Consider the following 259,085-nt stretch of genomic DNA (forward strand, 5'->3'; position numbering starts at 1 on the left):
TTATCTTTTTGTGACTGGCTTATTTCACTCAGCACAAGGTCCTTGAGATTCACCTATATTATAGCATGTGACAGGATTTTCTTTTTTTAAGGCTGCATAACATTCTATTATATATATATCACATTATATTTATCCATTCATCTGCTGATAGACATATCTTGATTACTCTGAGTAATGCTGCAATGAACATGGGTGTGCAGATATCTCTGAGATCCTGCTTTGAATTCCTTTGGATATACACCCAGAAGTGGGATTGCTGTATCATATCATCATTCTATTTTTAATTTTTTAGGAACCTCCATACTGTTTTCCATAATGGCTGTGCCATTTTATATTTCCACCAACAGTGTACAAGGGTTCCAATGTCTCTGCATCCTTGTCAACAATTGTTATTTTCTGTTGTTTTGATAGTACCCATCCTAATAGGTGTGCAGTAGTATCTCATTGTGGTTTTGATTTGCATTTCTCTGATGATTAGTGACATTAAGCATCTTTTCATATACTTGTTGGCCATTCATATATACTCCCTGGAGAATTGTCTATTCGAGTCCTTTACCCATTTTTAAATTGGGTTTCTTTGTTGTTGACTTTTAGAAGTTCCATATATAATCTGGATATTGATCACTTATCATGATTTGCAAATATTTTCTCCTATTCCACAGGTGGTCTTTTAACTCTGTTGATTGTGTCCTTTGAAGCAGAGTTTTAAATTCTGATATAGTATAATTTATTTATTTTTGCTTTTGTTGCCTATACTGTTGGTGCCATATCCACGAAATCATTGCCAAATCCAATGTCATGAAGCTTTTCCCCCATGTTTTCTTCTAAGAGTTTTATAATTTTAGCTCTTCTGTTTGGATCTTTGATCCATTTTGGGTTAATTTTGTATATGGTAAAAGGTAATGGTCCAAATTAATTCTTCTGCATGTGGATATCCAGTTTTCCTTTGACAGCTAGGTAGTAATGGCTTGTGTCCTATACACTTTTCTTTTATGTTATTAGAAAAAGGGGGCCATGGGTGAACATAAATAGATTTGATCTTGGGTCTTTTTTATTGTAATTTTTTAAAAGTTTGTATTGAGATTCTTTCTGTCTTTGTCACAGTCATCTGGAATGCCTTAAGCTTTCCCTCCCCTGTTTCAGTGTTGAGACATGGTACTTCACTTCTAATACTATCAGCCTTGGGTATTTAATTGTAATTTTGTTTCTAAATTGCCAGTGTCTTTTCCCAGAAGTAACAATTATCTTACAAATAAATACATACATCCACACAGACAAAGAAGCACTGAAGTGATATGCATAGGAAAGCAAAAAATAAAAAGATGGAACTCTGTTTAAATTGTGAGACTATAGTCTCATCAGAATTAAGTGGAAACACGTAGACACAGGCGTTTGCGTGTGCATGCTCTCTCTCTCTCACACCCCCTACCCCAATCCCCATTACCTGCAATATCTATTTGCAAGGATTTCTTCTCTTCGGGCCAGGCTTCCTTAGGAACTGTCCTCTTACTGTGGATCTCCCCTTTCTGTTTAATGGCTTTAGTGTCTGCTAGACTATCAATCTTCGTGTCTTGTAGTTGAGCTGACTGCTCTGAAGCAGCAGCAGCACTGGAACCTAAGAGAGGGAAATCACGATTCAGACAGGAAGCTGACAAAAATTATTTTAAAATACCTCTCAAGCATCTACTAGTGTGAGAAGAGAGTTACACTGGATAAACAGTGAGATGGATGCAGGACAGGAATAAAGACACAGATGTAGAGAACAGACGTGAGGACACGGGGAGGGGGAAGGGGAAGCTGGGACGAAGTGAGAGAGTGGCATGGACTCATATACTACCAAATGTAAAATAGATAGTGGGAAGCAGCCGCATAGCACAGGGAGATCAGCTCAGTGTGGTGTGACCAGCTAGAGGGGTGGGATCGGGAGGGTGGGAGGGAGACGCAAGAGGGAGGAGATGTGTGGATATATGTATATGTATAGCTGATTTACTTTGTTATAAAGCAGAAACTAACACACCATTGTAAAGCAATTATACTCCAATAAAGATGTTTAAAACAAAAAAAACTGAGATGGAAAGAGAAAAGCATTTTGGGCAAAGGTGACTACATATGAAAAAAATGGAATCAGGAAAGCAACTGAACATCTAAGAAACAGTGCAAGTATATAATTTATTAGATTATAGAATTTGTAAGGAAAAGAGAGAAAAATTAGCATTTGAAAAGTTCTTTGGGAGCCCATTCTACTGTTCTGAAAGACTAGGCTAAAAAAGTTTAGCTTATATACTTTTTAAAAAATAAATTTATTTATTTATTTATTTATTTGGTTGCATTGGGTGCTCATTGCCGCGCGCGGGCTTTCTCTAGTTGCAGCAAGCGGGGCTACTCTTCATCGTGGTGCGCGGGCTTCTGATTGCGGTGGCTTCTCTTGTTGTGGAGCACAGGAGGGCTCGAACCCGAGTCCCCTGCATTGGCAGGAGGATTCTTAACCATTGCACCACCAGCGAAGTCCTAGTTTTTATTTTCAAGGGCAACGAAAACTTTGATGAGGAGATTAACATGATCAAAACTTTTTCTGAAGCATTCGTTTAAAAACAGCAAAAAAGTGGGTAAATTTTCGAATACAATATTGCCCAGAATACAATATAACTTCTGAAAAAGAAGCAATACACAAAAAAAGAGAAGTGGCTAATTATACTCCAAAATATGTTTCTATTTATACTTGTGGCAGACTACCAGCTGTCCTCCGAAATCCATTTTCCTTTTCCTCTAAAATAGAACCTGACTTAGCTGGGCATACCATAATAGAGATTTTATTTCCCAGCCTCCCTGGCAACACAGGTAGGTGTGACCATGTGAATAAGTCTGGCCAATAGGATGGAAGGGGAATGGTACATTTAACTTTTGAGAAGTATTTAAAGGAAGAAATACACTTTTTTCTTTTTCCTTTTTTTCCCTTTCTGCTGGCTGGAATACGTGTCTGATGACTACAGCATGAGAATGGAGGCTAAAATGTTGAAGCAACAGGAGAGAAACAGCTTTGTTCCCTGATACTCTTTTCTGTCTTCTTTAAGCCAATGTCATTTTGTTTTTGTTTTCATCTCTCAGAGCCAAAACTATCCTAAACTAAACACACTTTTACAGGCATTTTTAATCAGCACAGTCCTACCGAAGTAAATTAACTGGGTAGGTAGTTAGGAAGTAAACAAGCTAAATTCCTGAAGAACAAAGGCCTATGTAAAACAATTTTATTAGAGAATTAGCATCTCATGGCAACAAATATTTTTATCAGTAGAGTTTTAAAAAAGGTCCATTATGTGAATTTCTGGCAATGAGATTAATTTGTGTACAATATTCACAAAGTTCTCCAAAAATATCTCAAAGAGCTTTAAAAATGTTAGTTTTACCTGCCAGTGTATACCAAAAGTTGCAGCTAACATCCTATTTCACATATGAAGAAGATGGAGGGTTGAAGAGAGCAAGAATATATAATACTTTTCTATTTATATTCATTTTAGAAGGCCAGAATAGAACAATAGGCAGATAATTCTACAGTTCCACTACCTGTAGTGTCTTTCTGCAAGGATCCTTTTTCTTCAGATCGAGCAGCCTCGGTCACTGCCCTTTTACTGTAGATCTCCTTTTTCTGGTTTTTGTCTGAGAGGTCCTCATCCCCAGTGATGAGTACTTGAACTTGAGCATCTGGAATAATGATGTCATTTGATCCCAGGGAGAAGGAAAAGATAACACAAGCAAGTAATCCACCCACTCCACCCCAAACAAAAACAATCCACCCACTCCACCCCAAACAAAAACAAAAACAAAAACCTCTTTATATATTAGGAAAAAAAGAATCTCTTAGGCTCAACCATGTAAAAGCTGTGACAGTTTTAAGGACTTTATAACATATGACAGTTTTGGGGGGTTTGGAAAGTTTTCCATATTCTTCTGTGTACAATCACTTTAAACAAAATCTGTTCTTTGCTGATTTGATGCAACAGTTAAAAAAAAAAAATCCAGATCAGGTATCTTTCGAAGTAGTAAAGTACATCTGAACAAGCCTATTCAAAATTTTTGTCACTTAGGGGGCAAATTTTGATATTTCGTAGAATCCTAGAAAAGCATCTGTATCATCTAGATTTTATATATTATACTCATATAATTTTTTAAAATCTCCTGAGGTTAAATTTGTCTAATGCTTTCTATTTTCTTTCTGTTTTTCTTGGTCATACTTGCTAGAGATTTATCTACCTTATTGGTCTTTTAAAATCAGCTCTTTTCTTTTTTATTGTATGAGAAAACTCAAGTGCAAAATACTAATGTTGGTAAATAAATTAAAAATCACCAATACAACAACTAGGATACAGTTATCAAGCAGTTAATATGGTTATGTTTTTTACAATGGATTGACAAGAGATTCACTTCCTATCTCCAAGCATGAATATTTTTCAACAGAGCAGTCAGAAAGGCAATAGAGATTACTAAAAACAACATAATGAACACCAATGTGCCTACTATAGAGCTTAAGAAATAAGATAAAACATTACAGATATAATGATAATGATACCCTGTGTAAAGCCTCAATGATACCATTCTCTCTTTTCAGTAGCAACCTTAAGCTCAATTTAGAGTTCGTCAATCTCAAGGATGTTCTTGAACTTTTTACTATACAGTGCTGCATGTATTAGTCAACAAGGTACTGGATTGTTTTGCATGTCTTTAAACTTTATATAAAGGGTATAATACTCTGTGTACCTTTAAGTAACTTGCCTTTTACACTCAGTATTACGATTGGGGGATTTACTCTTAGTGACTCTAATTAACTCATTCTCAGTGTTATGTAGAATTCTATGGAATTAATATATCAATTTTCACCTGTTGATAAACTTTAGGCTATTTCTAATTTTTTAATATTGAAAAGCATTACAATGAACATTACTATAAAATTTCTTGGTAGGTTGTATGAGTTTCAAATATCTTCTCTCAGTCTGTGTCTTGTCTTTGAATTATTTATGATGTCTTTCGGTGCACAAAATTTTTCATTTTAATAATGCCACTTATTTTCTTTTTCCTTCATGGCCTGTGCTCTGTGTGTCTTCTTTAAGAAATCATTATTTCATGGTCAAAGGATAGTCATCTAAATTCTAAAAGCTTAAAGTTTTCCTTTTTACATTTAATATCATTTGGACTACTTTTTTGTTTAGTGTACAGCAGGGATCTATCTGATTTTATTTTTTCTTACATATATAATCAATGGCCCAAACACTATTGAATAGTTCATCCTTTCTCCAGGATTCTTATGTCATCTGTGTCATATATTAGTTTCCACATTCATGGGTGTGTTTCTGGGTCAACATGTTGTTCCACTTTTCTTTGTTTATTCCTTTCCAAGTGAGGTCTTAAATATATATATTTTATATATATATATAAATTATATATAAATTTTATGTATGTATATACATAAACACACACACACACACACACACACACACATATAAGTCTTTTGACGTCCGGTATGGCAAGTTCCCTTACCTTATTCTTTAAATATACTTTTTGATTTTCCAAAAAATTTTGGAATCACCCTGTCAAGTTCCATGAAAAATTCTACTGGAATTTTGAGTAGCGATTCATTGAATTTATTTAAGTCTTCCTTAATATATTTCAATGAAGCTTTATCATTTTCTCTACATTAGTTTTACATGTCCTTTGTTAGATTCATTTCTAAGTACTTATTTTTTGTTGTTTTTCAAAAAAGTATCTTAAAAAAAATCTTTTGCATTATGTATCGGAAGACATGTATCAAAAAATGCACAGAGAACTCAGTGAATTGGTAAAAAGTGAACAGGTACCAGGAAAAAAAAAAAAATCTGCCTAGAACCCTACATGCTCTCCCTTCATTCTTTCAATCTCCCCCAGGCTGAGCATAACACCCCATTTTAAATGCAACAAATTACTTATATTTCTGAACTTTATATAAATGGAATAATATAGCACATAGCCTTTATGTCTTGCTTTCTTCTCTTACATTATATTTGTAAGATTCGTTAAGTGTTAAAAACATATATTTGTCTTTTACTCAGTCTCATTTACTGGTTACTATTCAACAGTGTTAATATGCTACAATTCACTCATACTACTGGAAAAATAATGGCATAATAAATATAAAAATAATGGCATCTGGGTAATTGCCAGTTTGGAGCTATTACGAAAACTGCTGTAAAGAACATTCATGTGGCAGAGGAGACACCACCACCGCAGTTGCCGCCACCTCCGGGATTTCTGGCTCTTTTCTCTTCGCCTTAAATTCGGGTGTCTTTTATGAATAATCAAAAGCAGCAAAAGGCAACGCTATCAGGCCAGGGTTTTAAAACCAGAAAAAGAGATGAAAAAGAGGTTTGACTCTACTCAGTTTCAAGACTGCATTATTCAAGGCTTAACTGAAACTGGTACTGATTTGGAAGCAGTAGCAAAGTTTCTTGATGCTTCTGGAGCAAAACTTGATTACTGCCGATATGCAGAAACACTCTTTGACATTCTGGTGGCCGGTGGAATGCTGGCCCCAGGTGGTACACTGGCAGATGACATGATGCGTACAGATGTCTGTGTGTTCGCAGCACAAGAAGACCTAGAGACGATGTAAGCATTTGCTCAGGTTTTTAACAAGTTAATCAGGTGCTACAAATACCTGGAGAAAGGTTTTGAAGATGAAGTTAAAAAGCTGCTGCTGTTCTTAAAGGGTTTTTCAGAGTCGGAGAGGAACAAGCTGGCTATGTTGACCAGTGTTCTTCTGGCTAATGGAACACTTAATGCATCCATTCTTAATAGCCTTTATAATGAGAATTTGGTTAAAGAAGGGGTTTCAGCAGCTTTTGCTGTAAAGCTCTTTAAATCATGGATAAATGAAAAAGATATCAATGCAGTAGCTCCAAGTCTTCGGAAAGTGAGCATGGATAACAGACTGATGGAACTTTTTCCTGCCAATAAACAAAGCATTGAACACTTCACAAAGTATTTTACTGAGGCAGGCTTGAAAGAGCTTTCAGAGTATGTTTGGAATCAGCAAACCATAGGAGCTCGTAAGGAACTCCAGAAAGAACTTCGAGAACAGATGTCCCGTGGTGATCCATTTAAGGATAAAATTTTGTATGTCAAGGAGGAGATGAAAAAAAACAACATCCCAGAACCAGTTGTCATCGGAATAGTATGGTCCAGTGTAATGAGCACCGTGGAACGGAACAAAATAGAGGAGCTTGCAGCAGAGCAAGCCATCAAGCGCTTGAAGCAATACAGCCCTCTCCGTGCTGCCTTTACGACTCAAGGTCAGTCTGAGCTGACTCCGTCACTGAAGATTCAGGAGTATTGCTATGACGACATTCATTTCATGAAAGCCTTCCAGAAAATAGTGGTGCTTTTGTATAAAGCTGAAGTTCTGAGTGAAGAACCCATTCTGAAGTGGTATAAAGATGCACATGCTGCCAAGGGGAAACGTGTCTTCCTTGAACAAATGAAAAAGTCTGGAGAGTGGCTCAAAAATGCTGAAGAAGAATCTGAGTCTGAAGCTGAAGAGGGTGCCTGAATTTGAAACTACATCCTCAGTAAAGCAAACAGGAGTTGTAGATAAAATGTCATGTCTCATGTGTCCTGGTTCTTACATCTTCCTACCTCCCTATATCAAGCATGATATAAGGGCTTTCATGGCAAAGTTCATTTTAACTGTTTCTATGGTTACTGGAAATGTTGGATTTAGTTTCTAAAACCATGTTTTAGAACTAGTCTATCTGGGAGAATCCTTCTTTGTCTCTTCCAGCTTCTAGTGAACCCTAGTGCTCCCTGGCTTTGGACAGCATAACTCCAATCTCTGCTGTCTTCACATGGCCTCCTCTTCTTTTTTTTTTTTAATTAATTAATTTATTTATTTATTTTTGGCTGTGTTGGGTCTTCATTTCTGTGCGAGGGCTTTCTCTAGTTGCGGTGAGTGGGGGCCACTCTTCATCGCGGTGCGCGGGCCTCTCACTGTCGCGGCCTCTCTTGTTGCGGAGCACAAGCTCCAGACGCGCAGGCTCAGTAGTTGTGGCTCACGGGCCCAGTTGCTCCGCGGCATGTGGGATCTTCCCAGACCAAGACTTGAACCCGTGTCCCCTGCATTGGCAGGCAGATTCTCAACCACCGCGCCAGCAGGGAAGCCCTCCTCTTTTTATAAGTACACTAATCATTGGATTTAAGGCCCACCCTACATCCAGGATGATATAACCTAGAGATCTTTAACTAGTGACATCTGCAAAGACCCTATTTCCAAATAACATCACATTCTGAAGTTTCCTGTGGACATGAATTTTGGGGGGATTACTACTTAACCCATAAAACAGATTTTTGTTTCAGTTTGTTATTCCATGTTTTTATTGTTGAGTTCTAATTTAGCTACACTGTAGTCAAAGAAACTGTTCTGTTTGAACATCAATTCTTCAAAACCAACAGCTTCATCAATTTTTCCAAGTGTTCCGTGTGTTTTTTAAAACATGAGAAGTTCTCTATAGTAAGTCAAATTTTAAATTCCATTTTTAAATCTTGTCTACTTTAATTTTCTTTCCTGGTCTCTCAGTTTCTGATAGATATGTACTGTTGGGTTTACCTATATTTTCCTGTCATTTTTCCTGCATAGAAGTTTGAGTAAAAGAAAATAAAGTCAAAATTTATCTCATTGGTATATTTGAGCCTTTTGTTCTTACGTCGTAAACTCATAATATATGTTAATATTTTTTGGCCTGGAATTTTATTTTGTCAATATTAACATTGCTCATTAGCTTTATTTTAGTTAGTATTTGCCAAATATATCATTTTCCATCTCTTCCATGTTTTCGGAGGGAAGGCAAAATAAACTATAATCTAATCAAAATAACATATACAAATGGTTTTGAAAGTCAAACAGTTCCAGTAAACTTGTAACAGAAATCAACAGTTTTCAAATACCACCAATTTATTTAGCCATTTCTTCTAGTATCACTATCCTTGTTTGCAAATAACATGCTTTACATTGCAGTATCCTTTTTAGTTCCAGAAATTATTTTTTGATTTCCTTCTATGATCAATATGGATTTACCTTTTATAGAACTTTCCTGTCACACCCATATTCCCTCAATCTATCTTCTGAAAAGTTTTAGCCCTATATTAATGTTCATTGTTTATACATTATATAAATAGTAGTCATGATGATTAAATCAATATTCAGTGATTGTGTTATGTTTCTATTATTCACAGTTAAACCAACTAGTATACTGTAATCACATTTATTTTCTTTTACAAAGTTTTGCTTTTACTGAGGAGTTAATAATTGCCTATTTTTGCATGTGCTATGTTTCTATATACCAATCCCTACATCATCCTCATAAATGTAAAGAGAATTGAAAATCTCTTCTAAATACAGTCAACTACATAAGGTATTCTATCAACTTGACCTTTTTCTTGCAGTCCTCAATCTGAACTTGTTCTAGATCTTCTGTACCACCACTGCAATGGCAATTCCTTTCCCCTCTCTCCTACGTTGGCCCCATTTCCTCCATCCCATGTTTTCCTTTAACAAATATTAAATCTACTCCTTCGTTTTATTTAGTGAAATAATTTTCCCTCAGAATTTCAAGGCATTACTCCTTTGGTTTCTAGTTCCATGTATTATTTTTGAAAAGCTTAATGTCAGTCTAATTTGCATTTCTTTATATGGTACCTGTTTTCTTCCTGGAAGCTTTCAGAATCTCTTTCCTTGCCAGTGTTTCAAAATTTCAAGGTCATGTGCCTTTGTGTGGATTTTTACGTACATGACAGTTCCTATTAACATGGAAATTCATATCCTTCAGTTTTGGAATTTATTCCTATATTAGTCCTTTGAGTCCTTCTTTTCTATCTTCTCTATTATCTCTATGGAACACCTGTTTTTTGATGTTGACCCTTTGGGGCCAATCTTGAATTTTTTTTCTTTTCCCTTCTTTTTATGTTCTGTTTCTTAACAGATTTTCTCACTTTTATATTCCAATCCTTCTACTGAGATTGTTACTTCTGATATATTTAATGGGCTCACTTAGCTATTATACAAAAGTCACTATTCAATTTTCCCCAGCAGGTATCTTCCCCCTATTCTTCTTAATCCTTTAAAGTGAGAGGCTCTGAGGCTGGGCTTCTCTGACGGTGAAATAGGAGGACTTTTCCTTAGGATGCAAAGTCTGGAAATAGACCAACAATAATAGTAGCAGTAGACCCCCATAACAAGTGGGAGGTTATAGGGGTCCCTCAGTTAACAAAGCCCAACTTTATTTCACACACATCATCCTTACCAAATGCAAACTAGAGGTGAGTTATATTTGGTAAGTTCATTGTGCAGACTTCTGATGGAGTTCCCTTAGTCTATCACTTTGTTCCCTGTCAATTTTTCCATATCCACCTCCTTCTCAATTGTCTGACAGTGGGATCACAGGGTTATCTATATGTACCAAATTGCCACTAGTATATGAGAGTTTTTATTTATGAACTATACTTTGCAAAAATATTTGCCTTTCTATTTACTTGGCAGCCTCCATGTTAACTGGCAGGTGTGCTTCTTTTATCTTATTTCAAAAGACTTCAAAATGCTTTTCAGTGCAACAAAAAGTTATCTGGAAGAATAAATGTGTGCACTTTAGCAAGCAGCCTTTCATTCGGTTTCCTCATAAAAGCATTAACAACATCACATGAAGTCATTAACACTATGCCAAAACTGGAACATAGAGCCAGCCTATGTTTGAATACTGCCCCGGGATCAGTAGGTCCTATTTGGCTAATAGCTATGCGCAGGAATAAAAAACTGTAAATGCAACAAAGCAACACACGCAAGTATACATGTAGAATTTTCAGTGGCTCCTGGAATTTTCATTTAATAAATACTACTGTGCATCAGTTAAAGAAGCACAATGTCAGGGATGCAAAGGGAAAAACAAATCATGCAGACTCGTAAAGATTAAAAGCTTTTATAAAACAGTGGGGCCTATATCTAGGGGCAAGGATGAAAACTCAAATACCCACAGTCACCAGACTGACAAGGTAGATGTATGAAGTGGATTGAGTCTGAGACTCGTGGGGACTGAAGCAAACAGGAGAATGTATGTCCTCTCTGCAGAGGACAACCATGCCTCAGGGTCAACGATAACTGCCATGGAGGAATACAAGTTGAGTGCAACTACATATTCTGACTTCTCAAGGGAAGCCCAAAATCTTAATTTAAGATGTTGGCAGCAAAAGTTTTAAAAATTTAAAACACCATGTGAGCCATACAGTGTACTGCAGAATCCAACCTATGAGATATTAGTTTGTACCATCTGACAGATAAATTAATGAGGCATTTTAATCCAGATTTTCTATGAATTTTAGTCTTTAAAACATACTTAAATGGATATTATTTCATTTCAAAAGTTGCAATATATTTCCCATAGTGAAAATAAAGTCTACAGTTTTCAAAAATCTAAAGCATTTAAAAAGATTTTATATTTTCCTTCTTGCACATATCCAATAAAACAGCTAGGAGAAAAGTTTGCATTAACAAAGCAGAAAAAAAAGAAAGCCTGGACAATACTCTCATTTAAGATGAACAGGAAAAAAAAAGGCCACAGAATACACAAAGCCAATCCAGTCACCTGCATTATCTTTCTGAAAGGGTTTTTTCCCCATTGACAAGGATGCCTTAGTTACCACCCTCTTACTGTAGATCCCCTCTTTATGTTTAATGTTAACAGTGTCTGCCATGTCCTCATCCCTTGTGCCTAGCACCTGAGCCGGGAAATCTGGAGCAATGGCATCATTGGATCCTACAGAAAAATGGAAAAGTAGTACAGTTAACACAAGTACAGATTGAAGAAAGACAAAAAATTTACCTCTTAAACCACTTCTATAAAAAAGGCACTACCATGGGAGTGTTACAGGGTAATCAGAAGGAGACATGAGTCAAACTGAAGCTGTCAGAAATGTACAATATTGCAACAATATACTGGAGAAGCAAGTGACATAAGAGGAGACATATAAATTAGAAGGGAGACAATTTCCAGCTCAGGAACGTTTTCAGAGGAGGAGAAAATAGTTTGTACCTTGGAAAGTAAGTAGGCTTTTTGAAATATGGAGAGGAAGAAACAAAGGCATTCTATGTAGAGGTTACAGCATTAGCAAAGACCAGGAAGCAGGAAAACAGATTAAGCAAAACAATCAGACACTTCTGTGGTCAGACTGTATTATGTACTACATTAAAGAGAGTGGTAGGAGATATTAAAAAGTAATTGTTTGGGACAAAATTCAGCAGGGCATGGAATCCCAAGCTAAAGGGGTAAAGAGTGTAAATTTTACTGTACATGAAATGCAACATCATTAAGGATTTTTTAATAAAGGGAACTGCAATCAGTTACATTGTAGGAAGCTTAATCTGACAATAATACAAAAGACAAAACATTGTAAGGAAAATTTTATGTCATAAAGTAATACAAGATTTGAAAGTAACTTTATTTTCTGTAAAATATATTTCAATATTCTTAAATCCACTAATATAGGAACTGATAAGAGAAGTTTATCCATGTCACATATAAGAGGCAAAAGAATATCTCTGGACAAACAAAAGTTTATAGTAACTATAGAATTATCTTCTGAAAAGATGCTTTTCTTTCTTAACTGGTACTCCATACTTCATGCATTTTCTAAGCACCTAAAATGTGTATGGCAATAAAAGCTGGGTAAGTATCAGTTCATTTGTACAGTATAAGTATAAATAAGTCATGAGTTCTATTTCAGGACAGATTGCAAGGATCCTATTAAGCCTTCTGGGTCATATGTACACTGAGCTTTTCTTTGCTTCCGTGGCATCACGTTCTTTCATTTGCTCCCTACCTCTCTGGTAGATCCTTAGTGTCCTTTCTTCTACCAAATCTCTCAATGCTGGAGTTCCTCAAGGTTTCAGAACTGGGTTCTCTTCTCTTCCTGGATGAACTCATTGATCATCAATGTATGGAACACTATATGTGGATGACCAACAAATAGATATCTCTAGCTGGAACCTGTTTTCTGAGCTTCAGATTCTAGCATTCAGGACACAGCTAGCCTCTAAAGCATTTGGAGGAAAAATTAGAAAACGATGTCCCTTCCTCATAAAAAAAAAAATTTGTTTTATATATTATGATACAACACAAACAACTATACGTGAGGGTCTCTTCACCACCTCCCTTTATCCTCCAAGAGAGGTGATTATGTCAGGTTCAGAGTTAGGCAAGGAAGAATAATTAAGTTCCTGAGAGCAGTGCATGGATGTACAAGAGAATCAACCTCCTTGGAGCTGAGAGGCAGTTGAAAGAGAGTGTAGCCACACATATGTGTCTATGCCATTGAATGTATGTGTACTTATTTTCCTGCATCTGTGCACAGCTGCAGAACGTGTGCAGATTTACGTTTCGGGCAGGAAGAGAGTTAACGTTATTGCTCCAGAACGCTAACAGGAGATTTGGAATCTTCACACCTGGGTGTTTTCATAAAAAATGGCATATGTTTATGACGTGAACAGAGCCACCTTCTCGATAGTGCCCTTGCATAAAACTTAACTGTAAACTGACTTTGTTTACATTCAACTGCAGCTTTAACATCTCCACATGGATGTGGAACAGAAATCTCATTTTTAACATGTCCAAAGTAGATATTTTGACCATCTTCTCCAAATCTGCTTCTTCCTCAGGTTTCTCCATCTCAGTAAATGGCACCTTTATTTACCCAGTTACTTATTCTAGAAAACTAGAAATTGTTTTTTTTTCACCTCCTTCTCCCTCACTCTCCATATTCTATTACCAAGTCCAGGAAGAACTATTTCCTAAAAATAAGTTGAATGTGTCCACTTCTCTCCATCTCTGTCATCATCACTCTAATCCTAGGTGCTACCATCTCTGACACTAATTACTGCAACAGCCTTCAGCTAACTGGTATCCTCACTTCCACTTCTTGACCCTCCCTTCCTTCACCTGGGCTCCCTGCTTTTCCATCCACAAGCTATTCTCCATATAGCAGCCTGAAAAAAATGTACAAATGTAAATCAAACCACAGCTGCCTACTAGAAGAAAGTTCAAGTGCCTTAATATGGTTTACACAACCCTGGATGATCTTGAGCCTATCTATCTTTAACCGTATCTAGCCACAGCTCTGCTCTACCCACACTGCCTTCTTCTCACTTGGCAAATGCATCCAACTTTCCTGTTTCTGGAGCTCCTCCCATTCTGTTCCCTTCCGCCAGCACACTCTCACTCCCCACTCTCTGCCTGCCTAACTTACCTATATCCTCTAGATCTCAGCTCAGAAGTTTCTTCTTTGGAAAGGCCTTCATGGGCTCCTAAAGCTAAACTGGATTCTTTTACTCTCTTAAAACTCTTCTTTATTTTCCTAACTCGTCATTTGTAATTATGTACTTATTTGTATCTATTTGTTAATATGTGTCTCCCCACTTGAACATGATCATAGGGGGCATGTTTATTTTATTTTGCACAGCCGTATAAATGTAGCACCTAGCATAGTATCTGCCAGAAACACAGTAAGAACTTTAATACTTTTTTGGTTGAAGAAAAAATGAACATAAGCTGAAAGTTTCTGTGACCTTAAAAAAAAAATAACCAGGTCATTGCAGAAAGTTCAGAAAACTAAGCAGAAAACAAACCAAAAAACTCGAGCATACTTTGGTTATAGATCCTTCTAAATGAATATATAGTGGGATCAAAATGTATATAGTTTCAATATCTTTTTTTCCCACCCAAATAGAGATATATTTTGTTTAAATGGAATTTAAAGTCAGCATAAAAAGTGAAAAAACATGCAGGGTCAAAATCATCCTTGAAGGTTGAAATTGATATCCTGCCTGCTCAATAAATCCATCAGAGTCCACTTTTTCCCCCTGGCTTGTAACAGATCACTGTGCCTGCATCTAAGCACCTGATGAAGTACCTGACTTGTGTTTAGAGACCACATTGTACTAAAAACACTTAAACTCTAGAATCATACTCAGGGAAGCAAGTTAAAAGATGCTTAAACTATAAAAGTCAAATGAGGACACTGAACTTCGAGAACTGAGGTTTCCCACCTCTCATTTCAAACTCTCTCATGCTAATATGCTGATAAGAGTGTGGAGGGTACAACACACTTGTACTCTTAAGGTTCATTCTCCTCTTCTCTTTTTGTTAAATACATGTAATTGAACTTGTTTAAATGCATGTATGACACAATGCCAATGTACGCCAAAATTACTTATCATAGTTAAAGACATTTCATCGTAATCTATTCATCTGACTTATTTATGCTATCTTAAAGTTTCTTGTTTCCTGTTTGTTTGGTTTTTTTTTTTTTAATTTTTTTTTTTTTAACTTTGGGTTTATTTATTTATTTATTTTTATGGCTGTGTTGGGTCTTCGTTTCTGTGTGAGGGCTTTCTCCAGTTGTGGCAAGTGGGGGCCACTCTTCATCGCGGTGCGCGGGCCCCTCATTATCGCGGCCTCTCTTGTTGCGGAGCACAGGCTCCAGACGCGCAGGCTCAGTAATTGTGGCTCACGGGCCCAGTTGCTCCGCGGCATGTGGGATCTTCCCAGACCAGGGCTCGAACCCGTATTCTCTGCATTGGCAGGCAGATTCTCAACCACTGCGCCACCAGGGAAGCCCTGTTTGGTTTTTTTTTTTTGGCTGCGTTGGGTCTTCGTTGCTATGTGTGGGCTTTCTCTAGTTGCGGCAAGCCGCAGCTACTCTTCCTTGTGGTGCGCGGGCTTCTCATTGCAGTGGCTTCTCGTTGCGGAGCATGGGCTCTAGGCTCGCGGGCTTCAGTAGTCGTGGCATGCGGGCTCCGTAGTTGTGGTGCATGGACTTAGCTGCTCCACGGCATGTGGGATCTTCCTGGACCAGGGCTTGAACCCATGTCCCCTGCGACGGCAGGCAGATTCTTAACCACTGCGCCACCACGGAAGCCCCTCTTGTTTCCTGTTCTTGTTCTATGTTATTTTGCTTATTTTATATACTCAACAATAATTTGGAAGACAGATATCTAGTTTTAAAATTCTTTTCGAGTTTTATTTTTTGGTAGCTTTTTTCCATTGTGGTAAAATATACATAAAATTTACCATTTCAAACATTTTTAAGTATACAAGTGAAGGCATTAAGTATATTCACATTGTTGGGCAACCATCACACCATCCATCTCCAGAATTAACTCATTTTCCCAAATGGAAACTCTGTACCTATTAAACAATAACTCCCTTTTCCTCCTCCTCCAACCCTTTTGTGACTGGCTTGTATTACTTAGCACAATGCCTTCAAAGTCCATCCACAGTGTAGCATGTGTCAGAAATTCACTCCTTTTTAAGGCTGAATAATATTCTATTGTATGTATGTATCACATTGTATTGATCCATTCATCAGGTGGTAGACATCTGGATTGTTCTCACCCTTTGGCTATTGTTAATAATGCTGCTATGAACCTGGGTGTTCAAAATCTGTTCAAATCCCTGCTTTCGATTCTTTTGGGTATATACTTAGAAGAAGAATTGCTAGATCATATAGTAATTCTATGCTTCATTTTTTGAGGAACCACTACACTGTTTTCCACGGTGGCTATACCATTTTACATTCCCATCAGCAATACACAAGAGTTCCAATTTCACCATATCCCTGCCAACCCTTGCTCTTTTTTATTTCATAAAAGCCATCCTAATGGGTATGAAGTGGTATCTCTTTGTAGTTTTTATTTACATTTCCTTCATGACTAATGATGTAAAACATCTTTTCACGTTCTTTTTGGCCATCTGTATCTTTCCTGGAGAAATGTCTCTTCAGATTCTGTACTCATTTAAAAATTAGATTGCTTTTTGCTGTTGTTGAACTGTAAGAGTTCTTCATATATTATGGATAGTCATCTCTCATCAGATATATGAATTACAAATGTTTTTCCCAATTCTGTGTGCAACCTTTTTACTATGTTGATGGTGTTTTTTTTTTTTTTTGGTGCACACAAGTTTTAAATTTTAATCAAGTCAAATTTATTTTTTATGAAAACTTCTTTAACCTATCTGATCACCAAGTCATGAATAAAATGACAGCTCTTTAGTCAAAAAGACAAAAAATACAATTGTTTTTTCTTTTCATGCCTTTCATTCCAAAATTAACTTTTGGCATTTTTTTTTCCACCTTGTAACGAAATTTGCTATTTAGATGAGTGTTGTGTCAAACTGACTTCAAAGTTCACCACTGATCACTTTCAGCATTGCTTCATTTCTCTGTAATGAATTCTTCATTTTGATTCATCTCTTCAGCTGGGTGAGTCTTCAAGTGAATTTTTCAAGAAGGTACAGAGGTTGAATATACTTTCTAGCTGCTGTGTACTTGTGAAAATGTCTTTTCATTGTCATAGTGCTTAATGAAAATGCACTGGGTCCATAAATCCTTGAATTATATAATTTCCCCAATAAATACAGATTTGGTTCCATTATTTTTACATTTAGTATTTTAAATAAGCCTGATATCAGACTAAATTTTCTTCTCTTACTTTTTTTTAATTGTATATTTATGGGATTTTCTTCTATTTATTTTGACTCAAAAATCTTTTTCTGATATGTGTCTCAGTCTCTGATTTTTCCCTGGATTTTTATGGCAACTTTCAATCTGCATACAGTGTTCCCCTTTTCAGGAGGAGGATGTTTTATTCAATTAAGTGTTTGAATATTACTTTCTTCCTCAGCTACAGATATAATTCTTGGTTTGGGTTACTTAGCTATGTTTCTTATGTCTCTCATCATCTTTCACAGCATTTTCATTTTCTTCTTCTTTTTCCTCTGTAATTTTGCAGACTCTCAGATTTGTCCTCATCACTAATTTAACTTCCTTCATGTTAATTCCACCCTTTCTTGCCTGCAAAATGTATTTTAAATCTGTTACCAAATCTTTACAGTTTTAGGCAGTCTTTTCCTTCATATGTTCATTCCTGCCCACCCCCCCCACACACACTTTTTTTCTAAATTGAGACAAAACATGAAATTCACCATTTAAGGGTTCTGCCGCGGAGACACGTGAAGGTCGGTGAGTTGGTGCGGAGTTTGTCTCGGCACGTGTGGCCGCGCTGGGATGGCGTCCTCCTCGTCTTCCTCTGCAGCGGGTTTGGGCTTGGTCGACCCGCAGCTGCAGCATTTCACGGAGGTAGAGACTCAGAAGCAGCGCTTCCAGCAGCTGGTGCACACCAGATGACGGAACTTTGTTGGGAAATGTGCATGGACAAGCCTGGGCCAAAGTTGGACAGTCGGGCTGAGGCTTGTTTTGTGAACTGCGTTGAGCGCTTCATTGATACAAGCCAATTCATCTAGAATCGACTGGAACAGACCCAGAAATCCAAGCCAGTCTTCTCAGAAAGCCTTTCTGACTGACCTGAGTATTACCTCTCTGGAAAAGGAAGGTAGTTCAAGAAATGAAGAGCAGTTGATGGGATGGTTGAAGAAAAGGCTGTGGGGGGATCGGCTCCCACCTTTGTCACTCTTGGGACATCCTGTCATCTGAGAATGAACAAAGACCAATTTTTGTGTGTGGGGGTGGTTTGAGGGTCAAATGTGTTTGGGGTTGTGTTTTTTAATGCTAATCTTGGGAAAACAATTGACAGATGAATGGAAAACTCTACTAGGTGTATGTTCCTGTATGTGGGATGATGCTTTCCTCATAGTCCCATTAACTGCTTCCTATAATTTTAATAGTGGAACTGCTCTATAATTTGATATGTGGGACCACATAGGTCATAATCTGTTATTTGTGTGGATTCCTTTCAGATTTCTGGAGAGATCGATATACATCTTTGTGTCTCTCAGAAAGGGCAGCAGTGGGGGAAAGAGTAATTTGGTACTTGACTGTGGGCCTCCTTATCTAGTGTTTGATTATCAGTGCTGGAAAAAAAATGTATGGGGTATTCATACAGTACATTTCACCTTTCTAGATTATCTCCCTCCCTTATACTGTGATTCACTTAAATTTCTATATATAAAGTACAGTCTTGAGCTAGTACAGGTAGCCTGAGAGTCTAGAGGACTTTAGTTAAAGGAATCTAGCCAGCGAACATAATTCTCATACTAAACTGCCACAAGGAAGAAGTTAACTTACCCTGTATGTCAGGGTCCAAAAAAATTTAAAGATGTGCCTAAATGAAAAAATAAGTTATAAAGATTTAGGCCAGTCAAAAACTAACAGCAGTTTCAGGTAGAGGTGCATGCCTAACGTAAACCAGCATAGTTTCCATTTACTGCATTCTTTTCATCACTGAAATAAAAGCTTCTACAAGATTCAAAAAAAAAAATTCACCGATTAAAGTAAGTGTACAATTCACTAGTTCTTAGTATTTTCACAACCAATATTGCTATCTAATTCCAGAACATTTTTGTCACGCCCCCACAAAGAAATCTTGTATATGTTAGCTGTTACTCCCTATTTTCCCCTCCCCAACATCCCCTGGCATCCACTAATCTACTTTCTGTCTATATGGATTTGCTCATTCTGGACATTTCATATACATGGAATTATACAATATATGACCGTTTGCTATTGGCTTGAAATATTTCTCCGTTTAATAGTGTCAGTTTTTCGGACTTCCCTGGTGGTACAGTGGTTAAGAATCCGCCTGCCAATGCAGGGGACACGGGCTCGAGCCCTGGTCTGGGAAGATCTCACATGCCGCGGAGCAACTAAGCCCGCACGCCAAAACTACTGAGCCTGCGCTCTAGAGCCCAAGAGCCACAACTACTGAAGCCTGAAGCCCATGCACTTAGAGCCCGTGCTCCTCAACAAGAGAAGCCAGCACAATGAGAAGCCCGCGCACCACAACAAAGAGTAGCCCCTGCTCACCACAGCTAGAGAAAACCCGCGCGCGGCAACGAAGACCCAGCGCAGCCAAAAATAAAAATACAAATAAATAAATTTATTTATTTATTTATTTATTTAAAAAAATAGTGTCAGGTTTTTTCATTTTAATTCTGTTAGTTTTTCTTTATGTATTTGGGACTTGCTTATACTGCATTTGTCTTTTAAGTCATATAGGAGAAAAACTGACTTACAAACAAAAATACATTTATACTGTCTTTTGTATTTACTTATGTAGTTACCTTTAGTACTTTTTTCATGTGGATTTAAGTTACTGTCTGGCGTTCACCATTTCATCTTGAAAAAAATCTCTTTAGCATTTTCTGTGGGTCAGTTTGCTAGCAGTGGAGTCTTTCAACTGTTGTTTATCTGAGAATGTCTTCATCTCTCCTTCATTTCTGAAGGGTAGTTTTGCTAGGTACAGAATACTTGGTAGGCAGGTTCTTTTCCTCAGCTCTTTGCATATGTCATTGCAATGCCTTCTGGCCTCTATGGTTTCTGATGAAAAATCAGCAATTAGTTTTATTGAAGATTCTTTGTACATGATAACTCCGCTCTTGCTGCTTTAACACTGTCTTTGTCATTTGATGGTTTATGATGTATGTAGATGTGGCTCTCTTTGACTGTATCATGCTTGGACTTCCTTGAGCTTTTGGGATGTGCAGATTAACAGCAGTCATCAAATTTGTGAAATTTTAGGCCATTATTTCTCCAAATACTCCTTCAGTCTCTTTTTCTGTCTCTTCATCTGGAACTCCCATTATGTGTATAATAGGATGCTTGAAGGTGTCCCATAGGACTCTGAGATTCTGTTAATTTCTCTTCATTCTTTTTTCTTTCTGTTTCTCACACTGGATAATCTCAATTGGCCTATCTTCAAGTTCACTGACTCACACTTCTGCCTGTTCAAATCTGATACTGAGCTTTCTCCAGTCAATTTTTTATTTTAGTTATTGTACTTTTCAACTACAGATCTTCTATTTGGTTCTTTTTTGTAATTTCTCTTTATTGATATTCTCTATTTGGTAAGACACTGTTCTTATACTTCTTTAGACATGGTTTCATTTAGTTCTTTGAACATATTTTAAATAGCTATTTTAACATCTTCATTTAGTAAGTCCAATGTCTGAGATTCCTCACAGACAGTTTCTAAACTGCTATTTTTCTTTTGTATGGTCCATATATTTTTTTTTACTTTGAATTTCCATATCTTGTAACTTTTTGTTGAAAACTGGACATCTTAAAAAATATAATGTGACAACCCTGGAAATCAGAGTCTACTACCTCCCTAGGGTTTCCTGCTGTTGCTTTACGCTGTTTTTTTTTTAAGTAACTTTTCTGAACAAATTCTATAAAGTCTATTGAAGCTGCCACTCAACTAGCTTAGTGGTCAGCTAACGCCTAGATGGAGATATCCTTAAACATCTAGAAACAATAAATCTCCCAGTCTTTGCCGAGGGACTACGTGCACATAGCCATCAACGCTGAGGGCAGGGAGTTATCAATTCTGCCTTAGCCTTCCCTTTCTTCTTGCCCAGAGCCTCAAGGGCAGCCAAAGGTGAAGGGTAGGCCCCTCTCAGATCTTTCCTGAGCATGCACTCAGGCCTGTGCACACTTGTGGTCTTCTAGAGTCCTAGGAATATATCAATGCTTTTCAAAATATCTATGGACATCTCATCCTCAGTTTTTCCGTTAAAGCTTTTGGTTAGTCTATTGTTTGTCTCAAGTGTTATCCACTGCCTCATGCATTGTGACATTAAAACACTTGCCTGGGGACTTCCCTGGTGGTCTAGGGGGTAAGACTCCGAGCTCCCAATGCAGGGGCCCCGGGATCGATCCCTGGTCAGGGAACTAGGTCCTGCAACTAAGGAGTCCGCATGCCGCAACGAAGATCCTGAGTGGTGCACCTAAGACCCGGCGCAGCCAAAATAAATAAATTAAATAAATAAATATTTAAGAAACTAAAATAAAACACTTACCTGTAAGTGTTTTTTGACAAACACCTCACACATAGACACAGAGGCTCATACGCACTGGATAGCTCTGAGTAAGGTCAAATAAAGATAAGCCTTTTGAGTGGAGTCTTCCAGAGAGCCATCAGACAGGTCAAATACTGACAATTCTTTGGGAATGAAATTGTGAAAGAGGTCCAGCTCTGTTCTGCTCCCTCCAGTCCTGGGAATGCAGGCTGATATTTTTCAAGGTTATCACTGAGCTGAGTGTGGCAATGAGAATAGGGCAAGGTAAAATGCCACAAGCTTACTATTCTTATCAAGGTTCAGCCATTTTTCTTGAATAAATGCTTACTACAAAAGCTACAAGCCTTTGGTTAATTTCGAGTTTTGGAAAAGTTTTCCATAAAGTTTTGCCAAAATTCTGTTGCTTTTATCACAGGGCAAAATGTTGGAGGTCTTTACTCCACCATTTGTTTCTGCTATTAACTCCTCACTTTGTTTTAAAAATCCCAACCAGTTCTCTCCCCATGGCTTTTCGCTCCTATTGACAGTACTAGTACATAAAATATTTAAATGTCTTTAAATGAATATAAAAATAACATCTATATTATATATTGGTATGAGGTATAAAATGGCTTACAAAAAAAAAGACATAGTACCTATCTTCACAGAACTTACTGTCATATATAAATGAAATCCTGTTACTACTTCAGAGTGTTACTTGACCTAATGAGTAAATCTCTAACATCTATCATACCTATCTTCACAGAACTTACTGTCAGATATAAATGAAATCCTGTTACTACTTCAGAGTGTTACTTGACCTAATGAGTAAATCTCTAACATCTATCTCTTTCTTTGCGAGGTTACCTTTGCCTTGTTTTTTTGTTTTTGTTTTGTTTTTAATTTATTTATTTTTATTTTTGCCTGTGTAGGGTCTTCGGTGCTGTGCATGGGCTTTCTCTAGTTGCAGCGAGCGGGGGCTACTCTTCGTTGCAGTGCACGGGCTTCTCATTGCAGTGGCTTCTCTTGTTGCGGAGCACAGGCTCTAGACGTGCGTGCTCCAGTAGTTGTGGCACATGGCTCAGTAGTTGTGGCTCGCGGGCTCTAAAGAGCAGGCTCAGTAGTTGTGACGCACGGGCTTAGTTGCTCTGTGGCATGTGGGATCTTCCCAGACCAGGGCTGGAACCCGTGTCCTCTGCATTCGCTGGCGGATTCTTAATCACTGCACCACCAGGGAAGTCCCTTTGTTTTTGTTTTTAAAAGAATTTTATGAGTTCAATTGTTTACTCATTCTCAACTGAGGAGAAATTATTTGGTCTAAATATCTGCAATGGTCTATGACTTTCCCTTGGCCCCAAACTCTAGTTGGATCTTTCTAATATCTATAGAATCACAACATACTAATAGACAATATCTATCAGAACAATTCCTAGACTTTCATCTAGATCAGCTCTACTGGTCTAAGAAACTATTATTTTCTACTGTCAACTCCCTCACTCTCAGAATAGATGCAGAACATGATAAATGACAACCTCAAGTCTATATAGCTAACAGATCTCTTCTTGTCTAATTGATGCATTCAGTACTTTATTTATACGGACAGTATTTCTCAGTATACAATGTACCATCCCTGAGTCATTTCCTCTTCCCACTACTGTCCAATTTTTCTCAAAGTTAATATCTCCAAAGGGAAGAGTTAGGATGTAAATGAATAGAAGTACACAGGAGGCCTCAAAAAATACTGGAACACCTGATTAGACTTCTATTGGTACATTCTGTCTTCTGAACTAGGGGGCTGAAAGTGAGACTGAGATAAAAGATTTTCCTACCTACAATCAATTAAGTAAGCTTGTTTTATGTCTGGTAGCCATTAAGTGTGTTTTTAAAATCACAGCCATGCGGGTAGTGAAAATTTCTTCCAGTTCCTGGTTATAGGCTTCATAATCAATCCTAACATATGAGCATTTTGTGGTTCTTCTTTTCAGTGACATCACAGTGGGAAATCAGGAGCAATTATACCAGGGGCTTTAACTCAGTTACCATTAGATACTAGTTGGGTCCTCTTAAAATTAACAGAAAATCTGCGTAAGACCAGGGACAACTACTTTCTTTTTAATTTCTACACCTATAAAGATGTCTATTGACAGATCATGAACAATTTATATCTAAACTGAACCAAGTCAACTCCTGTGGACCAATCAATATGTTATCCCAACAATCAAAACCCCACACCATACCAACTCAGTATCCTTATCTTATAATTTTCCACAGAAAATATTTATTCAGTTCCTCCACGGGATGCTATTCATTTTCTAAATCTGCAGTTCTATTGTAGTGATCTCACAGGGGTGCTGTGGGATATTTTAAAATTCTAGGGAAAGAGTGATATGTAATATCTGGTGTACAGGAGAAAAACTAATAGCTAAAGATAGTTTAAAGTTTCAACATTAGATACTGCTACATTCCTTTCAATGCTGCTGTCTGTATCTCTGGAGAGTTGGATTTTTGACAGTTTCTGTACCAAAAGCAATAAATGAGGGTGGTTGTGTCCAATTTCATCTCAAGGTTTGAGAAACTGTGCCCTAATAGCCACACATATCTCATTAGCAAGTAATTATGCATATTTATGAACAAAGTAAAATGTTTTCTTTCAAACACAAAACCAAAAATATTTTTGTTTATTAAGTTGTAAGATCAAAACGGTAAGTATTTTTATACCCTAATAACATAATAGCTTAGTATCTGAAAAAATACTTCATGTATTTATATGCTGCTGATGATTTATATCCCTATGATGATGAGAAAAGAAATCACCCAAACACTAAGGTGACTGTGAACAGAGAAAACCTGGAAACCTTTGTCCTAGATGGAGTCCACTAACCCAAACAAGTAACTGTTCATACAATTTTCTTCAAATATTTATCAAATGTTTGAGTGTACACAATACATCTGACCAAATAACTCACCTATCTGAACCAGAGACTGAGTCATGAAAAGCTCCATGTATCACTTAAAGATTAAATAGCACTGTGCTTTCAAATGTCATCCAGAATTAAACAGCCAATCCACAAATAAAATTTCAAAAAATAAAATTTTGAATAATTTCTGCATAATACCTGAGTGTGAGCTCTCAATGGTGGTGTCTGACTTGGAATCCAGAGATGAAGGAATTTGTCTTAATTGGGGAACATAGTACATCTTCGTACTACCAGAAGGCTTATATGGCAACAGTAAAGGCTGGCCTAAGGAGATAAAGATCAGAATAATTAATAAGAAAACATTGATTAATTAACTGAACAAATATTAAGTACCTTTAATGTGCCAAGCAGTGGTCAAGATTCTTGGAATATATCAGTAAACTAGCATTCTAGAAGAGGGAGATATACAGTAAACAATTAGCATACTAAATAAGTAAATCATCTAGTATTTTTATAAATTATTAGTGACATAAAAAATTAAGAAAATACTGGGACTTCCCTGGTGGTGCAGTGGGTTAAGAATCTGCCTGCCAATGCAGGGGACATGGGTTCGATACCTGGTCTGGGAAGATCTCACATGCTGTGGAGCAACTAAGCCTGTGCGCCACAACTACTGAGCCTGCGTGCCACAACTACCAAGCCCGTGTGCCACAACTACTGAAGCCCGTCCTCCCTAGAGCCCGAGCGTCACAACTACTGAGCCCATGTGCCGCAACTACTGAAGCCCACGGGCTCTAGGGCCCTCGTGCTGCGACTACTGAGCCCTCGTGCTGCAACTACTGAAACCTGCGCACCTAGAGCCCGTGCTCCGCAACAGGAGAAGCCACCACAATAAGAAGCCCATGCACCACAACGAAGAGTAGCCCCCACTCGCCACAGCTAGAGAAAGCCCGCGTGTAGCAACAAAGACCGAAAACAGCCACTCCCCCCCCAAAAAATTAGAAAATGCTGAGGAAGATTAGAAGTATTTGGGAAATTGCAGCAGGATGCAGTTTAAATAGAGTGGTAAGGGTAGGTAGGATTCATTGAGAAGACGACTTCTTAGCAATCTATTCCATATTTAGATGGCTCTAACTAAGAAACACTTTATCTTATATTGAACCCAAACCTGGTCGTTGTTAACCCCTACTACTGATCTTTGGAGGTTCTCCCGCCAGAGTCATAGAAAGTAAATCTAATTCTCTTCTATGTGGCAGATTTTCAAAATAAGTTTTCCATTATAAAAGTATAAATTCTCAATATTAAAAAAATACACAGAAATAAAAAAGACAAAGTCTTACCACTCAAAGATAACTATTATTAATATTTTAATGTATTTCTATAGGTCTTTCCTCTGTATTTCTTATTTGTTTACATAGTGGTGTATAGTATGTGTAATGTGGAATTCAGTTTTTCTATTTTACATTGATAATAAAATATTCATTTTATTTCCTATCTTCACATTTTTTATCATTCTACTACACATTAAGTGTATTTAACCCTTCTCATAATGTTAAAAATTTAGGCTAAATTAAATTTTCAATAATAAAGAATTCTCTAAATAAAGACTTCCTGTTTATAGCATACCCATTATCCTCTGCTGCCCTATCTCACATGAATTTTCTGATTTCAGAGTGAAAAATTGCCATTTATAGTTTCTTTTTTTTAAATACTAACTGCTAAAATTCTTTCTAAAATGTCTGTGACATAGTAGTAATTTGATTATTATAGAAAATGAAATCTTTTTCTTTTCCTTATTTTTTTTTTGCTTCATTGGGTCTTCATTGCTGCATGCGGGCTTTCTCTAGTTGCGGCGAGGGGGGCTACTCTTCATTGTGGTGCGCGAGCTTCTCACTCTTCTCACTGCAGTGGTTTCTCTTGTTGTGGAGCACAGGCCCTAGGCACGCAGGCTTCAGTAGTTGTGGCGCACGGGCTTAGTTGCTCTGCGGCATGTGGGATCTTCCCGGATCAGGGCTCAAACCCGTGTCCCCTGCACTGGCAGGCGGATTCTTAACCACTGTGCCACCAGGGAAGTCCCTGAAAGCTTTTTCTATATACTGTTTTCCTTTCGTGATGTGGTAGAAACTCTCTCTCTGTAACAGCATTTTGATATTTAGCTGCGTACACACTGCTCATCTGTACCCTGTATTTCCCAATCTCCCTTGCAGACATGTATGGACATATGACTAAGTCTGGGCCCAAAGGTCAAGGGTGAGAATAATGTCTGCAACTTCCAGGCATCCCATTAAAACACTCCACTGGTTGCTGCTAAAATTTATCCTCCCCATTACTCTTCTTTTCCATTATTTTCTTTATTATTCTTCCTGAAAAAATTTAAGATCAATTAAATAAGTTCAAAAGAACAATTCCATTAGAATTTTGAGTAGAATTACATTAGAGTTTAAATTCATTTGGGAATAAATGACATCTTTAAATATTCAATTTTCCCATTCAGAAATATCCCATCCCTCCTTTTAGTCTACTGTCCTTTTCTATGCCTACACAAAGGATTAGTAGTGCCATCACATGAGTCCTATAAAATTCTTGTTTAGGTTACTCCTCAGTATTCATGGGGTTGTACTGCTCATTCAAATAGAATTTGGTAGATAGCTACCACTTCTCCTGATTAAACACAACAGCTTCTTCAGTTTATCCTTATGGACCATGGTCTTCTCTTGCATCCTGTAATCACCTCTAGATGGACTCCTAGTTGCCCATGTCTAGTTTATAAAAATCAAAATACTCTAGACAGAGTCTGATAGTCCCAGAGTCGAATGAGATCTCCTTCATTCTGGACGCATTAACAACTTTTATATTACTTAGAATTGTGTTACCATCCTTGACCACTCCATCATTCTGATGATTTGACATGGAATCCATATTACTAGTACCCTGCTTCCAACCAAGGAACTGACTTCATAGTGAAGGAAATGAGACAAAAGGCTGACGCCTAAAGGGAGTCACTGTTCTCCTCACAAGCCTGATCACCCACAGCTATGGTAAACTCAAAAAAAAAAAAAAAAAAGTGAGTGAACAATTTACTGGTAACTGTCATGGCACAAGCTGGGAGGCATCACTTTCTGAGGCTGGAATGCTAGCTTACCGAATACGGCATGTGCTCAGAACCACATGTGGCACTTGCCTATCCCACAGACAGAATGCATGTATTTAGGAACAAAGGCAGAAGCCTTTAAAATCTTTTGCTTTCTATCTCTGTGACTCTGCTTTGTTTGATGGAAGATCTTAGAAATAAGGGAGGGGCACTTCTACCGGGAGACAGGAGCCATCTAGTCATTTTACATTCTTTATGTCACTGAAACAATACAGGGAATAGGATGCCATAGTGTTGACTAAAACTACAATTGACCTTAACTATCAGGGAGAAATAAGGTTACCTTAAAAGAAGAAAGTCAGTAGGAGTATGGCTTACACCTAGGGGACTACTTTACCAAGCCTGGTCATAGAAATTAACAAAAAATGACCTTAAACCTATGCAGGGCTAGCAAAGCCTTAGGCTACTTAGGAATACTTGTACCAACCTATCAGGCCAAACCCCAGCCAATGAGAACCTGGCTGAATTCAAGGAGAATGAAGAAATGTATAGAGGCTGGAAGAATTTAAATAACAGGAAAAATAGGCTGTAGCCTCTACTTCTCTTTGGACGTTGCTGTAGTCATTATTGTTAGAATATTGACTTAGTAGTTTTCTTCCTCCACCAGTGTATATAAAGCTTGGTGGTGATGGTTACATTTACCATTTAGTTCAAAGTTTGCAGAAAATGGACAACAACAATTGGGCAGAATTACAATGGACCCAGAGCAAGAATGGCTACCATGTGGAGATGGAGAATTCAGAGGCAAGATAAGTGGCTTTTTGAAATTCTCAACAACTTTCTGTTTGGATGCAGAAGTCTTAAAGTTACTTTGGACTGCCTATCTCTGGGGGAAGAAGCGACTATTCAGCAAATAATGGTTGTTCCTGGGAGAGAAAGAAAGGACTGCAGAAGGGTAAAGAAGAAAGTCCAACCATAAAATTTATTTCTTCAAAAAACTTGCAAATGGAACTAAATATAAACATATAGCATATTACTCTTTTTTTTTTTTTTTTTTTTTTTTTTTTAAATCTTCTGCGTCTGGGTTTTTTTTTTTTTTTTTCTTTTTATAGCTACTTTTATTTTTATTTATTTATTTATTTTTGGCTGTGCTGGGTCTTCGGTTCGTGCGAGGGCTTTCTCTAGCTGCGGCAAGTGGGGGCCACTCTTCATCGCGGTGCGGGGACCGCTCTTCATCGCGGTGCGCGGGCCTTTCACCATCGCGGCCTCTCTTGTTGCGGGGCACAGGCTCCAGACGCGCAGGCTCAGTAGTTGTGGCTCACGGGCCCAGCCGCTCCGCGGCATGTGGGATCTTCCCAGACCAGGGCCCGAACCCGTGTCCCCTGCATTAGCAGGCAGATTCTCAACCACTGCGCCACCAGGGAAGCCCCCATATTACTCTTAATTTGTTAATTCAGAGCAGTGGACACATAGTCATAAATTCAACATGCTATTCTGTATACTTTTAAAATATTTTTTAAAATTTTACTTCTGAATCCACAGAGTTAAAAATGTTTTATTATTAAACCAAATAATATTTATCTTTTAAAGGAGTCCTTTCTACCAAGTACCTGTATGTAAAGGTAAAACCATGAACTGTGGGCTCTATATAGACTGTTCTACCATTGATGTCAGAAGAGGTATAAAATACACTTTCACAGTTGGATTTCCTCTCCTGTGCTCTGCCACCAACATGAAAACAGCATAGCCCAGAGTAGCCTGGGTTTCAGTACAAGGCATGTGGAACAGACCCAAACCATTTTTGCATCTTGATGCCAAACTCCAACTGACTCATAAGCCCATGAGTGAGGAAAGCAAATGTCTGTTGTTATAAAGCACTGAGATTTTCGAGGTTCTTATACAGTATCACGGTGGCAATACGTAACTGACACATTAAAGGTGTTCTGTGTGATATTGATTAGACTATACATTTGGGGGGCATAATTTTATTTCACAATAAAAATGTATAAGAAATATAACCATCTCGGGCTTCCCTGATAGCGCAGTGGTTAAGAATCCACCTGCCAATGCAGGGGACACGGGTGCCAGCCCTGGTCCGGGAAGATCCTACATGCCACGGAGCAACTAAGCCCATGTGCCACAACTACTGAGCCTGCGCTCTAGAGCTCGCGAGCCACAACTACTGAGCCCATGCGCCACAACTACTGAAGCCCACGCGCCTAGAGCCCGTGCTCCGCCACAAGAGAATCCACTGCAATGAGGAGCCCGTGCACTGCAATGAAGAGTAGCCCCAGCTCGCCGCAACTAGAGAAAGGCTGCGCGCAGCCATGAAGACCCAACACAGCCAAAAATAAAATAAATAAAATTTAACAAAAAAAAGAAAAGAAATATAACCATTTCAACATATAAATGTATTTATTCAAATTAAATTCAGTGCAATTTAAATGTGGAACTAAGCAATTTTCTTTATACATTTAGGCATATTCCATTTATACCTACAGACAGATAAACTTTTTGCACAAGTAGGAAAACTTAAAATATATTTTGAATAGATTTGTACAAACTGTTGAATACTTTAAAATTAGTTATTTAAAGTTCCCACCCTCATTTGGAGGTAGAATGGGAACTTAACTTTCCAGCTACTGGTCTGAAAAAGAAAATAACTTGTTATAATTTTGAATGTTATATAGTATAAGCACAATAAAAATATCACTGTCATGATAGCAGATGAACACTCTAAATGTAGACCTTATGGTAGAGATTGCTAGCTGTTCACCAAAACTCATTTCTTCTTCATCCTGGAAAGCACAGCTAAACTATTCCTAGTCAGTGGAAAGTGATGTGGGCCACACCTAGGCCTAGCCCATAAAAGCCTCCCAACATATGCTCCTCCATGCTTTTCGTCCCTTCCAGTTGACTATGATGATGAATCCAAGGTTCCATGTTTTAAAGAAAGCAGGGTCACAGTCAACCTGGGTCCCTGGTCAACGTTTCTTGAGCAAGAAATAGACTGGTATTGTGTTTGCTATCTGTTCATTGTATCATGCAAAACAATAGTAAAAGTGAACCTCTATAGTTTTCAAGTTTTCATGAACTACTTGCATTCTTATGACAAGTATTATGAGTTGAAAATACATCAACCACAAGTAGCATGAGTTTCACATAGGTTGTTAACTTCACTAGAAATTGAAGTAAAAACATAATAAATTATATTCTTTTCATAGCTATGTAAATAAAAGATGATATAATCATGTACAACCTAATGCTTAAAATTAAAATTAGGTTTTCTAACTAGAAAGACCCAATCAAGAAATTTCTTAATTACACACAAAAGTTGGTAATATGACCTAAAATTCTCTTACCATCTGTGCCATGAGGAACAGTAATCTGTTGGACTGAAGATGGTGAAGCAAACTTGACAGGAACTTTGCCCAACTTCTGTGTACTGAGCTCTGGAATATCATGTCCACGATCTTCAGCATTAACAAAAATCTCAGATGAAAACATGGCTTTTCCTGGACTTTCTGTTGTTATCTGAGTGACTGCATCAGATGGTAATTTTCCAGAGAAGGGAGAAAACGGGGTCTTAATCTCCTTTGGTGATCTGAACAAAAAAGAGAAAGCACACAGCAGGTCATATCCTTGGCTTATCAAATACTGTAATTTCTTTCCAGTGGCTTCAATATTTTTTGGAGATACATCCAACTCAAATGGTTAAGTTATTTCTGCAGTACCCTTTGCTTTTTTACATACTTATTACAGGGTGATCATGCATGAGTTTACTTTTACTTATTTTAAAATCTACTTTTATTTTGGATTTAGAATGCTATTATATAAGGAAAGGGTACTTTTCAGTTGAAGTGGAAAGATATCCATTACAAAATAATTACTGGAAGTCCACTATAAATTAGGGGACTATGCTAAACGCACAGAGTGTACAAAAATAAAAAAGAAACAAAGACTTTCCTCAAAAAGTTTATATGTCAGTGGGGGAACCAGAGGTTTTTAAGGTTGTAATTATGTATATTATGTATATAGATTATAAAGAATCCATATTAAAACATAATGGAGTAAATAAATGAGTGTATAAATAAATAAATAATAGGAGGGAGGGAGAAGACAAATCTTGCCAACAGAAGAATTCCATATGTAGGTAACCTCCCCCCCGGCATCCATCTCCTCCCCAAGGAGGTGGAGGTGAAGCTTAATCTTCTCCTTAAGTCCAGTCCTGGGCTGGTCTTAATGATTGAATTCCAAACAGAGTATAAAATGGGAGAAAAAGTAACTTTACAGTGGAGAAACCTAGCAAACACCATGTTATGCAAGTGATGATGTTTCACATCACCAGTGATGTCACGGAGACACTACATACTCTCTGTTATGATGTGATGAGAAGGTTACTTCGCTTCTGCGGTATTCTTTGCCAAAACCTATAACTCCAGTCGAATCATGAGAAAAACATCAGCCAAATCCAGAATGAGAACAATTCTACAAAATATCAGACAAATATTCCTCAAGACTGTCAAAATCATGAAAAACAAGGAAGGAATGAGGAACTGTCATAGACCAGAGAAGACTAAGGAGACATGACAACTAACTAAGTGGAATGTGATATACTGGATTGGGTCCTAGAACAGAAAAAGGTCATTAACGGGAAAACTGGTGAAATCCAAAAAAAGTCTTAAGTTTAGTTAATAGTAATGTATAAATGTTAGCAATAGGAAAAACTGGGAGAGAGGTAAAGGGAACTGTATTATGTTTGTATCTTTTCTGCAGATTTGAAATTATTTGAAAATAAAAAAGGTCATTTTTAAAAAATGGAGTAATACTGTATTGTATTATATCACAGAAGAAGAAGACCTTTTAAAAGGTCTTTTAAATCTCCACCCTCTATATACTATTCACTAATTAAAAGGACAATTATGAGAAAAGAAAATAGATCCATCTCCCTTATGTATATAGAAGCAAAAATGATAAACAAAATGTTAGACAATCAAATGTAGCGTGTGTGAGTGAGTGAATGTGTGTGTGTGTGTGTGTGTGTGTGTGTGTGTGAATTCCTACCAAGCTGTTTTACTCCAGAAATGCAAGGTGAGTTAACATTCAAATATCAATAAATGTCATGTACCACATCAATAAAATAAAGGAGAAAATGTATATGATCATATCAGTATAGTCAGATAAAGCATTTGATAAAATTCAATAATTATGTATGATTAAAAACTCATAGCAAAGGGAAACTACAAAAAACTTTAGAGCCACCATCCTATTTATAGTGAAATGTGGAGAATGTCCACTCTTAAGATTAGGAACAAAATAAGAATGCCAACTCTTACCTTTTCTATTCAACCTGTTAGTAAAAGTATTAAATGGCATTAGCAATAAGGCAGGAAAAAGAAATCAGAAATATAAGGCTAAGAAAGGAAGAAATAATACTGTCACTTTCCATAGTTGATATAATTAAGGATACAGAAAATCCAAAACCATCTACAGATAACTTATTAGAATATCAGTTAGTTTTTAGAAGAGTTGCCAGATAAGAGACCAAACATTAAAAAATTCCACTAACATTTTTCTGTGTCTGAAAAGTTATAAAATTAAAAACTAAAAAATATGCCATCTACATTATCATCAAAACATCATATACCTAATAATAAGTGTAATAAAAAATGTAAGAACCCTGAACAGAAAACTATTAATATATCATAGAGAGAAAATAGAGAGAAATTAAAGGTGATCTAAATAGGATTTCTACTTTGAGGCAGGATGTATAGGCATACCTCACTTTATTGCACTTCACTTTATTGTACCTTGCAGATAATGCTTTTTTTTTTTTTTTTTTTTTTTTACATATTGAAGGTTTGTGGCAACCCTGTATCAAGCAAGTCTACTGGTGGTGCCATTTTCCAACAGCATTTGCTCATTTCGTGTCTCTATGTCACATTTTGGTAATTCTCACAATATTTCAAACTTTTTCACTATTATACTTGTTACATGATCTGTGATCAGTGATCTTTGATGTTACTATTGCAAAAAGATTACAGCTTGCTGAAGGCTCAGATGATGGGTAGCATTCTTAAACTCTACTTTCAAATTAAGATATGTACTTTTTTTAGACATAATGCTATTGCACACTTAATAGACTACAGTATAGCATAAACATAACTTTTACATGCACTGGGAAACCAAACAACTCGTGTGACTTGCTTTCTTATGATATTCTCCTTATTGTGGTGTCTGGGACCAAAGCCATATCTCCATAATAATATGCCTGCACTAGGTAGGCACAGGCCATCACTCCTGCTGCAACAAGCAAACAAACTTGAATAAAAGATCATCGAGCTAAGGAAGCAATCAAGAAACAATATCAACTAATATGCTACAGAGGGACATTTAGAGATTTGGAGCAGGGGTTTGGTGTAGGGAGACACACTCCACTGGAAAAGAGATATCACCATACCTTTTGATGAACTCATTTGCTGGCATGATGGAGTGAAATCTAGCAGAATGTCAAGCCGATTTCCCCCACAGGACATTTCCTTAGTGTCAGGGTGGTATAGGATGATGGGGGACTGAGCCAAGAAAGCAGAGTGAAATTTCCTGCACAGTCATGGCACTAACAAACCAAATCCCGCTAGATAAAGGGGCCTGTGACAATCATTAGGTCTCCTCTTCAAGACATTTGCCAGTTTTTGAACCTATAGAAAGCAGGAAGCTAAATACCTAATGCCTGAGGGAGAGAACTTTCCAAAGTGAGGAATTAGAGACCTACCAGACTCACAGTAAAAACCCAGAAGTGCCATCCCCAAGAAGGGGGCTGAGTCAGAAAAAGTGAAATCATCTGCAATGTTTCAGTGTTTATGAGACAAATTTTCACTGAGAAAGTGTAACGGCAACAAATACCTAGCTGGTCTCTCCTTACATTTGCCATACTCTGAAGCTGTGAGAACTGAGAGCCTAAAGAGCTGAATTCAAACATCTGAAAGACTGAAGTCAATAACTGACTGTATTTATTGAAGAATCAAAGACCTGTCAGGCTCACAGCAAAAATCCAGGGAGGCCACAAATTAGGAAAAATCATAGGTAGGATGAGACAACTAAAGCTCCAACCCAGTTCTGACCTAGTAAAATTCCTGAAATGACTGAAATCATCAGCCACTCTGATTAACAGAGAAAAGGGTAAATCTTCTCTGGTGCAAAGTAATAGCATCTTCAGTCTCTATGAATTTTTTATTCACCACGTCCAGCACACAATCAAATATTATGAAATTCCTGAAGCAGGAAAAAGTGACTAAAAATTAAGACAGAAAAAAAAAAAACCACAAGAAAAATTGATTTAGAGGGAATTCAGATTCTGGAGTTAGCACAGAACTTTAAAATGACTATATTGAGAGTAAAAGATGGGGATTAATAGATTAAAATATGGAGAATCTCAACAGAAAATTGGAATCAATTTTAAAACATTAAATACAGATAAATGAAAAATAAGAAAACTGATCCCCAGCAGACCTTAGGGAATACTAGAAGAAATTTTTTAGGTTGAAGTAAAATGGCCCAATATAGAACAGAACTGCAGAAAAGAACAAAGAGCACTTAAAGTGTGTGTGCGTGTTTAATATATACATGTACATATACCCAGGTACATACACCTTCATATTTATATGTTGTTTTACAAATAAACGTCAATAATAATGTCTTGTGGGGATGTAGAACAGAAATATACAACAAAAGCACAAACAGCAGAAGGGGGCAAATGGAGTTAAACTGTTGTAAGTTGCTTCATTTTTCATAAAGTGGTAAGAATACTAATTTAAGGTTAATTGTAAAGTCAAGAAGTATAATCTCTAGAATAATCACTAAAAGAATCATAAAGAAAAAGTATAACAAAAAAATCCAGTAAAGGAGATAACATGAAATCAAGATAATTGATTAAAATAATAAAGGACAAGAGTAATAGAAAACAGCAAAATGGCAAAACTTAACGTCAACCACCTCAATGATTACATTAAATATAAATGAACTAAATATCCCTATTAAAAGACAAAGGTTGACAAGATGAATAAGACCCAACTATATGCTATTCACAAGAGACACACTTTAACATAAGGCCATAGGTACACTAAGTTAAAAGAATGGAAAAAGATACCCCAAGCAAACACTAATCAAAAATAAGCTTCCCCTTATCTTTCTCTTCCTCCTGGCTTTTTATTCTCTCCTTTTACCTTTCCCTTCCTGAACAACTGAATCTTAAAACCATTAGGTGGACTTTCGTAGCGGGTGGGGCAACAGTGGCCCAGAGTAAGGTATAAAAGCCTCATCGGGGTGAGGAGGGTGCCCATGTGAAAGAGTAGCTTTAGCATGTAGTATCACAATCCAATCAGGGCAAAGAGAATCTGGGGAGGTGTGGCTTGTTATGCAATATCAGAGGAGGATGAGGAGGGTTTCCATGAAGAAGAAGGTCCAGCTTGGCATGTGAACTTACTGCCCAGCCAGAATGAGGAAGGTGTCTCTACAGTGGAGCAGCCTAACATAAAGTGGCAGAACTAAAACAGAGTAGAGAAAATAATCTTCACAGACAGGCAGCCTGAGCTGGTAAGTCAGATCCCCTGCAGAATGAGAAGGGTGTAATCCAGGGCTTGGGAGTAGCCCGGTTTGGTGAGTCAGAGCTCAAGCAAGGTAAGAGCAATATCTACCATACAGGATAAGGGGAGGTAATCTGACCTGAGATGTCACACACAGCCTGGGTGATGAGGGTGTCCAACAGGGTAGCGAGGCATCTTGAGTCAGATCCTAAACAGGATGAGGGCATCCAAGCAGAGAGGAGGCCCAATGTGAGATATCAAAAGCCTAAGCAGGATGAGGAAGATGCTCCTGTGAGGAAGTAGTCCATCTCGGGGAGTTAGAGTCTAAGTGAGGTGAGGAGGGTGCCCACGTACATGGGGTGAGCATTCTGATGGGAGGAAGTCAAAAACCAAGTTGGGGGATGTTATCTATCTTTAGGGGTAGTCTAGAATGAAGTGTCAAACCCCAGCAGGGTAAGAAGAACATCCACACAAAAAGGTAGTCTGAATGGAGAGTCAGAATCCAAGTAGTGAGTGAGGGCAATCCGAGCTGGGGAGAGGATGGCAGGAATGATGGGAGATTAGTTACACAATGGCAGATTAAGCAAATAAATAAATATATAAAGCACATAAGAAGTGAGGGTTGTCACTACTGGATAAGGGAGTTACAAACACAGAAAGAGAAAAAAAAGTATAATAAAACTGAATTAGAATTGTATACATGGGTGTGAGCTTATGGTTTTTAATATATAGAGACAGATACAGAAATAAATGTAAATGAGTGTGTATGTGTGTGTGTATTTATGTATGTATGTATATACGTATGTACATAAATCCACTAAGAAGGCTGGGGGCTTCCCTGGTGGCGCAGTGGTTGAGAATCTGCCTGCTAATGCAGAGAACACGGGTTCGAGACCTGGTCTGGGAAGATCCCACATGCCGCGGAGCAACTAGCCCGTGAGCCACAACTACTGAGCCTGCGCGTCTGGAGCCTGTGCTCCGCAATGAGAGGCCGCGATAGTGAAAGGCCAGCGCACCGCGATGAAGAGTGGCACCCCGCTTGCCACAACTGGAGAAAGCCCTTGCACAGAAATTAAGACCCAACACAGCCATAAATAAATAAATAAATAAATAAATAAATAAATAAATAAATAAATAAATAAATAAATAAATAAATAAAAAATTAAAAAAAAAAAAGAAGGCTGGGAGCAGCCCGATAGCAATGCTCAAATCTTGGCTTCTAAATATCACTTTCCACTAAAAGAAAGCAGGTTCCTTGGAGAAATGGCCAATTTCAGAGCTGGGGAAGAAAAAGTTATGAGCCTGAAGTATCTTGTTGTGCCAGAAGGCAAAGACATGCGCAAAAGATGACAAGAACATGTAAAAAGGATACAGAAACCAGCTTGAAGGAGCTGCCTCCGGTCAGTGAATCAGTGACATTTTGAGCATGAAAACAAATTACAACAGTAACACTGAATATAAGAAAACATAACTTTGTATAAGATCTCATATCCAACAAAAAACTTTTATACAGAATAGATTAAAACTCTCTAAATTCAACAGTAAAAAAAAAAATGCAGTTAGAAAATAGCAAAACTTAAACACACAATTCATCAAAGATAATATACAGAGGACAAACACATGAAAGAATGTTCATCCTCATTAGTCATTTAGAGAAATGCAGATTAGAACAACAATGAGATATCCCTATATACTTATTAGGATGGCTAAAATAAAAAATACTGACAATAACAAAAGCTGACAAGGATGTGAAGAAACTGGATCTCTCATATATTGCCAGTAGAAATGCAAAATGGTACAACCACCCTGGAAAACAGTTTGGCAGATTCTTAAAAAATAAACATATACTTACTATACAACCCAACAATCACACTCTTCGGCATTTATCCTAGAGCAGTTTCTCAACCTTGGCACTACTAAAATTGAACCAAATAATTCTTTGTTGTGGCGGACTGACTACTCTGTGCATTCCAGGGTATTCAGCAGCATCCCTGACGGCAAGAGCAAAATTCCTTCCTAGTTGTGACAATCAAAAATGACTTCAGATGTTGCTACTGTCTCCGGGGACCAAACTCACCCCTGGTTGAGAATCACTGTCTGAGAGAAACAGAAACTTCATTTGTGTAAAAAAAAAGTATATGAATGTTCACAGCAGCTTTATTAATAAAAGTCAAAAGTTGGAAACAACCCAAATGTCCTTCAACAGGGAAATGGTTAAATAAACTGGTATGTATCCATACAATGGAATGCTACTTAGCAATTAAAAAAAAAAAAACTATTGATATACACAACAACTTGGATGGATCTCCAGGTCATCATGTTAAGTAAAAAGAGCTAATCTCAAAGGTTACATGTTATATGATTCAATTTACAAAACATTCACAAAATGACAAAACCATATAGTAGGAAAACAGATCACTAGTTTCCAGGATTTAAAGAATGCAGAGGGCAGGGGAGAGGAGTGTGACTACAGAGGGGCAGGCATAAGGGAATTTCTTTGTGGTGACAGAATATTTCTGTATCTTGATTATAGTAGTGGTTATGTGAAATCACAATGTGATTAAATTTCACAGAATTACACACACATGCATTCAAAAAAACCTGAGTGCATGCAAAACTTGGTGAAATCTGGTTAAATTCTGTAGTTTAGTTAATTATATTGTGCCCATGTCAATTTCCTAATGTCATTTTGATAATGTACTACAGTTATATAAGACATTACCAATGGGAAAGCTGAGCGATAGATACCTGGGACTCTCTGGACTATTTTTGTAATCTCTTGTTAAGTCTATATATTTTTAAAATAAAGAGTGAAGAAAAGATAGTAACAAATCATAACCCACTGAATGAAAGCATGATTCTGTACAGATATAAATAAACTAAAAGTCTGCTGAGGATTGAGATACTTACATAATTTCCAAGTTCCTCCCCATAAAACACTTAGTTACAAAGTGGAAAACAGTAACTTTCCAGTGGAGGAACCTAGCCCACAACCTTATTAAGTAGTTAAAGTGATCACTGTCAGCAGTGGGACAAATAGAAGTTGTATGACAGCTGCTAAGATGTTATAAGAAGAATTCAATGTCCATTCTGTGATACCCCTACCAAAAATATCTCACCTGAACTTAATCATGAAGAAACATCAGAGAAACCCAAACTGAAAAACACTCTACAAAGTAACTGACCTGTAATCTTCAAAAGTGTCAAGGTAATGAAAGTGAAGGAAAGACTGAAGAACTGTTCCAGATTAAAGGAAATTAAAGAGTCATGACAACTAAAGCAACATGTGATTTTGAATTGCTCCTTTTTGTTATAAAAACATCTTACTGGGACAATTGGAAAAACCGGAATAGTGTCTATAACACACTGATATTAATTTCCTGATTTTCACAGCTTTACTGGTTATGTAGGAGAATGTTTTTTTCATAGGAAACGATGACAGTGATGGGGCAGTAAGTCAATAACTTACTACCACATAGCTAAGAAGAAAAAAGGAAGCATTAACATGCTGTTCTCAAATGCTGATTAAACAAGCAGACAAAAATTCAGTAAAAATGAAGATTTCAACATAACAGCTGACCAAATGGACCAAAGTAACATACACAGAATATCACAAGAAGCAATGGCAGAATATACATTTCTTTCAATTGCACACTGATCAAAATAAAAATATATCATATCATAAAGCAGTTCTAAAAAAATTTAAGTATACTGAAATCATTCAGAATATAATCTCAATGACCAAAAAGAATTAACTAACAATAAAAAATCATTTATATGTTCTTATATAATTGGAAATTAAGAAACACATCTCTACATAGCCATGGATCAAAGAAAAAGTTATGATATGAGAAAATATTTTGTACAAAGATGATGATGAAAAACTACATAAAAATCTGTGTACACTAGAAAAGAAAGCTAAAAATTAATGAATATGTAAAAAAAAGTATCCTCAGAAAGACAGAAAAAGTTAAGCTAAACTCCCAAAAAAAAAAAAGATAAAGCAGCAATTAATGAAACAGAAAAAACACATCAGAGGATCATAAAAACCCAAACTGCTAAAGCCCTAGCAAGAGTGACCACATAAAAAAAGGATAAAACACAAATTACTAATATCAGACATAAGAAAGCTAATATCACTGGAGATTCAGAAATTGAAGGGATATGAGGATATTGTGAAAATAACTCATGCCAACAATTTCTGACAACTTATTTAACTGAAGAATACTTTCCAAACTGACACGAGAAAAAAAAAATCTGCACAGTCAAATATACTAAAGAAATTGAATCTATAATAAAAACTCCAGGCCAAAATGGTGAATTCTACCAAATATCTAAGAAAGAAATAGTACCAATCTTATACAAACTCTTTCAGAGTGTCCCGATATACTTATGAGGTCAGCCCAATGCTCACACCAAACTCAGACAAAGATATTGCAAGAGAAGAAAATTTTAGGTGAATATCCCCCATGAACACAAATGTACAATTCCTAACAAAATATTAATTAGGTAGATTGTATCTGGCAAGAAGGATAATACATAAATTAGGAATACATATGATATTCCTATTCATATGATATCAATACATATGATATCCTATATCCTATTATTCTACAATAACTACTGCAATAGAGTCTGACACAATTTTTGACGTTTGATTACTGACTTCTTTTTAAGCCTCACCTTTTGCTCCACATCTGGAAAGGCTGATAAGAAAGCCTGAGTATGACTGCCTCCTCCTTTGGCACCAGCAGAAAATTTAAACTGCCCATATATAGACTTTTTTCTCAGTTCCACCCTACAAAGCCCTCTCTGCTGTGCCCAAGCCAGCCTGGACCTGCTTGTGCCCACCCAACTCTTCCCAGGGGTCCCCTGTGTGAGTAATAAACTTCCTCTCAAATTCTCTGGGTTTGAGGAGTGTCCTAAGCCTAGGTATCTGAACCAAATTTGGGGTGGGAGTCCATCCCACTTCTGCGGGATGGCCACAACCACTAAAAAATAAACAAAGATGTATATTAAAGCAGCCAATAAGGAGAATAAAATGGAATAATAAAAGATAAATGATTAATACAAAAGAAGGGAAGAAAGAACAAAAACCATATGGTACTAATTGAAAGCAAAATGTAATATGGTAGATTTAAATCAAATAATACCATTCTGACACAAACTCAGAAAATGAGAAAGAGCTTTTTTTCTTAAGAGCCACTGTAACTCTGCTATCAGGACACTCCAAGAAGACTATAGACCAATATTAGCAAGTTGAATTCAGCAATAAATATAAAAAGGGACAATATATCATAATCAAGTGGGATTTATCCCAGTAAGAATAATATTTGAAATCTAATCAATATAATTCACATCAACAGAAAGGAGAAAACAAATATGATCATAATACAGCAGGAAAAAGCATGTGACAAAACTCAACACCCACTCACAGAACTCACAGCAAACTAAGAATATAAGAGGGCATCCTTAATCTCATAAAATGCATCTAATAAAAATCTACAGCTAACATCAAATTTGATGAAACACTAAATCCACTCCCCCACCCGCACAAAGATGGGGAATAAGGTAAGATGACTGCTCTTACTACTTCTGTTTAATATTATACTGAATGTCCTAACCAGTGCATTAGGCAAAAAAATAAAAACATAAAGACATGAAGATTGGAAAGGAAGAAGTAAAACTGCTGTTCATTCCCTGGCAACATGAGTGTCTATGAAGAACAGACATTAAAGTTGAGGATATCACTAAATTTAAACAAAGCACTCCCTAAATCTTAGGGAAGTTACTGGACACAAATTGAGGACAAATAGGTATGCCTCAACTTAACCACCAGAAGTATTACCTTGCCTAAATTCCCTATGGTCACTGCACACAAATTGCCTAAATTATCCTGGAGTAAGCAAGGAAGCTCTGACCCAGTGAGTAAGAAATTAAAATTAAAATTAACTTGTTGGCATTGATAAACTGGTTTGACAACAGCATTTGTATATACAAGCAACAAATAACTAGAAAATACAAAATCTAAAATACCATATACAAAAGTATCATAAAACAAAATAATGAGGAATAAATTTAATGAAAAATGTGCAAGCCTACACACTGAAAATTACAACATCTTACTGAGAGACATCACATAAGTTGGGGGAAAAAACATGTTCATTCATGGGGAGACTCCATATTACTAAGATGTCAATCATTCACAAAATGATCTATAGATTCAATGCAACATTGAACAAAATCTCAGGAGGCTTTTTTGGAGAAACTGAGAAGACTATTCTAAAATTTATACGGAAATGCACAGAACCTAAAATAGAAAAAATATTGTTGAAAATAAAAACAAGGCTGGAGGACATAACCTGATTTCAAGACTTATTATAAAGCTACAGTAATCAAAACATCATGGTATGGGTGTGAAGACAGACAGTTCAAAGGAACAGAGTAGAAACTCTTAAAAATAAACCCACATGTAAAAGGCTGACTGATTTTCGACAAAGGTGCCAACTATGTTCAAAAAGGAACTAATCATTATTTCAAAGACGGTGCTGGAATATCCAGTGAAAGAAAATGATCCTAAACTGTGTAAATTACAGTATATACAGAAATTAATTTGATATAAACCACAGACTTAAAAAATAAAGCTAAAACTGTAATTCAAGATGAAAATATAGGAGAAAATTTTCCTAACTCTGGGTTAGGCAGTATTTTTAGACAAGACACAAAACAGTACTAACCATAAAAAAAAAATTTAGAATGTCCATCAACTGATGGACACACACACACACACACACACACACACACACACACACACACACTATGAAATACTACTCAGCCATAAAAAAGAATGAAATTTTGCCATTTGCAACAAAATGGATGGACTTGGAGAGTGTCATGCTAAGTGAAATTAAGTCAGAGAGAGAAAAACAAATCCTGTATGATATCAATTACACGTGGAATCTAAAAAATACAACAAACTAGTGAATATAACAAAAAAGAAACAGAGTAACAGATATAGAGAACAACCTAGTGGTTACCAGTGGGGAGAGGGAAGGGGGAGGGGCAATATAGGGGTAGGGGATTAAGAGGTACAAACTATTATGCATAAATTAAGCTACATAAGCTGTATATATTGTACAACACAAGGAATATGGCCAATATTTTATAATAACTATAAATGGAGTATAACCTTTAAAAATTGTGAACCACTATATTGTACACTTGTAACCTATACAATATTGCACATCAACTATACTTCCAATAGAAAAATTAACAAACTGGATTTCATAAAAATTAAAACTTTTTCTTCATCAAAAGACACCAGTAAGAAAATGAAAATCAAACCACAGACTGTGAGAAAATATTTGCAATACACAGAGGATCTGTATCTTGAATATATTAAAAATTCTTAAAGTCATGAGACAATCCAATGGAAAAATTAAACAGACACTTCATAAAGACATAAAAATGGCCAAGAAGCACAGAAGCAATGCTCAGCATCATGAGTCATCAGGGAAAAACAAATTAAAACCACAATAACATACCATTTCACATCCACCTTTAGAATGGCTAAAATTAAAAATAACTGGAGGGACTTCCCTGGTGGCGCAGTGGTTAAGAATCTTCCTGCCAATGCAGGGGACACAGGTTTGAGCCCTCTTCTGGGAAGATCCCACATGCTGCGAAGCAACTAAGCCCATGCGCCACAACTACTGAGTCTGTGCTCTATAGCCCGCGAGCCACTACTGAGCCCACGTGCCACAATTACTGAGGCCCGCACACTTAGAGCCCGTGCTCTGCAACTAGGGAAGCCACTGCAATGAGAAGTCCACGCACCACAACGAAGAGTAGCCCCCGCTCGCCACAACTAGAGAAAGCCCACGCACAGCAACAAAGACCCAATGCAGCCAAAAATTAATTAATTAATTAATTAATTTTTTAAAAACCTTGGAAATACCAAGTGTTGCAATGGAACTTGCATATGCTGTTAATGAGAACGAAAAATGGTACATTCAGCTCCAGTTTGGGGTAATCAATCATAACCCATTCTGTCTCTCCACTAAGTGCAGCTATAAAACCTAGACAAACTACATGGAGCAGCTATTAGAAGACTCTTGAAAAATAGGAGCAGGCAAATTGGTGAAGACCAGCAACGTCTGAAGTACCATTAAATTGGTGATGAGTTAGTTTATCATTGTTTCCTTTAGTATCCAATGACCTGAACTCAATAATAGAGTCTGACACTTAGAAGTGGACATTAGCACAGACAGAAAGACCTCCAGAAGAAGCCCTCTATTCAGGCATGAGGTGTGGAAGCAGAAATAGTGTGAAAAATCCCTGTTTTTCTTTTCTCCCTTTCTAGTAATCTCAAGCAATCAAGTAATCTCATGGAGGCAGTGGTACAGCAGTAACAGGGACCAGAAGAAGCTTAAAATTCTGAGGGAGGGAAACCCTCCTCTTTTACCAGAGAAGGTGTGGTCTCAAGAGGGTGAGGTGAACCTGTGTTGATTTTTTTTTTTTCTCTTTACTGAGCCACCTGGCACTGACAGAAGTAGCCACAGGAAGCACATAAAAGAGAGGGGTAAATTAAGCCCTTGCCTTCTGTTCTGAGGACCAAAAAAGGGGAGCTCAAGGGGAAACATATAGAGGAAAGCACCTATTATAATGGTTAAAATATACTGACAATACCACAAATTGGCAAGGATGGAGAGTAACTGAAACACTTGTACATTCCTAGTGGAAATACAAAGATACAGCCACCCTGGAAAAACAGTTTAGCATAGTTTAGTTCTAAACAGTTCTTGTAAAGTTAAACACACACATATACCACATGAAACAGCAGCTCTAACTGTAATCACCCCAAAGTGGAAACAACCCAAATATCCTTCAAAGAGTGAATGTATCAATAAACTGTACTTTTTAAAAATTTTTATTGCTTTATGCTTGTAATAAAGCATTAAAAAGTAAAAAACTGATTCATAAAATGAGATGGATAAATCTTAAATATACTTTGTAAAGTAAAAGAAGCCAAACCGGGCTTCCCTGGTGGCGCAGTGGTTGAGAATCTGCCTGTCAATGCAGGGGACACGGGTTCGAGCCCTGGTCTGGGAAGATTCCACATGCTGCGGAGCAACTGGGCCCGTGAGCCACAATTACTGAGCCTGCGCGTCTGGAGCCTGTGCTCCGCAACAAGAGAGGCCGCGATAGTGAGAGGCCCGAGGCCGCGCACCGTGATGAAGAGTGGCCCCCACTTGCCGCAACTAGAGAAAGCCCTCGCACAGAAACGAAGACCCAACACAGCCATAAATAAATAAATAAATTAATTAATTTTAAAAAAAAGAAGCCAAACCCAAAGGGCTAATATATATTTCATGACTTCATTTACCTGACACTCTGGAAAGGTAAAACTTGGAAGAAAACAGACCAGGAATTACCAGGGGTCAGGGGAGGGACTGTCTATAAAGGGATGGCACGTGAGAATATTTGGACTGACAGAAATGCTTTTTATGGCACTGTGATGTGGATTTATCAAAACTGATAGAACTATACACCACAAAAAGTAAATTTTACAGTATGTAAATTTAAAAAAAATTAACCAAGATATTGGGGCAAAATGGAATATAGGATGTAAGAAATGAATCTAACTGTATTATAAATGAATCACATCCTCATGCTGAAGGATATAAGGAAGAAAAAAGCTAACCCAGGAAACAGCAACAATGTCTGGACTGGATACTATACATAAAACCTGTACTCTAGTTGGAAAATTTGTTTCTCACCTGGGTATGGGATAAGAATTCTGAAACTTTATTTATATACTAGGGTAAATATACTGTAAACAGTGACAGCCATGTTTATCACCATTGGAGAAAGAAGTTATAAATAAAGAAAGGGAAAAGGCTAGAATCAACCCTGTGGTTCTGGACTAGTTGGAGGTATCAACATCGACTTGTGGTTTAAAAAAAAAAACATACACATACATATATACACACATATTATAATAGAGATGGAAATGAATACAGGTGTACATATATGCATGAGTTAACACCTATAATCTTTAGTTTTATTCACTCAGAGGGGCAAGAAGCAGTGTCATCCTAGTAGCAATGAGCAAACCTCATTGGTTTCTAAACACCACTTTCCATTGTTGAAAGTGGGGTACTGAAGTCCTCGACTATTACTGTATTGTTGTTTACTTCTCCCTTTAGATGTTAGTATTTGCTTAATATATTTAAGTGCTTTGATGTTGGGGGTGTTTGTGTGTGTATGTGTACTGTGTGTGTGTGGGGGGGGGGTGTATGATTGCTATATCATCTTGATGAATTGACCCCTTTATTATTATATAATGACCTCCCCTTTGCCTATTGTTACTATTTTGTCTGCTACAAGTATAACCACCCCTGCTCTCTTTTGGTTTCTACTTGTAAGGAGTATCTTTTTTCCTTCACTTTGAGCTCATATGTCCTTAAAGCTAAAGTGAGTCTCCTGTAGGCAGCATATAGTTGGGTCTTGATTTTGTATCCATCAAGTCTTTTGATTGGAGAATTCAATTCATTTACATTTAGAGTAATTATTGATAGGTAAGGTCTTACTTATACCATCTTATTGTTTTCTGGCTGTTCTGTAGTTTTTTTGTTCCTTTCTTCCTCTCTTGCTGCCTTCCTTTGTGAACTGGTGATTTTCCGTAGTAATATTTTCTGATTGCCTTCTCTTTGGTGAATCTACTATACATTTTTGCTTTGTGGTTACCCCAAGGCTCACATAAACATCTTACAGATAACAATATATTTTATAGTATAACAACTTAACTTCAATCACATACAAAATCACTACCCTTTTACGTTTTTAAACACCCCACTTTTCAACAATGGATAGATCACCCAGATAGCAAAATCAACAAGGAAACATTGGACTTGAAGCATACTTTAGACTAAATGGACTTAACAGACACATACAGAACATACAGCAGCTGAATACATTCTTATCAAGCATACACAGAACGTTCTCCAAGTTAGATCACATATAGGCTGCAAAACAAATCTTAGCAAATTTAACAAGATTTAAATCATACCAAGTACCTTTGCTGACCACAATGATATGAAACTAGAAATCAATACTGGGGGGAAGCAGGAAATTCTACAAATATGTGGAAATTAAACAACACAGTATTGAATACAACTATGTCTAAAAAAATCAAAAGGGAAAGCAAAAAATATCTTGAAACAAATGAAAATGTGAACACAACATATCAAAACCTATGAGACAAAAGCAGTTCTAAGAAGGACATTTATAGTGCTAAACGCCTTTATTAAGAAAAAAGAAAGGCCTCAGATAAATAACTTTACATCTCAAGGAATGAGAAAAACAACAGACTAGCCCAAAGTCAGCAGAAGAAAGGAAAATAACAAAGATCAGAGCAGAAATAAATGAAATAGAGACCAGAAAAATAGAAAAGGTCAATAAGATTAAGAACTAGATTTTTGAAGATAAACAAAATTGACAAACCTTTAGCTAGACTAAGAAAAAGAGAGAGGACTCAAATACATAAAATCAGAAATGAAAGAGAAGACAAAGCAACTGATACCACAAAAATATATAGGATCATAAGAGACTATTATGAACAATGATATGTCAACAAATTGGATAACCTGGCAGAGATGGAAAAATTGCCAGAAACATACAACTTACCAAGACTGAATCATGAAGAAAGAGAAAATATAAACAGACCCATGGAGTAAGGAGATAGAATCGGTAATCAAATCTTCTCAACAGAGAAAAGTCCAGGGCCAGATGGTTTAAGTGGTGAATTCTAATAAACATTTCAAGAAGAATTAACACCAATCCTTCTCAAACTTGTCCAAAAATTGAAGAGGGAGGAACATCTGCAAACTCATTTTATGAGGCCATCATATTACCATGATGATCCAAAGCTAGATGAAGACACTACAAGAAAACTGCAGACCAACAGATGATGAATACAGACATAAAATTTCTCAACAAAATATTAGCAAACCGAATTCAACAGCACATAGAAGAATTATACACCATGATCAATTGGGATTTATCCCTAGGATGTAAGGATAGTTCAACATATATGAATCAATAAATAGGATATGCTTCTTTAATAGAATAAAAGATAAAAATCATATGATTATCTCAACAGATACAGAAAAAGCATTTGATAAAATACAACATCCTTCAATGATAAAAACTCTCAACAAATTGAGTATAGAAGAAACATCCCTCAACATAATAAAGGTCATGTATGACAAACCCTCAGCCAACATCACACTCAATGGTGAAAGGTTGAAGATTTCCCTCTAATATCAGGAACAAGATAAGAGTACCCACTGTCACCACTTTTACTCAACATAGGACTGGAAGTCACAAGCAGAGCAATCAGGCAAGAAAAAGAAATAAAAGGCATCCAATCAGAAAGGAAGAAGTAAGTTGTCTTTGTTTGTACATGATATGATCTAACATCTAATAGAAAATCCTATAAAGATTCCACCAAAAACTGTTAGAAATAATCAATGAATTCAGTAAAGTTGCAGGATGCAAAAATCAACATACAAAAATCAGTTGTTTCTATACACTAACAACAAAATATCTGAAAAGAACTAAAGAAAACAATCCCATTCACAACAGCATCAAATCAATAAATACCTAGAAATAAATTTAACCAAGGAGCTAAAACATCTGTTCACTGAAAACTAAAAGACTTTGATGAAGGAAACTGAGGAAGATGCAAACAAATGGAAAGACACATGAAATGTGTTCATGAACCAGAAGAATAAATATTGTTTAAACATCCATACTACTCAAAGCCATTGATAGAGTCAGTGTAATCCCTACCAAAATTCCAATGCCATTTTTCATAAAAAGAGGAAAAACAATTCTAAAATTTATATGGAACCACAAAAGACTCTGAATTGCCAAAGCAATTCTGAGAAAGAACAAAACTGGAGGCATCATACTTCCTGATTTCAAACTACTACAAAGCTATAGTGATCAGAACAGTATGGTGCTGGCACAAAAATAGATACATAGATCAATGGAACAGAACAGAGAACCCATAAATAACCCCCCACATATAGTCAACTAATATTTTACAAGGGAGCCAAGAATACTCAGTAGGGGAAGGATAGTCTCTTCAATAAGAGGTGCTGGGGAAACTAGATAACCACATGCCAAAAAAAGGAAATTGGACTCCTACTTTTACCACTCAAAAATTAATGCGAAATGGGTTAACGACTTAAACGTAAGACCTGAAACCATAAGCTCCTAGGAAAAAACATAGGGAAAAACTCCTTGACATTGGTCTCACCAGTGATTTTTTTTGGATGTGACACCAAAAGCACAAGCTACAAAAGCAAAAATCACTAAGTAGGACTCCATCAAACCCCAAATTCTCTGTACAGCAGAACAGTCAACAAAATGAAAAGGTAACCTACAGAAGAGGAGAAAATATCTGCAAACCATATATCTGATAACTGATTAATATCCAAAATATATAAAGAACTCATAAAACTGAATAACAAAAAAAATCTGATTTAAAAATGGGCAGAGGAACTAGAACTGAATAGACATTTTTCCAAAGAAGATATACAAATGACCAACAGGTAGATGAAAAGGTGCTCAACATCACTATTTATCAGGGAAATGCAAATCAAAACAGCAATGAGATCACCTCACACCTGTCAAAAAGTCTATTATCAAAAAGACAACAAATAACAAGTGTTGATAGGGATGTAGAGAAAACAGAACCCTTATGCACTGTTGATGGGAATATAAATTAGTGCTGTCACAATGGAAAACGGTAGGGAGGTTCTTTAAAAAATTAAAAATAGAACTACCATATAGTCCAGCAATCTCATCTCTGGGTATACATCCAAAGGAAATGGAAACAGGTATCTGCACTCCCATATTTGTTGCAGCATTATTTACAATAGCCATGGTATGGAAACAACCAGATCTTGTGTCCATCAATGGATAAATGGATAAAGAAGACATGGTGTAGGGACTTCCCTGGTGGTGCAGTCATTAAGACTCCACACTCCCAATGCAAGGGGCCCAAGTTCGATCCCTGGTCAGGGAACTAGATCCCACATGCATGACGCAACTAAGAGTTCGCATGCCACAACTAAGGAGCCCGTGAGCTGCAACTAAGACCCGGCACAATAAAATGAAATGAAATGAAATGAAACGAAAGACATGGTGTATATATACACAAAGGGATATTATTCAGCTGTTAGAGAGAAGGAAATCCTGTCATTTACAACAACAACATAGATGGACCTTGAGGGCATCATGCTAAGTGAAATAAACCAGACAGGGAAAGAGATATACTGTATGATACCATTTACATGTGGAACCTAAAAAAGCCAAACTTGTGGAAACAGAGTAGAATGTTGTTTAGCAGGGGCTGGAGGGTGGGGGAAATGGGGAGGTACTGGTCAAAGGGTACAAACTTCCAATTAGAAGATAAATAAGTTCTGGGGATCTATGCACAGCATTGTGATGACAGTTAACAATAATGTATTATATAGTTGAAAGTTGTTGAGAGTAGATATTAAATTTTCTTACCACAAAAACAGTAATGATAATTATGTGACGTGATGGAGGTGTTAGCTAATGCCATGATGGTAATTATTTTGCAATATAAGTGTATCAAATCAAAACACTGTAAACCTTAAACTTAAACAATGTTATGTCAATTTTATCTAATAAAGCTAGGGAAAAAAAATCTTATTCTCAAAAAAAAAAAAAAAAAAAAAAACGAGGGTTCTTTGGGGAAATAGTTGATTTCAGGGCTGTGGCAAGGTACGGGAGCCAACATGAAAGTGTTCTCAATAGCTAAAACTAAGACAATTTGAGTAGTATTGGATTGTAATCCAAAGAATGAAATAATTACCCCTGAGTTCATACTAATGTACATGGAAAACTAAAGGAATAAATAAATGGGGGAGGAACAACAGCTCTTGCTTACAGAAGAATTCCAGTTAATAAATGTAGAAGGAATAAAGGAAATATGAAAACTCCATTAGAATACCAGAGTAATAATTGCTACAAGCAAGATCCACTGAAGGATGCTTAAAATTAGTGGTCAAAGTTTAAGCAGAAACAGGACATTTGCATAGTCTATCAGTATCTCCCTTAAATATTTAGTATCAAAAAAAAATTTAGTATCTACAAAGGAAAAACATTAAGTTTACAGTGGAGAATCTTGGTAGATACTACGTTAGCCAAGTGATCAATGTTAACATCACTAGTCATGCATATCAACTTAATGTGCTCCCTGATGAAATGCACTGAAAGTGTATAACCTCAATCTAATCTTGAGACAACATCAGACAAAGCCAAATGGAAAAGACTTTCTCCAAAATAACTAATTCTCTTCAAAGTGTGAAGGTTATGAAAAACAAGGAAAGTCTGAGAAACTGACACAGACTGGAGATTAAGGACACAACTACATGCAAGGTGAGATTATGGGATGGATCTGAAACAAAAAAGGTTCATTTGCGGAAAAACCAGGTGAAATCCAAACTGGTCTATACATTTAATTATAATTTTATATGAAGGAGAATTTCTTAGTTTTGGTAAATGTTTTATGGTTATGATATTAGGGTAAGATGTTAACATAAGGGGAAGCTTTAGCAAAGGGTATACTGGCAACCTCTAAAATATGCCCCCAATGGGACTTCCCTGGCAGTCCAGTGGTTAAGATTCCACGCTCCCAATGCAGGGGGCAAGGGTTCGATCCCTGTGGGGAACTAAGATCCCATCCCGCATGCCACACGGCGTGGCCAAAAAAAAAAAAAAAAATCCCCCCAATGATCTCTGCCTCCTGGTATTCATGCACTTGTGTAATCCCTAACCCTTGAGGGCTGGCTGGAAATAGTGATTCATTTCTTTCTAGTAGAATGTGGCAGATGTGGTGAGATTCACTTCCAAGGTTAGGTTACAAAGTAAAGGCTGTGGGTTTTGTCTTCAGCACCTTTTCCTGCACTCTCAATTGCTCACTCTGAGAAAAGCTTTGCTGTCATAGCTGCCATATGGAAAGAAGAAACTGATTATTTCTGGCCAATAACTGTGTGAGTGAGTTTGGAAGGACATTCTCTTAGTCAAGCCTTGAGATGGGACCATAGCTGTAGCCAATACCTTGTTTGCAACCTTGTGAGAGACCCTAAGCCAGAAGCACCCAGCTAAGCCATGCCTAGATCTCTGACCCACAGAAACTTTGGGATAATATTTATTGTTTTAAGCTGCTACATTTCAGGGTAATAGGTTACACTGCAATAAATAACACAGGAACTCTACTATTTTTTGCAGCTCCTCTGTAAGTCTAAAATTATCTCAAAATAAAAAAGTTTAATACATATATAAATGTTTTATGCATATATATAGATAGATATAGATATATAGATAAGTGTGTATATGTATATACAGTCTGAATTATTTACGGACTCTGGAGTCAGACAAACCTAGGTTCAAATGCCACCTCCAACACTTAATGGCCATGTGATCTTGGGCAAAACATTTAATTTCTCTAAGTATTAGGTTTTTAAAATCTATAAATTGAGGTAATAATATCTACCTCTGGATGATTATACTAAGTATAAAATGATATACACATTGACTACAATGCCTGGCATTTAGTACATTCTGAACAAACAGTATTATTATTAGTTCATATTTAAAATCATCTATAATTTTCTTCTCATTCAAGGAATTCAGCTCCAATAACTTGGCATTTTATCACTTAGAAGAGTTTAAGTATTGTATGTAAACTTGTCAATCTTTTAATTTCTAAACATTTTTCACACACAGTACTGATCTCTATAACTCTCTACTATTTATAATAGTACTGAAATCAGAGATTGACCTTGTTTTTTCCTGCCCCAATCCAATTCTCAACCACTAATTTTTCAAGCTGTAATGGACCTTTAAGCTTTCCAACCCTTTCCTTCCATCAATCATCTATATATGAGTGCCAAAGATATTAAATGACTTGTCCAAGAGAACAGTTGATAGAATAGTTTAAGTAGGGTTTAGGATTCGGGAGAGATAGTACCACGTGGTGAACAAGCTCTTGCTTAGACTGAACATACTGCATTATTTGAGACAATGAGGTTTGCTGAAAAGGTAGCAATGTCAGTGTCTCAGTTTCCCAGAGGGCAAATAAGGATACCACCACCTACCTCATAGGGTTATCACAAGTATTAAATGAGATAACATATTTAAGTCCCTCACTGCCATGACTACCACATGCGGATGTCGATTAAACATTTTCTCCCTCTTTCTAAGGCCAGTGCTCTCCACTATGAAATACTACCTTCTCAACTGGTGGAAACAAGGTGGAAACATTAAACACAGACGGTAATTCGTTTAGCCATATGGTAAAAGACTCATTAATGTAAAACTGAATCAATGACAGTCTTAAAATCAATCTGAATAGTACAAATCTAATGCATTTATCCCTGAATTGGGTTTCCATTCCTACAATCATGGTGAAGTAATAAGGCATCACATCAGGGACCACATTAGGTTGATGTGCATTACTGGTGATGTTAACCTTGACAACTTGGCTGAAGTGATGTCTGCCAGGAAATTTCACTTTTTTTCATTCTAAGTACTAAATATTTGAGGGGAATCATGAAATGGAAACAAAGAGAGAGGGGGAGAGGGAGCAAAGCCTGGTCTTCAGCATATTTCCAATGTAATAAATAAGGAATTAGTAAATTGTACCACTCAATGATCAAAGATTCTTCTTAGAGTAATTCAGTGTTTTAAAATACTTGATGTCAAGTCGTTTTCTAAAAGCTCTTTGAGAGTATAAATACATTACTCTCAGGTGTTTTCTCTTAGTTAGGTGTTTATTCCTTGAAAGAATTCTAGCTTAGGCAGATACAACCTCCCCTAAGAGAAATCATACTGCCTCTCCCCCAAGAACTTACATTTGCTTAAGTATTTTAAACCCTTTATCATAAATTCCATCAGCTTGCTTGTCATCACAATGAGACTCACCGAACTGCAGATACCGGAGTCCCTTCTGGATTGGAATATCCTTCCAAATCTGAAATGTTCACTTGTGTTTGCCTTGAGGTTACTATCTGGCTATTCTGAAAAGGTATGGTTTTCAAGTCCTGAGAAATAATATTACTATCTGGAAGAGGAGACTGTACGACTTGGAAGTCCAGTGAAGATTTAGGTCCTAGAAAACCTAAAGATTCTTGATCCTGTGCTACAGGTTTACTGGTCAATAATTTGGAGGTTGGTTCCAATGATTCTGAAGATACAGTCTGTAGGCCAGAGTTAAACTCACTATTCATCCTTGTTTTAGAGGCAGGATCCAATGAATGAAATCTTTTATCTAAGGTTCCACTATCCAACTTGGAAGGAGTCTTGGGACAAAGAGTTATACGAACACAAGAAAGTGCTTTTGTATTTGAAGGTGGAGTAGATGCAGATGTTACTACTGTACATTGATTTGGGGCTGATGGGGAGGCCACATCACTGAATTTGGCTTCAACATTTATCATATCATAAATGTGTAATTTAGGCTTATGTTCATTATTCTTTTCTACTATACAATCCTGACCTTGAGGAAGGGGAGAATGGTGTTTTCCCATGTGGTGATCTACATCTGGGGCTTTGCTTTGCTCAAAGAGCTGACGTTGTTCAAGAAAAATGGGAGAAGGAAGGTCTGAAGCTATATAATCCTGACTTTGAGGAAGGGGAGAGTGGTTTTCTCTCAACTGATTATCTTTATGTTGGGTCTTGCTTTGTTTAAAGAGTTCTCGTTTTTCAAGAAAAATACGACAAGGGAGATTTGGAGCTACATAATCCTGATGTTGAGGAGGGGGAGAATTGTGTTTTCTCACACGGTGATCTGCATGTGAGGCTTTGCTTTGTTCAAAGAGCTCTTGTTCAAGAAAAATGTTCGAAGGAAGATCTGGAGTTATAGTTACATTCTTCTCTTTTACTCCTAGTGTGGAACTTGGTCTGCCCATGCTAATGAGAGTATCGTCATCAGAAAAATGAACTTCCTTGAAATTGCTATCATTTGCACTGGTACTGGGCTTAGAATGACTGCCTTTAAAATCTGATCTTTCTAAGGGTTTTTCTTCTTGGTGAGAAGGTTCAACAGATAATTTTTGGCTTTCCCTACTATTTTCTGCTAAAATAGTCACAGCTTTATCTGGTGACTGACTAATGATTTTAAATGATGAAGGGGAAGAGGTTTTCTCTTTTAGATCTCTAGGAGGATTTTGCTCTTCAGTGATATGAGAATTAACTACCCCCACAGATGCTCCAGTACACTGGCTACCTTCAGTAACACCAACCTTAAGAAAAGAGGAATCTGAAAAGCATTTAGAATGTCGGTGAGATGAGAAAGTGATGGAGGTAGTAAACTTTTTCATGGGTTCTGGGGGCAGCATTTGTGATGAAGACTGACAATCCATTTCTTCAGGTGGCATACAAGCAGGTTCTACTAATTCTGACAGCCAAGGGTCCAACTTTTCACGGAATGGCATTCGAAGACCCTTGCTAATTTTCAAGTCATCACCTATAAAGTTTTGAAATGGGGAATGACTTTGTAACTGCAATGAATTCCAAACTTTGAAATGGGAGTTGTTCTGGTCCAGTGACTTGGCAAGGTTGATGTGCCTGGTTGTCCATGATGATGGGCTCCGTTGCCCTCTGATCATTTCTGAGGGTTCAGCAGATCTGAAAACACAAGGGTGGCTGTCCAATTGTGGCCGTTCAGCTGTTAGAGTCCTGAAACATCCTTTTTCATGGCTCTCAATAATAATGTGACTACATACAGCTTCTGGCTTGCATCCTATTCCCTGTGGACTCTGTAAACCCTAGAAGATATAAACAAGTTCTTACTTGACGTAGTCCAAATAGTTATATAAAAATTAGATTCCTATCTAGGCTAAGATCTGACCATGAAGGTAATGTTGATCTTTTATAATGAAACAGGTAAGAACACAACAAGAAAAAGACAGCTAACTATAGAATAAAATGGCTCATGATAAGTAAGACCACACAGTTAATTTCTTCTAAAAATTTTCACTGAAGCAACAAAAGCAAAGACTACTACTCACCTTTTTTGTTCTAGTAACAGAGGTCCCTTACCCCAACTTCTGCTGGTCACATGACTATCAGCAGAGGCATTTCCAGTTTCTTCTGCAGCCAGATGTGACCATGTGACTAGGTGTAGGCCAATGGGATGTGAGCAAAAGCAGTAAGTACAACTTCTGGTTCCTGTCCTTAAAAAAATCAAGTTCCTGACCTCTATGTTTCCTTACCACAACCATCATTACCATCACCATTACCTTTGCCAACTGAAAATGGTGATGTCTAGAACAACCTTGGGAAGCCAAACGTAAGGATGGCTCAGCTGCCCACCCAGTTTGGTTCCTCAGAAGACCTCAAGAAGCAGAGCTTTCTTTCCTACCCTGGATATGAGAGAAAAATACAGTTCTACCTTATTTGAGCCATTGTATTTGAGTCTCTTTGTTACAGAAGCTTGGCCTACAACCTAATATTTACCATTAACAATAGGAAAAAGAACTAGTACCTCTTTCTGGGGTATAGGATCAGTGCCTAACGATAAATATAACATTTCTTTGAGATTTCTGTGTTTTACCTATAAAGTTATAACCTGGCATTCTATTTAATTTTAGTGCCACATTTGATTTCATATAAAAATATTTTAAATTATGGTGCCATTTCTCACATAATGGAGGAGATGTACTTTTCCCTATTCCTCCTGCTAAGCACAACTAAAAATCCTGGATATTATATATACAACAAACTTAAAAAGAATCTGAAAGGTGTAGAGAAAAAGGCAGACTGGCTAGGGACCTTGGAACCTGAGGAGTAACAAGGTAGTGAGATCCCTGGGTTTTCTTTTTACTTCAAATATCCCAGACTTGGAGGTGAAGACAGCAACCCATGAACAAAGAGCACAGAAGAGCACAAAGAGCACAAAAGCTCTAACAAAAACCTGCTCTCATGAGCTATAAAGCAAGCAAAGGTAAAGTTTAGCAAGACACAAAACTTTTAGACAATAACCACTCTCTTCCAGCCAAACATCACAGAAAAACACTGTGGCCTCACCCACACTCACACCAGCAAAAGGCAAGTGAGGAGCTTGAGATCTATCCTTTCAAAACTCTAATAAGGAACCCCAACATCCAGGCCAATGTGGAATTAGAGATGGTCAAGCAAGATCCCAGAAATATTTTCACCCCTGATGGCTAGTAATGAGCTACCCCTCCCTGTGATGTCAGTAGAGACGACATGGGGAGACAGCTTTCATTCCCACTTAGCAGTAATGAGGTGCCTCTCTCTCTCCCAGCTGCAAACTGGAAGAAAAGATTTGCAAATCTCATATCCAATAAAAAACTTACAAAGAACTCTCAAAATTGAGGAGTAAAAAAAAAAAAAATTTTAAACAATCCAGTCCCCCAAAAGGGGCAAAAACATATACATTTCACTGAACAGGACAGAGATGGGAAATAAGGGCATGCAAAGATGTTCAACACCATTAATCATTAAGGAAATGGAAATTAAAACCACAATGAAATATCACAACACACCTATCAGAGAATGGCTAAAATAAAAAATAATGACAGGACTTCCCTGGTGGCGCAGTGATTAAGAATCCGCCTGCCAATGCAGGGGACACAGGTTCCAGCCCTGGTCTGGGAAGATCCCACATGCCGTGGAGCAACTAAGCCCGTGCACCACAGCTACTGAGCCTGTGCTCCAGAGCCCATGAGCCTAGAGCCCACGCTCTGCAACGAGAAGCCACCACAATGAGAAGCCCACGCACCACAACGAAGAGTAGCCCCTGCTTGCTGCAACTAGAGAAAGCCCGTGCAGCAATGAAGACCCAACGCAGCCAAAACATAAATAATAAAAATAGAATAAATTAAAAAAAAATAATGACAACATCAAATGCTGGTGTGGCTGTGGAGTAATGAGATCACTCACACATCACCGGTGGGAACGTAAAATGGTACAAACGTCAAATGGTACAAATGGTGTGGAAGTTTCTCAAAAATTTAAAACATACAATTACCATATGACCCAGCAATAGTAATAAAGATCTATGTTCATCAAAAACCTGCAGAGGAATGTTTATAGCAGCTTTATTTGTAATAGCGAACAACTAGAAAACTACCAAGTTGTCATTCAACAGGTACATATTTAAACAAATTGTAGTACATCCATACCATGGAATACTACACATCAGTAAAAATGAACATACTGTTGATATTGAATATTCTGCAGAGAATTATGCTGAGTGAAAAAAAAGCCAATACTAAATGACTGCACACTGTATGATTTCACTTATACGAGTCTTAAAATGACAAAATTATAGAAATAGAAACTAGATTAATGGTTGCCAGGGGTTAAAAAAGGAATGGGAATAAGAGAGAAGTGGATGTAGCTATTACAAGGCAACATAAGGGACCCTTGCAATGGTGTAAACATTAAGTAGCCTGACCGTATCAATGTCATTATCCTGGTGTGATATATTGTTACAGATTTGCAAGATGTCATCATTGTTGGAAACTAGGTAAAGGGGAAAAGCAATCTTTCTATATTATTTCTTACTACTTTATGAGAATCTACAATTACTTCAAAGTAAAATGTTTAAATTTTTAAAAAGCCAACAAACTAATTAAACACCACTGAACAAAAAACACTTTAAAAATGTGATATTTATTCCATGGCTTCTTATTACCCTGACACTGCCTGACATATCACTGGGAAATAAATATTCCAATTAGAAATAAATACTCCAATGACTAAGAATCATAAACTTAGTCCAGCCTCTTAAAACAGGGCATGATTAGATTTATATTCACCCCAAAAGATGTTTCTTCCTCCTTTCCAATAATCCGTATCTTACAATTTTTTGGAACACTCCAAACCCTACAGCCTTCCATCACCTCTTTCAAGCTTTATAATAATTATAAACAGCTTTCAAATAACTTTTCCATTTAAAAAATTCTTATAGCTTTGGTATTTGGCAAATAAATTTTAGTATTTTCATATAACCTTTTCCAGATAAGCCGTAAAAACTTATGTTATATCCCAACAATGTATCACATGTTAAAAGCTACCATTTAGCTCAACAAAATCCAACACTCTTTAATGATAAACTCACTCAGTAAACTATAAATGAAAGGGACTTCCTCAAACAGATGAATGGCATTTACAAAAGATGCACAGCTAACATTATACTAAATAGTGAAAGATCAGATGCTTTTTCCTTAGGATAAGACCAACACAAGTATGTCCATACTTCCTCTTATCATCTGGAGGTTCTAGCCAGGGCAATCTAGAAAGCAATTTAAAGAAATCCAGAAAGGACAGAAAGAAGTATCTCTATTTGCAGATGACATGATCTTCTACACAGAAAATAGCAAGGAAATCATACAAGAACCAACTAGGACTAATAACCAAGTTCATTAAAGTTTAGGATGTGAGCTCAACAGACAAAAATCAACTGCATTTCCATACACAGTGAACAATCCAAAAATGAAATAGAACAATTCCATTCACAATAGCATAAAAGAGAATAAAATACTTAAGAATATATTAATCTAAATAAATAAATAAAACTAGTACACCACAAAACATTATTGAAAGAAATTATAGAAGATCAGAATAAATGGAAAACTGGCCCAATGGATTGGAAGACTTAATATTGTTAAGACGGCAATATTCCCGTATTGATCTACAGATTCAAGGCAATTCCTAACAAAATGCCAGCTGGCTTTTTTTCTTTGCAAAAATTGACAAGCAGATCCCAAAGTTCATACAGAAATTCAAGGGACCCACTGTAGCCAAACCCATCTGGAAAATGATGAACAAAGCTGGAGGATTCAAGTTCTGATTTCAAAACTTATCACACAGCTACAGTAATCAAAACAGGGTGGTACTGGCACAGGAACAGATATATAGATCAAGAGAATAGAACTGACAGTCCAGAAATAAACACTAACATTTATGATGAATTGACAAAAAGGCCAAGAAAATTCATAGGGAAAGAATAGTCTTTTCAGCAAACATTGCTGGGACAACTAAACAACCATGTGTAAAAGAATGAATTTGCACTCCATACATTAATAAATGCCTCTAAGGGGACAGGCAACAAAAATAAAAATATATACATGTAGTTGTCCAGTTTTCCCAGCACGACTTATTGAAGAGACTGCCTTTTCTCCATTGTATATGTTTGCCTCCTTTGTCATAGATTAGGTGGCCATAGCTGCATGGGTTTATTTCTGGACTTTCTAGAAAATCAATAATTCCACTGACCTATATTTCTGTTTTTGTGCCAGTACCATACTGTTTTGATTACTGTAGCGCTGTTGTATAGTCTGAAGTCAGGGAGCCTAATTCCTCTAGCTCTGTTCTTCTTTCTCAGGATTGCTTCCGCTATTTGGGGTCTTTTGTGTTTCCATAAAAAGTGTAAAATTTTTTGTTCTAATTCTGTGAAAAATGTCCCTGGTAATTTGATAGGGATTGCATTGAATCAGAACACTCCCTAACACCATACACAAAAATAACTCAAAATACTTATTTGCAAAGCAGAAATAGAGTCACAGATGTAGACAACAAACGTATGGCTACCAAGGAGGGAAGGGGGAGGTGGGATGAACTGGGAGATTGGGACTGACATAAAAACACTACTATGTATAAAACTGATAACTAATGAGAACCTACTGTATAGCACAGGGAACTCTACTCTATGCTCTGTGGTCACCTAAATGGGACAGAAATCTAAAAATGAGTGGATATATGTATACGTATAGCTGATTCACTTTGCTGTACAACAAGAAACTAACACAACATTGTAAAGCAGCTATACTCCAATAAAAATTAATTAAAAAAAACATACAGGTCCATATAATCAGTGAAAGACGCTTCTCCTCAAAGAAAACTAATGTTAATACTTCATTGTTTTTGGTTTTTTTTAAATTTTATTTATTTATTTATTTATGGCTGTGTTGGGTCTTCGTTTCTGTGCGAGGGCTTTCTCTAGTTGCGGCAAGTGGGGGCCACTCTTCATCGCGGTGCGCGGGCCTCTCACTATCGCGGCCTCTCTTGTTGCGGAGCACAGGCTCCAGATGCGCAGGCTCAGCAATTGTGGCTCACGGGCCTAGCCGCTCTGCGGCATGTGGGATCTTCCCAGACCAGGGCTCGAAACCGTGTCCACTGCATTGGCAGGCAGATTCTCAACCACTGTGCCACCAGGGAAGCCCACTTTTGTTGTTTTTTTAAAGAGAGAAATCCTAATTACATAAGCACTGGTTTGGTTATTTTTCAGTAAATTTGAAATATTGAAGATCTCTAGATTGAAATAAAGAGAGGTAAAATTTGAATCTTTCATATATAATTATTTTAGTTTTAACAAGGAAATTTACAAATTTGAGCTTAAATTGATCACAGCATTCAATGGTAAAGGGTTTCACAGGAACTCAGATTAACTCTTTTGATTCACTTCAGTAGGAAAAATAAAAACTGGAAAATAAAAAAATAAATTAAAAAAAGTAAAAATATATAAATTAGACATCAAAACTTAAAACTCTGTATCAAAATACACAACCAAGAGAGCTAAAAGGCAACCTACAGAATGGGGGAAGTATGTGCAAATCATATATCTGATAAAGGGTTAATATCTAGAATATGTAAAGAATTCTTACAACTCAAACAAAAAAACAACCCAATTCAAAAATGGGTAGAGGTCTTGAATAGACATTTCTCCAAAGAAGATATACACCTGGTCAACAAGTCCATGAAGAGATGTTCAAATCAATAATCATCAGCAAAATGCAAATCAAAAGCACAATAAGTTGTCACTTCATACCTGGCATAGCCATTATAAAAAAAAAACACACACAGAGAAAATATTAAGTGTTGGTGAGAATGTGAAAAAATTTAAATCCTTATGCACTATTTATTGATGGTAATGTAAAATGGTATGGCTGCTATCAAAAACTGTATGGCAGTTCCACAAAAACATAAAAATAGAATGACCACATGATCTAGCAATTCTACTTCTGGGTCTATACCAAAAGAATTTAAAAGCAGGGTCTCAAGGAGATATATTTATATGCTCATGTTCACAGCAGCACTATTCACAATAGCCAAAAGGTGGAAGCAACTCAAGTGGCACTGATGGATGAACGGATAAACAAATGTGGTACATACATATGATGGAATATTATTCAGCCTTAAAAAGGAAACTCTAAAACATGCTACAACATGGATGAACTTTGAGGACACAATTTAAGCAAAATAAGTCGGTCACAAAAAGAAAAATACTGTATGATCCCACTTTTATGGAGCTACCTAAAGGAGTCAAATTCAGAGACAAATTACAATGGTGGTTGCTAGGGGTTGGAGAAGACGGGGGGAAAGGAGATTGTGGTTTAATGGATATAGAGTTTCAGTTTTATAAGAAAAAGAGTCCTGAAGATTGGATGACAACAATGTTAACACAGTTAACACCATTCAACTGCAGAGCTAAAAATGGTTAAGATGATAAATTTTGTTATGTATTATTTTAGCACAATTTTTAAAAACAAAAATAAAAATAATTTAAAATTGCCTCAAAGGGGATCACAGACCTAGATATAAGAACTAAAACTAAATCTCTTTGAAGATAATGATAAATTTTTGTGACTCTGGGTTATGCCATGATTTCTTAATATGACACCAAAAGCACAAGCAATAAAAGAGAAGTATAATTTGGACTTTGTCAAAATAAAAAACTTGTGGGACTTCCCTGGTGGCGCAGTGGTTAAGAATCCGCCTGCCAATGTAGGGGACACAGGTTCGAGCCCTGGTCCTGGAAGATTCCACATGCCGTGGAGCAACTAAGCTCATGCGCCACAACTACTGAGCCTGAGCTCTAAAGCCCGTGAGCCACAACTACTGAGCCTGCGTACCACAACTACTGAAGTCTGCGCACCTAGAGACTGTGCTCCACAACAAGAGAAGCCATCGCAATGAGAAGCCCGCACCCTGCAAAGAAGAGTAGCCCCCGTTTGCCGCAACTAGAGAAAGCCCGCGTGCAGCAATGAAGACCCAACACAGCCAAAGATAAATAAATTTATAAAAAAATTAAAAACTTGTGCTTCAAAGGTCACCATCAAGAAAGTGAAATGACAGTATAAAGAATCAGAGAAAATACGTACAGGTAATATATCTGATAAGAATCTAATATTCAGAATATACAAAGAAGTCTTACAATTCAACAGTAAAAAGACAATTAAATTTTAAAATGGGCAAAAGCTCTGAATAGAGGTGTTTCTGCAAAGAAGATAAATGACAAATAACCACATGAAAGGACATTCAGTATCATTAATCATTAGGAAAATAAATTAAAAACAAGATGAGACACTACTTCAAACCCATCAGAATAACTATAATCAAAAAGGTAGAAAATAGTGACATTGAAAAGGTTTTCTAGTATGAGAAACTAGAACCCTCATAACTGTTGGTGGGAATGTAAAATGGTACAGTTACTTTTGAAAAACAGTTTGGCAGTTTCTTAGGATGTTAAACACAGAGTTATCGTATGTCCTAGCAATTCCACTTCTAGGTATATATAGCCAAGAGATAGGAAAACATGTCCATTCAAAAACTTGTACACTTATGTTTATAGCAGCACTATTCACAATGGCCAAAAAGTGGAACAACATGTCTATCAACTGGTGAATGGATAAATAAAATACAATATATCTATACAATGGTATATTATTTGGCAATCAAAAGTGCTGAAGTACTGATTCATGCTACTATGCAACATGGATGAATCTTGAAAATATTATGCTAAGTAACAAAGAAGGCAGTCACAAAAGATCACATATTAAATGATTCCATTTACATGAAACGTCCAGAATAGGCAAATCCATAAGGAGAGAAAGTAGATTATTGGTTGTCTAGGGCTAAGGGAATGGAGGTGGAGGGGTAGAATGGTAAAAATGTTCTAAAATTTAGTTATTGGCCAATTCTGTAAATAAAGTAAAAATGATTGAATTATATATTTTAAATGGGTGAATGTTACTGTATATAAATTGTAGTGAGATAAAGCTGTTACAAAAGTACTTTTAGCTGATATGTCCTTTATGAATTTCCAGACTATTTCTTAATTAAAATTTTCACCTAACAGAGCTACTTGAGTTTTGTCAGATTATTCACTCATTGCTCAGCTTAATATCACAAGTCACAGACCTCATGTAACAAACCAGAAAGGAAATAATAGTTCCTCCTTGTCACATAAAACAAACAAAACTAAACACACACATGCACATGTGCACGCACACACACAGCCACACATACACAGTCATCTAGCACTAAAAGTAAAAATCTACTCTCTACAAAGAAATGAAACATGGATTACTATTTCATGCAAAACTCCCTTGAGGTAATACCCTCGCAGTCCAGTGGTTAGGACTCCGTGCTCTCACTGCCGAGGGCCCTGGTTCAATCACTGCTCGGGGAGCTGAGACCCCACAAGCCACACGGTGCAGCCAAATTAATTAATTAATTAATTAATTAATAAGGAAGTAAGTAAAGCTTTTAAAAAAATTAAAATTATTTTAAAAACTCCCTTGAAAATCAATAAATTTATGGAGGGCTTCCCTGGTGGCGCAGTGGTTGAGAATCCGCCTGCCAATGCAGGGGACACGGGTTCGAGCCCTGGTCCGGGAAGATCCCACATGCCGCGGAGCAACTAAGCCCATGCGCCACAGCTACTGAGCCTGTGCTCTAGAGCCCGCAAGCCACAACTACTGAGCCTGCGAGCCACAACTACTGAAGCCCGCGTGCCTAGAGCCCGTGCTCTGCAACAAGAGAGGCCACCGCCATGAGAAGCCCGCGCACCACAACGAAGAGTAGCCCCCACTCGCCGCAACAAGAGAAAGCCCACGCGCAGCAGCGAAGACCCAGCAACAAAGACCCAACGCAGCCAAAAATAAAATACTAAATAAAATAAATAAATTTATAAAAAAAATAAAAAAATAAATAAATAAATAAATAAATAAATTTATGGAAACAAATGTTTTAAAAATAAATAAGGGTTATTATAAGCTTGAGTGTAAAATTTTAGAAAAATCTATAAACTACCACGTAATTACTTGACAGGATTAATTTTCTAGATTGTTCATAATTTTATATTTTAGGACCTCAAAGTCAAAACTTAAAAAAAAAACAAAAACTACAACAGTTAAAGCAATTTCTACTTGCATTAGAACCAATGAGTATGCTAAGTCTTCTTTTAAAATGTTTTCTGGAAAAACTTGAAAATCTTGCTATACATTTAAAATCAACCCTAAACCTACTGGGATGAGAACTTCATTATTTATATTCAAAACAACAGTAAGTCTAAGCAACAATACTTTGTATGCGTGTGGATATTTTACAGCTCTGTAAAATACATTCTTCCGGAAGAATGTTTAATGTAAAAACAAGCACAACATACACAAAAGATCAGAGACAATATAAAAATATATTAGTCAACTTATATGCAAATGTTTTATAGAGGTAAAACTCACATAACATGAAGCTAACCATTTTAATGCGCATAACTTGTTAGCATTTAGACCACCTCTATCCAGTACATAACCATCACCTCTATCTAGTTCCAAAAGTTTTATCAACCCAAAATGAAACCCATATCCATTATGCAGCTACCCCTTCTCCCCTCTCTGCTCAACATTTGCCAACTATTAATAAGCTTTCTGTTTCTGTTAATTTAACTATTCTGGATATTTCATATAAATGGAATAATATGTGACCTTTCATATCTGGATTCTTTCACTCAGCATAATGCTTTCAAGGTTCACCTATACTATAGCATGTATCAGAAATTCATTGCTATTTATGGCTGAATAATATTCCATTGTATTGGATATACCACACATTCTTTATCTATTCATTAATTGATGGACATTTAGCTATTTCCAACTTTTGGCTTTTATGAACAGTGCTATTATGAAAACTTATGTACAATTTTTTGTTTGAACACCTGTTTTCAAATCTTTTGGGTATACACCTAGTAGTGGAATTGCTGGGTCATTATTATTATTATTCCACACTATTATTATTTGTTACTCTATGTTTAACTATTTGAGGAGCCGCAAAACACAGTGACTGCACTATTTTACACCCCCACCAGCAATGTACAAGGGTTCCAATTTCTCCATATCCTTGCCAAGACTTTTTATTTTCCATTTTTAAAATGGAAACAGGTGGAGAGATATACCATGTTCTTGGATTGGAAGAATCAATATTGTGAAAATGACTATACTACCCAAAGCAATCTACAGATTCAATGCAATCCCTATCAAATTACCAATGGTATTTTTTACGCAACTAGAACAAATCATCTTAAAATTTGTATGGAGACACAAAAGACCCCGAATAGCCAAAGCAGTCTTGGGGGAAAAAAACGGAGCTGGAGGAATCAGACGCCCTGACTTCAGACTATACTACAAAGCTACAGTAATCAAGACAATATGGTACTGGCACAAAAACAGAAACATAGATCAATGGAACAAGATAGAAAGCCCAGAGATAAACCCATGCACATATGGTCAACTAATCTATGACAAAGGAGGCAAAGATATACAATGGAGAAAAGACAGTCTCTTCAATAAGTGGTGCTGGGAAAACTGGACAGCTACATGTAAAAGAATGAAATCAGAACACTCCCTAACACCATACACAAAAATAAACTCAAAATGGATGGGCAGAAGACCTAAATAGACATTTCTCCAAAGAAGACATACAGATGGCCAAGAAGCACATGAAAAGATGCTCAACATCACTAATTATCAGAGAATGCAAGTCAAAACTACAATGAGGTATCACCTCACTCCTGTTAGAATGGGCATCATCAGAAAATCTACAAACAACAAATGCTGGAGAGGGTGTGGAGAAAAGGGAACCCTCTTGCACTGTTGGTGGGAATGTAAATTGATACAGCCACTATGGAGAACAGTATGGAGGTTCCTTAAAAAACTAAAAATTGATTTACCATATGATCCAGCAATCCCACTACTGGGCATATACCCAGAGAAAACCATAATTCAAAAAGATACATGCACCCCAATGTTCATTGCAGCACTATTTACAATAGCCAGGTCATGGAAGCAACCTAAATGCCCATCGACAGACGAATGGTTAAAGAAGCTGTGGTACATATATACAATGGAATATTACTCAGCCATAAAAAGGAACGAAATTGAGTCATTTGCTGAGACGTGGATGGATCTAGAGACTGTCATACAGAGTGAAGTAAGTCAGAAAGAGAAAAACAAATATCGTATATTAACGCATGTATGTGGAACCTAGAAAAATGGTACAGATGAGCTGGTTTGCAGGGCAGAAGTTGAGACACAGATGTAGAGAACAGACATATGGACACCAAGGGGGGAAAACTGCGGTGAGGTGGGGATGGTGGTGTGCTGAATTGGGCGATTGGGATTGACATGTATACACTGATGTGTATAAAATTGATGACTAATAAGAACCTGCAGTATAGAACAAACAAACAAACAAACAAAACAACTAATACAAAAAAAAAAATACAGTTATCCTAGTAGGTTTGAAGTGGTACCACTGTTCTTTATTTCTTCACATGGCTTTGAGTTGCTGTCTAGTGTCCTTTCATTTCACCTGGATGACTGACTTCCTGTAGCATTTTTTGCATGCCAAACTTCCTAAGTTAACATTTCTCTGGTCTTAAATTCTCATATATATATATATTTTTTAATTGGAAATACATTTTTTAATTAATTTATTTTTGGCTGCGTTGGGTCTTCGTTGCTGTGCGTGGCCTTTCTTTTTAGTTGCAGTGAGCAAGGGCTACTCTTCATTGCCATGTGCGGGCCTCTCATTGTGGTGGCCTCCCTCGTCTTGGAGCACCGGCTCTAGGTGCGCGGGCTCTAGAGCGCAGGCTCAGTAGTTGTGGCGCATGGGCCTAGCTGCTCTGCAGCATGTGGGATCTTCCTGAACCAGGGCTCGAACCCACGTCCCCTGCATTAGCAGGCGGATTCCTAACCACTGTGCCACCAGGGAAGCCCCTCTCATATATTTTTAAAGATAGTTTTGCCAGATGTAGAATTCTTGGTTGGCAATTTTTCCTTCAGCACTTTAAATATATCATCCCACTTCCTTTAGTTCTCTTAGGTTTCTTAAGAGAAGTTGACTGCTAATCTTATTGAAGATCCCTTGTAAGTGATGAGTTGCTTCTCTATTGTTTCTTTCAAGATTTCCTGTCTTTGGTTTTCAACAATTTGACTATTCACTTGACCCCTGAACAACACGAGTCTTGAACTATGCAGGTCCACTCATACATGGATTTTTTTTCAATAAATATGTACTACAGCACTAAACGATCTGCAGTTGGTTAAATCAGAGGATACAGAACCATGGATACGGAGGGATGACTGTAAAGTTATATGTGAATTTTCAGCTGCACTGGCGGGGGTTGGGGGAGGGGGGGTCGGAGTCCCTAACCTCCGCATTGTTCAAGGACCAACTGTGATGTGTCTCAGTGTGGAACTCTTTCAGTTTTTCCTGCCTGAAGTTCATTAAGCTTCTTGGATGTATATATGCATGTTTTCCATCAAATTTGGAAAGTTTTCAACAATTACTTCATCAAGTATTATTTCTGTCCATTTCTCTTTTCTCTCACCCTAGGACTTCCATTATACACATGTTGGTATGCCGGTGGTACCTCATGGCTCTGTTAATTTTTCTTCATTCTTTTCTCCTTCTGGGCTTTCAAACTTGACAATCTCAACTGACCTATTTTCAAGTTCACTGATTCTTTGTTTGACCTGCTCAAATGTGTCCTTCTAGTTGGACTTTTCATTTCAGTTATTGTACTTTCAGCTCCAGAATTTGAATTTGGATCTTTTTTCTAATTGCTATCCCTTTTTTGACATCTCTATTTGGTGAGACATCCTTTTCTTGGTTTTCTTTAGATTGTTGACCATGGCTTTCTTTAGCTCTTTGAGAACATTTAAGACAGCTGATCTAAAATCTTTTTCTTATTATTCCTGGGCTTCCTCACAGACAGTTTATTAATTACAGTTGACCTTTGAACAACTTGGATTTGAACTCTGAGGGTCCACTTGTATGTGGATATTTTGCAATAGTAAATACTACAGTACATCGTGGTTTGTGGTTGGTTGAATCCACATAACGGGGAAAAAATATCACAGAAATGGAGAACCGAATATGTTATATGTGACTTAATCCCTGTGTAGTGTTACTGTAAACTGTATTTCTCCTCCTGACAAGAGCCATATCTTGTTTCTTTAAGTGTTTCATAATTTGTTGAAAATTGGACATATCAAATATAGTCTGGCAACTCTGGATACCAGATTCTGCCCCCTACCTGGAGTTTGGTGTTGCTGCTTGTTGTGGGTTATTGTTTGGCTCTTTGATACTTTTCTAAACTACTTTTGTAAAAAGTTTGTATTCTTTGTTGTGCGTGGCACTGAAGTCTGTGTTCTCTTAGCTTAACTGTCAGCTCTTATTTTGACAGTTTCCTTAAACACCTGCAGCCAAAAAAGAAAAAGAAAACAGAAAACAACCTCTCCCAATCTGTTCTGATTTTCTCTATGTTGAAGCATTCCAACACTTAGTTTAGCCAGGTCCTTCAACCTTCACTTACAGCTTGTGCAATGCAAAGCCTGAAAGGTCGGCCAGAGGTGAAAGCTTAAGGTCTTCTTAGGCCTTTGCTGAGAATAAGTCGAGCTCTGGGCATGCACATGGCCTCCTCAATTCCCCAGTATAAGCAGGACCTTTAAAAAGTCCTATTTCCCATGTATCTCCTTTCTCAGCTGCTTCCTTCCCAAGCTTTTCAGTGTGCCTATTGTTTATCTTGACTGTTATCCCTAGACCCAGGCTGCTGCAGCCAATGCTTTGGCCATTAAATGCTTTTGTCAAACACTGGCAGGGAAGCTGCCTCAGCCTTGGGAAAGCTTTTAGTTGAGTAAAGCAAAGGGAAGTTCCTGCACGAGTCCTTCAGGGAGCTGTCAGACAGGTTGAAACACTCAATAACAATTTTTTAAGAATAAGGTTTGTATTGTGCCCTCTCTAACTATTAACCTGCGTTAGGAGTGTGGTCTGTCATCATTGAAGCTACGGTTTAAGATACCTCAGCCAATGCTCTCCTACTATAGTACAACAGCTCTTTACTTTAGTAATCATTCCCTATTTTTTTTTTTTAAGTTCTGACCAGATTCCAGAGATCTACAAAAGTTGGTTCTGACAGATTTTGCCAGCTTATTAGTTCTTTTTGTGCAGAAATGGAGCCCTGGAGTTCCCTACTTGACCATTTATGGTAACATCACTCACAAATGTTTTATATGTATAAAAAAAGTATATGGCTTTTGACTATGCTGATTGCTAATTTCAACACATATTCTTTATTATACTGAGGCATTATTGCTCTACTCTAATTTAGAGAAGTATTTTTAATTGGGAACAGATTTTTACTTTTTATTTTTATTCCCAAATACCTTTTTGGAACCTACTGAAATAACTACAGTTTTCCTGCTAATGTAACATGTATGTTTATAAATTACCTAAGACTGAACTATCTGCTTTGCTGGCTTATGCTCTACCTGTTCATGATACATTATTTTAAAAAATATGATACTGAATACCAAATACTAATATTTATTTAAACATTTTTCATCTATTTGACACATTACATTCTTTTTTTAATATGTATATTGTGTTAAGAACACTTAATATGAGATCTGTCCTGTTGACAAAGGGTCTATTTTTTTAAGTGCATCACGGTGGGGAATAGGTCTCTCTCTAGGATTTATTTATCTTACATAACTGAAACTGTACACTAATTTCCTACTTCCTACTCATCACAGCCCTGGCAATCACCATTCTACTCTGTTTTTATGAATTTGGCTATTTTAGAAACCCCATATAAGTAGAATCATGCAGTTGTCCTTCTGTAACTGGCTTACTTCACTTAGCATAACATCCTCCATATTAATCCATGTTGTTGCATATGGCAGGATTTTCTTCTTTTTAAAGGCTGACTAATATTCCATTATACATATTTACCACATTTTCTTCATCTATGCATCCATCAATAAACATATAGGTTATTTCCATATCTTGACTATTGCGAAATCTTGACTACTGTGAATAATGTTGCAAAGAACAAGGGAGTGCAGATATCTCTTCAAGATCCTGATTTCAATTCTTTTAGATATCTACCCAGAAGTAGGATTATTATATGATATCGTAATTCTATTTGTAACTTTTTGAAAAACCTCCATACTGTTTTCTATAGTGGCTGCACAATTTTACATTTCTTTCAACAATGTACAAGGGTTTCAACTTCTCCACATCCTCTCCAACCCTTGTTATCTTTTGGTTTTTTTTTTTTTTTAAATAAATTTATTTTATTTATTTATTTTTGTCTGTGCTGAGTCTTGGTTGCTGTGCACGGGCTTTCTCTAGTTGTGGTGAGGGGGGGTACTCTTCATTGCGATGCACGGGCTTCTCATTGCGGTGGCTTCTCTTGTTGCGGAGCATGGGCTCTAGGCACGCGGGCTTCAGTAGTTGTGGAACGTGGGCTCAGTAGTTGTGGCTCACAGGCTCTAGAGTGCAGGCTCAGTAGTTGTGGCACATGGGCTTAGTTGCTCCACGGCATGTGGGATCTTCCCGGACCAGGGCTCGAACCCATGTTCCCTGCATTGGCAGGCAGATTCTTAACCACTGTGCCTCCAGGGAAGCCCTCTTTTGGCTTTTTGATAGTAGCCATCTTGATGCATCTGAGGTGATATCTCCTTGTGGTTTTCATTTGCATTTCCCTTTTGATTAGCGATGTTGAGCATACTTTCATGTACTTGCTGGAGAGCTGGATATCTTTGGAGAAATGTCCATTCAAGTCCTTTGCCCATTTTTTAATCAGGTTGGGTTTTTTTTTTTTGGCTATTGTGGTATAGGAGTTCCCTGTGTATTTTGGGTATTAACCTCTTTATCAGATACATGGTTTGCAAATATTTTCTCCCATTTCATAGTTTGCCTATTCAGTCTATTGATTGTTTCTTTGCTGTGCAAAAGCTTTTCAATTTGATATAGTCCCAGCTGTCCATTATTGCTTTTGTTGTCTATGCTATACCCATAACATGTTTTATGTAGTCTCATGATAGCCACAAAGAAAATACCACAAAAGATAAGAAGAGAAACAAAGAAAACAGTCTAAGCATATCCCTACAAAAAAATTTTACAAATCACAAAGGAAGACAGATTGTTATCATGGGGAAATCTGATGCTTTCATCTCACAGGACAATATAATTTACATTTTCCCCAACATTTTTGAGTCCCCTTACAGATTTTAAAATGTCAATCATCTTGCCTTCCAATACTCACCTGCAACCTGATTGGGGATGGGTGGTTAGCTATGACCCACCCTGATCAGAGATAGTCCTGGCCCATTAGAGGAACACAGACCCACTAGATTACTGCTGGACCACACTTATACACTTGATATGCAAATTCTGCTGAAATTCCAATGTACAGTGAGTGCCTTTAGTGGATGGCTCCTTTCTCCTAACTATACCTCCCCACAGGAAGTAGAAATAATTAACCTTGGACCCAGTGAAAGAATGGTGTGGATGGAACTTCAAAAGGGGGGAAAAGGCACTCAGGTTGACACCAGCAACATTAGAAGATGACATCATAGTGATACAATCACAGCACCTGGCCCTACCTCACTGTGGAGGAGGCTGCCAATGAGATATTGACCTACGAGAGCCCAATAACAAATCATCACATGGGGCACACAGCAGGCAGGCACAAAACTGTAAAATGTAGATGCCTGCTACTGTTGTCCCTACTCTGTGCCATCTGGGTCATGGGGCTTTCTCCATGACCCCAAAGAGGCAACACCAGAAAGTTACTGGAAGACCACAGCACTCACCCACAACTGAACCCCAGGATGGGGGGATGGTGTATGTTGGAAGTCAGCCCTAGAGGGGCTGGGCCCAAAATGTCACCAGGTATAGATATTAGCTGGACAATTCAAGCCCTCTATCTTAAATGGGACCAAGGGCACAAATGCTTAATTGCCACCAGCCATTACACTGCCCTAATTTCAACCCTAATTGGCTGATAAGATTATGCAGTTCAGACCCATCTCTGGTAATACAAGACCAAACATTAAATTGTCATGAACATATAACTAAATATTCTTGGGCCTCTAATCTTTACTATTTATGATGGAGATTTCCTATGCCTATGAGAACGGCACTGCTTAATCACTTGCGAGGGGCACACCCAAAGACCCTTAAAGTTTACTGAGAATTTGAGATACCAACAGACACTCCCAATGGTGCAAGCAAACCTTAATCAGAGCATCCCAAATCCATGCAACGCTATTAGACCCCTTGGCCCCTCAGTTCCCCTCCTGGGTGGCTGGAGAGCCACCCACTCTAGAATGGCTCCCTTCACCTGCAACAACACTGCTGATGACAATGCCCCAGCCCATGACAGCACGGGACACAACTTCATCACGAATGCCACCTCCGCAACCTTCCACTATAGAAGAGGTGACACCCAGGAAGACATGGCAGCTGATGATGGCAAGCATTCCCCAGGACTTGGTTGCTGAATGGAATGCTTATCTAAATTCCCTGCTGATGACCTACTTCAGTGGCATTTTGTAGAGTTAAATATTATTTACCCCAAGGTCCCCTTGCTTTTTATTATTATGCTTGCTGCTCAAGTGTCCGGTGGCACTATGACTGCCAGGCTGCTCTCCACTGCACCTTTAAATTTTGGTAGGCCAAGGTATGTGTTGAGTCTCATAACCTTACAGAGGTCTGATTAAATGCTTCATTTAATTGCCTGCCCTCACTACACACACTAGATTGTTCCACATTATGTGACCTACTGAGGGTTAGTGAATTTAAATTCTGTTGGGAGGACCCCTCCCTGGCTACAGATGCTACAACCACCAGAGGACCTCCCCAACCCCCCCCACACATACACCCTCCACAACTGCAGCCAGAGTCATCTCCCTACACCACCCCGAGGGGGTCCCTTCCCACTGTCAGCACTCAGGGCTCCACAATCTTCTCATTCAAACCCTCCCACAGTCTTAATATTTTTATGCAATGGGCAGAAACCAGTGCTCATTTTTTGGGCTGCTGTAATTGCTGAACATATTATCAAACTCAACAAAGGCTTCTTCCTGAGTTAGTGGCCTACCTGGCTAATTTCTTGACTCTGCCCCCATTTGCCCAACAGAGGCATCCCATGCATCCCTGTGGCTTACCCAGCTACTCTCTACGGTGCTCAACAGCTCCCATGCAACACTTTGCAATACTGTATGTAGCATCTGGCAGGAGCCCCCACATGCCCATGTGCCCTTTATAATCTCCCATATCTGTCCAGGCACTAACACACTCCACCTGTGACACCACATGGATGAATACGACCTATACCTCTCATCCCAAGAAGCACAATCCCCATGGTCTTAGACATCCCCAATCCAACAAGTCAGTGTCCGCTGTGGGTCCAGTACCCAAGAGCCAGCATATATACATGATTCCCCATATATGCACTTCTCCTTTCCTCAGCCTCCAATGCATTTGCCTCCTCCTGTCTGTTCATACCAAGGTACTTTAGTCTCGCTGGGACTACCCTTACAAATCACTGAATAGGATCCCCAAACTGTATCTCTTTATGCCACCTCATGTAAAAAATGTGCAGTACTCATCCCCAATATGTTGGGAGTAGGGCTGCGACGATCCTGCATGGGACTGGGTTAGGCACCACCACAATAGGCAGGCAACAACAAATTATTAAGGCAAACATAAAACTGTCAGCTACCCTGGCTAAACACACTGGGCTGTTACATGAAAGCCCAGCCTTAATGCAACAACAACATGATTCTTTAGTGCAGATGGTTCTGGATAACCATTTAGGTTACTAATGGCCAAGGAAGGGGGAACTGTAAAGGGTACCTCTTGCTGCATGTATATTAATAATTCTGGACAAATTCTGGTAATTTACAAAAGATGGCCCAACAGGTACAAGTATTCCATAATCTCACCCAAGTTTCAAATCAAATACCTACCTTAATCTTATCCATGGGCTTTCATTTATTTTCTTGTCTGGACCCCCAAAAATTAGAGGAGATGGTTACAGACAGGATTTCAAACTACCATTTGCCTATTGATATTGCTGAGTGGCATTTTTGCTTTGTTCAGATGTTTCATGTGCTGGGTGACCAAAATCCCGCCAGTGGCTTTTAAAATCTCCACCATCTAAACAGTGCCCATGACTTTCCCTAAAGACTAATGCCTAGGCATCACAGAGTCAATTGTGATGAGAAAACAGCTACTCTTGAGTTGTTACCTAAGCATTTTACAGTATGACAACCCTGCTCACACCCAGAGTCTAGATAGTTAGATAAGGACCTGAGCTTAGGATTCCTGCCACAAGCTCCTGCTTGCTTTTTCTCAGGGAACCTTTTAAAATAACCACTTAGAGTTGAATTTCGAAAAAGGTAGCAAAATCTGCCCCAAACACTTTACAAGTAATAGGTGCTTGCTACTCTGCTCTCTATCTCCTGTTCACTTGTGACCTGGGACGGAGGACTGCCCTTCCCAGGCTCTTGCACACCCCACCCCCACTTCTGGGATCGTAAGTAATAAATCTTGTGACTTTCCTTCCTTGTCTGAGTGTACTGACATTGTGCCTTCAATCAAAATGACCCAGTGTTTGCACTTCCCCAAAGTGAAAGCTCAGATGCTAAGAGAACAGTATGCCAACCCCATGTGGATGGCTTGTGCCTACTCATTCAGCAAGTCATAATGTTCTTAATATTAAGAATATTCTTAATTTAATATACAAGCTACAAGCCCCACAACACAACATACTTACAAAGCAAAAAAACTACCTGAAGGGAAAAGCAAGCACCGAAACCAGATATGGCAAAGATGCTGGAATTATAAAATAGGAATATAAAACAACTATGATTAATGTGCTAAGGGCTCTAATGGATAAAGTGGAAAGCATGCAAGAACAAAGGGACAACGTAAGCAAAGAGATGAAAACCCTAAAAAACAACAAAAAACAGATGGTAGAGATCAAAAACACTGTAACAGAAATGAAGAATGCCTTTGATGGGCTTATTAGTAGACTGGACATGGTCAAGACAAGAAACTTTAAGCTAAAGATATCTCAATAGAAACCTCTGAAACTGAAAAGCAAAAAGAACAAGGACTGGAGGAAAAAAAAAAAGCAGAACAGAACATCAAACAACTCTGGGAAAGCTCCAAAAGGTGTAATATATGAGAATGAAAATACCAGAGAAAGAAAAGGACAGAAGAAATATCTGAAGCAACAATGACTAAGAATTTTCCCGAAATTAATGTCAGACAACAAACTGCAGATTCAGGAAGTTCAGAGAACATCAAAGCAGAATAAATGTCAAGGAAAAAACACTGCCTAAGTATAACATTTTCAAAGTACAAAAAATCAAAGATTAAGAAGAGATCCTGAAAAAAGCCAGAGGGAAAAAAAAATCTAAAGAGAAACAGACAATTGCTTCCAACTTCTCCACAGAAACCATACAAGCAAGAAGAAATAGAGTGAAATACTTAAAGTGTTGAGAGAAGAATCCCTCCAACTTAGAATTCTATACCCTACCTATGAAATTATCTTTTAAACTGATAAAGAAACACATTCTCAGACAAACAAAAATTGAGGGAATTTGTTACCAGTAGGTCTACCATGCAAAATGTTAACAGAAGCACTCTAGAGGAGAAAATATAGTTCAGAAACTCAGATCTACATAATGATAGGGAGAGCATCAAAGAAGAAACAAGTGAAGGTTAAAAAACAAACAACACTTTTTTACCCTTATCTCTAATTGGTCTTAATAGTTTTTTCAACAAATTTCTCACGCATCTTTTCTGACCACAATGGCATGAAACCAGAAATCAACCACAGAAAAAAAAACAAGAAAAAAACAATTACATGGAGACTAAAAAATATGCTGCTAAAAAAACAATGGGTCAACAATGAAATCAAAGAGGAAATCAAAAATACCTCAAGACAAATGACTATGAAAACACAACTATACAAAATCTATGGTATGCAGCAAAAGTAGTCCGAAGAGGGAAGTTCACAGCGATACAGGCCTTACTCAAAAAACAAGAAAAATCTCAAATAAAAAACCTAAAAATTAGAAAAAGAAAAACATGGACTTCCCTGGTGGTCCAGTGGGTAAGACTCATTGCTCCCAACACAGGGGGCCCGGGTTCGATACTTGCTTGGGGAACTAGATCCTGCATTCATGCCACAACTAAGAGTTTGCATGCTGCAGCTAAGAAGTCCGCATGCTGCAGCTAAGAAGTCTGCATGCCGCAACTAAGAGTCTGCATGCCGAAACGAAGATCCCGCAAGCCGCAAATAAGACCTGGTGCAGCCAAAATAAATTAATTAATTAATAAATATTAACAAAAAAGAAAAGAAAATCATCATTTTTAAAAAAAAAGAACAAACAAAACCTAAAGTCAGCAGAAGGAAGCAAATGATAAAGATCAGAAGGCAATAAATAAAATAAAGATTTTAAAATATATTAAAGAATCAATAAAAGCAACAGCTGGGTTTTTGAAAGGATAAACAAAATCAACAAACCTCTAGCCAGGCTCACCAAGAAGAAAAGAGGACCCAAATAAACAAAATAAGAAATGAAAGAGAAGAAAAAAACAACCAACATCACAGAAATACAAAATATCATAAGAAAATACCATGAACAGTTATATGACAAGATGGACAACCTAGAAGAAGTGGAAAAGTTTCTAGAAACATACAGACTGCCAAAACTGAATCAAGAAGAAACAGATAATTTGAACAGAACAATCACTAAAAGTGAAATACAATCTGTAATTTAAAAAAAAATCCCTACAAACAAAAGTTAAGGACCAAATGCCTTCCGTGGGGAATTCTACCAAACATACAAAGAAGAACTTACACCTATACTTCTCAAACTCTTCCAAAAGATCGAAGAGGAGGGAATACTCCCAAAGTCATTCTGTGAAGCCATCATCACCCTGACAACCAAAACCAGACAAAGACACTACCAAAAAAGAAAACTACAGGCCAATATCTTTGATAAATATAGATGCGAAAATCCTCAACAAAATATTAGCAAACCAAATTCAACAACACATAAAAAGAATCATACACCATGATCAAGTCGGATTCATCCCAGGGTCACAAGGATGGTTCAACATACACAAATCAATCAATGTGATACACCATATCAACAAAAGAAAAGACAAAAACCACATGATCATCTAAACAGATGCAGAAATAGCATTTGATAAAATTCAACATCCATTCATGATAAAAAACTCTCACCAAAGTCGGTATAAAGGGAACAAATCTCAACATAATAAAAGCCATTTATGACAAACCCACAGCCAATATAATACTCAACGGTGAAAACCTGAAAGCCTTCCTGCTAAATTCTGGAACAAAACAAAGATGCCTACTCTCACCACTTCTATTCAACTTAATATTGGAAGCCCTAACTCCAGCAATCAGACAAGAAAAAGAAATTAAAAGTTTCCAAATTGAAAGGGAAGAGGTAAAATTGTCATTGAATGCAGATGAAATGATAGTCTATACAGAAAACCCTAACGATTCCACATGAAAACTATTAACTATTAGAACTAATAAAGGAATTCAGCAAGGCAGCAGGATACAAGATTAATATATAGAAATCTGTTGCATTTCTTTAGCTAAGAAATAACAAAAAGAGAAAGTTAAAAAAGCAATCACATTTAAAACTGTATCAAACAAAGAAACAAAAAAACCTAGTAATAAAATGTAACCAAGGAGATGACAGACCTATATGTTGAGAACTATAAAACACTGATAAAGATAATAGAAGACGATTCAAAGAAATGAAATATCTCATAGTCTTTAATTGGAAGAATTAATACTGTTAAAATGGCCATATAACCCAAAGAAATCTATAGATTTAATGTGATCCCTATCAAATTACCTGACATTTTTCACAGAACTAGGACAAATTATCCTAAGATTTATATGGAATCACAAAAGATCTAGAATTGCCAAAGTAATGCTGAGGAAAAAGAACAAAGTTGGAGGCATAATCCTCCCAACTTCAGACAAAACTACAAAGCTACAGTAATCAAAACATATATATCAACAGAACAGAACAGAGAGCCCAGAAATAAGCCCAGGAACCTACAGTCAATTAATCTTCGACAATGGAGGCAAGAATATACAAAGGAAAAGACAGTCTCTTCAGCAAGTGGTGCGGGGGAAAGCTGGATAGCCTCATATTAGTCAATAAAGTTAGAACACTCCCTCACACCATATACAAAAATAAACTCAAAATGACTTAAAGACTTAAATATAACACATGACACCATTAAACTAGAAGAGAACATAGTCAAAACATTCCCTGACATAAATCACAGAAATATTTTCTTAGATCAGGCTCCCAAGGCAAAAGAAATAAAAGCAAATGCAAACAAATGGGACCTAATGAAACTTACAAGCTTTCGCACAGCAAAGGAAACCATAACAAAACAAAGACAACCTATGGACTGGGAGAAAATATTTGTAAATGATGAGACCAACAAGGGATTAATTTCCAAAACATACAAACAACCAATAAAACTCAAAATCAAACAAACAGACAACCCAATCAAAAACTGTGTAGAAGACCTAAATAGACATTTCTACAGAGAAGACATATAGATAGCCAACAGGCACATGAAAAGATACTCAACATCACTAATCATTAGAGAAATGCAAATTAAAACTACAATGAGGGCTTCCCTGGTGGCGCAGTGGTCAAGAATCTGCCTTGCCAATGCAGGGGACATGGGTTCGAGCCCTGGTCCGGGAAGATTCCCACATGCTGCAGGTTCGAGCCATGGTCCAGGAAGATTCCCACATGCCGCAGAGCAACTAAGCCTGTGCACCACAACTACTGAGCCTGTGCTCTAGAGCCCGCGAGCCACAATTACTGAGCCCATGCACCACAAATACTGAAGCCCGTGCACCTAGAGCCCGTGGTCTGCAACAAGAGAAGCCACTCCAATGAGAAGCCCGTGCGCTGCAACGAAGAGTAGCCCCCACTCGCCGCAACTACAGAAAGCCCACATGCAGCAACAAAGACCCAATGTAGCCAAAAATAAATTTAAAAAAATAAAGATTCTCTACCATTAAAAAAAACAAAGAAACAAAAAACTACAATGACCTCACACCAGTCAGAATGGCCATCATCAAAAAATCTACAAATAATAAATGCTGGAGAGGGTGTAGAGAAAAGGAAACCCTCCTACACTGCTGGTGGGAATTTAAATTGGTGCAGCCACTATGGAAAACAGTATGGACATTACTTTAAAAATAGAGTTACCGGGGCTTCCCTGGTGGCGCAGTGGTTAGGAATCCACCTGCCAAGGCAGGGGACATGGCTTCAAGCCCTGATCTGGGAAGATCCCACATGCTGAGGAGCAACTAAGCCCGTGCACCACAACCACTGAGCCTGTGCTATACAGCCTGCAAGCCACAACTACTGAGCTTGCGCGCCACAACTACTGAAGCCCATGTGCCTAGAGCTTGTGCTCTGCACGCAACAAGAGAAGCCACTGCAATGAGAAGCCCACGCACCGCAATGAAGAGTAGCCCCCGCTCGCCGCAGCTGGAGAGAGCCCGTGTGCAGCAACGAAGACCCAATGCAGCCAAAAATAAATAAATTAAATAAATTAATTAAAAAATAAATAAGTAAATAAAAAATAAATTTAAAAAATAAAACAGAGTTACCATATGATCCAAAAATCCCACTCCTGGGCATATATCTAGGAAAGACAAAAATTCTAATTCAAAAAGATACATGCACCCCAACGTTCATAGCAGCACTATTTACAATAGCCAAGACATGGAAGCAACCTAAATGTCCATCAACAGATGAAAGGATACAGAAGATGTGGCATATATATACAATGGAACACTACTCAGCTACAAAAAGAAAAATGAAATAATGCCATTTGCAGCAACATGGATGGACCTAGAGATTATCATATACTAAGTGAAATCAGACACAGAAAGACAAATATTATGACATCACTTACATGTGGAATCTAAACAATAATACACATGAACTTATTTACAAAACAAAAACAGACTCACAAACGTAGAAAACAAACTTATGGTTTCCAAAGGGGAAAGGAAGGGAGGAGGGATAAATTAGGAGAATAGGATTAACAGATACACACCACTTAAACTGATACAGCCACTATGGAGAACAGTGTGGAGGTTCCTTAAAAAACTAAAAACAGAACTACCATACGACCCAGCAATCCCACTACTGGGCATATACCCTGAGAAAACCATAATTCAAAAAGAGTCATGTACCACAATGTTCATTGCAGCTCTACTTACAATAGCCAGGACATGGAAGCAACCTAAGTGTCCATCAACAGATGATGGATAAAGAAGATGTGGCACATATATACAATGGAATATTACTCAGCCATAAAAAGGAACGAAACTGAGTTATTTGTAGTGAGGTGGATGGACCTAGAGACTGTCATACAGAGTGAAGTAAGTCAGAAAGAGAAAAACAAATACCGCATGCTAACACATATATATGGAATCTAAAAAAAAAGAAAAAAAAAAGATCAGAAGAACCTAGGGGCAAGACGGGAATAAAGATGCAGACCTACTAGAGAATGGACTTGAGGATATGGGGAGGGGGAAGGGTAAGCTGGGACAAAGTAAGACAGTGGCATGGACATACATACACTACCAAATGTAAAATAGATAGCTAGTGGGAAGCAGACGCATAGCACAGGGAGATCAGCTTGGTGCTTTGTGACCATCTAGAGGGGTGGGATAGGGAGGGTGGGAGGGAGGAAGATGCAAGAGGGAAGAGATATGGGAACATATGTATATGTATAACTCATTCACTTTGTTATAAAGCAGAAACTAACACACCATTGTAAAGCAATTATACTCCAATAAAGAGGTTAAAAAAATTTTTCAAAAAATAATAATAATAAAAAGATACACACCACTATATATAAAATAGATAAACAACAAGGGTTTACTGTATATAGCACAGGGAATTATGTTCAATATCTTATAATAACCCATAATGAGAAAGATTCTGAAAAATAATCTATAATGGGAAAGAATTATGAATATGTATGAATTACTTTGCTGTATACCTAAAACTAACACAATATTGTAAATCAACGATAGTTCCAAAAAAATTTTTTTTATAAATTATAAAATAAATGCCCAGTGATAAAAAAAATAGTTGAGTAAATTAAGGTATATTGATGAGACATTATACTGTATTACACTATAGCTCAAACTATGGCCTGTGGGCTGAGTCCAGTCTACTGCCTGTTTATTTTTTCCTGCTTTTGTCAATAAAGTTTTATAACAAAACAGCCACATTAAAAAATAAATAAATTTACGTCTTCATTATATACTATTCAAAAATGATTAAGTGATCTTTAAAATTATTTGTAGCTGGGAGGAAAAAAAGATATATATATACAGGTTGTGCATGTGTATGTGTATGTATGAAATGAATGGCAGCAATGATATAAGAAATAGGAGGGAAGAATTGGGATTATTTTGGTATTAGAAGGTGCTCAATACTATCTGTGAAGTGGTGTAGTGTTATTTGAAAGTAGACCTAGATTGGGTGCAAATGTATTTTACAAATTCTAGAGATTGGTTCAAGATGGTGGAGTAGAAGGACGTGCACTCACCTCCTCTTTCGAGAGCACAGAAATCACAACTAGCTGCTGAACGGCCATTGACAGGAAGACGCTGGAACCCACCAAGGAGGATACCCCATATCCAAAGACAAAGGAAACGCCGCAATGAGACGGTAGGAGTGGCGCAATCACAATAAAATCAAATCCCATACCCACAGGGTGGTCAACCCACAAACTGGAGAACCATTATACCACAGAAGTCCGCCCACTGGAGTGAAGGTTCTGAGCCCCATGTCCAGATTCCCAGCCTGGGGGTCCGGCAACAGGACTGGGAATCCCCAGGGAATATGGCTTTGAAGGCCAGCGAGATTTGACTGCAGGACTTCCACAGGACTGGGGGAAACAGAGACTCCACTCCTAGAGGGCACACACAGAGTCCTGTGCACACCAGGACCCAGGGGAAAGGAGCAGGGGGCAGCTGTGGCTCACCATGGGGACAGGAGCATTGGCAGCAGTGGTTCTGGGAAGCGCCCATTGGCATGAGCCCTCCTGGAGGCTGCCATTGGTCCCACCATACAGCCTGTAGGCTCCAGTGCTGGGTCACCTCAGCCAACAACTAAGAGTAAGGGAACACAGCCCCACCCATCAGCAGACGACCAGGTTAAAGTTTTACTGAGAATGGCTCTCCCCACCAAAGCAAGACCCAGTTCTATCACCAGTCCCTCCCAACAGGAAGCTTGCACAAGCCTCTTAGATAGCCTCATCCACCAGAGGGCACACAGCAGAAGCAAGAAGAGCTACAATCCTGCAGCCTGCAGAATGAAAACCGCAATCACAGAAAGTTAGACGAAATGAAAATGCAGAGGATTATGCTGCAGATGAAGGAACAAGATAAAACCCCAGAAATATAACTAAATGAACTGGAGATAGGCAACCTTCCAGAAAAAAGAATTCAGAATAATGATAGTGAAGATGATCCAGGATCTCGGAAAACAAATTCTAGGACAAATACTAAAAAAAAATTTAAAAAGAGAATAAACTATAACATATATGCTAAGAAATGAGAGAAAATGTAATCACATAAATACTCAACTAAAACCATAAAAGGCATCCACCAGAGGGCAGATAGCAGAAGCAAGAACTACAATCCTGCAGCCTGTGGAATGGAAACAACAACCACAGAAAGTTAGTCAAAATGAGACGGCAGAGGAATTTGTGAAAGGACAAGATGAAACCCCAGAAGAACAACTAAGTGAAGTGGAGATAGCCAACCTACCAGAAAAAGAATTTAGAATAATGATAGTGAAGATGATCCAAGATATGGGAAAAAGAATGGAGGCAAGGATAGAGAAGATGCAAGAAATGTTTAACAGAAACCTAGAAAAACTAAAGAACAAACAGAGATTAATAATACGAGAACTGAAATGAAAAATACAGAAGGATTCAATAGCAGAATTAAGTGAGGAGAAGAACGGATAAGTGACCTAGAAGATAGAATGGTGGAAATCACTGCCACGGAAAAGAATAAAGAAAAAAGAATGAAAAGAAACGAAGACAGTCTAAGAGACCTCTGGGACCAACATTAAACACACCAACATTCGCATTATAGGGGTCCCAGAAGGAGAAGAAAGAGAGAAGGGCCCTGAGAAAACACTTGAAGAGATAACAGCTGAAAACTTCCCTAACATGGGAAAGGAAACAGTCACCCAAGTTCAGGAAGTGCAGAGAGTCCCAGGTAGGATAAACCCAAGGAGGAATACACCGAGACACACAGTAATCAAATAGACAAAAATTAAAGACAAAGTATTAAAAGCAACAAGAGAAAACTGACAAATAACATACAAGGGAACTCCCAAAAGGTTATCAGCTGATTTCTCAGCTGAAACTCTGCTGGCCAGAAGGGAGTAGCATGATATATTTAAAGTGATGAAAAGGAAGAACCTACAACCAAGAATACTCTACCCAGTGAGGCTCTCATTGGGATTTCATGGAGACATCAAAAGCTTTACAGACAAGCAAAAGCTAAGAGAATTCAGCACCACCAGACCAGCTTCGCAACAAATGCTAAAGGAACTTCTGTAGGTGAGAAAGAGAGCAGCAACTTAAAACAATCTTGTACATATACAGACGGCTATATCAAAACCCCATGGGAACAGCAAACCCAAAAACTACAATAGATACACACAATAAAGAAAAAACAACTCAAACACAACACTAAAGATGGTCATCAAACAAGAGGAGAAGGGAAGAAAAAAGACCTCCAGAAACAAGCCCAAAACAATTAACAAAATGGCAATAGGAACATGCATATTCATAATTACCTTACATGTAAATGGATTAAATCCTCCAACCAAAAGACACAGACCTGCTGAATGGATACAAAAACAAGACCCATATATTTGCTGTCTACAAGAGACCAACTTCAGACCTAGGGACACATACACATTGAAAGTGAGGGGATGGAAAAAGGTATTCCACGCAAATGGAAATCAAAAGAAAGCTGGAATGGCAATACTCATATCAGACAAAATAGACTTGAAAACAAAGACTGTTATAAGAGACAAAGAAGGACACTACATAATGATCAAGGGATCAACCCAAAAAGAAGAAGATATAACAACTGTAAATATATATGCACCCAACATAGGAGCCCCTCAATATATTGAATATAAGGCAAATACTAACAGCCATAAAGGGAGACATCGACAGTAACACAATAACAGTGTGGGACTTTAACACCCCACTTTCATCAATGGACAGATCATCCAGACAGAAAATCAATAAGGAAACACAGGCCTTAAATGACACATTAGATCAGATGGACTTAATTGATATTTATAGAGCATTCCATCCCAAACCAGCAGAATAAACATTCTTCTCATGTGCACACAGAACATACTCCAGGATTGACCACATGCTGGGCCACAAAGCAAGCCTCGGTAAATGTAAGAAAACTGAAATCATATCAAGCATCTTTTCTGACCACAACACTATAAGATTAGAAATAAACCACAAGAAAAAAAAGCTGTAAAAAACACAAACACATGGAGGCTGAACAATATGCTATACTAAACAACCAATGGATCACTGAAGAAATCTAAGAGGAAATCAAAAAATACCTGGAGAAAAATGAAAACAAAAGCACAATGATCCAAAATCTATGGAATGTAGCAAAAGCAGTTCTAAGAGAAAAGTTTATAGCAAAACAATCTTACCTCAGGAAACAAGAAAAATGTAAAATAAACGACCTAACCTTACACCTAAAGCAACTAGAGAAAGAAGAACAAACAAAACCTAAGTCAGTAGAAGGATATCATAAAGATCAGAGCAGAAATAAATGAAATAGAGATGAAGAAAACAATAGCAAAGATCAATGAAACTAAAAGCTGGCTCTTTGAAAAGATAAACAAAATTGATAAACCTATAGCCAGACTCATTAAGAAAAAAAGGGAGAGGACACAAATCAATACAATTAGAAATGAAAAAGGAGAAGTTACAACTGACACCACAGAAATACAAAGGATCATAAGAGATTATTACAAGCAACTGTATGCCAATAAAATGCACAACCTGGAAGAAATGGACAAATTCTTAGAAAGGTACAATCTCCCAAGACTGAACCAGGAAGAAATAGAAAATATGAACAGACCAATCACAAGTACTGAAATTGAAACTGTGATTTAAAAACTCCCAAAAAAACAAAAGTCCAAGACCAAATGGCTTCAAAAGCGAATTCTATCAAACATTTAGAGAAGAGCTAACACCTATCCTTCTGAAACTGTTCCAAAAATTTGCAGAGGAAGGAAAACTCCCAAACTCATTCTATGAGGCCACCATCACCATGATACCAAAACCAAAGATACCACAAAAAAAGAAAATTACAGGCCAATATCACGGGTGAACACCAGAGGCAAAACTCCTCAACAAAATACTAGCAATCCAAATCCAGTAATACATTAAAAGGATCATACATCATGATCAAGTGGGATTTATCCCAGAGATGCAAGGATTTTTCAATATCACAAATTAATCAGTATGACACACCACATCAACAAATTGAAGAATAAAAGCCATATGATCATCTCAATAGATGCAGAAAAAGCTTTTGACAAAATTCAACACCGATTTATGATAAAAGCTCTCCTGAAAGTGAGCATAGAGGGAATGTACCTCAACATAATAAAGGCTATATACGACAAATCTACAGCTAACATCATACTCAATGGTGTAAAGCTGAGAGCATTTCCTCTAAGATCAGGAAAAAGACAAGGATGTCCACTCTTGCCACTTTTATTCAACATCGTTTTGGAAGTCCTAGTTACAGCAATCAGAGAAAACAAAGAAATAAAAGGAATCCAATTGGAAAAGAAGTTGTTAAACCATCACTGTTTGCAGATGACATGATACTATACATAGAAAATCCTAAAGACGCTACCAGAAAACTACCAGAGCTCATCAATGAATTTGGTAAAGCTGCAGGTCACAAAATTAATGCACAGAAATCTGTTGCATTTCTATACACTAATAATGAAAGATCAGAAAGAGAAATTAAAGAAACAATCCCATTTACCATCGCATCAAAAAGAATGAAATACCTAGGAATAAACCTACCTAGGGAGACAAAAGACCTGTACTCCAAAAACTATAAGACACTGATGAAAGAAATCAAAGACAACACAAACAGGTTGAAAGATACACCATGTTCTTGGATTGGAAGAATCAATATTGTCAAAATGACTATACTACCCAAGGTGGTCTACAGATTCAATGCAACCCCTATCAAATTACCAATGGTCATTTTCACAGAACTAGAACAAAAAATCTTAAAATTTGTATGGAGACACAAAAGACCCCAAATAGCCAAATCAATCTTGTGAAAGAAAAATGGAGCTAGAGGAATCAGGCTCCCTGACTTCAGACTACACTACAAAGCTATAGTCACCAAAACAGTATGGGACTGTCACAAAAATAGGAATATAGATCAATGAAACAGTATAGAAAGCCCAGAAATAAACCGACGCACCTATGGTCAATTAATCTATGACAACGGAGGCAAGACTATAAAATGGAGGAAAGACAGTCTCTTCAATAAATGGTGCTGGGAAAACTGGACAGCTGCATGTAAAAAAAAATGAAATTAGAAAATTCTTTAACACCATACACAACTCTTAGAGGAAAACATAGGCAGAACACTCTCTGACATAAATCACAGCTATATCTTTTTCAATAAATCACAGCAATATCTTTTTCAATAAATCACAGCAATATCTTTTTCAATCTGTCTCCCAGAGAAATGGAAATAAAAACAAAAATAAACAAATGAGACCTAATTAAACTCAAAAGCTTTTGCACAGCAAAGGAAACCATAAACAAAACGAAAACACAACCCACAGAATGGGAGAAAGTACTTCCAAAAGATGCAACCAACAAGGGATTAGTCTCCAAAATTTACAAACAGCTCATGCAGCTTAATAACATAAAAACAAACAACCCAATCAAAAAATCGGCAGAAGACCTAATAGACATTTCTCCAAAGAATACATACAGATGACCAAGAGGCACATGAAAATTGGTCAACATCGGTAATTATTAGAGAAATGCAAATCAAAACCATTGATGCAATGAGATATCACCTCATACCAGTCAGAGTGGCTATCATCAAAAAATCCACAAACAATAAATGCTGGAGAGGGTGTGGAGAGAAGGGAACCCTCCTACACTGTTGGTGGAAATGTAAATTGGTACAGCTACTGTGGAGAACAGTATGGAGGTTCCTTTAAAAGCTAAAAGTAGAGCTATCGTATGATCCTGCAATCCCACTCCTGGGCATATATTCAGAGAAAAGCATGATCCGAAAGGATACATGCATCCCAATGTTCACTGCAGCACCGTTCACAATAGCCAAGACATGGAAGTAACCTAAATGTCCATCGACAAATGAATGGATAAAGAAGATGTGGTACACATATACAATGGAATATTACTCAGCCATAAAAAGAATGAAATAATGCCATTTGCAGCAACATGGATGGACCTAGAGATTGTCATACTGAGTGAAATCACACTGAAATCACACAGAGAAAGACAAATATCGTATGATCTCACTTATATGCGGAATGTAAAAACAAATACACACACACACACAAACACACACACACAAATGAACTAATTTACAAAACAGAAAGAGACTCACAGACTTAGAGTACAAACTTATGGTTACCAGAGGGGAAGGGCGGGGGGGAGGGATAGTTAGGCAGTTTGGGATTGACAGGTACACACTGCTATATTTAAAATAGATAACAAGGGCCTACTATATAACACAGGGAACTCTGCTCAATATTATGTAACAACCTAAATGGTGAAAGAATTTGAAAAACAGATACATGTATATGTATAACTGAATCACTTTGCTGTACACCTGAAACTAACACAACATTGTTAATCAACTATACTCCAGTATAAAACAAAAAGTTAATAAATAAATACATACATACAAAATCATAAAAGGAAGTATTACTGAATCACTTTGCTGTACAGCGGAAATTAACACAACATTGTAAATCAACTATACTTCAATAAAATAAATTTTAAATAAATAAATCCTCCATTTTATATATACACACAAAATAAAACACAAACAGCAGAAAAGAGTGGAAGACAAAAATATGAACAAAGAACAAGGGCAATGATAGAAAATAGTAATAAATATGATAGATATCAATCCAACTATATTAATAATCACTTTGAAAGCCAATGGTCTAAGTATAATAATTAAAAGACAGAGATTGCCAGAGTGGATCAAAAAACAAGACCCAACTATATGTTATCTACAAGAAAGCCACTTTAAATATAAAAACACATGTAGATGAAAAGTAAATGAATGGAGAAAAATATACCATGCTAATACTAATCAAAAGAAAGTAGAAGTGCTATATTAATTTCAGACAGAACAGACTTCAAAGGAAAGAAAGTTATCAAGGATAAAGAAGGGCATAACATAATGATAAAGGGGTCAATTCTCCAAGAAGATGAAACAATGTATACGCAGCTAACAAGACTGTCTAACTACATGAGACAAAAAATGATACAACTGCAAAGAGAAATAGATGAATTCACTATAATAGTTGGAGACTTTAACACCCCTCCATCAGAAATGAACAAATCCCTCAGGCAGCAAATCAGTAAGAACATATTTGACCTCAAAAACATCAATAAACTGGATAGAAATGCACATCTATAAATTACTTCAGTCAAAAAGAGCAGACTACACATCCTTCTCAAGCTCACATGGAACATTAACCACAATACGCCATGTTCTGGGCCATAAAACTCACCTTAACAAATTTTTAAAAATAGTAACCATACAATGTCTGCTCTTAGACCAAAATAAAGTTAAACTAGAAATGACACAAAAACAGTTGGAAAACCCCCAAATATGTGGAGATTAAACAACATACTTCTAAAAATATATAAATCAAGGAAGAAATATATTAACCTAAATGAAAATGAAAAGACAACTTGTGAAAATTTGTGGAATGCAGTGAGAGCAGTGCATAGAAAATTTACAGCACTGAATGCATATATTAGAAAAGAAAGATCTAAAATCCATAGTCTAAATTTCTACCTTAGGAAACTACAAAAAGAAGAGCAAATTAAGTCCAAAGTAAGCAAAACAAATAAATAAATAAATAAATATCAATAAGCCAAGCAAACTAAGAAAAAGAAAGAGCAGGCACAAATTACTAATATCTAAAATGCAAGCGGGACATCAGTACAGATCCTATGAACATTAAAAGGAAAACAAAGGAATATTAGGAACAAACCATATGCCCACAAATTCGACAACCTAGATGGAATGGACCAATTCCTTAAAAGATACAATGTGCCAAAACTCACATAAGAAGAAAAAGACATGCTGAATAGGCACCAATTTATTTAAGAAATTGAATCAGTAACTTAATAACCTTTTAAAAAAGGAAAGCACTAGGCCCAAGTGGCTTCACTGGTGAATTCTACCAGACATTTAAGGAAGAAATTATACCAATTCCCTCCAATCTCTTTCAGAGATAGAAGCAGAAGAAATACTTCTTCCTAGTTCATTCTATGAAGCCAGCATTACCCTAATAAAACAACCAGACAAGGACACTTCAAGGGGAAAAAAACCAAAAAACCAAAAAAACACTACAGACCAATATCTCTTCTCAGGAATATAGTTGCAAAAATCCTCAATAAAGTGTTAACAAATCAAATCCAACAAAGTATAATTATATGCAGTGACCAAGTGGGATTTATCCCAGGTATGCAAGACTGGTTCATCATTCAAAAATCAATTAATGTAATCCATCACATCAAAAGCCTAAAAAAGAAAAATCACACAATTATATCAATAGATGCAAAAAGCGTATTTGAAAAAATCCAACACCCATTCATGAGAAAACTATCAGTAAACCAGGAATAGAGGAAAACTTCCTCACCATATTTCATGGTGAGAAACTAGCTTTCCCACAAGGATCAGAAACTCATTAAGGATGCCCATCTCACCCCTCTTTTTCAACATCACACTGGAATTCCTAGCTAATGCTTTAGGACAAGAAAAGGAAATAAAAAGTATACAGCTGGAGAAGGAAGAAATAAAACTGTGTTTGCAGATGACATCGTGATCTGTAGAAAATCTGAAAGACTCAACAAAAAAACTCTTGGAACTAATAAGCAATTACACTAAGTTGCCAAATACAAGGTTAATATACAAGTCAACTGCTTGCCTATGTATCATTTATGAACAAATGAAATTTGAAATTAAAACAATACCATTTATATTAGCATCCTACAAAAATGAAATGTTTACATATAAATCTAACAAAATATACACAAGATCTATATGATGAAAATTATAAATTCTTGATGAAAGAAATTAAAGAAGAATTAAATAAATGGAGACAAGAGTCCATGTTTATCGACAGGAAGACTCAATATTTTCAGGATCCTCAGTTCCTCCTATACTGATGTATAGATTCAGTGCAAGTCCAATCATAATGCCAGTAAGTGATTTTGTGGATACTGAAAGACTGATTCCAAAGTTTATATGGAGAGGCAAAAGACCCAGAAGCGCCAACACAATAATGAAGGAGAAGAACCAAGTAGGAAAACTGACACTTTCTGAATTCAAGACTTACTATAAAGCTACAGTAATCAACACAGTGTCGTACTGGTGAAACAGACAAATAGATCACCGTAACAGAACAGAGCCCAGAAATAGACCCATGTAAATATAGTCAACTGATCTCTGACAAGGCACAAAGGCAATATAACAGAGTAAAAGTAGCATTTTCAACAAATGGTGCTTGAATAACTGGACATCCATGTAGAAAAAAATTAATCTAGACACAGACTTTAAACCCTTCACAGAAATTAAATCAAAATGGATCGTAGACCTAAATGTAAAATGCAAAACTCCGAGAAAAAAACATAGGAAAAAACCTATATGACCTCGGATATGGTGATGAATTTCAAGATACAACATCAGAGATACAATCCTTGAAAGAAATAACTGATAAGCTGGACACACTAAAATTTAAAATTTCTGTTCTGTGAAAAACAATGTCAAGAGAATGAGACTGGGAGAAAGACATTTGCAAAAGACACATCTGATAAAAAACTATTACCCAAAATATACAAAGAACTCTTAAAAGTCAACAATAACAAAATAACCCAATATAAAAATGGGCCAAAGACATTAACAGATACCTCAGCAAAAAAGATATACAACTGGAAAATAAGTATATGAAAAGATGCCCCACATCACGTCACCAGGGAAGTGAAAACTAAAACAACAATAAGACACTACTTACACACCTATTAGAATAGCCAAAATTGAGAAAACTGAAAATAACAAATGCTGGCGAGCATGTGGAGCCACAGAAACTCTCATTCATTGTTGGTAGGAATGTGAACTGAAACAGTCACTTTATAAGATGGTTTGGCAGTTTCTTATGAAACTAAGCATACTCTTACCATACGATCTAGCATTTGTGCTCCTTAATATTTACCCAACAGAGCTGAAAACTTATGTCCACAAAGAAACCTGCATCTGATGTTTATAGCAGATTTATTAATAATTGTCAAAACCTAGAAGGAACCAAGATGTCCTTCAGATGTAGGGATAAATTCTATTAAGTAGATGAATGGATAAACTGTGGTACATCCAGACAATGGAATATTATTCATTGCTAAAAAGAAATGAGCTATCAAGCCATAACAAAACATGGAAGAACCTTAATTCATATTACTAATCGAGAGAGCCAATCTGAACAGGCTACAAAATGTATGATTCCAACTATAAGACAATGTGGAAAATGGTAAAGTATGGAGACAGTAAAAAGATCAGCGGTTGCAGTGTGGGTGGTAGACTTGAATAGATGGAGTACAGAGGAATTTTAGGGTGGTGACAGTACTCTGTATATAATAATGATGGATACATGTCATTATATACACTATCCAAACATACAGAATGTACAACACCAGGAGTGAACCCTAATGTAAACTGTGGACTCAGGGTGCTTAAGACATGTCAATGTAGGTTCATCCATTGTAAAAAATGTACCACTCTGGTGGGGGATGTTGATAATGGCAGAGGAAATGCATGTGATGGGGGCAGGGGGTATATGGGAAATCTCTGTATCTTCCTCGCAATTTTGCTACGAACCTAAAACAGCTCTAAAAGATATAATCTTTTAAACAAAAGTTGATAGACTGTTAAAAAAAATAAACACTTGAATTTGAACACAAAATCCAAAGATATACCTTGCTCATGGACTGGAAGATTAATATTGTTAAAGTGACCATACTCCCCTAGGCAATCTACAAATTCAGTGCAATCCCTACCAAAATACCAGTGGCATTTTTCACAAAACAAGAAAACATAAATCTAAAATGTGTATGGAAACACAAAAGACCCCAAATGACTTAAACAGTCTTGAGAAAGAAGAACAAAGCTGGAGGTATTACTATCCTTGATTTCAAACTATACCATAAAGCTACAGATGTCAAAACAGTATGGTACTGGCACAAAAACAGACATATAGAACAATGGAACAGAATAAAGACCCCAGAAACTTACATGGTCAACTAATCTATGATCAAAGGGGCAAAAATAAACAATAGGGAAAAGATATCCTCTTCAATAAATGGTATTGGGGAATCTGGACAGCTACATGCAAAAGAAGCAACCTGGACTACCTTCTCACACCATATGCAAAAATAAACTCAAAATGAATTAAAGACTTAAATGGAAGACCTGAAACCATAAAACTCCTAAAAGAAAATATTGGCAGTACACTCTGAGATCAGTCTTAGCAATATTTTTTTGAATATATCTCCTTAGGCAAGGGAAACAAAAGCAAAAATAAACAAACAGACTACATCAAACTAAACAGCTACTGTACAGCAAAGGGAACTATCAACGAAACGAAATGGCAGCCTACTGAATGGAAGAAGATATTTGCAAATGATATATCTGACAAGGGATTAATATCCAAAATATACAAAAAATTCATACAACTTAAATCAAAAAAAAACAAGCAACCCAATTAAAAAATGGTCAGAGGATCTGAATAGACATTTTTGTAAAAAAGACATACAGATGGCTAACAGATACACAAAAAGATGCTCAACATGACTATCATCAGGGAAATGCAAATAAAAACCTCAATGAGATATCACCTCACACTTGTTAGAATGGTTATTATCAAAAAGACAGCAAGTGTTCATAAGGATGTGAAGAAAAGGGAACACTTGTGCACTGTTGGTGGGAATGTAAATTGGTGCAACCACTATAGAAAACAATATGGAGGTTCCTCACAAAATTAAAAATAGGACTACCACATGATCTATCAATTAACTTATGGGTATTTTTCCAAAGAAAACAAAAACACTAATTCAAAAAGATACATGCACCCCTATATCGAGTGCATCATTACTTACAATAGTCAAGATACGGAAGTAACCTAAGTGTCTACCAACAGATGAGTGGATAAAGATATATATATATATATATAGACACACACACACACATATATACACACACACCCCATATGGTTAATAGACCATGATATATATATATCATGGTCTATTAACCATAAAAAAGAATGAAATCTTGCCATTTGCAACAACATGGATGGACCTAGAGGGTATTATGGTAAATGAAATATATCAGACAAAGAGAGACAAATACTGTATGATTTCACTTACACGTGGAGTCTAAAAACAAAACAAATGGATAAACATAACAAAACAGAAGTATTCTCATAGATACAGAGAACAAACAGGTGATTGCCAGAGGGGAGAGGGATGGGAGGGAAGAGTAAAATAGGTGAGGAAGACTAAGATAAACAAAAAAAATGAGTCATGGGGATGAAATGTACAACATGGGGGAATACAGTCAATACTAGTGTAAAAACTTTGTATCGTGACAGATGGTAACTAGACTTATCTTGGTGATCATTTTGTAACGTTAGAAATATCAAACCACTAAGCTGTGAAGCTGAAACTAACACAGTCAATTACACTTGTACTTCAACTTTTAAAAAGGTAATTTAATATATCCACTTGTACATTTCATTCTGAGGAAAATCAATAGCAAATAGCTTAATAGTCAGAAAAAACAACTTGACTTTTGTTATGTGTTCACGGAAGAACATTTAGAAAAATTACCAGCAGAGTCAAAAAATCTGCTATACAACATTAACTATAAAACCTATAGTTAATGCTGTATTCTGCATTTAAGAGTTTGTTAAGAGTGTAGATCCCATGTTATCTTACCATAATAAAAAACTCCGGAAGGAAGGAAGGAAGGAAGGAAGGAAGGAAGGAAGGAAGGAAGGAAGGAAGGAAGGAAGGCAGGCAGGCAGGCAGGCAAATCACTAGGGAAAACATGTGCTTTTAAAAAAAGGGTGCTAGAACAACTACTTATCCATTTTATTATCTGTTAATTTTGTTTTTCACAAGCATATACATAAAACTAAAATCCAATCTAATTTATACTTTCAAAAAACTTTTCCAAAATTGATAAGTCAAATAAGTATGTTATATCACTGACAATTTTCTAAGAAACTGTATGAATTAGGCCATTAAGTGTACATACCTGATAGCTATATCAATTTTTATGGAATTAATAATAACAGCTGCCAATTTATTGAGCAATATCACACACCCTAATAAGCATTTTATAGGCATTATCTCATGTAAGCCATAGCAAAATCCTGTAAGATAGGTATCATTATACCCCATTATTATTCATAATAGCAGACCAAATGCCCCATGACAAGAGAATGGATAAACAATGATATATTCATACACTGGAATACTTACAGCAATAAAAAGGAATAAATTAAAACTATGTATATCTATCTAAAAGAACCTCAGAAGCCAAAGACTGTGTGAAAATTGCAATTCTCAGAAGAATATATAACATCTTAATATATAACATCTTTATTCCATCTGTTATATAGTTCAAAACCATACTGAGCAGCAAGAAAACCAATACATGTCAGAATAGGAAGTAAGAGTGATATAACTGGGGAAGAGAACACAGTCATTCAGTGATATTTGGTAACATTCTACTTCTCAAGCTGGATGGCCAATAAACAGGAATTATTTCTACTTTTTCTTTATACACGCTTCATATATATTCTTTTCTATGCATGAAATAGTTCACTATAGATGGAAAATGAGTACTATCAAAAAGAAAGTCATTTATACATAAGCTATTATAGCTGTGTGTTCTTAAGCAGAGAATATACAACTGAAAATAGCTGGACTGCATCTGCATCTCAAGATACCACCCTCAAGAGAAAATAAAAGTGATAAGAATACATTGATAAAATAAGCAAATCCATTCTTATTTTTCTAAGACAAAAATTTTTAACAGATTAATTTAGAATTAATCAAAACCTATAGAACCTAATCCTTAAATCTTAACTTTTGAAGACTTAAGACTCCTAACACTTTAGCCAAAGACTATCAGTGACTCAGCCGGAGTCATCAATGCCCAGGTAAGAGATCCAAATTCCACACCCTTTCTGTCACATTTTCTCTCTTAATTTCTAGATTTCTTTTATACCTTGGGCAAGTCAGTTGTTCTCCCATGACCAAACAACTTTGCTTTGATCTCTTCTACTTTTCTCCTGTCATCTTCGTTTAATTCTGAAATGGAGTAGCCACACTCATGAGCCATATTAAACTTCAGATTCCAGGCTAGAGAGAAAAGCATAAAAACATTCAAGATCATACAATGCAAAAGTATCAGTGATTATAAGAGCACAGAAGATCATCAATATATGCAATTTAATGCCCTACCACAGTGCTTAGTAAACAGTGTGTACTCTCAATTTTATGACAAACTATCAGAAGTTCTTGAGAGACATAATTTCACTGAAAAGTCAGATTTTTTAAAAAAACATTCTACAGACATTTCTCCAAAGAGACCACTTTAAATATGGTATTCAGCCATTTTATCTTTATCTTCCTTCCAATCAAAAGAGTCCCTATGTCTCCCCAATTAGTTCCTGCTACAGTCACTGCCACTTCCAAGATAGTTAATATTTTAAAATAATAAATAAAACTTGAAGTTTTTGGAGAATCAAAATATGCATAAGTGATAGAAGGAATGGTGTAGGAAGTTAATCTCAAGAGAAGATTTCCAAGTAGGCCTGAACTGCTTGTAAGTTGCCTTCCAAAACATATTTATTCGCCATGTTGTCTTAAAGACTTTTTTTCTTTTTTTTTAATGGAATTCTACAATTAGAGATTAATGGAATTTAACTCTAACCCAAGTTTTAGTGTGAAATACCTTGATTTGGTTTTTTCTGACGTCTATCTAAGATCTGCTTTAAGAATTTTATTAGAAAAGTGGATAGAAAGTATATGCAGTTTGATGATACAGAGTGACTTAGAGAAGCACAAATTGAAGTTTTTTACTGCCTCCAAAATAAGGACAGTGCAATGAAAAGATCAGGAAAACATCCAAGCTTTAGGAGTTTGGAAACCCAAGTTTTATCTCCCCTTTTCTTCAGACATCAGAACTTACTTTTCCTTAAGACCTTAAACTAGCACTATTAATACTGTGACTTCATTATTGGTTAAATGACTTTATTCTGGGTTGCCGGTAGAAAATGTAATCATCTAACAGTTCTACAAGAAAATTAATTTAGAGCTCCAAACACTTAACTTTAAGCAAATTATTAAACTATAATGTTTATGAGTTTAACCTGCCTTTATAACAAATTATCTTCTCCTACCTCGTGCCCGTACCCGAGATTCCTCCTCCTCTGCATTTCTGAGTATTTGTTTAGCACGGTTCAATGAGGATTCACATTTCAGAAGGTTTTTCACATGTGCAGCCAGTGAATCTACACTGCTACCACCACCATCGTCACTCTCTAACACACCCTCTTCCTCTCTGCTATCTGTCATGCTTGTCTTGGGTGAAGAATTTGGAAAGAAGTTTAGAAGCACATCAGAAACTGACTCCAAGGAATTACTGTCCCATGAGCAGGAACTTGCATCACTACTTGAATCACTTTTAATGACAGTCATCATAGGAATAACAATCTTATTCTCAATGGTTCTACTATACCCTTCAGGGTCAGATCTCATGACAGATCTGGCTGCTTTACATTGCCTAAGGGTTTCGTCTAATGCCACTCTGGCTTTGCTTTCTGCTTCCTGTAAAGGACTTCTAACTGTAGTTGAACTAATAAACTCCCAATTTTCAGTGCCTCTCTGGCATTTCAGATTCGTCTGTGTGCTAATATCCTTCTGTATGCACTTGTTGCTTAGGCTTTCTTCTGTGAATGGCTGTCTCTGAGACAAATCACCATTAGATGCATCAGCTGTGGGGGGTTCTTTGAAGCAAACCACCTTCTTAGATTGTATAAATGAGATATCACTAACATCTCTGAAAGGGACAAGGGGAACAGGAAAATTGCATCGTCTCAGTGCTATATTTTCTGCTTCCATTAAAAGTGTCTGAACCTCTTTAAGAGTTTTGGAACTGTTTTCCATATCCTGGATTTCCTTAGAGCCAACATCTTCAAAACCTGAAGATTCTGGCTTATTTATTACAACTGTACCATCAGCCTGAGAATTCAAAGGCATATTGTTTGAGATAACACTGGCGTTAGAAGAATCCAAATTATCTATCAGCCTTTGGACATGGTCTGAAACAAGTCTGTGCTTCTCACTATGTGAATAAGTACTAGGGGGAACTGTTGATAACCCAGTAATCTGACCAGCTTGCCCAAGACTACTTGAGAACTTCAGGTTATTTTCAGTTAGATGTCTTTCTGGCAAATCCTGTTGGTAGAAAAGAATTGGTTTCTCTCTAAGTGAAAAGGAACTAGGAGGAACTGCTGGTAACACAGTTTTTTGGTCAGCTGGTCCAGGAACTGTTGAAACCTTCAGTGAATCTTCAGTGAGATGTTTGTCTGGCAATTCCTCTGGGCAGAAAATATTAGATTTCTCTCTCTGTGAAAAGGAACTAGAAAGAGGTATTTGTATCCAAGAATTCACATCAGTTGGTTCAGGAACAGATGAAATCTTAAGAATATCTCCACTTTGATGTCCATCTGGCAACTGCTGTTTAAAGAAAATACTGGGCTTTACTCTCTGAGAATAAGAATTAGGAAAACCTGTCAGTAATGGAGTCTTCTGGTCGTCTGGTCCAATCACAGTTGAAGTCTTAGGCTTTTCTCTACGTGAGCAGGAACTAAGGGGAGCTGATAGTAACTCAGCCTTCTGGTCATCTGGTAAAATCTTGAGTTTCTCTTTATGTGAGTAAGAACTAGAAGGCCCTGTTGGTATCTCAGCGTTCTGGTCAGCTGGTCCAGGAAGAGCAAAAACTTTTAAAGTTTCTTCAGTAAGATCTGGCAACTCCTGCTGGTAAAAAACATCGGCCTTCTCTCTATATGAGTAGGAACTAGAGGGGACTGTTTGTATCCCAATCTTCTGGTCAGCTGGTCCAGGAACAGCTGAAACTTTCAAAGTTTCTTCAGTAATATCTGGCAACTCCTTCTGGTAAGAAAAGATGGGGCTCTCTCTATGTGAATAGGAAGTAGGGGGCACAGTTCGCATACCAGTGGTCTGGTCTGCTTGTCCCGGAAGCTCTAAACGTTTTAAAGCATCTTCATTAGGATCTGGCAACTCTTGCTGGTAAGAAATGATGGGCTTCTCTCCATATGAGGAAGAAGTAGAGATTATTGATGGTATCCCAATCTTCTGGTCAGCTGGTCCAGGAACCTCTAAAACTTTTAAAGCCACTTGAGTAAGATCTGGCAACTCTTGCTGGTAAGAAATGATGGGCTTCTCTCTATATGAATAGGAACTAGATGGTACTGCAGGTATCCCAGCCTTCTGGTCAGCTGGTCTGGGAGCAGCTGAAACATTCAGAGCTTCTTCAGTAAGATATCTATCTGGTAAGGCCTGCTGGTAGAAAATAATGGGCTTCTCTTTATGTAAGTAAGAATTAGAGGTTAATATAGGTATCCCAGTCTTCTGGTCACCTGTTCCAGTAACACCTGAAACTTTCTGAGCCTCTCCAGTTAGATGACTATCTGGCAACTCCTGTTGGTAGAAAACACTGGATTTCTCTCTATGTGAGTAAGAACCAGAAGATTCGGATGTCCCAGTCTTCTGATCAGCTAGTCCAGAAATAGCTGAATCTTTCAGAGCCTCTTCAGATAGATGACTGCCGGGCAAGGTTTGTGGGTAGAAAATACTGTGCTTCTCTCTATGTGAGTAGGAACTAGCAGGTACTGAGAGTATACCAGTCTTCTGGTCACTTGGTCTAGACGCAGGTGAAACTTTCAGAGCCTCTTCACTTAGATTACTATCTGGTAACACCTGCTGGTAGAAAAAACCACCTGGCTTCTCTCCAAATGAGTAGGACCTAGACGACCCTGTTGGTATCCCAGTGTTCTGGTCAGCTGTTCTAGGAAAAGCTGAAACTTTTACAGCCTCTTCAGTTAGAAGACTGTCTGGCAACTCCTGCCTGTAAAAAATAATGGGCTTCTCCCTCTGTGAGTAGGAACCAGAGGGTACTGTCTGTATCCCAGTGTTCTGGTCAACTGGCCCAGGAATAGCTGAAATTTTCTGAGTCTGATCACTTAGATGACTGTCTGGCAACTCCTGCTGATAGATAACACTGGTCTTCCCTCTATGTGAGTAGAAAGCAGGGGGTGCTATTGGTGTCCCACTCTTCTGGTGAGCTAGTCCTGGAAGAGCTGGAACCTTCTGAGCCTTTTTAGTTAGATGACTATCTGGCAAATTCTGTTGGTAGAAAATACTGGGCTTCTCTCTATGTGAGTAAGAAGTAGAAGTTACTATAGGAATCCCAGTTTTCTGCTCAGGGGGTCCAGGAGCAGGTGAAACTTTCTGAGCCTGTTCAGTTAGATGACTGTCTGGCAACTCTTGCTGGTACAAAATACTGGGCTTCTCTCTATGTGAGTAAGAAGTAGAAGTTACTATAGGAATCCCAGTCTTCTGCTCAGCCAATCCAGGAGCAGCTGAAACTTGTTGAACCTCTTGAATTACATGACTGTCTGGCAACTCTTGCTGGTACAGAATAGTGGGCTTCTCTTTATGTGAATAGGAAGTAGAGGGTACTGTCAATATCCCAGTCTTCTGCTCAGCCAATCCAGGAGCAGCTGAAACTTGCTGAACCTGCTGAATTAGATGATTGTCTGGTAACTCTTGCTGGTACACAATACTGGGCTTCTCTCTATGTAAATAGGAAGTAGAGTGTACGGTAGGAATCCCAGTCTTCTGCTCAGCCAATCCAGGAGCAGCTGAAACTTTCTGAGCCTGTTCAGTTATATGACTGTCTGGCAACTCTTGCTGACACAAAATACTGAGCTTCTCTCTTTGTGAGTAAGAAGTAGAAGTTACTATAGGAATCCCAGTCTTCTGTTCAGGGGGTCCAGAAGCAGCTGAAACTTTCAGAGCCTGTTCAGTTAGATGACTTTCTGGCAATGTCTGTTGATAGAAAATACGAGGCTTCTCTCCATGTGAGTAAGAGGTAGAGGATGCAGTAGGCAACCCAGTCTTTTCATCAACTGGTCTAGGAGAAGGTGAAACTTTCAGAGCCTCTTCTGGTAGATGACTGCCTGGCAAGGCCTGTTGGTAGAAAATACCAGGTTCCTCTCCAACTGAGTAGGAACTAGCCGGTACTGTTGGTTTTCCAGTCTTTAGATCAGCTAGTCCAAGAAGAACTGAAACATTCAGACCCTCTTCAGTTTGATGACCATCTGGCAATGCCTGTGGGTAGAAAATACTGTGCTTCTCTCCAAGTGAGTAGGAACTTGGAGGGACTGTAAATATACTTGTCTTCTGGTCACCAAGTCCAGGAACAGCTGCAACTTTTAGAGCCTCTTCAGTTAGATGACCATCTGGCAAGCCCTGTGGGTAGAAAATATTTGGCTTCCCTCTTTGTGAGTAGGAACTAGAGGGCACTGTTGCTATCCCAGTCTTCTGGTCAGCTAGCCCAGGAACAGCTGAAACTTTTAGAGCCTCTTCAGTTAGACGACTGTCTGCTAATGTCTGTTGGTTGGGAGTATCAGTATGTTGACCAATATTCTTCACTTGAGGAGACCTTCCAGCCAACTGAGGAAAGTCCTCAGGGGACAAGGATAAATGAGATACAGTGTCTGAATCTTCAGGAGTGGTAGTGATGCCTGGTTTCAAGGTGGGTTGAGGAATTTCAGCTATGTCTCCTTTGGACGTATCCCCTAAAGAAAAAGAGATTTGTTAATACTGTTGATATTATATATATATATATTGAATTAAAAAGATTCCTTTTATGCACTAAAAGAAATAAAGCAAGCTTTCCTTCCTTTGGCCTTTATGCTTCCAGAAAGGATTCCTAAAGAAATACTCATCAGAAGAAATAAAGATTTATATATAAAGATATTAATTACAAAGTGATTTATAAGAGCAGACTAATGTGGAAATCATTAAATATTCAACGAGAGTAATTTTTTTAAATAGTAGTATATATATTTTATGGAATATTATGTGGATCTTAAAATTTAGATTTTAAAGAATTTTCAATGTGATGGAAAAATCCTATCTACTATGGGATTTGATTTCCCCCTAAGCTAATAAGTTAGCCTGTTATTGTGTTATGTATGTTGTCAGAAGACGTAAGACTCCTCAATCAGAGACAAAATACTTTACTCCAAGGCATAGCAAAGGATCATCAGCTTATTTTCATGAAATCCCCTTTCCCCTAAGTCATATGAGGGCAAAGCAATATAGCCCAGATGGATGCTATGCATGCAGTGGATTTAACTGACTCTCCTAATAAACACACCCTGAATAAAATATGTATTTTTAATTAAATGAAACTGTAAAGACTCTAAAGGTTACACTACGGAGTTTGAAATTAATTCTACATGGCATGGGGAGTTGTTGACAGATTTGATCAGAACTGTACTGCAGAAATACAGATTCTCTTGAATCTGGGTGGAAGGGAATGCAAAAGCGTGGTAAGCAGTACTATCTAAAAGAACTTTCTGCAACAATGGAAACGTTCTATATTTGTACTATCTAATACTAAATGAAAGTAGCTCTAAATAGCAGTGAAAAGTAAATGACTGCAATCAAAATTACAAGATTTGACATTCATTTGCTGATTCAAAAAAATGAATGTCTACTATGTGCTAGTCACTGTTCTAGATATAGAAAATAGAGCAATAAACAAACAGACAAAACTTACATTCTAATTCTCCCTCACAGAGCTTACATTCTAATAGGACGAAGCAGACAATAAACAAATTACTAAAACATACACTATGTCAGACAGTGATAAGATGATTATATATACAGCAAGTATTATCTCTACATTACATTAAGTTTCAAAGATGATGATATAACAGTGCTTCTCTTTGTGGAGATCTTGTTAACTTGCAGATTCTGAGTGAGTAAGTAGGTCTGGGGTGGGATCTGAAATTCTGCATTTCTAACAAGCTCCCTGATAATGCCCAATACTACTGATCCTCAGACTACATTTTGAGTAGTAAAAATATATAATTTTTCTAGAGTTGTATGTTGAGTAAGTGACAAAAACAGGCACTTTATTAACCTTTTAATCCTAACTCCAAATTTTGAACTCTTTTCACTACAACTAACTGCCGTTCTAAATCCACTAATGAGCTTCAAAAAAGTAGCTGAAGGTATGATGAAACAGCTTGAATAATGATTGTAAAGTAAAGAAGTAAAGTACCAAGTACTAACTCTTCAAAAAAACTAAACGACAAGGAACAATGTAACCTGCATAGTAACTTGAGAAGGAAAATGGGATATAGAAATTTTTGTGAGAAAAAAACAGCTCAGAAAATTAATAAATCAACAAAGACTGACAAACTGAACAACCAACAGGTCAAAGAAGAAATCAAAAAGGAAATAAAAAATACCTGGAGACAAATGAAAATGGAAATACAACATACTAAAACTTACGGGATACAGCAAAAAGTTCAAAGAGGGAAGTTTATAGTGATAAATGCCCACATCAAGAAACAACAAAAATGTAAAATAAACAACCTAACTTTACACCTCAAAGAACTAGAAAGAGAAGAACAAAGCCCCAAGTTAGTAAGGAAGGAAATAACAAAGATTGGACTTGAAATAAATGAAATAGAGACTAAACAGACAATGTAAAAGATCAATGAAACTAAGAGCTGGTTCTTTAAAAAAGATAAACTAACACTCCTTTAGCTAGACAGAGGAAGAAAAAGGACTCAAATAAATAAACTGAGAAATGAAAAAGGAGACTTCCAAATAATAGCACAGAAATAACAAGGGTAAGAGACTGCTATGAACAATTTTAGGCCAACAAATTTGACAACCTAGAAGAAATGGATAAATTCCTAGAAAAGTACAATCTACCAAGTCTCAATCATGAAGAAATAGGAAATCTGAACAGCCTAGTAAGGAGATTGAATCAGCACTCAAAGTGTCCCAAAAGGGACTTCTCTGGTGGCACAGTGGTTAAGAATCCACCTGGCAATGCAGGGCACACAGGTTCAAGCCCTGGTCCAGGAGGATCCCACATGCCAGAGAGCAACTAAGCCCATGCGACACAACTACTGAGCCTGCAAGCCACAAACTACAGAGCCCAGGTGCCACAACTACTGAAGCCTGCATGCCTAGAGCCCGTGCTCCACAACAAGAGAAGCCACCACATTGAGAAGCCCACACACCACAACGAAGAGTAGCCCCCACTTGCCACAACTAGAGAAAGCCTGTGTGCAGCAACAAAGACCCAATACAGCCAAAAATAAATAAACAAATAAATAAATAAATAAAACGAAGCAATGAGATATTAAAAAAAAAAAAGTGTCGCAACAAACAAAAGTCCAAGACCAGATAATTTCACTGTTTTATTCTATGAAACATTCAGAGAATTAAGACCAATCCTTATCAAACTTTTCTAAAAAATACAAGAGGAGAGAACACTTCCAAACTCATTTTACGAAGCCAGCATTACCCTGATACCAAAACCAGACAAGGACATTACACGAAAAGGAAATTACAGGCCAGTATACCTGATGAATTTAGATGTAAAAATCCTCAACAAAATATTAGCAAACCAAATTCAACAATACATGAAAGGGGTGATATGCCATGATTAAGTGGGAATTACTCTAGGGATGCAAGGATGGTTCAACACCCACAAGTCAATCAATGACATACACTTTGTTAACAAAATGAAGAATAAAAATTATGATCATCTCAATATATGCAATATATTGGGATTGATATATATACACTGATATGTATAAAATGGATAACTAATAAGAACCTGCTGTATAAAAAAGTAAATTCAAAAAAAAAAAAAAGCTTCCTATGAAGGGTAATAGGTCAGGAAGCAGAACTTGTTTCTATCTCTACATCAGTCCTTATCTTCCTGAGTGACTATGTCTGAATTACTTCTATAGCCTTCAGTTTCCTCATTTACCTTACATAGACTTGGAATTTATAACCTCATAACACTGTATAAATCTCTCAAATTTGAGTGGCTCCCTTGGCCTAACAACTGATTCATTTTTGCCCCATTAAACAAACCAGTGTTTTGGAAAAAAATGACCAAATGCATCCAAGGCCATGCTGGGTAAGTAACTGACCTGGACTCAGAAACCTCGGTTTTTGGTAATCATTCTGTAATCAACTTCCTTTATGGCCTTAGGAATTTTGCTTGGTCTCTGTGAACTTAGATTTTCTCATCTGTAATAGGGAAGTATATGAAAACCAAGACCCCTATCCACTACTCTTATTTTTTTCCTACAACAAACTATATCATTTTATAATGTAGAATTTCCTCAGCTTAAAGTACATTATTTCTAGTGTAAAAAAATAAATGATTTTCCTTAAAAAAAAAAAGGCATTTGACAAGATTCACTACCCCTTTATGATAAAAACTATCAACAAAAGGGATACAGAAGGAATGTACCTCAACATAATAAAGGCCATATACAACCAGCCCACAGCCAACATCATACTCAGTGACTCAATGGTGAAAAGCTAAAAGCTTTCCCTCTTAAGATCAGGAGCAAGACAAGGATGCCCACTCTCATCACTTTTACTCAACATAGTACTGGAAGTCCTAGTTGGAGCAATTAGGCAAGAAACAGAAATAAAAGGTATCCAAGTCAGAAAGGAAGAAGTAAAACTGTCTCTATTTGCAGATAACATGATGCTATATATAGAAAATCCTAAAGACTCCAACAAAAAACGATTTCAGTAAAGTTGCAGAATACAAAATTGCTATACAAAAAACAGCTGCATTTCTATGCACTAATAATGAATGATCAGAAAAAGAAATTAAGGAAACAATCCCATTTACAACTGCATCAAAAAGAATAAAATACCTAGGAATAAATTTAACCAAGGAGGTGAAAGAGCTATACACTGAAAATTATAAGACTGGAAGAATTAACATTGTTAAAATGTCCGTATTACCTAAAGTAATCTATAGATTCAATGGAATCTCTATAAAAATACTAATTGCATTTTTCACTGAAATAGAAGAAGCAATGCTAAAACTTATATGAAAGCACAAAAGACCCAAATGCTCAAAGCAATCTTCAGAAAAAGGAACAAAGCTGGAGGTATCACACTCCCTAATTTCAAATTTTACTACAAGTCTATAGTAATCAAAACAGCATGGTATTGGCAGAAAAAGACATAAAGATCAATGCAACAAAATTGAGAGCCGAGAAATAAACCCACACAAATATGAACAATTAATTTATGACAATGGAGCAAAAAACATACCATGGAGAAAAAACAATCTCCTCCATAAATGGTGTTGGAAAACCACCACCGCACGGGAAAAGCACCTGCAAAGGAATGAAACTAGACCACCATCTTACACCATACACAAAAAGTAACTCAACATGGACTAAAGACTTGAACGTAAGACCTGAAACTATAAAACTCCTCGAGAAAACATATGCAGTACACTCTTTGACATTGGTCTTAGCAGTATCTTTCCTGATATGTCTCCTCAGGCAATGGAAACAAAAGCAACTACATCAAACTAAAGCTTCTGCACAGCAAAGGAAACCATCAACAAAATGAAAAGATCACCTACCAAATAGGAGAAGCTACTTGCAAATCATATATCCAATACGGGGTTAATATCCAAAATACGTAAAGAACCTATACAACTCAACAACAACAACAACAACAAAACAACCTGATTAAAAATGGGCAAAGAACCTGAATAGACGTTTCTCCAAAGAAGACATATAGACAGCCAACAGACACAGGAAAAGATGTTAAACATCACTAGTCATTAGGGAAATACAAATCAAAATCATATGAAACTATCACCTTACATCTGTTAAAATGGCTATTAATAAAAAGACAAGAAATAAAAAGTATTGGCGAGGATGTGGAAAAAAAGGGACTCCTGTGCACAGTTGGTGGGAATGTAAATTGGCGTAGCCACTACGGAAAACAGTATGCAGGTTCTTCAAAAAATTAAGAATAGGGACTTCCCTGGTGGTCCAGTGGTTAAAAAATCTGCCTTCCAATGCAGGAGACGTGGGTTCGATCCCTGGGCAGGGAACTAAGATGCCACATGCCTCAGGGCAACTAAGCCCGTGTGCTGCAACTACTGAGCCCACATGTCACAACTAGAGAGTCCACGTGCTGCAACCACAGAGCCCACACGCCACAACCAGAGAGAAGCCCATGCGCTGCAATGAAGAGCCTGCATGCCACAATGAAAGATCCCGTGTGCCACAACTAAGACCCGACACAGCCATAAATAAATAGATTGATAGATAGATAAATAAATAAATAAATAATAAAAGAAAGAATCAAGGAGAAATACATAAAGAGACCCCTTCAAGGGTATGGACTAATGAATACTAAAAAATAGGATGGAACTACCATATGATCTGGTTATTCCACTTCTGTGTATTTATCTGAAGAATATGAAAACACTAATTATAACACCCATAATTGCAGCATTATTTACAATAGACAAGGTATGGAAACAACCTAAGTGCCCATCGACGGATGAATGGATAAATAAGATGTGGTACATACAGTTGACGCTTGAACACTGTGGGTTTGAACTTTGCAGATCCACTTACAAGTGGATATTTTTCTACAGTAAACACTAGAGTATGACACAGTCTGTGGTTGATTGAATCCGCAGTTATATGTAGACTACCCCCGCGCTGTACAAGGGGTCAACTGTACATACAATGAAATACTACTCAGCCATTAAAAAAAGATGAAATCTTGCCACTTGCAACAACACAGATAGACCCTGAGGGTATTATGCTAAGTGAAATAAGTCATAAAGAGAAGACAACACTGCATGATTTCACTCATATAAATAAATAAATAAATAATGAATACCCAAACAAACAAACCAAACTAAAAAAAACACACAGATACAGAGACTAGAGTAGTGGTTACCAGAGGGAAAGGAGGGTGGGAGGTGGCTGAAATGGGTAAAGGGGGTCAACTGTATGGTGACAGAGGGAAACTACACTTTTGGTGATCAACATGCTGTAGTGCATACAGATGTCGAAACATAATGTTGTACATGTGAAACATATTTAAAAATGAAAAGTAAACAGATTAAAGAACAAACACTTGTTCCAAATTATTTTCTGATTTTTCAAAGTTTTTACATGTATTGATCATTACAAATTAATAGTGACATCTAGTACCTAGAAGGGAACAAATGAGATAACAACCAAGGAGTTAAGATATAGAGCCCAGATCCTTGAAAGATGTGTTACACAAAATAATGAGTCCTTACTTAAGAAGACCTCAGCAGGAAGGAAAAGATAAGTAAAGGAAACTAAAAGAACTACTGCAAGTTAAGCTGCAAAAAGTGTAGGAGGAGACTTGTGGTGTTCCCGAAGAAATTTCTGAGAGTTCCATATAAGCTTAAGGACATACACTTCAAACTGTCAGAAGCAATGTTGATCATAAACCCACTATCATTTTTGAAATATGTTTGCATACATAAGGAATACATGATGATGCATGGCATAGTTGTAGAGTACTACTCTCTCAGCCCTTGAAACAGGAATAAATACGCTGACTGTGAACGTTACAATATTACTATATATCTATTGAATTCTTCAAAGTCCATTTTTAGGGGTAGAGTTGAAGAGAAAAGTCTGGACATGACGAAAAAGAGAACTGCCCAGAAAAAGACTATAATATTCCAAAAGTTTATACTGATGCCTTTTAAAGACAGACTAACAACCTGGTTAGGATTTGCTGAAGAACTCTTTACCCACTGGAGCCAAATGCTTATTAACATAGAGGGTTTCTTTGGGAGACAAAGAGAGCATAGTTTTATTTCTCAAAGTATAATCTGAAATCCTCTATGACCTCATTTAATAAGAACAACAAGCAAGTACTTTATTTCTCACAGACAAAATGAGATGCAATTCCAGTTTCATTTTACATACAACTAAGGGCTTCTTATTAGTAATCATTCCAAGTGAATTATTATGGATTATTAATATTAGTACACAAAAAATTAAATTAGCATATTTCTGGATTTCAAGACTTCCAATTCAGTCACCACTAACAGGTCTGGCTGTCCTGAAAAGAATCTATTTTGTCTGCACAGCAAGTACACTGAAATTCCTGCAGTTTTAAAAAGGATACTATTTTAAGGTAATATTTTAAGTTGGTCTTTGTTTTCATTGCTGTTATTCTTGCTCTCTAATTATGAACTACTGTAACTTTACTGTTTTTACAATTTCCTAATTAGTAATTACTGATAACTAGATAATTTTTTGTGCGTTATTTGGTTAATCCTTGAGTAAATTGATAGATGTTTGCATCAACATTAACCTAAGTCTTCTCAAAACTAGACTATAATACATGTATATATTATAGTTCAAATAGAAATTCTTGATACCATTATTGACAAAGCAGATGTAAATATAACCCTTCCAAAGTGCCTATAGGGACTTCCCTGGTGGTCCAATGGTTGAGAATCCACCTTCCAATGCAGGGGACGTGGGTTCAATCCCTGGTCGGGGAACTAAGATCCCATATGCCGTGGGGCAACTAAGCCCACAAACCACAACTACAGAGCCCGTGCGTCTCAATGAACAGCCTGCATGCCACAGCGAAAGATCCTGTGTGCTGCAACAAAAGATCCTGCGTGCCGCAGCTAAGACTTGACACAGACATACATACATACATATATAAATAAATAAATATTTTTTAAGAAAACAAAGTGCCTATATAGTGTGATACTTTATGGATGTTGTCTTGTTGACAAATGTATGTCATCTGAATAACTTGCAACACAATATCAAGTTAAATGTAAGAAAACTGCTGCGTTTATAGGGCACTGTTTTGTAACATGAAAATCACATATACAAGCTCATTAGATAACCTCACTTTTTTGTTGCGATCACTAAGTTCTTTTTCTATGTGAAAGTGGTATTTGCTAAGGTAACTGGGCTATAGACTCCTCTGCACTCCTAAAAGGGCAGCAGTTCCTAAAAGCTAAAGAACTACTGGTCTTGTGTAAAGTTCATGAACCCTGCACTCAGACACAGGTTCAAATCCAAAGTTTACTATTTCCTAATAGAATAACCAGAAAGTCAGTTCCCTCATCATACCACCCTCATAGGGTTGTGAAGGTTAAACGAGATAAGTATGTAATATACCTGGCAAACAGTAAGTGCACCCTTACAGAAGGGAAAGCAGGCAGAAGATGGTATTTTGGGTCTTGCTTCCAGGCCCTTCATCTTTCAGAGAATGCTCCCAACGTCCTGCCCCAAACCAAAGTCACATCTCCGAGAGAGACACCAAACAAATAATGTGAAGTAGGCTAAACCAAAGACGTGACTTTAATTGTAAATTACGGCAAGAAAACTAATGGATAATTAAACCAATTAAGTTTGTAGTCAGGGATCACAAACCCCAATAACAACCAAACAACATAAAAAGAGGCATATATGCATACAAGTCATAGAGATGGCCCCATATTAATGAGATCAATAAAAGCTTTTAATACAAGAAACAAATCCACAAGCCTTCATAATAACAACTGAAATAAAGTTGTTTATATGATTTTTATTTTCATTTGACCCACTTTCTTGAGAACTGATCTCCCCAAAAAGGACAAAGCCTACCTCCTTATTTCACCCATCTCTTACTGAAGTCTACCCAGACATCTAATTCATTTAATATTCAATAATTCACTAAGTCCTTCAATATGTACTATTTACTAAGCACCTCTCATGGCCAGAAGTAAATAAAATATTAACAAAGCCCCAGCGCTACCCTCAAAGAGTTTAAAGTCTAGTGGGAAACAGAAATAAGTAAACAAGCAATTACTATACTATGTGTTCAGAGCAGTGATGAATGTGAGTGTTTATAGAATACCATGAGAACACATATACAAGGAGTACTGACTCTTTCTCAAGGACGCATGGTGAATGGTGGAAACCAGGAAATATTTCCTAGAAGACATCTAAGCTGAGAATGAAACGATGAAGAGTTGGGCAAAGATGGGGCACAAGGAGTAGAGGAAGAAAGTCATCCAAGCAGAGAAAACAGCATCTGTAAGATCAAGGAGACTGGGCTTCCCTGGTGGCGCAGTGGTTGAGAATCTGCCTGCCAATGCAGGGGACACGGGTTCGAGCCCTGGTCTGGGAAGATCCCACATGCCGCGGAGCAACAGGGCCCGTGAGCCACAACTACTGAGCCTGCGCGTCTGGAGCCTGTGCTCCGCAGCAAGAGAGGCCACGATGGTGAGAGGCCCGCGCACCGCGATGAAGAGTGGCCCCTGCTTGCCGCAACTAGAGGAAGCCCTCGCACAGAAACAAAGACCCAACGTAGCAATCAATCAATCAATCAATCAATAAATCTTTAAAAAAAAAAAAAAAAAAGATCAAGGAGACTAGAGGACCTAGCATAATGAATGAATAGCAGTAGTTCAATATGATCAAAGAGGCAAGTGTGAGGCTAAAGAGGTGAGCAGGGACCTCCTATGACATACTAAGGAGTTTGGAATTTATCCTGAAGGTAACAATGGAAAGCAGGGGTTTCAAACTAGAAGTGATATTATCAAGTATGTCATGAAAAAAGACTATTCTGGCTTAATACAAAGAATGGATAGGAAGGCAGAAAAGATGACGAGTTTCCTATTACTAATGCAATAATCCAAAAAGTCGAAAATAGTAGTTTGAGAATCATAATCAAAAGGACTGTGTAAATGGACAGGGGTGAGAGCAAAAGAAGAGAGAGAAGTTTCTAGCTTGGCAACTAAGTAGATGCCCATTCACTAAGAAGAAAGAGTACGTTTGAAAAGATGATGATCAGTTCCTTGGAGTTCTGGGGCTACAGTGCCATGGGATATACAAATGAAGATTTTCTATAGGTAGTTAGCCACAAACATCTAGAGTATGAGACACATCTGGATAGAGTGCTACATTTGGAAGTCATCAGCCACAGAAAGTAAATGAAGCACTGGGAGCAGATATCATCTCAGAAGAACTTAAGATCGTTTATTGCGCAAAGCATTGTTTCCTACCATGTTTCTGCCTGCTGCTGTAAACAAGCTGAGGACAGCCAGTACTGTTCCACTGACTGATACTCTTAAGTTAGGAAACAACCATCAAGATTTTTCCATGCCTTTATTATGTGCCAATATTTGTGTTAGGCATTGGACAGAAATAAAATGTGGTGCCCTTTATACATGAGAATTCTAATAAACTGTAGGTGTGCTATTATGGTGAGGTTACATAGGCATTTAACATTCAAAAAAAAAAAAAAGGAAGAACAGTATGGAATGAAGTAATCAAAAATCCTCTTAGAAAAAGTGGGGCTTGAGCTAGGCCTTAAATTATAAGTAGAATGTAGAGATATAAAGAAAGGAACTGGGATTCCAGGGAAGGGAAAATGTATAAGTAAAATACCAGGGTAAGGAATGAACATGACTTTAGAGGTAGAAAAGTAAACAAAAGTAACAACAATAAAATAGTTTGCCTGGAAGGACTAAAATGTACAAACTTAAAGCTGGACAAATACAATTTAGAAGGTCTTAATCAGCCAGAAGAGTTTAGATTTGACAGAGAAGAAAAATACATTATTACCAATGTTTAAGAAGAATAAAAGAGTTGGGTTTACGGAAGATAAAAGGTGGAATAATGTAGTGATTAAGAATGCAGGCTCTGGAGGATATTACCTGGGTTCACAACTGGCACTCCACCAATTTACCAGCTATGGGGCAAGTAATTTAACCTCTCTAAGCTTCATTTTGCTCAGTTATCAAATAGGATAATAGTAGTACCTAACATCATAAGTTAGGTATAGATATAAAATAATATGATCTATGGAAATGCTTAACAAACTAAGCAAGGAATGAATGTTAGCTATTATTTTTAGTCCATGATGGGGCATATTTTAGAAAACCTAGGGAAAGTTCATGGCATAGGTGTCCCTACCTTCTGTGACTAGAGATCCCTGAACTTATTCAATATTGCCTGAGAAAGATCTTTACTTACCACCGTGACTCCCTCATTTGATGATTTCTACCAACAGCCCAAAAACAATAATGCCTCCAAAGTTTTCACATATTCAAAATTCCAGTTGTCTTCTAGTCCCCAGACAAAAATAGTATAAACTCACCTTTCTCTGCTCCTCCCTGTAAACAATTCAACAGAAAATCATAAAAAGACTCTGCAAGGTTGGAAAGTGGAAGGCCAAATGGCTGGAGACCACACTTGAGGAACTTGAGGAACAGCACAACACTGAGTTCCCTGGATTTTCTTTTTAATTCTCATATATCCTGAATGGACCCAGGAGAGGCTAGTATCCTGGAACCTGCACCAAGATGGGGAAGGAGGAAGAGAAGGCCTGGATGGAATCTCCTAACCCTCTGGCCAGCAACTGATTCCAAATCTCCTGATTTCCAACCCAGTGACAGAAGGCAACCCAGGTAGGTGCTTTCCTCCCCAACAGTACTGGCAGAAACTTAGAGAGAAGCCCACCAGCATTAAGAGGCCCAGAGAGCTGGCCCAGGAAAAGTCTGTATCCTAGAAGCCCAGAATTCCTACATCCCCCACCTAAATGCACCAGGAGGCCTAGAAAAGCACTTTTTTCCCCCACTGATGGCAGGAGCAAGAATCAAGTGGGAGATCCACTGGCATCAGGTGCCCAGGGAGCAGGCCCAGGAAAGCACCCTCCACCCTATGGGCCAATATCTCCCACTTTCCACTCAACAGCAGTAGGCCTAAGGAAGAGCATTCCACCCGCATGAGCAGCACCAGCAGAGATCAAGCATGAGCCTCAGCAGCACCACTGAGCAAAGTAGACTATAATGCAAGTCTACTTTGTTCAGTGAAAACTGAAAACTAAACAGTCTCTGAAACCACAGCCCATACAAGTAGGCCAGGACCTATATGTTACATATAAATAGGACAACTGAATGCTAAAACAGAGATTAAATAGGATCCAGTCTCTTACTGTAACATTCAAAATGTACAAAACACAATTAAAAATCATTCACAATATCAAAAACCAGGAACATCACAGCTTGAATGAGAAAGATAATCAGATGATTCCAACATCAAGGTGAAACAGATGATGGAATTATCTGACAAGGATTTAAAAGCAACCATCTTGGGCTTCCCTGGTGGCGCAGTGGTTGAGAATCTGCCTGCCAAGGCAGGGGATACAGGTTCGAGCCCTGGTCTGGGAAGATCCCACATGCTGTGGAGCAACTGGGCCTGTGGGCCACAATTACTGAGCCTGCGCGTCTGGAGCCTGTGCTCCGCAACAAGAGAGGCTGCGATAGTGAGAAGCCCGCGCACCGCGATGAAGAGTGGCCCCCACTTGCCGCAACTAGAGAAAGCCCTCGCACAGAAACGAAGACCCAACACAACCAAAAATAAATAAATAAATTTTAAAAATTAAAAAAAAAAGCAACTATCTTCTATGCTTGAGCAAGCAATTAAGAATCTCTTGAAGAAAATGAAATAAGATAAAATCTCAGCAAAGAAACGTAAGTTATAAAAAAGAACAAATGGAAATTGAAAAAAACACAGTAACAAATAAAAACCTCATTTGAGAGGCTCAGTGACAGAATGGAAATGACAGAAGATAGAATAAGTGAACTTGAGGACGTATCAATACAATTAATAAGTCTGAAAAACAGAAAGAAAATCAATTTTTTTTTTTTGAAAATCAATTTTTAAAAGATAGGGGCTCTTGGGCTATAACAAAAGCTCTAACGTTCATATCAACAGAATGCCATAAGCAGAGGAGAAGGGGGGTGGGGGTGTGGAGGGATGCGCTAAAAAAAAATTATTCACAGAAATAATGGGAAACTTCCCAAATTTGGTGAGACATATATCTACAGGTTCAAGAAGCTAAGTGAATCCCAAATACGAAACTCAAAGATATCCACACCAAGACACAACACAATTAAAGTTCATAAAATATAGGAGAACACCAATTTGAATGATAGTAGATTTCACATTTGAAAACATGGAAGCCAGTAGGAAGTGTTATGCCATTTTGCAAGTGCTGAAAGAAAAAAACCATAAACCATTAATTCTATGTCTGGCTCAATTATCCTTCAAGAATGAATGAGGAATAAAGACATTTTCAGGTAAAGAAAACAAATCTGTCACTAATAGACTCACCCACATAGAGGGGCTGAGAAATTCTCCAACCGAAAGAAAAAAGCAGGAAGAAACCTGAAAGTTCATAAAGACAAAAAAAAAACAAAAACCACAATAGAATGGATAAAAATAGAGGAAATATAACAGACTTTCAGTCTCTTTATGAGTTTCTTAAATCGTATTTGATGACTGAAGCAAACAGTCTAACACTATTTGCTGTGGTACTCAATATATGTAAAGGAAATATTAAAACAATTATTATTTTTAAAGTGGGAAGGGTAAAGGGAACTAATTCTACTTCACTCTCAGAGGTGAAAGGTGATACCAGTAAACAGTTATAAATTATGTATGTATATTGTAACACCTAAAGCAACCTCTAAAGAAACAATACAGTGCAATATACTCAAAATACTATAGACAGGGCTTCCCTGGTGGCGCAGTGGTTGAGAGTCTGCCTGCCAATGCAGGGGACACGGGTTCGAGCCCTGGTCTGGGAAGATCCCACATGCCGCAGAGCAACTGGGCCCGTGAGCCACAACTACTGAGCCTGCGCGTCTGGAGCCTGTGCTCCACAACAAGAGAGGCCGTGACGGTGAGAGGCCCGCGCACCGCGATGAAGAGTGGCACCCGCTTGCCGCAACTGGAGAAGGCCCTCGCACAGAAACGAAGATCCAGCACAGCCGTAAATAAATTAATTAATTAATTTAAAAAAAAATACTATAGATAGATCAAAATGTTCCTGTAACCCACAGTAAGTCGAGAAAAGAGAAACAGAGGAACAAAGAGAAAACAAATACAATGGCGGACTTTAAGCCCAGTATATCAATACTGGTTTTAATGCAAATAGTCTAGAACACCAACTAAAATACAGATGTTAACACAGTGTTTAAAAAAACACAACTATACGCCCATTGTGTTTGAAGAAAATCCCTTCAAACACAATGACATAAGAAGGTTGAAGTAAAAAGACAGAAAAAGAAATACCGTACAATTTTTTAAAAGCAGTAATGGCTATAATAGCAGATAAAGTAATCTCCAGAATAAAAATAATTACTCAAAACAAAGAGCATTACCACATAATGATAAAAGGATAAATCCACCAAGAAGACATAGCAATCTTACACGTGTATGCAACCAAATCCAGTGTGATGTGACAAAGGCAGTAAGAAATGGGAATGAAAACTGAAAGAGTAAAAACTAAATCTGATGAATAAATTAAACAAAATATCTGTTCCTTTTCTGTATTCTCTATTGGCTCCCCTTTCTCCTACTATATTCTATAAAGTTTTATCCTTGGAATTTTGCTGTTCTCTATACTCAGGCTCCCCCAGAGAGCTTAACTATTCTTACAGCATAATTTAATCATGGGTTGTTGAAGTCTTTCAAATTTATCTTTCTCATTTCCCATTTTTTCAACTGTTTCAGATGTCAAGGCAGCCGAATCTAATTTCAGGCTTTTCACCAAACTACTATCACTCAGGAGCTCAGGGTCTTACTGGGAGGAATGAGACACAACCAAATGGTACAATTGGGTGCATCAATAGAAATAATGCATAAGGTAAAGAGGCTGAACAGAGAAGATGTCTTGGAAGAGAGGCTGCAAAAGAAGAGCACAAAGAGTGCTCTACCTCTACCTAGTTCCCCACTTTTAGAGATTTACCCCTGACATGGCAGGCTGAGAATACTGGGCTGCGGCCCCACCCGACCTTACTCGTAGGGCGGAGGTTCCACTCCAGAAGAGGCAATCCAAGAAGACCAGAGAATGCCATCCACACCCAACACCATTCTTATAAAGAAGGGACGTGTTACTCCAATATAAGTGGGTCACTGTTCCAACTCCCAGAGCAATGTCACAAAGCTTTTTCCCAGGAGAGGCAAGCCATAAGAACAGAGAGCTCCACACATCTCCACAAGCAGACTGACTTCATTTGGAATAGAACATGGAGAAGTTCAAGCCTAAGAACGCCAGCAAAACCAATGCTGATCACAGTGGTAAGCAATTAAGAGGAAGCTGCTAGCTACATGATACGAAAAAGGCATACAGTAGACAAGCTAGAAGTTTAAAAGAAAGCCTCAAAGACTGACCTAAAAGACTACCTCTAAGAAAGGGCGTTACAGTAACTGAATCAGACCACGGAGCAATTTATGCCTCAAGGCATTGCTGAAAACAATACAGCAATCAGCTTAGCTGAGGCTAACAGCTGATGCCAATATTGCAAGACAAACAAGAAGATTAACAAGGAGATGAAAGAGACATTAAAGAGAACTGAGTTAAAGCCATAGTCATAGGAGGAGGGAATGGATGGAGACCACAGTCAGGGAGATTGTACATATACCAAAGACTCTGCTTTTGGGACTTCCCTGGTGGCACAGTGGTTAAGACTCCATGCTCCCAATGCAGGGGGCCTGGGTTCAATCCCTGGTCAGGGAGCTAGATCCCACATGCATGCCACAACTAAGGAGCCTGTCTGCTGCAACTGACAGGGCGCAACCAAATAAATAAATAAATAAATAAAGTATTTTTTTAATTAAATGTTAATCCAATTAAAAAAAAAAAAAAGACTCTGCTTTCCACTGAGGAAATTCAGAAGGTGCATACTGCAGGGGAAACAGACTTCACTTCCAAAGTAGTCACTAAATAACCAGACAAGCAAAACAATAACAAATATTCTCAGCCCAGAGAGGGAAACAGTATCCAGAGCTGCAACAATATATTATCTAAAATGTGCAGTTTATAACAAAAAGTTGTGACACACACAAAGAAAAAGAAAAGTGACCCATTCACAGGAAAAAAACAAGCAAGCAATAGAAACTGCCTTTAAGGAGACCCACATTTTGGATTTAGCCAGCAAAGACTTCAAAGCAGTCATTATGAATATGTTCAAAGAAGAAAAGGAAATCATGCTTTAAAAATTAAAAGAAGCTTCAATGAAATCCTAATCAAACTACCAATGGCAGTTTTCACAGAACTAGAACGAAAAATTGCACAATTTGTATGGAAACACAAAAGACCCTGAAGAGCCAAAGCAATCTTGAGAAAGAAAAACAGAGCTGGAGGAATCAGGCTCCCAGACTTCAGACTATACTACAAAGCTACAGTAATCAAGACATTATGGTACTGGCACAAAAACAGAAATAAAAATCAATGGAACAGGATAGAAAGCCCAGAGATAAACCCACGCACCTATGGTCACCTTATCTTTGATAAAGGAGGCAAGAATATACAATGGAGAAAAGACAGTCTTTTCAATAAGTGGTGCTGGGAAAACTGGACAGCTACATGGAAAAGAATGAAATTAGAACACTCCCTAACACCATACACAAAAATAAACTCAAAATGGATTCGAGACCTAAATGTAAGACCGGACACTATAAAACTCTTAGAGGAAAACATAGGAAGAACACTCTTTGACATAAATCACAGCAAGATCTTTTTTGATCCACCTCCTAGAGTAACAGAAATAAAAACAAAAATAAACAAATGGGACCTAATGAAACTTCAAAGCTTTTGCACAGCAAAGGAAACCATAAACAAGACGAAAAGACAACACTCAGAATGGGAGAAAATATTTGCAAACGAATCAACGGACAAAGGATTAATCTCCAAAATATATAAACAGCTCATTCAGCTCAATATTAAAGAAACAAACAACCCAATTCAAAAATGGGCAGAAGACCTAAATAGACATTTCTCCAAAGAAGACATACAGATGGCCAAGAAGCACATGAAAAGATGCTCAACATCACTAATTATTAGAGAAATGCAAATCAAAACTACAATGAGGTATCACCTCACACCAGTTAGAATGGGCATCATCAGAAAATCTACAAAACAAATGCTGGAGAGGGTGTGGAGAAAAGGGAACCCTCTTGCACTGTTGGTGGGAATGTAAATTGATACAGCCACTATGGAGAACAGTATGGAGGTTCCTTAAAAAACTAAAAATAGATTTACCATATGATCCAGCAATCCCACTACTGGGCGTATACCCAGAGAAAACCATAATTCAAAAAGACACATGCATCCCAATGTTCATTGCAGCACTATTTACAATACCCAGGACATGGAAGCAACCTAAATGCCCATCGACAGACGAATGGATAAAGAAGTTGTGGTACATATATACAATGGAATATTACTCAGCCATAAAAAGGAACGAAATTGAGTCATTTGTTGAGACGTGGATGGATCTAGAGACTGTCATACAGAGTGAAGTAAGTCAGAAAGAGAAAAATATCGTATGTTAACGCATGTATGTGGAAACTAGAAAAATGGTACAGATGAGCCAGTTTGCAGGGCAGAAGTTGAGACACAGATGTAGAGAACAGATATATGGACACCAAGGGGGGAAAACTGCGGTGGAGTGGGGATGGTGGTGTGCTGAATTGGGCGATTGGGATTGACATGTATACACTGATGTGTATAAAATTGATGACTAATAAGAACCTGCAGTATAAAAAAACAAACAAACAAAACAACTAATACTAAACTTTCATTGGCTTATTTGTATGGAAATATGTTAATATAAATGTTTCAGACATTACATGAAATTTCTAAAAATCTTATATGTTCTGGTATAATGTTATAAGTCATAATTCTAGTTATTACTTTAAAATGTATATCTCAGAAATAACTAAATTTCCTTGTCAATTGCACTATTATGAACTTTCATCAAATCTTTAACTGTGGTCATTTTTAAGTCTTTTGTCAGTTACAGACAGTTCTGGGTGTACTCTGATGCTTTTGCAAATATGTTCCTATAAAAGGGGTTCATCTTCAAGGAATGCATAGAAAAGACTCTGACAAGTACAGGTTTCTGGTAACTGTACTGCTGAACTGAATGAATAAGCATTTTCAGAACTCTAATGAAAAACTGATGAGCTCATAAAAGTGCTAACAAAAGATCAAGATAAAAAAAAATTAATTACATGGGACTGAGTGAACTGATGAGAATGATTATAATTTTTGTGACTTTCTGTTTGAATTAAAAAAAAAAAATCCCACAAGGACTCAGAGGCAAAGAATATACAAATCAGTTTTCACTGCAAAGTAAAGGAGCTGTTACAGTGGAGGATTACTGGACTGAATGTCAATATTATGACATAGTATGAGTGTGTTTCGTGTTTGGTAACTGTAATCATTGTTGCTTTTGTTGTGGTCATCCATTTACAATGCTTGGTGTCAGTCTTTATCTCTTGTAAAAATAAAACACAGTGTGTGTGTGTGAAAAAACAAAAACAAACAAACAAACAAAAAACTACAATGAGGTATCACCTCACACCAGTCAGGATGGCCATCATCAAAAAATCTACAAACAATAAATGCTGGAGAGGGTGTGGAGAAAAGGGAACCCTGTTGCACTGTTGGTGGGAATGTAAATTGATACAGCCACTATGGAGAACAGTATGGAGGTTCCTTAAAAAACTAAAAATAGAACTACCATACGACCCAGCAATCCCACTACTGGGCATATACCCTGAGAAAGCCATAATTCAAAAAGTCATGTACCACAATGTTCATTGCAGCACTATTTACAATAGCCAGGACATGGAAGCAACCTAAGTGTCCATCGACAGATGAATGGATAAAGAAGATGTGGCACATATATACAATGGAATACTACTGAGCCACAAAAAGAAATGAAACTGAGTTATTTATTTATAGTGAGGTAGATGGACCTAGAGACTGTTCATACAGAGTGAAGTAAGTCAGAAAGAGAAAAACAAATACTGTATGCTAACAAATATATATGGAATCTTAAAAAGAAAAAAAACCAAATTGGTTCTGAAGAACCGTGGGGCAGGACAGGAAGATGCAGACATAGAGAATGGACTTGAGGACATGGGGACAGGGAAGGGTAAGCTGGGACGAAGTGAGAGAGTGGCATGGACATATATACACTGCCAAATGTAAAACAGATAGCTAGTGGGAAGCAGTCACATAGCACAGGGAGATCAGCTCAGTGCTTTGTGTCCACCTAGAGGGGTGGGATAGGGAGGGTGGGAGGGAGAGGCAAGAGGGAGATATGGGGATATATGTACACATATAGCTGATTCACTTTGTTATACAGCAGAAACTAACACAGCATTGTAAAGCAATTATACTCCAATAAAGATGTTAAGGAAACATTAAAACATAAAATTAAAAGAAGGTAATGGCAATGTCTCATCAAATAGAAAATAAGCTAATAGAACTTACAAAAGAAGCAAATGGAAGTTCTGGGGTTGGAAAGTACAACTAAAATGAAAAATTTCCTAGAGGCTCAACAGTAAATAGGGACAGACAGAAGAATCAGTGAATTTGATGATAACAGAGACTATGCAAGCTGAAGGACAGCAAAAAAAAAGAATAAATAAAAATGAACAAAGGCTCAGAGAGCTATTCGACAAGATTAAGTGCACTAACATATATATAATGGGGGATATCTGAAACAGAAAAGAGCAGAAAAAAATAATGGCCAAAAACTTCCCAAATTTGATGAAAAACATTATCCTACACATCTGAGAATCCCAATGAACTCAATGATAAACAGAGAGATCCATACCAACACATCATAATCAAAATCAAAATGCTGAAAGACGAAGAGAATATCCTGAAAGCAGCAAGAAAGAAACAAATCACATACAATGGAACACTAATAAGAATAGCTGATTTCTCATCAGAAACAATAAAGGCAGAATACAGTGGAAAGACATATTCAAAGTGCTGGGAAAAAAAACTGTCAACCAAGAATTCAAAACCCAGCAAAACTACCTTTCGAAAAGATAAAATAAAAACATTCCCAGATATACAAAAACTGAGAGAATTTGTTGGTGGCCGGCCCATCTTACAAAAAATACTAAAGGAAGTTCTTCAGGCTGAAAGCAAGTGACACCAAACAGTAATTCGAATTTACAGAACAAAACAAATAGTGCTAGTAAAGATAATTATGTTAGGTAATTACAAAAAGACAGGACACTTGCATATTTTCCTTTCTTCTAACAGATTTTAAAAGCAAGCTTACATAAAACAACACATATATAATTGTATTATTGGGGCTATAACATATAGAAATGTAACATATTCAACAATAACATCAAAAGGAGGTACATGGGAGCAAAGTTAGAGTACAGCAAGGAAATGACACTGGGTGGTAATAAATCCACAGGAACAAATAAAGAGAATAAGAAAGAGAATAAGAAATAAGAATAAATTCAAATAATAATGTAACAAGCTCTATAAATATAAATATTTGCTCTCTCTACTTCTCTGAGCTTCTTTAAAATACATAAAATTATATAAATAATTATGACAATGTAACAATCTACTCTTGGGTTTGTAACATATAGGTGTATTATGTATTATAATAAGAGCAAATACAAAGAAGAGGGAATAGATCTATATAGGAGAAACATCTCTGTATCACACTAGAATTTAGTTAGTATAAACTGGGAGTATATTCTGGTAAGTTAAGATAAATTTTATAAGCCCTAGAGCAACCACTAATAATATAACTTTAAAAATTAGCTAGGACTTCCCTGGTGGCGCAGTGCTTAAGAATCCGCCTGCCAATGCAGGGAACATGAGTTCGAGCCCTGGTCCAGAAAGATACCACATGCCGCAGAGAAACTAAGTCCGTGTGCCACAACTAATGAGCCTGTGAGCCACAACTACTGAAGCCCACATGCCACAACTACTGAAGCCCACATGCCACAACTACTGAAGCCCGCACACCTAGAGCCGTGCTCCGCAACAAGAGAAGCCATCGCAATGAGAAGCCCACACCACAACAAAGAGTAGCCCCCGCTCGCTGCAGCTAGGTAAAGCCTGCATGCAGCAACGAAGACCCAATGCAGCCAAAAATAAAATAAATAAAAATAAATTAATTAATTAATTTAAAAAAAAATAAAAATTAGCTACAAAATTATTTTTTTTTAATTTAATTAATTAATTTATTTATTCTTGGCTGCGCTGGATCTTCGTTGCTGCGGGCAGGCTTTTGCAAGCGGGGGCTACTCTTCGTTGCGGTGCGCGGGCCTCTCACTGCAGTGGCCTCTCCTGTTGCGGAGCATGGGCCCCAGGCGTGTTGGCTTCTGTAGTAGTGGCGCACGGGCTTAGCTGCTCCGCAGCATGTGGGATCTTCCCAGACCAGGGCTCGAACCCGTGTCCCCTGCATTGGCAGGCGGACTCCTAACCACTGCGCCACCAGGGAAGCCCGCTACAAAATTATTAAAGAAATTAAAATACTGGAAAATATTCACTTAATGCAATAAAAAGCAGTAAAGGAAGAACAGAACAAAAGAGTCATGAGGCATATGGAAAAGAAAAAGTAAACCAGCAAGTGTAAATCCAATGTTATCAATAATTACATTAAATGTGAATGGATTAAACAATCACATCAAAGGCAAAGACTGTCAGTCTGGAATTAAGAAATAAAAAAGATACAACTATAAGCTATTTACAAGAGATACACTTCAGCTTCAAAAACATAAATAGGTTGAAAGTAAAGGGATGAAAAAAGATACGACATTCAAGCAGCAACCATAAGAACTAGAAAGTCCACACAGACATAATACAAAATAGACTTTAAAACAAAAAAATATGTTGCTAGAATTAAAGAGGGACAACAGCAAAAAGGTCAATTCATCAGGAATATATAACAATTATAAACATAAATGCACTTAATATCAAAGTCTCAAAATATATGAAACAATTCTGACAGAAAAGGGGAAAACAGACAAACAATAATAATTGGAGACTTCAATACCCTACTTTCAAAAATGGAGAAAACTAGCAGAAGATCAACAAGGATCAGAAGACTTGAATGCTATAAACCCACTAGAACTAAGAGACATGTATAGAACACACCACCTAACAACAGCAGAATGCACATTCTTCTCAAGCGCGAACCATACATTCTACAGGATAAACATTATGGTAGGACATAAAACATCTCTCAGTAAAATTTAAAAGCACAAAAATCCTATAAAGTATATTAGGAAATAGCTTAGATGAATTAAAACAAAAACACAACAAACGAAAACTTAAGGCACACAGCTAAAGTAGTGTTTAGAAATCTATCAATGTAAATACCTACATTAAAAAGAAACATCTCAAATCAATAATGTAACATTTAGGGAAACGTAAACCAAAACCACAAGATACCACTTCACAGCCACCAGAATGGCTATAATCAAAAAGACAGAAAATCAAGTGTTGTTGAGGGTGTGGAGAAACTGGAAACCTCATAATGCTGGTGGGAATGTAATATGGTGCATATTCTTTGGAAAACAGTTTAGCAGTTATTCAAAATGTTAAACACTGTTACCATGAACGAGAAATTCCCACTCCTAGATATATACCAAAGAGAAATAAAAATAACAAATACACAAACCTGTACGTCAATGTTCATAACAGCATTATTCATGAAAAAGTGGAAAACAACCCAAGTGTCCATCAACTGATGAACAGGTAAACAATATGTGACATATCCATACTATGGACTATTATTTGGCAATAAAAAGGAATGAGTACCGATATACACTATAACATGGATAAATCTTGAAAACGTACTCAGTAAAAGAAGCCAGCCACAAAAGATCTCATATTGTATGATTTCACTTACATGAAAATGTCCAGGATAGGCATCTCCAACCTCAGCTGACTTCTCAGAACTACCTGCCAATCCATCTGCTTATCCTTGGTCAGCTCCATCCCCTATTCACTTCAACATAAATTCTAAGCCTTCATCAAGCCACTCTCCTCAAATCCCTTAACCCACCTCCACAACTCTCAACCTCCCTCAGCAGACAATCTTGCTTTCTACCTCAAAACTAATCTCTCAGTTTCCTCTCTGTAAACTTGTATCTGTTCTTATGCTCATTTAATTCCCTTTTCCCTTCAAGTCACAGAAAGGAATATAGAAACAAACTGACTCTAATATCAGACTCCTCCATGTAATTCAGTTCTAAACACTGTCATGAAGAATGCAATGAAAATCAAATGCTTCATCTAATAAAAGATCTGAGGATTTATAAATACACCTAATCCAAAGTTAACATTATTGCAGGAGTTCAAAAGTAAAAAATTAGGCACAGCAAGATATTTTTAACAAGCTAGTCATAGGACACTTAATATCTCCTTCTCGGGCTTCCCTGGTGGTGCAGTGGTTGAGAATCCGCCTGCTAATGCAGGGGACTCGGGTTCGAGCCCTGGTCTGGGAAGATCCCACATGCCACGGAGCAACTGGGCCCGTGAGCCACAACTACTGAGCCTGCGCGTCTGGAGCCTGTGCTCCGCAACAAGAGAGGCCGCAATAGTGAGAGTCCCGCGCACCGCGATGAAGAGTGGCCCCCACTTGCCACAACTAGAGAAAGCCCTCGCACAGAAACGAAGACCCAACACAGCCATAAATAAATAAATTAATTAAAAAAAAAAAATCTCCTTCTCTACGTACCTGTTGAATGTTTGAGAGTCCCTGGCACAGTGTCAGGAGATACCCTCAACATTCTGAGATCTGAAGAGTGATACTCCAACTCTCTAGTTGGCTCATGAGGAACAAATGGAGGCAATACAGATGAAAAACACTGATTAATGTCCATATTAGAAGGATATACCTATGAAAAGAGATAAAAAATGAAGAAAATAAGATTAATTTTAGACTTCATCTACTAAAAAATAACCTCATTTTTATGAAAATGAATGCTAAGCAGCTATACCAGTTCCTCAAGATCATATTCTCAACCCTCCTGAATTCATATATAGGTCATATCTTGTTTGGTTAATTCCAGGAAGGCTCTACAAATTATTTGAGGGTTTGGAAGTCTACCTGTATAGAATATTACAGATAGGAGACCTAGAAGTGCTCTATAACTCAGAAGTTTGCTACTTAACAATAGTATGATCTGAACTATGGTAATATTCTTGACAAGCTCAAGGACATTTTTTTTTTTAAGAAGGAGAGGTATGTTAGGGAAAGGAAAGAGGAAAGGAGGGAAGAGAGAACAGAAATATTTTCAAGAAATCCACAAATGTTTAGAAGAAAAATAAACGCATCAAAGAACTGCATCTGTGATCAGTTACCAAAAAACATAAGTTCTCAAATTTTTTGAAACAAAAGTAGTGGGAAATATAAACTGATGAAGTAAAGGTTAAATGCTGAAAAAGAAGTTCCTGAAGTTTCATGACATTCCAGCAAGTCCTTGTTAAAAAGGAAATCAGGGCTTCCCTGGTGGCGCAGTGGTTGAGAGTCTGCCTGCCGGTGCAGGGGACACGGGTTCGGGCCCTGGTCTGGGAAGGTCCCACATGCCGCGGAGCAACTGGGCCCGTGAGCCACAATTACTGAGCCTGCGCGTCTGGAGCCTGTGCTCCGCGGCGGGAGAGGCCGCGATGGTGAGAGGCCCGCGCATCGCGATGAAGAGTGGCCCCCGCTTGCCGCAACTGGAGAAAGCCCTCGCATAGAAACGAAGACCCAACACAGCCATAAATAAATAAATAAATAAATTTAAAATAAATGTGATTTGAATAAAATATAAAATCTGGTTTAAAAAAAAAAAAGGATTCCTTCTTACTAATAGTCTACACAATTCAAAAATAATTGGATCTTCATACAAACCATGGCTTCTGTGAAAAAAAAAAAAAAAGGAAATCAGAGGGGACTTCCCGGGCAGTCCAGTGGTTAAGACTTTGCCTTCCAATGCAGGGGATGTGGGTTCGATCCCTGGTTGGGGAGCTAAGATCCCACATGCCTCATAGCCAAAAAAACACAAAACATAAAACAGAAGCAATATTGTAACAAATTCAACAGACTTTAAAAATGGTCCATATCAAAAAAAAATCTTTAAAAAAAAAAAGAAAAAAGAAATTAGAAACTATTAGTACTGATGTTGGTACATAAACATTACACAACTTTTCACCAAATTCACAGTATACTCTCATATAAAAACAACATACCACTTTTATTTTCCTAAAAAGTTATTCCAGTGCTGCCCTCTCAGGAGGGAGTCTAAAAATGTACATAAGCATGAATTTTTCTATCCTCTTTTATGAAGGGTTTTTCAGTGTGTAGTAACAAACATTCTTAAGAAGCTGGCAGAATGTGGAAATAAATAATTCTACTTCTTCTGCCCATATAGTTTCTCTAGACCCATGGTTCTCAAATGGGGAAGATTTTGCACTCCCCCACCTCCCCCCACCAAGGAACATGTGGCAATACCTGGAGACATTTTTCGCTGTCATAACTTTAGTGGGGGTAATGTTACTGACATCTAGTAAGTAGAGGCCAGGGATGTTGATAAACATCCTAAAATACACAGAACAGCCCCCCACAACAAAGAATTATCCAATCCCAAAGCAATAACGCAGAGGAACCTTGCTCTAAACATAGCATGAAGTTCTTAGTTTTCAATTATCCTACTGCCGAACGAGACAAGCAGCTTATTAATAGCATGGGTTTGAACTGCACTGGTTCACTTATACATGGATTTCTTTTTTTCAATAGTAAATACTACAGTACTACACATGATCCAAGATTGGTTGAATGTGTGGATGTGGAAGAACCATGAATATGGTGGAACTGGGGATACAGGGGGCCAACTGTGGATTTTCAACTTCGCAGAGGGTCAGTGCCCCTAAATCCCACATTGTTCCCAGTCAACTGTATATATCACATATATGATAGATAAGTACTTGTGTGTGCTCATGCATGCACTGTGTTTAATAGAAGTTTTCCCCTAAAGCTTCCAAACGTAGGGAAAAAATTTTCTATTCCAATCTTGACTTCGATAACATTTCAAAGCTTCGAAATATATAGATTATTAGAGCAGTTAATAAAAAAGAAAATGCAGAATGAAAAAGATGAGACGTATTTGTTTAAGAGATCAACAGATGTTTATCACTAAAAATTAAAGGAGTCAGGAGGGAAAACAAAATCAAGATTGGTTTATCTCCTAGTTTTTATCAATAATGAAGACAGAATCAAAGACAATGAAGAAACCAAGAAATGCTAACACCTCTATAAGAACTGAGAAAATCTGTAAGTCACTCTGATTTTAGGAAAAAAATGAGTCATTCTGATCTAAGCAAGGTGAATGAGATGTTGGGACGATTCACAGGAAAATTTCATGCAAGATAGAATATGGGTCTACCTAGGAGAAATAATACTAGGGTCTTAAAATAGAGATGATAACCATCCACACAGAGAAAAGCATTTAAACCTTGAGAGGAAACAAATTCTTTGGGATGGAGGGGGGACCAACAAAAACACGAAAGAAATCTAAGGAGTCAACCTTAAATAATATTTAAGAGTTACGTGGCCAAAATAAGGGATACTAAAACAGTATTTTATTATAGAGGCTAAAAGAATGTAATATGCTGCTGCCAGAAACAAGGAGAGAGAAGGAACAGAATAACGAATTAGAGTAGGAAAGCCCTGGTAAGAGTCTAATGGTCTAGTTTCAGTAAAGGGAACTAACAGCCAGGCACTAACCATGTAAGTGCTACATACCTTACACCCCATTTAACATAACATTTGAGGTTGATTATTATTGTTCCTATTCTTTATGTAGACAAGGAAGGAGAGTGATCCTCGAAACTCATTTGCCCAAGGCACAAGGCTAACAAAGTAACTGAACAGGGTTTTGACTCCAATTCTCCACAGTCTCTTCATAGCCCCAACCTACATCATACATAAGTGGATCCTCAAATAATCATTTAGAGAATGACGGATACGTATCAAAGTGAGGCAAACAAGTATGAATGCCCCTTTTGAGACACAGATGAGAATAAGGAAGAAACCAAAGAGTAGGCAAACCCCCTGAGAGCAAGCTGGGCCATGCAGGAAAATTATCACCATGTCTGGCTCATTGTTTCCCTCATGTTAGCATTACGTAACTCCCAGACCACAGAAGAGAGCTAAGAGTGAAAGACAATATAGAGAACAGCATCCTCCCTGGACTAAAAACCTACAGTTAAGGGCAAATAAAATTTGAAATTGGGGCTTCCCTGGTGGCACAGTGGTTGAGAATCTGCCTGCCAATGCAGGGGACACGGGTTCAAGCCCTGGTCTGGGAAGATCCCACATGCCGCAGAGCAACTAGGCCCGTGAGCCACAATTACTGAGCCTGCGCGTCTGGAGCCTGTGCTCCGCAACATGAGAGGCCGCGATAATGAGAGGCCCGCGCACCACGATGAAGAGTGGCCCCCACTTGCCGCAACTAGAGAAAGCCCTCGCACAGAAACGAAGACCCAACACAGCCATAAGTAAATAAATAAATAAATAACCCCCCCCCAAAAAAAAATTGAAATTGTGTAAGAGTTAATCTCAGCACATCACTGTTAACTGAAAATACATCTTCATGTCTTTAAATATATTTTATCTACATGAAAAGTTGACATAAATTACAAAAGTAGCACTATCAAAAAAATCAGAAACTCTCAGTTTAAATATAATTAACACTGCTGTATGTTATATATGAAAGTTGTTAAAAGTAAATCCTAAGAGTTTTCATCATCAGGAAAAAAATTTTTTTCTATTTCTGTAATTTTGTATCCATATGAGACGATGGATGTTCACTAACTTTATTGTGGTCATCATTTCATGATGGATGTGAGTCAAGTCATTACGCTGTATCCCTTAAACTTATACTGTGTTGTATGTCAATTATATCTCAATAAAACTGGAAGAAAAAGGAAAAAAGAAACTAAGTTTAAAATTGATATTTTGTTTCTCATTCTTATTAAAACTAACTTTGACCTTCACTCTTGCCAAAATGATGCAAAATCTTGGCTTTGGTTTCACTGAAGAACAGTTTATGGTATAGTGGTTAAGTATATTGACAAGGTTAGTTTCAAATACTAGTTCCCCTACTTGCAAGTTCCTTAACCCTCTAAATATCAATTGTAAAATGGGGATGATAATAATCCCCAACAATCCTCCCTGATAGGATTGACCAAAGGCCTAAGTGAATTGAGGCATGTAAGTAAATCTCTTAGCATATTATTTGAGCACAGCGTGTAAGCTATCATTTTCATCCCCATCGTTATTAAATTGAAAATTAGAATTAAACAATGTCTAGAATGTTGAAGAAAATAAAACTAACCTAACAGTTCTCTATATTAAAATTTTTAAATAAATTCAATAAATTGTAAATAAAAGGAAAAGTTCATCACAAAATCTTTGTTCAGTTTCTCTTTTCAACTACCTGAACCTAAAGGTCAAAATATAATTGCAGGGACTTCCCTGGTGGTCCAGTGGTTGAAACTCTGCGCTCTCAACACAGGGGGCCAGGGTTCGATCCCTGGTCAGGGAATTAGATACCGCATGCCGCAACTAAGACCCAGTGTAGCGAAATAAATAAATAAATAAATAAATATTTTAAAATATAATTGCAACTCAAACTAGCAGCTTTCCAATGACATACTAATCTTATACATGGGAAAATAGGAAAAGGAAGGTAACATTACGTATACCACATATATGACCTAACTGTCTTTAATGACTAACAGAATGTAAGAATATATTATCAGGAAGTGGGACCCAGATTGGAGCTGACAGTATCAGACAAAACCAGATGGGCAATGGGACCAGAGAAACATTAAAGCCAAAAGATCCAAGGATCCAGGTAAATGAAGCCTTGTATGTAAAAGAAAATTTTGACTTCAAGATACCTCTGAAGTTAAAATCTTTCAGGGGTTTCTAAACAAATACTTGAATATGTCAGGGCCTATATACCAAGGCCCGTACATTGAAGGCCAGAGGGGGAAAAAAGCACAACTGAATATCTCCATGAATGAGTCTAATCTTAACACCATCCCAAAGGTTCTTGCTGGCACAATTTGGAAGAGTTAAGATGCCTCAAGATGAAAGGCCTGCAAGCTCCAAAGGATGGCCTTTTCCAAAACACCACAGAAGTCACTAAGTCTCATGGTCTACGAAGCACAAATATTTCTTTTATGCCAACCTCTAACAAATTAATGCAGCATATTCCTGGATATCAGATGAAAACCAGATTAGACATCACAATTTGGTATTAGAGGATATAAACGGCCCTTTACTTTCATCCTCATTTTTCAAATAAAATATTTCTTTCCCTACCGCATAAGAAATGTCAAACAGAAAAACTTACAGGCTCTTCAAAACTGCTCTCTTCCTTAGATGGCAGCTGTACAGTAGATTGCCAGTGCAGGGAGCTGTCACAAATCTCTAGATCATCAAGCAAATTTTCTAAACCTGCTAGCTTAATGCACTCACCAGTCAAGTCACCTTGGTCACGTATCTGGGAAACAGTAAAGAGTAAAAGTAAAAACAAATAACAATACCATTTCCTGAAACAATACTGGAAAAGACCATGCCTCTCCCCAACAATCATTTTATTGTCTCACCTCTCTTTGTAGTTCAACAACTCTTTTCCTGCATACAACAGCATTTTCATCTAGGCTACAGCATTCAGTATCATCATCCAGAGTATAGATGTCAGATTCAGCCTTCCCCTGCAGGCCCTCTACAAAATAGGAGTCATTTTGCATAATTGTATAGACAGTAAAACTGGACTTGGCTCCCACAGGCCGAGGAATTTCACCTTGGTCTGTATCAGCTTTCAGCAATGTCTCTTGGCCAACTGCAATTAATGATGCATCACTGATCACTGGCAAAGCACCTTGTGACTGCATCACATGCCACCAAGTTTGCTGAAAAGCTGCTTCCTACAGCTGCAGATGGACCTTCAATGACGTTACTAGAGTTTCCATTCTTACCCAAAATACAGTTTGAGGAATCTGCAACTTCTTCAAAGGTGTGCTGCTTTAAATCTTGTAAAACCAAAGAATCTGAAGTCCATATTTTCATTGGATAAATAATGTTTGAAGATCCTAACTTCTCTGCAAGGTCAAGAGCAGAAACAGACTTTATCTTCCCAATGGGAAGAAACGGTTCATTGTCTGTATCATACTGAAATAAAGCCGACTGTGTTTTGCCAAGACCAACAGCCTGTCTGAGAGATTTTTCACTTAAAGAAGATGACGACTTAAGCTCTGGACTAAGAGAAAGTGGCTTAATGAATATTTCCTGAGGAGCACTGGGGAGTGATTTTAAATTAGGATGCCAGTACAGGGAGCTATCACCATCATCTTTTTTATACAACAATGGTTTTGAAGCTGCTGATTCAAACACCCCAGGAGTAGATTGATAGGGTGGATGATTAAGTTTATCAAAGAAAAAGTTTTCATAATAATTTAATAAGGAAAGATCTGGATTTTTTGGTTCACTTTCTTGGCTGTCATTTGTTAAAGATTTATTGATGTCAGTTTGGATTTCATTTACTGTACTCTCTTTCTCAGAAGGTTCAATAGAGGCAATAACTGCCTGAAAGGCTACATTTTCAGTAGCATCAACATTTTTCCCACCAAAAGCAGAAGGTGGCTTTTGGTTTCTTTCTTCTTGAAAACACAGCTGTTCTGATGTCTCATCTGAGTTGGATTTAATAGTGTGACGAGGACCACCAGAAACCTCCATCTTAGAGGTATCATGCCCCCTGGAGAGTATATGTGCTTCTGGCACTTCTACAGAATTATCAGTAACTACAACATTCTCAATATATTGTATTTCTGACGATCTGGGATGCACCTCTGAAAATCCTAAAGTATTTCTATTCTCCTTTAGTTCAAAACATTGAGATAATTCTTTCCCCAGATCTTCTTCATTTCTTTTATAACCCTCCAAAGAATCCATCTTTTGTTTCATCTCATTCTCAGCAGGAGCCCTTAAATAAACACTCTCAAAATAATGACTATCAGCTGTCAAGGGAACCTCTCTTCCTCCTCTTTCCAACAAACAATGCAAAAAACAATGTGGCATTTTACTATAAAAACGAGGAGCAACTTCACGTGGAAAAGAAACACAGTCCTTACTGATTAGACATATTTCTGGATGGTGTGAAGCTCCCTGTTTGCTCCATGGCATATCTGAAAAAGGGGCACTAAAATGGTCACTTTCCTTAGGAATTTTATTTTTATCAATTGTGTCAGATGAATCTGAATAAGAATCACGGTCCCTACTGGTTAAATATTTTTCTAACTGTTGTAAAGCTTCCTGTTTCCCATATTGCACATATGAACAAGAAGCATCAAAACTGTCACTTCCTTTAGGAGTTACGTATTCATCACTTGTATCAGATGCAGTTGAAAAAGAAACTTGATCTTTATCAGCTAAATTGGTTTCTGGCTCCTGTATAACTTCTTGTGTCTTCCATGACATATATGAATAAAGAGCATCATAACTATCAGAGTCTTTGGGGGTTTTCAGATCCTCAAATGTGTCAGGTGAAACAGTCTCTTCTTCAGTCCCTTGTTCAAGAGTTTATAAAGAGCGCTGAGACTCAATAGCTGTACTACCTATAAGTGGGTGCTGAGATACACTAAAGCAACTGTTAACTAAGTTTGAAGCTACCTCTGAGGCTGCCTGGAATAAAGCTTCACTAACTTCCGACGGTCGAGAAAACCATTCAGTGTCTTCAGACTTACCAGGAATTCCCCTGAAAATATACAGTTAAAAATAAATAAATAACACATTAAAAACATTTATTTTTTAAAATACTAACATGAAAAAATACAAAACTGATATGTCACTGAAATCGAGGTTATTTGAAAGTATACTGAAAAACAAAGTCCTAATTTCAAATTCCTTTAGGGTGGCTAATGACTGAACAAAGCAAATTTTTTTAAAACAGAAGGTAAACTACCATCCTATGACCCTGATATTTTCTCAGGCTTCCCTCAAAACAATATTGCCCCAAAAAGTGATTCTTTAAATGAAAATTTCAAACTTTACTATTTAAAATCTGTAATTTATCACCTACCATAATTTAATATTCATTTAACCTGCATTAATTCTTCTACTACTCATTTATTATGCTCTTGAAAACCAATTAAGTGAGCTACTCCCCAAACAAAAGAGTAACCTAATCATTGGTTGACTATTGCATATAGAACACTTTTCATAAAAGTAATTTTAAAGTAATACATAGCACAGGGCAGAGGTTTTTACTCTGTTAACATTTATACTTTTAATTTAAGGCGTCTTTTTTGTTTCTAAAAGAAGAAAACATATTCTTGGATAATTCCAAATATGCTTTGGAGAATTCAACTTGTCTCTCATTATGACTAAAGGGCATTAATTTGGAGTAACTGTTAATTTAGATGTGTCTATTAGAAAAATCGTGTTAGCTCATATTCGCACCTCCTACGAAGGAGAGATAGCTAGGTTCATTCAATATTGGCTGACAAAAATGACAGTGCCAAACAAGCTAGTGACCATGAAATGAATGCTTTTTACAGAATGGGTGTGGGCTGATGGGCAGCAAAAGGGGAGATTTATAAGGAAGAAAATTAGTGTGCCTTCTAAATTAAAATATGCCTAATATACTAGAATACATTAGAAATTATTTTTAAAGAAACTGAAGTCCCCTGGCTCATTTTTACACATATTACTATGCCAAATTAACATGTATCATGCCTTAATTTAGGGCCTTGTTATCTTCAGTGTGTACTGAGAATATCTAGCTCCCAACCCAAAGTCTCACCTGAAGTCATTAATATTAGTAACAACTTAGAAGAAAAGAAAGAGTAGAAAGGTTACATGCAAACAGAAAAATAAATCATCCTACCTCAGAGGTGCAAAATCTAGTTCACTTTGGTGAAACAAGGAATCAGGCCCAAACTCTTGATCTTTTGTCAAACATGTCAGCAAAGGCAAATCAGGAGAAGCGAAATTGTCTTGTATGACTGCAAAGTTTCAAATATAAAGATGTTGGGAATGCTGAAAATTAATTGTTTAGCTTATATAATATTTTAAAGAACCTAAATATGCTGCCATCTGGAAGTTTCTACAAGCATTAGTATGATAATATAACAGCAGCAGCAGCAAATACCATTTATTAATAGCCTGACAAGATCCAGGCACTTAACATACACTATTTTATTTAATCCTCATAACAACCTTGAAGTATAGGTATTTTTATATCCATCTTATAGATGAGGAAACATGATCATAAATCTTAAAGAATACTAAGTAATTTGTCCACATTCAAATAGCTTAAGTGCCAGAGTGCAATCTGAACCTAAACACTCTACTTTTTAGCAAGTGCTCCTAACCATTATGAGGGTTTCTTCCTATCTTACATCAAAGTGTGGTCCACAGGCTCCCAGGCATCCCTAAGACACTCTCAGAAGATGCCTGGGGTCAAAATTATATTCAAAGTAATATTAACATATCATTTGCCTTATTCACTCTCATTCCCTCATAAGGATACACTGGAATTTTCCAGAAGCTACATTACCTATGATAAAGCAACATCCTGAATGCAGAAGCAGATTATCAGAACCCACCTGTCTTCTATTAAGTCAGACATTACAGTTTTTTCTTTTTTAAGTAAAACAACGCTAGTCTTCTAAATATTTTTGGTTTGGAAAATAGTTATTTTTCTAAAAAACTAGATAATTTATGTTAACATGCAATGGAGTTGTTACTTTTTTTTTTTTTAATTTTTATTTATTTATTTATTTTTGGTTGTGTTGGGTCTTCATTTCTGTGCGAGGGCTTTCTCTAGTTGCGGCAAGTGGGGGCCACTCTTCATCGCGGTGCGCGGGCCTCTCACTATCGCGGCCCCTCCCGTCGCGGAGCACAGGCTCCAGACGCGCAGGCTCAGCAATTGTGGCTCACGGGCCCAGTCGCTCCGCGGCACGTGGGATCCTCCCAGACCAGGGCTCGAACCCGTATCCCCTGCATTGGCAGGCAGACTCTCAACCACTGCGCCACCAGGGAAGCCCCCAGTTGTTACTTTTTAATGAGTTGATAAATATTTTTTAGATTTCTCAGTTTTAATAATTTCTAATATGGGAAAATATCAATAATCCACATCAACAAAAGCTCTCAGTAATTTTAAAGTGTGTCAAGGAAATCCTGTGAACAAAAAGTTTGAGAACTGCTAATTTAAAGGAAAAAAAATTCTTCTGAATTCCTGAATGCCACCTTAAGTAAGGTTTATTATAATGTCCTTAAATATGTACAACTAGGTATAAACTCCTTATTCCTTATAGTATTTCTACAACTATAAAACAAAAAATTAAATTTTAATAGAAACAAAACTATAAAACCAACAGCATTCTATTTCATATTAATTTAACTAGATTGGTGATGTTTTGCTAAAACTGAATTGTTCTTTCAATATGAAGGTAATACTGTTGCTACAGTATACTTTCTTGATTTCAAGAAATCTATAATCTATAATAAATAATAATAAATATATATATATAATAAAATATATATATATATATAATAAATAAATCTATAATAAATACTGCATACCTTCCCTATCATAACTGTCACACTCTTGTTTTAATCTTTGGTCTGTCTGCTTCCCACCTAGATTATCAACTCCGTGTCTGCATTATTCACAGCTGTACCCTCAATGCCTAGCAAAGTACCAGCTACACTTAGTAGGCACTCAAAATACAATTATTTATTTACTGAATGGATTAATTAAAAATGAGAAACTGAAAGATAACGATAACCTTTACCACCAAGGACTAATCGGTATGGTTCCTCTTTGGCTACAGACTCAGTCTTAAACCTTCATAACAGAAATCTTTACCCCTCTAAGAATCATGAAGATTTTTTAACAAAGACCCCACATTTCCTCACATTTGGGCAACTGCTGATGGCCTGGATCACTCTTTTCTGAGATACCTAACTGTTCTGGCACCAGTCATCATCATGACATTTGCCATTGGTGAGATACACACTACAATGACTGGATTCAAGCATAACAAAAAAGCAATGATGAAATTTCCTCTGGCCATCAGATTCTGGGATCTGATCTAATGATTAAAATGTTCTACTTTATCTATGGTAAATGAGAAGCTGGAGTTATAAAACTTTACGTTAGAAAATACTTTAGAAGCCATGTAGCACGATGATTCTCCAACCCAATGCTGAAACTATTCTATTAGAGAACTTTGCTTGACATTTTGCTATGACATAATGCTCACTTTTTTTTTGTTATATAGCCTTTCCATTATTAAATGGCTCTATTAGAAAGTTCTTTCTTGTATCAAGTTGAAAACAGCCTCCCTATAAGCTACGTAGTCTCATTTTAACCTCTACACTAGGAATTAGCAAACATTTTCTATAAAAGGTCAGCTAGTAAATATTTTAGGCTTTGTTGATCACACATGGTATCTCTATCCCATATACTTCTTTTGTTTTTACAATCCTTTAAAAATGCTAAAACCTTTTCTAGCTCACAAAATCAGGCCTTAGCCTATGGCTAGTAGTTTGCAGACTCCTGCTCTAGACCACTATCCAACTCATCCCATGTTACTATTATTTTCCTTTTACTGTATTGTCTTCCCAAAAGAGGAAGTAGCTTTCATCTATATATCCCTAGCATCCAACACACAATAGGCACTTAGATATTTGTTAAGTAAATGAATAAATGAAAAATACGTTGCTTCCTCTTTAGCATGACAGCCCTTCAAATACCTGATCATAGCAAAGTCTTCCCTTTCATCTACTATCATAGTAATCTCCTCCCACAAGGGAACTCTAATGTTAACATCTTTCTTAAAATATAAAACTAAAATTGACTTTGATGATCTACATCACTGAATATATTGGCCCTAGTATTTTTACTTGGATAGTATTTGCTTGTATTTGAAAGGAACTTGTTGAATTAACTCCTAATTCTTGCTCCTCTACAAAACTCTGATAAGACAGCTCCATGGTTGAATCCCACTCCCTTGACAAAAGTTAATTGTAAAATATGTGGTTGTTGCATTTTCTTCAATTTTTGAAAATAAAAATCTGAAGAAAATGGAAGGAAAAACCAAAGAATATTTGTCTGAATTATGATTTAGGCATGAAAAAACTGAAATTACCATATTGGCTAAGCATTCTTATATATGTGCAACAATCCAAAGTAGTGATAATACAATTCTACCTCCTACCTTGATGATTTGAAAAGTACTTAAAGTTCATCTTTTGTAAAGAGCTAATAAATCAGTTCCATATTAAACAGAGGAAAGCAGGAAGCTCTACCTCAGACAAGTCATTTAACCTCTTTATCTCAATGTTTGGGTCTGAAAACTTAGGATAATAATATATGTCTTAACTAATTTTAAGAATCTAATGAGCTTAAGCATGAACATTTGTTTTTTGTTTTTTATACATCATGGAGCCTCCACTGCTGAGAGAAGTAGTCAAAGGATAATATATGGTTTACCCCAAGAAAAACTCCACAAATTCAGGACTAAGGAGGCATACCCACTAGAGGAAGTTACCACCTTTTTGCCTTCTGAGAGCAACAGAGGGAGATAAAATGAGGAGCAACTGCACATTTAAATATAACTAGACCAGCTGGCCAGTGTGGAAAACCAGAAATAAGCTAATACCTTTGAGTACAGTTCTACAGAGCTCCTCAACTCAAGAAAGGATTTAGATGCAAGATTTGCAGTCTCCCATAAGTATTTTACAAATGTGAGGTATTACTACGAGTTAAAAATAAAGAGGCATTACCTAGCAATGGAGAACATAAAAGATCTCTGTTCGACTCCTTTACTTGATTTTCTGATTGGATCAATATACCTTCCTCCAGAGAGGGGAAGTCTGTCACTTCAGTCCCTTTCTCTCTCACATTAAACCTGGTCTGGGTTGTATCCAAGGTGTGGGAAGAGTCCATTTCTTGAGGAAGATAATGCCAAGATTCTGTTCTCTAAAACAATAATTTTGAAGGAAAATATGCTAAATCATTAACTGAGTTACCATACATATTAACATTTAGATTAAAACGTCCATTCACGTAGCATACAGCTTCTTATTTCACAACATTCCCATCAAAATTTGTAAAAAGTAAAGCTGTTCTTTCTGTGTTTTTCACAATATTAATAACATTTTTATCTTTTCCCATTATTACCCATCTTTTAACGTGTTGAATCACTGGCATTTCTGCTATTCTTTAATAGTTACTTCGCATCATTAAAACAATAAATTTGGTTCTTCATGATGAAATCTTACAATTTGATAATAATAAAACTGAAAAAAAACTTCCAAACCTAAAACTACGATATTCTCTACATGTGACCACTTTACTGAATTCTTACTTGCTATACTAGTTTCTAGCGGACTTCTCGGTGCAAAACATCATATGGTTCATGCGTAGTGAGTGGTTCATTTGTCTCTTTCAAATATTTACTCTTATATTAGTGGCATGATTCAGAAAAATGTTTCTCAAAGTATCTATAGGAAGGATCAGTTTTTCCTACTTCCAATTCATTACAGACTGACATTTTATTAAAATACTAATAAAAATTAACAGGTAACAAGTAAAGAAAAATAATAAACTAATTTTAAAAACTAGTAAAAATAACTAGGAAAATGAAATTGAAAAGATATATAAGCCCAAAATACAAAACACAAGTCTAAGTATCTGATTTCTAGTTCTAAAGAACATCAAATTGCTATAAAAGTTTCTAAACACTTCTTCTTAATTCTTGTACTTATCTCTTGACAGTAACAAGCAATTCATGTCCTGGCACCAATCCACAGACCACACTAGGTAGCAATGTTGAAATAAAGTTGAATTAAATACTAATGGTAAGCAGTTTTTAAACACATTTTCTTTTTAAATTTGGTATTACTTAATAGTTAAGAATATTCATCCTATCATGCTATTAAAGTATTCTTTTATTTTCATTTTAAATTAATTTGATTAGGAATGAGTACTAAATTTGATCAAACTACATTATAGCATCTTTTTTTCCCCAATTACATCTGATAAAATACAGCAATAAATTTCTTCATATTGCAACAACTTCACATTTCTTACTTGGTAGTGGTAGATTAGACCTTAATCATATTTGCTAGCACAGTCTTTAACATTTTCACTCATAAGATTAATCAGTATTGTAGAATGCTTCTTTTGTTTTCTAACCTTGTTCTATATTTTTTTAATACAAGGAAATTTGATTTTCCTTAAAAATATAAAAGATTTCACCAGTGACTCCATTAGATCCAGAAACCTTTTTGATAGCTGGTACTATTATAACATTCTTGATTTCTTCCTAGTTCTAATCCAACTCTATAAGCTTTGATAGGTTTGTATTAAGTCTATTTCATTAAGGTTTTTTTTTTTCTTGACTGGATCTACTAGGAATGTACATATTTTGCCTTGAATTTAACAATTCTATTTTCTAACTTAATTATTTCTGTTTTTCTCTTTGCCATGTTTCCTCTACTTGCAGTTTTTCATTATTTATATAAAATTTTTTGTTAAATAATGAATTCATTTGATTTACATTTATTTGTTTAAATAAAAAGATGAGACATTATATTGATGGCAATCAACATGCTTAGATATATAATGTACTGATTTGCATTATTTTGTAGTCTATTACTCTTCTTCCTTAACCAAATTTTTTTAGGAGAATATATTTTTTTTCATTACCAAATGACCCACCCATAAAAATATGTTGTACTACAATTTAGAAAGATTTCACAATTTCAACAAGACTTTTTTCTTTAAAGGATTATTTCCAGTATTTAAATTCACCAACCAAATGCTCTTACAGTAAGTTAAAAAAAAAAAGATACACAACTATCCACTACCTAATATCAGTTATATAAATAGATACAGAGAAAAATATTGGAGTGAATATTCTAAAATATTAACACTACTCATCTATGGCTTATGGGATTATAGACCTTTGACATTCCAAAGTATATCAATCCCATCTATGTCAGATAAATTAGTCAAATCCTTAACATCGAACATTGCTACTGGAAACATGCTTTTTACATTTTTAATACTTGAAAATAAAAGGAATACGAGAATGATTATTTTAATTTTTTTCTTTTGAGAGCACTCTATTCAATAGGGGATAGTGGGTCAAATGAATGGGTTTTAAAGCAAGGGAATTCCAGTCATCTTGTGACTCTCACTACAGCAAAATCTCGGGTCCCCAACTCATCTCTTAGCCCCTTTGACCAGGGTTTGAGCCTCATTCCATAGTTTATTCCTCACTACTGATGAGAGACGTATCCATGTGTTCTCCTGCCCATCCTTTGACCTCCACAGATCACTTACTTAACTCTAGCTCTTCAACGGCAATAATTTTGTAACCTTATGAAGATAACTATCCTGTCACATTTACACTTTTCATAATTCCTTTCTTACCTGTATTTCCCTCTTTACCACTCTGAGAGTTCATAATCATCCTTATAATCACTACCTTGCAAACATCTCTTCTTTCTTACCCTTTTCCCCCACTATCCTATTTGCCTGGCAAAAGCTCAGTTCTGGTTGAACCTTCTGCTTGTCTTAATCCAAGCAGCAGCACACTGCTGAAGAAAGCACACACCTGCACTAGTTTTCCTTTAGACTGATGACATTAAACCTCAAGGGCACTCAGCCCTGCCTGGAAATTCTACTCTATTTTCCGGGTAACTTGATTGGCTAAAATGATTACTTCATACTTTCTCTCCTCAGAACTACTGAACCCTCCTTCCTCATTTTTCAACTGATGACCTCATTTCCTACTTTAGTAAGCGAAGAACAGGAGATGGACCTTCCTTATCTTCCTAGCACAAGATCTACAACCCCATTACCTAACCCAGATTTTCATCTTGTGATTTAAAAAAAGTCTTACTACCTATCAAAGACCTTCCCATCTCATTCCATTTATTTTCAATGATTTCTTTCCTATATGTGATTCTCCCATTTTCCTTCATGCATTTTCCCTGTCTACTGAATCATTCCTCTCTCCATGTAAACATGCTCTTATAATTTCCCCTCATAAAATAAAATTTTAAAAAATCTGTTGACCATTCTTTTCTTTCTGCTTATTTTGTTGCTATGATTCTGAGTGTTATACTTTTTCAACCAATATAAAAAGGGCCTCAAATCTCTAAATATTTTTTGACAGATGTGAAGAGGGATGACAAATAAACAACAGAATAAATACAAACAAATTTTGAGGGAGAAGTAAAGGTTGGAGATACAAACTTGGGATTTTTAAGTACACAGGCATATTTAAAGCCCTAGATCGAGATGAGAACCAAAACATTCCAACATTTCAAGCAGAAGTTAAAAACTCAAATGTGTATAGGTACAGGGAGGTGAAAGAAATGAGTAAACCTGCCTGATATTAGAGAGTAATGGGACCTGTGGCCAACTATGCACTGCATGCACACTTTAAAGTATTCTGTTTAAAAATTTTTAAAACACTGTGCCCCCCATTTTTTTTTTCCTGCAAACCACATTTGAGCCATATGCAGGTCCACAGCTTGCAACCTCTGATTTTAAGGTTTAACAGGGGACGATAAAGCAGCAAAGGAAACTGAGAAAGAATAGCCAGAGGAGTAGAAAGAAAACCAGGAGAAGCCGAGAAAGGAAATAATTTTAAGAAGTTAAGCACTGGTTAAGAATATGAAATGCTATTTATTGCATCTAAGATGAGGACAGAAAAGTGCTTACTGTATTCAGCTACACAAATTTGTTCGTGACACTTGCTTTCACAGAAGTGAGGTCAGAACGCAAGAAGATCAAATAGAAGAATAATAAGTAGATCCTAGCCAGTAGATAAGGCATATATATCAAAAAGGAAAAAGGAAAAAAAAATACAATGGATATGATTGTCTATACATTAAAAAGTCCTAAAGAATCTACAAAAGAACTATACTAGAACTAGTAAATAAGATTAGCAAGGTCATAGGATACAAGGTCAATATAGAAAGTCAATTATATTCCTATATAATTGTGATGAACAGTAGGAATTGAAATTTTTTTAACATTTCAGTAAGTCTAATACAAACATGTATTAAGTTTGGTACACTGAAGGCAACAAAACACTGATGAAGAAATTAGCGATCTAAATAAAACTGTAAGAACTGTTGTGTCTATGGATTAGAAAACTCAATATTGTTAAGATGTCAATTCTCTTCAAATTCATTTATAGACTCAAGGCAATATGAATCAAAATTCCAGCAGACTTTTTAAATAGAAATTGACAAACTGATTCTAAAATTTACATGGAAATTCAAAGAATCTAGCATAAACAAAACCATTTTTAAAAAGAAAAACAAAGTGGGAGAACTCACACTATCTGATTTCAAGACAGTACAGTAATTAAAAGCACAGTATTAGCATGATGATAGAGATATAAATCAATGGAATAGAGAGTCCAGAAATAGACCCACACAAAGATGCCAAGGGAAAAGGGAGTATTTTCAGCAAATGGTGTTGGAATAACAATTAGATATTCATATGTAAGAAAAAGAAGCTGGACCCCTACTTCACACCATAATCAAAAACCAACTCAAAACAGATTTAGATATGTGAAACTTAAAACTATAAAACTTCAAAAACTCGTTCTCAACTGGGCAAGATTTTGACACCCTCCTCTCCCCTCAACCATGATACATTTGGCAATGTTTGGAGACATTTTTGACGCTTACCAACATGGGGCAGTATTATTGATATCTAGTGGGAAGAGGCCAAGGATGCTGCTAAACATCTTACAATACACAGGACAGTCCTGTAAAATAAAGAATTATCTAGCCCGAATATCAAAAGCACCAAGGCTGAGAAACCCTGTTCTGGAAAAAAATATAGGAGAAAATCTTTGTGATCTAGGATTAGGTCAAAATTTACCAGGTTAGACATAAGAAGTAAAAACCATAAAAAAAAAAAAAATCAATAAACCAACTTCAACTTCATCAAAATTAAAACTTCTACTCTTCAAAAAACAAATAGGACAATTCAAAGAAAAACCATAGACTGGGAGAAAATATTTGCAAAACACATAAAGGACTTACATCTAGAATATATAAAGAACTCTCAAAACTCAACAAATGGAACAAATCACCCATAAAAAATGGGGAAGAGATTTAAACCAACCCCTTCACTAAAGAAGAAACATGGATGGCAAATAAGTACACAAAAAGATGCACATTATCATTAGGAAAATGCATATTAAAACCACAATGAGACACCACAACATACCTAGAATGGCTAAAAATTTTAAAACAAAAACAAAAAAAACCTGACAATACCAAGAGCTGACAAGGATGCAAAGCAACTAGAACTCCTATACATTGTGGGGAATGCAAAATGGTACAGGCACTTCAGAAAACAGTTTGGCACTTTCTTATAATGTTAAACGTACAGTTACCGTATCAGCCAGCAATCCCATTCCTAGGTATTTACCCAAGAGAAGTGAAACCAGCTGTCTACCTAAAAACCTGTACATAAGTGGACTACTACTCAGAAATAAATTTTAAAGAGCTACTGATTTATGCAACAACATGGATGAACCTCAAAAGCATGTGCCAAGTGAAAGAAGCCAGATTCAAAAATCTACACATGGGACTTCCCTGGTGGCACAGTGGTTAAGAACCCGCCTGCCACTGCAGTGGGCGCGGGTTTGAGCCCTGGTCCGGGAAGATCCCACATGTCACAGAGCAACAAAGCCCATGCGCCACAACTACCAAGCCTGCGCTCTAGAGCCCGCGTGCCACAACTACTGAAGCCCGCACGCCTAGAGCCCGTGCTCCACAACAAGAGAAGCCACCACAAGGAGAAGCCCACGCACCGCACAGAAGAGTAGCCCCCACTTGCCGCAACTAGAGAAAGCCCGCGTGCAGCAACAAAGACCCAATGCAGCCAAAAATAAATTAATTAATTAATTTTTTAAAAATCTACACACAATTCTGAAAGGCAAAACTATAGAGACAGAAATGAGATTAGCGGTTGCCAGGGACTAAGCAGGGGGTTCAGTCATCTCACTGACTGCAAAGGGGCACAAGGAAACTTTTTGGGGGTGATGGCAATCAAATGTGTAGTAGTTATATAACTGTATATATTTGTCAAAGCTCATCAAACTGTACACCTAAAAGAGTTAATTTTGCTGTATTTAAATTATACCTCAATAAACCTGACTTTTTAAAAAATGAGGATAAGATATCAGAAAATAGAGACCAAAAACTCTTGAAAATTTCACTTAACAGGGAGCAGAAATATTAAATGGGGCAGTAGCTGGAGGGAAGAAAGGATGAGACATTTGTACTTAAGTTGCTGGAGCTGATAAGGTCTAGACTGTGACCACGGGGTAAGCAGGGATAGGAGAAGGTTGGGAGGAGTGGAGGAAAAAAATCTCTGCACATTAGATCAAAGATCCAAGAGTTTCAGACACTGGATGGGTAATGTAAGCTGAAGTGAAAGAAACTAAAAGAAGACAGTGTAGCAAGAGCTATAGTTTTCAATGAATAAAAAAAGTTAACTTGGATGACAGCAACAAGGATGAATGAGCAGAATAACCAGAAGGAGAAAAGAGGGGAGAGAATTAGGAAGTGGTATAATCCTCCAGTTCTTCTGAGGAACCCAGGAACCCAGGCATAAAGGCAGAAATGAAGAGCTACAGGATCTATCCATGGTTTATATTTTATAAAACAAGGACCAAAAAAAGGGAAGATATCCATTTTTGGACTGTGCTCTACCATAAACATGCCCTCAGAGAATATTAAACTATCTAGGAATATACCTCTGTATTCGTTTCCTAAAGCTGCCATAATGAACTTACACAAAGTGGAGGGCTTAAAACAACAGTAATGTATTCTCTCACAGTTCTGGAGGCTAGAAGTCTGAAATCAAGGTGTTGACAGGGCCATGCTCCATCCAAAGCCTCTAGGGGAGGATCCTTCTTACCTCTTCCTCCTTCTTGCAGCCCCAGGCATTTCTTGGCTTATGGCAGCATAACTCCATCTCTGCCTCTGTCTTCACATGGCAGACCTCTTCCTGTGTGTCTCTCTCTTACAAGGACACCAGTCATATTGGATTAAGGGCCCACCCTAAATCCAGTATGATCTCTTCTTAACTTAAATAGTTCTATCTGCCATCACTATATTTCCAAATAAGGTCACATTCTGAGGTACTGCAGATTGGGACTTCAACACATCATTTTGGGGGACACAATTCAACCCATAACAATCCCCCTTCCATTTAATGATCACAGAGTACCGTGCTTTTTCTGGTCAGGGTTTCTCTTAACCCTTTTCACTTGGTGACAGTAAATCTCCTTCCTCCATACCTTGCATTTAATGGATAATAAATGCAATTTAGGGGAAATTGAAGGTACTAGAAGAAATCTGATACCCAAGTTATTAGATAATCAACCTTAAATATTTAATCATTATGAGTAAGGACACATTTTTTTCTCCAACAAACATATATGAGGCTTTTTCCTATCTGCTCACAATTTTTTCCATTTCTAAGTTTATTACTATGTTCTAGATCAGTGGTTCCCAAAGTGTGGTCCAAAGATCCCTGGGGGTCACTGACACCCTTTCAGGGAACTTAAGTGGGCCTCCCTTTTCTAACTACATATCTATGTAAGGTCAGATTTTCTTCACATCATTCAACCAAAACAATATATCCCAATGGACTAAATGCAGAAGCAAATCTGAGAATTCAGTTATGATGGTTAACTTTATGTGTCAACTTGGCTGTGTCACAGGGTGCCCAGATATTTGGTTAAACATCTGGGTGTCTCTGTGAGGGTGTGTCTGGATGAGATTAACATCTGATCCACAGACTTAGTGAAGGAGACTGCCCTCCTTAAGGTGGGCAGGCCTCATCCAACCCACTGAAGGCCTGAATAGAACAAAAGGCTGAGCAAAAGATAATTCGCCCTCTCTGCCTGATGGTCTTCAAGCTGGGACATCAGTCTTCTGCTTCGGACTTGGACCTGGAGTGGAACTTACACCATCAGCTCCCCTGGTCCTCGGACCTCTAGGCTTGGGCTAGAACACACACCATCAGTCAGCTCCTGGTTCTCGGGCCTTCAGGTTCAGACTGGAACTATACTATCAGCTCTCCTGGATCCCCAGGTTACAGATCTTGGGAATTCTCAGCCTCCATAATCACATGAACCAATTCCTTATTTTACATACATATATATATTTGTATATACCTATTTATGTACGTATATGTTTCCTATTTCTGGAGAACCCTGCCTAATACACCAACTGTCTTCTAGTAAGCCTGACATTAAAGAGATATGCAAAACTGTAAAACAATGCCACCCTTTCAACTAATTTTTTTGTTGTTTTGGAAAATAGCCATTTTTCATTTTAAAATATATTTGTATGTTAATATGTAATGGGTTTGTTATTTTTTTTAATTTATTTATTTATTTATTTATTTATTTTTGGCTGTGCTGGGTCTTCGTTTCTGTGCGAGGGCTTTCTCCAGTTGCGGCGAGCGGGGGCCACTCTTCATCGCGGTGCGCGGGCCTCTCACTGTCGCGGCCTCTCCCGTTGCGGAGCACAGGCTCCAGATGCGCAGGCTCAGTAGTTGTGGCTCACGGGCCTAGCCGCTCCGCGGCATGTGGGATCTTCCCGGACCGGGGCACGAACCCGTGTCCCCTGCATTGGTAGGCAGATTCTTAACCACTGCGCCACCAGGGGAGCCCGGTTTGTTATTTTTAAATAAATATTTTTTAAACGTTTTAATTTTTTTGTAACCTAAATACTGATACAGATAACCCTTATAAACAAAAGCTCTTTAAAATACTTCTGAAGAATGTGAAGGAGTCCTGAGACCAAAAAAAAAAGTAAACTGCTGTTCTACATAATTAAGGCTGCCAAAGATCTATCAGAAAAATGGAATATTAAAGTAATTCACCTCTTTCCATTCTTCATAGCTAAATCAGAATTTCTCATGCTGCTTACCAAAAGATAGTTTGCCAGTTACACAAGACATACCTGATCATCCCCAGAACCCCACTGAGCTGTTTTTTCCAAAGAGACCACATTAGTATCAGGAATCTGTATTCCACTATTGTTTTGATATAATGGCTGTTGCCATACATGACAGGTCAATGGAACAACCTGAAAATCAAAAGATTTAAATAGAATAATAACACAATCCTTATGACTAAACAATAATAAAGTCTAACATTTAGATTATGCTTCTCCGTTTATAAAGCAGTTTCACAAATATAGTAACATTTGGGCTTCACAACCACTGTCCAAATTATCTTCACTTAAAAATAAGGAAACAGGGATTTAAGGTTACCCAGTAAGGACTCAACATATTCCAACAAACCACAGCAGTTCTTTAACCTCCTATATTTGTAGCAGTAAAAGAAGCAAGCAGAAACAAGCCAGTTATCTATTTTACAATCTTACTATTTGAGACACCTAAGAAATTAACTCTAATAATAGGAACTAAAATCATCTTATAGCGTGGAAAGTGGGGACAAAGTTAGGCTCATTTTGTGAAATCAGGAGTTGAAGCAGGGCTCTCCCATCTGTGAAAGAAGGCAATAAAAGTTGTGACTACTGCCCAAGGCTGAAGCAATGCACATGGAAAAGATCAGAGGTAATCAAACAAAAGTGATCTCAGTCAAGTCACCTGCTGGTTCAGGGACTGGTTATTGAGATTTTTCCCCTATATTCCTGGAGAGTAAGAACCCAAAGCTTCCAATACAAACTTTCCTTATAAAGAAGGAGCCACAAGGGGCAAGGCATAGACAACCAAAAAAACACCAGGTAGAGAAGGATGCACCAAAAGACAAAACAAAATAACACTCCTGCTAAAAATGAGATTACAAACTATACTTTCAAAAGACTTTAAAATGAGAATATCTCAGACCCTTAAAGAGACTTTTTAAAAAGACACAATGTCCATAAAAAAAGAAGAGGTTATTAAAAGTAAAACAGGCAGTTATGAGTCAAGAAAAGATGACTGCTAACACAACCACAAATGTGAAAGAGCCTCTGAAGGAAACCCAAGGTCATAAGATTTTTTTCCCCCAGAATTAAAAGTTACTACACTAACAAAACATTTTTACAGAGCGCTTACAACAATGTGCTTTTGATCATAGAAAAGTAAGCTTAACTTAAAATCTATTCAATTACTACAGAGATTTCTATGGTAACAACTCTTCCAAGAGGTTTTTCTCAAAAGGTAGAACACCATGGGGCACACCCACCTTGCTTCCATGGCATTTTTTAAGGGATAAAGAATAAAAAGCAAAGAAAGGCATTTTGCAAATTCATTTTGGCAATTTGAAATCCCTAAATAAATAACAATACAGCCAATGTTTTGGCACAGTTAGTCTTCTTTGAGCCCTCGAGGAAAGAATGCCAAAATGAATGTTCAAAATGGCTATTCACTGCAACTAAATAATGCTGGGTGTAGAGCACAGGGTGTTGCCTTTGAAAATAGCTGATTCACATTAGCTTACAAAAAGAGAGCTTGATTCATTAGGATATTTATAGAACACTAATGATACAATATTAAGAAACCAGCACTTTGACAACTAACCCAACGTGTGAGAAAAAAGAACTCTCTCTCACTTTTATCAGCTAAAAAAAAAAACCTCAAAAGTTAAAATTAAATATTAAAAGTTCTTATTAAAAAATACATTTCCCAGAACTGACTTTTATTACCTACTTGATGGTTTATAGACTTCATTAAGGAAATTAATTTCTAATAATTTCCATATGTTTGATCAGTTTTCCCACACTTGCCTTTGGATGGTGGTATAACCCAAATACTTGAAAGAGAATTCTTAAGATGAATGCTTCAAAACTAAGCAGGTGTCATCAGCAACTCTCTGATCTGAGATTAAATGTCTTTTGGTATAAATAAACAGTTTCAGAGTCTTTCCCTGAGTCATTTTTTAATATTAAAAGTTAGCAGTCTGGGTCTTCCCTGGTGGCCCAGTGGCTAAGACTCTGCACTCCCAATGCAGGGGGCCCAGGTTCCATCCCTGGTTGGGGATATAGATCCCGCATGCATGCCACAACTAAAGATCCCACGTGCCACAACGAAAATCCTGTGTGACACAACTAAGACCCAGTGCAGCCAAAATAAATAAATAAATATTTTTTTAAAAATTAGTGGTCTTTAGTGGTCTTCCAACTACATGTTGTCTATCAAAGAAACATTTTAGATGTAAGGATACATATCAATTCCAAGTAAAAGGATGAAAAAAGAGATTTCATGCAAATAGTAACCAAAAGAGCACAGGAGTGGCTATATTAATTTCAGACAAAATAGACTTTAAGTCAAAAACCGTTACAAGAGACAAAGAAGTACATCATATAATGATAAAAGGGTCAATTCAGGGCTTCCCTGGTGGCACAGTGGTTAAGAATCCACCTGCCAATGCAGGGGACACAGGTTCGAGCCCTGGTCCGGGAAGATCCCACATGCCGCGGAGCAACTAAGCCCATGAGCCACAACTACTGAGCCTGCGCTCTAGAGCCTACGAGCCACAACTACTGAAGGCCGCATACCACAACTACTGAAGCCCATGCACCTAGAGCCCGTGCTCTGCAACAACAGAAGCAACTGCAATGAGAAGCCCGCAACTAGAGAAAACCCACATAAAGCAACGAAGACCCAATGCAGCCATAAATAAATAAATAAATAAATTTTATTTTTAAAAAAAGGGGTCAAGGGCTTCCCTGGTGGTGCAGTGGTTGAGAATCTGCCTGCCAATGCAGGGGACACAGGTTCGAGCCCTGGTCTTGGAAGATCCCACATGCTGCGGAGCAACTAGGCCCGTGAGCCACAATTACTGAGCCTGCGCGTCTGGAGACTGTGCTCCGCAACAAGAGAGGCCACGATAGTGAGAGGCCCGCACACCGCGATGAAGAGTGGCCCCCACCTGCCGCAACTAGAGAAAGCCCTCGCACAGAAATGAAGACCCAACACAGCCATAAAATAAAAATAAATAAATAAGTAAATAAAAAATTTAAAAAAACAAAACAGTAAAGGTTCCTATGAGAGCCTGGGATGTTTAAAAAAACAAAAAAAAGGGGTCAATTCACCAAGAAGATTTATAAGTATTTATGCACCAAACCTCAGAGCTCCTAAATTAATGAGGCAGATGCTGAAAGAATTGAAGGGAGAAATACACAGCAACATAATAACATTAAGAGGCTTCAACATCCACTTTCAATAATGAACAGAACAACCATACAGAAAAATAAGGAAATACAGAAATTGAACAACACTATAGACCAATCAGACGTAACAGATATATATACAGAACACTCCACCCAACAACAGCAGAACACATTTTCTCAAGTACACATGCAACATTCTTCAGGATAGAACACATGTCTAGCCACAAAGCAAGTCTTAATAAATTCAAGAAGACTGAAATCATAATACACGGTATCTTTTCCAATCACAATGGAATGAAACTAGAAACAAATAGCACAAGAAAAACTGGAAATTTTACAATATGTGGAAATTAAACACTACACTCTTACAAAACCAATGGGTCAAACAAGAAGTCACAAAGGAAATTAGAAAATACCTGGACACAAATGAAAACACAAAATGCCAAAAAACTTATGGACGCAGCAAAAGAAGTACTAAGAAGGAAGTTTATAGCCGTAAGTGCATATATTTAAAAAAGGCAAGACCTCAAGTAAACAATCTAACTTGTACCTCAAGGAACTAAAAGCAGAACTAAACCTAAAGCAGGCAGAAGGAAGGAAATAATAAAGATTAGAGCACAGATAAATGAAATAGTCAACAGGAAAAAAAAAATCATGAAACTAAAAGTGTTTTTTTCAGAAGATCAACAAAATTGATAACCTCTTAGCCAGACTGACTAAGGAAAAAAAGAAGACTCAAATAATAAAATCAGAAATGAAAGAGGGAATATTACAAGAAATGCCACAGAAATAAGGATTATAAGAGAATAAATACTATGAACAACTGTATACCAACAAATTGGATAGCCAAGAAGACAAACATAAATCCCTAGAAAGACACAACCTACCAAGACTGAATCATGAAAAAATAGAAAATCTGAACAAACATATAACTAGCAAGAAGATTCAATCAGTAATCAAAAACCTGCCAACACAGAAAAGCCAAGGACCAGATGGCTTCGATCATCCCCAACAAAATACTAGCGCACAGAATTCACAACACATTAAAAGAAGTATGTATACACCATGATCAAGTGGGAATTAACCATGGAATGTAAGGATGATTCAACACATAAAAATCAACCAATATAATACTTCACATTAACAGAATGAAGGACAAAACCACACGATTATCTTGACTGCTACAGAAAAAGCAGCTGACAATACTCAACACCCTTTCATGAAAAAGCACTCAACAAATCAGGAATGGAAGGAAACTAATCAATATAATAAAGGCCATTTATGAGGGCCCACAACTAACTCACACCACACTCAACAGTGTAAAACTGAAAGCTTTTCCTCTAAGACCAGGAACAAGGCAAGAATGCCCACTCTTGCCACTTCTATTCAACACATTATTGGAAGTCCCAGCTAGATCAAAGAGACCCCAGGAATAAACTCTCACATACATGGTCAAATGATTTTCAGCAAAGGTATCAAGACCATTCAATGGGAAAAGGATAGTCTTTCCAACAAATGTTGCTCGAAAAACTGGATATCCACATGCAAAAGAAGGAAGTTACACTCTCACCTAGCAACATATACAAAACTCAGCTCTAAATGGACCAAAGACTTAAATGTTAAGACCTAAAACTATAAAACTCTTAGAAGAAAACTCAAAGCAAAAGTTGCACAACAGTAGATTTGGCAATGATTTCCTGGATATGATACCAAAGGCACAAGCAACAAAAGAAACAACAGACAAACTGGACTTCATGAAAATTTTAAAATTCTGTATATCAGAAGACACCATCAACAGAGTAAAAAGGAAACCTGCTGTATAGCACAGGGAACTCTACTCAATGCTCTGTGGTGACCTAACTGGGAAGGAAATCCAAAAAAGAGGGGATATATGTATACATATAGCTGATTCACTTCACTGTACAGCAGAAACTAACACAACATTGTAAAGCAACTACACCCCAATTTAAAAAAAAAAGAGTAAAGAGGCAACCCACAGAATGGGGGAAAATATTTGCAAATCACATATCTGATATGGGATTAATATCCGTAATATATAAAGAACTCAAACTCAAAAACAAAAACAAAACACCCAATTAACCAATTATCAAATGGGCAAAAAACTTGCAGAGCCATTTCTCCAAACATATACGAATGGCCAATAAGCACATGAAAAGATGCTCAACATCACTAATCATTAGAAAAATGCAAATCAGAACTACAACGAGGGACTTCCCTGGTGGTCCAGTGGTTAAAACTCTGTGCTCCCAATGCAGGGGGCCCAGGTTCGATCCCTGGTCAGGGAACTAGATCCCACGTGCCACAACTAAGAGTTTGCAAGCCACAACTAAAAGATCCCACATGCCGCAACTAAGACCCAGTGCAGCCAAATAAATAAATAAATATTTTAAAAATAAATTAATAAAAGAAAATAGATAACCAACAAGGACCTACTGTAAAAACAATTAAAAAAAAAAACTACAATGAGACATCACCTCACAGTCATCAGGATGGCTGCTATCAAAAACAAAAAAAAAAAGAGAGAAAATAACAAATGTTGGTGAAGATGTGGAGAAACTGGGACCCTTGTGTCGTGTTGGGAGGAATATAAAATGGTGCAACCACTGTGGAAAACAGGAGGGAGGTTCCTCAGAAAACTAAACAGAACTACCACATGATCTGGCAATCCCACTTCTGAGTATATATCCAAAAGAACTGAAGGCACTGTCTCAAAGAGATATTTACAAACCCATGTTCACAGCAGCACTCCTCACAATAGCCAATAGGCAGAAACAATCCAAGTGTCTTATTAACTGACAAAGGGATAAACAAAATGTGATACATAAGTACAAGAGAATATTATTCAGCCTTAAAAGGAAGTTAATCTGGTCACATGCTACAACATGCATGAACCTTGAGGACATTAAGCTAAGTGAAATAAGCCAGTCACAAAAGACAAATACTGTATGATTCCTCTTAAATGAGGTATCCAAAGTAATCAAATTCACAGAAACACAAAGTAGAATGGTTGTTACTAGGGGCTGGGGTGAGAGGGAAAGCGGAGCTGGTTGTTTACAGGTGCAGAGTTTCAGTTTAAGAGTTCAGGACATTGGTTGCACAACAATGTTAACATATTTAACATTACTGAACTGTACACTTTAAAATGGTTAACATGGTTAAGATGTTATGTGTATTTTACCACATAAAATTTAAAAAGAAATTTTCAATCCGCAGATAAACCAAAACAGAAAATTTCTTTATTTCTTTTACAAGAAATACTAAGGGAAGTGCCTAAGGGACATTTCAGAAATGATAAAAGGGTCAATCCACCAAGAATACCTAATAATTAAAAATATATATGCACCTAGCATCAGAGCTCCAAAACACCTTAAGTAAAAACTAACAGAACTGGGAACTGCCCTGGTGGTGCAGTGGTTAAGAATCCACCTGCCAATTCAGGGGACACGGGTTCGAGCCCTGCTCCAGGAAGATCCCACATGCCACGGAGCAGCTAAGCCCACGTGCCACAACTACTGAGCCTGCGTTCTTGAGCCCACAAGCCACAGCTACTAAGCCCATGTACCGCAACTGCTGAAGCCAGCATGCCCAGAGCCCATGTTCCACAACAGGAGAGGCCACCACAATGAGAAGCCCGGGCACCGCAGTGAAGAGTAGCCCCTGCTTGCACAACTAGGGAAAAAGCAAGCACGCAGCAACGAAGACCCAACGCAGCCAAAAATAAAAAAATAAATAAGGTTATTTAAAAAAAAAAAAAAACTAACAGAACTGAAGGAAATAAGAGACAATCCAACAATAATTAGACCTCAATACTCCAGTTCCCAAAAGCAGTGGATGGATAGAGATTCTGTACATGATTCTTGAACATTAAAAAAAAAAAAAAAAACCAGAGCAAATGTCAATGGCTTTCCTATATACCAGCAATGAACAATTGGAATTTGAAATTAAAAACACAATACCATTGGGGTTTCCCCGGCGGTCCAGGGGTTAAGACTCCACACTTCTACCGCAGGGGGTGCGGGTTTCATCCCTGGTCAGGAAACTAAGATCCCACATGCCATATGGCATGGCCAAAAAAAACACCACAATACCATTTACATTAGCACCCCAAAAATTAAATACTTAGGTATAAATCTAACCAAATATATACAAGATCTATATGAGGGAAACTATAAAACTCTGGCAAAAGAAATCAAAAAGGAACTAATTAAATGGATAGATAGTCCATGTTCATGGTTAGAAAGACTCAATACTGTCAACGTCAGTTCCTCCCAACCTGGTGTATAGATTCAATACAATTCCAATCAAAATCCAAGCAAATTATTTTGTGGATACTGACAAACTGGTTCTAAAGTTTATATGAAGAGTCAAAGTACCCAGCATAGCCAGCACAAAATTGAAGAAGCCAAGGTGGGAGGACTGATACTACTTGACTTAAAGACTTACTATAAAGCTACAGCAATCAAGAGTGTGGTATTGGTGAAAGACTAGACAAACAGATCACTGTAACACAACAGAGTCCAGAAATAGACCCACATAAAGACAACTGATAATTGACAAAGGAACAAAGGCAACGTAATGGAGCAAAGACAGTCTTTTCAACAAATTATGCTGGAATAACTGGACATCCACGTGCAAAAAGTGAATCTAGACACAGATCTTACCCCTTTCACAAAACTTAACTCAAAATGGATCATAGATGTAAATGTAGAATGCAAAACTATAAAAACTATAAACACCTAGAAGATAATATAGGAGAAAACTTAGATCACCTTGGCTAGTGTGATCACTTTTTAGGTACAACACGAAAGGCAAAATCCCTGAAATAACTGATAAGCTGCACTCATCAAAATTAAAAACCTTTGTTCTGTGAAAGACAATGTCAAGAGAATGAGAAAACAAGCCACAGACTGGGAGAAGATATTTCTAATAGACATACCTGATAAGGACTGTTAACCAAAACATACAAAGAACTCTTAAAACTCAACAATATGAAAACAAACAACTTGGTTAGAAAATGGGCAACAGACCACCAAAGAAGATATACAACTGGAATAAGCATATGAAAAGATGCTGAGTATCATTTATCATTAGGGAACTGTAAAGTAAAACAATGAGACACTACTACCTACCTACTAGAATAGCCAAAATCCAAAACACTGACAACAAATGCTGCCGAGGATATGGAACAACAGGAACTCTCATTCACTGATGAATGATGGTGGGAAAGCAAAATGGTACAGTCACTTTGTAAGACAATTTGGCAGTTTCTTATAAAACTAAACATATTATTAGCATACAATCTAGTAATCAAACTCCTTGGTACTGGCCCAAATGGATTGAAAAGATATGTCTACACAAAAATCTGCACATGGATGTTTAGAGCACCTTTACTCATAACTGCCAAAACTTGAAAGCAACTAAAATATCCTTTAGTAGGTGAATGGATAAGATAAACTGTGGTACATCTAGACAACGTAGTATTATTCAGCACTAAAAAGAAATGAGCTACCAAGTCATGAAAAGACACAGAGAAACTATATTGTATTATAATGGTGGATACATGCCATTATACGTTTGTCAAAAACCATAGAATGTACAATACCAAAAGTGAGCCCTAATGTAAACTCTGGCTTTGGATGTCAATGTAGATTCATTGTAACAAACATACTACACCCTGATGTGGGATACTGACAGTGGAGAAGGCTGTGCATGTGTGGGGGCAGGAGGTGGATGGGAAATCTCTGTACTATCTGATCAATTTTTCTTTGAACCTAAAACTGCTCTAAAAAATGGTCTGTTGAGGGAATTCCCCAGGGTGGTCCAGTGGTTAGGATTCCGTGCTTTCACTGCCAAAGGCACGGGTTCGATCCCTGGTTGGGGAACTAAGATCGCACAAGCTGCGGGGTGCAGCAAAAGAAAAAACAAACAAACAAACAACAACAACATAGTCTATTGAAAAACAACCAAAATAAAAAAAGCTCTGGTCCAGCATGCAAGGAGTTAGGAAGTCATCACTCCCATCCCCACAAAAAGAAAAAAAGCTGAACAAATTGAAAATCAACAACTCTTCTTACATCCGCCAGAAAACTGAAATGAAGGGCAAACTACACAGTCCCCCAAATTAGAAAGACAAACAGATACAGAAAATCACAACTTAATGGAACAGAATCCCAGAGCAGACACCACCATGGGGACCTGTACTAGGGTAGGAAAGCCTTAAATTGTAATTGACAAATTGCTAGAGGCTCAGGGTAGACAACCCTGAGATTTAAAAATTCCTGGGAAACAATCTTAGAGGGGCTCCCACACTTTATGAGTTTTACCTCCAGGAACTGTATCAGGTTCCACAGTTAAGATCAGAGAAAAATCTCCTCTTGCTCTGGCAGGGGGAGGGCAAAAGTAGCCATTCTGAAATAAGCCTAGAGCATTCTGTTTTTAACAAGACCTGCCCTCAAAAGAAACTATTTTACCAGAGCCCAGGGTTTTACCAGAGACTAAGTGATGTAGGGGAAGGGAAATACCCAACTCCAGCCCCCTTCTAGCTTTCCTGTCTCACCTAAGGGGAAAACAATGAGAAACCCTAGTGAAGATCACAGCCCAGGGAAAGTCCTAATAATAGGACTATAGAACACTTACCCTCCACCCACACCTTACCACTACATCAACAGGGCTCCTGATAATGATGGTATATGAATGAAAGAACAGCACAACTCATACCTTACTTAAGAAGTCCTTAGAGGGACTTCCCTGGTGGCACAGTGGTTAAGAATCCGCCTGCCAACACAGAGGACACGGGTTCAAGCCCTGATCCAGGAAGATTCCACATGCCACGGAGCAACAAAACCCATGCACCACAACTACTGAGCCTGCGCTCTGGAGTCTGCAAGCCGCAACTGCTGAGTCCATGTGCCACAACTAATGAAGCCCGCGTGCCTGGAGCCACCCCAACAAGAAGCCTGCACACCACAACAAAGAGCAGCCCCCACTTGCCGCAACTAGAGAAAGCCCGTGCACAGCAACAAAGACCCAACACAGCCAAAAATAAATAAATAAAAATAAATAAATTTATTTTTAAATTCCATACTAAAAAAAAAAAAAGAAGTCCTTAGAGAAATCCAAAGACAACAGGGGGAACAAAAACAAGGTCACCAGAGGAAATTTTAGCCTTTGACACCTACAGCTACAGCAAACAATAAACACAAAACCACCTCTAACCAGATAAACTTAAAAAACTTCACATTAAAGGTCTATTTACTTCAGTTCCTTTCATATCATATTCATTCAGTACATGCCTGGCTTTCAACAAAAAAAACTACGACATACAAGACAAAAACAAAACTAGTTTGAAGACACAGAGCAAGCATCAGAACCAGAATCAGATAAGGCAGACATATTCGAGTTTCAGTTTGTAAAGATGAAGACGTTCTGGAGATGGATGGTAGCGAAGATTACAAAACAGTGTGAATGTACTTAATGCCACATAAAAATGGTTAAAATGGAGAAATTCCCTGGTGGTCCAGTGGTTAGGACTCAGTGCTTTCACTGCTGGGGCCATGGCTTCAATCCCTGGTCGAGGAACTGAGATCCTGCAAGCCACGCAGCATGGCCAAAATAAATAATTTTTTAAAAAGGTTAAAATGTTAAATTTTATGTTATGTATATTTTACCACAATTTTTAAAAAAAGAAAAAGAAATCAAGTTGGAAAAAAAGAAATGAGCTACCAAACCATGAAAACACATGGAGGAACCTTAAATGCATACTGCTAAGTGAAAGAAGCCATTCTAAAAAGGCTACATAGGGACTTTCCTGGTGGCACAGTGGTTAAGAATCCGCCTGCCAATGCAGGGGACACAGGTTCAAGCCCTGGTCTGGGAAGATCCCATATGCCGCAGAGCAACTAAGCCTGTGCGCCACAACTACTGAGCCTGGGCTCTACAGCCCGCAAGCTACAACTACTGAGCCTGTGTGCTGCAATTACTGAAGCCCACGCACCTAGAGCCCATGCTCCGCAATAAGAGAAGCCACCGCAATGAGAAGCTCGCACACCAAAACGAAGAGTAGCCCCGGCTCACCGCAAGCAGAGAAAAAGCCCACGCGCAGCAACAAAGACACAACACAGTCAAAAATAAATAAATGTATTTTAAAAATAAATAAATAATAAAAAAATTAAAAGGCTACATACTGTATGATTCAAACTATATGACTTTCTGGAAAAGGCAAAACTATGGAGACAGTAAAAATATCAGCAGCTGCCAGGGTTTCAGAGGAAGAAAGGGAGGGATAAACAGGTAGAGCACAGGGATTTTTTTAGGCAGTGAAACTGTTCTGTGTGATACTGTAATAGTGGATATATGTCATTATACATTTGTCAAAACCCACAGAATGTACGAAAAGTGGACTCTGATAAAAACATGCACTTTAATTAATAATGTATCAATATCGGCTTACCGATTGTAACAAATGTGCCGCCCTAATACAAGATGCTAATAATAGAGAAAACAGGGGAGGAAAAAGAGGTACATGAGAATTCTGTACTTTCTGCTAAACATAAATCTGCTCCCAAAAAAGTCTATTAATTAAAATGAAAAAAAAAAAGGATAGCTACCTGTGACAAGACCAACAAGGAAATATAAGATGTGAATACTCTGTAAACAAACTACATCTATGGATATTATAGAACACTCCATCTTAGAGTAGCAGAATACACCTTCTCAGCATACATGGAACAACTCCAGGACAGACCACATGTTAGGCCACAAAACAAGCCTCAAATTTTTTTTTAATTTTATTTTATTGAAGTATAGGTGATTTACAATGTTGTGTTAATTTCTGCTGTACAGCACAGTGACTCAGTTATAAACATAAGCCTCAAATTTTTTAAATAATTGAAATCATGGAAAGTATATTCTCCAACCAAAATGGAATGAAATTAGAAATCAATAACAGAAGGAAATTGAGGAAATTCACAAATACGTGGAAATCAAGCAACAGACTCCTAAATAACCAACGGGTCAAAAAAGAAATCACAAAGAGAATTTTCAAACATTTTGAGATAGCCAACAGGCAGAAAACAACCCAAATGTCCATCAATTGATGAATGGATAAAAAAATGTAGTATATCCATACAATGGACTATTATTAAGTCATAGAAAGGAATGAAAAATTGATGTTATATACATGGATGTTTCCTAAAAACATTATGCTAAGTGAGAGTCCAGTCATAAGACCACATATTGGAATTCACTGGTGGTCCAGTGGTTAGGACTCGGTGCTCTCATTGCCAGGGCCCTGGGTTCGATCACTGCTGGGGGAACTAAGATCCTGAAAGCTGTACGGCATGCACCACATATTATATGATTCCATTTATATTAAAGGCCCAGAATAGGCAAATCTAAAGAGAGAGAAAGTAGATTAATGGTTGCTTAGCAGAATGGAAGCTAGAGGGGTGACAGCTAAAGTATACAGGGTTTCTTTTTGAGGTAATGAAAAAATTGTTCTAAAATTGTGGTGATGGCTGCACATATCCATTAATTTACTGAAACTACTGAATTGTGCATTAAAATTCAGGGTAAATTGTATGGTATTTGAATTATATCTCAACAAAACTGTTAAAAATGTTTTTAAATAAGCCAGGTAAGCATTCAGCACATTAAGTAAAATTAAATAAAATAAATCTAGGGAAATAGTAAAAGATGAGAACTGAAATTAATGAATTAAATGATGAAAAGCAATAGAATTAAACTTAGATTTAAGAGCTGTTTCCTTGGATGAAAACAATTAACAAAACAAATCCATAGCTAGTCGGATCAAGAGAAGAATAAAACATAATTATATAAAATCAGGAATGAGAAATGGAAATAACCACAGATGCAATAGAAAAAAATAAAGAATACTATGTAACACTCCATTATAATTAACTAGAAACCCTTGCTGAAATGATTTTCTAGAAAAATCATAAATTACAAAATTAACCCAAGAAAAGTGAGAGAGTATATACAGATTATAACCCTGAAAGGAATCCAGAGGCACAGTAGTTTCACAAGTGATTATTTTTCAAACATGCAAGAAAATCTTACATTATTTAAACTGTTCCAAGACACAGAAAAATAAAAATCTTCCCAGTACCTTGCAGAAAAACGGCATAATTCTGATTCCAAACTTGACAAAGAAAGGTCAAGAAAACACTTTTTAAAAAACTTAAACCATTATCATTTATCAAATATCTCCAAATAAAATCCAGCACTTCCTTAAGAGAAAAACACACAATAACTGATAGTTTTTATCCTAGGAGCACAAGAAAGGATTAATACTAAGAATAAAATCTGTAATAACAGGTCAAAAAAGATTAAGAATTGTACAGTGTAGATAAATTTGGAGATAGGGAGCAGGAAGGTGTAGGGGTTCAGGCCTGTGTTCTCTCCTTCTATGAAATGGTAACCTGTTGATAGGAGAATGCTGAACATTGGGTGAAATCTAGAGGATAAGAGTGAAAAAGCCAAAGCAGCTGAAGGAGGAAACATAAAAAGATTTCCAAGCACTGTTGATGACCCATTTAAAAGTTGGAGACCAGACTTCCCTGGTGGTGCAGTGGTTAAGAATCTGCCTGCCAATGCAGGGGACGCAGGTTCGATCCCTGGTCCAGGAAGATCCCACATGCCATGGAGCAACTAACCTCATGCACCACAACTACTGAGCCTACATGCTGCAACTACTGAAGCCCATGCACTCTAGGGCCTGCGTGCCACAACCACTGAGCCCGCGTGCTGCAACTACTGAAGCACGTGCGCCTAGAGCCCAGTGCTCCACAACGAGAAGCCACCGCAATGAGAAGCCCTCTCACTGCAATGAAGAGTAGCCCCCACTCGCCGCAACTAGAGAAAGCCCGCACACAGCAATGAAGACTCAATGCAGCCAAAAAAAAAAAAAAGTTGGAGTCCAAGTGGTTAAAAGGTACAAACTTCCAGTTATAAGATAAGTAAGTACTAGGGATGCAATGCACAACATGATAAATATAATTAACACTGCTGTATGTTATATACGAAAATTGTTAAGAGTAAATCCTAAGAGTTCTCAACACCAGAAAAAAATATTTTTTCTATTTCTTTAATTTTCTAGCTATATGAGATGACATTGTGATAACCGTTTCATGATGTATATAAGTCAAATCATTATGCTGTATACCTTAAACTTATACAGTGCTTTATGTCAATTATACTCAATAAAACTGGAAGAAAAGAAAATAAACAATAAAACTAAAAACTAAAAAAAAAAAAAAAGTTCAAGACCAAGAATTTCTATGATACCAATCCACAGAATTGAATTATTTTCCCTAGCACAGTTCAGAAATTGAGGTTTAGGAATTACAAGTAGAGGTGTTTGAAATGGTCCATGTTGAATGGTCTGCAGAACCAGCATAAGACCAATAAAGCAAAGGCTCACTTCCCTGAACTCAAAAATACTTGGTTGTAAGGCTGGTCATATTTTGCATTGAACTTAGAACAGTTCCACGCCTTAGCTCAGCTTCATTAATAGGACTTGCAAACTTAATCAACACCTTACAGATCCCCACTAGAACATCCTAATTGCCTACTAAGAGAGATACATGAGAGTGAATCAAATATTACAATTTTGCCATTTAACTTGAGACTAGACTGAATGAAATTAATGTTTCCTATCATTTGGTGTCTTCCTTTGAATACACTGAATTAAATACTACACAACAAACTCATCTTCAAAAATTTTATAGTTCAGGGCTTCCCTGGTGGCACAGTGGTTAAGAATCTGCCTGCCAACACAAGGGACACGGGTTCGAGCCCTGGCCCGGGAAGATCCCACATGCCGCGGAGCAACTAAGCCCGTGCACCACAACGACTGAGCCTGAACTCTAGAGCCCGCAAGCCACAACAACTGAGCCCATGTGCCACAACTACTGAAGCCTGTGCGCCTACAGCCCGTGCTTCGCAACAAGAGAAGCCACCGCAAAGAGAAGCCGGCGCACCGCAACGAAGAGTAGCCCCCGCTCACCGCAACTAGAGAAAGCCCACGTACAGCAACGAAGACCCAACACAGCCAAAAATAAATTAATTACTTAATTAAAAAAAAATTTTATAGTTCATCAATTTCTAGCAAGAAACATATTAAAGTTTCTCCTTTAAACATTTTCCAACTTACACCAGTAAATCTTAATATGTTAGTGAACAAAAAATTATCTTAATACTCTTTATATCATCTTAAAACTGCCTTTAATACAGCACATCACCCACACCTTCATATACCCTCCAAGGTAAATAGGACAATATCTGATTTCTCTCAAAAACAGAAACAAAACACCTCTACGGAAAAAACACTCTGGGCTCTAAGAAGCGATATCTTCTATTACACATAGATAGATCACTGTTAGACAGGATAATAATTTTTTCACACTGGCTGTAATAAGAGGTAAAGTGGTTTAATTAAAATCTTCTAGGAATATTAAATTTATATATTAATAGTTATTCAAACAAGAAGTCATGGAACAAAATTAAAGTTAGGAGACCTCATCCACAAGTGTGGCTTTAATTATGGTCCATATGTAGATAACTTACAACTTGAAATGTCCAGCCCAGACCCCTCCTCTGATCTCTAAAACCAAACCCATAATCTTAACACCCATCCCAACCATCCCATCACCCCACCCCATGGCCACCAACCCTACCATAAACCTGGCCATATTTCAACCATTTATCCAATAACCTGACACCTTCTTGCCCTTGTGTTCCACATCTAATCCATTATTAGTGTAATAATAATGTAAAATTAGTGTATCAGTGTGATTACTTTACCTCTTAAATCTCTCTCGAATCAGTCTACGTTTTTCTATATCCACCAACACTTCCCTATTCCAAAATATCATCATCATCATTTGCCTGACAATACTGCAATGACCTCCTAATTAGCATCCCTGACTTATTATTGCAGCTCCCCACCCCAACCTGCTGTCAAAGCTGTTCTCGGGGCTTCCCTGGTGGCGCAGTGGTTGAGAATCTGCCTGCCAATGCAGGGGACACGGGTTCGAGCCCTGGTCTGGGAAGATCCCACATGCCGTGGAGCAGCTAGGCCCGTGAGCCACAATTACTGAGCCTGCGCGTCTGGAGCCTGTGCTCCGCAACAAGAGAGGCCGCGACAGTGAGAGGCCCGCGCACCGCGATGAAGAGTGGTCCCCACTTGCCACAACTAGAGAAAGCCCTCGCACAGAAACGAAGACCCAACACAGCCATAAATAAATAAATAAAATTAAAAAAAAAAAAGTATGTGTCACATTAAAAAAAAAAAATTTAAAAAAAAAAAAAAAAAAAGCTGTTCTCTACTGTGCTACAAAGTGATCTTTCTGAAACACAAATCTTATCCTATACCCCTTTGTTTAAAACATTTTCAATGACTTCCCGGGATAAAGCTTCCAAATTCCTTGCATAGCACACAAAGCCTTGAAGTGTCTGCTCAACCCATATTGCCTTTTGGTTCCTTGAAAATGCCACGCTCTCTCTTACCGACAGTACCTTTCCATGTGCCTTTCCCTCAGCTGCAAAGCTCCTTCCTTTTCCCTTCACCTAGTTAACTGTAACCTGTCTTCAGATCTCAGCTTGTCATAACTTCCTCAGGGAAGCTTTCCCCAGCTTCGCTGACAAGATCAGATTCCCTTACTGAATGTTTTCAAAGCATGTTAGCACATATCAATTTTACTTTTATTTTTGTGACCCAACTGAATTTTGTCTGCCTCCCTCTCTAGACTGCGTACACTAGAAAAGCAGAGACAACAAATGTTTGGGTTCACCAAGGTTCCATAGCATCCAGCACAATGTGTGGCCCATGAAGAATGCTCAATAATACATGTTCAATGAATTCAGCACCGATTGGAATATTTACCAGGCAAAACAACAACTACTACTCTTTAACGATCAACAGTCTACAGCATCAATGTCCAGGAGAACTTTCTGTAGTGATGAAATTATTCTATATCTGCACTGTCCAATTACATAGCCACTAGTCAAGTGTGACTACTGAGCACTGTTCGTACAACAGAGGCACTGAATTTTTAATTTTATTTAACTTTAACAAATTAAGATGTAAGGAGCCACACGCTGCTATGACTACTGTATTGACGGCACAGGTCTATATAGTCTTTCCTCTGTCTTTTCAATTGTTGTACCTTGTTTTACTCTGCACAGTTGACATCTTGTCTAAGGAGCAGTCCTAGACAATAAACCTTAGGTTTCTTTTTGTCCCCACAATGTACCTTTCACAGAATAAAAATTTAATAAATGTCTGATGACTAGATACCCGAATTGTATAGCAAACCTTTCCTTTGCCCCTGAAAAGGAATCAACTAAATGCAGTTATTTTCAAAATGATCTTCAGGAGCCAACCATAAAATCAGCTCTTTCTAGTTTTCCAGACTGTTGGGAGCTGCAGCATAAGCCTCCTGCGTTTCTAAGCCCCTCCTACCGGCTGGGGACCCCTTTATTGCTACAAACGAGAGGTCAGAGAAGCACAATTGGCAAGAAGCCTCTAGAGACTAACTACTCAAAGGGTGCACAGAATCCACTCTGCTCCCTCAAGGGGAGTCCCGCCCTTTAGGCAAACTAATCTCCTAATTGTCTCCCCCACAAGATAGTCCCTGGGCAACCACTGTCTCCACTCCTACAACGCCCTTTTCCCCTCCCTCAGGGTATAAGGCCCACCTCCTCCCAAAAGCGTTTCTAAACCACAATATTGGCTCCTCTGAACATCTGGAGTAATTTAAAAAGCCCAGGGGAGAGAGGGAGGGTGGGGAGGAAACAAGAGAGATCTTTGCCTGAAAGAACAGGAGACTTGGAGTAGTCGGCCGGAAGCCTGGGCAAGAGTCGGAGCCTAGGAGACGAAATGGCCCTACAAGCCTTTAAAAGCACGCGTACTATTTGTCAGGCACCGTGACAGGCAGAGAGCAAGAGGCAGCCCGCAAGGGAGAGGAGGCAAAGCGCTCAGGGACCACCCGTCACCCTGCCCGACGACGGCCCATACCCCTCCCCGACCCGGCTCACCTTCCCCGGGCTGGTCAGCTCGCCCACCGAGTAGCGGTGCCTCGGGAGCGACGGCTGAGGCAAAGTCCCGGCGGGGTGCGCCTGCAGCCAGGCCTTGGCCTCCTCATCCTCCTCGTCGTCCGTACTCTCCCGACGCTGGCTCTCGTAGTTAAAATCCGCGTCCGGCTCCCGCCCCTCCTCTTCCTCCATTTCCTCCACCATCACCACCTCGTACTCGTCCAAGTTCTCCGCCTCCTCCTCCTCCTCCTCCTCCACCTCCTCCTCGAGCTCTCCTGGCCAAGGCATGTCCTCTGGCTCCATATTGGCTTCTAGTTCTAGGAGGCTGAAGAGGAGGAAAGGGGAGGGGGGAGGGAAGGGAGGGGAAGAGAGCCTACTGGCGGTTGTGGCCGCGCGCAGGCGCGGAGACCGCCGACGCCTCGCGCCGGCGTCGCGCGGACTGCTCGGGGCGGGGAGTATGCGCGCGTGTTGCTCAGGGTGCCCGGCGGCGGCAGCGGGAAGGCCAGAGGGGCGGAGCTGCTGACAGGCGACGCCGAGGCCTCGCCCCTGTCACGAGATGGGATCTTGCTCACAGTACTGTAAGCTCACAATAAACCCGGACTGGGCCCCTGTCGGAAGCGGGGAGAATTTATAGTCCTCGGCTGGGCCGGGCCAAAATTGAATTTTGTCCCTGCACAGAGGGACGATCAGACCCTCGGACAAACCCAAAATAATCAAACCTGCAAATTATAAATTTTTAAACGTTGAGTGCCTAATGTATGACAGGCTGTATCATGGGCACTTGAACCTAACAGTGGAAAAGTGTCAGAGGCAGTAGAGGGTTAATTAAGAACTGGGCTCTGGTATCAGAAAGATGGGACTTTGAATCCAAACATGGCCACTTAACAGCAGTGAGACTAAGCCTCTATGAAATGCGGTAATAGGCCCTCGCATAGGATGGTTGTGATAATTAAGGGAGATAACCAATATGAAGAACTCAGTGGTAGGTATTATTTGTTGATTATTGTACAGTAACATTAAATGCTTACAGTTCTGTGAGACAAGTATTATTACCATTTTGTATTTGAAGAATCTAAGGCTCAGAAAAATAACTTGCCCAATGTCTCTTACCTTGTAAGGGGCTGGCAATGCCATCCCAGGCCTTCTGTAAGTCCAGTAGTTGCCCTCGCCCAGACCTATCAGCTAATAAAGGATAAAAGAGCAAATATTTATACTGATAGTACCTACATTTGGGGGTTAGTCAATGATTTCAAAATGCTTTAAAAACAAAGATTTCCCTATCACCTAAGAACCCCTATGAAATGAATGGCAAATTAAAGAACCTTGAGATCCTTTGCTATTATCTAAGGAGATAGCCACAATTAAAGTGGAGTCCAGCAAAAAATTCTTCACGGTATTACCCACAAAAGCAGAGATAAATTGGCAACCAACATTGGTGGCATAAATTAGGGGTATTGCCAAGGATGTAGGTCCTATCTGCCAATGACTCAATCCTGGCAAAACTATAAAGATAGAATATGGACTGGAGCCCAAAGCCTCAGTGCTCCTTTGAACACCTCGAAATGAACTATGAGTACATACAAATACAATTCTTTTTTATGGTAGATTGAAGATTTTCCCTGCTGGAGAGCTATGGCTGTAATGGTGGGAAAAAAATTGCTTGATTTTATATTTCTGACTTGAGAAATTCCAATGTACCTCTCCAGTAACAGGGTCACACATTTCACTAACACTATCATTAAGTAATTCTGTAAAGCTTTACCATTTACTTAGAAACCCCACTGTCCTTATCATCCACAAATGTCAGGAAAAATAAAGGGAACTAATGGAATTATAAAACTAATTATCAAAGCTCTCAGAAACCCTCAAACTTCCAAGGCCCAAAGAACTTCTATTTACCTTGATAGCAATAACATGAACCATTCTAGGATATACATATCTCCTTCTGAGTTAATAATAGGCTGCCTCATGTATTTGGGAATTACTTCCAATACTAGATTCTACCTTGATGCAAGCTAATATGACTAATTACTGCAGGGGGCCCACACAATAACTACTGCTTTATGAACAATAGGTAGGGGCTGCATTTCCAAAGCACCCACCTAAGCAACCTTTGCATGACCTCAAAGCTGGAGATTTGATCTTTCTGAAAAAACATCAGAAGAAAACTTCCCATGAACCTCAATGGAAAAGACCTTATTAGGCACTGCTAACAACTGACTCAGCAGTAAAATTCCAAGGCATTGATCTTGGGTTCACGTTTCCCAGCCAAAAATACATGCATCATTTTTGCCTGACTACTGGACGTCCATTCCTTTGGAAGACTGAAGATCCTTGGGAATTCTCCAGAAGCTGCTGATTATAGAAATGGACAGCTTGTGCCCATGACAACAGAAAAAGATTAATTTTCTGATTCTTCAGCATCCTTTACCCTACCACTAATCTTGCCTATTATTGTACTTTAACAACTAACAAAATGATTTCTCAGTATGATCTCCCTTATCTTCATCCTGTTACGTTTGACTCCCTGTGTTCTTCTGCTGCTTAAGAAAAAGAAGCCTCGTGGTGTATTTTTCTCAAACCATAGCTACTGCTCTTAATTAAACTATTGACAAAATTCAGTAGCTGCACTTTTAAACACTTCATAATGTAGATTTTCATCTATAGGTCCCTTCTGGTTCTTAAGCTTTTCTCACGTGATTAATCCCAAACTTCAATCTTATAGAAATTGGACCTTGATCCACACCTCAACAAAATGTTTCTCTGAGGGTATCACAACCTTATCAGAAAAACCTAGCCCTTCAGGAATAGCAACTAATATTGGGGCTATCCTTGCTCCAATAGTCAGTTTGTTCTCTTCAGAAACACTGCAGCCCACTTTGCAGAAGCCTATTTTACTTAAACAAGAAATCTGCCCATCTTGAGGACAAAATACTGGCTTGCTCCTGATATACTTAATAATACTTATACTCCCAGTATAGTCTGTACCCCACTAGAGTACTACTTCTTACATAAACATCAGGCTTACACCCTCCTACTAACTTACCCTGTATATTGAATCTAATTGTTAGAGGTTTTCAGGAGCTTAAAATTACCACTCCTCCAGTGGCTCATATTTCTCTGAGAACAATACCCACAAACCAAAGAAAATGAGGCAAGCACAGACTCACAGACTACTTGGGAGAACTCCCAGGAGGGTAACTGACTTTCTCTGCATATGTACTCTGAATGAAATTCAGTCCCACAACAAAAGTAACACAACTGAAAAAGACGCTCCAAACTCTTTTCTCTGACTTTAGCAAACATTATAAATATCACAACTGGGCTTCCCTGGTGGCGCAGTGGTTGAGAATCTGCCTGCCAATGCAGGGGACATGGGTTCGAGCCCTGGTCTGGGAAGATCCCACATGCCGCGGAGCAACTGGGCCCGTGAGCCACAACTACTGAGCCTGCACTACTGGAGCCTGTGCTCCGCAACAAGAGGGGCCACGATAGTGAGAGGCCTGCGCACCGCGATGAAGAGGGGCCCCCACCTGCCGCAACTGGAGAAAGCCCTCGCGCAGAAATGAAGACCCAACACAGCCATAAATAAATAATTAAAAAAAAAAAAAGGTCCTGTTCCTAAATTTTAAAAAATAAAAAAAAATAAATATCACAACTTCTGCTTTAGAAGTTCAGCCAATTAAATTTGAGTTCATTAGCCAGAGTTTTCATGAACAATCACATAGGCCTTGATTTCTGTTTAGCTAGCCACAGGGGAGTTTGTGTTTAGCAATACTTATTGCTGCATCTGTATCCTTCAGGGTAGTAGAACATGAGTAGGCTAAAAGATGATAAAACCACCTAGCTTTCTAAAACAGACCCAGCTGGATTATTCTGGGGTATTTTTTCATTGCAGGGTTTTATAATCTGGGCCCCTGGCTTCCAGACGTACTGCAAAGGTGAATAATCATTTTGTTTCTGGTAATTGTTTTTTTGGCAGTTGGTCACTGTACCCTGTCCAGAGTACTAAATGTTACTACACAGTCATTGTCATGGCGTATGATTCAACAACTTATCCTACAGCTGGAGGACAAGGAAAGATTAACCCTAGTCCAACTACAGTCCATTCTCTGAGTCAGCAGGAACCCAGCAATAGTAAAAAAAAAAAAAAAAAATCTGAATATCACGGATTAACATTCCATGGCCTAACTTTGCCTTTGACCAAAAGTGTTGGGGTTGGGGGACTAAGAAAATAAACCTCTGGCATCTGGAAACTGGCCTGACACTAAGAACTAAGCCTCAGTGTTGCTAGGAGCTGGCCTGGCAGTCGGAGCTATGCCATGATATTTTCCTATCGAGCATAAGCAATCTCATAGAACACCAGCATCACACAAGGTCACTCTGTGACTGTGATGAATGGAGACAAAAAACAAGACCGCTTCATAGTCTTGTCTAAGCACAGACAGAAACAGTGTTACTGTGCAAACCATAAGCATACTAAACATCTCCCTCTTCCAACTAATTTGAGCGACTGCTGCCGCTTTATCAGTTATAGCTCTAGCATCGCTCCGTTCTTCCCTTCTTCTAGATAAGATTCATTAAGGTACTCAATCATAGAATTATCCCCCTTGATATCATCCAACTCAGTAAAGCCCTGCTTCTCTGAACCTTCCTCAAAATCACTTAACACAAGCCCAAATTCTGTAAGTCCTAACAACATCCTCTTACTGAGATACTCCACAATTTCCCATTATGTGTGCTCTCCCTTGTTGCAACAAATAATAAATCCAACTTTGCTTAACTATAGGAATGTTCCCAGTGATCACTGGCTGGAGAGCATTGACATATTAAACTAAAGGAACTATGTAAGTTCTATGCTAGTTTTAAATTTACTGTGAGTGGAGTGCATTCTCAGTTACTAGAATTCTGGTTTCTGCTCTGAAGCACAATACCTCCTGATCAAAGATTGATTGCTTTGTACATTCAAGGCACTGTGCTAGGAAGTAGGAATGCCATCTCCTGGCACCAATCTTTCTATGGCTAAGCAAGCGCCCCTGTTGATATTTCTTTCTAGCAGTAGTAGTAGCTGGTGTTAAAGACGGCGCTGCCACAAGAGGACAGGACAGGAGCTGAGGATCCTTTTTCCCTGAGAGCACGGAGAAACCTGGCCACCCACTATAGTAAGATTAAACCCAGGCCTCATCATTCAGACTCTTCCTATTCCCTGGGTTCTCCATACTATTTCCCTGCTGTTATCTCTTTGGGGAGTTCAGCTTTTGCCCAAATCAGGATTCAGGCCTTCCTGTTTCTCTAGGAAGGAAGAAACTGGGCAAGGATGCACTCAATGCAGGAACAGAGAGCTTTAGTCACCAAAAGAGAGTGGTGATTCTGAGTACACTGCGCTTGGAGACATCAAAAACCACACACACATACACTTTTACCACCCATAATACATTGTAGTGGCTCCAGCTCTGGCAAAGAGTGCTGTGCAAATGTTGTTTACAGATTTATTTATTTATTTACTTATTTATTTATTGGCTGTGTTGGGTCTTCGTTGCTGTGCACGGGCTTTCTCTAGTTGTGGCGAGCGGCAGCTACTCTTTGTTGTGGCACGCGGGCTTCTCATTGCAGTGGCTTCTTTTGTTGCGGAGCATGGGCTCTAGGCATGCGGGCTCGGTCGTTGTGGCTCGTGGGCTCTAGAGCATAGGCTTCAGTACTTGTGGCGCACGGGTTTAGTCGCTCCACGGTATGTGGGATCTTCCCAGACCAGGGCTCGACCCCGTGTCCCCTGCATTGGCAGGCGGATTCTTAACCACTTAACCCTGTTTATAGATTAAGTACATAGATACATCAATGAATAATAGGTTTACCTTGCATACTGCCTGAGATTATGGCAAAGGGTCCTAGCTAAAAACGTTAAGCATAAATTAGGTACTGATACTGCACTCAGAAGAAAAAATTACTGTTATCTGTGATAGCCATCTATTGAGGCAGGGGCCCAAAGGATGGGAAAAGACAGGTGGAGAACGATGGGGAGGGTGAGACCTACCCATACACCTTGAACAGAGGGTCTGACGACTGAGACTTACAGTGAAGTTTCCTGGCTATCCCTTCCTATAGCAGGACTACACCTAAATGAGTGCATAAAAAGTTGAAGTTTGCCAATTCAAAATGGTATAGATTCCCATACCACATATCTAATGTGCCCACAGAACTGAGAGGCTGCTCAGACTAGACCTGCCCACTCATGGGGCATGCCCACTCCTTCATCTAGGAGCCAGGAGGCAGTGAAACAGGAGTAAGAGCTTCACGCCCTCCGTTCCCCCTCCCACATCCATTGTCGTTGCCTCACCCTCCTCCACCTCCTTTCTTCTTCCCCTCTTCTTTTCTGGATAAACAGAGATGAGGAAAGCAAAAAGCTGTCTATTAGGAAGGAAAGAAATCTTAATTGGGTTTTTGAAGTTCAAATGTAGAGCAAAAGGCAGATTTCAGTAAAAAGTGAGGGATCTGATCCACTAAAACCATAAAACACTAGATCACGTGCAAACTACTACAAGGTGTTTGCACTTGCTGTCCCCCCAGATAACCCCTGTTGCTCACTCTTTTACTTTATTAAGGTTTCTGATCAAACGTCAGAGGTCTTCTCTGATCACCTGGTCTAAGACGGCATCCCTATCCCCCTCCTCCTCCTTCATTCTCTAACCCATCACTCTGCTTTATTTTTCTTCATACATTTATCATTAGCTGACATTGTATATGTTTGTTTATTTTCTATTTCTACCCACTAGAATATAAACTTCATGAAAGCAGAGACCCTATCTTTTTCACAACTTTAACACCTGGAATTATGCCTGCTATATAGTTGCCTTCAATATTTGTCCAGTGAATGAATAAATGAATGCTATTTTGGTAATCCTCTCACAAAAGGAATTTAAAAGGAGCAAGAGGCATTCTCACCCATTCTACCATAGATGTCTGGAAAATCAGATGTGAGGGCTTCCAGACTTTGGTGGTGAGGCCCAGAGATGCCCAAGGCAGCTTTGATGCCCACTGAAGACCACAGGGCCTATCAGGCAATAGCAGAAGCAATTATAGAGTCTAGTGGAGGAACTAGTGCTCCAGAGATGAACAACCTAGGAGAAACTACAGCCGTTTCCAGATGAGGCCAGTGTGACCATGGGAGAAGCTGTCCACTGCTGGAGTGGCAACAGTGCCACCCATCACATGACAGCTAGCTGGGCTTCTTGGGAAAGTCATGAATGACAGACTGACAACTTCCAGAAAAATCTGGAGGCAGGGCCGATATTCATCTGATGTGCACAGGTACAGCCATATTGGCTGTTAAAATATTGAGATATTTCCATATTCATTGGTAATTAGCCAATGCCTCAAGCACCCTTCCCGTCTCCACTCCCATTACTTTCTGGTACCCCAGACCTACCTCCCTAGGATAGAAAAACTAAAGGGTTAATGCCTGTTACAGCTTGAGCCTCTGGTTTGATTGGCCTATGCCCTTGCCATTCCAGTTGTTAAATATTTTAATATCACCACTACCTGGAGGCAAGGGGGAGATGAGGCACTATTGGAAGAAAGAACAGAACCAATGAATTAGGAGATTACTATTAACTTGGGACTTATCTGAAGCCAGAGGCTGGTGAAGTTTTAGTTTGGAAAAACATTATGAATCTCCAGCTTGCCAGAGCTGTGCTAAGGGAAATCCATGGAAAAAGTCTCCGACGACCTTTGAGCCAGAACATGTGAAGCATGTGGGCCCTGTATGGCAGTGACAGGAGTCATTAAACTGAGCCTACTGCCTGTGAAAGATGAAACTCAGGGGGCTACTTCAAATTGCAGGGTCAGCTGCCTTTCTCCCATCAAAAGATTCACTTTTCAAACTGAAGCCTTTAAAGGTTCAGGCTTTTGTTTTTAAATGGGAAAAGAGTGTACATAGGCAGATTACCCCAGATAGTCAGGCTACAACCAGCTAATCAAGTTACATCCCTCTTTATCTACCTGTCAGGCCTGAGGCTGTGCCTTGTCACCTTGGCATCTCTGGGTCAGCCCCAAGTCTCCAATGGCATTTACTCAACAAATATTTATTGACCAACTACTAAATGCCAGTCACTTTGCCAGATACTAGAGCAACAGAGATTGAATGACACTTTCTCTGCCTTCAGAAGAGTTACAATCTATGGGGCGACGTAGCCAGGCTTGACCCTTAGAAATCAATGTCCAGTCTTGCTTGTTTCTCATTTCCGAAGCATCACTGGACTCCACCATGGTGATATTTTTCATGAAGCCAGTAATAAAATTATGAATTGAGGAACTTCAGTAATCCTTGTAATAGAGTTAACCATAATATACTGTATACTTGAAAATTTGAGAGGGTAGATTTTATGTTATGTGGTTCTTACCACAATTTTTTTTTAAAGTCATTTTAATTGCTGTTGCTCTCAATAGTGTATGAACCAAGGCTGGGACTGGTCAATATGGCAGAGCTCTCATTGAGTCCTTCTGCTGTGATTGCATACTGTGACTTTCTCCAAAGATGACTCTTCAAGAATGTATAAAGTTAGGTATAAGTGAGGAAGTAATTAGATCTATCAGCTGGTGGCAAGCTATCCCAATGTCTACATCTGAAACGTTTAAGCCTGTCCAGCAGCTTTCACATTCCAAGCAGACAGTCTGAAAGACAAACTGATGTCACCTGAGTCTGAGCTTTTTAGAGAACAAACTGGAATCATCCTTCAACTACAGCACCCTTTAAACAAATGGTTGCATCCTTGAGTTATACAAATATGTCCCTATATCTTTTCACCCATTGTCCTTAGAAATAAAAACATATGATGTTGTGGAGGAGAGCCCTGGTAGAAAAAAGGAGATCCCCTAAGGAAGTTACAACAGTACTTCAGATGATGACTGAAAGAACGGAGGAGAGGAGAGAACAGATGCAAAAGCTATGTAGGGAGCGACATCAGTAGTACCTGGTGACTGGATGTGGGGAAGAGAGGTGGAAAGGAAAGAGTAAAGCTAAATCCCAGGTTTTGGTTTGGGCAACTGAGTTGATGATAGAAATATAGAAGTAGGAAGATGCAGGTCTGAAGGGAAAAGTCATGTGTTTAATTATGAGCACATTGAGTTTTAGTTGCCTGAGAGATACCCAGGAAGGATGTTCAGTTAGCAGCTGTATATACAGATCTAGGACTCAGGAAAGAGGGAGGTGTGGGTTGCTGACAAAGAGCATATATGTGTTAGAGGAAGTCATAACTCAGTACATGTGCCAAGGATGGAAACCTGAATAATACACACATCCCAGAAGAGGAAGAGGTGAACACAGACTAAGAAAGAACTACCAGAGAGATAGGAAGAAAACACAAAAAGAGTGGTATCATAGAATACGGGAAATCAAAGAGTTTCAAGGTGGGAGAAGCCAACAGGATCAAATGCTGCAGAAAGACAAAATAAGACTGAAAAGTGTCTATTGAATTTGGCATTAAGAAATTTATTGGTAACTTGCATAAGAAATTATTTTGATGGGATAGTGAGTGGAAACTTGTCCAGCAGTTGAGAAATGACTGGGGGTGAGGAAGGTGAGACATTGAGTATAGAAAGGAGGAAGTTGGCCATGAAAAGAAAGGAAATTGATTAGGTAGTAGCTAGGGCAGGAAAGGAACTATTGGAGTTTGGGTTTTTTTAATATTGGTATGCTGAGATGACTGACCCAAAGGAAAGAAAGACATTGAAGCTAGAACACAGAAAGGAAATTGATAAAAACAGAGAGAATTTTGGGTGATTCAGGTGGAGGAATTACCCTCAGACAAGAGAAGTATGTGGCTTTCTCATAAAGCAGAAGAAAGATAGGTGCCAATAAATATCATTTACTCAGGAGAGCGGGGCAAGAAGTTTATTGAATTCATGTTTCCTGGTTTTTATTCATGTTAACCAAAGTGTGATCCACAGGCTACCTTCATCAGAATTACCTGAGGTATATATTTTATGAAGAATCCCAGCTCCCATCATGCAGAGAATAAGATTCAGGGAGTCTGGATTGGTGTTCAGGATCTGATCTTTAAACTATCACACATACCACCCCCAGGTAATGCTGATGCACGGTCATGGTAGAGAATCACTCCTTTCTTTTCTCAAGGACAATATTCCCCACCCACTATAGAAAGCCATCCCTCTCCCTGCTACCCAGCAGCCAGGGAATGGACATGTGACCTAGATTCACACATTTGGTTGCTCTCATCTGTGACTTTGACTCTTAAGGGGGTAAGGCAGAAACAGTTCAGAACTTTACTACTCGAAGTATAGTCTGGGGACCAGTAGCATCACCCAGAGCTTGTTAGAAATGCAGAATCTCAGACCCCATCCAGACCTACTGAATCTGCATTTTAACAAGAGACCCAAGTGATTCGTAGGCACATTAAAGTTTGAAGAGCACTGGCTTAGAAGTAGTAGTAGTGAAGTCGAGAGTTCAGCAGTAGCAACAACCAATGGAACAAGCAGAGATATCCTCACCAACTTGTTCTTCTGGCATGACCTTAGTCATGGGTTCTACTCCCCCGCCTTCCTTGGTTCATGCCTTTCTTGGTCAGCTATTCACACAATGCTGTGTAACAAACAAACACAAGATCTTAGTGACCTATAATAAAAAGCACTGTTTCTTGCTTGTGTACCAAATGGTTGCCTGGGGATATCTGTGTCTTCAGTGAATGACTTGGCTGAGGTGACTTTTCTCCACAAGTTTTTCGTTATTCTGGGACTATCAGGTTACCCAATGCATGCTCCTTCCATGACGGAGGAAGGAAGCTCTCAGAGGTAAGTGGAAACACGAATCCTTTTTAAGGCCGCAGGCATTCCTCCCACACTTCATTGGCTAAAGCAAATCACATGGGCCCATCCAACTTCATGCTTCTCCCATGGAGGCTGATGGAGGAGAAGTAATAAATATTTACTGAATGATAAACCTAACATATGATACCACCCCTTTTCTAAGCCTGGCTTCCAGCTTTCCCACTGGTTCTAGGACCCCTGCAAAATCCCTCCAGGAGGTTCCTTTTCTGCTGCAGCTAGCCAGAGCCAGCTTCTGTTGCCTGAAACCAAAAACCCTCACTGACTGATCCACAGGAGGAAGTCTAAGCCAAATGGGGGAGAAGGTGGAGACCCAGGATGCAGCTGTCAGACTTGGAGAAGAAGCACTTGGAGACTAAGTGCACACGATGGTGAGATGGCATGAAGGGGTGAGTGGAGAAATAGGAGGTTTTGACTGGAGACCAAGTTATTGGTGTTTAGAAGGTCCAGGGTGTGGCTACAGGAGTTTAAAAGGCCTCAGGTGTGGCTACAGGAATGAGTTCCTAAAACAGGTCTCCTTATGCGCTTACTAAAAACCCCTAGGATGGAGACAAAAGCTGAATTAGAGAGAAGGTGGGCCAGATGCCACATTCTCCCTGCACACTAACCAGATGAATGACAAGGAGGGCAATATGGACATCAAAGGGACGGGGGAAGGGAAGTCAATGGTTTTCTGAGTGCCAAGCACTGTGATGGGTATTTTACAATCACTGCCTCCTCTAATCTTCACAACAATTTGACAAAGCATTTTACAGATGAGGAATCCAAGGTCAATAAGTTAAATAATTTGCCCAAAATAACCCAGTCAGTAAGAGTGGGTGATGTATGGCTCCAAGCCCAGTCTGACTACACAGTCTATGCCTCTTCCTGTTTAACCATGTGGTGTAGAAGCTTCCAGTGGGGCAGTAGGAGCAAGCACAGCCCAACTCCTAGTCCAGTTGCAAGTGGAACATGGGAAACTGTCAACCTTCCCTGCAGAGGCTACAAGGACAGCCATGTCCTCAGGAGCAAACTGGGTATCAGTTAAGGGCGGAATGAGGTGAGTGGCTGTGGGGACGAGGGAAGGCTTTCAACAGTTGTGGGATAGGTTTTGGAGAAGGAGGTCAGCAGGAAGAAGAGCTAAAGAAGACTTGCAGAAATATGCAGAGGAAAGCCCTGCAGCAACAGGAAATGGGAGGAGCTTACCTGTGTGGATGTGGCTGAAATGAAGAAACTTAGAGGTATGGAACTAGTTTCCATCAAAGAAAATTTTCTATAGGGGAACAAGAGGGATCTAGTTAAATCTTTAATCTGAGCGTTTCATGCCTCTATTCAAAACCTCACAAGGGCTTTCAACATCACTCAGAATAAAATCCAAAGTCCTAACCAGGGCCTACAAGAGCCTACATGATCTGGCTCCTACCCGGATACCTCCACATCTAAACTTCTGCCCATCCTTCTTGCTTACCCCACTCCAGCCACGCTGGCCTCCTCACTGTTCCACAATATGCAAAGCCCACTCCCACTTCAGGGCCCTTGCACCTGCTGTTCCCACTGCTGGAACACACTACCACAGAGTCTCTGCTCATTGTATCAGACAGGCCTTCTCTAGTAACCCAATACACCCACACCCTTACCTATGCTTTATTTTTCTTCTTAGCACTTATCACTACCCAAAATTTGTTTGTTATTGTCTTGTTTATTCCCCACCCCACCCCCCCATTAGGATGCAAGCTCCATGAGAGAAGGAATTTTTTTGTCTGTTTTGCATGCCACTGTATGCCTAGTGCCTAAAACAGTCTGGCACAAAAAATGTGCTTGGTAAACATTGTTGAATGAAATGAATGGAGATTGAATTGAATTAGCCAGTCAAAAGTTTCTGAATAGAACCTCAGAATAAGTTTGGTTTCACTGAAGCTGATAAAGATGTCTGCCTACTAGGGAACCTTTAATTTCCTCTCCCACCTGGCTCCTGGGGGTATTAGGTGAGCAGAAAGTGAGGTGCATCTCAGGTGCTTGAGTGGGTGGAGGGGAAGCTGATTACAACCTGCAGTTGACTCCTGGTGGCAAACTCTCCCTTAGGAGGAGTCATTTCCACTGATGACTAAGTTAATCCATTAATAGCTTCATTTTTATAATGCTTTTATAATCAAAAAATGAAATTATAAAAGTTAATATATGGCATATGTAGAGAGAAGTTTTGTTTTATACATGTATACGTGTGTCTGTGTGTATATATATATAATAATTTTAGTAGATGATAGATCAGTGAGGACAACATAGACTATGCAAAAAGTTTCTATTCCTGTAAGTGCAAAATTACTGTCTCAACTCACTGATCCCCTTGAGGGTTGCTACCACATTACCGGATCACAACTGGTTGCTACTATCAGCATTTGGGTAGGTAACAGTGGTGGTAGGCAGATCAAATTTAGTGAAGAGAAGTAGATATTGTTGAGTTCATACATAGTATCCATCCCCACCACTAGGACCACTTTGTTCAGGTGTCCATATGAGCACGCTCTGGACTGCATTCTAGGCACCTGCTACCCATAGAAATTTTCTGTTTCTCCACTGAGTTCCATGAGCTACTACTTTCCTCTCCCCCAATATTAACTGAAATCTTACTGCCTTTTGCCTTATCTTGGTCTGATGATCAATTCCAAATGCCCCATATTTCTTCAAGGGCCTTTCGCTTGGGACACACTCTCAGGTAACAATTTCTGTTCCAATTGGTGTTCTTTGATTATAAGCAATAGAAATGACTCTGGTCAACTTAATTAAAAGAGAAATTTATTGAAAAGATATAGTCTAGCTCACATACTACGTGAATCAGAACTACCCAGTCAACTCACAGAATAGTGAAAGGTAATAAATCGTTGTTTTAAGCCATTAAATTTTGAGGTGGTTTGTTACCCAACATCAGATAACAAAGCATCCACCTTATATAAAATAGTAGAAGAAAGATACAGGGAAAATTAAGATGTATAGTTCTAAATAGATATTTATTCACATATATAATTACATATGTATATGCATAATGTGAGGAAAATAAGATGACTCCTAGTGTCCTCATTTCTGTAGCTGGGCACAAGCTACACAGCACTACTATGATTCTATAATGTCTATTTCATGTTCCCTTTCAGCAGACATCTCAACCAGCTGGGCTTTTTTACTCTTGGGGTGACCCAAACCACAATTTCTGAGGGGTCCTTCCCATATAGGGTTGCTGTAGTCTTTCACTGACTTTTATTACAGCATATGTCATTGTTAGGAAGTGTTCCAGAGGATCACTTGTGTTCCAGACATATTCTTCTCTCACTCAATGTTGTGGCAGTGTTCCTATTTCTCTTTGATAAAAGTATTTCCCTTTGGAAATCCCCAGCCAAACAGTTACCTCCTTTTTGTCCTGTTAATCCAGGTGCATAAGGAGCACAAAATGGTCAGGTGACAGTTTCGACTTTCGGTTCGGTGGAACCCTTGTTTTGTCCAGTGGTGGAAACACTAATTCCTTGGGTACTAAGACCTCTAAACCAACAGGGCCAAAAATTGAAGGAACAAGAAGCAAACATTTAGATTTAATATTGAAAAGTAACACTACCACTTTCACCCCTTTGGCTCTCAGATCCATGTATTCTGAGTGTATGGGAAAGAGCACTGTATATTAGTTATTAGTTCAGAGCATGTATAGCACCCACCCCTTTCCCCTGACTGCCCCAGTTTTTTGCCTGCTGGTTCAATAACTGAGTCTTAATTGGCCAGTTAACCATTCTATAAGCTCAGCTGTTTCTGGTGGTGAGGTACATAAGACCACGAATTTCTGTCTGTACTAGCCCATTGCCTTCTCTGCTAGCTAGAAACAATGTTGTGCAGAATACCATGACCAGGAATAAGGCATCCAGTAATTTCAAGGATGGTGTTTGTAGCCGAAGCATGAGGCTAGAGGTGTGGGTTGAGCGATAGTTGGGTGTAAAATGCAAGTAGAGATCTAGATGAACTACTTTGAAACACATCAAAAAAAATTGGTGGATACATAGAGGAATGGACAGATAATGTGAAATAAAGCAAATATAGCAAATGTTAATTGTAGGATCTAGGTGGTGTGTATATGCATGCTCGCTGTACAAATCTTTCAATTTTTCTATATGTTTGAAAATTTTTATAAAATGTTGAAAAACAATAGTTTTGCCTGGAATACTGGCCCCGATTTATTTAACTGAATTCTGCCTCCCAGAGCTGTTAGAGCCCAATTTTGTACATATTACTTCTGCTTGATGATGAAGTACTGTTAGGCATACCCTACTTCAGGGCATGATATAACCAAATAACACTCGGTTCATGATGATAATTCAGCTTCCATGGTCATTTGGTGTACTATAGTCAATTTAATCTCTATCACCCTCTAGCAACCTACAGTCTCAAAAAGAAAATAGTGATTTTCCCAGTAGGATTTTGTTTTGCTCCAAAATCTTAAGGGGCTACACTGTGATTCTTAATCTAGACTTTCACAAGTTTTACACAGTGTCTCAATCTGCCACAAATACTTCAAGCACCTTTAGATATTTTGGGTCAAAACAGCTGGATGCCAGAGTAGCTTAGACAAGCTGAAGTTTTCTCTTACTCTGGATTTGATCCAAATCAAGTAACCCTTCCAAGTTATTTAGTCAGTGGGTTGGAGTATGGATTACTCAGTAAATGTGGTATATGTTGCCTCAAAAACCCAGAATGATGCTATATATTGAATCTTAAAGGTAGGGATGCAAGGTGTTTTTTTATTTTGCAATTTATTTTTTAATTTGAAGATGACCTCTCAACATTCCCTGGGCCACTGGAGTCCCAGACTCCTTGAGTCTTTCCTTGAGGTGACACCTTGGAATTTTCTGTAGGATTTCCCAGCCACTCCCTAGTATGCATATATCTTATCAGGGAATTGAGGATACCTGCTTACTGCTCTGTAGTCTTATCAGAATGAATGTCATCAATGTATTGAATCAATGCAATATCCAATAGGATGGTGAGATAATCATGTCCATATAGTCCAAATTATGACCCAATGCTGAACCGAAGTAGCTCTGAACCAAGTGAAGAGAGGTATACAACTGACCTTCCAGGTGAAAGCAATTGCTTCTCCTGTTCTCTGCTCTTCTGGAGATAGAAAAAAGGCAATTTCAAGATCAATAGCAGCCTACCAGATATCAGGGGCTGTACTGATTTTTCTCTGATAAAGAGATCACATTTGAATCAGCAGTACAATCAAATTTATCATCTGATTAAGCTTATGGTAATCCAATAAAAATATCAAACACATCAAACAGGTGAGTGAAATGGAGATGTGATAAGAATCACCAATTATAAGTATTCCAAGTCTTTGATGGTGCCTAGTCACCTAAATTCCCCCAAGGGACTTGATATTGTCTTTAGTTTTTAATTTTGGTAGGGAAGTAACTCTTAAGAACTTCCATTTGGGACTCCCCTGGTGGCGCAGTGGTTAAGAATCCGCCTGCCAATGCAGGGGACACGGGTTTGATCCCTGGTCCGAAAAGATCCCACATGCCGCGGAACAACTAAGCCCGTGTGCCACAACTACTGAGCCTGTGCTCTAGAGCCCACAAGCCACAACTACTGAGCCCACATGCCACAACTACTGAAGCCCATGTGCCTAGAGCCTGTGCTCCACAACAAGAGAAGCCACCACAATGAGAAGTCCGCGACTGCAACTAATAGTAGCCCCCACTCGCCGCAACTAGAGAAAGCCTGCATGCAGCAACAAAGACCCAACCCAGGCAAAAATAATAAATTTTAAAAAAATTGTTTTTAAGGGACATTCCATTTGGTTCTTTCTACCATAATAGACGTTATTTCATGGGTCAGAGAGCAAAGTATATTTTTTTATCTGGAGCTAAATATCTCTACTCCAACTATAAACTCAAGAACTAGGAAAATAAACACAGATGGATTTAAAGACCCATTGGGCCCTTGTGAGAAGAATGATAACCAAACTCCATCACATAGCTCTCATAAGCCCCACACTGACTGGCAGACCACAGCGGAACTCAAGTTCCTTAAGGGATTAACTCTGGCTCTGAGCTAGTAACTAATAATTCCTGAGAGGTCTGGGTGTTTCTCTTTCCCTAGCTTCAGTTGCCACAGTAAGTAGGCATGAGTCCCTTTGGGAAAGACTAAGAAAAAGAGTTTTGTAGGTATCTAAGTTATCACATGGTACTTCCACAAGGGTTCCTGATCTCTCCTTCATTCAAGGGGTCCTGGGACATTGAAATGATTCAGAAACGGAAAGGAGGTAAGAGGCCATGACTCTTCACTGCGATGGCTTATGTCAGGACTCTTTTCATACACCTAAAGTGTTTTTCCTGTTATTGCAATTTTAGTAGAACCTCAGTGGGCTCTTTGTTTTGGCCCTAAATACCCCATGTTAGGCATTATCAAAGTTTTCTGTGGGTCAAATTATCCTGATTACCACTCTAGCCTTGCTGCCTATTGTGGTAGCCATGCTCACCTTTTTCCGTTGGTTAAGTGCCAGGCTATAGCCTCTGCCATTCTGAGATATGATTATCTCCACTGAAATCAAGGAATGCATTTCAATAGCAGAATATCTCACCTCATCCACAGCTTACAGAGGACAGCTACTATGGTTCCTTTTAGAGATATGGGGCTCTCCACAACAGTGTATTTTTCTATGCCATAATGAAGGGGATGTTCTCTGAGACTTCTTAAGTGATTTAATTAGGAGAGGGGTGAGTGAATGATAAACCCACATTTAATAAATCCACTCCAGAATACCAAAATACCAAAGTCTTCGGATTTCTCTATGTCATACTGAAGAGCTTCTGGTATCTAAACAACTTCATGTAGCATAAGCCACACCAGGTTTCAATCAACCAACTAAGCCGTTAGAGCCTCTAAAATTAATTTAGACCAACAGAATCATGTCCCTAATCTCTTGAACTCCATGTTCACATATATTATACATTTTGTGTTGAAATAAATTAGCAAAATTTTGCAATTCTCTTGCTAAGTGATTTTTGACTTTGTAATTGGTCCCCTGGGACGTGGGACAATATGACATATGTCTGAATGTAATGAGAGGGGATAGGAGGGGTGTGAAGAGAATGGGCATTCACTTGCAAGGAAACTATCTCAGGTAAAGTCATAAGAAAGGCTTTTCAACCAGGGCAGGAAGAGGCACATCAGACAAAGGCAGGGAAGGGGGGCTTCTTCTGCTATGAAGAGAAGCTCAGTGGGGTTTAAGGTACTTGGTATCAGCCAGATCCTCCAGCTTTCCCATTCCAATCTCATAGTACCACCCTTTTGCAACTGATGCCCTAACTTTTGCCTAAAAGATTAGATAAGACTAAGGGTTCAGTTTATGTTAATCCAGAAACCCACTCAGCCATGTGGGACTACAGTGAAGAGATTCTTTTAGAGCAGTCAGTAAGAACTCTTTGATTCTCTAACTATGCCTCGAGGCAAGAATTTAACACCCATAGGCTTTCATTTTCTTTCTTTAAGCAGAGTTAGAAATAGCCAGTCCAAGCCACAACCTTTATATTTCTCTGCTCTTCACATGGTCTATCACAGCAACCACTTTGATCATTAAGGTATTGTCTTTTTTTTTTTTAATATTTATTTATTTATTTAGGCTGCACCAGGTCTTAGTTGTGGCACACGGGATCCTTTAGTTATGGCATGCAGCCTTCTTAGTTGCAGCATGCATGTGGGATCTAGTTCCCCTACCAGGGATCAAACCTGGGCCCCCTGCATTGGGAGCACAGAGCCTTACCCACTGGACCACCAGGGAAGTCCCACAGTATTGTCTTCAATATGTACTTTTCACTCCAGACAACCACAGATGATAGTTGAAGTAATTGTTCACCACTGTGTATGATGCAACATTCTAGCAACCCATTCTCTGATGTGAAACACCCAGGTCAAATGACCAATCCCACTTTCCCATTTCACGGAGGTAGTATTGTCTGCAGTCACAGCTGCTATTGGTCAGGATTATTTGCTTTAGCCAGCAGAATCTACTCTAGCATGTTTTAATAAAGAGAGATTTGCTATATAATATTGTCTTAAGAATTTCCAGGAAATTGGGGGTGATAACGCAGCCAGGAGAAACACCCAACCTCACCGTGGAAGGTCCCAGTGGACATTCTACTGCTACCACTACCTTTTATAGACATGTATGAGGCTGGAGAAAGACAGTAGAAAGGAACTCCAACACAGCTTCCCCCAAAAGAATCAAATGCTTCCACCACATGATATGCATAACCACTTTCACATAGCTCACTTCTAGCAACTAATCCTGCACAGGTGTATTAACTTGGATGAACTAATTGGAGTCTAGGATTTTGTTTTAGTTTTCCATCCCTGCTTCTATGGGAAAGCATGCTAGAAGAGGGATGCAACGGATATTGAATGACCCAATCTTCATTCCTGCAGCAATGAGAAACACCTTCTGCCCAGTAAATATACTCCTGATAGTCTACCTCATGGAAACAAAAGAACTCACATGTAAGGATTTATGGAAGGGTGTCTATTACAGATGCTTTTGTAGCAGCAAAAATCCATAAACAAAGTGAAGGCCCAACACTAAGAACATGGCTGAATTATTTACAGTCCATGCACATCTCTGAATGCTATAATTAAAAGGAAGGAAATAGAGTTCTATAAGGTGACTTGGAGCAATTTCCTTAGGATGTTGACAAAAAAGCAAGATTAAAAAAAAAAGTACATATGATCTTGTTTCTGTCAAAAAAAATTAAAAGGAAACCATATATAATGCTTAATGTACATGATTATATGAATATAATAAAAACTGTAGAAAAACAGGCAGTGAGTTTAGAACATGGGTTATCAGAGGAGATATGGGGTGATATATGTGTGAGGGAAGGGAAGACTATACCAAGGAAGAAAGAAGAAAGGAAAGGAGACTTTTGAAAATTACATGATGGATTCCTGGAAGGTGGCAGTAGTAGCATCAGCATAGTTTTTCAACCTCTACAAATCTCCACATAACAACAGCAGAACAACTAGATAGCAAAACCAACATACATGAAAAATACTTACAACTAGGATTGCCAGATTTAACAAATAAAAATACAGGCTGCCCAGTTAAATTCAAATTTCGGTAAACAATAAATAATTTTTTAGTATAAGTATGTCCCAAATATTGCATGGAAATAGAAACTCTAGATCTAAATGGGGGAGGGGAACAGAACCAGAAAACCCCAGAAAGCAAACCACTGTATTTCTGAACACTACACAGAAACAACAGAAGAGGGAGCTCTATGAAATTAGAAAAACTTTCCTGAACTCCATCTTATTTCTTTATAAGTTCAGGAAAACTAATTTCACACAAAAATAAGAAACAGAATACGTAGTTTCAAAGTCAAATCTCACGCAAAATTATTATAAGAAAAAAGGGAATAAGAAGCATAAAACATCCCAAAGACAACAAAAGCATGCCAAAAAGACATGCCCACAAAAGTTGTAACATACTATTTGAAAATAAATATTAAGAAAATTATAGAAAACACAGAAAACTACATAAATCAGAAAAACTCAGAAATGAGGTGACCAAACTCAAGGAAGAATAAGAATCAAAAGGAAAAAAATCATTTCATAAATGAAAACTAAACAAGAAAGAACACAAGAGCAAGTAAATACAAGATAATATCTGAAGAGAAATAGAAAGTGAAAAAGAGGAAAAATTTTTTTAAATAAAAAAGAAATGAAGAGAGAGAAAGGTAAAGGAGATCAAACACACAGGGAATAGGAATTCCTAAAGGAGAAAACCAAAGCAAGGACATAGAACAAGTGCTACAACTTATAAATTAAAAAATAAAACAAATAACAACAACAACAACTCTTTCCTGAATATAGAAAAGATTTGAAACTGCACATGCAAAAGAGCATACCACGCAGTTGAGGTTATTGACCCAGAGGAAACAGTACCACACATTATTTAAATTATTGGACTTTAAAGAAAAAGAGAAAGTCTCAATGTCTAGAAAAAAGAGCATGTGATTTTTAAGGAAAAGGAAATTAGATTATCATCAGAATTTTTTTAGAAATACAATTTTTTTAAAATTAATTAATTAATTAATTTATGGCTGTGTTGGGTCTTCGTTTCTGTGTGAGGGCTTTCTCTAGTTGTGGCAAGCGGGGGCCACTCCTCATTGCGGTGTGCGGGCCTCTCACTATCGCAGCCTCTCTTGTTGCGGAGCACAGGCTCCAGACGCGCAGGCTCAGTAGTTGTGGCTCACGGGCCCAGTTGCTCCGCGGCATGTGGGATCTTCCCAGACCAGGGCTCGAACCCGTGTCCCCTGCATTGGCAGGCACATTCTCAACCACTGCGCCACCAGGGAAGCCCCAGAATTTTTTAACAATGCTTTACACCAGGAAAAAAAAAGAGAGAGAGAGAAAAGGAGTAACATAAGCTACTCAAGGAAAGAAAATGTGAAACAAGGGTTTTATATCCCCCCCAAATTACTTTCAGATATAAAGGACATAGAGAAACTATTATTAACATGTGAAGACCAGGGAATATTATTCTTATGAGCCCTTCCTGGAAAAATCTATCAGAGAAAGAGCTTCAGACCACCAAAATAACTAGAGAGTCACTGATATAAGGGCAGATGTTAGGCACTCAATATATAATTACCTGTAGAACTATGAATAAATGAGAGTTAAAAGATAGAGTATCATATATAATGAATATGTACTCTGACAATGTAAATATGTCAGTGTCTTCTTTATTTTTAATTTTTAAAAATAGCTTTATTGAGTTATAATTCATATGCTCTACACTTCATCCATTTAAAGTATACAATTTAATGGCTTTTAACATATTTACAGAGTTGTGCAACCATCACCACAATCAAATTTAGAACATTTTCATTATCCCCAAAAGAAATCCCATACCTCTTGACTGTTATTTCCTAAACCTCCCAGCCAAACCCCCTAGCCCCAGGTAACTACTAATGTGCTTTCTGACTCTGTAGGTTTGTCTACTCTGGACATTTCATATAAATGGAATCATACATCATGTGATCCTTTGTGACTGACTACTTTGTAGTCAGATTGTACAGTTCACTCTTGAACAACACAGGTTTGAACTCTTTGAACTGTCCTCGGGTCCGCTTATATGTGGATTTTTTTTCAATAAATACTACATAGTATTACTTGATCTGCAGTTGGTTGAATCCCCAGATGGTTGAATCCTCTGGAGCCGCAGGTCCGGAGGGCAGATTATGAAGTTATATATGGATTTTCTGCTGCTGGGGGTTCGGCACCCCAACCCCAGCAGTTGTTCAAGGGTCAACTATACAAGTTTTTGTGTGCACACTTTTTTGTGTGTTCTCATTTCTCTTAGGTAGATTCCTAGGAATGGAATTGCTGGGTCATATGGCAACTCTATGTTTAACTTTTTGAGGAACTGCCAGACTATTTTTCAAAGCAGTTTACACCATTTTATATTTCCATCAGCAATGTATAAGGATGCTGACTTCTCATCTTTTCGGATAATAGCCATCCCAGTAGGTGTGTAGTGATGTCTCGTTGTGGTTCTCATTTACATTTCTCCAATGGTTAATGATGCTGAACATTTATTCATGTTCTTATTGTCCATTTGTACATCTTCCTTGGAGAAATGTCTATTCATATCCAATGCTTATTTTTAAATTGGATTATTTGTCCTTTTCATTATTGGATTGTAATAGTTCTTTATAAATTCTAACTACAAGTCCCTTATCAGATACATGATTTGCAAATATTTTCTCCCATTCTGTAGGTTGTCTTTTCACTTTCTTGATGGCATCCTTTGAAGTACAAAAGTTTTTAGTTTTTTTTAATATAAATGTATTTATTTACTTAATTTTGGCTGCGTTGCGTATTCATTGCTGCACGTGGGCTTTCTCTAGTTGTGGTAAGCGGGGGCTACTCTTCGTTGTGGTGCGCAGGCTTCTCATTGAGGTGGCTTCTCTTGTTGCAGAGCATGGGCTCTAGGTGTGCGGGCTTCAGTAGTTGTGGTGCAAGGGCTCAGTAGTTGTGGCTCACAGGCTCTAGAGTGCAGGCTCAGTAGTTGTGGCTCACGGGCTTAGTTGCTCCGCGGCATGTGGAATATTCCCAGACCAGGGCTTGAACCTGTGACCCCTGCACTGGCAGGCAGATTCTTAACCACTGTGCCATCAGGGAAGTTCCCAAAAGTTTTTAGTTTTAATGATGTCAGTTTACCTATTTTTTCTTGCTTGTTCTCTTGATGTCATATCTAAGAAACTGTTGACTAATCCAAGGTCATAAAGATTTGCACCTATGTTATCTTTTGAGTTTGTTTTACCATTTTAGCTCTTACATTTTTATCTTTGATCCATGTTAATTTTTTTCTATGGCATAAAGAGGTTCAATTTCATTCTTTTGAATGTGGGATCCAGTTGTCCTGGTAGAACAACTCTTTTTTTTAATGGTGAGAGAGAACAGAGAAGGATTATGCAAATTTTAAGTGTTTTCAGCAATTATATTGGTGGTAGTAGTAGAATTGTTATTCTGACAGTCATATGTGTAATATGGGATAAAAATAATGAGTAATTTGTCATCCCCTATATCCTTGAGAACCAGGATTCTCAGCATAAAAGAAAGAAGGCTATCATAATAGAGAAGAGGTTAAACAAGTTCTATAGTCTTTCATTGGAATTATAAATATTAATATGAATTCATGAATTATTTAGCTCTGTCTGCTGAAAAAGCCTAAAGATAATAAGCAACTATGTAACAAGGAGCATCCCTTAGTATCTAGACTCTAGTCTTGAAATACCATTTCTCACTAAAAAAAATAAGGACTTCTGGGGAGTTCCCTGACGGTCCAGTAGTTAAGACGCGGTGCTTTCACTGCTGTGGCCTGGGTTCAATCCCTGGTTGGGGAAGTAAGATCCCAGAAGCCGTGAGGTGGGGGGAAAAAAAAAACAAATCAGGACTTCCGAAGAAATATCTCATCTCAAGTCTGGGGCAAGTAAATGTATAAGATGAACCTAGAGCATCTTGTAATGCCAGATTGCAAGGAAGCTACTGAAGACTATTAGGATTATGTCAAAAGGACTCAAGAGCCAATTTGAGGAGGTTCTCACTGGCCATAAGACTATTTGAGCTTCAATAATGATAATAATTGCAATGGATTGAAATTCATCAAATATGTCTAAATCTACAAGTTCATAATGATACTTTTAAAAACAAGAATTGGTCACCTTCAGAGAATAATAGGGAACCGATTTATTATCTTGAAACTGGTAAATAAAAGGAATAGGGCTTCCCTGGTGGCGCAGTGGTTGAGAGTCTGCGTGCCAGTGCAGGGGACGCGGGTTCGAGCCCTGGTCTGGGAGGATCCCACATGCCACAGAGCAACTGGGCCCGTGAGCCACAATTACTGAGCCTGCGCGTCTGGAGTCTGTGCTCGGCAACGAGAGGCCGCGATAGTGGGAGGCCCGCGCACCGCGATGAAGAGTGGCCCCCGCTTGCCACAACTAGAGAAAGCCCTTGAACAGAAATGAAGACCCAACACAGCCATACATACATACATAAAAAGAATGTAAGCAGACAAGAATATCATTAAAAAATAAATTAAAAATAAAAAAATAAAAGGAATAAATATAACAATTATCCTACCTTTTCTATATGAATTTTACTACTGTATAACAAAAGAGTGGATGAGGGAAAGTGTGTTTTTATAGGAGTATTCCAATAAAAAATGAAACGACATTATAGCATCAGAATATCAACATTTGGCAAGCCTCCCCCAGTGAATAATAGATATAGGCATTATGCATCTGCTAAAAATCACAGAAAATGCCAACCAGACACCATGTGCCTCCTATAGTATTGCCATATAATACTTATAGTTTTGTCAAAGATATCAAACCTGTATCTCTGCATCCTCTCGACCAGCTGTCTATCTGTAGGAAATTCAGAGGACAGAGGAACACACTGAACTGCACCAAGAGTATTCAAGTAACAAACTCCAGACCCGGGGAGACTCTACAGATCAAAAGGCCTGAAAGCAAAAGAAAAGATCAAAGAGGAACCTACAGATTAAAAGATACTTAACATTATATAAAATTTTTTTTTCTTTTTTTTGGCCACGCCACGTGGCTTGCAGGATCTTAGTTTTCCAACCAGGGATTGAACCCGGGCCCTGGGCAGTGAAAGTAACAAGTCCTAACCCTGGACCACCAGGGAATTCCTTTTTTCTTTTTCTTTTTTTGAATATGTTTTTTTAAATGGGCAAGAGTAAACTGTGGTATCTAGGAATGCACATTTGGGTGATAAAATTATAAAAAAGGAAAACTCAGTGAACTGATACTATAAAAGTCAGGATAGTGGTTACTTATGGGAGGAAGGAATGTGTGATTGGGATGGGGTACATGGAAGGAGCTTCTGGAATGCCTGGCAAAGTTCTACTTTTTTTTGTCTGGATAGTGTTCACCTTAAAATAATTCATTAAGCCACACGTTTTATTTGTGTGGTGTTCTGTAATGGTGTTTTATTTTATAACAAAAAATATATATATTTAAACTTCCTATACCCCAGTCACACCCCAGCCAATTATATTAAGTTCTCTGGAGGCGAGACCCAGGCATGAATATTCTTTAAAGCTCCCAGGTGATCCAAAGTGCAGCCAAGTTTAAGAACCATTGTGTAAGAGGAATGGTATTTCACTGGCTCAGTATCAGGGGCCTGGGTTCAAGTCTTCACATAGCCACCAATACAGCTGTGTGACCTGAAGTAAGGGTTTTAACCTCTCTGGGTCACAGTGACACATATGTTACATGGTGAAAACAGTTTATCTGCCCAAAGTTGGGATTGGCTAGGTTGAGTTTTTAAGTCTCTCTTAGTTCTAGAATCTGATAATCTAAAAAAAAAAAAAAAAAAAAAAGAAATAAAATAGAGATTGTATTAGAACAGTTTAATTGTATAAAACTTTTAACAGTTGCATACATGATATGATCACATTTATGCATCCATATGAAAAGTTTGTGTGTGTATGTAGTTGTCCAGTGTCCTGGCAAGAAAAATAATTCATCATATATGATTTAATAAAAAGATGTAATGAAGGAGCTAGATACAGACATGTGGGCAGGATTACTGTACTTACAGACTCACAACAGTGAGAAGCTGTTACGCCTCCAAAGCCTGAAGACAAGAGGAGATGTCTTACAGGAGCCCTGAAGACAAGAGGAGATGTCTTACAGGAGCCCTGAAGACAAGAGGAGATGTCTTACAGGAGCCCTGAAGACAAGAGGAGATGTCTTACAGGAGCCCATCATGAGCTGGGGGATGGAGGAGCCACCTGACAGGAGCTATAGTTGTAGAAGGACACAGTCACACCCTGGATCCATTCATTTGTATGGCTATGTAGATGACTATACCACAATGCATTCATCCATTCAACTGTTGATGGACATTTGGGTTATTTGCAGATTTTTGTTCTCCTAAATAATATTTCTAAGAATATTCTTGTACATACTTTCTTAGTGAACTTCTGCATACATTTCTGTTGGGTATATACATAGGAATGGAATTGCAAGGTCATAACATATATGAATCTTCAGCATGTATTGCCAAACTGTTTTTCAAAGTGCATGTACCAGTTTACATTCTCAAACAGTATAGAAGACTTCCTCTTGCTCCATTGTCTCATCTACAGTTGCTGAAGGAGACAAAGTGAGAGGACCTACACAAACAGATATGAACACGTACTATAAAACTAAGTAATTAAGACTGTGTGGTCTGGGTAAAAAGATGGATAAATGGAGAAGACTAGAGTCCAGGAACAGTTCTACACATACATGGACACTGAATTAATGACAAAGGTAGCACTGTAGAGCAGAAAAAAAAAGAAAAAGATAGTCCTTTCAGTAGATGGTATTGAGTCGATGGAATATACCTACCTAAAAAATCAGACTTGACCACACCTCACACCATACCCAAGAAATCATTCCCAGGTGGATTGCAGATCTAAATGCAAAAGGTGAAACAATAAAGATTTAGAAGAAAACATGGGAGAATATCTTCATGACCTTGGGGTAGGGCAAAAATTTCTTAAACAAGACACAAAGTGCTTAGCTAAGAAGGAAACGATTAATAAATTTGATTCCATTAAGATCAGGTACTGTTGCTCACCAAAGGACATCATAAAGAGTACAGAGTAGAGGGCGGAGTCAAAATGGCGTACTAGGAGGATACTGAATTTGCATCTCCTCACATCTAGGGCACCTACCAGGCACCGGTGGGGGACCACAGACACCTAAGGGGACAGGAGGAAACCCCAGTGACTGGGTAGGACGTGGGGCTTGAGGGGAGTGAAGGGGGAGGAGATGTGTAGGCGGGACGGGATTGGCACCCCTGAGGGGAGGCTGGGGGAGGGGAAGGGATCCCACGCCCGAAGGGGGAAATTGGGGAACCACTGGGAGGGCAGAGGATCAAAAGGGAGCGTGGCCACATTTCCCTTGCTCACTTGGGTCCCCCAGGAACCTGCTGAGATCCTGGGCCTGATCCTCTGCCCACTGAGGGCCCCTCCAGCAGCGTGGGTCCTGAGGGAGTGGGAGGGAGGGAAGGGTGAGCAAAAGTAAAGGCTGGACATCTGGGCCGGCACCTCTGAGGGGTGGCTGAGGGAGGGAAGGAGTTCCTACACCCAGTGGGACCCATCCACAGTTAGGGGTCCAGCGGAAATGGCGGGGGAGACCCTGGGGGAGATGGCGGTTTAGGGGCACAAAGGAACAGAAGGGAATGGGGCCAGTGCTTTCCCTGTCCACTTAGGCACTGATAAGCCTTTTCGGCTCTGCCCTCAGAACCTCCCTCCTGCAGCACAGAGCCCAAGCCCTGCGCCTACATGCCCACCCAGGGTTCTACCTCTACACTCAGGCACCCCCTCCAACGAACTGGGCCTAAACCCCACCCACACACCCTCACTCAGGGCCCTACCGACAGGCTCCGGAATCCCACACTCCAGAGGCCCTCCTTTCCACTTGCTGCCTCTCCCCTTCTGCGCAGGTCCTAAGCAGAGGCCCTGCCCCATGTTTGAAAGTTGCCCCGCATAGGCCCCACCCCACGCTCAAACGTCACCCCCGCACCCGCCTAGGTCCTGCCCCACCCTAAACCCTGCCCCTGCCTAAGTTCCACCTCACCTAAACTCTGCCCGCATAGCCAAAGCTATTTGTTTTTTTCCTTTTCTTTTTTCCTCTCTTAGATTGGGGTTCCTTGTTGATTCATTGTTGTTGATTCTTTTATATTTTTATTTTTCCTAATAAATCTTTTATTTTTCTAATTTTATTTTATTCTTTATACTTTGTTAGTGATCTCTCCTTTCGGCTTGTTGCCAACCCCCCTCCCCCCACCTTTTTTTTTTCTTTTTTCTGCTGTGGTTTTATTTTACCTTGTTGCAGTTGTTTCAATTATAGCTTTATTTTTCCTAATCTATTTTTTATCTTTCTAATTTTATTTGTTTTTTATTCTTTGATATTGTACTGCTCCTTTTTTCTTTCTTTCTACCTTTTTTTTTTTTAACTGCACCACGAAGCTTACGGGATATTGGTTCCCAGGCCAGAGGTCGGGCCTGAGCTCCTGTGGTGGGAGTTCCAAGTCCAAACTGCTGGACTAACAGAGAACCTCAGACCCCAGGGAATATCAATCGGAGTGAGGCCTCCCAGAGGTCCTCATCTCAGCACCAAGACCCAGCTCTATCTAAATTCTTGCAAACTCCAGTGCTGGATGTCTCAGGCCAAACATCAGTAAGACAGGAATACAGCACCACCCATCAAAAAAAAAAAAAAAAGAAATGACAAAAAAATACGTTACAGACAAAGGAGCAAGGTAAAAACCTACAAGACCAAATAAATGAAGATGAAATAGGCAACCTACCTCAAAAAGAATTCACAATACTTATAGTAAAGATGATCCAAAATCTCGGAAACAGAATGGAGAAAATACAAGAAACATTTAACAAGGATCTAGAAGAACTAAACAGCAAACAAACAGTGATGAACAGCACAATCACTGAAAGTAAAAATACTCTAGAAGGAATCAATAACAGAATAACTGAGGCAGAAGAATGGATAAGTGAGCTGGAAGATAAAATGGTGGAAATAACTGCCAGGGAGCAGAATAAAGAAAAAAGAATGAAAAGAATTGAGGACAGTTTCAGAGACCTCTGGGACAACATTAAATGCACCAACATTCGAATTATAGGGGTCCCAGAAGAAGAAGAGAAAAAGAAAGGGTCTGAGAAAATATTTGAAGAGATTATAGTTGAAAACTTCCCTAACATGGGAAAGGAAACAGTCAATCAAGTCCAGGAAGCACAGAGAGTACCATACAGGATAAACCCAAAGAGAAACAAGCTGAGACACATATTAATCAAACTATCAAAAATTAAATACAAAGAAAAAATACTAAAAGCAGCAAGGGAAAAGCAACAAGTAACATACAAGGGAATCTCCATAAGGTTAACAGCTGATTTTTCAGCAGAAACTCTGCAAGCCAGAAGGGAGTGGCAGGACATATTTAAAGTAATGAAAGGGAAAAAGCTACAACAAAGATTACTCTACCCGGCAAGGATCTCATTCAGATTCTATGGAGAAATTAAAACCTTTACAGATAAGGAAAACTTAAGAGAATTCAGCACCACCAAACCAGCTTGACAACAAACGCTAAAGGAACTTCTCTAGGCAGGAAACACAAGAGAAGGAAAAGACCTACAAAAAACAAACTCAAAACAATTTTAAAAATGGTAATAGGAGCATACATATCGATAATTACCTTAAATGTAAATGGATTAAATGCTCCAACCAAAAGACATGGCTGAATGGATATAAAAACAAGACCCATATATATGCTGTCTACAAGAGACCCACTTCAGACCCAGGGACACATACAGACTGAAAGTGAGGAGATGGAAAACCATATTCCATGCAAATGGAAATCAAAAGAAAGCTGAAGTAGCAATTCTCATATCAGACAAAATAGACTTTAAAATAAAGACTATTACAAGAGACAAAGAAGGACACTATATAATGATCAAGGGATCAATCCAAGAAGAAGATATAACAGTTGTAAATATTTATGCACCCAACATAGGAGCACCTCAATACATAAGGCAAATGTCAACATCCATGAAAGGGGAAATTGACAGTAACACAATAATAGTAGGGGACTTTAACACCCCACTTTCACCAATGGACAAATCATCCAAAATGAAAATAAATAAAGAAACACAAGCTTTAAATGACACATTAAACAAGATGGACTTAATTGATATTTATAGGGCATTCCATCCAAAAACAACAGAATACACATTCTTCGCAAGTGCTCATAGAACATTCTCCAGGATAGGTCATATCTTGGGTCACGAATCAAGCCTTGGTAAATTTAAGAAAATTGAAATCGTATCAAGTATCTTTTCTGATGACAATGCTATGAGACTAGATATCAGTTACAGGAAAAAAATCTGTAAAAAATACAAACATATGGAGGCTAAACAATACACTGCTAAATAACCAAGAGATCACTGAAGAAATCAAAGAGGAAATCAAAAAATACCTAGAAACAAATGACAATGAAAACACGATGACCCAAAACCTATGGGATGCAGCAAAAGCAGTTGTAAGAGGGAAGTTTATAGCAATACAATCCTACCTCAAGAAACAAGAAACATCTCAAATAAACAACCTAAGCTTACACTTAAAGCAATTAGAGAAAGAAGAACAAAAAAAAACCAAAATTAGCAGAAGGAAAGAAATCATAAAGATCAGATCAGAAATAAATGGGACAAAAATGAAGGAAACAATAGCAAAGATCAATAAAACTAAAAGCTTGTTCTTTGAGAAGATAAACAAAATTGATAAACCATTAGCCAGACTCATCAAGAAAAAAAGGGAGAAGACACAAATCAATAGAATTAGAAATGAAAAAGGAGAAGTAGCCACTGACACTGCATACAAAGGATCGTGAGAGATTACTACAAGCAACTATATGCCAATAAAATGGACAACCTGGGAGAAATGGACCAATTCTTAGGAAAGCACAACCTTCCGAGACTGAACCAGGATGAAATAGAAAATATAAACAGACGAATCACAAGCACTGAAATTGAAACTGTAATTAAAAATCTTCCAACAAACAAAAGCCCAGGACCAGATGGCTTCACAGGCGAATTGTATCAAACATTTAGAGAAGAGCTAACACCTATCCTTCTCAAACTCTTCCAAAATATAGCAGAGGAAGGAACACTCCCAAACTCATTCTACGAGGCCACAATCACCCTGATACCAAAACCAGACAAAGATGCCACAAAAAAAGAAAACTACAGGCCAATATCTCTGATGAACATAGATGCAAAAATCCTCAACAAAACACTAGCAAACAGAATCCAACAGCACATTAAAAGGATCATACACCATGATCAAGTGGGGTTTATCCCAGGAATGCAGGGATTCTTCAATATATGCAAATCAATCAATGTGATACACCATATTAACAAACTGAAGGATAAAAACCATATGATCATCTCAATAGATGCAGAAAAAACTTTCGACAGAATTCAACACCAATTTATGAGAAAAACTCTCCAGAAAGCAGGCATAGAGGGAACCTACCTCAACATAATAAAGGCCATATATGACAAACCCACAGCCAACATCGTTCTCAATGGTGAAAAACCTGAAACCATTTCCTCTAAGATCAGGAAAAAGACAAGGTTGCCCACTCTCACCACCATTATTCAACTTTTGGAAGTTTTAGCCATGGCAATCAGAGAAGAAAAAGAAATAAAAGGAATCCAAATCAGAAAAGAAGAAGTAAAACTGTCACTGTTTGCAGAGGACATGATACTATACATAGAGAATCCTTAAGATGCTACCAGAAAACTACTAGAGTTAATCAATGAATTTGGTAGAGTAGCAGGATACAAAATTAATGCACAGAAATCTCTTGCATTCCTATACACTAATGATGAAAAATCTGAAAGAGAAATTAAGGAAACACTCCCATTTACCATTGCAACAAAAGGTATAAAATACCTAGGAATAAACCTACCTAAGGAGACAAAAGACCTGTATGCAGAAAACTATAAGACACTGAAGAAAGAAATTAAAGATGATACAAACAGATGGAGAGATATACTATGTTCTTGGATTGGAAGAATCAACATTGTGAAAATGATTATACTACCCAAAGCAATCTTCAGATTCAATGCAATCCCTATCAAACTACCACTGGCATTTTTCACAGAACTAGAACAAAAAATTTCACAATTCGTATGGAAACACATAAGACCCCGAATAGCCAAAGCAATCTTGAGAAAGAAAAATGGAGCTGCAGGAATCAGTCTCCTGGACTTCAGACTATACTACAAAGCTACAGTAATCAAGACAGTATGGTACTGGCACAAAAACAGAAATATAGATCAATGGAACAGGATAGAAAGCCCAGAGATAAACCCACACACATATGGTCACCTTATCTTTGATAAAGGAGGCAAGAATATACAATGGAGAAAAGACAGTCTCTTCAATAAGTGGTGCTGGGAAAACTGGACAGCTACATGTAAAAGAATGATATTAGAACACTCCCTAACACCATACACAAAAATAAACTCAAAATGGATTAAAGACCTAAATGTAAGGCTAGACACTATCAAACTCTTAGAGGAAAACATGGGCAGAACACTCTATGACATAAATCACAGCAAGATCCTTTTTGACCCACCTCCTAGAGAAATGGAAATAAAAACAAAAATAAACAAGTGGGACCTAATGAAACTAAAAAGCTTTTGCACAGCAAAGGAAACCATAAATGAGACAAAAAGACAACCCTCAGAATGGGAGAAAATATTTGCAAATGAAACAACTGACAAAGGGTTAATCTCCAAAATTTACAAGCAGCTCATGCAGCTCAATATCAAAAAACAAACAACCCAATCCAAAAATGGGCAGAAGACCTAAATAGACATTTCTCCAAAGAAGACATACAGATGGCCAGGAAGCACATGAAAGAATGCTCAACATCATTAATCATTAGAGAAATGCAAATCAAAACTACAATGATGTATCACCTCACACCAGTCAGAATGGCCATCATCAAAAAATCTACAAACAATAAATGCTGGAGAGGGTGTGGAGAAAAGGGAACACTCTTGCACTGTTGGTGGGAATGTAAATTGATACTGCCACTATGGAGAACAGTATGGAGGTTCCTTAAAAAACTAAAAATAGAACTACCATACGACCCAGCAATCCCACTACTGGGCATATATCCTGAGAAAACCATAACTCAAAAAGAGTCATGTACCAAAATGTTCATAGCAGCTCTATTTACAATAGCCAGGACATGAAGCAACCTAAGTGTCCATCATCGGATGAATGAATAAAGAAGATGTGGCACATATATACAATGGAATATTACTCAGCCATAAAAAGAAACGAAATGGAGGTATTTGTAGTGAGGTGGATGGAGGTAGAGTCTGTCATACAGAGTGAAGTAAGTCAGAAAGAGAAAAACAAATACAGTATGCTAACACATATATATGGAATCTAAGGAAAAAAAAAAAGATCATGAAGAACCTAGTGGCAAGACAGGAATAAAGACACAGACCTACTAGAGAATGGACTTGAGGATATGGGGAGGGGGAGGGGTAAGATGTGACAGGGTGAGAGAGTGGCATGGACATATATACACTACCAAACGTAAAATAGATAGCTAGCAGGTAGCAGCCGCATAGCACAGGGAGATCAGCTCGGTGCTTTGTGACCACCTAGAGGGGTGGGATAGGGAGGGTGGGAGGGAGGGAGATGCAAGAGGGAAGAGATATGGGAACATATGTATATGTATAACTGATTCACCTTGTTATAAAGCAGAAACTAACACACCATTGTAAAGCAATTATACTCCAATAAAGATGTTAAAAAAAAAAAAAGAGTTAAGCAAGACTCATGTTTTAGCAAAAAAAAAAAAAATCTACAAACAATAAATGCTGGAGAGGGTGTGGAGAAAAGGGAACTCTCTTGCACTGTTGGTGGGAATGTAAATTGATACAGCCACTATGGAGAACAGTATGGAGCTTCCTTAGAAAACTAAAAATAGAACTACCCTACAACCCAGCAATCCCACTACTGGACATATACCCTGAGAAAACCATAATTCAAAAAGAGTCATGTACCAAAATGTTCATTGCAGCTCTATTTACAATAGCCAGGACATGGAAGCAACCTAAGTGTCCATCGACAGATGAATGGATAAAGAAGATGTGGCACATATATACAATGGAATATTACTCAGCCACAGAAAGAAACAAAATTGAGTTATTTGTAGTGAGGTGGATGGACCTAGAGTCTGTCATACAGAGTGAAGTAAGTCAGAAAGAGAAAAACAAATACCATATGCTAACACACATATATATGGAATCTAAAAAAAAAGAAATGGTTCTGATGAACCTAGGGGCAGGACAGCAATAAAGACACAGACATAGAGAATGGACTTGAGGACATGGGGTGGGGGAAGGATAAGCTGGGACGAAGTGAGAGAGTAGCACTGACATATATACACTACCAAATGTAAAACAGACAGCTAGTGGGAAGCAGCTGCATGGCATAGCGAGATCAGCTCGGTGCTTTGTGACCACCTAGAGGGGTGGGATAAGGAGTGTGGGAGGGAAATGCAAGAGGGAGGGGATATGGGGATATACGTATGCATATAGCTGATTCACTTTGTTATACAGCAGAAACTAACACAACACTGTAAAACAATTATACTCCAATAAAGATGTTTAAAAAAAAAAAGAGTATAAGCCACATACTAACAAAGATATTTGTAACACATTGTCTTAGTTCAAGCTGCTATAACAAAAATACCACAGACTGGTGACAAACAATAAACATTTATTTCTCAGTCTGGAGAGTGGGAAGTCTAAGATCAAGGCACCTGCAGATTCATTGTCTGGTGATGGTCTGCTGTATGGTTCATGTAGAGTGATCTCCTTTCTGTGTCCTCACATGGAAGAAGGGTGAGAGATCTCTCTGGGGTCTCTTTTATAGGGTACTAATCCCACTCATGACAGCTCTACCCTCATGACCTAATCACATCCCAGATGCCCTCCCTCATAATACCATCACATTGTGGGCTAGGACTTTAACACGTGGATTTGGGGGGGACAAAAACATTCAGGCCATAGCACACATATAACTGACAAATGGCTCTTTTCCAGACTGCAGAAAGAACTCTTAGAATGAAAAAGTTAACAACCAAATGGAAAAATCATCAAAAGACTTGAATGGACATTTCACAAAAGAGAATATCCAAATAGTCAATAAACATATTAAAAAGGGCACAACCTCATGCAAAATATTACAACAATGAGATATTACCTACCAGCATGGTTAAAATTAAAATAACTGACAATATAGTGTTGGAGAGAATATGGAGCAATGAGCTCTCTCACACATATAAATTGATACAATCCCTTTGGAAGTGAAAATAAATTGAAGTTGAAAATATACTATGATTCAGCAATTCTACTCCTACTCCTATACTCCAGAAATATATACATTTGTGTTCCAAAAGACATGTAGAAGAACACTTATGAACAATATTTTTCTTAATAGACAAGAATGGAAACAACCCAAGTGTCAATTAACAATAATATCAATCAATAAATTATGATAAGGAATTCCCTGGCGGTCCAGTGGTTAGAACTCTGTGCTTTCACTGCTGAGGGCCCGGGTTCGATCCCTGGTCAGGGAATGAAGATCCCACAAGCCACAGGGAGGGGCCAAAAACAAACATACAAACAAATAAATACATAAATAAAGGTATACTCATGCAATGGAATAGTATAGAGCAATGAATATGAACAAACCAATGCTAAATCAATCTCATAACATCGAGTGAAAGAAGCCATACACAAAATAATATATATTGTAGGATTCCATGTATATAAAATGCAAAAGCAGGCAATAATAATCTATGGTACTTGAAATCAAAATAATGGTTAAGATTGAGGAATGGGAACAGGGTAGTGATTAGGAGGGACACAATGGGGGACTTCTGGGATGCTGGTATATTTCTATTTCTTGAGCTGGGAGGAGTTTCCTGGGTATATTTATTTTCCGATGGTTTATCAAGCTATGCACATATAATTCCTGCATTTTTGTATGTATGTTATACCTCAATTATCATTTTATTAATGAAAAATACATATATACAACAATGTTCCTCATTGCATTATCTATAATGTCTTTGGATTCATCAGTTATGGTATTAGTTAAATAAATTGAGGTACATCCACGTAATTAAATACTTCGTTGTCATTTAAAATAACGCCTATGGAAAACTTTCATAACATTTTACTAAGTGGAAAAAGCAGATTACAAAATAGTATATCCAGTGCAAGTCCATTTGTTTTTTAAAAATATATGTGGTGGGAATTCCCTGGTGGTGCAGTGGTTAAGACTCTGCACTCCCAATGCAGGGGGCCCAGGTTCGATCCCTGGCCAGGGAACTAGATCCCACATGCATGCTGCTACTAAGAGTTCGCATGCCACAACTAAGAAGCCTGCCTCCTGCAACTAAGATCCAGTGCAACCAAATAAATAAATAAATATTTTTAAAAAATATATATATGTGGCATGTGTTTCTGGTTTGTGTGTGTGTGTGTGTGTGTGTGTGTGTTCATAAATTAAGTGGAAGGATTCACTCCAAAACATTAACTGGTGATTACAGGTTTCTTTCTTTTTTTGCCTTTCTGAATTATTTGATTTTTCTATCATAAACATGTTCTACTTATATTTTGTTAAATGTTGAAAAAAAAGGAGAGGGAAAATCTATTCAGAACTTTGTTGGCAATCCACTAAATACTCTTTTATATATCCCCTGATTCTATCAAAGTAGTCTTTTATTCTCCCCATGGTATCTGAATCAGGCAGAAAGCAAAATTAACCCACTATACAAATCATTAAACTAAAAATCTGAAATGGCTTCAGTTAGAGCTTTCCTGTTGTGTGATCTTGTTTCTCTCATTTGATCTCTTTGAACCTAATATTCTGTTCCCAGTGTCCTGCTGGAACTTGGATTTAAAGTCATTCTGTTTCTCTGTATATTTTCTCAGTGTTTGGATTTTTTTCTGTCTACAAGAGACACAGCCACAAAATCTCCAGACATAAACCATGGTAGGTGGCTTATTAAAAAAAAAAGTAATAATACTCATACTAAACCCCATATATGAAATGCCTATTATTGTCAGACACAGTGCTAAAAGCTTAACATTAATTAATCCTCACAACTCTAAAAGGTAGTATCTTTATATCTATCTTACAGATGAAGAAACTAAAGCTCAAACAGGTTAAACAACTTGGCCAAGGTCACCTGGTTAGTAACGGGCAAAGCCAGGATTCAAAAGCAGGGAAGAGCCATGGAGGAGGACAGACCCATAAAAGTGTCCAGGAGAAAGACTTGTGTAATAAGCACCTTGGCTGTACAAATCTTCATCACCCAAGCGTTCCTTCCTATGGAAGTCTGATATTGGAACAATTCAGAATTATCAGGAGAATCTGGCAATCTCACGAGACTCTGGTTGTCTGACAGCAGAGGCCCCACTCCACATCAAAGGCCTCTTTTTGGTAAGTGTGCCCACCTCTTGGCTGGATAGAACAAGACCCTGGAAACTCTACCTTGAACTACCAGGCCCCCACTTCCCCAGATTTTTCCAGGGGAAGCACCTAGCAGACAGCGAGGACTGCGTAGACTACATGACTACTGAGATGTCAGTTTTGGGAATGCATCAGGGTATTATCCAGAGTTCTGTGGACATTCAAACTGAGAGTCATACAAGTTCAAACACATTCTAAAAGATCTATATTTTTATATCCCCCTCCCCCACATTTTGTGATTTTGAGGTCCTATTTTACATCTTCATGCTTATCCTTTTGCTGTTAATTGTAGTTACAATCACTTTTACAAAAAATTTTAATTGTTTTTTAATCTATGTACTGCCTTATTTAAGTGATCGTCAATCCCTTTATATATTTGCCTTTCCTACTGTGATTTTCCCTTCCCTATAAATTCTTGCTCCTTTTCACTATGGACACTCAAGATGCTGACTATTAAGTGCCAAAAAATTTTCAAAGTTCTGCCCAAACATACAGGCATCATGGCAAAGCCAAAATGGCTAAGGTCATCTTCCAATCGTTGCTTTCCCAGCTATTAGTTGGAAGTACCCCCAGAGATGTAACCACATAAATGAAGACATTTTAATTGGGGTGGAAAGCTGGGAGTCAGAGGCCTAAGGTAGTGATTCTCAAACTTGAGCTTGTTTCAGAAGCACCTGGAGGGCTTGTTAAAACACAGTTTGCTGGAATCCATCTGCACAGTTTCTGATTCAGTAAATCTGGGGCAGGGCCCAATAATTTACATTTTTAACAAGTTCCCAGGTGATGCTGAGGCAGCTGGTCTAGGACCACACTTTGAGAACCACTGGCCTAAGGATTGGTACAATAGATCATAGCTGTATAGATTTTTAGATTGTAATGGCAGCCCTTTCCTTCATGGCCAGAGTGAGGAGGGAGATTTTAGGGGTGCTAAGTTGGTTCAGACAGGGTAGAGGAAAACCAAGACAGTGTGGTATCACAGAAACCAAGTAACAAGAGAATTTCAAAGAGGAATAAAGTGAGAAGTTACATAAGATAAGGAAAGGCAAGGGTCTGTTGGGTTTGGCATTCAGGAAGTCATCAGTGACCTCAGGGAACAGAGTTTCACTGGAGTGGTGGGGACAGAAGCATGGCTGCGGTGGTTTTGAGTGAAATAATTAACAACAGTACTTGTAGATGACTCTTTCAAATATCCTGGCTGTGAAATGATGAAGAGTTATAGGATAGTAAGATAGGGAGGATTTGACTTGAGCAAGTGCTTAAGGAAAAGCACCGTGAGTGAAGAAGAGGTTGAAGATACAGGGGAGAGAGTTGTAGGTCAGTGAACAAATTTCTGAGAAGTGAGAGAGATTCCAAGCCTGGTGGAGGGAGAAACCACTTTCCCTGAGGCAAGAGGGAAGGAGACAGGGACAGGTCAAGAGAGGCTTTAATTTGTAGGTGATTGGGAAAGAAGTTGAGAGAGTTCTTGCCTAATGGCCTCAATTTTCCCAATGGAATAGGCAAGTCCTTAGCTGAGAAGAAGATAATGGGGAAAGAGATTTGAGGAAAGAGCAAAGAGGTTGAATTAAGTGCTGGAGAGATGAAAAGGGGCATAACTTCTAATACAGAGAGGGATTGATGAGCAGGTATAAAGACCCAGATGAAATTGGAGACTTTGATTGGAAAGCACTCTTGTGTAAATTTCTTCAGCAGCAATATACTGAGCAATTGAATGCTTGGATTAACTGAGGTTTGGGGTTCTGTAGGTCAAGTACACTGGCGTGTCAAAGGTCAAAAAGATCTAGGGAAATAGAAAGGATAAAAGGTTATAGATTCAATAGGAAACAAGTGATGGCATGAGGATGCTGATTTCACTGGGAAAAAATGGAGTGGACAAGGGACCTACTGTCAGATTGTGGCCAAAATGGGAATATAGGGAGTCGCATCACAGAAGGGACCAGATTCTAAAGGCAGCACTTGGGGCATAAATTTCATGAGGTCAAACTTCCCCTTGGAAATTCCTTAAATTAGCCTTAAAGTATAGTTTGCACTGACAACCTGACGTACTGTTTTTCAGTAAGTCAGCACTGGCCTAGAACTCTGTCTTTGGTTGAGCAGCATGTGAGTAGTTGGCATGTGTTCAGAGGCCATACTGACAAAAATAAGGAGTGTTTCTTTAACCCCTAGAATCACAGTGAGGGCAACGAGATGCTCCCACAATAAGAGGTACAAGGGAACTGAGGTTAACCTACAAAACAACAGTCATGGCTCTCACCTCATCCTCACTCTTCAACACACACTCATTGAAAGAAAAGGCCATGAAACAACTATGCTACTTATTTATTTATTTTTAAAAATTATTTATTTTGGCTGCACCAGTCTTAATTGTGGCACGTGGGATCTTCGTCGCGGCATGTTTTAGTTGCAGCATGCATGCGAGATCTAGTTCCCCGACCAGGAATCGAACCCCGGCCCCCTGCATTGGGAGCTCAGAGTCTTACCCACTGGACCACCAGTGAAGTCCCACAACTGTGCTATTTAAATTGTTCTTTCTTTCTTTTTCTCATTTTTTTCCCAGGCTGTAGAACCAAATTTAAATTAGTTTAAAACATGAATGATGTGATTTCACTATTTTAGGAATAAGAGAAAGAGTGAGGTTAAATAATTAGAGACTGTGGTCTGTGTGAATCATGAAAGTAGGATTTCAAGGGTTCAGATGGTTGATAAAAAGCAAAGGACAAGTATCCAAATAGCTATCATTATCAATCAATATGCTGCCTCCAAAAATTTCAGTTTCAAGCATCTCTCTGACCACCACCCAAACTTCCAGTCTGCTAATTCTAGTACCCCACGCTAGGCAATTCTCCATTCCAGTGACTCTGCCTTTTCTCATTCTCCCTTCCCCTCTCTTAGTATCCTCTGTACCCAGACCCTTCCTAATGGTCTTTCACTACACACACTTATTTGCAAACAATCTTAATTCCTTGACCCTCTCTTCTTCCAACGCACTTGGCTGGTCAAGCTCAACAATCTGCCTATTTACGTACCTGAGGAGTTGAACAATACTGTTTCTCCCCAGTATTTCCTGTATTACTATCTGGACTGGTTTCACTTTATTTTTTTTTTATTATTTTTAATTGAGGTACAGTTGATGTACAATATTATATGTTTCAAGTGTACAACAAAGTAACAATTATTAAAGGTTATGTTACATTTATAGTTATAAAATATTGGCCATATTCCTTGTGTTGTACTATATATCCTTGTAGCTTATTTATTTTATACATAGTAGTTTGTACCTCTTAAGCCCTTACCCCATCTTGCCCCTCCCCACTCCTTTCTCCCCACCAGTAACCACTAGTTTGTTCTCTATATCTGAGAATCTGTTTCTTTTTTTGTTGTTGCTATATTCTCTACTTTGTTTTATTTTTTAGATTCCACATATGTGATATCATACAGTATTTGTCTTTCTCTGTCTGACTTATTTCTCTTGGCATAATATCCTCCAATTTAAAGTGGTTTCACTCTAAAGTCACGATTGAAAATTTAAAGTGGGATCGCAAATCCATACTGCTTGGCAGTCCTACATTTCTCTACTGAGATGAATGTGCAAGAGAAGTCTGTTTTAAAGCTTCTCCTATCTCTCCTCAAACCTCCAACACCCTTTCCACCCCCTTTCTCAGCTGAAGCCCTCATGTCAAATGTCACTAATCACAGTGACAGCCAGATAGGAACAGTCTCACCTTTCCGCCACCGGATCCGCTGCCTCTATCTATATCCATGCACTGTCTTTCTTCCTCTCACAGCGGATGGATTCCCAACCCTATCTAAGTTCAGTCCTTCCATTAATGCTTTGAATCCCATTGCCTTTTGCCTTAAGATCTTGTACCTGCAACCATTCCCTTGTTCTCATCCATCATTAATTTCTCCCTCTCTATTGTATTATTCCCAGTGATTATAAGCATGTCTTAGGATCACCCATCATTGGAAAACCCACCTTTATCCATACATCTTCCTCCAAATATTGTCCCATATCTCTGTCTCTCTTTACAACAAAACTTAGCAATTTGCCTATGCTCACACTTCCTGGCCCTTCACCTTCTATTCCCTCCTCATCCCTCTTATTTCATTCCCACATTCCACTAAAACTGATTTTATCAAGGTCACCAGTGACCTCCATGCAGCCAAATGCAATGGCCACTTCTCTATTCTCTTCTTATTCAACCTCTTAGCAACACTCAATACGTATAATCATTCCTTCCTTCTTGGTATCAGGATTCCACACTCTCCTAGTTTCTCTTTAACTTCTCTACTTTTTCTCTCTCCCTTGATTTCTCCTCATCCTCCTCTGTCCAACAGCTAAATGTTGGTATATTTTAGTGATCAATCTGGACCCTCTTCTCGTTTTTCTCTTCACTTTCTCTGTAGAGAGCTCACCCAGTTTCATGACTTTAATGTCATCTTCTGATGACTCCCCAAATTATATTATGATTCTGGCTCTTCTTTAAGTTCCAGGCTTATATGTCTAATTGCCTGCTTAACATTTCACTCTGATATCTAATAGGAAACTTAAATTTAACATGGCTGAAACATAACTTTTAAGACATGACTATGTCTCCAATCTCTTTCTCCCCAGTGCTTTCAGTTTCCAAAAATGCACCACCATCCCCAGTGTATTAGTTTTCTATTGCTACGTAACATATTACCACAAACGTACTGGCTTAAAGCAATACACATTTATGATAAAAACTCTCCAGAAAACAGGCACAGAGGGAACATAGCTCACCATAATAAAGGTCATATATGACAAACTCACAGCTAACATCATACTCAACAGTGAAAGGCTGAAAGCATTTCATCTAAGATCAGGAACAAGACAAGGATGCCCAGTCTTGCACTTTTATTTAATACAGTTTTGGAAGTCCCAGTCACAGCAACCAGAGAAGAAAAAGAAATAAAAAGAATCTAAATTGAAAAGGAAGAAGTAAAACTGTCACTGCTTACAGATGACATGATACTATACATAGAAAATCCTAAAGACACTACCAGAAAACTATTAGAGCTTATCAATGAATTTGGTAAATTTGCAGGATACAAAATTAATATATAGAAATCTGTTGCATTTCTATACACTAACAACGAAATATCAAAAGGAGAAGTTAAGAGAACAATCCCATTAATCATCACATCAAAAAGAATAAAATACCTAGGAATAAACCTACATAAGGAGGCAAAAGACCTATACTCTGAAAACTATAAGACACTGATGAAAGAAACTGATGACAATACAAACAGATGGAAAGATATACCATGTTCTTGGGTGGAAAAATCAATATTGTTCAAATGACCATACTACCCAAGACAATCTACAGATTCAGTGCAATCCCTATCAAAATACGAATGACATTTTTCACAGAACAAGAACAAATAATTTTAAAATTTGTATGGAAACACAAAAGACCCCAAATAGCCAAAATAATCTTGAGAAAGAACAGAGCTGGAGGAATCATGTTCCCCAACTTCAGACTATACTACAAAGCTACAGTAATCAAAACGGTATGGTACTGGCACAAAAACAGACACATAGATCAATGGAAGAGGATAGAAAGCCCAGAAATAAGCCCACACACTTATGGTCAATTAATCTATGACAAAGGAGGCAAGAATATAAAATGGAGGAAAGACAGTCTCTCAATAAGTGCTGGAAAACTGGACAACTACATGTAAAAGAATGAAATTAGAACATTCTCTAACACCATATACAAAAATAAATTCTACATGGATTAAAGATCTAAATGTAAGACTGGATACTATAAAACTCCTAGAGGAAAACACAGGCAGAACACTCTCTGACATAAATCACAGTAATATTTTTTGGATCTGTCTCCTAAAGCAAAGGAAACAAAAGCAAAAATAAACAAATGGGACCTAATTAAACTTAAAAGCTTTTGCACAGCAAAGGAAATCATCAACAAACTAAAAGACAATATACTGAGAAAATATTTGCAAATGATTGGATCAATAAGAGATTAATATCCAACATATGTAAACAGCTCATACAACTCAACATCCAAAAAACAAACAACCCAATTAAAAAATGTGCTGAAGAACTAAATAGGTACTTTTCCAAAGAGGAAATGCAGATGTCCAACAGGCACATGAAAAGATGCTTGACATCGCTAATCATCAGGGAAATGCAAATCAGAACCACAATGAGATATCACCTCACACCTGTCTGAATGGCTATCCTCAAAAAGAACACAAATAACCAATATTGGTGAGGATGTGGAGCAAAGGGAATCCTTGTACACTATTGGTGGGAATGTAAATTGATGCAGACACTCTGGAAAACAATATGGATGTTTCTCAAAAAAGTAAAAATAGAACTACCATATGACCCAGCAATTCCCCTCCTGGGTATATATCCGAAAAAAGCAAAAACACTAATTTGAATCCCAATGTTCATAGCAGCATTATTTACAATTGCCAAGACATGTAGACAACCTAAGTGTCCATCAACAGATGAATCAATGAAGAAGATGTGGCATATATATACAATGGAACACTATTCAGCCATAAAAAAATAATGAAAATTTGTCATTTGCAGCAACATGGATGGGCTTGGAGGGCATTCTACTAAGTGAAATAAGTCAGACAGAGAAAGACAAATAGTGTATGATATCATTTATATGTGGAATCTTAAAAATACCAAAAAAAAAAAAAAAAACTACTGAATATAACAAAAAAGAAGCAGGCTCACAGACGTAGAGAACAAACTAGTGATTACGAGTGGGGAGACAGAGGTAGGAAACATAGAGAGGTGGTGGAGTGGGAGATACAAACTATTGGTGTAAGATAGGCTCAAGAATGTATTGTAGGGACTTCCCTGGTGGCGCAGTGATTAAGAATCCGCCTGAGTGCAGGGGACATGGGTTCGAGCCCTGGTCCGGGAAGATCCCACATGCCGCAGAGCAACTAAGCCCATGTGCCACAACTATTTGAGCCTGGGCTCTAGCTCCCGTGAGCCACAACTACTGAAGCCCATGCACCTAGAGCCCATGCTCTGCCACAAGAGAAGCCATTGCAATGAGAAGTCCATGCACTGCAATGAAGAGTACCCCCCGCTTGCCACAACTAGAGAAAGCCTGTGCACAGCAACGAAGACCCAATGCAGCCAAAAAATAAATAAACAAATGAATAAAAATTTTTAAAAAAGAATGTATTGTACATCATGGGGAATATAGCCAATATTTTGTAATATATGTAGATGGAAACTAACCTTTAAAAATTGTATAAATTTTTTCTTTAATTTTTAAAAAACACATTTATTACCACACATTTTCTGTAGCTCAGAAGTCTGGGCACACTTAGCTGGGTTCTCTGCCTCAAGGCCTCATCAGGCTACAATCCATGAGTCAGTTGAGGCTGTGGTCTCATTAGAGGTTTGACTGGGAAGGGATCCACTGCCAAGCTCCCTTAGATTGTTGGAAGAATTCATTTCCTTGCAGTTCCAAGAGGCCACCCACCGTCCCTTGCTATGTGGGCTTCTCCAGCACAGCCACTTATTCCATGGCAGCTGGCTTCTTCAAAGCCAGTGTGTGTGTGTGTGTGTGTGTGAGTCAGCTAGCAAAATGGAACTTCACACTATATTATATATTATATTATGCTATATTATGTAATTGCAAGTGTGATATTCCCATCATCTTTACCACATTATATTGGTTAGAAATAAGTCACAGGTCCTACCTGCACTGAAGGGAGGGGATTACCAAAATTGTGGACACCAGGAGGCAGAAATTATGGGAGCCACCTTAGAGTCTGTTCACCACATGGAGTGGGCTGTATCTATTCCTTTTTGTCTTCCTGATATCCAACAGGTAACTACTGATCAAATACACACACACACTCACACACACACACAATCACACTTACTTCCCAAGAGCAAATACTGATTTCTTGGAGATAGCACAGTCTAAATTTATATTGCAGAAGAAAAAATTTTTCCTTAGTGTCACATAAATTTAAGACAGCCCCTACCTGAGAGTACCTGAAATTATACAAAATTGTGGGTTCCTCTTATTCATCTTACTCCTTCAACCTTTCTTCACTCCCTTCAAACCACTAGTGTTCTGGACTCATTATTAAACTACAGACCTTTTAATAACTATTGGTTAGCTACACAAAGAACTGTCTTTGGAATTGCCCTTTCTCTTAACCATCAGCCAAATTAAATTACTAGCCAAGGCCTATCTTCCCTCTACTCTCTGACAGTGAGAGAGAATGGGTGTTTCCTCTTCTAATTATGTAACCAATTCTCTCTTGATTGACATTTTAAATAATTTTGTTTCCCTTTCTTAATCTGTACTCTGTTCTGCCATAAGTGTTTTTCCTATTTCAATCTATCTCAAACTGTTCTGGGAAGTAGGTAAGTTGTAAGGAATCAACTAAAAGTAAATAAACATATAGATTCACAACTTCCCTGAGTCTTAGATGCCCAGGCTGGATAAGAACTGAATGAGGTTGTGAAGGGGTTGATGGATAGTGAAAATCATTGAATTACAATCTCACTGTGGTTAAGAATTGCTGGAATGGGTTACTAGAGCAAGTACACTGGAAGGATAAGAGGTAATTCAAAGAAAGGGATGCTTGAAATCAAGATATTGGAGATGTGCAGAAGCCAATGGTGACAGATGTTTGTTTGTTTGTTTGTTTTTGGCTGCATTGGGTCTTCGTAGCTGCGTGCAGGCTTTCTCTAGTTGCATCCAGCGGGGGCTACTCTTCGTTGTGGTGTGTAGGCTTCTCATTGTGGTGGCTTCTTTTGTTGCGTAGCACGGGCTCTAGGCATGCAGGCTTCAGTAGTTGTGGTTTGCGAGCTCTAGAGCACAGGCTCAGTAGTTGTGGCACATGGGCTTAGTTGCTTCGCAGAATGTAGGATCTTCCTGGACCAGGTCTCGAACCCCTGTCCCCTGCATTGGCAGGGGGATTGCTAACAACTGTGCCACCAAGGAAGTCCTGTGACAGATGTTTAGATACTTGTCCTTTGACCTGTCATTGATTACTTTTATTGTACTTGCAGCAAAGGAAGTTTCCCAAACTTTTGTTTTGTTTTGTTTTTTAATTAATTAATTATTTATTTATTTATGGCTGTGTTGGGTCTTCGTTTCTGTGCGAGGGCTTTCTCCAGTTGTGGCAAGCGGAGGTCACTCCTCATCGTGGTGCACGGGCCTCTCACTATCGCGGCCCCTCCTGTTGCAGAGCACAGGCTCCAGACGCGCAGGCTCAGTAATTGTGGCTCACGGGCCCAGCTGCTCCGCGGCATGTGGGATCTTCCCAGACCAGGGCTCGAACCCGTGTCCCCTGCATTGGCAGGCAGATTCTCAACCACTGCGCCACCAGGGAAGTCCCTCCCAAACTTTTGTCTTACGGATTATCTTCATCATGTTCTGGATTCTCTGGTGACCAAGGCAAACTTTACCTGGGATGGGTGCTCCTAAGGAAAGCATCTTCAGAGAAAGTGTTTATGGGAGATCAGCAAACCTGACAGAGAGGGAGGAATTTGGATGCAAGCCTTATGGTCATGTAGTTGCTTTTCTCCCATAGCACCATGAAACTTTCCACTTCCCGCACATCAGCTCTGTAGTAGTGCTGGCACTGAAAATATTTAGAACCATTATCATGGTTTTATAGATACCCTTCATTGGATCCCTTGGACAATTGAGAAGAAAGCCAGGAGGAAAATTAGAGCTCTAATTACGGATTCACCTGCTGAGATAATGTTTGCCAGCACACTTTTCATGATTAAATCAGTGGCACACCATGGAAAGGAGATATTTCTGTTCTTGCTCTTTGAAAATTGCTTTTCTGTCAGCAAATTATCTGTCCCAACAGATCCTCTTTGAGTTTGGTAAAACTGCATCATGAGGAGTTTTTTATTTGAAAATTACTCAGCTTAAGAGAACATAAAAATAAACTTATGTTACTAATTGTAATCATGCTAATGAAGTTTGCATTTCTTCAGCAGGCATAGGCACAGCAGGTAACAACCACTGGAACAAAAGATTTTTCTCTCCAAAATCTACCCCTCTTACCACGGAACAATCATTCCCCTTCCTTTAGTTCTGAGACCTCTATAGTCTGGATTGACTTGCCCCATTACTTCTTTGAAAGCAATGACTTATTATTATTTTTGGGGGGTGGGGGGCTATGCAGCATGCAGAATCTTAGTTCCCTGACCAGGGCTTGAACCTGAACCCCCTGCAGTGGAAGAGTGGAGTCTTAACCACTGGACCACCAGGGAAGTCCCGATTTATTTTTATAAAAATGTAATGATGTTCCTCATTTTAAAATATAAGTAATATATAAAAACAATAAATCACCTAAAATTGCACACATTTGGTGAATATCATTCTAGATACATTTCAGTGAATGTGAGCAGGTTTTAAATAAGTTTTATGGAGATATAATTCACAGGCCATAATATTCATTTTTTCAAAGTGCACAAATCCAGTCAATATTAGTATTTTCACAGAATTTTGCAATCATCACCACTATCTAATTTTAGAGCATTTTTATCACCCCAAAACCCAATACTCATTAGCAGTTACTTCCCATTTTCCCCTGTCCCTAGCCTCTGACAAACATTAATCTACTTTCTGTCTCTATGGATTTGCCTATTGTTGATGAAAATTCAATTAACTACCAAGTTAAGAAGAAAAAAGGGAATTTTATTCAAGCCAAACGGAGGATTATAACCTGGGAAGCAGATTCTCAGAAAGCTCTGAGAACTGTTCCACCTGTTAGAAGTCAAACGCATAGTCATATACATTTTTGAGGCAGGATCATACATCAAAATGAGATACTGATACTTTACGTAAAGTTCACCAAGGATACATGGTCCAGGTAAGCACATACAAAGTAAGCAGCAAGTCACATGACCCCCTACAGAGCTGGGAAAGAACACTATTCTTTTAAGAAGTTACATTGCTAGTGTCAGAAGAAAGAAAAAATTGATCTTTATAGTTAAGCATGCACTTCCATCTTTGAGGAGCTCTGGTTAATGTGTAATGCAGATGTACCCTGCACATTTGGGAAGGAGGAGACCCAAACAAATACACGGAGAGAATTTTATGGTTTTTTTTTCTTGTTCCTGCCTTAAAATATAAATTTTATTTCGTCATTTCCCCCCTTTTGATCAATTAATTTTTCAATAGAAAGCAAATCAAATATTTCATCCCCCTGATGCCAGGGTGGTTGCTTACCTGCCCTGGATCCATCATGTCCCTCGATGCCGGGTCTTAACAGCCTGGTTCTTTCTTTCCTTTTAGGGGGTTAGTCTAGTAGAATACTTGGCAAGGAAGGATAGTAATTCTAGGTTGTCAAATAGGACTTATGCCAATTTTATCCTATATGTGCTTTGCACATGTTCATTATTTTATATAGAACTATAGATATGATCAATAGTTTCAGGTCATTTAGACATCATTATTTTAGTTGAATATACATCGAGGCACAATAGATTATTATTCTATAAATGATATAGAACACAATCAAAATAGCCCACAACAATAACAAAGTCAGAAGTCATGAATCCCCAGAACTGAACCACTCACCCAAGATGTCATTTAAACTAGAAAGGGGATCCTTCAATACAGAAATTTGGTTTTATATGTGAGTCATTAGATGGTTATATTAGAGGACTAATCTGATATAAAAGGACAACATTGTCTGGATTATAGCATACGTTTCCCCCTGCAAAGCAGTTTTAAAAATCAAGAACCATTTGGTTTTGCAACATCACTTTCTCATCATAGAAACTTCAGAACTGAATAGACCAATTGAATGTAGTAAATGAACATGGAGGTATATGCTGATGGGGAAACATTTTATAGATTATAGGAACATTTGAAAAGTCGGTGACAAGAATTATGAGGGGCTTATAGTGGCCTTGTATTGACCAAGGAATTTGATGACAAATCCAACAATCAGTTAAATTGCCTCCAGTAGCTACAATTTGTGATAGTGTTACTAAACAATTTTCTTTCCATCCTAAACATTGGGACAAAAACATAGCTAAAAATAAAACAATAACTTTTTTTTTTTGAGATGCGTTTTAAATTTATTTATTTATTTTTGGCTGTGTTGGGTCTTCGTTTCTGTACGAGGGCTTTCTGTAGTTGCGGCGAGCGGGGGCCACTCTTCATCATGGTGCGCGGGCCTCTCATTGTCACGGCCTCTCTTGTTGCGGAGCACAGGCTCCAGACACGCAGGCTCAGTAGTTGTGACTCACGGGCCCAGTTGCTCCAAGGCATGTGGGATCTTCCCAGACCAGGGCTCGAACCCATGTCCCCTGCATTGGCAGGCAGATTCTCAACCACTGCACCACCAGGGAAGCCCAACAATAACCTTTAATTTTGATAGAGAGACAGACATTTGGTAAACAGTACTATTGAACTGGTAAGATGGGTCTTACGAGCCTGTTCTGGACTCTTGGGTCAGCTGTCTGCTACTGTTGTCATCTTCTTGTCTTAGCTTGGTGATGCTTGGCTTAGGTGAAGCCAGGTGCTAGAAACAGGGGTCAAAGTGCATTCAGGGAGGGGTCTTTTTTAAATGAGAGATGTGGGACTTCCCTGGTGGTCCAGTGGTTAAGAATCCACCTTCTAATGCAGGGGACGCGGGTTCAATCACTGGTCAGGGAACTAAGATCCCACATGCTGCAGGGCAACTAAGCCTGCGTGCCGCAACTACTGAGCCCAAGCGCCACAACTAGAGAGAAACCCATGTGCTGCAATGAAGAGGCCACACTCTGGAACTAAGACCTGATGCAGCCAAATAAATAAATAAATATTTTTTAAAAAGAAAGAAAGAAAGAAACACCCTTGCTAAGTGCTAATGGAATGAAAGGCATAACCGGGGTGAGTACTGTTCGGTTTTTAAAAAATAAAATAAAATAAAATGAGGTATGTGAACCCATGAATTAATGTCTTTCAGTTGGGCTGTGCATGGATTAGCTAATACTATTGTGGACATATCATATAAATGGAATCATACAATATGTGATATTTTGTGACTGGCTTCCTTTCACTTAGCATAATGTTTTCAAAGTTCACCCCTGTTATAGAAATACTTCATTCCTTTTTGTTGCCAAACAATAATTCCAATGTATAATATACCGCATTTTGTTTACCCATTTGTCAGTTGATGGACATTTGGGCTGTTTCCACTTTTTAGCTATCATGCATAGTGCTGCTATAAATATTCATTTATAGGTTTTATGTGGAAACATGTTTTCATTTTTCTCGGGTAGAAGCTACAAGTGGAATTGCTGGGTCATATGATAACTCTATGTTTAATTTTTTTAATTGTGGTAAATATACATAAAATGTACCATTTTAATCATTTTAAGGGTACAGTTCAGAGTTAACCTTGTACCACTTCATATAAAATATAGAAAACTTGCAGCTATATAGGTCCACTTAGAACCCCCTCACCACTGATCTATATGATATAGTTATCATATGTATAACATCTACATCCATTGAAAACTCCACCATAGAGGAAAAAGGGTAGTTGTTTATTTTTACATACCTATTTATCATTTATGTGGTTCTTCATTTCTGAAGATCCAAATTTCCCTCTGGTAACATTCCTTTCAACCTGAAGAATTTCTTTAGCATTTCTTGTAGATCAGGCAATGAATTATCTTAGTTTCCCTTTGCCTGAAAATGCCTTTATTTCACCTTCATTCCTATAGAACATTTTTGCTGGCTCTATAATTCTGGGTTAGTGACTTCATTGTGTTCTTGCCTCTGTAATTTCTGATGAAAAACCTGTAAACATATCATTGTTCCCTGTGTGTAATGTTTTGTTTTCTTTAGCTAGTTTCAAAGATTTTCCTTAATTTTTGGTTCTAAGCACTTTGATTATGAAGATTCTAAGTTTGGTTTTCTTTAAGTCTATCCTGCTTAGGGTTTGCTAAGCTTCTTGAATTTGTAAATTTACGCCTGTCACCAAATTTAGGACATTTGGAATCATTATTTCTTCAAATATTCTCTACTGTACCAACCTTTTTTTCTTCTCCTTTTAGAACTGCAATCACACATGTATTAGATCTTTTGATACTTTTTCACAGATTCCCTGAAGTTCTATTCATTTTTTTTCAACCTATGTTCCAAGAACAATCTCTGCTCTTCTGATTGGATAATTTCTGTTGATCTATCTTTAATTTCACTTATTCTTTCCTCTGTCATCTCTATTCTGATACTGAGCACTTCCAGGGAGTTTCTCATTCAGAGATTGTATTTTTCAGCTGTGCACTTTTCATTTGGTTCGTTTTTATAGTTTCTATTTCTGTGCTGAGAATAACTCTCTTTTCTTTCACATAAGCATATTTTTCTTTACCTCATTGTTATAATAGTTATATAATATAATTGTTTTTATATATGCATGTATACAGATTATTATAATCTTATTTTATATACTTATATATTTGTTATAATAGCTTCTTTTGAATTTCTGTCTGATAATTCTACCATCTGGGTTATCTTGGGTTTGGCAACTGTATTTTCCCTCAAGAATTATTTACATTTCCTGGCTCTTTTTTTTTTTTTTAAATTTTATTTATTTATTTATTTTTGGCTGTGTTGGTGGGTTTTTTGTTGTTGTTGTTGCTGTGCACGGGTTTTCTCTAGTTGCAGCGAGTGGGGGCTACTCTTTGTTGCGGTGCACGGGCTTCTCATTGCAGTGGCTTTTCTTGTTGCAGAGCATGGGCTCTAGGCATGCGGGCTTCAGTAGTTGTGGCTTGCGAGCTCTAGAGAGCAGGCTCAGTAGTTGTGGCACACAGGCTTAGTTGCTCCACAACATGTGGGATCTTCCCAGACCAGGGCTCGAACCTGTGTCCCTTGCATTGGCAGGTGGATTCCCAGCCACTGTGCCACCAGGGAAGTCCCCCTGGTTCTTTATTATCTTGAGGAATTTTGTATTGTATCTTGAAGTTGTGAATGTCATGTTGGATAGACTCTGGATTCTATTAAAGTCCTCTGGAGAATGTTTATGTTTTTGTTTTAGCAATCAACCTTTTTGCCTCACCTTCTCTGGTAGTTCAAATCACAGTTCAGTTCTCTAAGCCTCTGCAATGTTGCTTTGGCTCTGACCTGTTCAGGTGCAAAACAGAGATTATTCTGAAAGTTGTTCGGGTGGTTCAAATTCTGCTTTAGTTCTCCAAGCCTTCGCCACCTTTGTTTGCATCTGTCCTGCATATGTGCTCTTCAGTGGTTAGACACAAATATTTGATCATGTGGTTCAAACCTTGGCATCTGTCCGTGCATTCATAGCTCAGGGCTTGTGCTAAGACTTATGTGGGTTCATATATAGAATTAATGGATTTCCTTCTTTGGGTCTCTCCATACAGGATTCTACTCCATAGTATCGGGCATGCAGGGACTCTTTTCCTGGTTTCTTTGGCCCTAAACACTGGGTTTCTGATCACATTTTAGCTGTAGGTGCCTCTATACTTCTCCACAACCAGGACTCAGCCACAGAGCAAGATCAAAAGGGAAAAGAGGGGAAACAAAGGGCAGCTCACCCCATGGTGGTTGCCTCTCCAATTTTTTACTTTCCTCCACAATCTGCTTGCATTTTTAATTAAAAATTTTTTTTTCAATTTTCAGAGTCCCCAGGTAGTGGTTTTTTGTGTTTTGTCTAGTGATCTTAGTCGCAATCAGCAGGAGAGATGGGCTGTGCATACCACCATGATAGAATTCAAACCTTGTCATCATGTTTTAAACTTTGAATATTGATATAAAACTTGTGTTTTTTCAGTCTAGATTCTAACATCACTGCTTACCGGCTACGAGACCTTGGGAAAATTACTTGATTTATATGAACCTGAGTTTCTCCATCTATAAAATGGGATTATACTGCCTACTTTAGAGACTTGTTGTGAGTATTATTTGAAATAACATATGTATAGTGCTTGGCTTATGGTAGCTGCTCTATAAATGTGAGATCCTTTCCCCTAGACTGGGATAGTAAATAAGTTCAACCCTCAAGCCAAATCTGTTTTTGAAAGAATTCTCAGGAACAATTTCATTTGCTATGGATAGTAATATCTATTTCAAAGTCTTTAATAGTAGCTTGTATGTTTTAGTCATTGAGTACAACAAAGACAAATATGTACAATAAATTTTAAAATTAAGTACATTTTGATTGATAAGATTTTTTTAAATTAATTAATTAATTTATTTTTGGCTGTGTTAGGTCTTCATTGCTGCGCTCGGGCTTTCTCTAGTTGTGGCGAGCGGGGGCTACTCTTCGTTGCGATGTGTGGGCTTCTCATTGCTGTGGCTTCTCTTGTTGTGGAGCACGGGCTCTAGGCACGTGGGCTTCAGTAGTTGTGGCACGCAGGCTCAGTAGTTGTGGCTCGTGGGCTCTAGAGCGCAGGCTCAGTAGTTGTGGCGCACGGGCTTAGTTGCTCCGCATCATGTGGGATCTTCCCAGACCAGGGATCGAACCCGTGTCTCCTGCATTGGCAGGCGGATTCTTAACCACTGCGTCACCAGGGAAGTCCTAATTGATGATAAGATTTTAATCAAGCTTTTTTCAGCTTTATTGAGGTATAATTGACAAATAAAAAGTGTAAGATACTTAAAGTGTACATCCAAGTTTTAAAATTTGAACATTTTTGTTTCATACTGTTCATGGGGCTATGCATACTTGGGCAATATTTTGTTGATTGCAGTGTAACATTAGGAGCCAAATCAATTAGAGCAATTGATTATGTGGTTCTAACTAGATGCAAGTCATAAACAAGTAATGCTTTTGCAAAACTAGCTATACCGAAACATTATCAAAAGATAAATTACAACATTATAACACTGTTTAAACTGTAATTATCAAACTATAATTGCTAAATGGGAAGACAGTGAAACAACAATGCACTCAAAGAGAAATGAGTATAAGTAGTTGAAAACACTCTACAACTGATCTGTAACATCTTGGACCTCAGATGCGGAGATAATCTATGGCCATTATCATGCTTGTTCTGGGCAAAGCACTTTCTAGTTTGTTCTCTTTTTATGCTCATTCCCCAAAATCTATCTACCCCCATACACACACAGGCAAGTATTTAAATGAATTTATAATGTATCCTTTATGCATAGGGAGAGATATATAAACATACATTATACATAACATACATGTATAATGTGTGTATAACACATTCAAATGTGTTTAACATATACACATGTATAACATACATTTTGCATACATGTCTCGCAAAACATGTATTTATGTTTTGTGTATTTTTTTATTGAAGAATAGTTGATTTACAATATTGTGTTAGTTTCAGGTTTTGGCAGTGATTCAGTTATATATATTTTTTCAGATTGTTTTTCATTATAGATTATTATAAGCTATTGATAGTTCCCTGAGTTATACAGAAAATATAGTTCCCTGTGCTATACAGAAATCTTTGTTTCTTATCTACTTTATGTAGAGTAGTCTGTATCTGTTAATCCCATATTCCTAATTTATTAAGAGTTTTTTAAATTATTATTTTGTTTTAGACCTCATTCTGTTTCTCATGTTTTTGACCCAGCACTCTGTTATTAATATTATATTCGTGTTGCTTGGGCACATCCAGTCTCTTGCTTCTACACGCTACACTGGATGGGTATGTCCAGTGCATTTTACTTATCCAGCTCCCCAGAAATCAACATTAGATTGCCTCCAAATCCCTGCAAAGAGCATTGAAATCTCCAGATCTGCCCCCCCACCTTATGAGTTTGTGTGAGAATTCTTTTGTGGTATATATGCAGAGTAGGATTACTAAGCCACAGATTATATTATTACCCTCTAGAATGTCCTTATTAGCCTACACCAGGGGTCAGCAAACTAAAGTCCATGCTTCATATTTGTCCAGCACCATTTTTTTAATTTTTAAAATTTTTTCCCAACACCATTTTTTTTGTAAAAAAAAAAAAGTTACTGGAACACACCGACTCACTTATCTATGGCTATTTTTGTGCTACAACTGCAGAGTTGAGTAGTTAAGACCGATACCGTCTGGCCTGCAAAGACAAAAATATTTAGTACTATCTGGTCCTTTACAGAAAATAGTCTGTGTGATATTGATTCTATGGAATTTTTAAAGATTTACTTTGTTGTCTAGTATATGGTAAATTTTTATAAATATTACACATATACTAAAAAAGAATACATTCTCTGTTTAGTGTAGAGTTTGACATAAATTTATCAGCTAGATATTAATGATATTCAGATTTTCCATATCTCTAATTTTTTGCTTGCTGGTCTATCAACTTGTAGTTAAAATCTCTGATGATAATTGGTAATCTATTTCTCTCAGTGTTCTGTCAGTTGTTATTTTATATATTTTGAGGCTATGCTGCTGCATACATGTTCATGATGGCTATATGTCCTTGTCCTGTGGTTCCTTTTCCCAGCATACGATGATAATCTTTGTCTGTTATTATTATATTTGTCTAGGAATCCACTGATGTTTCATGAGACACAAAGATTGCTACCCAACTTTCTTTTTGTTTATTCCTTTTAATGACGTCTATTTCTTTATTGATATTATTAAATAACCTCTTTTGGGGGCTTCCCTGGTGGCACAGTGGTTAAGAATCCGCCTGCCAATGCAGGGGACACGGGTTCGATCCGTGCTCCGGGAAGTTTCCACATGCCGTGGAGCAACTAAGCCTGTGCACCACAACTACTGAGCCTGCACTCTAGAGCCCACGAGCCACAACTACTGAAGCCCACACGCCTAGAGTCTGTGCTCCGCAGCAAGAGAAGCCACTGCAGTGAGAAGCCCGCGCACCTCAAAGAAGAGTAGCCCTCGCTCACCGCAACTAGAGAAAGCCCGCGGGCAGCAACGAAGACCCAATGCAGTCAAAAAGAAAATAAATACAAATTTTAAAACAACCTCTTTTATTTTTCAGTCCTCTTTCCTCATTTCTTCTCTCTCTCTCCTCAAGAATAATAACTTGATTTTCATGTGACTTCACCACAACTTTTTAAATGCTGTAAGACAGTGAAGAATCAGGAAAACCTCAAGGAACATAAACATGACATTTTACTCCAAGCCGAACTGTCATTCAAGTACATAGGTAACAGATAAACAGCTTCGAACATAAAAGAATTCTGAGAATTCCTATGAGTTCAAATGGAGGATTCTATTGGAGTATAAACTTGGGCCTACCAAGGGATGATGGAAAAGCTGCAACAAAAGAACTGGCAGAGAGCATTGGATGTATATTGCCATAGACCAAGACAAAACACATGCAGTGAATATGGCTGAAGAGCAGATGATCTAACTGACAAAAGTTCAGATGAAAAGGGGACACAAAGGTAGGATAAAGTATAAATACATTGCAGCATAAATGTGTTTCTTCATCTTTAATAGCTTGGGCTACAGAGCTGCCAAGTCAAGTGAGAGAATTATATTTAACAATACAAAATTTAACTCTATGAAAATAAAACTATCAATTAAAATTAGGAGGGGGGAGGAGAGTAGAGGAAATGGGAAGGAAGTAGAAATATACTAATTTCACCATTGCTCATAGTGAGGAATTAATAGACTATTTAGAAAAATAGAAAATTAAGATAGTAATATAAATACAAAAAACACAAGAAATAAATGTTGGCAAGAATGTGCAGTAAACGGAATCCTTGGGCACCGTTGATGGGAATGTAAACTGGTGCAGCCACTATGGAAAACTGTATGGAGCTGGAGGTTCCTCAAAAAATTAAAAATAGAACTGCTGTATGATCCAGCAACTGCACTTCTGGGTATATATCTGAAGGAAATGAAATCACTATCTTGAAGAGTTATCTGCACCCCCATGTTCTACTGCAGCATTATTCACAATAGCCAAGACATGGAAACAACCTAAGTGTCATTGATGAATGAATGGATAAAGAAATGTTATATACATGTATACAAAAAATGATAATTATGTGAGGTGGTAAATATGTTAAATAACTTTATTGTGGTAATCATTTTTGCAGTATATACGTATATCAAATCATCATGTCGTACACCTTAAACTTACACAGTGTTATATGTCAGTCATATTTCAATAAAGCTGGGGGGAAAAAAGAACCAAACCAACCAACAAAACCAACCAATGGTGAGCACCTAATATGGTAATATAACCTGATCAGACCAGCCAGCCATGTGGTGGCAGATTGATTTTATTGGATCTCTGCCAGGGTATTTATACTACAATAGTCATTTATTCTAAACATGGATTTGCCTTTCTTACTTATCATGCTTCTGCTACAAACACCATCCTTGAAATTACTGGATGCCTTATTCCTGGTCATGGTATTCTGCACAACATTGTTTCTAGCTAGCAGAGAAGGCAATGGGCTAATACATACAGAAATTGGTGGTCTTGTCATGTGCCTCATCATCCAGAAATAACTGAACGTATAGAATGGTTAACTGTCCAATTAAAACTCAGTTAGTGAACTGGCTGGCAAAAAACTGGGGCAGTCAGGGGAAAGGGGTGGGTGCAATACATGCTCTGAACTAATAACTAATATACAGTGCTCTTTCCCATACAGTCAGAATACATGGATCTGAGAGCCAAAGGGATGAAAGTGGCAGTGTTACTTTTCAATATTAAATCTAAATGTTTGCTTCTTGTTCCTTCAATTTTTGGTCCTATTCGTTAAGAGGTCTTTGTACCCAAGGAATTAGTGTTTCCACCATTGGACAAAACAAGGGTTCCACCGAACTGAAAGTTGAAACTGTCACCTGACCATTTTGTGCTCCTTATGCACCTGGATTAACAGGACAAAAAGGAGGTTACTGTTTGGCTGGGGATTACCAAAGGGAAATAGTATTATCAGAGAGAAATAGGAACACTGCCACAACACTGAGTGAGAGAAGAATATGTCTGGAACACAAGTGATCCTCTGGAACACTTCCTAACAATGACATATGCTGTAATAAAAGTCAATGGAAGATTACAGCAACCCTATATGGGAACCCCTCATATAGAGTCCCTATATGAGGTCACCCTCATATAGGGTGATCCTATATGGGGTGACCCAAAAGGCAGTGAGATTTCAATTAATATTGGGGGAAAGGAAAGTAGTAGCTCATGGAACTCAGTGGAGAAACAGAAAATTTCTATGGGTAGTAGGTGCCTAGAATGCAGTCCAGAGCATGGGCACCTGAACAAAGTAGTCCTAGTGGCCGGGATGGATACTATGTATGAACTCAACAATATGGACTTCTCTTCACTAGATTTGATCTGATTTGAAGGAAATGAGATCACTATCGAAAAGATGTCTGCATCTCCATGTTCATTGCAGCATTATTTACAATAGCCAAGACATGCAAACAACCTAAGTGTCCATCAACAGATGAATGGATAAAGATACACACAATGGAAAGAAGAAATCCTGCCACTTGCTGCAACATGAATGGACCTTGAGGTCTTTATGTGAAATGAAATCAGACAGAGAGAAGGACAAATACTGTATGATCTCACTTATATGTGGAATCTAAAAAAACTGAATTTGGTAGTTCCCTGGTGGCCTAGTGGTTAGGATTCCAGGCTTTCACTGCTGTGGCCCAGGTTCAATCCCTGGTCAGAGAAATGAGATCCTGAAAGCTGTGCGGTGCAGCCAAAAAAATAAATTAATTGGGACTTCCCTGGTGGCGCAGTGGTTGGGAGTCCGCCTGCCAATGCGGGTTTGAGCTCTGGTCAGGGAAGATCCCACATGCCACAGAGCTACTGGGCCATGTGCCACAACTACTGAGCCTGCGCTCTAGAGCCTGCAAGCCACAACTACTGAGCCCGCAAGCCACAACTACTGAGGCCTCTGCGCCTAGAGCCCGTGTTCCGTAACAAGAGAAGCCACCGCAATGAGAGACCTGTGCACTGCAACGAGGAATGACCGCAGCTGGGGGAAGCCCTTGCACAGCGACGAAGACTCAAGGCAGCCAAAAATAAATAAATAAATTTATATTTTAAAAAAAGAGCCCTTTAAAAATAAAATAATTAATTTTAAAAAATAAAAATAAAGCAAATTTTTAAAAACTGAATTCATATTTACAGAGAAAAAATTGATGGTTGCCAGAGGCAGGTGTAGGGCTGTGGGATGGGTGAAGGTGGTCAAAAGGTATAAACTTCCAGTTACAAGTCATGGGGATGTAATGTAGAGCATGGTGACCACAGTTAACAACACTGTATTGTATGTATATTTGAAAGTTGCTAAGAGAATAGGTCTTAAAAGTTCTCATCTCAAGAAAAAAGTTTTGGACTTCCCTGGTGGCACAGTGGTTAAGAATCCGCCTGCCAATGCAGGGTACACGGGTTCGAGCCCTGGTCTGGGAAGATCCCACATGCCGCGGAGCAACTAAGCCCGTGCGCCACAGCTACTGAGCCTGCGCTCTAGAGCCTGCAAGCCACAACTACTGAGCCCACGTGCCACAACTACTGAAGCCTGTGCGCCTAGAGCCCATGCTCCGCAACAAAAGAAGCCACCACAATGAGAAGCCCGCGCACCGCAATGAAGAGTAGCCCCCGCTCACTGCAACTAGAGGAAGCCTGCGCGCAGCAACGAAGACCCAACGCAGCCAAAAATAAATAAGTAAATAAATTAATTAATTTAAAAAAAAACACAAAAAAAGTTTTGTAACTGTGTGGGGTGATGGATGTTAACTAAATTTATTCTAATAATCATTTTGCAATATATACATATATCAAACCATTATGTTGTACACCTAAAACTCAGACAACATTACATGTCAATTAATATCAATTTTTAAAAGATAGTTACTTAAAATTACAAAGCTAAAAACTAGAATAAAAATGTTTAGTTTCCAAATTATTAGAAGGAACACACACTCAAACAACTGAGGAAAGCTGAATAAGATTGGTGGTTGTATCAGTGACAATATCCTGGTTGTGATATTGTACTAGAGTTTGGAGAACATTACCATTGAGGGAAACTGGATAAGGGGTACATGAGATTTCTCTGTATTATTTCAAGTGCATGTGAATCTACAATTATCTCAGTTAAAATTGCAATGAAAAAGAAAACAAAGCAAACAGAGCAAAATATTTTTAAAGCTAAAAAGCACTGAAGACTAAAATATTACAGAAACAAAGCAAAACACAACATATTAATTAACGTAAATGAGCAAAATTTAGGTATTAAGACAAAAAGACTTTCAGGTTGGCTTACCAAGCAAAAGCCAACTGTATGCTATATTCTAGAGACACACCTAAAACAAATTAGTATTTTTATACTTCTTCCCATTCCCTGACTTTTAGTACATGTTATTTTATTTTCCATTGTCAAGGTTTATAACGTATACATTTCATTTGGTAACCTTAGTTTTTGTGTTTATTTCTATCTCTATGTTTAAATTAGTACTGCAAATAACACTTCCAAACATTTCTCTAGTTCTTATTTTGATTCTCTTCTTGATTCTATTTCTATCATTAGCATATTTTTTCAACAGCAGTATATAATAGCAACAACAACAACAACAATAGCAGTGCAAAACATTTTAATATTGGTTCAGCCCTCGCTTTGTGCTGAGAACTGTACCCAGACACTTTCTTTTTTAATTGGAGTATAGTTGCTTTACAATGCTGTGTTAGTTTCTTGCTGTACAGCAAAGTAAATCAGTCATACATACACATATATTCACTCTTTTTATTATTTATTAATTTTTAATATTTATTTATTTATTTGGCTGCATCGGGTCTTAGTTGAGGCAAGTGGGATCTTCGTTGTGGCATGCAGGCTCTTCCTTGTGGTGCGTGGGCTTCTCTAGTTGCAGTGCGTGGGCTTCTCTCTAGTTGTGGTGCGTGGGCCCTAGAGTGCGTGGGCTTAGTTGCCCCGCTGCATGTGGGATGTTATTTCCCCAACTAGGGATCAAACCTGCATCCCCTGCATTGGAGGCGGATTCTTAACAACTGGACCACCAGGGAAGTCCCTATCCACTCTTTTTTAGATTTCCTTCCCATTTAGGTCACCACAGAGCATTGATTAGAGTTCCCTGTGCTATACAGTAGGTTTTCTTAGTTATCTATTTTATACATAGTAGTGTATATATGTCAGTCCCAATCTCCCAATTCATCCCCCCACCCTTGGTAACCATGTTTGTTCTCTACATCTGTGACTCTATTTCTGCTTTGCAAATAAGTTCATCTCTACCATTTTTCTAGATTCCACATATAAGCGATATTATTACCCAAACACTTTATATTATCTCATTTAGCCCTCAAAACAATCCTATGTCTTGAAATTATTATTTCTATTTTATAGTTCCTTATTCTGTAAACACAGTAATTTTTTTCTCTTCTAGCCTCTGTATCTAAAACTGCATATCTAGGACTTCCCTGTTGGTCCAGTGGTTAAGACTCCATGCTTCCAATGCAGGGGACACCGGTTCAATTCCTGGTCGGGGAAGTTCTGCATGCCACGTGGTGTGGCCAAAAAAAAAAAAACAGAAAAAAAATAAAATTGCATACCTATACCCCTCCCAGCATTTACATTCTATCCTCAAGAATGTAGAAGTATATATGTATATTCTTATTATACTAAGGATGATGACTTCATTTGAACCTAGCAAACAAAAGACCCCATCATCTTTAGAGGGCAGTGGGGGATTAAAAAATAATAGGAAAATTTTGTTCTACCACATTTGAGAGTTCTACAAAATAAGCCTTGAAAATTTGACTTTGGGGACCCTCCATTTACTGAGGAGTGAAAGAAGAAGTTGAGGAGGTAGCTCAGGGCTGGGAGCAAAGTATGTTCTCACATGGGTAGAATGTTAAGTGCAGCCAAAGGAAGAATCACACCAGAGCTTTAAAGTACTCAAGGCTGTGTGAGACATGGACAAGAAGCACTGCTTTATCTGACGTTAGAATTCTGAAGGAAAATGCTGAAAAAATATTGTTTTAGAAGTTATAGGCTTTTGGATTCATCCTTAAATCCTGGAGGCTATATACTTCCCCAATTGTGGTAGTGAAGAAAAAGGGACAAATATGTGTAGATACCATATTCTTAATTAATTGCATACTTATGTACTACTTCTTGAGTATTTGAAGATTGAATAATTACTTTCTCCTTTTCCTTTCCTTTAAAATATTATTTATGGCAAATTTCTTCCTCTTACTCATTCCTACCTCTCACTATTCTAAGTGGGTGCGTAGGCAGTAGTTAAATTTATCATTCATTTCATAGGTCAGAGAATCCTGGAATTATGATAGACTAGATGAGGAATGGGCATCACCTGGAAATTGCAATCTCCAAGATTAACTAGCAGCTCTGAAAATGAAAACAGTAGAACATGGTAGTTAAGAACAATGGACTTGGGAGCCACATGCTTGGGTTCAAATACTCGCTCTGCCATACGACATGTGTGCCCTGTGAGGACTACATGAATAAAATACTTAGAAAAATGCCTGACACACAATATGTGTTCGGGAAAAGAATTTAATAGTCCCATGCTTTCATCTCAAGGTGTTGAATGTGATTTTGTATTGGTTCCTGGGGTGTATTTTCTGTTATCCAATTAGTAGTGTGGAGCAGAGAGTTAAAATATTATTATGCTGCCTCCAAAATTCAAGGCTGTCTTTGAAACATTGGTCTTCTTCTCAGTGATGAGGCACAAGGTGAAGCAACTTGTCTTTCATTTTGGACGGAATATCCCAAAATAACCCAGATTTCTGCACATTCCATCCAACCAAGAATTTCTCTAAAGTAAAAGACTTCTGTATTTTCACAGGATTTATCCCTTTGCTTTGCTCTCTTCACACAAATCTTACCAAAATACCCAGTGTACTTGTGGCTTCTAGTTCTCCAGAGCCTTTAGTATGACACCATCATTCTTGCAAAGCAGCATGCTGTCCTTTGGGATGGAGATGGAGTCAGGGACACTGCAGTGTTCCAGAGTCCCACTTGGTTGTGGGTTCTCCCAGACTCTGTTCCTGACTCATCAGCCACCTAACTCATCAGCCTCTGGTTTAATTTTTCTGTTCGTAAGATTGAGCAAAATTGGTATGGAGAAGGGGGACAAGAAAATGGATAGGGAAAGACCTGGAATGAGTGGAGAATCATACCATCTAGGATATCCAGTGGTGGCAAAGAATGACAAAAGTCTTGGATGACAGCTGCAGCACAAACAGAGTCCATCCTGTACTTAAAAACCGGTGTTCCCACCAGAATGAATCTGTTTTCATTCCATTTTAAAGAGTGGCAGTGGGGGTGGGGGTGGTAAGGAACAACCAGGCTAAAAAAGAAACCATCTTATTCCTTTTTTTATGCAGCTTCTGGAAGCCACTCAAGTGGTAAGACATCCTATTCCAAGGAAGAGAAATGCTTTTCATTACTTGGCAATAAGCTGGATTGGCAATTTATTAGCATCTATTTCAACATCCGAGGCATCTCATGTATTGACAGGAGAGGCTGATCAACATTTAGGGGAAACATTTAAGAACTTACATAAATTTATGTTTCCTGTACAGAGCACTGACAATCCGGAGATGCAATGATGATTTTGAAATCTGGGTTTAGGAATTCCTTTGAAATTGGTCCAGGCTTGTCAGTGCCTTTGAAAAGCATATGGCTAAAGGCAGCAATGATAATAAAAACCCAAGGAGGCACAACTCAATCACTCAGTTGCTTTTTTCCCCCTTGCTGCCTTTGCTATCCATCCATTATATGCTCTCTGGGTCATTGGCAGGAAATCTGTAAATGTCAATGTGAGGAGTTTCCACTGCATTATTATAGCAGGCAACATTATTTTTTTTTTCTCCTTTCAAAAATATTTTGGCAAGATACCTGAGACTCTGGAATGGGCCGCCAAATCTCAGTAGGATTCCAGATGGTTGAGATTCCGGCTCCTGATGCCCTGATGTCTCCCCCTCCCTTCTCTCTTAGATATTTTCATTTGTGTTCTCCTCAAAGATAAATATTTTTATATCAACCAGCCTCAATAGTGGTCATTATTGAACATTTCTGGATTAACTTTGAGGTGAATGAGCTTAATGATATATACTTGTGAAGTTCAGCCTTCATATCACCCCTTTCCACTCCTCTTGCCCCTTTCAGCATCCTCCTCCCCTCCCTCTCCCACTGAGATATCCTGTGCACACCTGACCTACTAATGCTCCCTCTTTCTGCAATTTAACTGGCTGGTCCCTAATAGGTGCTCAAGCATTCACAGAGTAATGTGTGAGCTTCTCTGTGATCCTCTCCTGACCCCAGCAATCAGGGTGACTGCCTTTTCCTGGGCTCTTGTAGCACCCGTGTTGTCCTCTATTGTAGGAACATCATGTAGTGATTGCACACAGAGACTTTAATCAGAACTCGGTGTGACTCCAGGCTCTGCCTCATGCTATTTGTGTGGACTTGGGCAAGCTCTTAACCTCTTTAAGCCTCAGCTCCCTCATCTGAAAACTGGGAATACTAAAATTACCTTAGTGTGATTGTTGTGAAGACTAAACAAGATAAAACATGTAATGTGGTCAGCATAATACCTATACAGAGTAATTGTTCCATGGACATTTAGCTATTGTCATTGTTATTATTATAGAACTTTATTTCATTTAGGTGGGTGTCTGTCTCCCATTCTGGATTGTAAGCTCCTTGAGAGCAGGGACTACATCTTTGTCATCTGATTCCCAATCCCTAACACAGTAGGTGTTAATATATTCTGCTCAAAGGGTAATTTGTACATTTAAATGGGGCTGTTGTAAGGATTGTGCCCTAAATGAAGTGTCACCTTTGTTTCCCAAAAGGGGAAACTTCAGTTATATGTAAAACAAGGATATTTCTACTATTTTACTCCTATGTCCATTTTTGCCCTTAAGGGAGGGAATACCACATTATTAGTCATTTCTGAGGGAGGAGGAGTTGCCCAAAGCCCAGGGCATTCCTGAGCCATGTTTTACCGGTGGGCAGAGTGACTGCATTTTGTAACAGGTGCGAGTTTGGGCTCTACTCTTTCTTCCACTCCCTGCCTTCATGCAGTGAGAGAGCAGGTTTGGCTGTCCTTCTGGTCAACCATCCTGTTCTGTCTTGTCTGCCTGGATCTGTGGGAGGGAGGGGAGTGTGTAGGCTCTGCAGGCTCAATTTTTCTCAGTTTAGAAGAGAGGGCATAAGAAGCCCCTCCTAGGTTTTCAGAACTAAGCCCTGTTTCTTACAGGTGACATCTACTTGTGCACTATTACTCATGTGATTCTGTGTTTCCCACTTCCACGTGTAGCTGAGGGAATCCCAGGATGGATAAGGGACATGTGCTATGATCCGGACTCTAAAATCCCACCCCAAATTGAAGTAGGGAACATGTGGGATGAACCTCAATATTTTCACAAACATTTCAAGAGTCCATGACCCATGCCAGGGACCATGGAAAGGTGGCAACACTAATCCAGACACTCTTGAGACATTCTGAGAGGACTCTTGAGATGGATGAGAGCAGAAGAGTTTGACATATTACTTTCTATCCTTCTGTTCTAATGGAATCACTTATGATGAGCCCATATGGCTTCTATAGTAATAAAGAGGTGATTGAAAGAAAACAGAGGCATTAACCTGGCTCGGCAGCAGGGAAGAGGAGCCAGGCAGGGAAACCCCTCCTCTTTTCTTCTCCTTTGAGCCATACTTCAACTCCTTCCTACTACATTTTGCTTCCCCTCATTGAGCCACTCTATTTCTCCCCAGAACCCTCTACATTTGTGAGTAAACAGCCTGTGGCTGGAAGTCAGGTGACCTGGATTCTCACCCAGTTCTGCCCCTAACTCACCAGCCTTGGGACTTTGAGTCCTTAACTCTTCCAAGAGTCAATTTCTCATCTGGAAAGTAGATATAAATACGTAGTTCTTAGCAGACTGTCAGGTCCTGGCCAGATAATATATTTAAAAGCTCTTTCCAAAGTACACAGTGCTAGGGACTTCCCTGGTCCTCCAGTGGTTAAGACTTTGCCTTCCAATGCTGGGGGCGCAGATTCGATTCCTGGTCAGAGAGCTAAGATCCCACATGCCTTGTGGACAAAAAACCAAAACATAAAACAGAAGCAATATTGTAACAAATCCAATAAAGACTGTAGAAATGGTCCACATCAAAAACAAAACAAAACACAAAGTATACAGTGTTATAAACAATGTCCCCACAGGTTTGGGAAGGTCTTGAAACACTTAGTCCAACCTCAAATCCCACATAGTCCCAAACCTACATAGCCCAACCCCAAAGAGTCAAGAGGAGAGCAGAGCTAAAGAGTCAAAGACAGTGAGCACATTCAAGTCTCAAGCAATAAAACTGGAATCCCAGATTGGGGGCAGGGAAAGGCAGGTTTAGTTCCCGATTTCTTCATGCTATGACCCCAAGTAAGTCTCAAAATCTTTAATTTCACAATTTAGAGTGAGAAGTCTTGAAGTTTATTTATTCCTGCCACCTCATTTTTGTTTTTGTTTTTATTTTATGTGCAGGTTAATATTTTATTTCTTCCTCTGGTTGCTGGTTACATTGTTGTACCACCTTGCTTTATAGAGGTAGAAATTAAGGCTCAGAAAGTCTAGCAACCTCTCCTGGTTCTCAGTCCAGTGCTCTTCACACTACACACACCTTTTTGTAAAATGAGCCTTCAATTCTCAGCACCTGTGATTTGATAAAATTGTGACTCAAAGAAACTACGTGAATTTCCCAGGGTTACATAACTTGGTAGCTGTAGACCAGAAGGAGTCTGATCTCTTGCTCTTGGTTCCCACTGGGACACAAATGGGAAATCCAAACTCTAGTCCCCACATCCTCAGCTGAGCCCAGGCTTACAGGGTGTTCAGACTTGATAGGGGCTGTTTTGCTAAAAGCTATGACTTTTGTGTTAAGTCATTTCTGTGGGGAGAATCCACCTACATATAATCCCTTAATTTCCATTTCCCTTTCAGCCCTTTCTTAGCCCCAGTTGCCTAGAAAACAACCCAGAGGCAAAGCTTATGTGCTAGTGTTTTACTGAGAGAGACAAGCCCAGGGCACCAAGAGTGAGGGAAAATGGGAAGCAAGGCAGGTAAGGAGGGGAGCAAACCCAAGCTGCTGCACTAGCAAGCTGGCCACAGCTTCACAGGAAACATGGCTGGTTGCTCAGCCATACAGGATATCTTCCAGGTAGGCCATGTGGAAAAATCCTGCCTCAGAGTATTCCTTTGTGGGAAAGAGAACAATGAAGTGTGTTTTAACAAGCCCTTTGGGCGATTCTATCCACATTCAAGGTTGAGAACCACTGCTCCATTGAAACAGTCACTCAGCTACAGACAAAACCTCCATCAGTTACAGTCACTTTAAGAACTAAATACCATATAGGCAGCTAAAAGCCTGTCACCTGGGTCATAAAATTAAAAAACGAGCTGCAGAAAAAGTCCTTCCTCCTTTAACAAACCTCCATAACTAGAGTACAAGAAAAACCACACATCTTGGCCCACCCAAACCTTTTCCATATGAATATTTTGTTCCTCCACATCCACTCTTAGGTTGTTTCTAAATGTTTCTGGCCAATGTATCAGATGCCCAAGTTTCTGAGATTGCACATTCCAAAACTGAAGGCTCATCCAGGGGCAAGGCCCATTCCCATATAACTTTTGTCATGAGAAATAGCATTGAAGAACACATGACGTTTCTGCTGGCAGCTGACTGCCATGAGGGGAAAAAGCTGGAGCAAAACAGGTACTCAGATTATTCTACCCAGCTTTATTGATCAGAGAAGTCATTTCATTTTCCTTGGTCAAAGGTTAGGAATTACACTAATGAATCCACACAAGTCCTGAGATCTGCCTCCAGACTTCTTGATATGTAAACGTTTGTTTGGGTTAAATTTTATATTCCAGAAAAAGATATGTTGGAGTCCTAACTCCCAATACCTCAGATTGTGACCTTCTTTGGGTCTTTACAGAGGTAATCAAGTTAAAATGAGGTCATCTGGGTGAGCCCTAATCCAATATGACAATTGTCCTTATAAAAAGGGAAAATTTGAACACAAAGACAGACACGCACAGAGGGAATACAATGTGAAGAGACACAAGGAGAAAACAGCCAACTACAAGCCAAGGGATGCCTGAGGCTATCAGAAGCCGGGAGAAAACCTGATCAAATCCTTACTTAGCTCCTTCAGAGGGAGGATAGCCCCACTGACACTTTGATTTTAGACTTCTGGCCTCCAGACTGGTGAGACAACAACTTTATGTTGTTCTGAGCCACCCGGGTTGTGGGACATTATTAAGGCAGCTCTAGGAAACTCATACCTCTAAATGTCCTCAAGATTTACTGTGGTCAGGCATTCTGTTAATTGCTGCCAAAAACGTTCCTAGTTGATACATCTTAAATGTATATACATATGTACTTAGGTGTATAACAAATCACCCCAAAACTTAGCAGCTGGAAACAACAAAAAACATTATCTCACACAGTTTCTATGGCTCAGGAATTCAGGGGTAGCTTAAGTAGGTGGTTCTGGCTCTGGTGAAAGTCTCGGGCGGTTAAAGTCAAGATGTTGGCCTGGGGACTTCCCTGGTGGTCCAGTGGCTAAAAGACTCTGCGCTCCCAATGCAGGGGGCCCGGGTTCGATCCCTGGTCAGGGAAGTGGATCCCACATGCTGCAACTAAGAGTTCACATGCCGCAACTAAAAAGGACCCCGCACACTGCAAGTAAAAAAGATCCCACATGCCGCAATGAAGAACGTGCATGGGGCAACAAAGATCCCGCATGCGGCAACTAAGACCTGGCGCAGCTAAATAAATAAATAAAAAGATGTTGGCCTGAAAGCCTGACTGAGGCTGAAGGATCCATTTCCTTCTAGAACATCACCACTGATGTGACTTGGCTCTAGGGACTCCCATTCCATGTGTCTCTCTGTTTCACATTACAGATTCTATCAGAAGATAAGATACAATTGGCCCAACCTGGACCTGTTCTCCTCTGGGCCAATCACCTACGTCGGGGAAGATTTAAAGAACACAGATCTGGTTGCTGGGACATGCTGCTATGATTTGGGGGCAGCTCTCAGACAAGGAGCAATTGTGGGCTGGGTACCACCTACAGAGCTCCCTACCACAGGGCCCATCGTAAGCCATATGCACTAGCACAACATCTTAGAAGAGCTCTGGCTTGCAGGAACCAAACCAAACCTTTGCCCATGCTTATGATCTTCCTTATGTCACCCTGTTCTTATGTCCTTCAATGTCTTGACCAGAAAGAAACAATCTTTCTTGTGGCCAGCCATGATGACACAAAGAACCCAGAGAATGATAAACATGTCCTTACTTTTTCCTTAATACAGCCCTTCAGTGCAGACTGAATCAGCCTTAGGTGGGAAGTCCCAAGGCCCTTCTTTCCCTGGCTCCCTACCTCTTCTCTTTCTGCTCCTCTGTTCCCACCTATCCCACCCCACCCCCACCCTCACCCTACCCACAGGCTTCAGGCTCCAGTTCCACTCTGACAGAGACCCTTGTGGTCAATGTCTTAGAGACTGCATTCTCTTGGTGGCAGATGGAGCCTCCTTATAGCACTTCAAGTCTAGATAACTTTAGGTCTTGCAGATTCTTCAGAGTAAAACATCTATAAGACAAACAGGGCTTTATCCTGCTAATTCAAATCATCTCCCAGAATTCATTTTTTTAATTGAGGTATAGTTGATTGACAATATTATATTAGTTTCAGGTGTACAACATAGTGATTCACAATTTTTAAATGTTATACTCCATTTACAGTTATTATAAAATATTGACTATATTCCCTGTGCTGTACAATATATCCTTGTAGCTTATTTATTTTACACATAGTAGTTTGTACCTCTTAATCCCCTGCTCCCATCTTGTCCCTCCCCCATTACCTCTCCCTACTGGTAACCATTAGTTTGTTTTCTATACCCCAGAATTCATTTTTCTTCTAAGAGACCCTCTCCCCAAGAAGGGTTCCACAACATGTATCATTCTTTTTATCCCCTCTTCAAGTCTGGGTGTGCGTCTTATGACTCCTACTTGGTGTCTGTACCTGTGAAACATGATACTAACTCAGTGCTGGGAGGAGTGACTAATGGCAGTATGTGTCACTCCATGCAGCAGCCTCTAAATTCTCTAAATTATGAGCCTAGATGGAGACTGTCACTCAGGAGCCATTATGCCCCATGGCAGAGGCTGAGGGAAAAACACTAATCGGTATTGGAGAGGAGGTCGGCAGGGAGTGTGGGGTGGGGATCTCTTAGTCAGCGGCCCTGGTCCTATCCTAGAGAGAAGAATTTCTGGAATATGACAAAAGAAGTTATATCCAAATTAGTGGGTGATGGCTTCAAGATGAATAATATCTCAGCTATATTTGAGCTCCTGTTAAACATAGAAAATTATCCTACAAGAAGTAGCATTTAATCTGAGCTTTATTCTCTGCCAAGTGAGGCCATTTAAGGATATTTTAAAATGTTAAGCCTGCTAAAGTAGATTTGCCCTATTGGTGGCAATGGGAACAGATGAGAAAGTAATATGGCAAGGCAGGTCCCTGACTCCAAACCTGATCTGGGTGTAGCATGGAAAGTCACCTTGGGTGAGGGGAGGTGAAGGCATGGGATGGGGGACTGCACAGTCAGATGTGGAGTACTGCCAAGGGCCAGGTTTTGTTTTGAGTAGTGAGTTTATGGGTGCTTATTACATTATTAAAATTAACTAAATTAACTAAATATAAAGGAGGATGAGGGGTAGGGTGGAAGAGTCAGCCTTTAGCAACTCCATGTTCCTATCTTTTAAATGGGATTTTTTTTAACGTTTAGAAAATACTAGATTGATAAAAGAGTAAACATCTCTATAATCCTATTTTGTGTTGGATGTGAAAATTATAAACATTTCTCCCACCACCCCTCCAAATCCTGAAGGGGACCACAGTGGGGTTGGGGTGGACATTTCCTAACTTAGAAAATGGCAATATAGTAGGCAGATCTTCTGCTTCATCAGCTCCCTCAATCCATTTGGTTAAAATATCCCTTTAAATATCTTCAAAAGTGTTTCCACACAAATTGTTGCCATGATGTGAGTCTCAGTAATGAGCAAAGTGAGGTGAATGGACCCAGATTCTAGAACTCTCATGAGCTTGCTATTTAGGAATGATTAGGAAAGACTGGAACACCAGTTATTAAATGACTACATGAATGTAAAGAAGGGTGCTTTCACTCCATTCAAGCAAGAAAAAAGTAAAGGGCATTTGATGAGTGACAAGTAAACTGTGGGGCCAAGAATAACCTGCACCCCTCTGGCAAGTCACCTGGACAAACGTGCATTGCGTCTAAGGTGTGCCAGGCCCAGGCTGGGTGCTGAAAACGTTGCAAACATGAATAAGGAGCGGTGCCTGCCCTCAAGGAGTTTGGAGTCTCACTGGGGAGGCAGGTGTCTACACAGATAGCTGTTTTATACAAAAACACAGGAATTAAAAACCGGGGGGTGGGGGGGGTGGGGAGAGGGGGGAGGACAATGAATGCACAGTGAGAAGGGGAAGGACTAGTTTGGAAATTTGAGTCACTTTATGCTGGGGCCCGGAGGAAAAGCCAGGGAGAGCCTCATTGGAGAAGTCCATGAGTGAGGGGCTTGGAGAAGAGAGACAGGGATACCATATGCTCGAAGGCTTAGAAAGGGTGGATGAGAAGCAACGAAAACAAGGGGCATGAGGAAGGGCAGCCTCTAAATCTGAATCACACTCTGGGCTTTCCAGAAGGCCCAAGGGTCCCTAAGAATGAAGCTAACATGGCCAAAATGATAGGAGGGTTGGGCATAGATGCTGAGAAAGACGAAAGGCTGCATCTGTCCTGGGACCCACCACCTGGGAGGCTGTCTGTGAAGGGGCAGCTCTGGTGCAGGGTAGGAGGCTCCCTGGTTGGAGAGGCAAATCGGGGTCTGGGTCAAGATACTGGTAGGAAGGTGCTGCTTGGGATGTGAGAAGTATAGTCATCAGACTGTAGTGGCCAGGGACAGGGTCTGGAATCCAACTTCTGCATTTGTGTCTCATATCTTCCACTTCCTAGCTCCTTAATCTTGGGTTAAAATTTAAACTCTGTTCCTCAGATTTCTTTTCTGTAAAATGTGGACAATAATATCACCTACCTCTTAGAGCTGAGATGAGCCGGAAATGAGTTGACAAATACTAGCATACAGTTAGCCCTCATCAGTGTTAGCTAGGATTAGCCTCTAGGCATTCAGCCTCAGTGCCCCACACCTGCCCGTCATCTCTCTATCCCCACATTCCATTTAATCCAGGGACAATTCATTCAGTTGGTCAAAACGTGTACTACTGATGCAGTGGGTTGGGGCTCTGTCTCTCTATGGGTCCACTAACACTTCTTGGTTCTACATCAGAGATGAAGCACACCTCCAGCACAGACCCCACCCTGGTGGGGAGCAGATAGCCACTGGAAAACAGGTTCCCTTCGTCTTGGGGGGGGCCCTATAGGAAAGCAGCGGTGGGCAGGGGTCTCATCCCCCATTGAACCCCACCACCACACCCACCATTCTTTAATTTTCTAAAAGAAGGAGACAGTCTAAATATTTCCAATCACATTTTCAATATTTTCTTCTTCCCAATCAAGTAATTGATTTTTTATGGTCTCTGTGCAGTCAAACCTCTCTGCTAATGATAATCTGTATTTGCAGCCGCTCCCCATGCTAGCATCACTGCCTCAGCTCCACCTCAGATTATCAGGCATTAGATTCTCATAAGGAGTGCGCAACCTAGATCCCTCTCATGCGCAGTTCACAGTAGGGTTGGTGCTCCTATGAGAATCTAATGCCGTTGCTGATCTGACAGGAGGCGGCGCTCAGGCAGTAATGCGAGAAATGGGGAGCAGCTGTAAATATAGACGAAGCTTCACTCGCTTGCCCACTGCTCACCTCCTTCTGTGCGGCCTGGTTCCTAACAGGCCACGGACCAGTACCGGTCCATGGCCTGGGGGTTGGGGACTCCTGTTCTAATTCTACCTTCTCTTTGTTATTTTCCTTTACCTTCACATCCTATGCATTAAACTTTATTCTTTAGAAAACTATTTGCTTCTATATTTTAGGCTTTCTATTTAAAAAAATTAATCTTGTACAAATCTACCCTTTCTTTTCTTTTCTTGTATATTCCTTTAAAATGTTACTTGTTTAGATATTTTCAGACTTAATACTTTCTGTTGAATTTAATTTTAGCTTAACCTTTTATTCTTAAGGATTAATAAGAAAAGCAACTTTGTTATTAACTGTATCAGTTATGTTTCAGAGCAGGAATGTGGCAGATTGTACTTCCTAAAAATGGCCACAATACTTCCATCCCACATGCTCTTCTAGAACTTTGCCACTCTTCCATCAAGAGGTTGTATCTAAGTCTCCTCCCCTTGAACCTGAGAGGGTTGAACCCGGGTGGATCTTTGTGACTGTCTTGACTACTACAGTATGGCAGGAGTGATACTACAGACTTCTGAAGGTAAGTAATAAAGATGATCTCACACACACACACACTCATCCTTGGAACCCAACCACTGTGCTGTGAGGAGAGGCCCACGGGTATAGGAAGAGGCAACTCAGCTGACAGCCAGCACCAATTTGCCCTCTATATGAGTGAGCCCTCTTGAAAGTGCATAGTTAGCCTTCAGTAGAGCCCCTCCAATGAGCTTTCCTTGCCAAGCCCTGCCCAAATCACAGATTTGTGAGCAAAATAAATGATTGTTGCTGCTTTAACAATTTTTTAAAATATATTTATTTATTTATTTGGCTGTGTCGGGTCTTAGTTGCAGCATGCAGGATCTTCGTTGTGGCACACAGGATCTTTCACTGTGGTGAGCAGGATCTCTAGTTGTGGTGCATGGAGATGTAGAAGTGTAGCTGTTGAATCAAAGGAAATTCTTACTGTTTTTCTTGATTTTTAAAGCCATTTTTAATGTTTAAAAATTCAAACAAGGAGTTATATAAAGTAAAATGTAGAAATCCCTCCACAACACTTCCCCAGAGTTAAATACTCTTAACAGTTTGATGTGTGTCCTTCAAGGCCTTCCTGTACGAATATGCAAACACACACAGCAGAAACACATACACATAAATTGTTTTTCAAAAATGGGATCATTTTATGTATATATTGTTCTGTGTTGCTTTTAAACTTAACAATATTTTAAAAACTTAAATGTATAATAATAAGCATTATCACAAATAACTCTCTCTGTTTAGATACACTTCATTCTTTTTTAATGCCAATGTGAATATTATTAACCTCTTAAGCTTTTGCTTGTCTGAAGGGTAAAAATCTTCATCTCTTACATCTCTGTTTGATTTTCATTTATCTTATTAACAATGAGGTTGAACATCTTTTATCTCTTTATCATTTGTATTGTTCCTTCTTTAAGTTGCCTGTCATATCCTCTGGCTATCTTTCTACTGGGTTGTCTTTTTAAATTTATTTGTAGGTATTAAGCCATGTCTATTAAATATATAGAGAGATTTTTTTTCTCCAAGACTGTCCTTTGTTTTAAATTTTATGAAGGCTTTTGTCAAACATTTAAAATTTTCACATAGACAAACTTGCCAATTTTTTTCTTCCAAGTTTTATTTCATGCTTGCAAAGACCTTCCTCATGCCAAGATTATAAAAATATTCTCCCATACAATTTTCTTTTGCCATTTTATAGTTTTAGGTTTCTTATATTTTTTAATACGTCTGTAATTTACTTTGAATATCTTATAAAATATGTATTCTACTTTTTCCTCTACAGGTCTACCCTGTTCTCTCAATGCCATTTAGTCAATAATCAAATTTCTGTCATTACTGTGACAATTTGTCTTTTATCATATTCTAAATTCCATATATATGTGGGTTGGTTTCTTAACTATTCCACTGATTTATTTGGGTATCCCTTGTTCAAACACTACATTATTTTAATAGGTTTTGATATTTAATAGAGCATTAGTCATAATTTTTAAAATTCTCTTGATTATTCTCTCATATTCTTCCAAACATACTTCAGAATTAATTTGTTAAATTGCACCCCAATTCCTAAAAAACCCCACACCTTATTGGCATTTTTTGTGTGTGTGTGTATTCATGGATACATTCTCCTACTACTTATGACAATACTACACCATTTACTCTAGATTTATAATATGTTCTGATATTAAGCAGCATGACCCACCCATCCTTATTCTTTTCAAAAAGCATCTTAACTGCTCTTGGTTCTTTGCATTTTCATAAATACCTCATGATCAACTTATCAAGAACTCAAAAAAACATTATTTTGTTTGTTTTCACTATCAATGAATTTGGGGAAGTCTGTTATCTTAAAATTTCTTAATTTTCAATACATGAAAATGATAGATTGCCCCGCTTAATTTAAGCTTTGTATAATGTCTCTCAATAAAATGTTAACAATTTCTTTATATTTTACTTTTTTGTTATATTTATACTTCAGTACTTCATATTTTTGTTTTTGGAAAATGATTCAATTTTTAAAATTCTGCTTTGTTTTCTTATCCTGTTACATTTCATTTTCTAACTCATTCTTGCTGATATATAGAAAAATAGATATTTATATGTTGACTTTGTAACAAGAAACTTTTATAAAGTCTCATAATTTCTCATAATTCATCTGTTTATTCCTTTGGATTTTTTCCTGTACATAATCATGTCATCTTTGCATTTTTTATTGGAACTGCATTAAATTTACAGATTAATTTGGGGAGAACTAACTGTGGCAGCTATGGAGGTGTGCCCCTTAAATTTTGCTTCAGGAAAGAATGTGCTGTACAGCTGCATGGAGTGCAGATATAGCTGAGCCTCCAGCCGTTAGCACCTTTAAGGTTCACATCAGCTTTCAAGCCAAGGCCATGCCTTTTCCAGGAAGGCTCCCACCAGTGACTGAGTACAGAGGGGGTATCATGGAACTGGCCACGTCTTCCCAGGGCAAGACTCTTGTAATAAGCATTTTTTCGCTCTGGAACTCATCACTGGGTTGACTGAAATCCTGTCAGATATGCATTGCAGGCTGAGGCTCTCCTGCCTCTCTTTTATCTGTCACATATGTTACTCCCAAATAAACCCTGTGTACTCCTAACTCCATCTCAATGTCTGCTTCACAGAGAACCCACTGACACTGACACATTGACATATTTATAATATTGAGTCTTTCCATCCAAAAAAACATATCTCCCCACTTATTCTATTTTTTAATGTCCTTTAGGAAATTTTTATAGTTTTCTTCATATTCATCTTACACATTCTTGAGTTTATTACTAAATTTTTACAAAATTTATTTTTTTTTTTTGCTGAAGTAAATGAGATCTTTTATTCATAGTTTTATTTATATATTTTGATGCTATATAGTAGGGCATAAGAGTTTATAACTGTTATATATATATATTTTTTTAATTTATTTTTGACTGCACTGGGTCTTTGTTGCTGTGCTCGGGCTTTCTCCAGTTGCAGCGAGCGGGGGCTACTCTTCATTGTGGTGCACGGGCTTCTCATTGCGGTGGCTTCCCTTGTTGCAAATCATGGCCTCTAGGTGTGCGGGCTTCAGTAGTTGTGGCACATGGGCTCAGTAGTTGTGGCGCATGGCTTAGTTGCTCCAAGGCATGTGGGATCTTCCTGGATCAGGGCTTGAACCCGTGTCCCCTGTGTTGGTAGGCGGATTCTTAACCACTGTGTCACCAGGGAAGCCCCTGTTACATCTTTTCATTGTCATTCATTTCTAAATCATTTTCTTTTTGGATTCCTCAAAACAAACAAACATAAAAGCAAACAATAACAACAACAAAAACCTACTTCCATCAGTAGGAGAATGGATAAACAAACTGTGGTATGTTCAAACAATGGCATATTAGTCAGTGATTACCAAAAAAATGAATAAACTATTGATACATGCAAAACATGGAGTGGATAACTCTAACAGACATTGTGTTGAGAAAAAGAAGTCAGACACAAAACAGTATTTACTGAATTATTCCATGTATACGAAGTTCAAAAGCAGGCAAAACTAATCTATTGGGATAGAATTGAGAAAAGTGGTTACCCTGATTGGAAAGGGGCACAAGGGAACTTTCTGGGGGATATAAATGTTCTATATCTTGATGTGGGTATAGAGTCATTAAACTGTACACTTAAGAGTTGTTCCTTTTACTGAATGTGAATTATAGCTCCATAAATAAAACACTTCTGTTTGGTTGGAGGACTCTGTTTTTCTTGCTGATTTTCCACCTAAATAAATGACTACCTCATTGTCAAACCCAGAACCCAAGAGTCAACCCTGATTCCTTCCTCTCCCTTCTGCCCCATGTGTAGCTAAGCACCCACATATGTCCATTATAGACTAGCTCCTAAATGGCTGTTGATTCTGAAAGCTTCTCCTTTCCTGTTGCTACCAGGGTTCAGGCCTCATGCACTTCTCTCACCTGAATTACTACAGCAGCCTCCTTCCTAACTGACCTCCCCTCCAGGTCACCTTCCATACAGGAGGCAGATTGATTTTTCTAAAATAAAACCTGCATCTCCTACACAGCTTAAACCTCTTCAAAGGCATCTTATGGCCCTAGGGATAGAGTCCAGATGCTAAACATGCTTTAAAAGGTCCTCTAGAGAGAGATTGGTTCAAGATGGCGGAGTAGAAGGACGTGCTCTCACTCCCTCTTGCGAGAGCACTGGAGTCACAACTAAATGCTGAACAATCATTGACAGGAAGACACTGGAACTCACCAAAAAAGATACCCCACATCCAAAGACAAAGGAGAAGCCACAATGAGATGGTAGGAGGCGTGCAGTCACAATAAACTCAAATCCCGTAACAGCTGGGTGGGTGACTCACAAACTGGAGAACGCTTATACCACAGAAGTCCACCCACTGGAGTGAAGGTTCTGAGCCCCACATCAGGCTTCCCAACCTGGGGGTCCGGCAACAGGAGGAGGAATTCCTAGAGAATCAGACTTTGAAGGCTAGCGGGATTTGATTGCAGGACTTTGACAGGACTGGAGGAAACACAGACTCCACCCTTGGAGGGCACACACAAAGTAGTGTGCACACTGGGACCCAGGGGAAGGAGCAGTGAAACCATAGGAGACTGAACCAGACCTACCTGCTAGTGTTGGAGGGTCTCCTGCAGAGGTGGGGGGTGGCTGTGTCTCACCGTGAGGACAAGGACACTGGCAGCAGAAGTTATGGGAAATACTCCTTGGTGTGAGCCCTCCCAGAGTCCGCCATTAGCCCCACCAAAGAGCCCACGTAGGCTCCAGTGTTGGGTTGCCTCAGGCCAAACAACCAACAGGGAGGGAACCCAGCCCCACCCATCAGCAGACAAGCAGATTAAAGTTTTACTGAGCTCTGCCCACCAGAGCAACAGCCAGCTATACCCACCACCAGTCCCTTCCATCAGGAAACTTGCACAAGCCTCTTAGAACTACAATCCTGCAGCCTGTGGAAAAAAAAAACCATGTTCACAGAAAGATAGACAAGATGAAAAGGCAGAGGGCTATGTACCAGATGAAGGAACAAGATAAAACAACTAAATGAAGTGGAGATAGGCAACCTTCCAGAAAAAGAATTCAGAATAATGATAGTGAAGATGATCCAGGACATCGGAAAAAGAATGGAGGCCAAGATCAAGAAGATGTAAGAAATGTTTAACAAAGACCTAGAAGAATTAAAGAACAAACAAACAGAGTGAACAATACAATAACTGAAATGAAAAATACACTAGAAGGAATCAAGAGCAGAATAACTGAGGCAGAAGAACAGATAAGTGACCTGGAAGACAGAATGGTGGAATTCACTGCTGCGGAACAGAATAAAGAAAAAAGAATGAAAAGAAATGAAGACATCCTAAGAGACCTCTGGGACAACATTAAACATGACAACATTTGCATTATAGGGGTCTCAGAAGGAGAAGAGAGAGAGAAAGGACCCGAGAAAATATTTGAAGAGATTATAGTCGAAAACTTCCCTAACATGGGAAAGGAAATAGCCACCCAATCCAGGAAGCGCAGAATCCCATACAGCATAAACCCAAGAAGAAACACACTGAGACACACAGTAATCAATTTGGCAAAAATTAAAGACAAAGAAAAAGTATTGAAAGCAGCAAGGGAAAAACGACAAATAACATACAAGGGAACTCCCATAAGGTTAACAGCTGATTTCTCAGCAGAAATTCTACAAGCCAGAAGGGAGTAAATGACATATTTAAATGACATATTTAAAGTGATGAAAGGGAAGAATGTACAAACAAGATTACTCTACCCAGCAAGGATCTCATTCAGATTTGATGGAGAAATCAAAAGCTTTACAGACAAGCAAAAGCTAAGTGAATTCAGCACTACCAAACCAGCTCTACAACAAATGCTAAAGGAACTTCTCTAAGTGGGAAACATAACAGAAGAAAAGGACCCACAAAAACAAACCCCAAACAACAAAGAAAATGGTAATAGGAACATACATATCAATATCAATTACCTTAAACATGAATGGATTAAATGCTCCAACCAAAAGACACAGGCTCACTGAATGGACACAAAAACAAGACCCATATATATGCTGTCAACAAGAGACCCACTTCAGGCCTAGGGACACATACAGACTGAAAGTGAGGGGATGGAAACTGACATTCCATGCAAATGGAAATCAAAAGAAAGCTGGAGTAACAATACTCATACCAGATAAAATAGACTTTAAAATAAAGAATGTTACAAGAAACAAGGAAGGACACTACATAATGATCAAGGGATCAATCCAAGAAGAAGACATAACAATTATAAATATATATGCACCCAACATAGAAGCACCTCAATACATAAGGCAGCTGCTAACAGCTATAAAAGAGGAAATCGACAGTAACACAATAACAGTGGGGGACTTTAACACCTCACTTACACCAATAGACAGATCATCATTAATTTAAGCAGAAAATTAATAAGGAAACACAACCTTTAAATGACACAATAGACCAGAGAGATTTAATTGATATTTATACCACATTCCATCCAAAAACAGCAGATTTCACTTTCTTCTCAAGTGCGCACAGAACATTCTCCAGGATAGATCACATCTTGGGTCACAAATCAAGCCTCAGTAAATTTAAGAAAATTGAAATCATATTAAGCATCTTTTCTGACCACAACGCTATGAGATTAGAAATGAATTACAGGGGAAAAAACATAAAAAACACAAACACATGGAAGCTAAACAGTACATTACCAAATAACCAAGAGATCACTGAAGAAATCAAAGAGGAAATAAAAAAATACCTAGAGACAAATGACAATGAAAACACGATGATCCAAAACCTATGGGATGCAGCAAAAGCAGTTCTAAGACAGAAGTTAATAGCAATACAAGCCTACCTCAAGAAACAAGAAAAATCTCAAATAAACAATCTAACCTTACACCTAAGGGAACTAGAGAAAGAAGAACAAACAAAACCCAAAGTTAGCAGAAGGAAAGAAATCATAAAGATCAGAGCAGAAACAAATGAAATAGAAACAAAGAAAACAGTAGCAAAGATCAATAAAACTAAAAGCTGGTTCTTTGAGAAGATAAACAAAATTGATAAACCATTAGCCAGACTCATCAAGAAAAAGAGGGAGAGGACTCAAATCAATAAAATTAGAAATGAAAAAGGAGACGTTACAACAGACACCGCAGAAATACAAAGCATCCTAAGAGACTACTACAAGCAACTCTATGCCAATAAAATGGACAACCTGGGAGAAATGGACAAATTCTTAGAAAGGTATAACCTTCCAAGACTGAACCAGGAAGAAACAGAAAATATGAACAGACCAATCACAAGTAATGAAATTGAAACTGTGATTAAAAATCTTCCAACAAACAAAAGTCCAGGACCAGATGGCTTCACAGGTGAATTCTATCAAACATTTAGAGAAGAGCTAACACCCATCCTTCTCAAACTCTTCCAAAAAATTGCCGAGGAAGGAACGCTTCCAAACTCATTCTATGAGGCCACCATCACTGTGATACCAAAACCAGACAAAGATACTACAAAAAAAGAAAATTACAGACCAATATCACTGATGAATATAGATGCAAAAATCCTCAACAAAATACTAGCCAACAGAATCCAACAACACATTAAAAGGATCATACACCATGATCAAGTGGGGTCTATCCCAGGGATGCAAGGATTCTTCAATATATGCAAATCAATCAATGTGATATACCATATTAACAAATTGAAGAATAAAAACCATATGATCCTCTCAATAGATGCACAAAAAGCTTTTGACAAAACTCAACACCTATTTATGATAAAAACTCTCCAGAAAGTGGGCATAGAGGGAACCTACCTCAACATAATAAAGGCCATATATGAAAAATCCACAACAAACATCATTTGCAATGGTGAAAAACTGAAACCATTTCCTCTAAGATCAGGAACAAGACAAGGATGTCCACTCTCACCACTATTATTCAACATAGTTTTGGAAGTCCTAGCCATGGCAATCAGAGAAGAAAAAGAAATAAGAGGAATACAAACTGGAAAAGAAGAAGTAAAACTGTCACTGTTTGCAGATGACATGATACTATACATAGAGAATCCTAAAGATGCCACCAGAAAACTACTAGAGGTGATCAACGAATTTGGTAAAGTTGCAGGATACAAAATTAATGCACAGAAATCTCTTGCATTCCTATACACTAATGATGAAAAATCTGAAAGTGAAATTAAGGAAACACTCCCATTTACCATTGCAACAAAAAGTATAAAATACCTAGGAATAAACCTACCAGGGAGACAAAAGACCTGTATGCAGAAAACTATAAGACATTGCTGAAAGAAATTAAAGATGATACAAATAGATGGACAGATATACCATGTTCTTGGATTGGAAGAATCAATATTGTGAAAATGACTATATAACCCAAAGCAATCTACAGATTCAATGCAATCCCTATCAAATTACCAATGGTATTTTTTACAGAACTAGAACAAAAAATCCTAAAATTTGTATGGAGACACAAAAGACCCCGAATAGCCAAAGCAGTCTTGAGGGAAAAAAACGGAGCTGAAAGAATCAGACTCCCTGACTTCAGACTATACTACAAAGCTACAGTAATCAAAACAATATGGTACTGGCACAAAAACAGAAATATAGATCAATGGAACAGGATAGAAAGCCCAGAGATAAACCCACGCACCTATGGTCAACTAATCTATGACAAAGGAGGCAAGGATATACAATGGAGAAAAGACAGTCTCTTCAATAAGTGGTGCTGGGAAAACTGGACAGCTATATGTAAAAGAATGAAATTAGAACCCTCCCTAACACCATACACAAAAATAAACTCAAAATGGATTAAAGACCTAAATGTAAGACCGGACACTATAAAACTCTTAGAGGAAAACATAGGAAGAACACTCTTTGACATAAATCACAGCAAGATCTTTTTTGATCCACCTCCTAGAGTAATGGAAATAAAAACAAAAATAAACAAATGGGACCTAATGAAACTTAAAAGCTTTTGCAAAGCAAAGGAAACTACAAACAAGACAAAAAGACAACTCTCAGAATGGGAGAAAATATTTGCAAATGAATCAATGGACAAAGGATTAATCTCCAAAATATATAAACAGATAATGCAGCTTAATATTAAAAAAACAAACAACCCAATCCAAAAATGGGCAGAAGACCTAAATAGACATTTCTCCAAAGAAGACATACAGATGGCCAAGAAGCACATGAAAAGCTGCTCAACATCATTAATTATTAGAGAAATGCAAATCAAAACTACAATGAGGTATCACCTCACACCAGTTAGAATGGGCATCATCAGAAAATCTACAAACAACAAATGCTGGAGAGGGTGTGGAGGAAAGGGAACCCTCTTGCACTGTTGGTGGGAATGTAAATGGATACAGCCACTATGGAGAACAGTATAGAGGTTCCTTAAAAAACTAAAAATAGAATTACCATATGACCCAGCAATCCCACTACTGGGCATATACCCTGAGAAAACCATAATTCAAAAAGAGTCATGTACCACAATGTTCACTGCAGCTCTATTTACAATAGACAGGACATGGAAGCAACCTAAGTGTCCATCAATAGATGATTGGATAAAGAAGAAGTGGCACATATATACAATGGAATATTACTCAGCCATAAAAAGAAACGAAATTGAGTTATTTGTAGTGAGGTGGATGGACCTAGACACCGTCATACAGAGTGAAGTAAGTCAGAAAGAGAAAAACAAATATCATATATTAACACATAAATGTGGAACCTAGAAAAATGGTACAGATGAACCAGTTTGCAGAGCAGAAATTGAGACACAGATGTAGAGAACAAACATATGGACACCAAGGGGGGAAAGTGGCGGGGGTGGGGTGGGGTGGTGCTGTGATGAATTGGGAGATTGGGATTGACATATATACAATAATATGTATAAAATGGATAACTAATAAGAACCTGCTGTATAAAAACATAAATAAAATAAAATTCAAAAATTCAAAAAAAAGGTCCTCTATGATCCTGAGTCTGCCCATCTCTCCAGCCTGACCCCACTTCCCCACTTCCTAGTCTCTTTTACACGTTATGCTCCAGCCATCATGGCCTTCTGTCAGTTCCCTGAATCCTTCTCTCTCCTCCACCCCTCTTTCTCTTACCTTCTGGCCTTTTCACATGCTATCCCTTTGCCTAGAACATTCTCCCCACTCAACTTTTCCTTTTTCCTTGGCTAACTTTTTACTCAACTTTCTGGTCTCAATTAGAATGTCACTTCCTTGAGGAAGCTTCCCCCAAATTTCTTGGCTAGATAACTACCTTCTGCCTCATTCTATGATCCCAAACCACCCTGTCCTTCCCCTAGTTTCACATGCATCACACATTTCTGTAATAATCTACTGAAGTACTGATAAGCTAAGTCCTCCATAAATATTTAGATGAATGAATAAATGAGTGAAGGAGAGCAAGGATTAGAAGAAAATAGCTAGTCATAAAATTTAGGTCATGGGTGGGATAGGGACAGTGGGAGGGAGACGCAAGAAGAAGGGGATATGAGGATATATGTATACGTATAGCTGATTCAGTTTGTTATACAGAAGAAACTAACACAACAATGTAAAGCAATTATACTCCAATAAAGATGTTAAAAAAAAATTAGGTCATGGTCTTCAGAGTATACTACGAAGCTATGGTCATCAAAACAGTATGGTAATGGCACAAAAACAGACATATAGATCAATGAAACAGGATAGAAAGCTTAGAAATAAACCCATGCACTTATCTATGACAAAGGAGGCAAGAAGATACAATGGAGAAAAGACAGTCTTTTCAGTAAGTGCTGCTGGGAAAACTGAACAGCTACATGTAAAATAATGAAGTTAGAACATTCTGTAACACCATATACAAAAATAAACTTGAGATGGATCAAAGACCTAAATGTAAGATCAGATACTATAAAACTCCCAGAGGAAAACATAGGCAGAATACTCTTTGACATAAATCACAGTGATATTTTTTTGGATCCATCTCCTACAGTAATGGAAATTTAAAAAAAAAGGGGGGGGGACTTAATTAAACTTAAAAACTTTTGCACAGCAAAGGAAACCATAAACGAAACAAAAAGACAATTTATGGAATGGGAGAAAAGATTTGCAAATAATGCTACTGATAAGGGATTAATTTCCAAAATATACAAACAGCTCATACAGCTTAATATAAAAAAAAAACAATAAAAAAATGGGCAGAAGAGGGACTTGCCTGGCGGTCCAGTGGTTAAGACTCCATGCTTCCACTGAAGGGGGCATGGGTTCGATCCCTGGTTGGGGAACTAAAATCCCATATGCTGTGTGGCATGGTCAAAAAAAAAAAAAAATGAGCAGAAGACCTAAATAGATATTTCTCCAAAGAAGACATACAGATGGCCAACAGGCACATGAAAAGATGCTCAATATCACCAATTATTAGAGAAATGCAAATCAAAACCACAATGAAGTATCACCTCACACCAGTCAGAATAGCCATCATTAAAAAGTCTACAAATAATAAATGCTGGAGAGAGTGTGGAGGAAAAGGAACCCTCCTACAATGTTGATAGGAATGTAAATTGGTGCAGCCACTATGGAGAACAGTATGGAGGTTCCTTAGAAAACTAAAAATAGAGTTGCCATTTGATCCTGCAATAGTGCTCCTGGGCATTTATGTGGAGAAAACTCTAATTTGAAAAGATACACGCACCCCAATGTTTATAGCAGCATTATTTACAACAGCCAAGACATGGAAGCAACCTATGTGTCCACTGAGAGATAAATGCATAAAGAAGATGTGGTACATATATACAATGGAATATTACTCAGCCACAAAAAAGAATGAAATAATGCCATTTGTAGCAACATGGATGGACCTAGAGATGATCAAACTAAGTGAAGTAAGTCAGACAAAGAAAGACAAATATCATATGATATCACTTATATTTGGAATCTAAAAAAATGATACAAATGAACTTATTTACAAAACAGAAAAAGACTCACAGACATAAAAAACAAACTAATGGTTACCAAAGGGGATGAGGCGGAGATAAATTAGGAGTTTGGGATTAACATCTACACACTATTATATATAAAATAGATAAACAATAAGGATCTACTGTACAGCACAGGGAATTATGTTCAGTATCTTGTAATAACCTCTAGTGGAAAAGAATCTGAAAAAGAATATATATCTGTATATACATATATATACACGTATATGTGTGTGTGTGTGTGTGTGTGTGTGTGTGTGTGAACTACCTTGCTGTACACCTGAAGCCAACACAATGTTGTAAATTAACTATACTTCAATTTTTTTAATGGTTTTTTAAAAAAGCCATGTGGAGCAGAAAAATGGGCTGGCTAAGCAAGCCCTACTCAAATTCCTTACCCACAAAAATAATGAGATATAATAAAATGGATGTTGTTTTATACTGAAAAAAAAAATTCAGGTCATGGTGACCAATCCCACCCCCATATAAGGCGGTGCCCAGAAAACATAGGGAGCACATCTGGGGTTGTCAGGGTTATCCACTATTTCCTTTTTTTTTTTTTTTAACATCTTTATTGGAGTAGAATTGTTTTACAATGGTGTGTTAGTTGCTGCTTTATAACAAAGTGAATCAGCTATACATATACATATATCCCCATATCTCTTCCCTCTTGTGTCTCCCTCCCTCCCATCCTCCCTATCCCACCCCTCTAGGTGGTCACAAAGCACTGAGCTGCTCTCCCTGTGCTATGCGGCTACTTCCCACTAGCTATCGATTTTACATTTGGTAGTGTATATATGTCCATGCCACTCTCTCACTTTGTCCCAGCTTACCCTTCCCCCTCCCAGTGTCCTCAAGTCCATTCTCTAGTAGGTCTGTGTCTTTATTCCTGTCCTGCCCCTAGGTTCTTCATAACCTTTTTTTTTTTTTAAGATTCCATATATATGTGTTAGCATACGGTATTTGTTTTTCTCTTTCTGACTTACTTCACTCTGTATGACAGACTCTAGGTCCATCCACCTCACTACAAATAACTCAATTTCGTTTCTTTTTATGGCTGAGTAATATTCCATTGTATATATGTGCCACATCTTCTTTATCCAATCATCTATTGATGGACACTTAGGTTGCTTCCATGTCCTGTCTATTGTAAATAGAGCTGCAGTGAACATTGTGGTACATGACTCTTTTTGAATTATGGTTTTCTCAGGGTATATGCCCAGTAGTGGGATTGCTGGGTCGTATGGTAGTTCTATTTTTAGTGTTGTAAGGAATCCGCATACTGTTCTCCATAGTGGCTGTATCCATTTACATTCCCACCAACAGTGCAAGAGGGTTCCCTTTTCTCCACACCCTCTCCACCATTTATTATTTGTAGATTTTTTGATGATGGCCATTCTGACCGGTGTGAGGTGATATCTCATTGTAGTTTTGATTTGCATTCCTCTAATGGTTAATGATGTTGAGCATTCTTTCATGTGTTTGTTGGCAATCTGTATATGTTTTTTTGGAGAAATGTCTATTTAGGTCTTCTGCCCATTTTTGGATTGGGTTGTTTGGTTTTTTTGATATTGACCTGTATGAGCTGCTTGTAAATTTTGGAGATTAATCCTCTGTCAGTTGCTTCGTTTGCAAATATTTTCTCCCATTCTGAGGGTTGTCTTTTCGTCTCGTTTATGGTTTCCTTTGCTGTGCAAAAGCTTTTAAGTTTCATTAGGTCCCATTTGTTTATTTTTGTTTTTATTTCCATTTCTCTAGGAGGTGGGTCAAAAAGGATCTTGCTGTGATTTATGTCATAGAGTGTTCTGCCTATGTTTTTCTTATCCACTATTTCTTAACTGGATATACTGCTTCTCACATCACCTCTCATTGCTACAGAAAGTGCGTGTGCTTCGGCTGCCTAATTTGTTAATTCTAGCTCTCAGTCCTCAGACTGTAGGTAGAGCAAATAACGTACTCCCATTTTCACAGGTGAGGAAATGCAAGCACAGAAAGATTGGGAATTTGTTCAAGGTCACAGAACAAGCTAACAGCAGAGCTGAGTTGGAATCTGTTCCCCTGACTCCAGGCTGGAGGTCACTACTCTATTATGGGATTCTCTATGACCCTGCAGGCCGTGTGTGCCTAGTCTGGCCTTTATGGGGACTGGACTTAGAAGTCCTGTTGACGTTCCTTCCATTCCTTACCTCCCTGTTTCAGAAACCTGCTGTACATGATTGATAAAGCCGGTTCTGTTCTGGGCCCCAGCTTGCTGCTATCTGGGCAGCGGCCCCTGGGGCCTTCCCCCTCATGCCCTGACTGAGGAAAGGTCCCTGCTGGAGTCTTCACATGGCACACCACATGCATGTGTGGGACACACTGGTTGCCAAGCCAAATATGGCTCCAGATTATTCTAGGAAACAAATACATTGTTTTGCTTTGGATTGCAGGAATTGCTAATTAGGGCTTTTTATTTTGGGCAGTGCTCCTTGGAGCTCGCAGACAGATGGAGTACGCAACTTGCTCCAGGGGCATTGTTAAGCAGAGGGAAATATCCACTTCTGCCCCCATTATGAGAACCTGCAGAGCCCAGTGCTGCCCAGCTCCTGCCCTCAAGACCTGAGGTGGAGGCCTCTTGGGAGGCTTCCTGGCTCCCACTGGTTTCCCCTTCTCCAGGAATTGCTCTCAAAACCCAAGTGTAAGCCCCTATTGGTCTTGTCAGGTATATTACTCTGACCCCTAGCCAGATCACTGTCCTAGGAAGGACAGCAGAGGTCTTTCCTGGGATCTCCTACCTGGAATTGAGAATGAGAACCCATTCATCACAGGAGGTGGGCACGGAGAACACAGAATCTGCTAGTGGCCAGGTTTTCAGTCATCAGTGGGAGAAAAGAGGAAGAGCTGAAAGTATTTGAAAAACTCTTTGCCTCTGGTTCCACTAGCTCCTGACACCAGCTGTGTCCGTACTCCCTTGCAGGTTGGTTGTTTGACACTCCCTTGGATTCTGTGAGCTGATAAATTCTTTTCTTTTTTTTTTTTTTTTTTTTTTGTCTAAACTAATTCAGGTTGCATTTCTATCACTTGCAACCAGAAGCCTAGCTTAGTGGTGGACAGTGTTCAGGGACACACAGAGGACTCAGGCTATGGCTCAGTGGCCCAGCTGTAGACTAACTGCCTGAGCGTTTTGGAGTTATGTTGTCAGATCCCAGTACACTGACTAATCTACTTCAAAGCAGTTTAAGGAAAACTATTGCAAGATGGGGGAGGAGAGATGATAAAAAAACAGGAGATGAGCGCAGGTGAGAGGAAGCAGGAGGAGGCCGGGGAGAAGAGAAGCACACCAGGTTGGTTTAACGGGCTTCTTTCTGATTCCGCTTCTGTTTTAGAGCTATAGGCCTCTCAGTCTACTCTCAGCCTCTTTTTCACCTTCTCAGCCCATGAATTGAAAACCAACGTTCTGAACACCATTACCTAATCAGATGAAAACACATATCAAGATCCAAGTCCATTACTGCCCACAGAGGGAGAACCAGGCTTAGAGACAAAGGGGTGCTGGGAGGCTGATTCCAAATTCCAGGGTGGGTAGCAGCACGGAGATGTCATTCTGTCCATCCCCCGGCCTCTGGCCTTCCTAGAACCCATTCTAGTCACACCTCGTCTGTGATCAGCTCTGTCCAATGTTGATTTTGCCCAAGGAGGAATGTAGACTGGAAGATAAGAGAAAGAATAACCTCCCTCTCTCCTGTGGGAGAAAAGCTTAGAAGCTGCTTTGGAAGAATCTAAGAAGCTTTTCCTGAATGGTTTGCAGCTGCCTTGTTCTCCTCTCCACCTCCCCCATGACCCAAACTAGATAAAACAAAACTAAGGAGGGTGCAGAAGCCCCTATACCCCACGTCCCCACGCCAGTCCATGTGAGAACAGCCTCAACTCTAGTGCCCAGTGCGGGGTTGTAAGGAGCATGAGGAAAGCTCCCACGCAGATGTCTTTGGGTGAGGCATTAGGCCCCTAGATCACAGAAAAGGAAATAAAGAGCAAGGCCCTGTGAAAAGTACCTTGTCTTTACTGATAATTTTTAGAATGCAAATGAAAATATCACAGGGATACCTTTTTCTGCTTACCAGTTGGCTCTCATATGCTGCTCTCTGGTCTGCAAACTGGAACAATCTTTTTAGAGGAAGGTTTGACAACATATATTGTAATTTTAAATACTTCTACCTTGACCTAGGAATTCTCCTTTTTGGAATCTATTCTATGGTTAATCTATTCTATGGTTATGGTTTGTATATTATGGTTATACAAATCCTGGCACTCTCATTAATCGTAACCTTGTGCACTCGGGCAAGTTTCTTAACCTCCTCATGCCTCGATTTCCCCATCACTATCTCCATGAAGTAGAGATAGTAATAGTACTTAGCAAGTTGTTGTGAGGATTAAATTGTGAGTATATGTAAAGCTCTCAATACCCAGTTAATAGTGCCCACAGTAAGTGGTATACAAATGTTAGCTAGCATACTGTATTATTATTACCCCTATCAGTACACCAAGTATACATAAAGGGCTATGCACAGCCTGATTCTTCATAACAGTGAAAAAAAGGAACTATCGAGTTAAAAAATTAGGTACATCTACATGATGGAATACTCTGAAGCAACTGTTATTAATACTATAGTCTGTACCATGATTGGGGGAAAAAAGAAACTGTTCAAGGTACAATGTCAAGTTAGTTACAAGAGTATGTATAGTATGATACCATCGGTATCAACAATGATAACTACAGCTATGCTACAGCTGAATAGATGAATGTTGAATGAATACGCATGAAGAAAAATCTATAGGAATCAACCTAAAACTTTTAAGCTTTATATATCTGGGTAGAGAAGGGAAAGATATTTCCACTTTTTGCATTATAAATTTTAACATGTTTGTCTTTTTCCAGCGAGCCTATGTTACTTGTGTGGTCATTAAGAAAAATAATAATAGTGAGAACCCAAACCACAAACCAACAACTGAACATGGTCAGGGAAGAGGGAGGGGACAGAGAAGGACCCTGATGATGGGTACCTTGCCTCAGGGACAGATATTGGACTCCTTCTGGCCTAGTGGTCAGTGAAGCCTAGGGGCACCGCAGGGCCTTGGGGACAGGAGCTGTGTACTGCAGAAGTTGCAGCTGGAGGCAAACATCATCTCTGCTACGGCCTCAATGGCCTTATTCCGTGTTAGTCTGATGTCTGGATCTTGCCTCTGCCCATGCTTTTAAATAGATCCTTTAGGGAGAGAAAATGAGAGGCAGTGGAAGGGGGTATGGGAGAGAAGAAGAAAGGAGAGGAAGAGGGGCCAGAGGAGAGAGGAGAGGAAGAGAGGAAAGAGAAATGCTATGTGCTTGCATCTCCATGGCCCCAGGAAGTGGGACGTGGAGCTGCTCCTCAGCATTCTGTGCCAGGAGTCGCCATGGAGACTGAGCGCTGGCCTCTTCATGATTAATACTCTGAGGCAGCTGTCTTCTTGGAGTCTTTTAAAATATACACTATTATTTGAACACAATGATATTTAGAGCAGAAAGATCAAAGTGGGGAGTGGGGGAGGAGACAGTTGCATTACCAGAATGATGACAGGGGCTGGGCCCTTCCC

The 259,085-nt window shown here is 38.3% G+C and overlaps 2 protein-coding genes, 1 long non-coding RNA gene, 1 other non-coding gene and 1 pseudogene across 4 annotated transcripts; 4 read left to right on the forward strand and 1 right to left on the reverse strand.

The window, feature by feature from the left end:
* Positions 1-1,364: 1,364 nt before the first annotated feature.
* On the reverse strand, positions 1,365-167,814 carry ALMS1 (ALMS1 centrosome and basal body associated protein). Its single transcript, XM_036873812.1, has 16 exons — positions 167,481-167,814; positions 149,244-149,369; positions 140,004-140,199; positions 136,096-136,213; positions 134,954-134,964; positions 132,818-132,936; positions 132,562-132,711; positions 126,894-127,053; positions 98,566-103,050; positions 97,389-97,522; positions 54,473-56,316; positions 31,226-31,467; positions 24,971-25,096; positions 11,652-11,822; positions 3,562-3,699; positions 1,365-1,615 (listed from the first exon to the last, which is right to left on the reverse strand). Exons 1-16 carry the CDS (start codon positions 167,778-167,780, stop codon positions 1,365-1,367), a joined length of 8,571 nt encoding a protein of 2,856 aa, XP_036729707.1. The 5' UTR covers positions 167,781-167,814.
* LOC118905709 (basic leucine zipper and W2 domain-containing protein 1-like) lies at positions 5,961-7,877 on the forward strand. Its single transcript, XM_036872429.1, has 2 exons — positions 5,961-6,560; positions 6,650-7,877. Exons 1-2 carry the CDS (start codon positions 6,477-6,479, stop codon positions 7,571-7,573), a joined length of 1,008 nt encoding a protein of 335 aa, XP_036728324.1. The 5' UTR covers positions 5,961-6,476; the 3' UTR covers positions 7,574-7,877.
* LOC118905708 lies at positions 16,876-18,894 on the forward strand (annotated as a pseudogene).
* Positions 35,435-50,408, forward strand: LOC118905710. Its single transcript, XR_005022325.1, has 3 exons — positions 35,435-35,632; positions 39,726-39,731; positions 50,398-50,408. It is a non-coding gene; the product is annotated as an uncharacterized LOC118905710 (long non-coding RNA).
* Positions 167,815-203,777: 35,963 nt separating the features above from the next.
* On the forward strand, positions 203,778-203,850 carry TRNAG-CCC. The gene has a single exon. It is a non-coding gene; the product is annotated as a tRNA-Gly (tRNA).
* The last annotated feature ends 55,235 nt before the right edge of the window (positions 203,851-259,085 follow it).

The sequence above is a fragment of the Balaenoptera musculus genome, chromosome 13, assembly GCF_009873245.2.
Source record: "Balaenoptera musculus isolate JJ_BM4_2016_0621 chromosome 13, mBalMus1.pri.v3, whole genome shotgun sequence".
NCBI classification, from domain to species: Eukaryota; Metazoa; Chordata; class Mammalia; order Artiodactyla; family Balaenopteridae; genus Balaenoptera; species Balaenoptera musculus.

What these genes read in the sequence shown, in the direction of transcription:
- ALMS1 (XM_036873812.1), bottom strand. Translation starts at nt 167,780, where the DNA reads ATGGAGCCAGAGGACATGCCTTGGCCAGGAGAGCTCGAGGAGGAGGTG. An exon ending in GACTCTCAAACATTCAACAG is followed by an intron (nt 103,051 to 126,893) that starts GTACGTAGAGAA and finishes CTTTTTCTTTAG; the next exon opens with GGGATACGTCCAAAGGAGAC. An exon ending in GAACAACTGACTTGCCCAAG is followed by an intron (nt 56,317 to 97,388) that starts GTATAAAAGAAA and finishes TATATCTTCTAG; the next exon opens with GGTTTACAGAGTCCACAGGG.
- LOC118905709 (XM_036872429.1), top strand. Translation starts at nt 6,477, where the DNA reads ATGCTTCTGGAGCAAAACTTGATTACTGCCGATATGCAGAAACACTCT. An exon ending in CGGTGGAATGCTGGCCCCAG is followed by an intron (nt 6,561 to 6,649) that starts GTGGTACACTGG and finishes GCATTTGCTCAG; the next exon opens with GTTTTTAACAAGTTAATCAG.